The 288,358-nt window shown below is 40.3% G+C and overlaps 6 protein-coding genes and 3 long non-coding RNA genes across 17 annotated transcripts in view; 3 read left to right on the forward strand and 6 right to left on the reverse strand.

Annotated features, from left to right (window-relative positions):
- LOC124880220 (transmembrane protein 272-like) overlaps positions 1 to 252 on the forward strand; it is a 22,523-nt gene extending 22,271 nt beyond the window's left edge. Inside the window, exon 5 of the mRNA XM_047385175.1 lies at positions 1 to 252. This exon is cut by the window's left edge and continues 391 nt beyond it. The gene's annotated coding sequence lies outside the window, so the exon portion shown is untranslated.
- An 8,422-nt stretch (positions 253 to 8,674) lies between these two features.
- LOC124880214 lies at positions 8,675 to 27,979 on the forward strand. Its single transcript, XR_007041265.1, has 2 exons — positions 8,675 to 10,657; positions 27,305 to 27,979. It is a non-coding gene; the product is annotated as an uncharacterized LOC124880214 (long non-coding RNA).
- On the reverse strand, positions 14,621 to 29,788 carry pcolceb (procollagen C-endopeptidase enhancer b). 2 transcript variants are annotated; one of them, XM_047385171.1, is made up of 9 exons: positions 29,642 to 29,788; positions 28,488 to 28,596; positions 26,155 to 26,413; positions 25,789 to 25,913; positions 22,039 to 22,175; positions 21,136 to 21,941; positions 20,965 to 21,045; positions 15,475 to 15,645; positions 14,621 to 14,978 (listed from the first exon to the last, which is right to left on the reverse strand). In XM_047385171.1, the coding sequence occupies exons 1-9, from the start codon at positions 29,734 to 29,736 to the stop codon at positions 14,848 to 14,850; spliced, it is 1,914 nt and encodes a 637-aa protein (XP_047241127.1). In that variant the 5' UTR covers positions 29,737 to 29,788; the 3' UTR covers positions 14,621 to 14,847. The 2 variants fall into 2 exon arrangements, with proteins under 2 accessions (XP_047241127.1, XP_047241126.1); XM_047385170.1 differs by having other exon boundaries at positions 20,965 to 21,048.
- A 6,086-nt stretch (positions 29,789 to 35,874) lies between these two features.
- Positions 35,875 to 59,831, reverse strand: per1b (period circadian clock 1b). 4 transcript variants are annotated; one of them, XM_047385536.1, is made up of 20 exons: positions 59,655 to 59,831; positions 52,148 to 52,922; positions 50,434 to 50,687; positions 49,479 to 49,600; positions 49,103 to 49,304; positions 48,821 to 49,015; positions 48,403 to 48,481; positions 47,351 to 47,457; positions 46,898 to 47,051; positions 46,343 to 46,607; positions 45,542 to 45,650; positions 45,288 to 45,447; positions 45,090 to 45,205; positions 44,757 to 44,903; positions 43,161 to 43,466; positions 42,187 to 42,962; positions 41,915 to 42,095; positions 38,542 to 38,746; positions 37,156 to 37,306; positions 35,875 to 37,067 (listed from the first exon to the last, which is right to left on the reverse strand). In XM_047385536.1, the coding sequence occupies exons 2-20, from the start codon at positions 52,558 to 52,560 to the stop codon at positions 36,780 to 36,782; spliced, it is 4,230 nt and encodes a 1,409-aa protein (XP_047241492.1). In that variant the 5' UTR covers positions 52,561 to 52,922; positions 59,655 to 59,831; the 3' UTR covers positions 35,875 to 36,779. The 4 variants fall into 4 exon arrangements, with proteins under 4 accessions (XP_047241492.1, XP_047241493.1, XP_047241497.1 ...); XM_047385537.1 differs by having other exon boundaries at positions 59,698 to 59,819; XM_047385541.1 differs by lacking the exon at positions 59,655 to 59,831 and adding an exon at positions 51,318 to 51,449 and having other exon boundaries at positions 52,148 to 52,254.
- A 12,315-nt stretch (positions 59,832 to 72,146) lies between these two features.
- Positions 72,147 to 109,900, forward strand: rell1 (RELT like 1). 3 transcript variants are annotated; one of them, XR_007041243.1, is made up of 9 exons: positions 72,147 to 72,327; positions 86,260 to 86,463; positions 93,586 to 93,657; positions 98,800 to 98,851; positions 104,419 to 104,661; positions 107,690 to 107,822; positions 109,042 to 109,085; positions 109,186 to 109,535; positions 109,623 to 109,900. XR_007041243.1 is itself a non-coding variant. In XM_047385093.1 (8 exons), exons 1-7 carry the CDS (start codon positions 72,303 to 72,305, stop codon positions 109,072 to 109,074), a joined length of 762 nt encoding a protein of 253 aa, XP_047241049.1. In that variant the 5' UTR covers positions 72,147 to 72,302; the 3' UTR covers positions 109,075 to 109,085; positions 109,186 to 109,900. The 3 variants fall into 3 exon arrangements, 1 of the variants encoding a protein (XP_047241049.1); XR_007041244.1 differs by having other exon boundaries at positions 109,626 to 109,900; XM_047385093.1 differs by having other exon boundaries at positions 109,186 to 109,900.
- Positions 86,315 to 97,646, reverse strand: LOC124880152. 2 transcript variants are annotated; one of them, XR_007041245.1, is made up of 4 exons: positions 97,340 to 97,646; positions 93,675 to 93,871; positions 93,542 to 93,587; positions 86,315 to 86,453 (listed from the first exon to the last, which is right to left on the reverse strand). It is a non-coding gene; the product is annotated as an uncharacterized LOC124880152 (long non-coding RNA). The 2 variants fall into 2 exon arrangements; XR_007041246.1 differs by lacking the exon at positions 93,542 to 93,587 and having other exon boundaries at positions 86,317 to 86,453.
- Positions 109,901 to 111,351: 1,451 nt separating the features above from the next.
- On the reverse strand, positions 111,352 to 114,331 carry LOC124880043. The gene is made up of 3 exons (XR_007041218.1): positions 114,196 to 114,331; positions 112,820 to 112,934; positions 111,352 to 112,651 (listed from the first exon to the last, which is right to left on the reverse strand). It is a non-coding gene; the product is annotated as an uncharacterized LOC124880043 (long non-coding RNA).
- Positions 114,332 to 120,581: 6,250 nt separating this feature from the next.
- Positions 120,582 to 156,750, reverse strand: zgc:194930 (uncharacterized protein LOC557813 homolog). The gene is made up of 3 exons (XM_047384922.1): positions 156,461 to 156,750; positions 130,048 to 130,100; positions 120,582 to 123,239 (listed from the first exon to the last, which is right to left on the reverse strand). Exons 2-3 carry the CDS (start codon positions 130,077 to 130,079, stop codon positions 122,459 to 122,461), a joined length of 813 nt encoding a protein of 270 aa, XP_047240878.1. The 5' UTR covers positions 130,080 to 130,100; positions 156,461 to 156,750; the 3' UTR covers positions 120,582 to 122,458.
- A 9,036-nt stretch (positions 156,751 to 165,786) lies between these two features.
- LOC124880140 (NACHT and WD repeat domain-containing protein 2) lies at positions 165,787 to 239,440 on the reverse strand. Of its 2 annotated transcripts, XM_047385079.1 has the most exons (9): positions 239,286 to 239,417; positions 238,988 to 239,117; positions 238,160 to 238,331; positions 222,759 to 222,847; positions 203,799 to 203,915; positions 186,128 to 186,331; positions 184,191 to 184,341; positions 180,007 to 180,596; positions 165,787 to 172,654 (listed from the first exon to the last, which is right to left on the reverse strand). In XM_047385079.1, coding segments are annotated over exons 1-9 (5,352 nt in total). In that variant the 5' UTR covers positions 239,288 to 239,417; the 3' UTR covers positions 165,787 to 168,757. The 2 variants fall into 2 exon arrangements, with proteins under 2 accessions (XP_047241035.1, XP_047241036.1); XM_047385080.1 differs by lacking the exon at positions 238,988 to 239,117 and having other exon boundaries at positions 239,286 to 239,440.
- Between the last annotated feature and the right edge of the window lie 48,918 nt (positions 239,441 to 288,358).

The following is a 288,358-nucleotide window of genomic DNA, read 5'->3' on the forward strand; positions in this document are numbered from 1 at the left end:
TTTTAACACTTGTATTTGCTGTCCACGTTGCTGTATATTGTCTAACACTGAATGGATGAATGAATGCTGTTTTGTTTGACTTTCTATAACTACTATGCTGGAAGCCATGTTTGGTGAGGTGTTTACATCTCAAGAGGAAATGACAAAATATCTGTTTTATTTTATTGCTTGTGTTACTTGGGGTTGCCCACAAAGGTGGAGGAAGCAGATGATGTATATACCAAGCAGACTAAAATAAAAGACAAAACTTTAGTAAGTAAAACTTTATTTATATTGCACCTTTCAAGGTAAAAAACACAAAGTGCTTCAAGAAAAAAGAAATTGACAAGATAAAACTAAACAAAAGCAGATTAAACGTTTTTAGTTGGCCTTTAAAGGAAACCACTGAGTCTGCTGAGTTCAGAGTCAAAGTAAGGGAGTTCCAGAGATCTGGAGCCACAAAAGAAAACGCTCTGTCTCCCTTCAGGTTTCAATCCTGATCACAGGAGCTCAGGGCCATAATAGAGGTGTAGTAATGCCATAGATCAGAGATATTGACTGGTGTCTGTCCACACAGCTCTCTCCAAGTCAATACCAGGATCGAGAAATTGCATTAGCAGTGGAGTCATATGACAAAATTTCTAAGATCTAGTCGGGAGCCTAGCAGCAGCATTATTGACTGTATTGACTGCAAGTAGACTGTTGAGGGAGGTTTCGGTAAAACATGTAGAGCGCATTGCAATAATCCAAACGAGACCAAACAAAAGCGTAAATTAAGATTTCCATCTCAGGACGAGAAACAATAAGGGTTAAGTTTGGCAATGTTATGCAAATGGCAGGAACTGGATCAAACCTTTTCAAGCCGAAAGCCTGAGTCAAAGGTTATCCCAAGGTTTCTAACAGAAGATTTAGCCCAAAAACCAAGAGACCCAAGGATCTGCTTTATCTTTCCAGTTATTGTTTTCTGGTGCAAAAATGATTACTTCAGTTTTTTCTGCATTTAATTGAAGAAAACTTTCCATCATCCAGGTTTTAATTGACTCCAGGCATTTTAATAAAATGTGCAGTTTCAAAATAAATATACAACTGGATATCATCTGCATAGCAGTGATGGGAAATATCCTTAAACGATGATAGAATGGGACCAAGAGGGAGCAGATAAAGCAAAAACCATAGTGGCCTCAGAACAGAGCCCTGTGAAATGCTAAATTAATAAAGGACAGGAATGGGATCTATAAATAGATGCAGCTTAAAAGGTTGATCCATCAAATAGGTGCAAGGACAAGTACAGGTCCTTCTCAAAATATTAGCATATTATGATAAAGTTCATTATTTTCCATAATGTAATGATTAAAATTTAACATTCATATATTTTAGATTCATTGCACACTAACTGAAATATTTCAGGTCTTTTATTGTCTTAATACGGATGATTTTGGCATACAGCTCATGAAAACCCAAAATTCCTATCTCACAAAATTAGCATATTTCATCCGACCAATAAAAGAAAAGTGTTTTTAATACAAAAAACGTCAACCTTCAAATAATCATGTACAGTTATGCACTCAATACTTGGTCGGGAATCCTTTGGCAGAAATGACTGCTTCAATGTGGCGTGGCAAGGAGGCAATCAGCCTGTGGCACTGCTGAGGTCTTATGGAGGCCCAGGATGCTTCGATAGCGGCCTTTAGCTCATCCAGAGTGTTGGGTCTTGAGTCTCTCAACGTTCTCTTCACAATATCCCACAGATTCTCTATGGGGTTCAGGTCAGGAGAGTTGGCAGGTCAATTGAGCACAGTGATACCATGGTCAGTAAACCATTTACCAGTGGTTTTGGCACTGTGAGCAGGTGCCAGGTCGTGCTGAAAAATGAAATCTTCATCTCCATAAAGCTTTTCAGCAGATGGAAGCATGAAGTGCTCCAAAATCTCCTGATAGCTAGCTGCATTGACCCTGCCCTTGATAAAACACAGTGGACCAACACCAGCAGCTGACACGGCACCCCAGACCATCACTGACTGTGGGTACTTGACACTGGACTTCTGGCATTTTGGCATTTCCTTCTCCCCAGTCTTCCTCCAGACTCTGGCACCTTGATTTCCGAATGACATGCAGAATTTGTTTTCATTCGAAAAAAGTACTTTGGACCACTGAGCAACAGTCCAGTGCTGCTTCTCTGTAGCCCAGGTCAGGCGCTTCTGCCGCTGTTTCTGGTTCAAAAGTGGCTTGACCTGGGGAATGTGGCACCTGTAGCCCATTTCCTGCACACGCCTGTGCACGGTGGCTCTGGATGTTTCTACTCCAGACTCAGTCCACTGCTTCCTCAGGTCTCCCAAGGTCTGGAATCGGCCCTTCTCCACAATCTTCCTCAGGTTCCGGTCACCTCTTCTCGTTGTGCAGCGTTTTCTGCCACACTTTTTCCTTCCCACAGACTTACCACTGAGGTGCCTTGATACAGCACTCTGGGAACAGCCTATTCGTTCAGAAATTTCTTTCTGTGTCTTACCCTCTTGCTTGAGGGTGTCAATAGTGGCCTTCTAGACAGCAGTCAGGTCGGCAGTCTTACCCATGATTGGGGTTTTGAGTGATGAACCAGGCTGGGAGTTTTAAAGGCCTCAGGAATCTTTTGCAGGTGTTTAGAGTTAACTCGTTGATTCAGATGATTAGGTTCATAGCTCGTTTAGGGACAATTTTAATGATATGCTAATTTTGTGCGATAGGAATTTTGAGTTTTCATGAGCTGTATGCCAATATAATCCGTATTAAGACAATAAAAGACCTTAAATATTTCAGTTAGTGTGCAATGAATCTAAAATATATGAATGTTACATTTTCATCATGACATTATGGAAAATATTGAACTTTATCACAATATGCTAATATTTTGAGAAGGACCTGTATTTTAAAGCAGAACCTGAAATACCAGTCCAACACCTCACTCTATTTAGTAGTGTTGGATGATCAACAGTCTCAAATGCTGAAATGAGGTCCAACATAAGCAACATAGAACATTTTTAAAAATTAACAATCTTAACATCAAATAAAATTATCATAAACTGATGTAAAATAAAGGTGGGGAAATAGATTTGAGATGTATAAAATCTCACAAACAGCTGCTGGTTTTATTAAATAGGAGCTCAAGGTGCTTTACTTTTAAAGGGACAACATGCATATAAGGCATCCAACATAATTTCTATAATATTAAAACTTTAAGGTAATGACCAGGTTTAGATAGAAGGCAAGGTAAGTTCAATTATATAGCACATTTCAGTATCAAGGCAATTCAAAGAGCTGCACATGAAAAACATAATAGGAAAAGTACAGTGGCATAAAGGTAATAAAATAATTAATGAACACAAATAATTTAAGATAATAAATATGTATAATTAAAATAAGATAATTAAAAAATGAAAAATTTATTATAAAATGATTGATAGGTAAATGAAAGGAAAGTTGGACATAAATCTTAACTGATAATGTTTAGTGTTGGACCACATGTGCTGAATATTGGACCATTTGCACGTTGCTGGACGCTACCAGGCCGTTTGGCGTCATCGGCCATTTTGTATCCCAGTATAGCCACTACTACGAATCCCAGCGGCCACCGCGGCTGACATGACGGGGCGTCCCACATCTGACGTCACAGGAAAGCATAAATGAAGGTGGCCCCTTTAAAACCTTTGCTTTTCACGCTGGAAACCGGACCAGTAACTGAAGCGCATTCCTGGAGAAGAAGAGGTCCCACGTGGATTCTTCATTTATTCTCCTTCGTTGGCCAACGAAAAATTAATTAAAGAGGTTTCTGGAATGAGAAGGCCAGAAATTTCACTTTGCCGATCGAAGACGTGAATTTAACACGTAACAAAAAAAAAAACACGGAGTTTCAAGGAGACTCAACTTTCCCTCCTTGTGTTGTACTAGTTGACTGTCTAATGTGTTCTGAATTGTATGTGCATGCCATTGTTCTTTTGAAACTTGATTACTGTTGTTTTCTGAGGCCGCCGAGTCTCGCAAGATTGTGCTTTCACCGTGTGAACACCTGAGAGCAGCTGCGCTGTGAAACTGGACCCCTGTAATAACCTTATGGTGAAAATCAACCATTTTCTTTGTCTTCAACTTCATGTTTTATGAGTTGCCTCCAAAAGTTTTATAACCATGTTTTGGTACCACTTGGTCTTTATGATGCTGTTAGTTCCCAAATCTTCTATTAGAAACCTCTGAGGTCTTCATAAAGCAGCTCGATTTATACTGAGGCCTTTTTATTCTTCATTGAAGAACTTTTAAAGGCAATGAGTTGCACTAGATTTCACATGGAAATATCAGAGAGAAAACACAGCTGAACTGAAATACGTACCACACTTTTTCAATTTTGTTATGTAAATATTTATTGAGAACCATTAGTTATTTTCCATCCACTTCAGACTTATGGGTGACTGGTTAATTTTGCTTTTTCTTCTTTTTTTTTAAGCCAGACGCTACTACTTATGTTCACTTAGGTGGTTTAAAACCTTTGCAGAATGCTTTATATCCATTTCTGTTGTTTTTATTGTGCAGGAAACGTTTGGATTTACTCCGTTTACCAGCCTAACTACAGCAAGAACGCCACAGATGTGAGCTCCTACTGTAACAAGACGCTCTACCTGTTCGCCTTCTGGACCACCACGCTGGTCTACATCCTGCTGGGTCTATTCCTCCTCAAGGGCTTCTGCGTCCTGTTCTGCTTTTTCTTGTGTGGCCGGGCGGACCCCGACGACAACAACGAGCCCTGAGAGACTGCAGGGAAAATGTTAGATGGGCAGCCTCTCACGTGACTGCGCATCACCTGAAGCTGTTTGTCAACTCTCAGATGAATGATCTTATTTCTAAAACAAAACCAGTTCCAGTCTTGACCTTTGTGGTGGCTAAATCTCTTAGCTTTACTCTCAGATGATGTGCGTTTTAACACTTGTATTTGCTGTCCACGTTGCTGTATATTGTCTAACACTGAATGGATGAATGAATGCTGTTTTGTTTGACTTTCTATAACTACTATGCTGGAAGCCATGTTTGGTGAGGTGTTTACATCTCAAGAGGAAATGACAAAATATCTGTTTTATTTTATTGCTTGTGTTACTTGGGGTTGCCCACAAAGGTGGAGGAAGCAGATGATGTATATACCAAGCAGACTAAAATAAAAGACAAAACTTTAGTAAGTAAAACTTTATTTATATTGCACCTTTCAAGGTAAAAAACACAAAGTGCTTCAAGAAAAAAGAAATTAACAAGATAAAACTAAACAAAAGCAGATTAAACGTTTTTAGCTGGCCTTTAAAGGAAACCACTGAGTCTGCTGAGTTCAGAGTCAAAGTAAGGGAGTTCCAGAGATCTGGAGCCACAAAAGAAAACGCTCTGTCTCCCTTCAGGTTTCAATCCTGATCACAGGAGCTCAGGGCCCTAATAGAGGTGTAGTAATGCCATAGATCAGAGATATTGACTGGTGTCTGTCCACACAGCTCTCTCCAAGTCAATACCAGGATCGAGAAATTGCATTAGCAGTGGAGTCATATGACAAAATTTCTAAGATCTAGTCGGGAGCCTAGCAGCAGCATTATTGACTGTATTGACTGGAAGTAGACTGTTGAGGGAGGTTTCGGTAAAACATGTAGAGCGCATTGCAATAATCCAAACGAGACAAAACAAAAGCGTGAATTAAGATTTCCATCTCAGGACGAGAAACAATAAGGGTTAAGTTTGGCAATGTTATGCAAATGGCAGGAACTGGATCAAACCTTTTCAAGCCTAAAGCCTGAGTCAAAGGTTATCCCAAGGTTTCTAACAGAAGATTTAGCCCAAAAACCAAGAGGCCCAAGGATCTGCTTTATCTTTCCAGTTATTGTTTTCTGGTGCAAAAATGATTACTTCAGTTTTTTCTGCATTTAATTGAAGAAAACTTTACATCATCCAGGTTTTAATTGACTCCAGGCATTTTAATAAAATGTGCAGTTTCAAAATAAATATACAACTGGATATCATCTGCATAGCAGTGATGGGAAATATCCTTAAACGATGATAGAATGGGACCAAGAGGGAGCAGATAAAGCAAAAAACAAAACCAGCAGAACCAGTTCCAGTCTTGACCTTTGTGGTGGCTAAATCTCTTAGCTTTACTTGTTGAGCCACAATTACAACACCAGAAGACATGTCTGATTTCGATTCATAAATGAGGATTTTTGGTTAAGAAATTCATTTTCTCAAATTATGATTTTCAATTATAATTATTGATAAATATTAATTAATCAATAAGCATAATTCCAACATTAGATAGCACAGTCAAAGGCCACTCTAAACAAATACATTTTTAATCTTGATTTAAAGCAACTTATTGTTTCAGCACTTTTACAGTTTTCTGGGAGTTTATCCCCTCCCTGGGCTGCCACCTTTCCGTGGTGGAGGGGTTTGAGTGTCCCAATGATCCTAGGAGCTATGTTGTCAGGGGCTTTATGCCCCTGGTAGGGTCACCCAAGGCAAACAGGTCCTAGGTGAGGGATCAGGCAAAGCGCAGCCCACAGACCCCTAGTGATGATTACCATAGATGGAAACAGTGTTTCCTCACTCTGGAGCCAGGCCTGGAGGTGAGGCACGCTGGCGAGCACCTGGTGGCCGGGCTTTCACCCATGGACCCCAGCTGGGCACAGCCCGAAGAGGAAATGTGGATCCCCCTTCCGATGGGCTCACCACCGGTGGGAGGTGCCAAAGGGGTCGGGTGCAATGTGGTGGAGACCTTGGTGGTCTGATCCTCGGCTCCAGAAGCTGGCTCTTGGGACGTGGAATGTCACCGATCTGGTGGGGAAGGAGCCTGAGTTGGTGTGCGAGGTAGAGAGGTTATGGATAGAAATAGTCGGGCTCACCTTGACGCACGGCTCTGCCTCTGGAACCAGTCTCCTTGAGAGGGTTTGGACACTCTTCCACTCTGGAGTTGCCCTTGGTGATGGCATACTTGTTGCCCCCCCATCGTGGCGCCTGTACGTTGGGGTTCACCCCAGTGAAAGAGAGGGTAGCCTCCCTCCGCCTACGGGTGGGGGGACAGGTTCTGACTGTTTGTGTTTATGCACCAAATGGCAGTTCAGACTACCCACCCTTTTTGGAGTCCTTGGAGGGGGTGTTGGAGAGTGCCTCTCCGGGGGGCTCCCTTGTTCTGCTGGGGGACTTCAACACTCACGTTGGCAATGACAGTGAGACCTGGAGGGGTGTGGTTGGAAGGAATGGGCACACTAGCACCAGAGGCCTGGGAATGGCTCAGATGAGCCCTATTGTCATTCTTTCCCAGGAATGTTGACTGAAAAAACTGAACTTTGAACCTAGCACAGAGCTCCATCCTAATCTGCATTTCGTACTCCCTGAAACTTAGCAGAGCCGACTACAATGCGCTCACCAGTGATTAGTCTGCAGTTCTTTCATAAGGTGGGTCATCGTCCTTCTTGGGTTTCCGATCTGAAGTAACAAGTGAGAAGTGATCTCTGTTTTTTATACCCTGTGATCGTTGGAGCACCCTAATGCTCTAGCCCGTTGGCCTTGGGCTGATATCCATCAGGAATGGACTCTTCTGGTGGTTTAGGAACCCATCTGCAGTGGCTGGCTGCTGTTTGAGTCACCAGCAACACCCTGGAACAGCACTTGTCCATGTTTGGACCTTTGAAATTTCCTCCTTAGCTGGTCCAATCTCCTGGTTGCAGTTGGTGTAGATGACTGCATCCTGCTTATGAATGAGTCACATCATTTTGACTTGTCTTGCGTAAAATGACTAAATCCACATTTATGGGAATTGTAATGTTATTTAAATGCATAAACTGTGCAAATTGGACCTAAACTTTTCCACTGTAGAGCCATTACTCAGTCCTTTATTAGAGATACAGTACAGACCAAACGTTTGGACACACCGTCTCATTCAAAGACTTTTCTTCATTTTCATGACTATGAATATTGTAGCTTCACACTGAAGGCATCAAAACTATGAATTAACACATGTGGAATTATATACTGAACGAAAAAGTGTAAAACAACTGAAAATATGTCTTATATTCTAGGTTCTTCAAAGTAGCCACCTTTTGCTTTGATTACTGCTCCACACACTCTTGGTATTCTGTTGATGAGCTTCAAGAGGTAGTCACCTGAAATGGTTTTCCAACAGTCTTGAAGGAGTTCCCAGAGATGCTTAGTACTTGTTGGCCCTTTTACCTTCACTCTGATGAGTCCAAGTTTGAGATCTTTGGTTCCAACCACCGTGTCTTTGTGCGGCGCAGAAGAGGTGAACGGATGGACTCTACATGCCTGGTTCCCACCGTGAAACATGGAGGAGGAGGTGTGATGGTGTGGGGGTGCTTTGCTGGTGACACTGTTGGGGATTTATTCAAAATTGAAGGCATACTGAACCAGCATGGCTACCACAGCATCTTGCAGCGGCATGCTATTCCATCCGGTTTGCGTTTAGTTGGACCATCGTTTATTTTTCAACAGGACAATGACCCCAAACACACCTCCAGGCTGTGTAAGGACTATTTGACCAAGAAAGAGAGTGATGGGGTGCTGCGCATGTGTTAATTCATAGTTTTGATGCCTTCAGTGTGAAGCTACAATATTCATAGTCATGAAAATAAAGACAACTCTTTGAATGAGAAGGTGTGTCCAAACTTTTGGTCTGTACTGTATATTCCTTATCTTTTGAATATTTAGCAACTTTAGCTATTTTAATTTCACAGGATAATGTGTCAAATCTAATAAATCAGCAATTATCCTTTAAACAAAAAATTTTAAACTGTTTCATTAACCTTTAATAGAGTTATGAAATGAATTTGAGTTTTTATCTTTTCTTAGTTAATATATAAACATGTACTTGGTATTGTAACCATGGCAAACCCTTAAGCTAAGAAAGGGCAAGTGAGACTGCAGTAATTTCCTCTAAATCAGCAGTTCTCAAACTATTGGGAGTTGGGGGCGAACATTTTTTCCATGGACCCCATTTATAATCCACACGCTGATAACTCTCCCATTATTTTAATTATTATTAATTTGAAATTATCTTTTGTACTCCTAGGTAGTGTAGATTGTTTTACCTTTTAAACCCTAAAAATGTTTTTGAAGACCTCTAAAAAAAATATCCAAGTTATGGTTTGTAACTAACTACATTATTCATTTTTAGGTAACAAAATTCAAAGCCAGAACTCATGACAGGCTTAGACTGTTATTTATTCATTTATTTTTTATTCAGGCAAAAGTGGCCGTTATTTTTTTGTTATTTGAAAGTAGGCAGACAGGAAGTGGAACAAAGAGAGAGGGAAGATATGCTTCTAATGTGTCTTCTTATTTCTTGCATGGACAATAATTATATTTAGGGGTTACAGTCACTAGTTCACAGCCCTGACTTAATCCCATCATCATATTTGCTTTCAGCCCAGAGTTCATAGAGAACTTCAGACAACATCAGTCATTTTCTACCGCTTCTTCCATAGTGGGTTGCGGGGAAGCTGGTGCCTATCTCCAGCAGTTTATGGGTGGGAAGCGGGGTACACCCTGGACAGGTTGCCAATCCATCGCAGGGCAATACAGACACATACAGGACAAACAACCAAGCGACTCTGGGAGGAAGCCGGAGTACTTGGAGAGAGTACTTCAGACAACATACACAGTGACCTGAAACAGATCTGTTTCAGATGAAAAGAAAAACATGTTTCAGATTTGGTACTGTGGTGGGTAATAGCTCCACAGTTAAGGAAGAAGGCCTGTTCTTTGCAGAGTCTTTTAGAGAACATGAGTTGAGGTTTTGTGGTACCACTGTCCAATCTGACTCTTTTTGACATTCTGAAATAAAATAACCCAAATCTTTCCATTGAATGTTGTGGAGGTGCTGGAAATTCACCTGCCTTAATAACAGAAGAGGTTGCTCCTGAGTCTAAATAAATGATATTCTTTGATCTGAAACTGTCAGATCAAACATTGAAAATTATTTAATTTTAATAATAATTTACTCAAGTCATCACAGTCGTCACAACGCAGATCTTCCTTGCATGAAATAAAGGAAGTAGAGAGGGAGGGTTGATCATTTGTGTGTGCATGAAGTAGGAGGGATAGAGAGAGATTTGGGTGGATGTCTGTGTTGAGGGGGTGTGGTGTGGTGCAGTACTGCTCTGACTAGCTGTCTGGTGGTGTGGCCCGTCCCCCTTGCCTTGGTTAGTCAATAAGCTTTTGAAGGCGGAGCAATGGCTGGATTGGGGCAGCTGACTCTCCATTGTCCCCAGTGGCCTCAACTAAAGCAGATATCAGGATTATAGAGGAATCTGCTCCTATTACATCCACGCCCTCTCCAATGTCTCCACCTGCTTCGTCCTCTCCCTGTCCCTCCCTGTGCAGCGTGCTGGTATGTTGCAATCACAGCAAGGAGCAGTTCTATTTCAGATTTGTCCTTTTTAGTTTTCCGTGATCATTGGGGAGGCGAGGTTGCTCAGCCCAACCTATGTAAGCAAATTTGAAAGGCAGTGCTACATGTGGAAGCAGTCCTTTTATGATGGCATTTCAAACTAGAGTTTCCAATACTCCAGATTCCTGGCCCAAATCAGTGGACTATGGTGTGACACCGTACTTGGCCACTTTTTCAATAACTCCTTCAGTGAACTCATCTATGGTCTTATCAGGCTTCTGCTTGCAGGTATAGATGCTGCCCATGCTGATCTTTGTGGGAAATGTTATGATTTGGGGTTGTTTGGTTTTTGGTTGTGGGTTTTTCCTGATATGTTTCTCACAGTTTTGAATCATGCTTCTGTTTATTATTTTCCTGGTAATGCTTTAGTTTTTGTCTTCTAGTCTTGTCAAGTTAGGTTTTTGGATCTGGTTATGCTTTAGCTTCATGTTTTTCTAGTTATGTTTCTATTAGTTTGTATCCTTGAATTTCTGTTTTGCTCCAGTCACTTTGTGTTCTGTCCTGTCCTGTCTGTCAATTAACTTTATTCGGTTCACCTGCACTAAGCAAATCAGTCTCCTCTTTTCACCTTGTTCTTGCTCCATATATACACCTCTGTTCTGTTAATTCCTCGCAGAAACATTTTGGATCATGTCACTTTGTTCTCTGCCAGTTCTTGTTCATGCCAAGCCTGTCCATGCCTGTATTTGCCACCACCTTCTGAAGTAAGTTTCATTTATTAAATCAGTTTATTCACTTACCGTCATGCTGCCTGCTCGTCTGCATTCCGGGGTCCTCCGTTACACCGCCCCTGACAGGGAAACTCTTTCCTTATGGCAGATGTCAGGCTAGTATTATCCTACTGTGGGTTTTCCAGGTGTGCATTTACATCCAGGAGTTTGTCATGGATCTTAGCAAGGTCCAATGCATTCATTTTGTGCGCCAAGATTCTGTGAATTTCAGCACCATTGGGATGAGGTTCTCTGCAAAAGTCAGTAAAAACGGTAGAGAACATGTCACCTCACTGAGCTGGGTCAGGGCGGTGTTTCACACCTTCATCAATGTCCTGAGAGGTCCAAGGTCTCAAAACAAGGTGAGGGGGTCTTACTTCCACCATAAGTGCAGTGAAAGTGAGTCCAGAGGTTTGTTATCTGGTATGCTTGGCTATGATGCTGAATTTCAGTTCTGGCAATGGACAACCGGAAGGACCAGAGGTGCAGTGCAGTACAGCAGGTGTGAGCTCGGGGCTGTCATCAACCTTCAGTTTAGATGGTGCTGTAGAGGACGCGGCTGGAGGGTTGGAGGCTGCTGGGCCCACAGAGTAGGTACTGTCAGGCTGCTGGCTGTTCTCAGCAGGACACAGTCATCTAAAACAGGGTCCACCATAACCGTCAGAGGTCGCAAATCAGGACATAGACAGAAGAAACAGAAGAAGGATTGAAAGGGGTATTAGACTTTGAAAAGGTGTCGTAAGGAGGAGGATTACTAATGTGTGTATGCCTCAATATGTTAGCAGAGTTTTCAGGGAAAGAGCAATTTTCCCATCGCCTACACACATCCTTACTGTTATCCTGTCTACCTGCCATTTCTTTATCATTCTTCTTTCTCTGACGCTTCTCAGCTTCCTGCTAATTTTAAATTTATTTGTGTCAAATGTGAATTTGCATTAAATTGTTTAAGTATGTCAATTGAGGATCTCACCGTCTCTGAAATAATTAGGTTCTTTCAGGATTCCAGTGATGAGACTCCAAGAACCTTGATGCAGAAGTTCTCCTTACCTTTAACTGTAGTCTCTTGTCTCTGACACCTTAGTTGTCAGAGTCTGCCTGTGTTAGGTTTCGGGTTTGAGTTCTGCTCACCTTCTATACACTGCCACGTTCTTCATGTCTTTACTTCAGTTCATTCAGGGTTATTATATTCATTCTGTTTAGTTTTTGTTACTTCCCTGGTTAGATGTGTTAGTTTGTATCTTCCTCACAGATCTGGTTGCCTCTTGTTAATGTTCTTCACTTAGTCTCATTGTTTACTTCCTTCAATTCATTTAAATGTTTTCCTGTTACCTCCCTGCACTCCCAGCTCATTTTTGTTAATCAGTCACTCTCCCTCAGTATTATTTAGGCTCCCTTCTGCCAACTGCTCCTGATCCTCTCCTTGATTAGCCTCCTCAGTTCATTAGTCCATTCTCCACCTTCCTCAGTATTTATCCTCTCTGGTTTTCATTGTTTGCTATCTGGTTCCATGTCTGTTTCCCTGTCTGGCTTATCCCTGCAAAATGTCCCTGTTTCTTCTTCTTATTATTATTATTATTAAAGAAAAGCTCCTCAACTCATCATGCTGCCTCCGAGTGTTTATCTACATGTTGGTTCAACAAATACTCAGCATAATTTGACAGTAGGAGGATGAACTAAATGTTATAAAGACCCTAAGTATAGAGGTGGAACTGTTATGTAGCAGGAACTTTTTCTGCTAATTTATATGGATATATATGGTTAAATAAGAATGCACAAATTCGCGAAGATTTAAATGAAATATCCTTCTTTTGTTTGTTTTTTATTTTGTATATATCAACTCTTTGATGAAGTGATCGGTTAACATGTTTATTTTTTACTGGATGATGTTTCGCGGGCATACGGGGAGAGGAGTGAGAACTCCAGACAGACAAGATGGGAAGTGGAGCCAAACAGCCTTTTGACCTCCTTCTCTTCCTCTTTATGTGCTCTGTGTTTTATTAGTAACTCTTTTTTCTGTACATGCTAGATTTATGAACTAGGCCTAAACACTTTAACAGAAGCTGTGATTGGAGATTTATTTATTCTTTAGATAAGAGTTATGCTGGAGGTTATGGGGGCATCAGGATGACATTTCACTGGTTAAGGATCTATAAAGCTTGTAGTTAGAGTGGCTTAGGTTTTCCTGTACGTTGGAGGAGCTTTGCTACCAATAACTATACCTAGTGTTTGTTTTTCTTTCCCATAGAAAGTCCTCCAAATCCAATGTCAAAGTTTGTCATCCTCCTGTCCTCTATACCCCCAGCAGGTGGCAGCAGGTGGCTGTTATTACTGACTCTGGGTCTGCTTAAGGTTTCTTCATGTTATAAGGCAGTGGTTTGTTGCAGACGCAACCATGCACTTGCTCGGGTAGAGGGATTGCTGCAAAGTCAATGGCTATGAAAACAGTGGTCTTATTTTAATAGCTAACATATTACCAACTGAATAAATCAAAATCAGTTTCAACAATCAAATCTGACTGCATTATGATTTTGTTCAGATTGGACTGTATGAGTTGATTGAGCTGGGTTGAACTTAATGGATTTTAGATGCTGATGATGATTTGAACCTGCTCATCCTGTGACTTACTATTGCTGCAAATTGTCACTATATAAGTAATCTGAATTGTAATGAATTACTGTCCATTTATACAGCAATGCAATGACAACTCCCGTTATATTCTGTTTTAAAATTCATGTGTTTTTTAAGTTTCCGTGTCATCTCAACTGGGTCATGCTGAGCCTGGTTCTGCTGTGGAGGTTCCGTCCTGTTGAAAGGCAGTGGTTCCTCTCCACTCTCGATGATTGCTCAGGACAAGGGATTGCTGCAGAGCCAACGACCCGATACAAGGGATTAGTTGTTTTAGATAAATCTGTTAGGTTTGTGAATTGATATCACTATGAAGAAACTAGTTGTTACTCTTGCAGTTTCGGTTTTATCTGTAGCTTCTGTTCCTTTTGCCCAAACTGGTAGACGAGCTATTATCTTTTCTACTCCTTTTACACTGAACAATACTTACAGTGCTATTAAATCTAAATCCCTTTTGTCCGAGGTCGATTCCATCGCATGTCCTTGTTTTTAGTAATCCATTTCTAAAATTTTTGACATGTTGATTATTTGCATTGTCATTATTTCCATTGTGTGTCTTATTGAGTAGCTTTATCAATGATGGCTTTTAGTTATGCCGCCTATATTGGCCAGGTCTCTTTTAATCCCATAAGTACCATAAACCTACATCCCTTTAATCCACCTTATCAATTAGAGCAAATAAATGCTTTTTTTATTTTGTAAAATTTGACTTACTCCAATTAAAACTATGTAAAAGATCCACACTTTGGACCTATTAGATTAACAAATTTAGCCTTCTAAAACGGTCTTTTGTTGCTTTCTATTGAATGAGACCATTCTGTTTTTGGTTAAGAACAGAAACAGAAGAAACATGAAGTATTCCAACAACTGTGTTTATTTTGCATCCCTTAACAAAGCAATACTTTTTCATTCATACATAATTTACATACAAAATACAAAATGAGATACTCAATAGTGAATATTTAAAATGTGACAGCTTTTCATGTTAGTAATATGTTAAAATCTTGTAGGATCTTATTAAAACTTTTCCAAAACCTTTTTGTTTCTCTGCTGTGGATCTGATTGGTGGATGAGGCTGTGACATCAGCATGGTTTGCGGGAAAGGCTTTCCAGCGTTTTGGCGTGTGCGGGCTGGTAAATCAGGGCGAAGGTGGACGGGCTCAGCTCGCCGTTACCCAGGGCATCGACTTTACCCATCAGTACATAGTTCCGACCTGAAGGAAAGAAAAACCGAGAAAAAATGTCTAAATGGGGAAAAATTTTCTAGACTTTGACACTAAAATTAAGGTACAGAGGGTTTTCTTTGTTTACCCAAACTGTTATTTACAAGGTAGGATTATTATTGTTGGCCCTACCCCAGCGAACCCCAATTCAATGAACTCACCTATAAAATATGTCCAAAATAAAACTTTTTAAATATATATGCATATTTTTTTAGTCCCTACAGTGAAGACATTTCTATTTCATTTATTCACAGTCTGTAGTCTAAACAGTTATTATCTGATACAATACACCTTAAGTTACGGGATAGACTTGGGATATTTTAGACTTAGAAGCACACCTTGAGACAGAAACAATGCTGTAACATGGCCAAATCAAAGCGAATTAGCAAAAACATTTAACAAAGTTTTCCAGTTTTTACCCAAATGTTAGCACTTCTTATGTTATTTGGAAATACAGTCACAGTGAACGCACAACTCTGTGGTATACCTTTGATAATGCCAGGGCATTTCTTGCAGGCGGAGGTCAGCGTGACCGACTTGATGGGTCCTGATCTGTTGATTTTGAGGCGCCCCATCTTATAGACTTTGATCACGGACACCTCCAAAGTTGCTGAGCTGTTTGGACCAGGATTCAGAGAGGTCACCTTTCCTGTAATCACTGGAAAGGTAGACAAAGTGTTAGATGAAACATAAATCAGCAAGATTCTAGAGATAGATGTGGTCACTGAGAAGGAATCGTTCTGAGGATGTTAATTTGTGGAAAAAAGATGGATAGTTGGGACCTATGAAAAGGAAAGAATGTCTAACACAGGACAAAGAAAGTTTTTTTTTTGGAGAGGTACAGTATGATGCTAATTCTTCCTTAACACCCCTGATTTCTTGAGCCTTGGCTTCCAAAAAGTGAGTTTCTTGTAGTATTTTATAACGGTCTTGATCATAATTTCTGGAGGATTTATTTTTGGGAACTTTGGCTACTTCAGTCTAGTCCTTGACAGCATGTTTTTTAATCTTGAAAAATAGAAAACATGGACAAGCACAGGCCAAAGGCAGACATTTCAGGTCTGAAACGTTGCTAAGTTGACTGTGGGAGTTTATCTCCAAACCAGTTCCAGAGCTACACTGGTGCCAATCCTTGGTTATCTCAGTACCAACTCTTTGCTGCATTTAGCCAATGGAAAACACTGATCTCATTAGTAACTGCAGGTGGGCCCATGTAAACTAACAATTGATTAAAATGTTGTACCATGTTTAAAATGAGTCCATCTCTGCTTGTCACTTTGTACCCAGTGAATTCTGTTTTGCCCCAACGTACTTCCCTTTCATACCCATGTACTTAATCATTGCATATCAGTTTATTCCTCTTGATAATTAAGCATTTTGATAAAGTATGAAAAATAAAATTATGATAAAATATCCAAATATTACACATAATTAAATTACATTTGTTCACATCCCTCTTAAGGCAAGTTGAGTTGAAAAATACTCTGAAGCAGACCTTCTGCCAGAAGACATTATTTACTGGAGACACATAACCACATTTCCTTACAGCAGACTATGAGTAAAGTATAGAAAGTTACTTCAAATCTTTAGTTCTCAGAGAAGGTATATAACATCAAGGCAGGTATGAGTTGATGCATGTTTGGTATAAAAAGTAAGAAACACTGCTGTGTTTCGTTCTTGAAAAGGTCTGATATGAGGAGAGCAAAAACTGAAAAGCCTGAAATAATAAAGGGACAAAATGAACAAAGGGAACAAATTTTGCCTTTATGATTGGTAGCTGGTAAAAAAAAAAAATCCCAAATTTCCAACTAATGACTGGGTCCATCCCTAAAGAGGGATGATCTAAAAACACTGGCCCCATTTTGCTTTGTGTTGACATAACACTGATGTCCAAAGAAAACATTTAAAAGACATGCAGGAACCCTGGAGAACTTTTGATCAGACCGCATTTAAAGACTACAAATGGTCTGACACCTCTAGAACTAAATATAGAGAACGGTCTGCAAATGAATGTACAGTTGTAAAAACCTATGACATGGCTAATATCACACTCCATCATTTTGAAGGAGGTTTGACCTGCTTTAACCACAGACATTTAGTTTGCTGTGCTTCTGACAGTTGAAGTGAAAGTGAACACCATGGTGAGATGCAAAAAGCTGTCTGAGGCCCTCAATACGACGATTGCAGCAGTCTGTGAGTCTGGTAATGAATTGAAAGGTGTCTCCAAAGATTTATGAGATGTATAAATTATATATTGGTACATGCTGTAAACCACTTAAACATCTCCCAGCTGAAAGTGAGGAGTGGGGAAAACTTTGCTCAGCTTGATAGCAGGCACTGTTAGATGCCCACAAGAAGTACTCGTACTCGTACTCGTCGTCTTCCGCTTTATCCGGGACCGGGTCGCGGGGGCAGCAGACTCAGCAGAGACGCCCAGACGTCCCTCTCCCCAGACACCTCTTCCAGCTCCTCCGGGGGGGAGCCCAGGGTGTTCCCAGGCCAGTCGAGAGACATAGTCCCTCCAGCGTGTCCTGGGCCGTCCCCTGGGCCTCCTCACGGTGGGACGTGCCTAGAAAACCTCCCGAGTAAGGCATCCAGGAGGCATCCGGTATAAATGCCTGAGCCACCTCAACTGGCTCCTCTCGATGTGGAGGAGCAGCGGCTCTACTCCGAGCCCCTCCCCGATGGCCGAGCTCCTCACCCTATCTCTAAGGGAGTGCCCGGCCACCCTACGGAGGAAGCTCATTTCAGCCGCTTGTATCCGGGATCTCGTTCTTTCGGTCATGACCCAAAGTTCGTGGCCATAGGTGAGGGTAGGAACGTAAACCGACCGGTAAATCGAGAGCTTGGCTTTTCGGCTCAGCTCTCTCTTCACCACAACGGACCGGCACAGCGCCCCCATTACTGTGACAGCCGCACCGATCCGTCTGTCGATCTCCCGCTCCATTCTTCCCTCACTCGTGAACAAGACCCCGAGATACTTAAACTCCTCCACTTGAGGCAGGAACTTTCCTCCAACCTGAAGAGGACAAGCCACCCTTTTCCGGTCGAGAACCATGGCCTCGGACTTGGAGGAGCTGATCTTCATCCCAGCCGCTTCACACTCGGCTGCGAACCGCCCCAGTGCATGCTGTAGGTCTTGGCTAAATGGGGCCAGCAGGACCACGTCATCTGCAAAAAGAAGAGACGAAATCCTCTGGTCCCCAAACCAGACCCCCTCTGGCCCTTGGCTGCGCCTAGAAATCCTGTCCATAAAAGTTATGAACAGGACCGGTGACAAACCAAACTCCTGCTCCGCTTGTACAGAGACTGGATGGCCCCTAGTAAAGAGCCACCGATTCCATACTCCTGGAGCACCCCCCACAGGGCATCACGAGGGACACAGTCGAATGCTTTCTCCAGGTCCACAAAACACATGTGGACCGGTTGGGCAAACTCCCATGAACCCTCGAGTACCCTGTAGAGGGTATAGAGCTGTTCCAGTGTTCCACGGCCGGGACAAAAACCACACTGCTCCTCCTGAAGCCGGGGTTCGACTATCGGCCGGACTCTCCTCTCCAATACCCTGGCGTAGGCCTTACCAGGGAGGCTGAGGAGTGTGATCCCCCTGTAGTTGGAACACACCCTCCGGTCACCCTTCTTATGAAGGGGGACCACCACCCCAGTCTGCCAATCCAAAGGCAGTGTCCCCGTCCGCCACGCAATGAAGAGGCGTGTCAACCATGACAGCCCCACAACATCCAAAGACTTGAGGTACTCAGGGCGGATCTCATCCGACCCCGAAGCCTTGCCACCGCGGAGCTTTTTAACCACCTCGGTGACTTCAGCCTGGGTGATGAAAGAGTCCAGCCCCGAGTCCCCAGCCTCTGTTTCCACCAGGGAATGCGTGATGGCAGGATTGAGGAGATCCTCGAAATACTCCTTCCACCGCCCGATAATGTCCCCAGTTGAGGTCAGCAGCTCCCCACCCCCACTGTAAACAGTGTTGGCAAAGCACTGCTTCCCCCTCCTGAGGCGCCGGCCGGTTTGCCAGAATCGCTTCGGGGCCAACCGGTAGTCCTTCTCCGTGGCCTCACCGAACTCCTCCCAGGTCCGAGTTTTTGCCTCTGCCACCGCCCGGGCCGCGGCACGCTTGGCCCCACGGTACCCGTCAGCCGCCTCAGGAGTCCCACAAGCCAACCACAGTTGATAGGACTCCTTCTTCAGCTTGACAGCGTCCCTTACTGCCGGTGTCCACCACCAGGTTCGGGGATTGCCACCGCGACAGGCACCGCAGACCTTACGGCCGCAGCTACGGGCAGCATCATCGACAATAGATGTGGAGAACATGGTCCATTCGGACTCTATGTCTCCAACATCCCTCGGAATCTGGTCAAAGTTCTCCCGGAGGTGAGAGTTGAATACATCCCTGGCCAAGGGCACTGCCAGACGTTCCCAGCAGACCCTCACTATGCGCTTGGGCCTGCCAAGTCTGTCCGGCTTTCTCCTCCTCCAGCGGATCCAACTCACCACCAGGTGGTGATCAGTGGTCAGCTCAGCCCCTCTCTTCACCCGAGTGTCCAAAACATGCGGCCAAAGGTCTGATGATACGACAACAAAGTCGATCATCGACCTCCTGCCTAGGGTGTCCTGGTGCCAAGTGCACTGATGGACACCCTTATGTTTGAACATGGTGTTTATTATGGACAATCCGTGACTAGCACAGAAGTCCAGTAACAAAACACCGCTTGGATTCAGATCGGGGAGGCCATTCCTCCCAATCACGCCTCTCCAGGTGTCACTGTCGTTTCCCACGTGGGCGTTGAAGTCCCCCAGCAGAATAATGGAGTCCCCTGGAGGGGCACTATCCAGCACCCCCGACAGGGACACCAAGAAGGCCATGTACTCCGCACTACCACTCGGCCCGTAGGCCGCAATGATAGTCAGAGACCTCTCCCCAACCAGAAGGCGCAGAGATGCGACCCTCTCATCCACTGGGGTAAACCCCAACACGAGACGGCTGAGCTGGGGGGCAACTAGCAAACCCACACCGGCCCGCCGCCTCTCCCCGCGAGTCACTCCAGAGTAGAAGAGAGTCCAGCCCCTCTCAAGGAGATGGGTTCCAGAGCCCACGCTGTGCGTGGAGGCGAGCCCGACTATTTCTAGTCGATATCTCTCGACCTCCCGCACCAGCTCAGGCTCCTTCCCCCCCAGCGAGGTGACATTCCACGTCCCTAGAGCCAGCCTAAGCATCCGGGGATCGGGCCGCCGAGGTCTCCACCTGTGTCCGCCGCTCAATCTTTTTTGCACCGGTCCCTCACAGTTCCCCCTGCAGGTGGTGGGCCCACTGGGGGATGGTCTTGCGTCACTCGTTCGGGCTTGGCCCGGCCGGGTCCCGCGAGGAGCAACCCGGCCACCAGGCGCTCTCCGACGAGTCCCGACCCCAGGCCTGGCTCCAGGGTGGGACGCCGGCTCCGCCATACCGGGCGACGTCACGTGCCTCGATTCTGTAGTCATCATGAGGGATTCTCAAACCGCTCTTTGTCTGACCCGTCACCTAGAGCCTGTTTGCCATGGGAGACCCTATCAGGGGCATTTAAGCCCGAGACAACATAGCCTCTAGGATCATTCGAGCACTCAAACCCCTCCACCACGTTAAGGTGGCGGTTCAAGGAGGGGCCCACAAGAAGTATCTCACTAAAGTTATTAACCTAGGAGGACAACACAAGCTATTAGGGGGTAGAGTGTCCTAACGTTTTCCTCATCTTGAACGCACATTTTTGTGGATGGATTTTGTTGAATGAGTAATACAAGGTTAATTTTTAATGTTTATATGCAATTAAATAAAATTGCCAGAGACATAAAAGAGATTAAAAATCAATATTTGAGCATTTCTTGGTAAATGTATTTACTACAAATATTTAATAGGCTGTCTAATTATTTTTTTCACGTCTGTAAAAGAAATATGTTTTGCAAAGGCGCTTGAGTTGCTGCTCACCAAAGTCATGCGGGCAGAAGTTGGACTGGAGAGTTCCTGTCCTCGCACAGGGTTGTGTACACAGTGGGTTGAGAGGTAAAGCTGCTGGAAATGTACACACCAACACACATACAAACATGAAGTACTTTAAGTAACATGCTCACTAACACAGATACAAAGTATTTCACTCACATATCTGGTTGACAACGGGCTTTTTGGTCACGGTCCTGCTCAGTCCTGGTTTAGGTGTTGGTTTGGGTTTAATCTTAGGTATCATTGTTGGTTTGAATCCACTCTTTGGGGTCGGCTTGACAGTTTTGACTCGGGGTTTCATGGTGGGCTTAGGTTTCACCCAAGGTTTCCGCGAGGGTTTGACCAGGATTCTTGGTTTGAGTGTTGGCTTAATTACTTTGAGTCTAGGTTTAGCTCCAGGTTTAGCTGTGGGTTTTCTTACCGGCAACTTGGGTGTGGGTTTTGCTGGTTTGGGTTTAGAGGTGGGCTTTACCGGAGGCTTGGGAGTAGGTCTGCGAAGTGGAGGTTTCTTTACCAGCAGTGGTTTAGTGGTTGATTTAGAACGAATCCCAGGTCTCAGTTTAAGGGGTGGTTGAGGAGTTGGTTTAGAGATAAGTTCAATGTTTGGTTTGAAAGGTTTAGTGGTTGGTTTACGTGTTGGTCTCAGCAAGGGTTTGAAAGTGGGTTTAATTGGTTTTAAAGATGGTTTTTTAGCTGGTTTAAGTTTTGGTTTTAAAGATGGTTTAGGAGTTGGTTTCAGAGCTGGTGTGGTAGTCGGTTTAGGTGTTGGTTTGATGGGTTTCCTTGGCTTTGTTGGTTTTTGCGGCCTGGAAGTAGGCTGAGGTCTGTGGATGAAGTCACCTCCGGCTGTGGGTGTACGGGACTCACGGGGCACACTGGAGTAGTGGGCCATGAACCCATCTGAGGTCACGCTGAGATCCGACACAAACTGGACGAGGAGCTCGTTGCCATTTGTCACTATATTTCTACATAAAGATTGAGAAAATGTCAAAGGTAAAACATTCCTAGGAAATGCAAACAATTTAGTTTATCGTAAAACTAATTTATTTTCAATAATCTCACCCTGGTGAGCTATCTCCACAGAATTTCCCAATCCTCCTGGAGTCATCGTTCTCTCCGCCGTTAAAAAATGCCACGTAGTCATAGCGACAGTACATATCAGGTTCCAAATCCAGCTTCTCAAACTTCACTTCAATCACCTGGAAGACAGATGGCAACACAAACTATAAGCTTAATGACAGGGAATGATGCAGGCATGTTTATTCATTCATGATTTTCATGAAGTGAGTACAGTCCAGCCACAGGGAGGTGGTTCTGGAGGAGTATGGAAATACAGTGGATCTTTTGGTTACTTCTATTGCCCTTGGTTCCTCCCCCCGTTTCCTTAAGGTCAATCTCTTGGCCCGCATGAACGCACCTGCAGACACTCAATGAACTCTTTCATTTAACCTTCATTACCGGGCCACTGTCACACTTTTTCTTTCTCTCACAAATCCACCTCCACGTTACTTTATGTACATTAGAAAGAACATTCCCTGTTGATGGGCCTCTTCACAAATATTTTTGCAGTTTTCTCCTCCAACGGCAACCCACCGTATACGACATACCGAGCTGCACATAAAGTCCAACTGAAATTTAAGTTCCTGAACTGCATTCAAAATATTGTCACTATAAAACTGCAGATATTAATATTTAACATTTAATTACATTAGGTATAACATATGTTATTGGGAATCCATGTAACTGACCAGCGTACTAGTAGTAGTAGTAGTAGTAGTAGTGTATAAATTTGAAGTAGAAAAAAATACTATTTGTAGGACCCTTTTATGGCAGTTACAGCTGCATGCTCTGTAACAGCCTTTTGGTGTTTTTCTCTACCAGCTTTAAACATCTAGAAGATAGATTTTTGTCAATTTTTCTTTCCAAAACCACACATATTCAGTCAGATCAGATGGCAAGCATCAAACACAAAATTTCAAATCTTCCCATAGATTCTAAAATTGATTTAGGTCTGGACTTTGACTAGGACATGCAGGCTCTGACAGCTTATTTTCAAGGATCGGCCTGTCTTTTGTGTATTTAGCTTCATCCACTGTCTAATCAAATATGACCAGCTTTCCTGTCCCAACTCAAGAAAAGCACACAGCATGATGCTGCCACCGCCATGTTTGACATTGGGGGTGGTGTGTTCGAGGCAATATGCAGTGTTAATTTCCTTCCAGACAGAATAATTTGCAGTGGGAACAAAATCTTCAGTTTTAGCCGCAATAGAGCAGAGCACTTTTAACCACATGTTTGCTCTTTCTCCATACATGGCTTGTGCCAAACTGTAATTGAGACTTCTGCATAGGATATTATTTTATAAAGTAACCCTACTTTAAGGTCACCACAATGTTCAAGGGCTATTAATCCTTTTGCAAGGTGCTGTATCAAACAAATTTCAACATGAGACATTTTATTTGTTTTTACAGGTGTATTACCTTTAATGTTTCAAAGGATTTTTATGATTTTTACCTGGTTTGTAGTCAAATATTTCAAACTGAGTGAATTCAGAGGGAATATGTAATTGTTCACATGATTTTTTTTAGATGCTCTTAAAATACAGCAGATAACTACAAAGGTTTGACTTCCAGTGGCTACTCATTGAAACAGTCAGTCAGTCATTTTTTATCACTTATTCCATAGTGGGTCACGGGGAAGCCTATCTCCAGCAGTCTATGGGCGAGAGGCAGGGTCCACCCTGGACAGGTTGCCAGTCCGTCACAGGGCAACACAAAAACAACCATGCACACACTCATTCATACACCTAAGGGCAATTTAGAGTGACCAATTAACCTAACAGGCATGTCTTTGGACTGTGGGAGGAAGCCGGTGAGAACCCACGCATGCATGGGGAGAACATGCAAACTCCATGCAGAAAGACCCCCGGCCAGGAATTGAACCCAGGACCTTCTTGCTGCAAGGCAACAGTGCTACCAACTGTGCCACCGTGCAGCCCCTCATTGAAACAATATGGTCAAACTATTTTACAGCTTTAACTGCTCCAAAGTTGGGCCATCAATCAGGAAATATTCATTTTCTAACAAAAAGTGTAAAGGTCACTGTTACAGATGTGTATAGATGCTTCCAACATACATTAAATATCTGGCCCAGCATTTCTTAACCCCAACTGCCATCTGTAAATATTTAAATGTTTGAAAAGTTAAATATACCATTTCCCCATTTACCTTGGAAGTAATTCTGATTTAGAAAAGGACACCACACCCAACTCAACTCAACTGGAAGTCCACTGCTATTTGCTAACTTCTGTGGGCAGTGAATAGAGTACCACTACTAACAAAACAAGCCAATAATAATAATAATAATAATAATTTTGACTTTATTGATCTCACAATGGAGAAATTACCATCTGCATTTAATCCATCCCTTAGGGAGCAGTGGGCTGCCATTCTGCGGCGCGCAGGGGACATTCAGGGGCTAAGGGTCGTGCTCAGGGACCCAGAGTGGCAGGCTGTGGGATTTGAACCAGGGTACTTGTGGTCTCTCCAGGACTCAAATGCCCTGCTCTCCAATTTATTATTAAAACAGCAATAATAATCCAAAACAGCATAAACCCTTTAACCACCAACTGTTGAAAGCACAATGACGACCAACTATTAGGATGGCATAGTTTGTCACTGCACCTATCACTTCAATTTAGACACGGGACAACCATATTGGATTTTGAGGTCAGGGTCCTGCTTTCCGTTTGATTTTCCAACCTGAAATTATGGCTTGAATAATTGTTGCTTTGTTTTATCCGCTAGCTGGACTACCTAGTTTGAGAAATCAGTTTAAACATTTTTTTTAGGTACATCATGTTAACACATTCTCTATTAAAAACAAATTAGCCACTGTTATCATTCTCACTAGATATTATTTCCTTTTTATTTTAACTATCATCGAGTAATTTTCTGCACACTTGTTGCTTACAAGAAAAGCTTAGTTGGCTTAGCTGTGTTCGCTACAGCGTTTATTATAGGGCCCCACCTTGACCTTACAGCTGAGGAAATCAGCATCAACAGTCTACTAAGATTATTGGAATTATGAGATATTTTGTGTTTTCAACTCGGCATTACCTAAAATGTGGAAAATTGCAGTTATTTTCCCTTCGGTATGATTTGTTACCCATGAAGCCTAAAAAGTTCCATCTAAGAAAATTAAATAGAGCTTTATGGAAATCAATTCTTCTAGTTTACAAACTTTGAATATGTGGTACAATAAAGTGTTAACTCCCAAATAGCACAAAGGCCAGTTTAAGAGCAGTTTAGATAAAGCTGATTTTAACCACAAATAGTCCTTGGCCTTCTCTGTGCTTTGACAAATAATATTTTTATCTATGTGGAACTTTAGGGGCCATCTACCATTTCATACACCTTGTATTATGTTCATTTAGGTATAATTGTTTAATTAGTACACAACATTATACGTTTGTATAATTTTGGAGAGAATAGTCCACTATTTTTATTAGATTCAATTTTAGTTTTACGCAATCAACAGCAGAAATTAGTACATTCCTGAGCCCAACACCACACTTTCATGGTGTTCTTGAGGACAGTACACCATTCAAAGATAATTCGAGCTGTCCATTTTTTTAATTATGTTTCTGCTGGATAACACGAAGAACACCAGGGGGCACTATCATGCAACATTTGTAAACAAGCCAAAAAAACACCTCCACTCTACGACCTGTGGCGGTTTGTTTATTAGTCTGAGGTCAAAGGTAAATTGATTACATTACCATCACCATTCAGTGCATAATGATCAGCTTACATTGCTCGGCTCTACGGTGATGTGCCAGGAGCAGCTGATACCTGCTGGGTAATTCGAGTTGGGCCAGTTGGGCGTCTTTACAGAGCCCTGTGGTTTGGTCAGACGGCCTCCACAAAACTGGTCCTCTGTGAAGTGAAAACAGGAAATGCTCTTTTCCAGGCTAAATGCATGCACACATCATGAATTGGTGAGCTGGTGGCTCTGCTCTTACAAGATGAGATGATTTTACAGAAATTGTAATTTTGTGATATAAAAAAAGAGAGCTGCAATTTGTTCCTCCCAAAGATAATTTCATAAACATTACTCATAAAACTACAAAATCTACCACTGTATAAGGTCAGCAGATAAAAGCTAAGATGTACAAACCTTCCATATGTGGCTTCCCTGCATTGAAAGAAGCAAGAAATCCCCTCCCTCCAGTGGCGTCATCAGACACCATCTCCAGCATCATGGTGTTGGAAGTGGAGATAAGGGCGCCTGGCCTGAATGTCCCACAGAAACGGCCCAACTTCTGCACCAGGCGCGAGTGACCGTTGTAGACGTCCAGGTAGTCGTAGCGGCAGGTGGGGTCAGCCTCCATGTCGAAGAGGCGGAAAGACAGCATGACCACATGACTCTCTGGAACCTGGAGTGTTAGAAAAGGTCAAAAGAAAAGTTTTAGGAGTAAATGTTCGAGTGGATATTTTTGTTTATAATTATATATCCAATGCTGGTTTTAAATGGAAAAAAGCGCAATCACACATTTTTGTCATGGAATAATAATAATATCCTACAAATACTATCCTACTACGGTGGTGATTTAATAACAACCAAAATGTGGTAAAGTGCATCAAACCAACAGTCAATTAAGCCCAGATGCGCAATATCACAAATACCTTGTCATCACAATACCAGTGGGATTGCATAGGACTGCCTGGAATGCAATAATTGCTGTCCATTTCATTTCAGGAGTCATGAGCTTACATTTTACATGCCAATAAGATATTCAGGGTGTGGGATACATTATTGTTGTAGTGGGTGTCCACACCTGAGACAGACTACAGGTCCCAAGAAGCTAGACGTCACACAACGTGCTGGAAGCACACATGAGAGAGAGGGGAGTGAGGAAAATGTAATTAATCACATTCCCTCACTCATGATTTTCTAATAATTTCTAATGTCCAGCTGTGCCCAGAGGTGCCCTTCACTGCTTATGATGTGTCAGACGTTTATCTGTGTCAAGATTGTTAATTTGTTTAGATACACTATCATCAAGACCTAAGATTTTAAATCAGCAATCCCAAGCTTAAATGGGAGACAACATCACTTCCATCTCCAGCATCACCTGAAGTCTCTTCATCTGTAGTGTCACCTGCAGAGTCTTCATCTTCAGCGATACCTGCAACGTCCTCATCTCCACCTTTGCATGCAATGCCTTTATTTCCACCAACACCTACAAGGTCTTTATCTCAATCTTCTCACCAGATTTGACCATAATTTTCACAGTTCCTTTTTCTCCTGTCTCGCCATCATCTAGGTAATCTCCAGAGTATGCACTTCCATCCTCTCCAGAGATTACTATCAGAACAGCCATCTTCATCACCGCCAGAACCCCCTGGAATATAATTCCCCCCATATAATTCAAGAGGACGTCAAAGATGACCTGCCTCTGCAACCTCCTCTACTTCCTGTGTTTGTCTCTGGAGTCGTCATCATCTCCACCATCTATTATTGAATCTTTAGAATCCCGGCACCTCCTGGAGTCCTCAGAGACCCAACATCTCTTCAACACTCTCCTGCAGCCTTTAGAGCTCTAACTCCCTCTAAGTCTCCAGCGTCCAGGAATTTTCTTGAGTCTCCAGAATGGGGTGGGGACAACCCATCTCTCAAAGCTCTTGCGTTTCCTGAGGATGTCAAGGATGACCCGCCTCATCCACTGACTGTTGCTGAGTTCTCAAAAGTGGTTGAGAATAATCATCCTCTCCTACTTCCTATGCTATTATGGCCTCCTAACCTCTATCATTGGATTTAATGACCTTCAGAGAATCCAGAGCTCTCCTGAATATTTTTTTCTTTCAGTCTCTCCTACAGAGGCCCCTTTCTTCAGGTTAGTTACAGGTGGTCTGTTTTTTGACGCTGGGGAGGGTGCTGCTATTGTCTTGATTCTCCTTTTGTTGTCGCAACTACTTTCTAAAACTACACTTTCACATGATTCTACCTGCCTCCTGCCTGTGTTTGGGTCCTCATCAACAACAACTCATGACACCCTTTGCTTTGCTGGTTTACTACCAATATTTGCATACAAAAAGCGATCATCAGGATGACAGATCTCTGTGACTCAGATTGTTATTTTGTTGGTCGTAAGTCTGTGACAGTAATGTCCCCTGGGTTTTTGCCAAAAAACCTGATAAACTGTAAGAATTGTCCTCTAATTTCTTTTCTGCTAGGTCCATTATCTGTTTTGCACTCAAATTAAATGAGCAGCTCATTGACAGACTCTTGCAGAACCTGTTGATAGGAGATAAATCAGCAATTTGATTCAAGTGTATAGATCAGGGACAATACATCCAGGTCTTTAAGGACAGAAAAGGACAGCTTGTCTCTACTGTCCATGCATAAAATATACTTTCTGAGAATTTTGAATTTCTGTTTGATGAAAAAAGGAGCATAAAACATACCCAAGAGCTTTGAAATTAAAAAAGTAAAATCGATTCACTCACAGTAATGTACCAGGTGCATTTACTATTGGGTTTGTAGTAATTGGGGAACTCTTCACTGGCCACGATGCCAGAGTCTGTGACAAGGTGACCTCCGCAGGGGAACATGGGCCTGAAAAAGAGAGGAGAAAAACTAGAAATGCTTCTTCCCTGATCCGCCATACTGAAAAGGTTTCAGGTTAAACTCTGCATGTACACATAGCAGAATACACCCGGTGTATGTAACAGTGGCAGCCTGTGTTCTTCGAGGCTAGAGGGAGCTGGAAGTGGTATGTTTTCACTAAAGCTTGGTCCAACCAGGCCAGCTCGCTACCATACATATACAGTATGTGTGCTGTGTACAGACTGCACCACAAGAAAGTTGACAGGAGACACACTTTTCTGCGGCAAATAGGCACTTTCAAACTGCGGCGTAACAGACTGCTCACACATGGAGCGTGGTGACACACACCCACCCCTCCACACTCAGATAAACACACATCAAAGTTCGGCCAGCTTCAGCTTTTAATTTTGCTGCACCCACAGTGCACAGACAGTCGTGGACTTCTCCAGTAGCTGGTCATCCAGTAAAATGTATTGCTATAAATATACATATATTTGTTTATGTTTTCAAATTTCTGTTATACTGAAATCATTGCTCTTTCCCTCTTTTTCGTGTGTTGTGAGTGTTCTGTGGTGCTGTACAGCCACTGTGCTATCCAGTGGTTAAAGTCCCTCCCTTCAGACCCTCTGGAGCTTAGCCGCCCACAAGTATTTGTTTGTTGCTTGTGTTCAATTTACACCCTGGGTGTTTGTGAAAGGCCAGGCGTCGCTGAGGCTTTAATAAACAACATAAACTAAGCTCAAAAAATGGAGAATTCTGATAAACTCTGATAAAGTCACCAAATCCAAAGGCGTTTGCAAATGTGCCCAGTTTAATTACCACATCAATTCCAACATGTCATTTTCCTCTGTGCATGTTTACGGGATGCTAGCCACGTCTTCCTAACATTGAAACCCTTCATTTCCACTGCACTCCCAGTAATCCCAATAAAGAAATCAGGACAGACTCCCAGTTCTAAGTTTGAAAATGGCTCGCCACTTGTGCACGTGGAGGAATAACAATTAAAAAACAAACTATAAGAGGGAGGATGGTATCAGCAGATATTAACTCTTACCTTAAATCTGTGCTGTTAGCTTGACTCTGCCCTTCAGTCCATCCTAAAGCCAAAGAAATGACAACAAGACACACAGTCAATATGCTGTCCTCCATCCTGCTGTCCTCAAAGAGTAGGAGAGAAGGCAGAGGGGGAGAAAGGAGGGAGAACTCAGGCACAGGCGTGGAAAGAGGGTGAGGGTGAGGCTGAGAAAGGGAGGGGAGAGGCGGTAATGATGAAAGAAAAGCTGAGTGAAGGTTGTTTGACGGAGGAGATGGGGTAAATATAAATTTACGGAGTCCCCGCCAAGCATCCTGTGTGTTTTGCCCAAATTACAGCATATCTACACTGTGTGCTTGCTTGCTGTCAATGACTAACAGTTGTAGTAATGGAATTCAATAAGGATGTGTTCTCATCAATTTGGCTCCAACACAAATGCTGTGTTTTGTGAGTCAAGTGGCTAAAATGAGCATGTTCTGTAGGGTGGCTGGGCTCACCCTTAGAGATAGGTTGGGGAACTATGTCATTCGGGAAGACGTTATAGTAGAGCTGCAGCTCCTCTGAATCAATAAGTGTCATCTGATGCAGTTCAGGCATCTTTTCAGGATGCTCCATGGAAGCATCCTTTCGGATGTTATGGGGTCTGCACCTGGAGGAGATCATGGGGCAGATTCAGAACCCCTTTGGAACAATAGATTCCCTCTTTCCCGGGAACATCCTTGGATTCGCCAGAACATTTTCAATCCTGGACACGACACGTCTGCAACCCTACCTCAGGTAAACAGATGGTGGATAGACTGCGGCGACTTAATTTTAATTTAGTCACATTTTAAGCACAGGTGAAGCTGTGGAAAAGACTTGTTTAAATCCCCCTATCAATTTCATTGGCTGAAAGAAAGGGACAAAGGTTGCTGATACAATTTTTGTCTTCTATCAAAATGGTCTTACACACCTGCAAGCACAGTTTTCTGAACCATCAAGAACTTCACATTCATAAGTTATGCTGCAGGATGGCCACAAATGTCTTTTGCTGTCCAAGAAGGAGATCCGGGACAAACTAATATTTCTGCAGAAAGTACAAGGGCAGACTTTTTCTTTTAATCCAATCCACTTTGTAATTGTTTGGGACATGTGGAAAATTATTTGTCCAAATAAGAAATGAAGTGAGAACTACCATGACTCATGTAAGCCAACACAAAAATCCATGTGAGGGCTTACCCACCACTCCACCCAAGATAAAAACATCGTCTAACAGCAATCTCTTTAACAAACCACATTCAGTTTGGTAATGACCTGTGCATTTCCCTGCATGAAGGAGCACTGTGTCACAAGACAAGAGTGATAACAAAGAGTCTCAGAGGTCAAAAAATTGAAATATTGATATTTTGCCCAGAACTGATTCCACTCAGAACCTGAACCTGACCCCAGAGGTTCAGATCCAACATGCCAGGGCTAATAGCAGAATTTATGAATAAAAATGGTCAACACTGTAAGTCTTGAGTCTTTAAAAATATGTTATGTATTTGCTCATCAAGGCTTTGAAGTTATGAAATGTTGCAAAACCCAACATTTCTGTCACTGCCAAACTTATGACCATGATTGTATGTATAAAACCACTTTACTGCAGAGCCAGGACTCTTGTTAGTGACTGTATTTAGAAACGTTTCCTCTTGCTCATGTTACCTACTTTCACCTCAACAAACACTGAGCTCTCATAAAATTTAGTTCATTTCTGTTTAGGTTTAACAAGAAATTATTTTGCAATTTTTACATGTAAATACTGTAATTCATTCATGATCAAAGCTATATGTGCCTGTAGTTCATCCAGGGACACACTCATAATATCATCATCATCATCGTCATCATCATCAACAACAACTTTATTTATAAAGCGCTTTAACACCAGCCACAGCTGAAACAAACTGCTGAATCAAAAGCAATAAAATAACAATAAGGGATAAAATAGGAAAGCTAAGCACACAATAATAAATTAAGAAACTTGTTACCAAACACACTAAAACAATGCGAAAACAGATAAAAACAATACCAGTACAAAATTAAGTAAAATCAAATTACATTTGGGCTGAAGACCAGTGAGTAAAAGTTAAAGTTTTCAAACAAGTTTTAAAAATGGACAATGAAGGGGCCTGTCGAATGTATAAGGTTGAGCGTTGCATAACTTCGGGCCGCAACAGAGAAGGCCCTGTCCCCTCTAAGCTTCCACTTTGACGTGGGAACCACCAGGAGCAACTAAATCAGCATACAGAAGGGACCACTTGGGCGTGTTAACGGTGGAGAAGCTCTACTAAGTAGGACTGGGCCAAGTTATTTAAGACCTTAAAAATGAACAGAAGGATTTTAAAACCAACTCTAAAACACACTGTGAGCCATTGAAGAGAAGCCAGGACCGGAGTAATATGCTCCCTTTTACCTGTTCCTGTTAAGAGACGTGCTGCAGCATTTTACACCAGCTGCAGACAACCAAGTGAGGACTGGCTGACTCCGAGATAAGGGGAATTACAGCATGGATTACTGTTTGCAACTGTTGCCTTTAAAGGATAGCTTTTATTTAAGCTATTTTTCTCAAATGATAAAAACTAGACTTCAATGTGGCCCTTATTTGAGTGTCAAGTTTAAAATCATTGTCTCTCTTAAAACCAAGATTTCTTACCACGGGCCTAACATATCTTGAGTCCTTGGCAATGTACATATACTTTAAATACAAAAGCTTTAACTCTTCTGATAAGGCTGTCCACAAGTTTAACATGTTTACGGGAATATTTGACCATTCTTTCTTGAGAACATTTGTGAGGTCAGGCACTGGTGTTGAACAAGAATGCTTGGCTCACACTTTCTGCTCTAAGTCGCCCCAAAGGTACTCTACAGACCTTCACTGTCACGTTGAAAGCAATAGGGCCATCTCCAGACTCTTTCCACACATCCAAAATTGTATAAAATGTATTTGTATGCTGAAGAATTAAGAGTTCCTTTCGATGGAACTATGTGGCACTACAAGAGGAAATAATAAAGTATTTATAGGCAGGAGCATTGGTGTGGTAAGGGAAGTGTTTTTACCTTAGAAGTTCTTTATAAACACTTACAGTGTCAATAAATACCCACTTTTATATGATAGGCAATTCATTATCTGTTCCTGGGTAATTTAGGGTTGATGATGGTCCATTCCTCTTAAAAAGGAGTTTTTCCTCTACATGGCATAGACTTGTCTTGTCTGTAGTCTTTGTAACGTTCTCATTAATAAATTAAGAGTCTAATCCTCACTCCTAATACGTCATGTTATCATCAGAACTGCCTTAATTGTGTTTTTAACAGAAAAATAACATGGTCTTATCTTACATTTTATTGTGTGGGTTTGCTTCCTAAACCTAAGTGAAACTTAAAACAATTAGGTGTTAGGCTTAGGTGTCAAATGTAACTGACCAAAATGAAAACCTGTGGGTTGTTAAAGTCATTCAGTGTTTCTGCTGTCAGATGGTATCATGACTAAAAATGCCAAATGTTTATCTCAGATTACTGGTATATGCTAAATCACCATCACTGGAAGTGATATAATCTTGATAACGTTTTCCTTAACATGAGGTTTTACACTTGCACAGCCTGTTTGAATTTCTACGCCCATATGGTTGCAACTAATCCTGCTAAAAAAGTCCTGCCTTGTTATCTTTTGTACTAAAACCATCACTTAAAAAATGCCAGACTAAGTACAACTAAGGACTAAAGTAGCAACTGAGATCATAAATTAATTGTGAAAATAGTAGCTTTTAACCTACTTTAGCGCTAATTAGCTTTTATGCATTAGCTATGACTGAAACTTAGCAGACTGATTTTGAATATCAAGTGAGTTCTAAGTTAATACCACCAGAAAGACCACTCTAACTCAAATAAGGCAGATACACCTGTAAAGCACAGTGATAGTTATATGCACAATTCTACAACCTCTGTTAGTGAAAGGTATATTCTAGTAAATGCCTAGTAATATCTTGATGTTGATTTGTACTGCTAATGGTAGTTAGCCTGGTCACTCAAACAAGATAATAAAACACTGACTTTTAAATGTTCAACTGTATGAACGTTTTTGTTAGATTATAGCCAGAAGTCCAAAGTTGCAAGTAAAATATATCTAATGGAACACCAGCAGAATTCTGACTTGGAAAGTTGGAGATACGTAACCCAGAGTTCAACATCCAATATGGCTGCCACACATGTAAAATGTACACTTCTGTCATTGAGTATCTCATAAAATCTGCCGCACGCATAGTACTGGTACAGCCTCTGTTAGTGAACATGATCCTGTAGTGTTTGAATATATAAAATAACTGAACCAAGATTAATGCTGTGTAGTGGGAATTCCAGGTATGAAAATAAATACAACCAAAATCAGCCTCACAAATACAACCTCTGTCAATGAACATGTTGCTGTAGTGTTAGAATGCTGTGAAAGGCATTGTTATAAGCTTGTACTGCTAGTTGTTAACCTATTCGTTGATAACAAAAGTAACTGAGTACTACTGGCTTCTGATTTGCAACTGGAACAAGAATAGAATGGTTGTGACGTAATTCCTATGTCTAAGTAACAATGTTGTTTCTAGGTAAACAAAAAGCAGATCTAGCTTTGTAAATAATTCTCTGTTTGATTTTTCTTGGAAGTCAGAACTGGGATCTGGGAGTAACTTTGCTCCCAAGTTGAGTGCATTCATTCGCAAGTTGGGATTGGCCAATGTAATGGTCACTGACTAGGCTGATTACTACTAGTTAAAAATCAAATAATAAAATGTTTTTCTCTATCAAAGACTAAAAGAATATGTTCACAATACACCAGAAACACCAATAAATAGTTTGTTTCTGCAACTTTGACAATGTTTTATACACATAGGACCCATACTGAATATTAAACTACGGGTGACCCAGGGACTGGTGACCTTTAAAATCAGAATTAAGATGTTAATAACTTAATAACTGCACTCTAAATGATTTGTCGCACTTGCAGTTTCTAAATTCTAAGAAAAGATAAAACATAGCATATTTTACTTCATACTGCTGTTTTTGAAAGCTGCCAAGCTATGAAAGGCAGTTCATTGAAAGGATATTCTCAAAAATTGAATGTACTTTCTTGTAAATTAAAGACATTCCATTTGGCCAAGAAATGTTTAGTTCTGTCACTCTGAGAAAGTTAGCTATATTAGCTACATTTAGCTTTGTGCCTATAGCAGTTTCAAGATGTCTTTAAACTGCTACGTTTTAGGGCTATGTGGGCATAAAAGCATAGTTTGTATTTGGCCAAGAAAAAAAAAATAGGTTTAGTCCCTCATGCTTGCTAGTTGTGCTGAGAAATTTAGGATATCAATTTTAGCTTTCTAACAACTTTACCAGTTACCAGCTAACAACTTTAGACAGTTGTTTTTGAAGGATGCTTGGATATGAAAGCACAGTTTATGTGAGTTATTTCTGAAGGTTAGATGCATTTAACCTTTGCAAATAATTTTGTTTATTCTTGAAAATTCTACATTTTTCATTCATTCAGGGCTTAAAAAACTATCTTTAGCATGTAAGGCTACTTAGCTTCTATTTGTTAGCCTTGTGACTTTATCTTTGTTTCTAATACAGCTGCAAGACCTTTGGAAAGATGACTGGCCAAGAACAGCCCGGTATATATGAGGGTTAATTGCAGAGATCAAATTTCTTTGCACAGAATGCATTGGAAACCCGGGGGTGAAATTATTAAAGTGCAGGAAAGAATGCTAAATAGCTAGCCCAAAATAGAAATTAGGAATAATGAGTTTTTAAATATGCTGGGTTACAGATCAAAAACATCAGCAAATTTGGCACACACAGAAAGATTTGAATTAGAGAATTTCAGTTTTAGCTTTCAGTTAATTTATTAACATCTGCTGTTTTATAACTGGTTCTACACACAATAAAACTCATTACTGTCATTACTGTAATCAAGGGTTGCATTGAAGTCAACTTAGCCACATTGTTTGTCTCAACGAGGACATGCCTTTGTCTTTTTTAGGCTGCGGTGACCACTTTGGGTTAAAACCGCAGTTTCAATAGAAGGAGACTGCGGTCGGGTTGGAAAAAGCAACTGCCCTGATCTGCTCCCTGCTCCTTCTGGACACGTCTGTGTACCCCGGCCAACAACTGCAAAAACACCCACTGACAAAAATAGACTCAAAAAAGATGCATAAAAACTAACTGCTGGAGAAGAAGAAAAATGAAAAATCAGAAGTTCATAGTTTAGGACATTTGAAGTGATTTTATTGTCTTCATTTTGTACAAAGAACTTCACAAAATAGTTAAGAAACTGCTGCAGATGCCACTGACGTCATGAAGTAGGATATCACATGACCAGAACAGTGCCACAGAGAGAAAGAGAGAAGTGAGCGGAGAAAACTGTCAGAAGATGAAAGAAAAGCATTGATCTCTTTGAAAAACCCACTTAAAGCCACGAGCAAGCACTAATACCACATAAGCTGAAAAGTGATGACCATCTGGAGTAATACTGTCTGTCAGATCAGCATCATCATCCACATGAAACCTTGAGCTGAAGAGTCAGTTAAAGTACCAGTCAGTTTTCTGGTGATTGCCACCGTGCCACACGAGGGGTTAGACTAAATAAAGGTGCTGGACTAAAACATTTTTTTTTTTTTTTACAAATTTTTTTACAAATTCCTTTTTGGGGATTTTATCTTCTGTATCTGTAGGGGCTTAAAGTACAAAAATATACTCAAAGTAAAAAAAAACAACAAAGTTTGTATGAACATTAATGTGAAGAAAAGTCACAGAGGAAACCTTCTCAGGCGTGAACTCTGTAATGAGGCGTATCTGTCTTTATTTTTAACACACTCATTTCTCTGAGAAATTTACAGCTTAAATAAATATGCCCACAGGAACAAAAGAGAACAAAAGGGAAGAAAGAACTAAAAGTCACTCTCTAAAATTGAGTGGGAATATCTGGTGGTTTTCAAGGCATTTCTCCTGTAGTCGTATATAACATGCCTGATGTTCTGTGATCGCAGTCAGGCACCTCAATGTCCCAGAAGAGCGTGCAACACAGAGCTCCAAATGTCCTGGAATGTGCGTGCTTTTTTCTGCAGATGAGCAGAAACTTTAAGAGAAAACTCCAGTGTTTTTTTTTAGTTTAAGTTTCTGGTTCGTCTTCCACAGTTTCTGCTGCCAGTCCCTCATTCTCTTGCCTCATGTCTTCTGTAGTTTCTTGTGTTTTGGTGTCTTTCCTTTGCGCGTCTTCCTCCTCATCTTCGTCTTCTGCCTGGACGTCGTACATGGCAGTCTCTGTGAGAGTCTTTGAGTCTTTGCTGCTGCACTCCTCCTGAGTTTTCAGCACGGTACACAGCTCCATCTCGTGGATCTCCACATCGAACGGGGTGACTGGAGGTACCGAGGGGGGACACTTGCACCCGGTGCAGCCCTGAAACCACAAACAGATAGACGATTCATTTTCATTTCTGTGGGTCCATGCATTCTGCTAGGGACGCATATTGAGCTGGGAAGCTTACAGAGATGTTGATTGTTCGGGGCAGGCGTCCCGTGTGAATCCAGGGATGGACCTGACTCAGCTCCTTTTTCTGCTCATCCGTGAAGCGTGGCTGGTGTTTCTGCAGACTCCTCAAAGCTTCACGGTCCTCCTGCAGCACTGTCTCCATGTTTCTGTCAATCACACAGAAAGAGAAGGAACATTTAATTATTTTAAAGAGACATGCACATTAATAAACATCAGTAACGAGAACAGTTGTTAATATGCCGGCATGAGCGAGACATCCATTGTCCCTTACAAACATAGTAATACATGCATTCATTTTGTAAACACTGATGTATTTATGCTGATACCTGAAGATCATTATAAACAATTTATGCGCTAGAAATCACAATAGCAGAGCCGTTTTTATGATTTCTTTACATCTCTGTCTTTTTGTCACAACTTAAGAGACAGTAATGACAAAGCAGCAAATAGAAGGGACAAAAACAGGAGCTACATACAGAAAGAAGGCTTGGAGTGGCCTAGTCAAAGTCAGGACTTAAATCTAATTGAGATGCTGTGGCATAACCTTAAACAGGCCATTCTTGCCGGAAAACCTTCCAACGTGAGCCAGAAGAGAGGGCCAAATACCTCCACAGGGATGTTAAAGACTCATTGCACAAGGGTGGCACAACCATTCATCAGGTTTAGGGGGCAATAACTTTTTCACAGAGGACAAGGTGGGTTTGGATAGCTTTTCTCCCCCTTAGTAAATAAAATCACAATTCAAAAAGTACTTTTGTAAGTTACTCAGCTTAAAATATGTCAGATGATCTGAAACATGTAAGTCTTACAAAAAGAGAAAAGCATCTGTAAGGGAGTAAATACTTTTTCACTGCGCTATCGTCCCGATGCACTTGTTTTCACATTACACAATCAAAAGTGTTTCCATGGTGACAAGACAATGCGTAACAAGACCACAGTGAGCATTAAGGAAGTTTATTTTCTCAGAAAAAGGTTTTTCCTCACACGAGAAGGTGTTAGCTTAAATCATGGAGGATCTCTCTGAGCAATAATGAGGTATGCATACATATGTGACATATAGTACTCTGTGTGTCACTATGTTTAAACAGGCCTGTTCACCCGATGTGACAAACCAGTGGACTTCCTTTTCATCTCTCCTCCATGGTTTGGTTTTCATTGTACTGACTGAAGGGGAAGATTCAAAATGTGTAGCTATTCTGGTTAAGAGGGGAAAAAAACTTCAATCAGTTATCTAAACTAATCTGCCTGCGAATCCCAGACATCTCTCTACTTTTCCAAATTAACAGTTGCATCTAATAGTACTGGAAGAAAGAACTAAAAAGCATCAAAAGAATCAGCTGAAAAAAAAAACAGAGGGTTGGATCGGGAGGTCAGATGGTACCTGACAGGCAGCTGGTATGTCATCATGACCTTGTCGTCAGTGTTGGCCATCAGCAGCCAGATGGGGTCCTGCAGCACACACTTGATGAACTGATCCTCCCTGCCGTCTCCTCCGGCGCTGCTGCTGCCTCCTGCTGGTTGCTTACGGGAGTGGTCGTTCTCCGAGGAGTCGATGCTGCCAAAGTACTTGCTGGTGTGGCTGCCGCCTGATGGGAGAGGGGATGACACAGGTAAAGTTGGTTGTTATTGAGTCAGTTTGCAATCTCTACACCAACGGGAAACTTAGTCACCCAATCTCTGTTTAACATTATCAATACAATTTCCATGGGAAAACGTCTCGGTCGCAAATTGACATCTCCACCAAAATTATGCAACAATCTCTGGGTAAGTTCAGAAGATGCTGTGTGGTTTCATGACTCAAACTATGAGCAGCAGTAAAAAAAAAAAAAATATGCTCACGTATCTTTTTGGCCTGCCTTCCTAAGACTGCAACTCTGCGTGCGCTGCTCTTTCATAATTCTGTATCACATGCTGCACATGTCTGATTCCCTCTCCTTGGCCTCATAAACCGTCCCAGATTGATGAGCAGCAACAATTGTTTCTCTAAAGGCATTGCTAATGCCTTTCCTCTTTTACACAAAACTTTCCTATTTTGCCTTTTTTGAGGACTAAATAATGAAAAAGTGAAATCTGTTGTGTTTTTATACACTTGAGGTTGGATTTAAATCCTGTTTGGACCCTGTTAAAGACCAGATCGTTTTATACAGTCCTGTGTATGAATGCACCAAGAATTCAGCTTATTTTCACCTTGATTAGCCCCGATGGGTGACCACCTATTGGAAATTCAAAAATATGATATTTCCCCAGTAAGTGAACGCATCGTAACTGAATCCTCACAGGCTGAGCTGACTGAGCCATTTTTAGGATCAGAATTGTTATAAAACTGAAGTCAAAGAAAGCCCAAAAAGGTGTAAGAAGGAAACTATTTGTTGGAGCAGTTAATTCAGGTTGCTCTTTTTAAACATGGAGTGAGACTCTTAGCTAATAACAAGAAGGATGAATGGAGACCAGCAAAGTTGCTTTGTTTAATCTTTTTGAGCTTTAAACCTCTGTCCGTTATGAAAAATGTTGGATTTGGAGATGTCAGCATTTTGGAAATCTCAGAGTGAAGTTAAGGACCTATATTCTCTACATTATACACACAGAGACGGAACTCTACAGTTACTAATGCTAGCTAAGCTATTTGCTAATATGAGACACTAAAAACAACTTAAAATGTCATTCTGTCCATTTTAAAATAGTAAAATCCTGAATTACGACTTCAGTTCTCTCTCAAGACACACACAGTGTAACATCGCCTCTACTCCTAATATAAATAATTAATGATTCACAGCAGAAAGGTAAGAAAACAATTTCTATAGTTTAAAAGAAATCTGAATCAGTCAATATTTGCATTGGCTGGTCAATGGAAAACGGGCCTGATCCGTGCATCTCAAATTCAAACACAGAACTGGAGAAGGGTGTACTAACTTTCTCCAGGACACAAATGATTAAAAACAAAATGATGTAAGGTCATCTCAAAAACACATCAAGTCTAAACATTGATTTCTTTAGAAATCCCATTTTGTATGTAGGAACATGTTTGTTTTTCTATGAGCATCTTTAATCTTTTCTTTTCAGTGTGTTAAGGGAAGGTCCCCTGCTGATCAAGGCCGTGTTTATCTGTGTCCCTCAGGATTCTTGATACAGTCTCATTTAATAAATCAAACACAGTCCTGGAAACAACATCAAGGACATCTTGTTAAATATGAGCAATTATGGTACCATCGCCTCACACGAGACCCTCCATCAGGAGATCCTTCTGCAGAACAAGAGCGGTCTTAATTTGATGGTTTTGACATTAAACCTGTTCAAGCTTCGCCGTGTGTCAGTACACAGATGCCGAGGTAACACACCTACATATTGTTCTTCCATTTTAAGCTCAATAAGCAGGGTAACTCTGCTCAGGCAAATATAAAACTAGAAATGATCAAGGTTCAAATGATAAATGTAAGGTGGATTCCAACAAAAATCAATGCTGTGGACCATTAAACCAAAAATGGTTAAGTTGAATAAAAATAAATGGTTTAGAAACAGACCTTAAAAGAGACAAAACCAGATTCAAGACCATGAAAACGAAAAAAAAAAAAAAAGACCAAAAAAGCTGTCCTGCTTTTTCGCTTGCTTATGTAATCTTTTACGTAATGCTCCTATGGCAAGCTCAAACTCTGTGTAGATAAAGAGATTACTCATCAGTGATAAAAACATTTTGAGCTTCAAGTGTCCTTCAGAGATCATTTCTATGACTCTGCCTCTTTACATCCATCATCCAGGAAGGACAACATGTAGAGGTTTCAGAGTCACTAACAGCTGAACTAACTGTGACCCTACACACCTCACCTTTGACCAGAACGTTTAACTTATTTACCCAAAACCGTGACAGCTCATTGAGGAAGTCAACTAACAGATTCCAACCAAACGCATCAATGTACTGAATACATCAGACCAACACAAAGTAGCGCTTAACTGTAAAGTAGAAAACAACTGCTGCATGATTTATTTATTTTTTGACAATTCCAATACCGAAAAATCTGGGGTGCATTTGTTTACTATGATACCCCTAAATAAAATCCCAGCTGCCCTCTGGAATCTGATTTGTTAAGAGAACATGGTCATCCAACTAAATTGACAAGTTTGGCAAGGACGGCATTAGTCAGAGTAGCAGCCAGCAGGGCCATGGTAACTCTGGAGAAGCTGCAGAGATCCCCAGCTCAGGTGGGAGAATCTGCTAAGAGAATAACTATTTGTTGTATATATCTGGCCTTTATAAGAAACCACTACTGAAAGGGAGCCATGTTAACAGTTTGCCCCAAGCCAAGTAGGTGACAGAGCAAACATGTGAAAGGAGGTGACTTCTTGGCCACTTCCGGTTTTAGATTAAAGAATATGCGTGTGTTAGAAAGTCCAAACCTTAATTTCATTGCGAATCTGTGGCAAGAAATGAAAACTGACGTTCACAGACGCTCTCCAGTCAATCTGATGCAGTTTGGGTTATTTTGCAAAGAAGAATAAGGCACAAGTTTGCAGATTTGCAAAGCTAATACAGCCTTAAAACGTTTGCAGGTGAATTGGCTCAGGGGGTCTGAATATAAATGTCTATAAATAAATGTCTGAATATAAACACCTGACTTTTCAGAGTTTAATTGTAAAACATTTTTCCTTTAAGTTGGTTTTCTCTCCTAAAAGCAAACACAGTGAACTTCTGGGCATATTAAAACTTCTGCGAGGCACTGCATCTTTTGGATGCGTTTGAAAAAGAAAACAAATCCACTCACTGGTGCCGCTGGTTCCTGAGTAGCTGCAGCCGTTGGAGCCGGATCCTGAGGACCGCGTGCCCGAGAACCCAGAACCGGAGGCAGCTGAGCCAGTGCCCGAGCGAGAGTCTTCCTGCAGCAGTAGGTCCAGCAGATCACTGGAGGTGGACATAGCGTCCTGGTTGGACTCAACAGCTTCAACCTAAACAAAAGAGCAATAATTTTGTTAATATTAAAAATGCTTCTCACATTGAGGGAAAAACTGGGAATTATATGTGACTGAAGCTTCCTACGTTCTCGTTCTCCTTGGAGGGATCGTCAGAGCTTCTTTGATTGGCTGAGTTTTGACCCCCAGCTGTTGCACCCTGCACAGAGGGCAGGGGTTGCTGTGATGCCCCCATTGCCGTGGCAACCTCTAGCCGGTTGCTTGATGACTCCTCCAGCTGCAGCAGGTTGAGAGGGGAGGAACATCTGGACTGGAAGAGGGGAGATTCTGCCCCCTCGCAGTCAGCGGGTAGCTGAGTGAAGGACTGCGGGGTGCTGCTGCGGGATGGGGGACAGGTGCCCGCCATGGGCACAGAATTGAAAACAGAGGGGAGAGAGGCAGGGGGCACCCCTGGGAAACTGTAGTTGGGGTTGTAGAATTGTCCTGGGACAGCGCCAGGCTGAGATATGGGCACCCCCATCTGGGGGAACATGTAGTTGGGCAGAACAAAAGCGATCATAGGAGGTACCAGCTGGGTGGGGGGGAAACGTGTCGGATCATGAGTGGGTAAAGGCTGGGTGAACTGAGAATAGACAGGGTAGATCGGAAGCATACCAGGGGGGAAGGGAGTGGCAGAAATGCTGGCCTGGGAGCCCACAGAGGGCCATGAAGGGGAGTTTGTGGGTGCTCCGAGGGGCATGTTTAGGGGAACGTGGGCCACATTTGCTCTAGGGTCCTGACGATTCACAGGAAAAGAACTGAGTTGGTCTGACGACTCCTGGTGCTTGATTCGCTTACCGCCGCGGCCCCGACGGTGACGGGTGCTGCCTGCAGCTGCTGGGTAATCACGAGAGCAGCGAACTCCTGAGGAAAAAGAACATGAGCTTTTATTAACTTTGAATCCAGAGACTCAAGAAAACTGAAAATTGTGCACCGTTAAATTATGCACTTTTTGGTCTACCACATAAAATTCCGACAAAATTAAATGAAGCTTTTGGTTTTAATGTGACAAAACGGAAAAAAAATTCAAAGGGGTATGACTATCCAATGTTTACATCGTACCTCGCGACAGAGCAGCAGGGGTGTGGCCGCGCACGGTCAAAGATGCTGTCTGATCGAGGACCCGCAGCTTACTCAGATCGCTGAAGCGATCGAGGAACGCCTGCTCCTCCTGCTGGGTGTGGGCGGATAGCAGCTCCTTGGTCAGACCCAGCCGGCCGGAAGCTCCCATGCTTCCGCTTCTCCAGCTGTCTCTCTCCGGCTGACTTGCCGGAGGGGGAAGTGGTGGAAGGAAGGGTGGTTTCAGGGGGGTAGTTGGAGGGGGAGTGACCAGGGTTGGAGTTGTGGGAGCCTCTTCCATTACGATGTCTGAGACAGGGGACAAGGTATGACAAGTTGTTAAAAATAACATAATGTAATACATTTGTTTTTATACACACATATCTGATCAAACAGAACTGAAAAAATAAACAATATTTTCCAAGAATACTTTAAAAACACATGTTTAATTATTATTTTTGTTTAAGGTTATCAGTAAAGGACTTCCCCTTGTTTAGCTTGTAAAATGTAAGACATGCAGAACACAGCAACACAAATTACAGTTCCTAGAATGAAACAGTTTCTTTCACTCACTATGACTAGCTCAGTGATCTAACAGCAATTAGATCTACATAAAACGAACTGTTTGGCCATTGATTCCAAAGACATGAAATAGTTTGGTTTTTTTTTTTTTTTGCAAACCGTAGCACTGGATTAGCCTCATTTGAGCTAAGTTGTCTTCTTTCAGCGGTCTGTGCAATGCCGTTGTAAAACTCAGTTCGGTTGTGGAAGATGATAACTTCCAACGTTGCATGATAACGGCAGGATGTTAGGTTATGGTTTGAATCGTGTAACAAGGCCTGTAAATTAAACATGGATAGCTGCAAAGATACAAAGACAACGTTCCCAGAAACGTCCTTGCATAATTTGGACATAAGTCCGTCCTCGACCCCATTTTACATGGGCACCGTCGTTTCTCGGACTTCCCAATACAACTGTGACCGCACAAGACAAAGAAAGCTTGATTTTACAGCATAAGTAGGATCAGTCTGACAAAAAAGTAAGGCAACGAATTTCTTTTGTTAAATAGTTATGCCCAAATAATTTCTGTGTGAGGAACTGACCTAAAATGGTGATAAATATTTTCTCAACTGTTAATTAGCACTGAGTGAGTTAAACGCCAAACGTTCAAATATTAATCAAATGATTAGCAGTAAATTCAAATTGTAGTTTTGCATAAAATTGCCATTGGTAGAGATTACTACGCCAGTTAAAGACTTTAATATATAAACAAATCAATAAGCATCCTAATCTATTACCACTAGGTTTTCAAAACTATCTTTAACAAGACAAAAATTAAACAATAAACTGTAGGAAAAAAAACATTTTAAATACAAAACTCCTAATCTACTCTAAATGATACACTGAGGTGAATAATAGAAATCTACACTTTCATAATTTGATCATTTTAACTCCTAAAGTAGCAAAAATGTTCTTTCCTAATGTCTACTGCATACCAAACTTAAGACAAATGCAAGAAATAGCAAAGAAAAGATCTTCAAGGGTCGTGGTGCTTTCCTGGAGAGACCTGCGGAGAGTGAGAGTGATGACGGTGCCCACCTGACTCGGGAGGTTTCTTGTCTCCTACATGGACGATGGTGCTGCTGAAGCTACACTGAGACGTAACTGAGGCTACACTCTCTGCCTTCGCAGCCATGGTCAGGGGAGGCAGAGGAGGTGGTTCACCTACGAGGTTAACTGAACCACCTGAAGAGAAACCAGCGTTGAAGTACAGAGACATTGAGAGCCAGATTTGTTAGTAACTCAGGACATGTGCAGACTCATGAGACAAGCTCAAATTTCTGTTTTGGACTGTAGGTGTAGATAGTTAAATGCATTCTCCTACTAGTCACCTTTGAGAAAAAAAGTGGAAGATTGTCAGAATTTGGGTACCTTTGTTACCGCTGGCGTCTGGCTGTTTGTCGTCGTCGGACGTGGATGAGGCGGTGCAGGAGGAGGAGCAGCACTTCCTTTTCACGGTGTTGGGGATGTTACAGCTCTCCAAGTACCTGTGCCGGAAAAATACAGGATAAGTGACAGGATTTTGAAGAAATATAGTGGAAGAAAACAGCTTTGAGCTTGTGCACAAACCTGATGATGCTGTCCAGACAGTTGATTTGCTGGTAGGAGTAACATGGCGACGGCTCCTTCTGCAGAAGAGCTGCAGGGACCAAGGACCTAGGAGGTTGAGTCATCTCTGCTATCAAACCTCTGATTGGATCGCTATTTGTGGTTCTTACCCCTGCTGCACCTGGACAAACATGAGAGGAATAGACATGTATATATTTTCCCCTCTCGATCATCATGAGTATTGTATTCCTCATCAGCCTGTTGTTTCATTCTACCTGTGCTGGTGTTTTTTCTAGGCAGTGGACGGTTGCGGGACTCGATAAAAACCTGCTGCCCGTTGGTCTTGACCGTGTGGACATCCTTGCAAATTTGCTGGAAGGTCATCTGGGGTGGAAGAGTATTCAGCAGTTAATTACTGTGGGAATTGGTGAAGATCTTGTGCATATGTCTGACATTTCTTGGGTAAAAAGCAAGTAAAAATGAAAAACTTTGATCATTAATGGTATTACATGCATACTGAATGCAGTTTTTTGCAAAGGTATTCATACCCCTTGAACTTTGACCCCTTCAGTAACATTGCAAACCTCGCTGTGTTTTTCTAACATTTAAATAACAGACCAACACAAAGTAGAGCCCCATCATGAAGTGAAATGATGTATAGTTAAACTCCAAAGCATGATGCTTCCACCACCATGCTTCTCCAGGTCACTGGTGTATCAAGGGTGATATGGAATGTGTTTTTCCACCACTCACAGTTATGCAAGTAGACCAAAAAGTTAGATTTTAGCCTCATCTGACCACAGCACCTTCTTCCACAGGTTTGCTGTGTCTACTGCGTGTATTGTGGCAAAACTGCAAACCAGACTTTTTATTCCTTTCTCTAAACAATGGCTTCTTTTTGCCAATGTTGTATGGCCAAATGTTCAAGGGCGATGAATGCTTTTGCAAACTCAAACCTGCAAACTTAAGTTAAATTATGATGTTCTTAAATACAATTGTTGGAACTTTTAACGAGTAGTGAATGAACAGTTCAGTGCCCGAGTTTGTTTTTAAAACAAATGCTGTCTCACACTCACAGGTTTGTGCGAAGCTGCGATGGCGACCTCGTCCATTGCGGGGCCGTTGCTGTCGCTGGACGAGTCAGCCGAGGCACTGGGGTGCTGTTGGTGGGAGTGGCGGGAGCCGCTGGACCCCAGAGAGCTGTAGCCCTGAGAGCTGCCGCTGTGAACCGGCTGAACCAGAACCCGATGGATCTGCTCGCTCAGTTGGACAACGTCAGGCGTGACGACTCGACTCTCGCAGCCCATCGCCGCGTTGAACACGTCCTCGTTCAACGGGCTCCTGTAAATGGGGAGGAGGACAACTCTGATACTCTGCTAAAACGTGGATATAGATCAAGATTAGCCCTCTTCTCCTCTTTCTGAGCTTGTTGTTAGTGTATGAGGTCACAAAAAGGAGCAGAAACAATCTGATTGTTGGAGAAAAGTTCGCAGAATATTCTATTTTATTTTTCAAATTTACTAAGATGAAAACTAACAATGCTATCACAATCACAAAACAAACTACACGAAAATGTATTGAATTTGTTTTGGAGTTAACATAAATGTATATATATTTTAAAAAATGCTTACGTTCTGACTTTGTGACGTCCAACAACAAACGCCACCTTCCTGCTCCAGGGGTTGACGAAAGAGGACCAGCTAGTGTCGATGGTCACGTATTCTCCGCTGCGGGCACACATCCGCAGTGGCGAGTAGTCGAACGGCTGTCCTGCAAACTGAAAGACTACAAACGGACCACAGCGCTAGTTTAGATGGAGCAAAGACGAGCGTGAAAAATTGGCCTCATTAGACATGTTCGCAAGGAAACTCTGGTTTTAAGGGATTTGAAATGCGGCTCGATATAAACAACAGCTATAAGGATTCAGAATGAGAGAAAAACAAATGTGGAAATTCAGACTACGTCTAGAGTAGGTGAGGTAGTTTAACAGATGACAGGAAAATAAACGTTCAGAAAATCTGACAAACAATTGATCAAGATAAAAAAAAAACTAGCAAAATAAAAGAAAAATGTAACAGCCTTACTTTTTTCATGAATGGCCACCATCGTTGGCCTGTCCTCTGGGTGGATGTAGAGCAGGATGGGGGTTCCCACCAAATCCTGAGGTAGGTAGCCCAAAAGCGGCACCGCCCTGAAAACACACATTCAGATCATGAGAATAAAAAAGTTTTTTTATTCCTTAAACACATTTGAAAAAGTTGGTGAAAGTTTGCTTTTATATCTAAATTTGTCAAGCAATCAAGCATATGCTAGGAATGTTCCGACCAGTACCAGGTATCGGCTTCTTTAACTAACTCATTACAGCTTGGAAGCCATATTATAGTGTTTGCAAGCATTTTGTTGACTAAATCTGGGTTTCTGTATGAAAACTCTACTCTTTACATTCACGTTCCCAATGAAAGGATGACTGTTGGTCTGTATCAGACAGCACAAAGAGCAGCTGAAACACTCGTCATTCGATTTTAAGACGTTCAAAGCAGAGTATTGATTTGCAGAGGGACAACTTTTTCTGGAGGTTTAGTCCACCGCAATTAGTTGAAAATGCACTGAGGTTATCAATGAGTCATATCAAAACAGAGAAGAACCATGCTAGTGTTAGCTTAGCCCCCTCAGCTATACTGTATATTGAAGACTGTATCTGTATTTTTCCAGTCAGAAATATCCTTAGCAACAAGTGTTGTAGCAGCTTTCTTAACCTCTTAATAAACCCCATGCTGGAACAGTATATTAAGGCTGTCCAGCAGGAAGGTTCAGCTGGGACAAAATATCAGTTGCTGTTAAGAAAAACGGATACTGCAAAATCAAAAACATAACTGGTGAGCGTTTTAATAGTAATGCTGATTAAATCTGAGGTGTTATTATTTACTGTAACATATCTTCCCCCTAGTATATGGGTATAATAGTAAAACCCATCATTTTTTTGGAATTAAACAAGAAATTATTCTGATAAAACCACAAAAGAAACTAAACTGACTGACAGCTTGAAGTCTATTAGTTGATGTCATAATCCTTTGACAGGTCGTAAACACTACAGGCATATGGCAGCACAATAGTAACCATAATGAGGGGGACTGACCTCTCATCGACCTCCTGGAAGAGGCAGCTGGGGGTGTGACTGGTGGTGAAGATCCTCTTGTCCGGAGGGATACGGGGAGCTGACAGGAACAGAGGAAACAGATGATTATCTTCCTCTGACTGCATGCATATATGTTAAAGGCTCGTTTCCATAGTAGTGGGCATGTAATCTATATTCAGAGGAATATGGCGCTCCGAAGCCAACCAGTGGCACACAGCCTGTCCATCTCTGTTATTCCCCTGTCCTCTATGGACACCAGGAAGACATGTAGACACTGTGTACTGAATACAACAGCAGCATCCTCTAACCAGACCAAACACACTCGTCCACACTAATCTACAACCCAAATAAAGGAGCAGATGTAAAATCTGTCACCTCAATGCTTTTCTTTTGATTATTTCAACAGACTAATGGACACCTTCGTATCCGGAGTGGACCTTCTCAGCGATGAGCAGGCAGCAGGGCTGTGGCTCTGCAGCGTCTGAGTCTCTGAGGGTAAGCTGGTAGGGCGTCAGGCGGAATGGGTGGTAACGCATCTCACCCCCCTGTGCCCGATTGGCGCTGATCCGACAGAACATGGACTTCTCCTGAGTGCAGTCGACGGGAGGAGAAGCTGCAAGGAGGGCAGAGTCAGTTGGTACTGGATTATAATCCTGATTTCGATTATTTTGTATCATTACTTCAATTTATATCAGCTGACCTGAGCCAATGCAGGAGGCCCAGGCCGGCAGGCGGCTGGGGGCCGTGCTGCTGTAGAAGGTGCTGACGTCTTGCGGAGCAAGGAGCTCCGAAAACATTATTCCCTGGAGACACTCGGGCTTGCAGCGCAGCAGGGACGAACACTGGGGGGACACGTATACGACCTTTCCTGACAGGAATGACACGGCCATAGAGAAAGTGTCCTGAAAGACAGAGAGCAGGAATTAAACTGGAGAAACTCTGACTGCTGAGACACAACATGTTCTGTAAGCTTGGTAGTTGAGATACCTAAACTGAAAGATTCGAGGACACGTGTGTTCTTCACACTTTTTAGGTCAAGTACAAGAGGAACAACACAAATAAGCGTAGGAACTCACAGTGTTTTTCAGGGTGTATTCTGAGGTGATGTTGTCGAGCTCCTCTATGGTGAAGGTCGACAAGTCCAGACTGCAGCCGTGACACTCTTCAACACTCCACTGGTGGTAGTACTCTTTGTTAGCTGAAAAATATTTGGCCAAATGTTTAAAAATGAAATCTTCCTGGTATTTAAATGAGTTTATGATGTTCAGCCCTGTAACAAGGAAAGGCCCACAGCATCACAGATCCTCCACCATTCTCAACAGTGGACAAGAGGTGCTTTTCCACATATTCATCCTTTGTTTCATGCACAACCCACCTGGGATGGCGTTGCAACTGAAAAGCTAAATCTGTCTCCCATCTAACCAAAGCACATGATACCACTTAAAGTCTAAACAGAGTTTAGCAAACTGCACATTTTTACATTTACGACTGTAGGACAGGCTGTTCCCATTTTTGAAAAAGGTTTTAATTATTTCTCTGTTTGTGGATAGGTTTATGTCCACTGACATCTTGGTCATCCGCAAGGCTACATCTGCCTGCCTTGAAGTGGAAATGTTCCCGTCTTATCCATCTAGGAGAGCGGCTAAGAGAAATGGGACTCTGAGTAAAGTCGTATTTAAACACTTAAGGAAAGTCTCCCAAACACTCCAATTAGCTTTTAAAAAAATCAGGAAGGAATTTAAAAAAGCTTTAACGACATTTGTTTTGCAGCGACTTCAACAGCTAGCAGTTTAATCGTTTCCTTACTGAATAAATGTTTGTTTTAATTCAAAGAGCAATAGGAGGTGAATGTATTTTAATGCTTTTTACGCATATTTGCCTGTAAATGTGGAAGGGCCAGTAGCTGAGCTTGCATTAAGACACAGAAACTTACTAGTTTATTGAGCAAAGATGAAAAAGGACAAAATAGACAACTGTCATTCACATTTATGTTCTAAAAAATAAAATAAATCAACAAAAACAGCCGCTCACCTCGGACCTGTCTGACACACTGGAGCGCGTATTTGAGAGCACCGAGGGTGCTGGAGTGGCCCTTGGCTTTGCGCTCAGCTGGCAGGCGGAGCTTCAGCTCCTTGATGGCCTTCATTAGGTCCTTCTGTGTCTGCAGCCTGGCTGACTGGTCGCTGCTCCAACCAGAGGTGGAGGGGGGGTCATGCTCCGAGCTGGTCGACAGCAAGCTGTAGGCCAGAGAGCCGTTGGGGGGTGAGAGACTATGGAAGTTGGAGCTGGGTGAGGAAGACAGATTTGGGAAATTAAATTTAGTGTTTCAAAGAGGTTTACTTTTCCACGTTTTGTCACAGTATAACGACAATGTTGGCTTTTGTGTTTAACACAGACAATGCATGTTCTTAAACATTTTTGACAAATTAAAAAATAATAGAAGTGTGGCTTGCGTTTTCATTCAGCCCCTCTGAGCCAATAATTTATTGGACCAAATTTAGGTTTATGTTCAAAGAATAGCTCAAGGTCGGTCTTTTGACGCCCCCCAGTTCCTGCTGAAGATCAGTATCCCCGCAGCATGATGCTGCCACCACCACGTTTCACTGTGGGCATGGTGTGTTCAGGGCAGTGTGCCACACAGTATTTTTCACGTAGGCCTAAACGGTCCAGTATTGGTCTAATTGATTTTATTTAGGGGTATCAGAACTGAATGCAGCACACCACACTTTTAAGATTGTTTCTTTGTAAAGACGTTTGAAAACCACGTACCGTCTCTCTTATAATTTGGTATATCACATGTGAAAAGAACACATTGCTGTTTGTGGTTATGGTTAAGGCAAATAAATATTTCTGCAAAGCATTGTGCAGCTACACGTCATGCAAAACGAAACTGAATGTATGAGATGTTGGCTTACTGGGGAGAACATCTGAGCAGAAACGTGCATCAGATGAGTTCAACAAAAAAAGGATGTGGACTTCTTGAAATTGACTGATAAGCAGCAGGGAAGTTTCGAATGCTGATATCTTTGATGAAAGGCTTCTCATTTCTAAAAAAAAAAAAAAAAAAAAGCATTTAACTTCTTCCAAGAATTTAAAGTAATGCTGCGGAGGTTTTAATGTCGCTTTGGAGAAGACAAAATTCAATTCGCAAAATAGCGAAGGGCAAATACTGTTGACGAGACGTTTTCAGAAGCATTTTGAGAATTGAAATCCTGTCTTCTCATGCCATGCCATGCAATCTGATCTGATTGTTAACTCTGCTGCTTTGCGTACTTTAGATAGCCTGCATGAGATTTACTGTGTTTTGGTTAGAAACGTTTGCAAAACGTTTTCCAAACTTGGTTTACTGGGCGTTTTTCTGCCAGTTTTTATGATATTGTGGCCATTTGAGTTCAAACCATTCATCTAGTTGGGCTTTATTATGTCCACAAATCATTACATAATATGATGCTGGAGCCTGGGTCTAATTTGGCAGTGAAGTAAGGGATTATTTCACAGTTTTTATTGCTTTCTTTTACATCCAAAACATTAGATCAGTTCAAATCTATAAAACAGAAAAATCTAGATTAGCTTCCTAAACATTAAAAATACTTACAGTTTCTGAACAATGATAACCTCATTTTGCCAAATTCCCAAGGAAACACTTCTAAATCATATGCATCAAAATGCGGGCTTGTATGGAAAGGTCATGAAATGGTCAACAGATACATGAAGTATCACAAGAAGCAGTGGACACTTCTCCTACCTTTTGTTGCTATCTGTGGTTTCCAGCATCATCCCAGAGTCCTTGCCGTTGGAGGAGCTGTGACTATGGGAGCTGGGCGCCGACTGGTGTCCACATGAGGCACCTCCGTCCCTCACCCTCCTGCCCTCGCTTTCCCTCTCCCCTGAGTCATTTCCACTGGAAACCCCATCCATGTCGTCCGAATGCAGCCCCCTCTGGTCTCCAGAGAGGCTCCCAGACCCTCCTCTGGAGGCGCATCCCTGCTCCTGGCTGGTGACATTGGAAAGGGAGCGTCCGCATGAGGTTTTCTGCTTGTTTACCTCTAGTGACTCTGCTTCCTGGTCCTTGTTGCAGGCCCCTACTGCTCGCCCCCGACCGCTGCTGCTGGGCAGTGATGTGGAGCTGTCATAACTCATACTACTGTAGGAGGTCATATAGCTCAACTGGAGCAACTCAAATTTAAGTAGGACTTGTATGTAACCACAAGTGAACCATAGTGGTTGGCTAAGAAAAAAAATGGCAAAAGGTTTAAAAAATGTGTTTTCTTGTAAAGAAACAGCGTCAACCCCTCTTTGACGACAAAACAGCTCTAAAAGCCTTCAAAGTGTCATTCAAAGCGGCGTAGACAACAGATGAATGTCTTGTTATGAAGCAACCTTGGCAGGCGTCCTGGAACAGATGGGATGAGCGATGGAGAGTCGGAGTGAGAAAAAAAAGCTCTTAGTGAGAGCAAAAAAATAAACCATTCGCTGCACTCCTGCGCAGAGACGAGTCACTCCGGCCGCTCAAAGGCCACCTGAAATGAAACAGAGAAGGTGGACACAGAATGAAACCCTCACAGAGACAGAAAGCATCCAGTACTATCAACTCATCATGTTCCCCTCCAAGGTAAAACTCCAACAAGGCCCTGAATTGTTTGCCGCCTTGCAGCCTGCTTGTTAGAAAGCGTAGATGATGCTTGCTCCTGCTGACAGCTCTTTTTGCACAGATTATCCAGAAATGAAAAGCGCAAAAAGACAATAATCTTCAGCTCACGTTGCGTGTTGCAACTGCATACGCATGCATGCTGAATTTAGCAAAAACGTACCACAAGGTTAGTCGACATAGCACAGTCCCATTTTATCCAGAACACAGTCAAGATAAACATTACGTCAAGAGTGGCAAACAAAGCTCAACATTAGAGATCTCCCTCTTTCATTAGGACTTTAATTGGGAGTAGTGCTCATATATAGCCGCCACCTACGCAAGTAACAGCCTAGTTCTATTTATTGGCCACTCGGTAATCCTATAAGCGTTACAGATGTAGCTGAGGGACGATGTAGGCTGCTGCTAAGTCGTCAATCCTTCCAATTTTATACACCTGGCTGCTCCAAAAGAAGCGTCCGACCTCCTGGCTGGGCGCCAACAGGTGAGCAGTGATGCTCTGCTGCAGAGACGGTTGTACATACGTTCCCTGAGTGGCAGCTTAGACAAAAAAGCCCTCTGCCCTGACGCAGAAACCAGATTATTAGATGGCAACAGGTGTGGACAGCCAGTGACGACCGCGGCTCATTAATAACCTAAATACAGGTGATTGAGTGTATGAGTTCAGTAGTTTACAGCCCACTGAGCTGCCTTCATTAAAGTGCTAATCAGCATTATGTTTGGTCAGAAGGACGATGCGCGCTCTGCACATGGCAGAATGTGTGAGCTGTGGCCGAACTGGGCGGGAGAAGGAGAGACGGCAGCATGGCGGGGAGATGCGAGCTGGGCCGGCTGGCATCCGTGCACAGAAGAAGATGCACAACGGAGGCGGTGTTGACTAATCGTGTCTTCAAAAATTGTTCATACTTTGTGACATTACAACCGCAATCTTCAATGCACATCGCCCTGAGCGCACCGTCAGTCTATCATGATGACAGTAAAGCCTCCTTACAACCATAGCAGAGATCCAACATGTTTGGCCTATGGGAGAAAAAGACACGCTCACATAAACTCTGCTAACTCATCTGGATCAGACCTAAATTTTCGTCGACCCTCTCTGATTATTACCGGCAGAAAGCTTTTTCTATGGAAGCAGACTCCGATTATGCAAGTTAGTGTCCGTGTTGGCGTGGGAAGGAACAGGGCATGCAATAAACGCTGCTTTGTACAACCCAGCTCAGTCACTGCCCCTGATCTTCACTGTTCCCAACGTCACGTGACAAAACTTTGAAAGACACACCTAAGATTAATCAAAGTGACTAAAACAGCTGAACATCTGCAGCTCAAGCCTAGGTGACTAATCGAATAAATGTTGCTTTTCAGCTTTTCAGTGTTTTAATTTGTCAAAATGCAGGCCAATGCTCGTATGTTCCCCCTTTGAATAATTTAACTTTTCTCAGACTCAAAATCAACATACATAGGCTTCGAAATAAGACCCAACTATCAGTTTCCCAGGGAGCAGCAACCAATGACAACTCAGACCTATTAGACATGAGCTGGTTACTGGTGTCAAGGTACACCATGCTTTTAAAAAAACACTAAAATCTCCCGCCACGCCCTTCCTACAGTCTTCTCCATCTCCGTGCATTATAGAGGACAGCTCCTCACCCTGCTTTTGTTGTGTCTTTGTTTGCATCATTCGTTTTGCTTTCCTCCTCTAACGCTGCGCAGGGCTCCACAGCCTCAAGAAAACATATAATCAGGATAATGTTGCAAAAAACTGCGAAGATGATACCGAATCTAATGAAGTCGCTTTTCCTGACTCGAAAATCCCACCACATCTTGCATCTAGAACTGTTATAAAGTAGTTATAAAGTAATAAGTTGATTATTGCATATAATCTTTGCAAAAAAGTTGAAGCTGCAAAAGCCAGCGTCTCATGAAGCTGCACAAGGTAGGACAGAACACAAAAATGATGCAGCCTTAACAGCTTGTGATACAAGTTTGAGAAACTCTCTTCTACTGGCAAGAGACCAAGTACAGGCAGCTATATTTGGGCATGCACAGATTGAACCTGAAGGTTAGGCTTTGAACTGAAGCAACAAGACTGAGGAACAGAATGTGCCGAGCTTACTACCTTCCACAGAATAATTTGTTGCATGACTGGTAATAAATGTTTTATGGTTTGTTGAAGCAGTAAAAGTGGACAGTGAGTAACAGACATTTGAAAATAAATAGAAATTATATACCCGTAAGTACTTAGTGAAGCTTGCCCTGTCTTTCCTGAAAATATACGTCATTAATCATGACTGTCAGTAAAAGTGTGGCCACTGCCCCACCTCTGACCTGCCTGGTGGCAGCACTGCGCAAATTAACAGAAATAAAATCTAAACCTGTAAATATAGCATGGTTTTATACTGCTATGGATACAAAACCACCCCATAACCCACCAGTTATTGCACAATGCCGGTCAGCTGGCTGAAAGAAGGCTGCTACACTTTTTCCTCGCAGAAATTCAGTTGTTTTGGAAATTAAAGAACTACCACTGATAAAAAATGAAAAAAAGAATAAACTAAAAGGGCGTTCAAGTAACATCTTGCCTTTGTCTATCAAAATTAAAATAACATTATTATGCCTGTAATAATCAATATGCTATATTATTTTAGCACCATCTTTTCTGTATTACAAAAATGTAATCATGCCATTCATTTTTTCTCTTTTATTATTCTAATACTCAGAATCCAAGATATTTTTTACTTTGGGTCATCAGGCAGTGAGGATCCCATGGTAGCCCATGCCTACATAGAAAAATAAAAGCTGAAAGGAAAACCGAAAATGCTGAAAAATGCATTAAATTCATTGTGAACCGCACTGGGATATGATTCCAGGAAAGATTTTGTTCTAAAGTAATCACCAATTGCTCTCATAGATAACAGACAATTTTTCAGCAACTTAAAAAAAAAAAAAAAAAACTTTATGACCCAGGCTGCAGTCATTATAAAGACCTAATCTGAGCTACAGATGACAGTGGCATCCTCTATCATAGAAAATCAACATCGTGCATGTGGAATCACAGGACAGTTAATACTTGTATAAAAACAATCACCTGAAGGGACCTCTGTGTAACATGAGAACAACTCCCCGCTGCGGTTTACAGATTGAAAAGATGCGGTCTGATCGTGGACAAGTGCAGAACTCCCACCTGTTCGCGGAAACAAACTCCTCTGTGCAGGCCACCGAAACCGCGCAGCTGGTTCATAAAAAAAAAAAAAAATTATTTGTTTGTTTCGCACTGCTCTCTGGGAATCTGAGAGTGCGCACCTAAGCAGCTGAATTCCGGGTTTCTGCCTTGGGTACAAACACGAGCACGTGTCCGCGACGGTGGTTTCCGCGAGCCTCGCAGCTATCTGATTGGCCGGCTGGCTGGGCCAATGAGAGAGCGCGGTGTGCCGACAGCGATGGAAGAGGACTGCGTGCCAGCCACTGGTCTCAGCTCCGACCAGAGGGGCCTGTTGGTATAATATGCAGCACACTGAACTGAATCTAGATCAGCGTTAAATGACACAAAACCCCACTTCACGTGGGAAGTAGGATGAAGCTGTTTTGTATAAATTTTTATTCTATTTTCTATTTCCAGATCCCATATTCCATCCCAGATAATAATACAAATAATGCATCTACATTAAAGAGGCTCAGAAAAAGGGGTTCAAATAGATCAACTGTTTACTGCACTGGTAATCTAGACTGGCTGCTATTATTCATACCTTCCATCGTTTGTTCTGGATTGAGTTACTGGAAGCTGAGTTAAGTAGGCTGGTTGGTTCTCCCCCAGCAAATTATAAAATGAGTGTCAGTGGGTGGCTGACGGCTCATCTACCCGACCACAAAAAAAGAGCGTGTCGTTGTGGATCATGATGCTTATCTACAGTGTCTGCACATTTTTCAGCCAAGTGGAAACTGTCCATTCATCTGCTACACATTGATATTCAAAGAGATGAACAATAATTTATAATGCACCAGTCATGGGTTAGTGTGAGATTCTCATGGCACGATAACCTTCTGTAAAAATACCATAGCATCTATATTCACACAAAAAAACTATTACTCATACTCCTGCTAAAGTATAAAACATGATAAATTATTGAACTTTAATTATGTTAACTAGAACATTTAATTAATGTTATGTCAGGCGTGGAAAAACAGCAAATTTATATATCTTGCAAGTAAACATAAGGTTTGAGAGCCTTTTTTTTTTAGCCAATTCACTGGCAGTGTGATTTGGCATTTCTTGTGAGCAGTATCCTGCTTTGGGTCAGCTGACAGGCAGTGTGCAGAAGCTGGGGAGGGGAGGTGTTTCATGACTCTGGCAATTTTTTCCTCCAGCTCATGTAAAGGAGTCAAAATGGTAGGAGTGGGATGACAGAAAGTTTTGCAGGTTTTCAAATGGGTTTAGCTTGATTCTGGTAACCGGTATTATGAAAAGGATCTGTAATCAGTTTAACTAGAATAAAACATGCTTCTATTTTTTTTTTTTTTTACAAATCCCAAATCATCATCATCAATAACAGCCACAACTTAATAAAAATAGCTATTCTAGCCAGCCTGCCTGATTAACATACATCCCTGATATGCAGTAACCCTAACCCACCAAACGGGCACAACAATCACATGATACCCAGGGCACTATTCAATTCAATTTAGTTTATTTATATAGCGTCAATTCACAACACGTCGTCTCAAGGCACTTTACCAAGTCAATTCAATCGAATCATACAGATTCTAAGCCAAGTACATACATTCAAACTGATCCTAGGTTACAAACAATGCAAATGTAGTTTATTATTCAAATAGTTTAAAAGGTTTTCTGTGTAAGGAAACCTGGCAGATTGCATCGAATCAGTGACTTGCAGGATTAACCCCTCCTGGATGAGCACGTAGCAACAGTGGACAGTCGCTTGTATTGCGTTGCTGACTTTGCAGCAATCCCTCACACTGAGCATGCACGTAGCGACAGTGGAAAGGAAAACTCCGGTTTAAGAAGAAGAAACCACTACAGATATATTAAAATATCTGCAACGCACCTGTTATTCCAGCGCGGGGTGTCACGGGTCAGGCCACATAAACATGACAGAAGTTTAATAACCTTTGGCACCTTAATGAAAGATCAGTTTTCCACTTGCTGACAGCCTCCTGCCTTTCTGAGAACATCCAAGCCACACACATTTCCTCTTTCCTTTACCAACTATCACTCTGTGTCTTTTCTTAGCATTGTTCACCAGGCAACAGAGATTTATTAGAATGTTGTGTAATTTCTTCAGCCAGTAAAGACAAAGCTACAGACATCTTGCATACAGATAACAAGAGAGTTTTGGGCTGGTGACTCACTGGTCCACTTACAGGTGCCTAAACAGTTCAAAATGTACATAACGCCACCTCTGCCAACGCTACCTAGTCTCCTCTATAACCCACAGCAGACTGGCTGGTTTGACTGGGCTTGTTTACAAACAAACTGGACAAGCCATCTTTGACCTGTGTAGCCATGATCACTTAAAGGACGTTTTTAATCTATTGCCTACATAGGTGTTTGCACATTTACTACAACAAAACTGTAGTGGCGTTCCTGTTCATACTAACGCATTTCTCTCAAACCTTCAAAATGAGTTACAGATAATGAGATGCACAGTAAAAAAAAAAAAAAAAAAAAAACATTGCTGCACAGCTGGGTTTAGAAAACTACAAAAGAGAAATATATGGATGCTGCAGATGAAACTTGATGACAATGATGGTAGATGAAGGGTGCAGAAATCTAAATCTCCCACTTGAGGGACTAAGAAAGGATTATGTTGTCTTATCTTAAACTGATGCAAAGAGCAGCCATCATAAGCAACAGAAACAACAATTGCAACACCCTCCAAACATCTAAATACAAAATAATCCACCGATCCAAAAACTCAACATTAGAGGCTAAACTGGGTTAAAATTATTGTTGCGACATGGGCCAAACGGCCTAATTATTGGGTTCAAGTTCTAATGCAGATCCACGTTTTTCCCCCAAATATTCAAACTCAATGCTTTCCATTTGCTGAAACATTCGCTCCGCTTCTGAATGCGGATCATTTTTTGGACCCCTAAGAAAGAAATGAACGCGTGATGAGCCATTTGTCTTGTCTGTTTATCTGAATTCCCGTCTTTTATTGCCAGTCAAAACAATAAAGCATATCTTGGTTAGTACAAAGCTGACACAGAGTTTTACAGCTCCTGTTACTTCACATGTGCAATGTCAATAAAAACTGAACAGCAAATCGAACAAACAAAGACACCAAAACAGACGACAATATTTTATAAGCCCAACAACTAGTCATCAATTCTAGTTATTTGGCAGGAGTTAAAAGCACTGATTCTGGCACTCAGCGGTTCGCATGGCTTTGAGAGTATTATAATAATGCAAAGTGTATGTAGAAAACTGACCCTTAAAAAACAAAACCAAAAAAACATGTAGGATAATAAAGATGTTTCACAGCTAACTGTAACATTAGGCTTTTTGTCCGCAGTTTAGAGCCATGACAGCTAGCATGCTAACAGCAAATCAACGGTTAAAATAAGGTAATAAAATCACAAAGCTTACCTTACTTCTGCTCAAACGTAACCACAGTTGATATGATTCTTACCCGTAAATTACACAAAGGTCATTCAAGAGCCAACATACATCCAAGTTAACAGCGAGTAAATTTGCTTCTCGTTCCTATGTTGCCTCTGCAAACATTTCTGAGCTCTCCCCAAAAGTAGTTTACACGCACGGCCGCACGTGTTGCCATGCATGCCTTGACAAGTGATGTCGAAACAGTAACACTGATTGGACAACAGCGGGCTTGAGCCACGCCCACAATACGCCCCTCTACGTTTTGATTGGGCTTGAGAGGCGGGGCTACCTGCACGAGGCTCGGCGGTCACGTTGCTCGGTGACTGGAACTGCAGTTCGTTTCCAAACAAGAGTGGAAACACGAGAGGGAGGATCTCCCACAGCAGGAACAGTTTACCGTAATACAGATCATAGCATGAAACTGTCATATGATGCAGGGAGGTATTACAGGGTATTATAATAAAAACAAGAAAAAGAGGAAGAATACTTATCTGTCTAGATAATATCAAGAATATTTTTATGAAAAACCATTAAAAAAAGTTTGTACAGACTCCAGGCATTAGAATGCACACATTATCTGCAGACAGAAAGATTATCCAATGAGCATGCAGACAAAGGTCAATAGTGAAGAAAGGGACCAAATTTAGTGTATAATGTATACAATGCATCTTTATTCTATATAAATAAATAATACACACACACACACACATATATATGTATATGTATATATATATATATATAGTACAGACCAAAAGTTTGGACACACCTCATTCAAAGCGTTGTCTTTATTTTCATGACTATGAATATTGTAGCTTCAGAATCAGAATCAGAATCAGAAAAGCTTTATTGCCAAGTACGTTTTTGGACATACAAAGAATTTGCCTTTGATGCCTTCACACTGAAGGCATCAAAACTATGAATTAACACATGTGGAATTATATACTGAACAAAAATGTGTGAAACAACTTAAAATATGTCTTATATTCTAGGTTCTTCAAAGTAGCCACCTTTTGCTTTGATTATTGCTACGCATTCTGTTGATGAGCTTCAAGAGGTAGTCACCTGAAATGGTTTTCACTTCACAGGTGTGCCCTGTCAGGTTTAAGAAATGGGATTTCAAGCCTTATAAATGGGGTTGGGACCATCAGTTGTGTTGTGCAGGAGGTGGATACAGCTGATAGTCCTACTGAATAGACTGTTAAAATTTGTATTATGGCAAGAAAAAAGCAGCTAAGTAAAGAAAAACGAGTGGCCATCATTACTTTAAGAAATGAAGGTCAGTCAGTCCGAACAATTGGGAAAACTTTGAAAGTGTCCCCAAGTGCAGTTGCAAACACCATCAAGCGCTACAAAGAAACTGGCTCACATGAGGACCGCCCCAGGAAAGGAAGACCAAGAGTCACCTCTGCTGCAGACGATAAGTTCATCCGAGTCACCAGCCTCAGAAATCGCAGGTTAACAGCAGCTCAGATTAGAGAACAGGTCAATGCCACACAGAGTTCTAGCAGCAGACACATCTCTAGAACAATTGTTAAGAGGAGACTGTGTGAATCAGGCCTTCATGGTAAAATAGCTGCTAGGAAACCACTGCTGAGGACAGGCAACAAGAAGAAGAGACTTGTTTGGGCTAAAGAACACAAGAAATGGACATTAGACCAGTGGAAATCTGTGCTTTGGTCTGATGAGTCCAAGTTTGAGATCTTTGGTTCCAACCACCGCGTCTTTGTGCGGCGCAGAAGAGGTGAACGGATGGACTCTACATGCCTGGTTCCCACCATGAAGCATGGAGGAGGAGGTGTGATTGTGTGGGTTGCTTTGATGGTGACACTGTTGGGGATTTATTCAAAGTTGAAGGCATACTGAACCAGCATGGCTACCACAGCATCTTGCAACGACATGCTATTCCATCCGGTTTGTGTTTAGTTGGACCATAATTTATTTTTCAACAGGACAATGACCCCAAACACACCTCCAGGCTGTGTAAGGGCTATTTGACCAAGAAGGAAAGTGATCGGGTGCTGCGCCAGATGACCTGGCCTCCACAGTCACCGGACCTGAACCCAATCGAGATGGTTTGGGGTGAGCTGGACCGCAGAGTGAAGGAAAAAGGGCCAACAAGTGCTAAGCATCTCTGGGAACTCCTTCAAGACTGTTGGAAAACCATTTCAGGTGACTACCTCTTGAAGCTCATCAACAGAATACCAAGAGTGTGTGGAGCAGTAATCAAAGCAAAAGGTGGCTACTTTGAAGAACCTAGAATATAAGACATATTTTCAGTTGTTTCACACTTTTTTGTTCAGTATATAATTCCACATGTGTTAATTCATAGTTTTGATGCCTTCAGTGTGAAGCTACAATATTTATAGTCGTGAAAATAAAGAAAACTCTTTGAATGAGAAGGTGTGTCCAAACTTTTGGTCTGTACTGTATATACACACACACACAGTACTGGGCAAACATTTTACCCAATACTGTGTGTATATAAATGTGTATGGTGTGAATAAATGCTTTAAACAAAGAATGCTTTCAGTAATTTAAATGATGATTGTTTATTTTTTTTTATTTACTAAATGCTAAGTGAGCGAACTCAAACATACAGCCAAAGTCATTAAGAACTATCTTCGACATAAAGAAGAACAAGAATTACTGAAAGTGATGGTGTGGCCCCACTGAGCCCTGATCTCAACATCAGTGAGTGTGTCTGGGATTACACGAAGAGACAGAAGGATGTGAGAAAGCCAACATCCGCAGAAGATCTGTGGTTAGTTCTCCAAGATTTTTGGAACAACCTACCAGCCCGGATCCTTCAAAAACTGTGTGCAAGTCTACCTAGAAGAACTGGTGCTGTTTTGAAGACATAGGGTGGTCACACCAAATATTGATTTGATTTAGATTCCTCTTTTTTCCTTCACTGCATTTTGTTGATTGATGAAAATAAATGATTAACACTTCCATTTTTGAAAGCATTCTTTGTTTACAGCATTTTTAAACACCTGCCTAAAACTTTTGCAGAGTACTGTATATATATATATATATATATATATATATATATATATATATACATATATATATATATATATATATATATATATATATACATATATATATATATATATATATATATTGTTAAAAAAACAAGAGTGAATTTAAAAAAAACGAAAAAAAAGAGGAAGTAATCTTTATCTTGATAAAGCTGAACATGCTTGGAAGTAATATTGAAATAGTGCACCATATAATCATTGGCTCCTTTGCTACTTATTTCATATATCACAAGTAAAATTAAAAGCTGACCATTTTTAGCCAACTGACAAACTTTGAGCTGTGTCATTTACTTATTTATCAGGAGATATTTTCAACGTTACGACTTTATTTTAATTAGAAATATAATAATTTTTAAGTTGCTAAAATATTTATTTAATATAAATATAAAGGGCTTAAAATGTTATCAATTTTATTATTCTCATTATTATCCTTAATGAATTTTCTGGATAAAGCTCAGTGTGCATATAAAAAGATCATTGCTGGGAACAAGTAAGCCACATTTAGCTCATATCATACCTGGCTCCTTAGTTACTTAAACCATATTTTACAGTTTTTTATTTATTTATTTATCGTCTGTGTGATATGTCACACTTTAACCTTTCATTGAAATCAGAAATAAAAATATAGTTTTAATTTTAAATCCTGTTTATTGACAGAGTGTTAAACACGATGCGGCTTTGCCTTGTTACTACGGCTGCGCCAATGCTCCGGCATGCACATCTCAACGTGCTCCCATCATGACATCATCTGGGCCCCGCCCCTAACACACCCTCATTAACCCCACACACTTGGCCAATGGGAGGTTACTGAGACGCTGTAAACAGAGCAGATGTAGGACACTGCATGTCTGACAAATACCATTAATACGACGCTCTGGTAAATAAACATTCAGTATCATATTAATCTGTCAATAGCTTTGTGTAAAGATAACTAAGTATTATAAAGGTACTTAGAATTTAGCTTTGACAGAAAAACAACGCAAAGCTTTGCGCTCCTTAAAATCCTCCTGAAGGGAGAAATGCCATTCTGTTGTTTGCTAAGTGCAAGTCTGCACGTAGCTTCTTCCAGGTGCTTGCTGGAGGCCTGTCTGTGCATATGCGTTTGTGCTGTTGTAAATGTGCCATATTTGCCACTTATCAGTCCAAATAAAAAAGCTCAAAATTTATTAATAGTACAGTAATTACACATTTTATCTAAGTTTTTTTTTGTTATTATTATTTTCTAAAACAATGCCAAATAATGCATTTTGGTGAATTTGATAAAACAGTTTTTAATGTTCCTTTTGAATTACAAACAAAGACAAAGTGGCAGTCAAAGGTTTTATCACCTTTCACATTACTGTAGGTTCCTGCAAATTGTGCCAAAAAACAAATAGCATTTTCATAGAGGAATATGAGCCACATGAACCAAAGATGTGTCTACAGATGGGGACAAACGTGTTAATACCGAATAAATCTGAGAAAAAAGTTGATCAATAATTTGTGGCAGCACCTTCAGCAGCAACCACAGCCAAAATCCACTCTCAGTGCCTCACAATTACCATTAGGTAGTGTGGCACACTCTTCCTATTCTCAACCTGTCTTAAATCAACCGTTTTCAATATAAATGCTCCGATTTGAACTATGTAATCAGGCATTTTCATGGATGATCTGAGTTCATGGAGGGCCCTTAATAAATAGTCAGATGTTTTCTTGCTGTTGTTTTTCCTCTGGCATTCTGGTGTACGTTTGCTGTACATGCTGGCTCATTAGGTTTTAATCTTGTTGGTTAGTGCATGTTGCTCCAGGGTGGCTTCAAAACAAAACCCAGCCCTCTCCTTGTTTCAGAGACGGTATGGCACCCTTTTCTTCAATTCAAATTCAAATTTCAAAAAGACCTTATTAATCACATTTTTTTTATATGCTCCTGTTTCTCTTAAAATCTACAATCATCTCCTTTGTTTTATTCACGTTCAAGATGAGATGATTGTTTTCACACCATGCCACAAAGTGGTCCACCAGCTCCTTGTACTCAGCTTGTCTGATCCACCCCACGACTGCGGAATCATCCGAGTATTTCTGCAGATGACAGGAGTCTGTCTAGTACTGGAAGTCTGAGAGCGAAAAGGAATGGTGAGAGTACAGTCCCCTGTGGTACTCCAGTGCTGTTGACTACTATTACTAGTGATTAAACACACAATCCTTCAGTCTCACAAACTGTGGTCTGTTTGTCAGGTAGTCTTTGATCCCGGAGTTTGTTGAGGCAGGTTCTGTCATTCTGAGTATTCAGTTTCATTTAGTGTTGAGGCTTGTTGTGTTAAATGTCCTGGAGAAATCAAAGAACATGATCCTCACAGTGCTGCTGGCTTTGTCCAGATGACAGTGGGTTTGTTGAAGCAGGTGTATGATGGCATCTTCAACTCCAACTCCACAGCAATTAGCAAACTGAAGGGGGTCCTGATAGTTTATTGTTTGCTTACTCAGGTGGGCCAACAGGAGTCTCTCTAGGACCTTCATGATGTGGGATGTCAGGGCAACAGGTCTATAGTCACTGTGGACTGATGGCTGAGTTTTCTTTGGCACCGTAACAAGACGTGAGGTCTTCCACAAGACTGGAACCTTCTTCTGGGCCAGGCTAATTTTAAAGAGGTTTTGCAGAATCCCACAGAGCTGCTCTGCACAGGCCTTCAGGACTCTAAGGGAGACACCATCTGGACCTGCAGTCTTATTCCGGTTCAGTCTTTCCAGTTGTCTCTTCACCTGACTTCTTGGGACACACTGGTGGAAGGGAGTGGCAAAGGGAGCATCAGCATCTTCTGATTTGATTGAAGGCAAACATGTAGAAGCAGAAGGGTCCGTGGCTGAGGTGGAAGATAAAACATTTGAGGAGGTGACAGGAAAACTGAGGTTCAAAGGAGGGTGTGATGTCTGTTTTGCTGTGAGCAGGAAAGGAGGATGCTGAGCTTGTTCCTGAACTGAACCTATTGAAGAATGTGTTCAGTTCATTGGCTCTGTCCAGACATCCATTGGTCTGATCTTCCTTCTGCTTGAAGCCTGTGATCCTCTTCATCCCTGACCACACATCTCAGATATTGTTTTGCTGGAGCTTTCTCTCCAGCTTCTTCTCGTACACCTCCTTGCTGTCTCTTATCTTGACTTTATATGTGAGAGCTCCAACTTTTTCTTCCAATGTTGATGCCCCTTGCCAGACAGTTTTAGTTTTACATCATCTGTTCTAAAAATGTTCTCCCTGAACCTCTGGTGAGTATCAACATGTACTATAGTAATTTTATCTGCTGTGTTTTTCTAACAGTAGTGGAGCTCAGCTGGGTCATGTTACATTGTGCCAATTATTGTTCACAATGTGACAGAAGGTGTGATCAAAAACAACCACACTATCCTTCTAACCAACCGGGAGTTGCATTTCCTCTTGAGTCCACATGGTATGAGGCTATCTGCAGTCCAAAGCACATTGTAGTATGAGTTTGCTCCCTCCTCTTGTAGATGGTGACGACCGTCAATACATTTCTGAACCAAACACTCTGTTTTATAGTGGTATTATTTTGTGTGATTCAGGGGAAATGAAAGTGCGTCTGAACAGCTCATTATATGGGTCATCAGCTGATTTAGGATGGTATTAACTACAGCGCCCTTCCTGCGTGTAATTCCGAAAGCTGACATGATGTCTTTTTTTCTTTTGTTTTAGGCTTTAGGCATGATTAATGATTTGTAAATAGTTAAATTGTATTTCGGTATGACCCGCTCCAGCTATTGTGGTCCTTAATATTATTGTAATCGCTCCTGAGTTTTATTAATGTTTTCCTGCATTACCTCTATGAAAACCTTGTCATTCTCCTGGTCCCATGGCCAATCAATAAACAGCAGTCTGTTCACATGACAAATAGCCCCTACTTAGCCCCAATCATATCTGTTAAAGAACAGGGACGAACAAAGTAGGTACTGGTACAGAAAAACAGCAATGGAAACGTTCGTAAAGCGGGCCAAGTGGAGTGGATCCGACCTAAATAGGGCCAGGGGAAAAAGGACATTAGCTACTTTTTAGGACCCCAGGCCAGCAGGGAACTCCCAAGAACCTAGGCATCTCTTCGCAGAATATAGATCATAAAGGTTTTAAGTTTTCTTGATGTACAAAAAACATTTGTCAACTTTTAAAAGTGCTACATTCCAATACTAAATATATGAACAATAAATCTGAGGGTTTGAAATACCGCAGAATTTGACATTTGAATTTATTTGAAATTTTATAAAACGGACAGATTTGCTAGTTGTAGGCATGCAGAGAAAAATCGTCTTGGTCTGTTAAGGATGTTATTGGTAATAATTTAAGGCTACTAGTTTAATTATTAGACATTATGTCATTGACACACAAAGATACCAAACTACCCTGTAGCATATTTGTTCCATTGAAATAAACTGAATAACCAATGAAAAGCTTTAAAGCACCTGTGATGCTAATTCAGGTTAAACACTTAGTTTAAAACATGATAATAATGTAAGGGGTATTTCCCTTTCCCATACTATTTTAGCATACCATGCTAAAATAGTATGGGTAAATTTGGAGTAGCCACTAACAAATTTGCCCATACTATTTTAGCATATCTCTGCAAAATAACCCCCAAATCACTACTATAGTAGTAGTTTATTCTATCACATACTAAAGGAAACCAGGTATACATTAGACAAGTGCTTTTAAATTGATCACTTGTCAGCGGAAATGAAGCATTGTTTCAGGGAACTGCAAGTGCCGACCTAACTGGTCCACATCTGTAATGTGTGCCCAATAGAGGGCAGCATTGCAACAGATTTCATTTACAGGAGGAAAAATACTTCATTGAATTAGATACTCAATGTGAAACAACAACTAAAACCTTATTTTAAACAGGGAATTTTGATATCATAGCAAATCAACCAAGTCTGAATTCAATTTGACCCCCTGGCCCTTAACCTTTTTAGTGTGTTTCTAAGGGTTAAAATCAAGGAATCTGGATGTCCCAGTCTTGTTTGTGACGTAGAAGGAGGGTAAATGGGTTACACTTACTGGCCCTTTAAAGAGCACACTCAAACACAGTATCAGTTACAAATGAAAAATACAGCCACAAATGTAATTAAGTTCTTCAATTAAATATGATTGTAGTCATAGTTAACCTTTCTTAAAATGCTCAGAAACCAACACTGTACACCAAAATCTGTTTAAGGTTTCATCATAAAGGTTTGGCATGTTGATATCACTGCTATTTTTGAAAAAAAAAATACAAAAAACTTTAATTCTCTAAAGTGTTTTCAGATGTAATATTTAAATTCACTGACATCGATTTTACAGCCACAGGGCAGGATATTTAACATAAGGATTGGGTTAATTGGTAACAACAGGAAAACTGATCAGTCTAACTTGAACACAGTAGAGGTGCCTGTTTATTCCCATGAACACACTCCGATGCAGGCAGGTTCTGTCATTCTGAGTATTCAGTTTCATTTAGTGTTTAAAGATGTGCAGCCTGACGGCAAAGCTGTCGTTTCCTTGTGACTTCGCTAAAGGTCAGCTGCTAATCAGTTAGAGCGAAAAGAAAACAGGTGCTCATTGGGGTGAGGCTTTTTGGCAGCAGCAGGGCTTCAATGAACAAAATTATTCAGCAGTAATTATCTGTGAACTTAGTGCACTTAGAATGGTTGGCTGTGATAGCAGTGACAGAGTACGGTTTTGTTCAGTCTCTGTCTTCTAGACTGCTATTCTGTGTATTTTTTAAATTACAAGCCATGTAATAATAATTCACTGTTATTTAAATAACCTCATTGACTCAACATTTACAAATAGTTTCATCCACACCCCTCAACCATTAAAGCAACAACAGAATTAAACAGCAGCCCATATCTGACTTGTTGGACATTATGCCGTCTTGCCTCCAGAATGACTCATGTGGGTTTATCCGCGAGCTGTTTGTTCCTCTGCCTGTACAGAAACACAAACAAGAACAGAGTGAGATGTTGTGTTTGAAGTGCTCACTCTCCCAGTCACTGACTGTACACACACCCTACACATATATTGGTGTATCCTTGGTGAAGGTGTGTAAAAAGCCTCAAAATATATTCATATTTTATCGCAGTGGCATAATCTTGCATTGGAAAGTACTGGAAAATCCAACCTGCGGTTAAGATGTGACTGACAGGTCGATTTCTCTAGCCACTCTTCAAAATGGCAAAGACACCATCTTGAGCCAGGAAATAGCTAAATGTTCTTTGTGTAAAGGAATGAATCCAACAGTTGTGTCAAATATTGGTTGGGTTTACTGGTATTTCACAATTATGTGCTGAATATTTCTATTTACATGTTACATGAAGAAATTCCAGCAGGATACAATGCTGAAATCTGAGGTGATGGATGGCGTTATTTAGCTGTTATTAGCTCCATGCATCATACTTGACATCGCGTGTCATCGTAACAGTAATGTTAAATGTTATGGGACAAATCCAATTTACACAATGCACTCTTCTGTTAAGTTGTATCCAGACTGAGCTCTTTAAGATATAAACAGAATTTCCCATGAAAAGCCATTAAATTTGTCATACCTAAGAATAGTAGTAACATGTAAGCAAGCACTCAATTGAAAGGTGGCCCGCTTTTTATGTTGTTTTTGCAACATTTTACATGTTTACATTGACAACCACATTTTTAAATATGGCTTCAGTTTCCATCCATCCTTCCTTTTCATATACCTGCTTCTTCCGTATTTCCGTACTGTTATTCTCAAATTGTCAGGCTCAGGCTAATGAGGGGATAAACCCTCTCAACAGCTGTGACAACTGGAAAACTGCTGTGCTTGGGTATTTTTCGGTTAGTCTAAGAATGACAACAATTAGCTGTGGATGCTATCATGCTAACATGGTAATGTGTTCAATAAGTCTGTTAATGACAATAATTAGCTGTGGATATTTGCAAGTTAACATCCTAATGTGTTCTTGTTTTCAATGAATCTTAAAATCAAAATAATGAGCTATGGATGTTACCATGCTAACATGTTCTGATTTTTAGAAAGTTTGAAAATCATAATAGTTAGCTGTGGATGTTAGCATGATAACATGGTAATGGTTTCAGATTTTTTTATTTAGTCTGTTAATGACAGTAATTAGCTGTGGATATTTGCAAGTTAACATTCTACTTGTGAAAGTTAGCATGCTAAGGCTTATATTAGCATGCTTCAAAACATGCAGTTCATTATAGTTTGTTTTGACCAATGTAGTTTATAATATCTGTACAGGAGTACTTTGTGTTGCATGATTAATTTCTAGTGTACTTCCAGTGCAAAGGTTTGTTAAAGAGACACAGAAAAAAGATCATTTTTCTTCTTGACCTTGCCTACACTTTTAACCTCTGTTTAAGGGCAAATGAAAAGATATTCATAAACGCCCAGTATTTGGAGGATACTGGATCATGCAGAATGATTACACTTTTAGAAACTACAACAAAATGGTTGACTCAGTCTAAGGTGGGCTTTATAATGAATAAGTTTGTGCTTGTTTTTTTTTCGATGTTTATACAATTTTGTGACAAAAATGAAAACCAAAACATTTGTGGCTCTAGAGTTTGTTCTGTTTAGCAGGACAACAAACAGCTTTTTGTATTAGGAATGGTGGGGTCCTGATTCAACCACAGCTCTTTCAGGTGGGTAACCAACAAATTGCTGACAGGGATGACAAAAAGGGAGAACAGATGGAGAGTGCAGTGTCAGATCTCTAATTAAAAGTGTGAAACATACGGAGGCAATGAAATTAGAGATTATAGTGACAGCCAGCAGAATTGAATGTAACTTATGTTACATGCATTTTGATGGATGTAAATTAAGTCTCTTTAGTAGGATTATAGATGAGAAAAAGGATGAGGAAAAACGAGAGAGATTTATTATAAGGTTTCAAGACTTTTTAAGATGAATTGTAAATTTACCTATTTAGGATTAGCATGAGGAAGGAAGTGTGGGCTTTTCCTGCACTTTAAAGTCAATTTGAGCATCAAGAAGATCAGAGAATGTGGATGTCTATGTCCATTTTTCAAAGGCCGTCAACACATCATCAGATCGCTTTGTCTTTTGGCCTTATCTGACCAGAGCACTATCTTTCACATATTTGCTGTGTCTCCTACATAGCAATCTACAAATGGAACCTCTTATGGCTTCTTTTAACAATGGTTTTCTTCTTACCACTGATGTGTGGGGTGTGCGACTCATATCCCCTCTTAATACACCCTCCTCCTGAGCTGTGAACCTCCGCAGCTCCTCCAGAGTTACCATTGGGCTTCTTGGCAGCTTCTCTGATTAATGCCCTCCTTGTCTGGCCTGTTAGTGTAGGTGGTTAATATTGGAACATTTGCATTGAACAATGAGATATTCAAAGCTTTAAAAATTGTTTTATAACATAATCCTGCTTGTTCTTACAGCTATGTTCATGTTAGATTTGGTATTTTCTCAAAAACCTGTTTTAAACCATTTTACATGTTTGTTTTTTTTAATAAGTATAATAAAATTATAAAGAAATTTCTTATATGTGGGATTCAAGCTCCAGGTGAAAGTAAGTTATACTAATAAGTCACGAGAGTCATCAGTATGAGTTATAGACATTTAAAATGTTTTTAAAATGTTTTTACATTTTAGTGGACGAGAAAGTTAAAAACCAAATTAGACTTTAAAAAATAAATGCAAAAGCTAAAATAAATAAACTCACATTCGTTTTTGAGAGTGCCTCTTGGGCAACTAAAAGGTATCAAGACCGGATAATGGAGTAGGGGTGGAATTTAAAATGAAAAAATAAACAACAATAATTAACAGAAGAAAGCTCATATGTACATGTTCTGTTTCTTCTCTCTCCAACCATTGTAACATACAAGTGGCCAATTAGACAAATTAGGCGATGGCATCATTTAGCAACTTCTAGATTTTTTGAACAGCCAGTAGTTACTTTCTCTCCTAAAGAGTTGATACCACTGCGTCTGAGTTTCCTATGGAAGCTCATTGCATTCTCATAATTACAAGATAAAATGTCATATTTACGAGATCTCGTAATTATGAGAAAAGATCTCGTAATTATGACATTGCAGTTCCGATTCGGGAAACAGTTTGAGTGCAATTCCACCTAATTTTCATTACCTTGAGCATCTTTAATCTGGTCCAACTCAAAAACTACACTATTTAAACACTTCAAACCTGGACTAGATTGGTCAACACTAATAAAAGAATCTTATAAACACAATTTGGGATTTGTAAAAACTTCATTTGAATTGTCAAAGTTGTTGTGTTTCCTAGTACTCATGGAACTGATGTTTTCCCCACCTGGGGCTCAATGAAAGCCGCCATTTTCCTGGATTTGAACGAAGACGCAGGTGGCAGGGGGTGAACCCTCTCGCTCTGTCCGCTGTTCTCTGTTGGAGGCGGATTGAGTTTAAACAGGGCGTGTCCTCTCACTGCCGAGCAGGAAACATGATGGTGTCTGTAAATGGTTCTTTAGGTTGATTTTGACCACTGTTTGGCTCCAAGAAGACATCCAATCTTCACATCCCTGCCAACCAGCCCACCATCCTGACGACGCACAGCCTCGGTTCTCTCCTTTAATGGCTAATTTTACCACAGCTCAAAGTAAGTTTACGAGCTTTTCCCGCCACCTGTGTGGATGAAACGCAGTCTAATGCTGTGGCATTCGGTAGTATTTGACGTTTTATTTCTCTTAAACGTTTTTGAAATGATACGTTTTGTGTATTTCTAGGCCTGGATGTTGACGTGTCAGCATATTTTGCTAGAAAACTGGCGTGTAGTAAAGTTGAACGAATGTCAGTCATATTTAGAGAGGAAACCACAGCATCTGGCTCACATTGGGTTGATTATTATATATCTTAAAAGCATGGTTTAGAACATTTCCTATCAAAATAAAAAATAAAAATTTTTTTTTTGGCCAGTCTAACATTTTTTGATGTTAATATAGCACTTCAATTTCATTACCTCAACTGTAACCGGCTACTAGTGTTAGTTTGCAGTGACACTCCTCTGCTCTATGTTGTTCATTTCCCCTCATTATAAACTAGTAGGTTCTTATTTAGATAAACTAACAATATTTAAATGATTTAGTAGCTTGGATAGTCTGTCTCTGCTCAGCTTTTGGTAGATGTGCGGTTATTCATTCAGCAAATATTCCAAACAATAACAGGATCTAGACTATGATCCAATAAGCTGTGCTGCTTTTTGTTATCCAAGAATTGTAACTGAATATCTCTGTTCTTCTCTGTTGGACGCAAACTTTATTTTGTCTTTCAACACCTTATTGTCCAGGGAAGGCCAGCTGAATTTATTGGCTCCCCTGGTAAAGATGCATAAAGCAAAATTTAAGGTAATAAATCTTCCGTTAAATAAGTAGAATTTCAGTACACTCATTGAGTGGGAACACAAATCCCTAGTGAAATCACTGGGGATTTCACTGGGGCATTATTATACAGGTCCTTCTCAAAATATTAGCATATTGTGATAAAGTTAATTATTTTCCATAATGTCATGATGAAAATTTAACATTCATATATTTTAGATTCATTGCACACTAACTAAAATATTTCAGGTCTTTTATTGTCTTAATACGGATGATTTTGGCATACAGCTCATGAAAACCCAAAATTCCTATCTCACAAAATTAGCATATTTCATCCGACCAAAAAAAGAAAAGTGTTTTTAATACAAAAAACGTCAACCTTCAAATAATCATGTACAGTTATGCACTCAATACTTGGTCGGGAATCCTTTGGCAGAAATGACTGCTTCAATGCGGCGTGGCATGGAGGCAATCAGCCTGTGGCACTGCTGAGGTCTTATGGAGGCCCAGGATGCTTCGATAGCGGCCTTTAGCTCATCCAGAGTGTTGGGTCTTGAGTCTCTCAACGTTCTCTTCACAATATCCCACAGATTCTCTATGGGGTTCAGGTCAGGAGAGTTGGCAGGCCAATTGAGCACAGTGATACCATGGTCAGTAAACCATTTACTAGTGGTTTTGGCACTGTGAGCAGGTGCCAGGTTGTGCTGAAAAATGAAATCTTCATCTCCATAAAGCTTTTCAGCAGATGGAAGCATGAAGTGCTCCAAAATCTCCTGATAGCTAGCTGCATTGACCCTGCCCTTGATAAAACACAGTGGACCAACACCAGCAGCTGACACGGCACCCCAGACCATCACTGACTGTGGGTACTTGACACTGGACTTCTGGCATTTTGGCATTTCCTTCTCCCCAGTCTTCCTCCAGACTCTGGCACCTTGATTTCTGAATGACATCCAGAATTTGCTTTCATCTGAAAAAAGTACTTTGGACCACTGAGCAACAGTCCAGGGCTGCTTCTCTGTAGCCCAGGTCAGGCACTTCTGCCGCTGTTTCTGGTTCAAAAGTGGCTTGACCTGGGGAATGCGGCACCTGTAGCCCATTTCCCGCACACGCCTGTGCACGGTGGCTCTGGATGTTTCTACTCCAGACTCAGTCCACTGCTTCTGCAGGTCCCCCAAGGTCTGGAATCGGCCCTTCTCCACAATCTTCCTCAGGGTCCGGTCACCTCTTCTCGTTGTGCAGCGTTTTCTGCCACACTTTTTCCTTCCCACAGACTTCCCACTGAGATGCCTTGATACAGCACTCTGGGAACAGTCTATTCATTCAGAAATGTCCTTCTGTGTCTTACCCTCTTGCTTGAGGATGTCAATAGTGGCCTTCTGGACAGCAGTCATGTCGGCAGTCTTACCCATGATTGGGGTTTTGAGTGATGAACCAGGCTGGGAGTTTTAAAGGCCTCAGGAATCTTTTGCAGGTGTTTAGAGTTAACCCGTTGATTCAGATGATTAGGTTCATAGCTCGTTTAGAGACCCTTTTAATGATATGCTAATTTTGTGAGATAGGAATTTTGGGTTTTCATGAGCTGTATGCCAAAATCATCCGTATTAAGACAATAAAAGACCTGAAATATTTCAGTTAGTGTGCAATGAATCTAAAATATATGAATGTTAAATAGAGACAGCTCTACACGCAAACGCATTTTTTCCTGTTTGCAGGGCAACCACAACAAATAGGCTGGTTGGTTGTTTCAGAAAGGTCCCCAGAACTCCCTTAAAGCCAGGCATTATTATTTAACTCATCTAACATGATGCAAAATTAACCCTTGTGTATTTTGTGGGGAATGACTGTTATTTTTGTTTTGTGTTACGTTTTTAATTAGGTCAATCTTTGTTGCAGTAACTACGCCTTTTGCAATTTCCTCTTTGTTGAGACGCAGGAAACCACATTGGGATGGAGTTTTAAAAAAAATCTCTTTTCAGTGCTGACCTCGAAGTGTGCGTGGTTATACTCAAGCCAAAGGGATTTGTTTCCAAAAAGAATGAATCTTTAGTTTATGGCATTTTTTCTATATATATTTCTGACTTTACAGTAACCTTCACCAAGTTCATACTGGTTCAACTCATTGTGACAAATATAAAAGGCATTACATGTGGTAAATTAATGGAAATGCTTAGTGAAAGGCATAATAAGACAACGAGAGAGTGTTATGATAAGATTGTAGATAAAGAGCCATGAAAAAGTATTCATACTAAACTTACAATTCACATTACAGCATCAAACATGGTTGTGGCAGCATCATGTGTGGGGATGCCTTTCTTCTGCAGGCCCAGGAAAGCTGGTTGAAGTTGATGGAGAAGATGGGTGGGGCTAAGTACAGTGTAACACTGGAGGAAAACTTGTTGGAGGGTGCAAACCACTTGAAACATCAAACCAGAGTTGCAATGTAATGGTTTAGATCAAACCATATATATGCGTTGGAATGTCAAAGTCCAGATCTGAATCTATTAAGAGTTTGCGGTAAGATTTGAAAATTGATGTTCAGGTGCTCGCCATCCAATCTGACTGAGCTTGATCTATTTTGCATAGAAAATTAGTAAATATTTCAATCTCTAGATGCAGAAAGCCGGTTGACACGTTTCCCAAAAGACATGCAGCTGAGAAAAATAACTGCTACAAAATATAGTCATGCAAATGCTTATTTGAATATTGTTTGTAATAGTCAGTCATTTTCTACCGCTTATTCCATAGTGGGTCGCGGGGGAGCTGGTGCCTATCTCCAGCAGTCTATGGGCGAGAGGCAGGGTACACCCTGGACAGGTCGCCAGTCCATCGCAGGGCAACACACATACAACCATGCACATACTCATTCATACACCTAAGGGAAATTTAGAGTTACCAATTAACCTAACAGGCACGTCTTTGGACTGTGGGAGGAAGCCGGAGTACCCGGTGAGAACCCACGCATGCACGGGGAGAACATGCAAACTCCATGCAGAAAGACCCCATGCCGGGAATCGAACCCAGGACCTTCTTGCTGCAAGGCAACAGTGCTACCAACTGCGCCACCGTGCAGCCATTTTTATTTTTTGTAATACAAATGGCATAATAATGCCAACACTATTCTTACACTCTGGATGGTGTGTTCAGGTGCAATGTTAGTTTTGCACCACATAAGGTTTTTTTTTTTATTGCTAAAAAAAAATTGAAAACAATTATTTTTCTTTTATTTCACACTTATGTACTACTTTGTGTGGGTCTGTCAAATAAAACACATTGAGGTCTGTGGATGTAAAACGAGAAAATGTGAAAAAGCCTAAGAGATATAAATACTTTTCCAAAGCACTATAGATAGCTATGAAGTGGGAGGGATGGGCTCATAGCTTGACACTTGACACTACTGAAGAAGTAGTAAACACAATAACTTGAGTCACACATTACTGAGTACAACAAAGAGGTTAATGTCTTGGAGCCTCTCTTTTTCTTAAATTATAATCCCAAGCTGCCAAGAGTAGAGACATGACTGGAAAATTTGCAGTGAGAAATTCCCAGAAAAAAAAAACAAAGTATGATATTTATTGTTTTGTTATGTAACCATCAACAAACACCCAACCTCGAGAATGGAGACGTGTTTTCTGTCAGAAGCAAAGAAACTCTGGGCTGAAAAGGATTTCAAATCTGTGTTGATTTTATTCAGGACATGTTTAAACATGCTCTCACGTGAAAAAAAACCAAACTTATTTGTTGGATTGAAGTAACCTTCAGGCTACAGATAATTTCACACACAGCTGAAGGAAATGGAACTAGGGGGACAGTATTTCAGACTTATCTACCTCAGACTCTGCTCCAGACTGTCATGATGGACAGAAATGCTTCTTCTCATCTACAATTAAAGTTGGGATTACTTTTTATATCTGTAGATGTTGGTGGCATTTTTTTATTCACTTTAGTAAGAAACTATGGAATTAAAAACAGTGGAATTAAAAACAGTGTAGATATAGTTAACGTTAGCAGCTGCATCTGCTACTTCTCCTTTGTTTGTCCAGGAGAGAGATTAGATTAAACAGAAAGATAGTGTATCATCTATAAAGAGAGAACTTCAAATTATTGGCAGCAATAGCTCAGCTGATGGCCCCTTCCAAGAACGTGATACAGGTAAACGCAGAAACACAGGTCCATATGTAGCTATATGGAAATTAATGAACAGTGCATAGAGTTAATGGCAGCAATTACTTCAGATGATGATGATCTATTAGAATAATTGTAGAGTAGTAGGAGAAAGTTGTAGAGTAAGTTAAGGTGGACAGAATGTCCACACATAAGCCTAAGCTTTTAGAGACATACACTATATTACCAAAAGTATTTCTGTCTGCTTTTACATTCAATTCAATTCAAAAATACTTTGTTAATCCCAAAGGGAAATTAAATGTTGTTGTAGCTCATATTATGAAGGTTTCCTCAAAGAGCCGTTGTAGATGCTGATGGCTGTGGGCAGGAAGGATCTCCTGTAGCGCTCTGTCTTACAGCCGATCTGAAGAAGCCTCTGATTGAAGACACTGTTGTTGTAGGACAGTCTCATGAAGGGGATGCTCAGGGTTCTCCATAATATTCTTCATTTTATGAAGAATCCGTCTTTCCACAATGATCTCCAGAGGTTCCAAAGGAGTCCTCAGAACAGAGCCAGCCTTCTTTATCAGCTTGTTGAGCTTTTTTAAGTCCCTGGCTCTGATGCTGCTTCCCCAGCAGATGATGGCAGAAGAGATCACACTTTCCACAACAGACTTATAGAAGATATGCAGCATCTTGCTGCAAACACCAAAGGACCTAAGCTTCCTCAAGAAGAACAGTCTGCTCTGTCACTTCTTGTAGATGGCTTCACAGTTGCATCTCCACTCTAGTCTGTTGTCCAGGTGAACACCGAGGTATTTATACTCCTCCACCACCTCCACTTCTTCTCCCATGATAGAAATAGTGTTTGACTTATTCCTGTTTCTCTTAAAATCTACAATCATCTCCTTTGTTTTAGTCACGTTCAAAATGAGATGATTGTTTCCACAACATGCCACAAAGCGGTCCACCACCTTCCTGTACTCAGCTTCTTGTCCATCTCTGATCCACCCCACGACTGCAGAATCATCCGAGTATTTCTGCAGATGACAGGAGTCTGTCTTGTACTGGAAGTCTGAGGTGTACAGAGTGAAGAGGAATGGTGAGAGTACAGTCCCCTGTGGTGCTCCTGCGCTGCTGACTACCTGGTTAGACACATAACCTTTCGGTCTCACAAACTGTGGTCTGTTTGTCAGGTAGTCTTTGATCCAGGAGATTGTTGAGGCCTCCACCTGAGTCTTCTGGAGTTTCTGGCAAAGCAAATCAGGTTGGATTGTATTAAATGCACTGGAGAAATCAAAGAACATGATCCTCACAGTGCTGCTGGCTTTGTCCAGATGACAGTGGGTTTGTTGTAGCAGATGTATGATGGCATCTTCAACTCAAACTCCACAGCGATAAGCAAACTGAAGGGGGTCCTGATGGTTTACTGTTTTCTTACTCAAGTGGGCCAACAGGAGTCTCTCTAGGACCTTCATGAAGTGGGATGTCAGGGCAACAGGTCTATAGTCATTGAGGACTGATGGGTGAGTTTTCTTTGGTACCGGAACAAGACAGGAGGTCTTCCACAACACCGGAACCTTCTTCTAGGCCAGGCTAAGGTTGAAGAGGTGCTGCAGAATCCCACAGAGCTGCTCTGCACAGGCCTTCAGGACTCTAGGGCTGACATGATCTGGACTTGCAGCCTTATTCCGATTCAGTCTCTCTAGTTGCATCTTCACTTGACTTCTTGAGACACACAGGTGGAAGGGGGAAGGAAAGGAAGCATCAGCATCTTCTGATATGGTTGAAGGCAAACATGTAGAAGCAGAAGGGTCTAGGGCTGAGGTGGAAGATAAAAAATTTGAGGTGTTACTGGACAGTTGTGGGTCCTGTGGGTCAAAGGAGGGTGGAATGTCTGTTTGGCTGTGAGCAGGAGAGGAGGGTACAAAGCTTGTTTCTGAATTGAACCTATTGAAGAATGTGTTCAGTTCATTGGCTCTGTCCAGACCTTCATTGGTCCGATCATCCCTCTGCCTGAAGCCTGTGATCCTCTTCAATCCTCTTCATCCCTGTCCACACATCTCTGATATTGTTTTGCTGGAGCTTTCTCTCCAGCTTCTTCTCGTACACCTCCTTGCTGTCTCTTATCTTGACTTTAAGTTGCTTTTGTAAACTCCTCAATCTTTTTTTCTTGTTAAGCAGGTCCTTCAGGTCACTGGTGATCCAAGGTTTGTTATTGGGGAAGCATCTCACGGTTCTGGTGGGGATGATGTTATCCACACAGAAGTTTATATAGTCGGTTACACACTCAGTCATGGCATTGATGTCCTCTCCATGTGGCTGGCACAGTGCGTCCCAGTCTGTAGCCTCAAAGCAACCTTGCAGGGCTTCTTCAGCTTCCTGTGACCATTTTCTCACAGTCCTCTTTATTACAGGTTGCCTCTGAACGAGGGGCTTATATTTCGAGCAGAGAAAAACAAGATTGTGATCTGATTTTCCTAGACGATGTCTTGCTGTAGAGATGTATGAGTAATTGACATTTGCATAAAACAAATCCAATGTTTTGTTTTCTCTGGTAGAGCAGCTGACAAAGTGTTGAAACGTTGGAAGTGTAGCAGAGAGTGAAGCATGGTTAAAATCACCAGAAACTGCTACAAAAGCATTGGGGTTTTGTGTCTGTAGCTTAGCAACAACTGAGCTGATGGCATCACATGCAGTGTTGGCAACAGCGGAAGGTGGAACATAAACTGTTGCCAAAATAACACTGGTGAACTCTCTGGGTAAATAATATGGACGAAAACTTACTGCCAACAGTTCAATATCTGGACTGCAAAGACGACACTTCACAGTTACATGTCCTGGATTATACCATCTGTTGTTTACAAGTACTGCCAGTCCACCTCCTTTACATTTGCCGCTCCTCTTTAAATCTCTGTCTGCTCGTATGGTTAAAAAGCCTGGCAGAGAGACGCTGGAGTCGGGGATATGATCCTGCAGCCATGTCTCAGTAAAACACATAATACTGCATGCCCGGTACTCTGGCTGGGTCCTTTTGTAGGGCTCGGAGTTCATCCAACTTGTTTCCCAACGATCTCACGTTGCCCATCATAATCGACGGAAGAGATGGTTTGAACTTCCTCCTTCTCTCTCTTCTCTTAGCTCCTGCTCTGCATCCACGGCGTCTCCATTTCAACTCATCAGGGATTTGGGGTTGTAGTATTATTTGAGCTTTTGAGATATTAATCAGCTGCTCCCGGTTGTACGAAACAACCCCGTTGCCATGGCAATGCATCATAACAAATGTCCAAAAATAGAAAGTATTAGGAAAAATCCTCCAAGCTGCACGGCATCTGACACCGGAGAGGACAGTTGTCCAAAAAAAAAAAAAAAAAAATCAACTGTATCCACCACAAGAAGAATAGTTCCCAAAAAAGAATAAATCAGAATCAAAAGTAAGTTTAGGAGTGTGTTCATAGTTGGATGAGAAAACCAGAACTGCAGCCTCCGTTCTAATTCATCCCAAATGTGATCAAGAAGGTTCAAGTCAGGGCTCTGTGCAGGCCAGTCAAATTTTTCTACACCAGACGTTACATACCTGCAGCCGTGGAAGTGATATAACAATTCAATTCAATTCAAAGATACTTTATTGATCCCCGAGGAGAAATTAGAATTCCAGTACAACCCATTCAAACATGCATCATGACACAAGACAAGGGGGGGACGGGTCACCGAGGCTTTGCTGCCACTCACAGGCGCTTCCCTTGCTCGATGAGAAAAAAGGCCACATTAGGTAAGTAGAGGGAAAAAAATATCATATTTCACACTTTATCCTTAGCAGGATACAGTTTGAGATTGCAAAAAACCTCAGCACAAAGAAGCAACAAGTTGACAAAACAACATCATGCCGGGAACGGTGAAGGTGGTGTGAGGGGTACATATGTTTATCTTGAGCATGTGTGTGTGTGCAAGTGAGTGTGTGCAAGTAAGTCCATGAAGCACTGTCCCAGAGGCCATTGTCCTTGATGGTACGTTGGAATGTTCATCAACCGGCCAAGTTCTGAGCAGGTCCACAGATGTCCTCAGGGAAGGGAAGGAGCAGAGGGAGTAGAGCGTCAAGTTTACATAACTTCCAGGAGAAGTTGAAGATAGCCAGCCATCAAGGCCGTGCAGGGGAGCCAGATTCAGAAAAACAATAATTATTTGGGTTGGGCAGACTCTTAATTTTCCGTCAGCCTTGAGAGTCTCGCTGGTGCTTCTCAAAGGCGAATCCAAACAGCAAATTCCTGGTCTTTCTGCCAGATCCGAGTGAATAACTTTCTCCAAGATTTATCCCATTTCACCCCTGAGTCCAGGAACCGCAACCTTCCTGCGATCCTGTGTAAGGATCACATCCAGTCTGCGATTCAGCTCACGTAACATCTCAGTCTGAGTGTTGATCGCCCTGAAGATCCCATCATACATGCCAGGCAGCCTTACAATGGTCAGAACAGCTGCTGACATTCTCAGAATTTCTCAATATGCCAGGTAACCGCTGACTCCAAAAAAATACTGATATCAAACATCCAATTTATATACACATCTTCCACATCCTCGACTGACATTATCGACAAACACACAATCCTCCACTTCTGCCAAGAGTCCATTGTGTATCCGGAGAAAAATGTCCCGTCCGGGCAAGTGGGCTCTCCCGACCCCTGTCTTCTCGTCGAGAAAATTTGATCAATTGCATTGAGAGACCAGCTGACCAAATCCATATTTTGGAAGAATTTGGAAGATATGCAAAAAGAGGCTCCAAAAAAACAAGACACAGAGCTGAAGTAGGGCAGATATGGGAGGGGTGCGGGAGACAGAGAAAAAGCATCCACCAAGAGCAGGAAAAGAACACCTGAATTTATTAATTTGGTGAAGTGACCCAATACTGGCAATATAGAATAACTATAGTGATGGCGCAGAATGACTTCAGCCAGAATAACTATAAACCTTATCAAAAATCTAAGCTTTAGGTCTACTCTTAAAAGTACACAAGGTGTCTGCCTCACAACTTAATACAACACTAAATATTTCATCTATGTGGTAGTTGTTTTCAGCAGTTGTCTGCTTATTTTGAATTTCAAAATCTTTGTTTTGTTACTAGTTCCCCTTTTCCTACAGCCCAGTTGTTAAGCTTATTTGGTGTTATCAGCATTCTGTTCAAAAATATGGTCATGCAATCCAAAAATAAATATTTGAATGCTCTCAGAATTTAAAAAAAGAAAAGGTAAATGGCCTGCATTGTATAGTGCTTTATCAATTCTGAGGACTCCAAAGCGCTTTACATTACAATCTGTCATCCACCCATCCATCCTCCGATTCACACACTGACAGTGGTGAGCTACATTGTAGCCACAGCTGCCCTGGGGCGGACTGACAGAAGTGAGGCTGCCATGCAATTGGCGCCACCGGGCCCTCTGACCACCATCAGCAGGCCAGGCGGGTAAAGTGTCTTGCCCAAAGACATACAATTGGATCTCTTTAAAGTATTTAAAGAGATCCATGGATAAGACATTTACTGACCGATAGCCATTTTCAAATCTTTTACTAACACGATAAACCCTATTATTTCAACAGTTAAATCTTAAAAATGTTCACCATAAACGGAAACGTGCAACCGCTTTCTTGATAAAGGAAGTCATTTTTAATCTAACATAGCAGGAAATGGTGACAAAAATATAGCCATTTATGTGCGGGAGCATGTATGCTTAAACTCTATTAGACTGTTTTTATTAAACAAGAAAGAAAATATATTTCTCAGTACATGACTGATCAGAGCTGACCGTGGGAGTGGTAGTGGATTTTGAAAACTGGCTGGTTGGTGCATTTTTATTACTTGGTGTCATTAACAGCTGGTAAAGGAAGCTCTTGATTATTTTTTATTAACAAAGTTCTCCGTTTTACTTATTTTACATGTTTAAACACTTGATGATTAATGCAGAGTCAAATGCGATGGTGCCACCTTTTATGTGTCTTTAAGTCTTCCTGTTGAAGACAAATGCTTGACTAGTGTGATCGATGCGTGGGCATCACAGAACTGGGGGAAAATGAGTCAAATGAATCATTATAACAAGTCCCAGAGTTGGGCATCCTTAAATTTAAATTGACTCAATGTTACTGTATGACTCTGGGCTGATCTCCTGTGAATCCCCCACCTGCCATCTGGACTTGTCTCCATCGTCTTTCTTTTAGCAGTCTCACGGGGTCTCAGCCTGGCTAAGTTTATTTTGGCTCGGCTCTAAATCCTCTGTAAAGACCCTTCTTAACCGGTGTCTCAGTCTGTAGTCTTGGTTTTGTTGCTCTGTTTCCTTCCCCGCATCATTTCTTGACATAGGCACATGGAGACATTTGGTCACAAGGCGGTCAGTAAGCAGACAATGTCCAGAGTGTTCAGTCTGATTCAGCAGAAGGCTGGGGACAATGGAAGAGCTCAATTACATCAGAGGGCACAGGCTTGGGTATTTGGACAGTATAATATTGAAATGTTGTGCTGTGGCATGCCTCAAAAGTTAAAGGTTGAGTAGGGATGTTGGAATAACCGATTGAGATTGCGTCTGAATTGTGAGCACCGACCTCGTCTTTGTTTTTGACTGTTTTTGTCCATTCACTGATGCGGACAGGAATGCAGACAACAGCCCTCTTGTGTGTTTCGCTGGTCTCGCTCACGTGACGCATAAGCATTACGAGGCATGGGAGTGTTCACCTATGGCTGACTGCAGATTACATGCTATACTTTGGTAAATGAACTTATCAAGATGCAAGATCCAGTTTCGATGTAAGTTCATAAGGTAAAGATTTCAGTTGTCCACTGAGGAGGAGGAGGAAGTCCGGAGAAATGATCTCTGTGAGCGGTGGCTTGGAGACCTGAATGAACCCTATGCCGGAAATTTAAAGCCCACAGTGGTGCGCCCAGTCTGCATGTGTGTCCCCACAGTGGGTACTGATCCATTTGTGACGAACATTTTTTTTAAATACAAAAATCTGGGAAGCATTAAGATAAAGGGTAGACGTCTTAATGGTCTGGCTGCTGACTCTGTTTTCTTCACCCAATTCGTTTCACAAAGCTCATCCTCTTCCTGAGAATCCATTGGGAAAGCAGAGTGCTAAATCCTGACATTTCCTGTTGTAATTGAGTGTCTACGCATCCATTCCCCATATTTCTGTTTAAAGACTCTAACAGAAATATTTGACAGTTTGTTAAGAAAATCTGTTTTTTGTTTACAACAATAAACAGCCAAGATCTTCAGTTCCAGACATGTATTTTTAGCAAGGTGTGGCTCCAAAGTTTAGTTTTTTAAGACCGTTCAGTCCAAGTAAATATAGTTATTGTGTGTAAATAAATAGGGTATGCAAGCATAGGCTATTTATTTATTGTGAGATCTTTGACTCAATCCCCATCCTAAACCTTGATCATGGGCAGGATGGTGGATTAACTAGAGAGGGAAAACCCACTCTTATGCAGAAAGAGACCTTTTGTAGAACCAGACTTCTTCCATGGCCAGTTTTGCCTGCTCTCTTGTTTTTGAGGTAATGTTCCCAGTATGTTGTAAGCTGCTTTGGGTGCTGTTACTTTTCCTTTATTTGTAATAAGAAAACATTCAAAAGTGTTTGTAAATAAGGAGTACTTTCTCAAGAAAAGAGATTATAGAGAAGTTATATGCTAGGTTTTAGTCCTTACAAGTGTGCAGAAAGAGGGAGGGAGCAGAGGAAACCTGAGCTACAGATGTAAAGTTTTTTTATTTTCTCTGTGGTCACATACAGTTGAAACCAGATATTTATATGCACCATATAAAAAGACACAACCTTTTTTTTTTTTTACTGCCTGAAATTAAATTAGACTAAACGTTTAGTTTATATAAAGCTAGATGCCAGAAAAATGGCTTTGTAGACAGTCTTGCAGTAGCATTTTCAACTTTAAGACTTTACATAAACTAAGATTTCTATGTCTTTAAACCTTGTGTGACATCACGGAAAAGCCCAAAGAAATCATGCTAGATATCAGGAAGAGATTTTCTGACCATGCTTGGAACATCCTTTGGTATAATTTTCAGACGCCTGGAGGTTTCACATTAATCAATGCAAGTTTAAACAACATGGGAATATTCAGCCACGATATCGTGCAGCAAGGCAATTGGTTCTGTGTCCCTGCGGCGAATGGTTTCTTTTAAATGTGCGAATAAACTGAAGAAATAAAACAAGACATTGAGATGATGCTACTGAAGGTGATGAAGGTGTAATTATCCACTGTGAAACGAATTCTGGATTGATCTGGGCTCAAAGGCCAAATGGTGAGGAGGAACCATTACCCCAAAAGCAACATAAAAGCCAGAGTACAGTTTGCAAATGCACATACCGAACAAAGTGCACTTCATAAAATAGATCATGGAGGAAGAACCTAATGCAGAGATACTGAAGCAACATAACACATCTGCCATGAAGTTGAAGCTTGGGCACCACTACGTCTTCCAAATGGAAACTGACCATAAGCATACAGCCAAATTGGTTATAAAGTGACTTAAGGACAACAAAGTCAGTAGTTTAAGGTGGACATTACAAAGCCCTGACCTCATTCCCAAAGAAAATGTTTGGCAGGAAACTTTGAGAAGCTTGTGAAAGGATACCAGAAACCTTTCATCCAAAATGTTTAAAATGCTATTCTACAAAAAGAAAATGTGTGTAAACTTATAAAAAAAAATTCCTATTAATAATTCTGATCTTCAGCAAATAGAAATAATTTTGGTAATCCTAACTGACCTAAATAGCAAAGATTTTAGACTGAGTTAATGTCTGATGGTGAGAGGAAAAGAGCTCATCTTTTTTATACAGTTTATTTAAACATGTGATGCCACTGTATAAATGTCCCTGCTTTAGTTTCAGAACATCGCTCTCAGTAATTAAAGGTCTGGAGAGTTAAGACAACAAAAAAAACAAACTGTTTTATCTTTTATTCTGAATCTGAGCTTAGATGTGAAATCTCTTCCATGTTGTTGAATTCAAACATTCCCAGCTGCTCAGCTCTGAACATATTTGTACCTTGTTTTGTTGTTAGTTCTGTCTGATTTTTAAAATAATTTTTCCCTCCCTCCCCTTTTTCACAGCGAACCCCACAGATCCTGGGAACAGTAAAAATGGATCCAGCCCAAACTTTTTAGCCTTTGCATTAGTGCTGACTTTTTTCCTTCTGGGTCTGGTTGGGATGTTGATCTGCCACGTGCTGAAGAGGAGGGGCTACCGGTGCACCACGGCCCAGGAGGATGATGAGGTGTTCCGAGAAGTAGATGGGGATCCTGAGCTGGGAGGAGGTAAGAGAGACGTTAATGTTTATTTAAGGTATTCACACAGCAAGGGTCCTAAAATATTGCTGTAAAAAATGCTGAAATTCTTGAAAAGTGTGACGTTTTCAGTGTTTTCCAGGTCTGGATAAGTGTAGGAAAAAAAAGAGTATTGTGTATAGAAAAATATTTCTGTTTCCAGACTATATTTAATTATTTAATGGATAAAACATGGATTTCTAAAATGAAATTACCGTACTAAGAATGACTAATGTGTCTTTCATATTGATTTCGAAGTGCAGTGACTGCTGAAGCACGGCTGCGAAAACAGAAAAACCTGGTGCCATTTATGCACCAAATGTTTGTGTAGTCAGAGTAAAGGACCACTTTTTAGGATGTGCTAGCATGATTAAAGTCCCAGAGTTGGTTTATCGTTCTGTTTAATTTACGCTGAAAACCATTAACACACTGAGCTTTGCCATTAATACAAAGTAGAACTCACGGATGTCGTTCATGAAAATTCATGACAGATTTTAGAAGGGGTCTTCTTTTTAAAATATATATATATTCAGTTTTTTCTTTTTTATTGTTTAACTTGCACAGCGGACCCATTTGAAAGCAATTATTTTGCATACATCAATTATATGTAGACTGACGGTGTTGCATCAAACAGCCATGCTGTTGTGTATTGGTAACGCTTTCTCTAAATAAAATTGCTAGCTTACTTATGGCATTCAAACATATTTTGTAAATTATCTATGGATTTAATTTTGATTTAAACTGACTGACACACTGGTTATTTTATGCTTTTTCCACATTGTGTCTGTATCATTCATAACTGATGTTCTTTGTTGTTTGAATCAATGTCTAAATAGAGCTCAGGCTACTGAATGTCTAACATTTTTGTTGTATTCGACATGAGGAGAGATGCTGACAAGCTGTTCATCTGACTGTGTAGGCCAAGTAAAGTGGTGAACAAACAGAACTTTGTCTTGGCATCATTCGGGACAGTTGGTGGCACCACGTCCAAACAGATCTGTAATCTTCAGGGTTTCATTTTGTTTCTTCCACTTCCCATTTTCTGCAAGGCCTAATTGGCTTCTTTGTTTAAAGCAGTTCATACAGATGTTGATAGATAAGAGAGAAATCCTGGACTGCTCAGGTTTCAGTTGGTTGGGAAGCAATCACCTACCTAGGCTAGGTTGACATCCTACGATTTAGATTCATAAAACAAAAATCTAGTCATAATCCTTTCAACGGTGACTTGTCCTTCTTGGTCCATTCATTTGTGCAATACAAATTAACTTATTATTCCTCGTCACATTGCAGAATCATTGTGGCCTGTGCTGCTGCAGGTTGCATTGCATTCCCTGTGCCTTATTCTCAGTGAAACCAATTAGACAATTACATTAAGTTTTTAGCAATTGGAGTTGAAATTATACTTCTCTTTTCCAATTCTATTTTCATTTGAAGATGGCCATTTTTAGCAATAAATTTAAAAACAAAGAAAATGATCGTTTTTAATTTTCGTTGGAGTATTGGGACCTGACTAAGGATTTTTTTTTAAAAATTTTTGGGGGGGATTATGGGAATAAAGTCACAATATTATGTCTACCAAAATAAAGTTGCAACGTTCCGGAAATAAAGTCGTAATTTTAGGAAGACTCTCACAGGAAAGCAATGTCTTCCCCCTGTGTAAAAATGAGGAATGTTGAGCATGTTGTGAAGTTATACTTTTGTTTTGGTTTTGCAAATATGGGAATACTTTATCTTTTAGCACATCAGTCTTAAATTATCAGTATCAGGATGACTGTTTATTTGGAAAGAACCACACTGTCTTGAAAGAGGAGCTGCCTCATTACGACTCATTCTCATATTATTACAACTTTATTCTCGTAATATTAGGACTTTCTCATTTTGTTATAACCTTATATTTATCTTAATACTCTAACTAATTTCTCCTAATACTCCGTTGTACTTTTTAAACTACAACTCATAATTGATTGGGCAGATACCAGTGTCGTAGTAGGAGCTATCTTTATTGACATCAAGAAAGCCTTGGTTACCGTCTATCACTTTGTCCTTATTGCAAATGTTTTACCTTTACAAATGTACATTTTTTGTCTAAGCTGTACACAATTGATCAAATCTGAGTAATGGCAAAAATGCTGTTCACAAAGATGGCAACAATTCTGGAATGTTAGCTAGTAAGTTTGGTGTACCTCGGGGTTGCCTCCTTGGGTCTTCTGCTTTTCAGTTCGTATAGTAATGACTTCCTAATGTTTGTCCAACTCATTTTACTTGTCAGATATAAACAGATGATGCAGCTGTACATTTACACTCAGAAAAGAAACAATCGGAAGAACTGTCAGCTGTAATTTACAGATCTGTTTTTTTTTATGTTTCTCATATTTGCAGGTTATTGTTGATAAAACTGTGCTATCTTTAATTTTAAATATCTCTAACTTGCCAAATAATCTATAATATAAATAAATTGTTAAAAAAAATATACTCATTTTGATCTTAACCTGTACAAACTAAGCCATTTTCCATCTCCACAAACTGGCACACAACTTCACAAAGTAGAGCTGCAGACACAGAAGCTCCAAAATCTCTCTGTGCAAAGGTTCACTGGAACAATTATGGCTGAGAATCAAATCTGTATGCAGCCGCCGGAGGTTAAAATCTCTGCTAAAATGCCAATTGTGCCCATAGAAAAGCCTTTGCAACGTTCTTTAGGCGGTAAGGCTATAGCATCGATGTATTTTGTCTATCAGGCAAATAAACAGCAAAAGTTAAAACAGCCAAAGGATACCGATAGGCCCAGATGCCAGCTTTGCTAAAACTACAACCAGCTCGGATGTTTTGAGAGCAATTTAAAAAGATTAGTATCGCTCCTGTGTCTGCAGTAGTGAATATACTGGCTGGGATACCGGTTCCTACTGGAGTCCAACATTTGTTTTTATTTCGTGACAACCCCACTCCATCTGCATACGAGCACTGTTGCACCATACCCTTGTGAGTTTTTTTTTTTTTTTGAACAAGCAGTTGACAATGGAAGAAAGACAAAACATCATGACACCAAAAATTGTAAGGTAACGACAGAAGAGGCGCACAGCTTTCATCAGCCGGTTTGGTTTTATTTATTAGTTACTTACGTTCAGCCAAAACTAATCAGCAATAAATTCTTTAAAAAATATTGCTTATAAGCATCAATCAGTGGCTAAGGGTATGGATGGCTGAGTGTATGAATGTCCAGGTGTTGTACAGTGTGAACCAAAATACCAACTTACAGCAAACCATATTAATCAAACTGAACCCAGTCAAGATTAAGAACCAAAAACCCAGTGCTGTCTGCAATGTGGGGCAAGTGAGAGCAGCTCAAAGATTTCAGGAACAGGTTGGCTTTACCAGGAACTTTGGCCCAAGGTTTTAACAGCTAGCGCCAGACACCTGGCCACTCCCACTTCACATGAACAGACAAGCAGGTGTCATCACATCAGAAATTAGAAAGAAATTCAAGGTGTTGGTGAGTTCAGAAACTAGGGGAACTCTTGACAGGAAGAGGTCTGGCAGACCCAAAGCCACAGCTGACTAACAAGTCAAGGTCCTGAGAGTCAATAGTTTGCATAATGAGTAGCTCACAGGAAGACCACTTCAAGCTGACCTGGTTTCAACTGTGAAAAGAAGACTTGGAGTTGCAGGTTTTACAAGTTGAGGTTTCTACAATAAAGTCATTGTTATGGTGTCGAAATAATGGAACAGGAAGTCAGGATTCTATGATGGTGAGCTGGCCAGGTCCTGCTGCAGCAACCCACAACACTTGGACCTCTATGCTCCACTGTTTGTATGAAGCCCATTTCCTGGAGTGCTGTGTTTGGTTTAAGGCATTGTTCTGCTGTCCAAAAAAATTGTTTCAAACTGGTCTTTCTAAAGAACATTATTCCAGAATTCCTGGTCTTTATCCATGTTTTCTCAGGTAAACTTCAGTCAGACCTTCATATCTTTCTCAGAGAACAAAGGTTTCCTTCTAGCACCATTTTTACATGGATAAACTTATGCAGTCTCTTTCTCAATCTACAAGCAATGCACTTTCATATCCCCAGCAGCAAAAACCTCCTGTGACAGTGCTAGAACAGTTCATATTTAATCTTAATATTAAGAAATGAAATAAGTCATGCCACCATTGCTTAAATTCACAGAATGATGAGTTCTGTTTTTGCACAGCATGCTTATTGAGCAGTAAGTTGCATTTTAATTTTGGTTATTCTTTTTAACCTTGTATATTATGTACATTATTAGATAAATTGGTTGAACTGTTAATTTTTTTCCCATGAATTTTGCCCTGCATCTGCACACAGATCCTAATATTCTGTTTCAGTTGGACATTAGCAGACATTCGTCACCAGATTATGTCACTGAGATGCTGTACACTCAGTACAGGATGTTTTTTTTTTTTTCTTTGATTTTTTTTTCTTAACTTTTGTACCCAAATGAGTCTTTGTTTTCTCTCTATAAGGTTTCTCACTTTCCAGTCATGTGGTGGAGAGAGCAATAACAAAGCAATAAGCTTGCTGGAAGCTTTGTCCTGTTTGAAACAGATCTCAAGGCCCAACTTCATTCCTAGACTTGAGGAGCTGATGTAAGTTAGAGCTTCCACATGCAGATCATAATGGGATCTGAAGTGAAATGTGAAACCTGTAGGAAGTTGAAGTCTCGGCTGTAAACTCTGCATCGTGAGCTGCTGTTGAAGAGATTTTTTTGTTGTGAACTCCCTGTCTAAATCTTGTGTTTCTTCCTGTGTTTGGGGTGAAAAGGTGCCTGCTCCTTTTAAGGCGTGGAGTCCGGTGCAAACCAGGAAGACGGTTGGCAATTGCACCACTTACTTTCCAACTCTGCCTGTGGGCATGTTCAGAGAGGTGGAGAGGGGAAAGACATCTCTATAGACAGTTTTTTTTAAACAATACCCAGTGTAACTCTCTTCTATGGAATCTGCCTCTTCCAAAATAAAAATGTGATCTGCATCAATAAACAAAACATGTTTTGGTTTCGTTCCGTCCTTCTAGTAATTATAAGGATAAGGAACTGAAACCCTGACAGCAGGATGCAACTGGGCTGTATCAGATGTGAGACAAATGGTAGAAAGAAATATGTTTTCACATAACTCTGAGACCCTGTGCTGGTTTTTCTCAATGATCTGTTATCCAACCATGAACCTGTTGAGAGTATTCCCATACCACAGTGAAGCTCTTGATCATGTTGGATGGACATAAAAATGTGTAAATTGTATCTGTCTGTTCCCCACTTATTGGTCCTCTTTGTGTTGCTTTTATTTTTCAGTATTGCTAGAAAGCCCCAGCTTCTGCATGATATGTTAAAACAGACAAGTAACTTTTGTCTATAGTTGATCCTGTATCACGGGTATGCTGCCTTTCTTTTGTTCCACCCAATCCAAGTTTAATAGCATTCCTTCAGCCAGCTGCTGGACAGTGTGCAGCAACAGTTGGGTGTGGGAAAAGGTTGTGTTACTCTATGCTTGATACAACCAGAGAAAGCCCTGATCACTGCAACTTGTTCTATGTCAACCATTAACCATCCCATGCCTAATTCTAGTCATACCAGACTGAATTTGTAATGAGCGAGTTGTAGCTGCAGCTTCAGGGCCTCTTCTGCATGTGGTTTCTTATGTTTAATGTACACCTGCAGGGAAAATAGCGCATCTTTAAAAATACGTCTTAGATTTAATACACCTGTATGTAAAGATATTTTAACAGAACTGAAGAAAACATTTTCCATGTTAATGCTCGACATCTGATGCTTTAATTTATTTTTTTTCTTTTGGCAATCAGAGCTTGATTTCCTGTTCTCCCGGCACAGCTACCTTTTTTTTTTTTTTACGCATCCTTGTTCCTGTTAAAAGATTTCCTTGACATTATTGGTTTGTTTCTTCGGAAGAACAACAGTCTCAGATGTTTAGGTAATCCACCCCAGGCCATATTTAAATACGTACAGTTTGGGGTGGGCGAAATGGTGCCATTAGATTATGAAGCGCTAGAACTTAATATTGTGTCAAAACAAAGAGATCGTATTGTCGTAAGGCAGATTCTCCTCCATTGTTGCATGTGTAGACGCTGGAATCATGTTGCTTTTAAGTGTCATATTATTACATTTAGATTATTTCTCTTCAGATTGAGTAAGGTATTTAGTGCTGTACCTAAGGAGGTATACTAGAGTATTAACTCATGCTAAAATGCCTTTATAGAATATTACATTTTTACTTTGCAGAATTGCATAAGCCATGCGCCACTATACAATAGTGTACTTTTACGTTCTAAGTAATAATACATCATTTATTTTAACTTAGATGCATTTTAGTAAATGCATAAATAAACGTTTAACACAGCAAGTTGATATTAGATGGCTAGTTATTCAGGCTATCCCCTACACCATGACTTCCTGTGTGTTTCTAATATTTCCAAGCCAAGAAGAACACTGGGACTTTTTTTGACATCTCAACAAAGCACCTGAAGCTGTAGAAACAATACGATGGCGGTTTTGAAACTGTAACAAAGGTAAAACCGCAGTGAACCGTAATACCAGAAACTGGCCCGTGACTGTTTGCTAGCTTCATAAACTAGCTTTTATGTAGTAAGAGTGTACTGTAGTAGAGCGCTTTGTTGTAAGATGAACAGGACATTTTGGAGTTGGGAGTGACATATTTTTTATAATTTATAAAATTGCATTTAAAAACTGATATTTGTGCCTGGTAGCCCAAACCTCTATACAGTATGGGAATGTGTGTAGTTTTAGACTAGGTAAATAAAATGTTCTGTGGTGCAGAATGTGGACATCAGTGAAACGGTGCTGATCAAGAAAACATTAGGGAGTAAAGTTGGTCCACAATGATAAATGTTTTTAACATCAGATATTATATGTGAATCTTAGCTCTTAGCCTATTAGCTTGAAATGATGATGCTGCCAATGGCCACTCATTGTCTCGGGTGTCTGCTGAAATGTTGGCGACTTTCTTTCATGTGTTTTCTCATGTGTGCATAATGACAGTAATTTTATTTGATGTCTGATATACTGAATATAAGCAGATACTTACTGACACAAATCTGTCTTTTTTTTTTTCTCTCCATGTCATGCCAGAGCTGAATGAGACAATGAGCGAGAACAACGACACAGTTGGACAGATCGTTCACTGCATCATGAAAAATGAAGGTATGTGTCCCACTGACCTCTACACAGAAACTGTGGGAAAACGTTGAGGTTGTCTGAACTCGTGGCTGATTGATTGTCTTCTGCCTTCTTTTCCTGGAGTCTTTCCTGCTCCGTGGTGTTCAGGAAAACTCATTTTCACACCGTTTTCAGGAAGGAAGCCACAGCTCTGAGCAGCAGCTTGTAAGAGCTTAGCTCTTCTCACAAGGGCTTGGCTCTGGGGGAAAAAAAACAAAAACTATTGTTTTTGTGTAAGATTATACTGGGGACAACTGGGCTTTATACATACAGCATGTTTGGGTAAACTCCTGGATCTCATTAAAAATAACACAAGCACCGCCAATTTTAATTCTTAATCCAAGAACACCGAAAGGTTGGAGTATCTTTGTGGATGGAAAACATGGCCTAATAATAATGTTAACAAACCTCTCAGTGTTGTGGCGTTGTGCAGAAATTAGGTTTTGGTTTAAAAAAGACAGAAGTTGATGACTTCTAGTAATTTGGCACCTCAATATCCAATAGCTAGCTTAACCTCTGGTCATTTTATCTTTTTGAGACCTGTTCCAAGTCAAGACCTGGTTAGATGTAAGGCTGTGCATGGATAACTGAGGGTCGCTACACATTTATTACAGTCTTTGGTGAGGATGAAGGAAAGATTTACAAATAAATTCAGATTTTTTTTGCAAGCTTAAGCTGATAACCGCTTCCTAAATTCATGAACTCATATCTGCTTTACTTGAGTGGCATGTTCGCTTGTCTTTCACATTTTGAATTGTGGCTGAGAGAAATGGGCCTCTGTTTCCCTTCGTATTTATACCCCAGAGGAACAGGAAGTCAGGCTTTACAAATTAAAGGCTCTCAGAAACTTTTTTATTTTATAGGAATTGTTTGGAGAGCCAATAGTTGTGATACTCATGAGAAAAAACCCAATGAATAAATTTACTCAATTTGAAGGTTAAATTATTCAAAATTTGTATGTGAAAAAGTTATGCTACTAAATTAACTGTAACCAATTTTAATTTGTATTGTTTCAAACATTTTGATATCATTTCACTCAGACAGCAGCAGACTAGTTTAATTAATGAATTATCGCTTTTAATGCTAGTATTTATAAGTAGCTTGTGATTTTCAGATAAATGGTCCATACGGTCGTACTTGTTGACATTTTATCTTGTCTTCAAAATTACTATAAATGAAATGATCCATCCATCCAAAAGCAGATATTCTGCATACACCAGGCTTTTGACACAAGAATAACAACAGTTACTACAGCCGTTGTTCTGTCTACAGACCTCTGGCTCCTAAATATGACCCCACCTCTGAACTTAGTCAGAGAGACAGCTCAAAGTCCCAACTTGACGTATGGCGCACAAAGGCATTGTTGTTTTGTCTTTGAATCATTAATAACGAGTTTTATGTTGGCTTTTGTGGCGTCTGGGGCTGATTCATCATGTCCACGAGTGATGGACTCCATGCGCTGTGACTCATTTGTCTCATTGTCTGTCTTCTGGGAAACGAGTTTCCTGCAGGAAACTCTTTAGTTTGACACATTAGCATATGAATGCATCGGCTATTTCAAGGAATTTTACTCATACTGTGGGTCTTAATTGGTTTCTAGAAAGCTGAAGATTAGACACTATTTCTCTCCACAACAGAACAGTTTTGAATGTGAGGAACCCAGAAAACTTGGGTTTGATGACATGGATATTTCTGTGGTATCAAAGACTAAAGGAAATGCTGCCCTCTACAGGTGATTCCCTAACACCGGCACTAGACTGTCATGATTCAATTCAGAAAGGATTCTTCAGCTACATCCTTGTGTTGCATCTTTAATTAGTTCAATGTATATTAGAACCTTTTATTCAATAATTTATGCAGTAAGATAATTAATAATATATTAATACAAAATATAAAGCAACAGTTTTAGTGCTAGTAATTGAGTGACGCATCATAGCAATCGATGGCCTCTTCAGTAGATAAACTATGGCAGCTACTCCAGGTGAGCTCCTCCTGCCTCTCACTTGACCTGCAGTTTTCTGTACCAAACATTGATGAGTTAGTTTGAGGCATCAATTTAAACAAGTTCTGACAGTTTGATTATGAATAGCAGAATACACAGTGCTGTGAAAAAGTATTTCCTCCTTACTAATTTCTTTAAGTTTTGTTTTATTTTTTTTTTGTCAGATCTTGAAACTAATTTTAATGAGACAAAATCAAATGATTTGCTGATTTCAAGTGAAGATGCTGTCTAACACAACCTGGGATTGAGCTTTTTCTGTGACCACAGCTTCCAAATCAAATCTCAAGACCTTTTTATTCAGACAGGCTTTTAATAATTAAACATGTAGTGGCACTTCTGGTTTCATTTAGTTTGTTTTATCTACCTTGTTTTTAACCTGCTTTTTTATATTTTCTGTTATCTCTCTGTGTTTTTTTTAGATTGATTTTGTACCTTGGAAACCACTATTTTAGATGTGGAAAGGGTTACACAAATCATTGACTGATTAATAAGAGCTAGGACTTTATTCTGTTGAATAATTTTACATTTTTTAGGAAGTTTTGATTCTGCAGGTTGAGCAGTAATCAGCTGGGTGCGGCTGGTGAAATTCAACCCAAATAACATGGTTTTTCAGGTTGATTCATGATTTTAAAATGGGACATGTATACTTTCCAAGTTAGGTTTGGATAGATTTCTTTATTAATCAATGTAATAGTCCTTTAAAAACTGCTTTTTGTATTTACTTGGGTTGTCTTTGTCTAACATGGAAATTTATTTGTTCTGAAACCTTTACAGAAGAAATCTGTAAAGGTGCAAATAGTTTTTCACACCACTGTATTTCTCCCCCACAACAGCAAAAAAAGTTTAACAACAATAGACTAACCTAAGGGAAAAAATAAGATAAAACCACTGCTTTACTCAGTGGTCTGTAGTTTCACTGCGGCCTGTGTGTACTTATTTCAGTTTCTGATGCCAGTAGGCATGGGCAGGTTTGGCATCCTCTCAGTATGACCACCTTGAGTAAAAACACCACGGCACCTTGGCAAAATGTTACATTTTAAAAATGTAATTACCTTAATTTACATTAGAAAAGCAGAAAACTGCGATGGACAGGCGACCTGTCCAGGGTGTACCCCGCCTCCTGTCGATAGACTGCTGGAGATAGGCATCAGCTTCCCCACAACCCACTATGGAAGTAGAAAATGACTGACTAACTGAATAAAATAGAAAAGCTATATTTATTTGTAATGCTATGAAATTAATCAAACCTTGATTTTCGTAGTTATAATGTTTGGAGGATAGAGCCATGCATGTCTGTGTATCAAAATTAAAACAAACAGCTGTAGGGAACTCCAGTCCCTCCAGCACGTTCTCTGGCATTATTAAAAGGACATTACACTGTAGGAACTCTACGGTCGAAGATTTGAGCTTCTTTGAAACCGTAACCTTTGAGAACTTAGGTTATACCTACAATACCTGCAGCTAACCTGTGCCTGGATGAGAGCTTACTGAGCAGCTAAAAGGTCCTGCTGGTTTCGTTTGGTTTAAAAACCACCAAGCTCTTACATTACTGTTGATTTTATAAACCTCATCTGTTTTATTAATTTAGTCTGTTCCTCCTGTCATGACAAATGTCAAGGTGACAGTGCTCAAAACACTTTAAAGGTTTTATTTTTGTCTTCTCACCTTTCAAGCTGTTCCACCACCATATTGCTGGAACGGGTGATGTTATTACTCCTGCTGTCTTGTTTTTAATCCTATCATTTAGAGCACCATTTCACAACAAATGTAATTTAGAGGGACGTTACAAGACCAACAGGTCCAAATCCTATCCAGGAATATATGATCAAATCCATCCAGTTTTAGAGACGGAGATAAATTTGGTTTCTTACATTTTAGTCCAGTGCTACTTGTACCAGTCAGGTTCAGCTTATGATGCCAGTTGGTAAGAAGGTATTTAAAGAAATCAAGCCAATTGAACCAATTCATCCACCTTTTTATGTCAGATTGCCATGGTAACACCTTTTTTTTTAAATTATTTTTTGGCAGTTGAACATAGCCAACCATGCTAACTCTGTATCTTTATGTTTGTGGCCAAATAAAACCTCTGTGTTGATAGTATACCGATTAACTCTGTTATGTCCTGTTGGTGCAGAATCCCTAAACCCTGCATTAAGATAAATCTAAGGTATTATCAGGTATTTTTCTCAGTTAGGAGGTGCAAATTACACAGAAATGATAAACTCTCAGCATCACTTCACCTAGATGGATTAGGTGCTTCACCGTTTTTTACCAAAAGACAGCTGTTCAACCGGCCAGGCACATAAAGGATTTTAAAATGAGTTTGTTTTTTTTTTTTGGTGGGGTTTTCAGACTATAGTAAAAATATTTTTGATAGATTAGTCTTTTCATATGAAGGACGAAAACATATTTTTTAAAATGTTCCCCCAACCAGTTATATTGCTGATATAATTTTGGTATTAAAAATAAATTTTCTGTCCCTTTAAGCCTTAAGTGACCCTAACTTGTACTTTTGTGCTGCTACAACTACCCCACCCCCGCTGCCAACCAAACACTACACCCTTTGGTTCATTTATGACAGGAGGATGGTTCACAGAGAAAACTTTGAGTCAGACGTCAGTACAGATTTTCATAACCCTTACCAAGTCGAATCTTATTGAATTTTTTTTTGTTTTTAAAGATGATGCCGAGGTTTTCCTATTTGTGCTCATTGCAGGCTTATGATGAATTTTGTGTATGCATCAAGGCCTAGGAGAGGGAAATACGTGGCTTGGTCCAGGATATATAAAGTTAAATCTGAGCTGTCAGCTCTAACAGTAAGAAGAAGCTGTTTTTTGGGGGGCTCTGAATTGTAAGAAATTTAAGTCATTTCCAAGAGCTGATTTTCAGTTAAATATGTTTTGAATAATGTTCAGGCTTGTTTTCTTACAACAAGACTTTCCCTGGTCCAGGATAGTCCCCCTGGCACTGCTCTGACACCTTAGTAAATGCATACAGTGTGCAACTTTGAAGTTACTGTACCACTCTCGGCATTGGACTCTGATGCTACATATATTTAAAAAAACAAGTTTAATTTAATTTACATCTGTTCATTTTTGTATGTGACTCTCTGTGTTCCTCCTCAGCAAACTCTGATGCCCTGAATGCCATGATTCAACAGAACAGCGTCGATTCAGAGTAAGTATCATTATGGTCCTGTGAACAAAAATCCTTTACATTTTTTCACAGCAATACCTGCTCTAATTGGACTCACCCACCAGGTGGCACTACAGGCCCCCTTGTAAACCTTAAGTCAAAATTTATGAGCAGCACAAGAAGCCTCAAAGCAATCAGGCCACATTTCTTTTCTTCATTCTTTTCCAGATTGGCAGGGGTTGATAGAGGCCAAGCAGCTAGAGAATATTCCCAAAATGCTGCTGCGCCCCACATCAGTGCATTATGGGATTATTAAACCACGTGTGCAGCTGTTGGCATATTTTCCTTTTGGATTTTTAGCCAGAATGCATTGTGGGACTGTAAGTTTAAATAAATAAAAATGAGAACAAAATTAAAACTTGAAAGAACTTTAGGAGCTGCAGCTTGCATTACTTCAGACATACTCACTTGATTAAATTTTGAGTTAACTGGCAAAGATTAAGACATTTTTTTAGAGTATTGTTAATTTGAAGTAGTGGTTGGTTGACAATGTTTTTTTTTTTATACCGTTGACAATTTATAAACATATAAAAACATACATATGTATTTGTTTAGATCATGAGCATGGGCTTCCTGCAAATGATTCATAATTTTTCTGGATAAAGCTCAGTCAGTGTTTAGCCTAATTTATTATACTATCAAAACCTTAACTGGATTTACTAAAGGTGACCAACGGTACTCTGTAAACTGCAGCCAACTTTCAAACATATTTGCTGTGATTCAGGGTAGCTGTTTAAGGTCACGGAGTGCCAACTCATTTAGCTCCCTGATCAGTTAATGGATTTTCCCAAAGAAAAGATTATATAAAACATCTAATAAGTTCATGCAACCGTAGGAAATCCAAAAACTCTTCACTGAATGTTTTGTTCTCTTTTAAGCTCCTCCACTTTTTTATCCAGATTAAAACAGACTCCATCAAACTCTGGGGATAAGATAAAACCAGCTGTTAAACAGCACTTTCTAAAATCAGAAGTGTATCAGAAGAACCCAATTTGTTTGGGCCAAATTAAAAACAAAAAAGATGATGGCTAAAATCAGCTAAAACATATATTTCTGCAGGTTTCATGGCTAGTGTTTTAGAGACTAAGGAAAAAAAAATAACTGCAAGCATTTAAAAATGTTTTTTTTCCCCAGATATTTTGTAACAATAATCAATGTTTTGTATTTATTTATTTTCATTTTTAGATGGCTAAGTTAGTGAACACTCTACATTAGGACATACATAACATGTTTATTGTTTTTTTTATTTGGTGTTTTGGCTTCATTTTGTGTCAAGCTAATTTAGCATTTTCAAGCTAACTAGCTTGCTAATTAGCTCGCTAATTTGCTACGGTTGAACTAAACAGCTGTTTCTGAATGTTTTGCAGATGACCAATTAATAAACAGAATAGTTCCTAATAGAAAATATTTTAAAAGTGATTACAGGGAAAATTGATAAATTTGAATACTTTGTAGAGTGTCTGTCCAAAAGATCTATCTAAAATTGAGATTTTACCAGCTTTATATGCTAACATAGGCTACCTAGTTTTAGAAAGATCCCAAAAACCTACTAATGGTAGTCGAGAAAAGTAAATTTTAAGCATATATGAATTCCCTAACATAGTTTTTTGTGAATAAGAAAAATGTGGATGTTTTGAGCAAATATTAGCTGAACACACTGGAAATGCTTGTTAATGTGAATCCTTTGCAGAGTGGCTAGCCAAAAGTAATAGCTAACATTTAAGCTTTATATGCTTCATGGCAGTTTTAGGGTGAGATGTAACTTCTTTGTGTGAGGTTCAAGCATTTTTGCCATTTATCTCTGTAAATTGTTTAAATACTTGACACAAAATAAACTCCATACATAATGAAATATAGATTCATTTAAAAAAATATATATGTTAAATGGGTTTGTGACTGCAAATCTGTTGATGGCCAAATGGTATTTTTCTTGCTTGCCTCAGATTATCAGTATCCTTTTAAAAGTATCCAATTTTCTTGCTCTGATTTAAATCTCATGGGGGTCATCTGACATCAACATTTCAAATCAAAGTCTTTCTGCTTGTTAGGACAAGATGACCCTTAATTATACAGGCAGGAGCAGATGGAAAGGGTTGAATCAGATCAAATGCCTTTTGATATCTGTCCGTACATGGGAACGGCAAGAGAAGAAGGAAAAGGGGAAATAAGAACATGGACACAATGGAAGAAGATATGCTAGTGACAGGAGAGGATGTAAATCATAAATTAGGGGAGTATATTTCCAGTCCTCTGCTTTTATCTTCCTTTCATATTGTTGTAGAGGAAACTAGTTTTAAAGGGGAATTCATCACTCTTTTCCGGACTACTTTCATGTGTTTTGCCTGTTCGGTTCTCCCTCCAGATGGCTTGATTCACATATTTCCAGCCCTCGTTTTCCCTTTCACTTGCGTCCTTCAGTTCAGATTGCTCTCCGTAGTGGCCGCCTCTTTCTCTGGCTGTTACAATCCATATCTTTCTGTTTCTCTGTGCCAGGTCGGGCAGCCTGCCAGCGGATCACTTAGAGATGGTAGATACGGGAGAAGAGGGGTATTGGTTGGGGTTGATTTATGGGATACATGGGCATAGGGTGACACATAGAAAAACAGAGAGACTTGGAAGAGGAGAAAAAGAAGGATAGAGGGAAACCACGAGCAGGAGAGTGACTGTAGTGCGGCCAGGCTTTGCTATCTTCATCCAACATTTGCTCCTTAACTTTCCTTCCTCAGCCGCCTGCCTCCTTCGGTCCCCTTCATCTTCACTCCCTCATATCCTTATTTCCCTCCCGTTGGAAATGGAGGTGGCCCTACTAACTGTACACCTGCATTAAGAATATTTATATGCACTAGTTTAATTTTATTTATTTTTGTTACAGAATTGTAGCCAGACCTATACAAGGCAGGCATGTCCTTCAGTAAACAAACATCCTTTTATTCTTTTAGAAGTTTTTCTTGTCTTTTATCGATAATACAACGTCAGCCGTGTGAACAGATTAACGATATTGGGACATCTTTTCTTTCAGATGTAGCCTACAACCCTGTGAGCTAGCAATGGGCGATATGGACTTAAAGTTTATCACGATGTTTTATTTATTGCAATAACAAGAAACCAATGAACAAAAAATTATTTGTACATTATTCTGCTGCAGGGGAACAGTTACATTAATTAGTGCAAATTTATCTTGACAGCGCCTTAAGTAACAATGAAAAGTACCATAGTTGCCCTTCCCTACCATGAACAAGTTTTTGCACCCTTACAGATTTCTTCCACTTTTGCTTTTTTTTTGTCACTCTTAAATTTTTTGAATCAAACAAATCGTATTCTCCGACTAAGATAACCTGAGGAAATGCAAAAATAAGTTTTTAATTGGTGATTTAATTTATTACGGGTTAAAAGCTTTTCAAGCATTGTAAAATGAAGAATAACTGTGATTAACCACATATTTCAGATCAGTTTTGATTAGTCGCACCCTGGCTTGATTGCTACCTGAGCTGTGACGTCAAGAAATCGCCTTAATAGAACCTGCCAGACAACATGAAGCAGACAAACAGATCTCAAAAACCACACATGCCTGGATCTAATTGAATTTAGGAATGGATCAGAAGCAAAGTTATTGACATGTAACAGATTAAAATGGATTAAAAACCATCTCTAAGGCTTTGGGACTCCAGTGAATAGTCATTATCTCCAACTGGAGAAAACATGGAAAAGTGACCCTGCCCAGAAGTGTCTAGCTTTACTAAAATTACAAGAGCTAACTTATCCAAGAGGTCACAAAGGAACCCAGAGCAAGATCTAAAGCATTACAGTCATACTTACCTCCGTGAAGGTCATTGTTGATAGTTGAACAATAAGAAAGAGACTGGACAAAAATGGCGTCCAGTTCAAACACAAAAACCATTTCTGATCAAAGAGGACAAAAAGGTCGGTTTCAAACCTGCCAAAAATAAGAGCTTGATGACCCTTTAGACTTTTAGAAAAATATTCTGCGGGCTGACGAGACAGACTTGGAGATTTCTGGAAGGTCAGCATCCCATTACATCTGACCTAAAACAAGCAACATTTCAAAAAATAACTATCTGACCCACCTGCATGGCTGAATTAGGATAATTCTGCAAAGACGAGTAGGCAAAAAGTACTATTTTTATTTTAAAAAATGCATTTTGTGTTTAGGTTATATTTGTGTGATATAATGTGTTTGACTTTAAACCATTAAAATGCGCCAAAAATTAAAAACAAAAAAAAAATCTAAAAGAGAGCAATACTTTTTTTTGCTTGATTTTACAGTGGCTGTAGCTCACAAGGTTAGTCATCAAGGTTGTGGGGAAACCTACTGTTCTCAATCTGCTAATTAGTGTGTGTGTATAAACGTTGGGTGGATACATTAGACTATTCTTTTTATATAACTGGGTATTTGTGTAAAACAATTTCTCATATTTTCCATCTATAAGATATATTTTCACAATTAAAATCAGCAACTAATAAACCTTCTTCCGCATATCCACCGACTCCTCCTAAGCATGTTCTTCCTCTCTTTCTCCAGCCTTGCTTCAGTGGTTTATTTTAGCGGCCGCCGAAGAGAAGCAAACTCAAAATAATCGAGCCCCATCCCTCCGCATTAGCAACAAACAATCTTAGCATTGCTTATTTACATCAGCAGGCGGGAGCTGCGTTTGTTCCACAGTTGTGTGCAAACAAGGCGAGCTGCTGCTCTCCAGGGTCATAAAAGACAAAAACATGTAGGAGAACAAAAAGACGAGAAATATGGCCTAAATTGTTTCCTCTTTCTTGAACCCAGAGATGAATATGAATGTGGAGGGGGGAAAAACTGCAGATATTATGAAAGTTTTTGCTGCTGCCAAGAGAAGGTCGTCATCATTTCTTTTTTTTTTTTGCTTTAAAGAAAATCAATGAGGGCTGGATCTCAGGGGGCTTGTCAGTAATTGTTTAGAGATATGAAATATTAATGTCATTCAGCGGTGATGGGTTTTAATAGAGGAAGCACCACTTCGTTAAATAAGCTTTAATTTTGTTCTGTAAGACTGATTGAAAGCAAGTTGTTGGTTAGTTTAGGAAATGTCTCAGAGCTACTTTTGACAATGTTTCTATTCAGTGTTTGCAGCAATGATAACTAACCTTTTAAAATAGTTTAAATAATTATTGTTCACGAGCTGAACTGAACTGGAGGTCACATGGTAGAGGACGGTAACCACTGCATGTCTGCATCTTTATCTTGGTGCTCTTGAATGCACCACTCAACATGCACAGGTTGTTTACCTGGTCAGGTTAGGAAACGGGAGGACACCTTTTAGAAATGTAAACGGCTCAGCAGGAGTCCTAAAGTTTTCAGTGTCAGACATTTGGAAGATGCCTCCTAATCAAGGAGTGGCAATAACAAAGAGGTGTTAAACAAATGGGACGTTTCCTGCGAAATACATAATGTACCCTGATCAAGCCCTAAAATTTGGGGGTGTTAATTTTAGGCTAAATGAACCACCCTTAGTTTCAAATATCTTAATTTCTTCTCCCATCTCCTGACTTTCTGTCTTCAGTCCTCCAATGACGCCCGTCTCGCTGGCTCCTTCTACCCCACCGCTGACCCCCGTATCACCTGGGGCGCCCCCAGAAGCACTCAAGCACACCTGCAGCCACCTGCACACCATTGGCGGTCTGAGCGGCCACAAGAACATCTGCACCCGCTGCAACCAGAAGAAATGGCCAATAATGAGGAAGCTCTCGGCCCGAAAGCCAGAGCAGCGCCGCAGTAATGAGGTCACAGTCCTCTCTGTGGGCAGGTTGGTAGCACCTAGACTCTTTAAAGAAACTACTTTGGTGATAATTTCCTTACATAACTTGACAATAATAAAAAACACTAACAGGTAACCACAGAGTGCATGTTAGCTACACATTACATATGAACTCTGAACCCTCATCAATGACAAATGGTTTGGAGGTTCTAACTGGAGCCAAACTAACAGTTCCACGGTATTAAAATAATTATTTCAAAACAAAAATATAAAACTATCTAACTGCCTTTATTTAAAATCAAAATCCTAATAATTACTACTGCTAAAATATTACAGATTACATTGTTATTGTTGTTGTGCAACAATATTGTTTGGTTTGGCTATGAATAACTATTAATAAGTGCCAAAGACAATTATTAACAAAGTTAGTTATTTTGATCAAAATTACCAAGTCGGTGCAAAACCTGATTATCAGGAATTAAAGCCAAACTGCTCACTGTCAGTTATTGTTTTATGAATACCTGCCTGGTGCGGTGTGGTACTATTAGAACAATAGATGGAGTGAATTTGTGCACCGGTGTTCTCAAACAGCAAGCTCTGCACACACATACAGAATAAATACAACTTCTCTCCAAATATAACAAAATACTTCAACTTCCAGTTAAAATACTTCAGTCAGCAAACTGCTAGTACCATTTAACTAAACTACCAAGCAGAATTAAAGAATAGGGAAGATTAATGGGCTATGTACAATATAAACAAGTTGATTAAAGATGATTGAAAATTATGACCAAATGAGTGATGCAACATTACCATGCAATGTTTATGTTTGAGAACCAAGGATTATCTTGAATAATCTGGAAGTGAAGTTAAGTTAGTCTTGGAACTAACTTAGACAATAATTGGTATACCTTAAAACAACCATTCACAATGCAAGATCAGAGAAAATTTTATTTTAATAAAATAATGTTTTAAATAATGATCTGCTGAATAAAACCAACCTTCTGGATGTCTAATTCTCAATGGTGCCTCATTAGCTGCCTTTATTTATTAAAATAATATTTAAAGAAATATTATTAAGGGAATGGTAAAATATTTAAGGAAATATTTTGGAAATGAGCCAAATCTTTCTGGAGAAATGAGGTTTAATGGCGTTTACTTAGTTATCAAATTTAGTAAAATGATGTTAGGGACACATTATTTACTGGATTGAAAACTAAACCATTCTGGGTAAATATTATTTAGCAGCTAGCACGTGTCCTTACCTGTTAGCAGTTGAAGCTAACAAAGGAGGCTGATAGCTTAGCACCAGAATCAAACACACACCTTTAAAAATACCGTCAATAAAATGGTTAAAATGCATAAGCGCAGACGGCGCGTTATGATCAATCTTCTGTATTTAAAATCACCCTTCAAGTAAAGTTTGTCTTAACTTTAAAAACATACAAAGAACACAACTTGAACACATGTGCTGCAGATATTCTGCTGGCACCAAGATAACTGAGTTCAACCCAAACAAAACCAAACTTCATAAAATGAAAAACGTTTAGATCATTTCAATCTAAATCACTTCTATGTTATTCTGCCCAAACACTTAACCTCATGAACTGTGGTGAGGAACGATGTCCAAGGCGGAGAAGTTTGAAGAAATGTCAGATATATGGAGTGCACAACTACTCATGGTCCTATTAACAGATCCTGATAATTGGGTTGTGGATTTCTGCAGCTCCTCCGGTTACCCTGGGCCTCTTTCCTTTCCAGGCAGTTTAGGTGGGCAGCCATTACTGGGAAGGTTTGCAGTTCTAACATACACTTTCCATTTTTGAATAATTGATTGATCAGAGCTCTGTGAGATGTTCAAACCTTAGAATATTGTTTTCTAACCTAACCCAACTTTGATCTTCACACACAGCTTTGTCCCTGACCTGTCTGCTGTGTTCCTTGTGTTTCATGATGCTGTTTGTTCACTAATGTTCTCTAACAAACCTCTGAGGCCTTCACAGAACAGCTGGATTTATACTGAGATTAATTTAGGTGTATAAGAGTAAAGGAGACAAGTTCATGCCGCAGTTTTCAGATCATTATTTGTAATTATGAAAACTTTTTTTTCTGTTCACTTTACAATTTGGCAATTGTATTGACCTATATCAAACTTGTGTGGGTTGTAGAGTCCGTCTCATGCTACCACGAGTGTGAAAGAACCACCAACATTCAAAAGTGACCAAAACATCATCCAGAAAGTATAGGTACTGAGAAGTGGTCTGTGGTCCCCACCTGCAGAACCACTCCTTTATTGAGTGTCTTGTTAATCACCAAAGATTTCCCCCTGTTGTCTATTTACACAACATCATGTTAAACTGATGGTCAATCAGTGTCTCTTCCTAAGTGGACAGTTTGATTTCACAGAAGTTTGATTTACTTGGAGTTATATTGTTTTCTTTGAGCAGTGTATTTCTATCTAGCTTATGAATGTTAAGTGTGAAGATCATACAGTGTGCTTTTCAGTCTGTAGTTTCTTCCCTCATAAGAGCAGTAGCAGTTTTTTTAGTTTTTTTACACGTGTGTTGTTGCCACCATATAGAGAAGCTGGTTGCCATGTGCCAGGGCAGATTTGCTCTGCAAATAGGAAATCTCAAGACCAAATCCTAAATGCGTGATTGACTTTATGAAATCAAGGCTGAATCCAGCAGTAAAATAGGCAGACCACATTGATGTAATAGTAACCTGTGTTTGTCTGACCTTCAACCAGTCGGATTATCTGTGTGTCTGTGGATGTGTGTGTGTGGGTTGGTGAATGTCTGTGTATAAATAAGCATGTTTCTGTTGAGTGGGTGTATGTGAGCGAGTGTATCACCAGAAAGTGCACAGCTGTTAGTGTGACAGGAATGGTAGAAGGCCTACAACACACCGCATCTAAGTGAGAGATGGATATATATATAAATTAATTTAAAAAGGAAAGATTGCCAGCGCAAATCCCCCTGGGGACCAGCTCCCTCAAACTGGCCCCCTCTTGACATTCTCATTTAGACCACAAGATTTTAAATCTTTCAAACATCATCATTCTTTTCCTCTTTAGGTTCCGCGTGACAAAGTGTGAAAAACCAGCAAAGGATCGACGTACTCTGTTAATAACTGACCCTAATGGCAGCGTCCCGTCATCGCCAGCAGAGGCGGTCCGCCGCAGCAGAATGACGTCAGAATCCCAAAAGGTTGGTGCTCTGAAAACTGTCAGATTCTCCTGCGCATTGCTTTTCCTAATGATATCCTGTGTGAACGTTAGAGCTCTCTGCAATTATTGCCTGTCTATTTAAAGATGTGTAAAGAAGTCTTGAAGGAAATTCACCTTTTGTTTTTTCTGTAGCACAACTCTGTGATACATTTATAAATTTGTGCACAAAAGCTGGATTTGTGAGAAAAAGAAGTGACTGCAAATTTATTCAAATAAATCAGAGGGAGAGAGAAATAGTCCAGATAAGTCTGTAGTGTAGCGCTGTTTTCATATTTTGAGATAATATTATGATATTACTTATTTATCTTTGATTTATCTTTGATAAAAACAGTCATGAGTTAAACCTCAAAAATTCAAATCGGCCGGAGAAATGTTCTTTCCACCGAATTAACACTCTGAGTGTAAGATGTGTAAATAAAAATAAAATAAAAATGTTTTTGCATTTGAATTCAAAATACTTTTTATTCCCAAAGGAAATGAAATGCTGTTGGAACTCATACAAGATTTAATTGGCTTTAGAGTGGCAAGTTCTCTTTTCTTTCCCATTTTGAAGAGTGTCTGAGAGAAATCGGCCTCTGTGCCACATGGTGTGAACAGGAAGTTGCAGATTTAAAGTGGGTTACATTATTCCAAACCGGTCCTAGTTTTCAAATGTTGCAGTCAACTTTAGTTTGGTGTTCCAGTGAAAGTTTTCCATCTAAGGAAACCCAGCAGATTGCATGGAGTCAGTGACTTGCTGCATTCACTCCTCCTGGATGAGCATGTAGCGACGGTGAGAAGTCGCTTGCATTGTGTCGTGGACTCTGCAGAAATCCCTCCTACCGATCCTGCATGTAGCGACAGCGGAAAGAACTCCCCTGTTAAGCAGGACCTTAACGTTTGTTCCTGTCCTTTAGTTTAATCCAGACACTGAGAGCGTCTAATCATCTCACGCTTTAGAACAACGGTATTTAGATCCATCAGACTGAATCAACATCTTAACCAAATTTAGTTTTAGGGTGGGGGAAACATTTTGCTCGTTTACATCCGTGTTTGCTCCGTTTCTTACCATAAGCTCTGCTGTTGACTTTTAGCTTTGTCATGCTGATGCTGCTGAAAGGAAAAATCCCTAAGATGATGAGTAAACCTGCACCGTGGCAGCGATAATGTCATTATTTTCTGGATCCAGAAAAATCTTTTTATTTACCTTTTTCTGACAGGAAGAGACAGAAAACTCAGACAAAGAGAAGTGATAGAAGTCCAGGTAACTTATTATTTATTTTTATTATTATTTTGTTTTTTTACAGTTTGCATATTTTAAATCTGTTCGTGTGTAACAACTTTCCCTCCTTATTCCCTCCTAGTTTTCCACATGGAGAGCAGGACCAACATCTGGACACTTTGGATTTATTTTTTTAATTTTAAACTCTGATGAGACCAGTAACCTCTTCAGAGCTGGGAGGGACGTACAGATCCAGGAGGGGCCTCATCATGATGTTGCTCTGCTGGTAGTGAAACCTGCTGCTGAGAACCTGCAGCAGAGGTTGTTTTACAAACAGAAGAAGGAGAAAGTGTTCAGGTTTTCCCCCTGCAGTAGTTTTCCCAGCGGTGCCTTGCTCATTGGCAGGACGGCTGCCTGATGCCATGATCTGAGCTTGAACCAGTGCTTTCTCAGTAACTGTTTTTTTGGCAACACAACCAAGTGGTCCATGATGTATGTATATGTTTTTATAGGTGGATTATAGAAGATTGCATTTTTGTGTGTTTATATCAATTTAAATTCTAAAAATACACCTGCAAGCAGGTAGAGGCAGCCTGAGACAGAGCTGGGATTTCCAAACAGGAAGCTGCAACAACCTGATGGAGCAGCCGCACCAGGAAATTAACCGGATCAGCGCCACCGGGGATGAGCCATCTCCTGTAATCGGGTTACATGGACTCAAAGTGTGCCTGCTTTTTAACTTCTTTCATTATCAAGTTTCTGCTTTTTTTTTTTTTTTTTAAACAATCTAATTATATATCTATGTACTTTTTTTTAGTGTTCTGTCTTCCCTTAATAAAGAACTTTCAGTATTCTGACTCGAACAATAGATCAACGTTTCTACAGACAGCAGATTTCTCAACCCAACAACACGTTATTTCCTGTAAAGGAGCAAAAATAGATTTGCAGACTTTGTGCTCCAAGCTGTTTGGTCTCCGGCCTCTCAGGGACACGTCTCTCTTTACAAAGTCAGAACTTGTTTTTGATTTGTTTGTACATTTAAGCAGAACAAAGTGTAAGAATTAAAACATACACTTAAAGATCTTCTTTACACTGAAGTATTCAGACTTCGATCAATGCTCGCAGGTGTCCTGCAGCTTTTAGACGTCTCTGCTTCAGCACATCTCACTCAAATAATCTGGTCAGTAGCAGGCATTTGATTCAGGTGTGTTGGACCAGGGATGCATCAAAACGTTGGAGGACTGGCATCTGACACTCCTGCAAAATGATCCTCTCAACAATAGTAAAAAAAAAAAACATCAAATAGACACAGAATCCATAGGTTTAAGAAATTGATGTTGTGCTCTACCTCCCTTGTAACAAGATCCAGAAGCAACATCGGTTCACATCTAATGTTGTATATATGGTTCTGCTGCGTTCACACAGTTGTCAGAGTTTAACCATATGACCCAAACTGTCACCTGGAAATGACAGGAAATTGGTTTGGATGTTTAAGAATAACCCAGGAACCACCGGTCATAAACTGCTAGATGCTCGAACAGCAGAGAAGCCAGTTTAAGATGGACAGGAAGTGAGAGGATCCATGATGGAAGTTTGAAGCCAGATGCCTTCTGGGAAAAATGTTATCTGATCAGAAGAAATATATTCTTCATAGTAGTTTAAATCTGCATTAAACTAGTGTTAAATATGTGTAGTAGAGTAAGTGGTATATGTGGTTGAGTAAAAAGAAGTATATAAAATAAAGAGAAGCCCACAAAGTGTTTAGAGGAGTCAAAGTAAGACTTCTTTCAACCCTTAAGAACACTGTACTAACTACGAAGCACGGTGGTGGCAGCATCATACTGTGGTCTATATTACTGCCAGGGTTGCCGGTGCATTTACAAGTGAATTTAGTAATAAAGAAAATCTACCTTTGCCTCAAATCAACAGCTGAGTGGTCCACCAGAACAAGGATCCCAGACACATTGAAACTGGTTATGGAAGTGCTAATTAACAGTGACTACAACTTTCAGTACATTTTACATAATGCCCGGCCAAGTTGGATCTAAAAGATTTTAGATGCAATATGGACATAGATTCCTTGACGAGCTCTAAAGTTTCCCAGTTGAATTTTCACCTTTAGGAGAAGTTCTTGTTGTTTTTCCAACAAAGGGTAGCCATCAATAGGCCTAGTAAGTGTAATATAATTGGACTAAATTCACAATACATTTATGGGTATGCATAGCAGTTCTTGTGTTTAAAGCTCGAATTAGTTATTTTTTGTGTTGTCTGTGATTTCCATGGCCACGACATGGGGGGGGATGTAATGTTCTGAAGACTGTTTAGTAGTGACTATTTGTCACCAGAAAAGACAATCTATTTGTGGTCCATATTAGAAGTTAAAATCGACCCTTTGTCTATCTTTAACTGTGATAAGAAACCATCTGAGTCATAAATGAGGAAGGGAGCCATGACTCAGACTGAAATCATTTTCTTGTTTCAGTCTGTAAATGTCACTTCACTTTGCTTCCTTTTTAAAGCACACATTCAGGATGCTGAACAAATAAAAATAACACATAAGAAACACTGCAGAGAGGCAACTTTATTAAGGATCTGTGTCCGTTCACCTGCAGCCTACTGTTTCTCTCTGACCTGATGGAGCCATCCATCTTCATTTTCCATTCCGTCTCATTTCCCCCTCCACCTTCTCCACCCTCTGAGGGGCTCCTCTGTCTGTCTGCTTCATGCTCTAATGAAAAGATGATTTGTCTTGCTCATCTCGAGTACGCCGACCTTCAGCTCTCGACCATGTTATTTCCAGATAATAGAGATGAGATGCGTTTGGAGCTCAAGACTGCGGATTAACAAGCCTTGACTTTTTTCTTTTGTTTTTTGTTCTGTCTCCATTGACCTTCTGAGGCTTGTTGGACTTACCCACGCAATGTTCTTGGTAAAGGACATGGGTATTATGAGAGAAGGATAAATATAGTGAGAGGAAATCTGTTAATTTAGGTCATTATTTGACTGAATTATTAACAGATAGCTAACAGCTCCCAGACTGAATGACACTTGACTGTGCCGGAGGGAGGTTTGAGTTTCAAGGTGGTGATGGGGACGTTTGCTTTTAGTGGAATAGGGCACAGAGGATGACGCCTGGGTTGCAGACTCAAAGTCTTCTGAAAACATGCACTAAGATGGCTGCAGGATGTTAGAAAGCTGCCGGATGACAGTGAGGGACACGAGTAAAGCAGCACAGGAGGCAGCTGCAAATATTGACTCCTGATACATGTGCGTGTTTACTTTAGCTCGCTCTGGGACGTAGGCGTCCACTCCTTTTCAGTAAGGTCTGGAAACCACAGTGGAACCAATCCATTTATTAGGCATGAATATGAAAGGGTGCAGCTACAGCTATGATCAGTCTTCTGCGGGACTTCAAATGCTGTAAATTTATCCCAGGTACTGCATTATTCAGGCCTGCAGGACACAGGTTTCCATGACGATCCCAGGCTGATCGCTCCGCATCCTGTCTCTGACTGACTGGCAGGAAGGAGGACTGGGCTCTGGTCAGCATCCATCCATCCATCCATGTCTGTCCGTACATCCGTCTGTCAAGCATTCAGTAGAAGCATCTGCAGTAAATTCACAGTAAAACTTTGTATTTATACTTATACCATGAACTCTGTGTAGGAACCCTTTCTGGCTCAAAGGGAAAATCTCTCTTGTGTCTGTTTAACAGGCATTTAGGACAACAGAGAGGAAACTGAGTTATCTCTGAACCAAAGCAGAGAAGCACTGACCTTCTGAATTGACTCACGCCCCGATTCCACTTTTCCTGAAACTGCTGTCCGGTAATTCAAAGAGTCCAATGAGAGGGCAGCAATCACTGTTTTAACCAGCAACATTATCTTTCACCTGAATGTAGAAACAGCAAACATTACATGGAATAACCTTTTAGGAGAAAACCCCTTAATACAGTTTCCTGTGAGAAGGTCTAATCTTTAACTATGGTAAAACATTAACCTGTTTCTGAAAATGTTGGTTCCGTTCCAACAAAGGGAGGTCTATTTTGAGCTCTAGGCTGAGATATTTAAACAGTGAGCAATTACATTAATGTTAACAGGGGAGGTGAGATAAAAAGTCATAAAATTTACAGTTTTAACAAAGAGGGACTAGAAGCCACATTTTCAGAATACTATCTGCATTTTTGAAGGAATTTCAGAGCACGGATGTACTGAGAGTTTATTAAAACCCCCATAAAAATGTCAGGAGTCATCTAGCCAGGACTACAGTTAGTAAAACATCTCTAAAGTCTTAAAATGACTTATTCTAACAGCCTTTCTACTCTTTGTAAAACATCAGAGAATCAAATGCTATCTTACAATTAGTAGCTAATACTGAATTTCATTTTAACTGTAGCTCTAACTTCCAGTTAGAAGTTGGAGAAAATCCATTATGGCCACCAAACATTTAAATCTCATTAATAGCTGCAGAAGTGAATGCTTTTTTTTTTTTTTTTCAACTTCTGAGGGTTGTTATCTCATTAAATCATAGAATACACAACGAGAAGTTTGAACAAGGCTGCAAATGTTACTAAAGAACAACGAAAACCTGCACAAAGCTACAGAAAGAAGTTAGCATAAGATTATTTGGAGACGTGTCAGACGCTGATCTGTAGTTCTTGTGTTCCCTGCAGCTGCAGTAAAAATCAGACCCAAAGACCAGAAATCAGAAAGTCTAATGGTGTTACAACTCCCGATTGAAGCTGGTGCATCCAGAAATTACACATTTCGTTTTAAATAAAAAGATTTACAATTTCTATTTGTTTTTTCCTCCGTCTGACACTTCTCTGCTTGGGTGGCCGCAACTCACTATCTCCAGTGACTTTCTCTATTGTCCTTTCTAGGTTTTTCTGGTAGAAATGCTTTCAGTTAATTTCTTATTTTTAAATTTTAGCCACAAAGTCTTTTTGTCTCAGAGAAATATCTCAACAAAATGATCAGGTTTAGTTTCTGCCACAAAAACAAAATAACCTGTGTGGAGAGTCCATATTTAAGTAGACTATCATAACTGTTCCTCTGAGGTGGAAGTGTGTTTCTGTGCAACAATTAAGGGTGACATCATTAACATCAACAGTGCTCTGAGAAAAACAAACACATTAACGGAGCACACACACCTCGGGGACTCTGCAACCAGCTGCCTAATGGACCCAATAAAAACAACATGAAGGAATCTGACACACAAAGTGCTCATTTGTTCTCATGTTATCCGTCCACAGCGGTACAAATGAGCTTGTTGCAATACGGCTTTTTGTGCGGTTTTCTTGCCTGTGTAGCGTAGTGAACTGATTATTGTGAGTCACTGAAAAGGTGAATGAGATTGAAATGTAGCATACAGAGTGCAATTTGAAACACCTTGTTCATATATAGGGGTTGGACAATGAAACTGAAACACCTGTCATTTTAGTGTGGGAGGTTTCATGGCTAAATTGGACCAGCCTGGTAACCAGTCTTCATTGATTGCACATTGCACCAGTAAGTGCAGAGTGTGAAGGTTCAATTAGCAGGGTAAGAGCACAGTTTTGCTCAAAATATTGAAATGCACACAACATTATGGGTGACATACCAGAGTTCAAAAGAGGACAAATTGTTGGTGCACGTCTTGCTGGTGCATCTGTGACCAAGACAGTAAGTCTTTGTGATGTATCAAGAGCCACGGTATCCAGGGTAATGTCAGCATACCACCAAGAAGGACGAACCACATCCAACAGGATTAACTGTGGACGCAAGAGGAAGCTGTCTGAAAGGGATGTTCTGGTGCTAACCCAGATTGTATCCAAAAAACATAAAACCACGGCTGCCCAAATCACAGCTGAATTAAATGCGCACCTCAACTCTCCTGTTTCCACCAGAACTGTCCATCAGGAGCTCCACAGGGTCAATATACACGGCTGGGCTGCTATAGCCAAACCTTTGGTCATTCATGCCAATGCCAAACATCGGTTTCAATGGTGCAAGGAGCGCAAATCTTGGGCTGTGGACAATGTGAAACATGTATTGTTCTCTGATGAATCCACCTTTACTGTTTTCCCCACATCCGGGAGAGTTACGGTGTGGAGAAGCCCCAAAGAAGCGTACCACCCAGACTGTTGCATGCCCAGAGTGAAGCATGGGGGTGGATCAGTGATGGTTTGGGCTGCCATATCATGGCATTCCCTTGGCCCAATACTTGTGCTAGATGGGCACGTCACTGCCAAGGACTACCGAACCATTCTTGAGGACCATGTGCATCCAATGGTTCAAACATTGTATCCTGAAGACGGTGCCGTGTATCAGGATGACAATGCACCAATACACACAGCAAGACAGATATTATTGAGCCACTTTGGGGTGTTTTGGAGGAGCGAGTCAGGAAACGTTTTCCTCCACCAGTATCACGTAGTGACCTGGCCACTAACCTGCAAGAAGAATGGCTTAAAATCCCTCTGACCACTGTGCAGGACTTGTATATGTCATTCCCAAGATGAATTGACGCTGTATTGGCCGCAAAAGGAGGCCCTACACCATACTAATAAATTATTGTGGTCTAAAACCAGGTGTTTCAGTTTCATTGTCCAACCCTTGTAATTCCAGTACTGTAGATGGGACTGATTTAACATACTAGCAGGCTGTTTTTACCCGTTCATGATGTGAAAAACAAAGCCAACAAATTGCATTTTAAGGATATTTTTGATTCTCTAAGAAAACTGCATCAATTGGGTCGCCTCTTGTGGCGTAGCGGAAGAGCACGTGACCCATAGGTTTCAGTGGTTTAAGTCCCAACCCTGGCGACCTGTGCTGCATGTCTTCACCCAATTTCCTGTCTGCATACTTTCAAATAACAAAACTAAAGGCCACTAGTGCCGTGAAAAAAACATCTTTAAAAAAAGGGAAACTGTATCAATGACTAGTTTCAGTTTACTTCTATGTACCATAGAACTGGAACTGTTGAATCTGGGAACTCAGCTATTTTGGTGTATTTAGACAACAGTGAGACTGTTGACCTTAGTATCCTGTAGGAACATTGGTTGGTTAAGGTTTTATTTAATCTTCAGGACCATCTCAGTTCATGTAGACAAGCATTCTTTAGGAGCAGCACCATTTACATTTGGAGTTCCTCAAGGTTCCATCCTAAGTCCTGTTTTTTTCTCATTATACACGCTGTCTTTAGTCTGTTTTTATGTTACACAATATTCCTTTTTTTTTGCTGACAACATCCCAAAGTACAGATGGATCTCAATAAATATTGATGTCATTGAAAAGTTAATTTATTTCAGTAACTAAATTTAAAAAGTAAGAACTCATAGTTTTATTAAACCCATATTGATATCTTTCAATTTTTCTTGTTAATTTTCATGTTTACTGGATACAGCTACTGAAAACACATTTCAGTTTCTTAGAAATCTGGAATATTACTTGTAAGGAGGAATGGAGAAATGTTATGTTATGGCTTTTCAGTCATGGCAATACTGCAAACTTGACAGTTACTCCCACCCTCCACAAGTAGAGTAAGCATAAACAAAATCACTGGTGAAGAAGTTGGCTGTTCATACAGTACTGTATGCAAGGTTATTAGTGGAAAGTTAATTGGAAGGAAAGGTGTTGTAGAAAAATTAGACAACCAATAGGGCTGTCAGTAGCCTGGAGAGGATTGTGAAGCCAAACAAATTCATGAGTTTGGGAGAGATTCACAAGGTGTAGACTTGAGCTGGAGTCAAAGCTTAAAGAGCCAAGAGTCATCAGTAGCTTCTTTCCTGGGCTAAGAAGAAATTGACCTTTGCTCAGTGGCCCAAAGTCCTCTTTTCAGATTTGCATTTCATTTGGAAATTAAGGTCCCAGAGTCTGGAGGAAGAGTGGAGAGGAACTGAAGTTGCCTGAGGTCCAGTGTAAAAACCCCCACAAAAGATCTATGGAGTATAATCGAATGTAATATAAGAGACACCAGATCTACAATGCAGATGGGCTGAAGGCCACTAATTAAGAATCCTGAACTTCCTTAACACCTGAGCAGATCTCATTCTTGCCACACTGCATTGATGCAGTAATTCATGCAAAAGGAGGCCCAACCAAGTATTGAGTGATTTGCTGTATTGTACATGGACATACCTTACAGTCGGCTGACATTTCTACATTAAAAATCTTCTTTATTTGTAGAGTATTTTACTTTGCACAATCAGTATTGTGTTAATAATCTTGCTATATTTTGACAATTCACAAAAAAATAGTTCAATTATAAAAGACTAGCTTCAGTTGAAGCCTTTCTTCCTTCTAAAGACTTTGTAAGAACCATTTGTGCTTTTATACAGTGTTCCAAGTGCTTACAGTAACATATACTACAAATAGTAAAGTCATGAAATATTCATGAAAATGTTGTTTTATTTAAGAACACTTGCCTCAATCTGGCTGATCTACTCATTTCGTAATCTGCTGCATATAATTAAATAGTCTCTCAAATCTCTGTACACAAGTCTAAAAACTAACACTGAATGGTTATGAGGATGCCACTGATGGGCTTAAGATTTCTCGAAAGTGGAAATAACTGAACGTTACTCCAGGAAGCAAAATTGGACCACACATTATTAAAACATTCATTAAAGGAAGCATTGAAACTGTGCTTTAACTACTGAACACCAACAAACTCAATAGTCCTGCCTGAAACCAGCCCCGGAGGACAGAACACATTTTGCAGGATCGTGAGATGTTTCTTTTCAACTGTGGCTGGAACAACTATGTTTTCCATAAAATATTCAATATTTATCTGTCCATCCATCCAAACCCAGATATACCTCTCCAGTTCTTTCTAGGGTGTCGCAATGTGTTGCCAGGCAAGAATTGATTAATCTAGTTTCTCCTCGCAGTGAGACGTGCTTGGAAAACCTTCAAATGGAGGCACTAAGGTAGGGATTCCTGATCAGATGCCCAACAGACTCCTTTCTATGCACGGACGCGATGGATCTACTCCAAGGCCCCCACTTAAGGGTGAGCGTCGCCATTCTACAGAGGACGTTCTCTTCATCCATCTGCAATTCGTGGCACAATTTCTCTTAGTTGCTCTTATTTCTGTGGTGCTAAAGAAAGATAAAGATTTAGGAACAGATAAAAAAAAATGTCCCTTATAACAAAGCCATTTCTAAGGCTCTGAGACTAATAAACCTCAATGAGAGCCATTATCCACAAACAGCTCACCGAATTACTCAAAGAGCAAAACAAAAACTCATCTAAGAACTGTTGGGGTGGGGGGGCAAATCCCTTTTGTCCCCTTTTTGTTTTATTGCTATTTGCATAAACAACAAAATAAGTAGAAGAATGATAAAAAAAAAAAAACAACAACAAAACAAGCAAACCCTTTTAAACCTTACTAGGTGCTGCATTTTTCCCAAACTATTTACATCTCATCCTTTTTGCTGTCGACTTATTTAAACCAAACATGTTTTCATTGTGGTTTTGCACTGTTATTCCTGAGCTTGGGCTTGTGATTCCACCACCGTGTGTGTTGCCTCTGACTAAACAGGCTGCCTCTGTGTTCACAAGGTTTTGTCATCCATCATGATGAAAAACACAAAATGCAGCCTCTGCAGACACACGCTTTCCCGTTCAATCGCTCCCAGTCATTTTAAATCAAAGCTTGGGATAAACTGTGGATGCATTCACACACACATATGCAGAATCAGTCTGTCCATGTGTGTGTGTGACAGTACGCTCTAGATGACAGCTTTCATGTGGCTTCGCTGTAGTGCTTCAAATTCAAAGCTGAGGCGTTCGTCCTCAGGGATTCAGTGGTTTGTTGTGGAGGAAGTATGAAAAACATGACAGTCTAGTAAGAAGGCGAGAAAGGAAGTAGTTAAAAGATAGTTGAAGGTTTGTAACTTAATAATACAGCCACATGTTATAAACATGATTTGTAAGACAAATAAAAAACTGTGGAGTTTTAAATTTATAATAGTTAAAAAAAAGGGAGAATTTCTTGCAAAGAGGAAGACGATGAAGATAAAAAGAGAAGGTGGTCAGATAAGTCAAAAAACAGCCGTTCTGGTCTATCATCTGTTTCCTGCTGCACTGGGACAGACAAGAACCACAACTATCCTCAGGCTCTCTCCTAACGTGACCAAGTTAAAAGTCAGCGGATCTTGATTCTTTTCATTATCGTTATTCCAGGTTGCTGTGGAAGTTACCATGGTTCACTGTGCGCACACAGGCCGTTTGTGAATCACAAAGTCCCAAAGGTGTTAATTAGCTGGGGTCCCAGGGGCCACGGATGATGCCCGCTGAGGCTCTAGCTGCTGCGACAGCGAAGTTTAAGCAACTACCTCCCACACTCATCACTATTATTTACACTGAACAAGGGGGGAAAAAAACAAACATTTGTTGCCATGTACAACCAACTAGTCTCCCAAAGCGCATATTTTATGAAACATTAACTATACAGAATGTATAGAAGATATTATATAATGTTTGCGCCACATCTTTGTGTATATATCAGATCTTTCTTCCTTCCTTATCTGTTTTTATTTTTTGATATATATTTCAGCACTACTGGCCTTTATTCGTATTAGTTTTTCAAAGTAGGCAGACAGAAAGTGACCATGCATCATTGGTCTCCAGGGTCAGGACTCAAGCACGGTTGCGTCCTCTGCATACTGCTACGCTACGCTACGCTACGCTAGGCGCCGCGCCCCATCCTTCCCTGTCTGTCTGAGATCATTCTTTTGTATTTGGCATACTTAGCCCTTTCCAGTTTTATCTGAACGTATTTCCCCAGTTGTTTCCCAGTATACAGTACTGAGAGTAATTAGCAAAGTGGCTAGTTTAAAAAAACAGTAAGTGTGTTGAATTTAGATGGACCACCACTGGTTTTTTTGTGCTTAAATAACCACGACTGAATAACTGGCTAAAATATTGTTTTTCGAACTACCTATTTATATTTATTCATCCACTAAACCCTAGAATCTCTACACTGCATTACTCACACGATATAGTAAAAGTGGTGTGCAAAGGTCGTGTATCACATTAGTCAAACTTGATGATAATACTTTCTAAGGCAAATGCTAATATTAAATACCATGCTAATGATAGCATGCTCCTGCTAGCATGCAAAACAAACAGCAGCTTTTGTAGTTGTTGACAGGACTTTAGATTTAAGCGTGACTTTGAGTGAACCGTGCTGGCGTTTAATGATGGAGAGGCACTGTTAATACTTAAGGATAACTGCACAATACCAATGAGCACAATACGTGCTCGAAATGCCACTGACTCCAATAGTTGGTCTCCTGTCGAGTTAAAAGAAAAATGTGAATGAGAAGAAGGAAATTCCTAAAAACAAAATCCCAAACATGGGAAGAAAAACCTCTGAGCATATTAGAAGCGTCTAACATCTTCACCTCTGTGCATAGCATGTTTTTATAGTTGGTTAATGTGGGTTTATCTTGCGTTTCATCGCAACAAATAAATGTATTGTTATCAAAAGCCTTTTAGAAGGATTTTTACAACTGATATGTTCTGCATTTAGTAAAGGAGCAACAATAAATTATTTCACACAGCCTTTATTACACTTTAATTTATTTAAAGGTACAAATGCAATAAGGAGAAATGATTTGGCAGGCAAACGATTGAAATGGGTATTCTCTGTGAAACATAAAATAAAATTTGCTGAGCAAGACATTTCCTTTCATCTGGATTACTTCTTCAGCATTCAGCCAGCCTTAATTAGTTCCTTTTTAGGTACGAGCAGAACGGATGTCGCAGGCTGGGCTACAAATTTAAAGCTTGACCTTTGAAACCGAAAACAAGAAGTTAGCAGGTTGAATGTATGGCGTTTGTTTGGTTAAGTTTGCACTGAGAATAACTGACCTTTGCTTGGCTTGATAACCTTGGATGGAAAAGTTCAGAAATTAAGGCAGAAAGAAGACTTATTTCTCAGAATTAAAAAATTTAACATTAATTATGTGCATGGAAACTGCTGATATAAAACCCTTGTGTTCATTGCTTTTGTTTATTAACTGCAGGTCGATTCTATATTCTTTGTGTTAATGTGAAATTAGTGAAAGAAGAAAGCTATAAATAAGGACTAAATGAATGCCTCTGCTCTTCTCTGGTCATTAATAACTTCCAGTTCCTACATGAGATTAAAGGTGACGACACCAAACGCAATACAGTTACACTAAAGATAAATAATCTGTAAAAAGAAATGTCATGACCTTTCCTTCTCTCTTGGCTGCAGAGGCCAACAAAAGGATCCTTCCCTTTGAAAATCGTTCCATTTTGTCACGTTACAATCACTAACCTCCATGTCTTTTATTGATATTTTATGTTAGACCACCACAAAGCAGCGTAGGATCATGAAGTAGAAGGACACCGCTAAAAGGTTTCCAAATCATCATCAAAAAAAAAAAAAAAAAATATGGCATATATTTATATCCACCACCTTCACTCTCATACCCCTAAATAAACTCCAGCAAATATATTATAGAAAGTGCTTTGGTCAAATGGACGGGAAAAAAGAAAAGGAAAACAAAATTAGATCAAAAATGTTACTTTTTGGTAGAACATGGTGGTGGCAGCATCAGGCTGTGGGGATGGTTTTTGTCAGCAGAGACGGGGAAGCTGGTCAGAGCTGATAGGAAGCTAGGTTCCTCCTCCTTAAAACCCATAAACCTACAGACTGAGCTATAATACAATGGGTTAGATCAAAGAATCGTGTGTAACAACGGCCTAGTCAAAGTAAGGACCTAAACCCAACTGAGAATTGGGAGCAAGACATGAAAACTTATATTGGCTGTCTCTCCCCATCCAATCTGGGCTATTTTACAAAGTAGAATGTGGTGGTTCTGACTCAGGGGACATTTCACACTTTTCAGATATTTGTAGAAAAAAAAGCATTTAGTATTTTTCTTGTTCACAACTACTTTGTCTCGATCGGTCACACCAAATATGAATAAAAGACACTGAGGTTTGTGGTTGTCTGAAGATGTTTGAATAGTTGCATGGCACTTTAAATGGAGGGATTCTGAAAGAGGTTGGAAGCAGGGATTGTGTTGACTCGTTATGAAAGGATTATGTTTTATAATTAAAATATCCCGTTGATGTCAAAGGCATGTCTGAGCGGCTCCAGCCTATTAGGAGCGTGGAGTGTTAGGTGCACCCTGATCCAGCTGCAGGCAGTGTCCAGTCCAGACACGAGTCTCTTTAGTTGCAGCTTTGAAACATGAAGCCTTCTTCACGAGGCAGATGTTCTGCTTTGTCACAGTAAAAATTGTCCACAGCTTTAAAATGAATCCGTTTTTTACTGCAAACAGAGCTTTCCTTCATTTGTTGCGTGTTTCATTGTTCAGAACTTTGGCAAAGTTTCATGGCGGTCCTGATTGCTCTGTCAGGATTCGTTCTGATTACTTTTTGTGGGATTTTTCAGTCGGAATCCTCCCCGGCGGTGGCGGCCTCCAAAGCAGCAAGAGCCTCCGCCACCATCGAGTCTGTGACGCTCTGCACCTCCGTCTGGCCCTTCCTCACCTCCTCGCCATCCTCGCTCTTTGTCACCGAGATCCTGCTCTCCACGGTGAAAATGTCCGGAGTCTTTGACAGCGTGAGCTCGTCCCTCGTGCCGCCTGAGGACAAGCTGGTGGTGCTGGTGTGGATGTCCACAGACAAGATGCTCCCCTCATCCCCAGTGTCCCACAGGTGCTCTGGTGTCCCTCCAACGCCTTCATCGATCTCCTCCACTGATGGGCTCTTACCTGGGATGTTGCAGATGGTGATGGAGCTGTCCCACCCATTCGTTGTAACTTCGTGCTCCTGCTCGCTGTAGCTACTGTGGTTCTCGTACTGCAGCACGTTTGGGTAAATAGGTACCTGGCTTGGATCTATGTCCATCCATCGTGGTCTTACAGCCTCCGGCTGGATGATGTACAGCCCCTCATCTACGGGAGGTGCGCTCGCCTGCTGGTGCAGCTCCTTTGCAAGTGACGGTGCAGAATGCAGCCTCTGGTTGACCTGGTTGTTGTCGAACTCTAGTTTGAGTGTGCTGTCATTGGACCTGCTGAAGCCCAAGTTGTGGAAGCCCTGCTTCTGCTTGTTGTGGCCACCCTGTGGGTAGCAGTTGGGGTCTCCGCCCGTGTGGTGCTGGTAGAGGGAGCTGCCCGCAGAGTCAGCTTTCTGCACGTCCGCCGGGGCTGAGGGGTCATAGATGTAGCTGTCAGGGAGACACAGACATGTAAGTCACAGAGATAGAGACGTGAATAAGGCTCTGTAAAAGCTGAGACTCACATAATGAGGAAGCAGCATCCAAATAAAAGATGGGTGCTCAAAAATAGCAGGTAAAAAGATAGCTCTGACTTCATGTGTCCAACAACAGTGACAGCTTTACAATAACGTGTAAAATTAATGAAGTAAAAACCCTTCAGGTTGGATAGTGGATGGATGGATTGATTGATGGATAATGGATAGATGGAGGCCAACGAAAGGATGATCTACATCCATATTCCTGTGAATCAAAGAAGCACCAACCACCTGACAGTCAGAAATCGGCAGATAATCCTCTGATTTGTTGATGTTTGTAGGATCGACACGCTACTCTGGCGAAGGTTGACATAATTAACTTTTACTTTCTAAGCCGTTAGGAGACGCTTGCTATGTTTGCCGGCTCTGTGATCTCCACAACACTGTGGGATTTGCTTTCAAGGACATTAGTACAAATGACCTCGCTCACACAGATCCTCCACCTGTGAGCAGGGAGGCTTTACAGCCCAGACACCACCTGCTGTGAGCACCTCTGGTTTTTAATGCCCATCGTTCCATGTGCTTTCTCCATCACATCACCGTGTTTCAGTGTCTCGTTCAGTACCACTGTGAGGTAGCTCTTCTTCTTGATCCGGGCCTCCTTCTTTGAGCCTCACAAGAACACAGGTTCTGGGAATTTTCAAACATGCCGACTGACTCGGGTTTCTTTGTCCCCCACCAGCAGGCAGACGCAGCCGCCCGCACAGAGACTCGCCCTCTCACTTAAGCACCTCTTACCAACCCCGCATCATTTTGTGTCTCTCATTATGGGTTCTGAATGTTTTCCATTTTCTCAGCTTTCTGCTGTGTCCTCTGCCAAAGGTGAAATCTGAAGCATGTTTTCAGAGAAGCGAGAGGCTCACTTTGAGTTATACTAAGAAAAAAAAATGACCAATACTTAGAGGTGGATGAGAAAGCTTGGCAGGAGAAGAAAGGAGAGAAACTGTATTTTCATCAACAACAGGCGTCCATCCCGTTCATCTCAAAGCAATTTTCAAAGAGCCAAACAAACACACGGCCTGTTGCGATTTTCTATTATTGCTTCCAGCTGAAGTGGACCAACAAAACAAGAAATAAACCACCTTTTTCATCCCTGGAGCATATTTCAAGTCAATTTAGCTTCTCTCATGTAAATTGAGGTGATGTCATAGGAACAGATGCAAATCTTTGACAAAGTAAGTCATTTATAAGCAGATGCTTATTTGGACTATCTTCATCTTCTGATTGGGGATGGGTATCTTTCACATTTAAATCCGATACGGTACCGATAGCCGGTACCTGTGAATCGATAGCGGCACGCAACGGTACCGGTTTCGGGTACTTTGGTGTGCGTTGATGTGGAAATAAATTTTAATTTGTTTAATAATAACATTTCATTTTCAATCTAACATATTTATTTCTCAATATATAAATTTTTATGAATATATCAAAACAACATCCAGCTGTTTGTATTGTAACATCTCAGTTATTTCTAACATTTCTTCAACATCAAAACCCTTAACTGACTCCCCTGTTTTTTCTTAATAATGCACAAATTAAAACCCAGCCATGTTGCTAGTTGCAGACAACGAGTTGCTAACGGATGCAGGCGTGCTAACGGTGCCGAATGCAGGAGACATAGCCGTAGATCTGAGGCTGATGAGAAACATCTGGTGCTTAACCAGGTGCTTCAAATATTGCAGCGAGCGTAATCTGCATCACATTTTGAAAAGTGGAGCCTTACTTTCGAACGCTTTCTATCAGCCATGCTTTGTTGACGGTACCAGTGGCGACTGACGTCATTTTGCGTGCAGTGCTGTGTTCATGTCCGGCATGGAAAATTGCCAACTCTTCCACTCCCTCAGTGTCAAAATGATGCGTTTAGGTACCGAAACATGGTACCGTTTGATTTTACGTGAATTGGTACTCGGTAGTACAGAGGGAATTCGGTCAGTACCTATAAAAGTACCGAATTTGGTACCCATTCCTACTTTTGATTGGGATAAAAATTGGGATTTATTTTGCTATATACGTAAATATCTGAAAACAGGAGTATTGGATTTTGCTGTTTAAACCTCAGACCTTCTGTTTAAGGTGCTCCTGACTTTTTAAGTGAGACTCGACATCTTGGTGAGATCCAAAGATTTGTCTGAGGCCTTCAGAGAGAAGATTGCAGCAGCTTATGAGTTTGGTAAAGGATTTAAAGAGGTCATAAATTAATTGGAAATCAGTTTCTTCTCTGTATGGAAAATAGTCCACAAGCTTCAAAACAACTTTCAACAAGCCCAAGTCTTGGAGTCCGGGCAAGTTCACCCTGAGAGCAGACCATAAGTTGCTCAAAGAAGTCTCCAAAAAACTTCCACTGGAGGTGCGCAAGAGAAACGTCAAGGCCAGAGAGAACGTAGGTAAAGACCAGAACCACTGTAATAATGTTCTTTGGACAAATGAGTCTACATTTTTATTTTTTGGACAGTGGACAAGTTGGACTAAACCAAACACAACTTCTAGAAAATGAACTTTATTCCAACAGTGAAGCATAGAGGTGGAGGTGTCATGGTTTGGGGATGATTTGCTGCAGCAGGACCAGACCAGCTAACCATCACAGAATCCACCCTGAAGTCTACCATGTATCAGAGGGAGACTATCTGTAAAAAACAAAGCTGAAACCAAACTGGACTTCGTAACATGACCCAAAACATACCAAAAAATAAATCTACCAAAGACTGGCTGAGAATGAAGGAACGGAAACTCCCGGGCTGCGCCAAAGCCCATCTCAAGATGCTGTGGGGTGATTTGAAACAGGCTGAACATGCATGAACCCCTGAAACAGCTTCTCAATAACGTTATTTCAGCTAAAGGGTGTAAGACTAGCTAGGGGCAAGCTGTCAATACATCTTCATCTGTTGGATGAATGAGTAAACATAGTTCCCTTTTGCTGTCCAATAATTTTTAAGGAAGAAAGAAGTCCTGTTTGCCACAAGCTATGTAGAGGACACAGCAAGCACGTGGAAGTGGAGCCTCTGCTCAGATGAGACCAAAATGTACCTTTTCTATCTGCATAATAATATTATCTGCGGCAGAAACAGTACGTCACCACTATGGTGAAACACGATGGCGGCAGCATCATGCTGTGAGTTTCCTTTTTTGAAGCAGGGATAGAGAAGCTGAGACGATGGGTGATTATTACTGGCCAATACTGGAAGCAAACCTGTCAGTATGGATTCATGACGATCAGATTCTTATGGAGATCCTGGACATTTTCTGTCCACCCTGCAGGAGGTAGGCAGCTTTAACACCCAGCAAATCCAAAGAAATCAAAAATAAAGTCAAGTGTATGCTGCTCACATTATTTCCTCGTTTATCAAAGCAGCACAGCTGAACGCTTTCTATTTTGACTGGGTGTACGGTGGGTCCTCATGGTTGACCCACTAACCTAAGGCCTCAAACTCTGCTAATCCCAGAAATGTGACACTCCACACAATTAGGGAGGTATGTGTTTGTGTCACAAGCATTCCCATGTGTGAGTTTGACATGAGAAGAAAGTGTGAAAGAAGGAGGATGGGGGGTTACTACGCTGGTATGCGAAGCACATTGAGCCCATTCATTAATCTCCAATCAGAAAGTCGTTTGCTGGGCGGTTGTGTCTACGTCGAGCCCTGACAACGATGCATTGTTCGTTTTTAATGAGCAGGCAGTCCAGGAAAGAAACACAGTAACCAGGGTTGCTGGCTATTGACATATTGACTCACGGTTTGTCCTAAAGGCCCACATGAGGCTCACTGTGCAAGACATTTCATAAGCGGACCTCTCTGTCTACAGCAGACAAGACGAGAAATCATTATGTGACCTAGCTGAACGTTGGAAATGGCACCAAAGAGGAAACTAACAGTGAGAGGTTGACAGTGAGGTGGACAACATTCATCATGAGATCTGGGCTTCCGGGGCTAGAGACCCAGATGTTATTTAAACAGAGGGAACTTAAAATACATTAAAAACATGCAATGCCCCTGACATTTTTCAGGGACATTGCATGTCCCCTACACTGCAAATTTTTCACTAGACTTCCATATGTTGACTTGCATTTCTTCTATATCACAGAATCAGTCCACTTGCACAAAGCTCCCATGCAGCTGGTGAAAGTGTCTCGGCTCTGCAGTCATGCGGTTATTAGCAGGTTTTTTCCCCCTTCAGTCAGAGAAGTACAGCTTGGACCGGAGGAGGAAACAATTTCCTCCTGAGGCTTCAGCTACAGTAGAGCTGCTGCCACCACAGAAACAGGTCGGACCTATTTAAGGTGATCGAAACTGTTTCTGTCATTCTTTATAAAAACAGAGACAAGTTCCTTCTGGTACAGCAGATGAAAAACAATAAAGAGCTAATTTAGAAAGCCTAACCAGACAAAATAGCAATAAAAAAAATATGACGTGTGTACAGGTCCTTCTCAAAATATTAGCATATTGTGATAAAGTTCATTATTTTCCATAATGTCATGATGAAAATTTAACATTCATATATTTTAGATTCATTGCACACTAACTGAAATATTTCAGGTCTTTTATTGTCTTAATACGGATGATTTTGGCATACAGCTCATGAAAACCCAAAATTCCTATCTCACAAAATTAGCATATCATTAAAACGGTCTCTAAACAAGCTATGAACCTAATCATCTGAATCAACGAGTTAACTCTAAACACCTGCAAAAGATTCCTGAGGCTTTTAAAACTCCCAGCCTGGTTCATCCCTCAAAACCCCAATCATGGGTAAGACTGCCGACCTGACTGCTGTCCAGAAGGCCACTATTGACACCCTCAAGCAAGAGGGTAAGACACAGAAAGAAATTTCTGAACGAATAGGCTCTTCCCAGAGGGCTGTATCAAAGCACCTCAGTGGGAAGTCTGTGGGAAGGAAAAAGTGTGGCAGAAAACGCTGCACAACGAGAAGAGGTGACCGGAACCTGAGGAAGATTGTGGAGAAGGGCCGATTCCAGACCTTGGGGGACCTGCGGAAGCAGTAGACTGAGTCTGGAGTAGAAACATCCAGAGCCACCGTGCACAGGCGTGTGCAGGAAATGGGCTACAGGTGCCGCATTCCCCAGGTCAAGCCACTTTTGAACCAGAAACAGCGGCAGAAGCGCCTGACCTGGGCTACAGAGAAGCAGCACTGGACTGTTGCTCAGTGGTCCAAAGTACTTTTTTCGGATGAAAGCAAATTCTGCATATCATTCGGAAATCAAGGTGCCAGAGTCTGGAGGAAGACTGGGGAGAAGGAAATGCCAAAATGCCAGAAGTCCAGTGTCAAGTACCCACAGTCAGTGATGGTCTGGGGTGCCGTTTCAGCTGCTGGTGTTGGTCCACTGTGTTTTATCAAGGGCAGGGTCAATGCAGCTAGCTATCAGGAGATTTTGGAGCACTTCATGCTTCCATCTGCTGAAAAGCTTTATGGAGATGAAGATTTCATTTTTCAGCACGACCTGGCACCTGCTCACAGTGCCAAAACCACTGGTAAATGGTTTACTGACCATGGTATCACTGTGCTCAAGAAAATGGAGAACCAGAGAAACATCTGAAAAATCTGAAAAAGGACATGAGAAACTTCAAGTAACATTTAGTTGATCATCCATCTATTTATCAATGTGCTTTGTGTACTTGACTAACTCATGTCAGTGCCATATTTTACATGCAATAATTACTGAAACGGTCATTTACTCCATTCTTAAATGAGTTAACATGAACAGTCATCTAACTGTATTTCTCGCAGTTATCCATCTCATAAATAAAAAAATATGATCACATTCCTAAATGTAAGTTAAAATGCATTCAGAATCCATTTTGGTACAAAAATAATCTTAAGTTCTTCTGTTTAAAAGCCTTAAAATGCTTTTTACTGAACTCTCATGTGAAGTTGAAATCGTCGCGTGAATTTGAATTCTTGCAAGATCCCGCTAAAAATTGCCCAGACTGTAAACACAGAGAAATGCAGCGCTCCTTTATCGCTGTAAACGTGAAGTTTAACAGCTCTTAAGGCTAAAGAACTGAACCAGAGTGACCTATTATGAAGGTTATTATTGATTAGTAAATGACAATATATAGCCAAATGCATTGCCACATGTTTTATAACATATGAAAGGTGGCAATTCCTTATTTATTATTCAATATATTTTTTTAAAAGACAGAAATATCAGTTTCATATATTGTTAAAACATATTTGCAAATATATTTTCATTGCGTAAGGGAGAATTGGGTCTCATGGTTCTGAAAGAACTAACACTCCTTTAGGTTCTCTTATGTAATTCAAGTGTGTGATTTTGGATTTTCCAATAATTCACTCATTTATTATCTTCAGGCTTAGTCCCGTTTTTATTTTTCCTGATTACTGAGTAATCAAACCATCTTTCCAGAGATCTCCTATGAAAGATGAGATGCATCTTCAAGCATGTTTTACAGTTTATAAACTGCATGTTTGGGTTTAGAAAGAAAAGTCAGCCTAATATTCATTTTTCCTTACTTTCTGTAGTGAAAACAAGCTTTAGACATTTTTCTTCATATTTTGGTTGTCAATAGAATATCCATTGTGTGTCCCCACTTCATTAGTGTGTATGGAAATACAAGCTTTTATGACAACTGTTTAACTTTAACAAGCTATTATTTTGTGCATATTCACTGATTGGAGAAGGAAGCTCAGTAAAAGTGTTGGGTAGGTTAAAGAAAATTTAGCAGGACAAAATGAAAATGACTTCTCACCTTTTTACCATCCGACAGCATTGGCACCCCATTTGGCCAGATGTGTTGTAGCACTGTGGAGACACATTAACAAACCAATTAAATATTAATCAACCACACTTTCTTGGGAGTAAATGGCGCAGGACAAAAATAAAGCAGCTTAACCGAAGGATGCTAGATTTGAACTCATCAAGAAGAGGGTACAGGTAAGGCCCTAGGTTCAGATCAATAATCAGATCGGACCGATCACCTCTGACATGTCAACGCGTTTTATATGAAAGCTTTTTTTTAGTTTGTTCCCTGATCAGTTGTTTTTTTTTTTCTTTCTCATCCATGTTTGGTCACGAGGATGAAAACGTTGTTTGCCTGAAGCGCTGATAAAGATGTTATCGCCATCGATCAGTGCTGCATACTTGTGCCTGTGTGAAAGATCGTGTATCAACGTGCAGGATGGGAGTGACCTTTTCTGTCTTGGTGGTGTGCTTTAACAGGCTCTGGCATTTCATTGCCTGGGTTAATAATTAATCACTGACTTTTGAATAAGTTTGTCTCAAAGTGAAGGAGAAACACACTGACAGAGGTAGAGGACACAGTGCCTTTTAAGAAAGAATAAATGTGAGGAACTGAGCACGCCTCTGTCTGATCCCAGAGGACTTTAATTTAAATCTTACCATCTTCAGCTTTTTCTTTCCGTTAGTTCCACCATCTCTAAGCTATACATCATAATGTGTCTCACTAACATCTCCCAAACCGTCCCAGTCACTCTTCCAGCTATTTTTCTGCCACAGACACCCATCTCCACCCACTTCACCTAGCCTGCACTCTCTTCTGCAGCGCCTGTTGCTTTGGATGGTTGATCCCAGGTACTCACCTCATCCACCTTCGGAACCTCTACTCCTGGCAGCTTCACCGTTCTACCCCGTCTCTCTCTCTCTCCTTTCATTTACAGGCATACAGAAAATTCTCTGTTATGGCTAAAAAACCAAAACAAAGGTTTCCACACATTTTTCATTTCAGCTTTTTATTCGTTTCCATGCTTCTCTGTCAAATGTTTGACCTTTTTTTAAATAACCGTGGATGGATGGAAGGAAGGAATGATGCATGGATGCCAGGAAGGATGGATTGATTGAAAGATGGAAGGAAAGAAGGATGGACGGATGAGTGGATAGTAGGAAGGATGGATGGATGGAAGGAAAGAAGGAAGGAAAGAAAGGATGGAAGGAAGGAAGGAAAGATGGAGAGATGGAATGAAGGAAGGACTAGATTAAAGAAGGAAGGAATAAAGCAAGAAAGAAAGGATGGAAGGAAGGAAAGATGGAGAGATGGAAGGAAGGAAGGACTAGATTAAAGAAGGAAGGAAGGAATAAAGCAAGAAAGAAAGGAAGGAAGGAAGGAAGGGCTGATGGTAGGGGTGAGGGCTAAATGTTTTCCATGCCATGAGATGTTGACGGACGATTCTGATTGGATCAACAAACGTCAAAGCTTAAAGAAAACCTTAATATAAAACGTAATGTTGAGGAAACTTAGAGGCTGATCTCAGAAGCACCTAAATGTGGCACCCAGTCAGTTTATGGTGAATGATGGCTGAATATGGCTGGCTGAGCATTAATAATTTCATGGTAGCCTTCTGAATCATAATCAATTTAGATGGTGAATTATCTATAGATTCTCATCCCTGATGAACGGAGGAAGAAAATGGAGACTGTAAAGGAGGCAGAAGGTTGGAAGTTGGTCTTGTTGTATTTCAGACCAGGAACCCAGACAATCGGACTTCTGAGTCCAAACAGAACTCAGAGTTTCCTGGTTAGATAAGACCGATTTATGTCAGGTGTTGCATCACTTTATAAAATGTGTTGAGCTTTAGAAACATATAACCGTACCTGCTGAAAGCAGCCTGGTTAAGCTGCTGCAGCTCCAACCATGATGTAAGAGTTCTTCCCGGTATCAGTCTAGCGAGACTGGTCTATATTTGTAGTATTGATTAAACAGCTTCAGGGACGGTATGTTTTTTCATGTAATAGCAGGTTGTACGGATTTAATCACGAACAGGGCCATGGCTTAAGGCCTGGGAGGTCTTCTTATGGTGGAGACCTGTGAAATCTGTTGAAAAGCAACAAAATCTGGCTTGGCTTTCCCAAGATGTCTAATTATCCACCTACAGGTCTGCAGCTGGGCTTAGAGGCACAAGTGGGCGTCTGCATCGTGGATACAGGGAAAAAAGAAACTTAGCTTGCACACAGAGCTCATGATGATGATCCTCTCATCACTGAGTGCCTTGTGTTCTCCTCATTGAAATGGTTCCTTATGATTTGAAGTGGGCTTCACGGTAAACCCAGCAGCAACAATCCCCGCTTCGCATTCATCTGCACGTTCACACAGACCTTTGACACGTTCACGGCCACAAACCAAGAGAGTGCAATTCACAGCGGCTCTGGGGCCGGATGCTGCGACAGGCTGCACTTTAAACAGCGGCCTCTGCTTCACCCACTGCTGCTCTGCAGAGCGCCCGCCCAGCTGGAGTGTCCCTTATCTTCCAGGAGAAGAGCTTATTTCCCCGGAGGGCTTCGAGAACCATCACATCAATGCAGCGTCGTGTTGGTCCTGTGAGAGAGCGCCGCAGTCGCAATCAGCCAACTTTTACAATTACAGTTCACGTTCGAGCAGGTCAATAATCCTCTGAAGAGCACCACCTCTCCGTCCTCTCAGGCTGCTGGACGATTTATCCACTTCATCGAACAGACTCTTGCTCCTGTTTTATTGTTTTGCAGTGGGATGTTTTTTTCTGGTGCATTATGTCTATCCCTTATTTTACTGATATGTGTTTGCTGCTTTCTTCTCTGCACAACCTCAGGGGTGTTTTTAATGCGGCTCCTTCGAAGAGGCTGCTCGGATTAATTTAAGGAGCATCCGCAGCCCACCGTCCTGCCAAATATACAGTTGAGGTATAAAAGGAAGCCGCTCCACCCTCTATCAATTAACATAAAAATGACCTGGTTTTTACCAGGTTCTAAAATGATTTAAATCTGACTTTTTACAGCCTAAAAACTGAGGGTTGTATAAAACCCTAAGAGAAAAAACCTAAGAATTTACATGGGTTTTAGTTCCTTTTTATTATTAATGTAGCTGAATGTGTAGTTTTAACTTAAATTTTGTTCAATCATACCACAAGTTTTAAATCCATTTAAGTAAAAGGGTTAAATTATGCACCTTTGTGTTAACAAAAGAGTTATGCAAAAAAAGGAGCAAATGAGGGAGAATTGTTCCTTTTTTAAATTTGAAATATCCTTATAGTGGCTCTAAAATGCCTCTTCAAGCGGAAATGAGATCATTTCTAAGCTCTCTGCAAACTAAGGCTTTAGCTAAAGAAGACTGAATGTTCTGAAGCGTAACTAAAGGAGAGTACAGGTCCTTCTCAAAATATTAGCATATTGTGATAAAGTTCATTATTTTCCATAATGTCATGATGAAAATTTAACATTCATATATTTTAGATTCATTGCACACTAAGTGAAATATTTCAGGTCTTTTATTGTCTTAATACGGATGATTTTGGCATACAGCTCATGAAAACCCAAAATTCCTATCTCACAAAATTAGCATATTTCATCTGACCAATAAAAGAAATGTGTTTTTAATACAAAAAATGTCAACCTTCAAATAATCATGTACAGTTATGCACTCAATACTTGGTCGGGAATCCTTTGGTAGAAATGTCTGCTTCAATGCGGCGTGGCATGGAGGCAATCAGCCTGTGGCACTGCTGAGGTCTTATGGAGGCCCAGGATGCTTCGATAGCGGCCTTTAGCTCATCCAGAGTGTTGGGTCTTGAGTCTCTCAACGTTCTCTTCACAATATCCCACAGATTCTCTATGGGGTTCAGGTCAGGAGAGTTGGCAGGCCAATTGAGCACAGTGATACCATGGTCAGTAAACCACTGGTAAATGGTTTACTGAGTCCAGTGCTGCTTCTCTGTAGCCCAGGTCAGGCGCTTCTGCCGCGGTTTCTGGTTCAAAAGTGGCTTGACCTGGGGAATGCGGCACCTGTAGCCCATTTCCTGCACACGCCTGTGCACGGTGGCTCTGGATGTTTCTACTCCAGACTCAGTCCACTGCTTCCGCAGGTCCCCCAAGGTCTGGAATCGGCCCTTCTCCACAATCTTCCTCAGGGTCCGGTCACCTCTTCTTCGTTGTGCAGCGTTTTCTGCCACACTTTTTCCTTCCCACAGACTTCCCACTGAAGTGCCTTGATACAGCACTCTGGGAACAGCCTATTCGTTCAGAAATTTCTTTCTGTGTCTTACCCTCTTGCTTGAGGGTGTCAATAGTGGCCTTCTGGACAGCAGTCAGGTCGGCAGTCTTACCCATGATTGGGGTTTTGAGTGATGAACCAGGCTGGGAGTTTTAAAGGCCTCAGGAATCTTTTGCAGGTGTTTAGAGTTAACTCGTTGATTCAGATGATTAGGTTCATAGCTCGTTAGAGACCCTTTTAATGATATGCTAATTTTGTGAGATAGGAATTTTGGGTTTTCATGAGCTGTATGCCAAAATCATCCATATTAAGACAATAAAAGACCTGAAATATTTCAGTTAGTGTGAAATGAATCTAAAATATATGAATGTTAAATTTTCATCATGACATTATGGAAAATAATGAACTTTATCACAACATGCTAATATTTTGAGAAGGACCTGTATATCATGCAGGTAGGTTATTTCAGTTTTAAATTTTTTATATTTATTCCCCTAATAAATATGTTTTTACAAAATAAGTGTCACATTATATGTGGGAAAAAGTGTTTAAATGATTTATCGTGGTTTTATTTCATCACAAAAACTGACATTTCAGCAGGGACGTGTACAACGTTTATGTACACTGTGAATATTATCTACATCTGTTGTTCCTGTTTTCCTCTACCTGCCCATAAAAACTTGCCCGTTAATCCGAATGTCAACATAATTATGACCACAGCACGAATATCAGCATCACATTAAACAGTTCCTGTAATCTGAGTAGTAAGCTAGAAATCTGCATGTCAAGAAACATTTCAGAATCACTTCTCTCCTGCAGTTTACATCCTGTAGCTCCGATAAAATGAAAGAGTCTAAAAGCTGGTGAAACATCTGATATCGATATTTAATTAGTCTAAATGTGCATAATTAAATCTGCTGGAAATGTAATTCAGCATTCTTGTTTTAGTTGTAGTAGTTTAGTACACTTGTTTTAGTTGAGCACAGAGTGATACAATCTATGGTCAACCACAAAGTCCATATTCCATTAAAGTGTAGGAAATGACTTTTAACGTACATTAAGGGCAAACTTGTCAGACAGGATGATTAATAGCCGTCTCGCTGGGTCGGAAAAAAACGGTTTGCATAGGAGTTGGGTTGAGTTGCACATTTGCAAGGCAAAAACAGAGACTCTGGACTGTATGAGTGCTGACAGTGTGATTGTGGTGTTCCTTGCCTCGGGCTAACCATCCTGCTCCAGCTCAGCAAAAATCCGCTCGGAGGAAAAGTCATCCTGCAGCAGAGGGAATGACAACAGAGCCGCCTTATCCCAGGATACTGAAACAGGCTCCTCTGAGCTGCAGCGACCAGTTACATCACTGCTCTGATAACAGAGGGAGCGTCAGCAGTTAAAGTCAAAGGCAACTCCCCCCAAAAAGGTATGTTCAGAGTGTCTCCTTGCAGCTGTCATCGTGCCACAATGTGTCTCCTGAGTAAGATCAGAGAAAACCATAGAAAGCAAAACACATTTTCGTTGAAGGGTAACAATTGACAGTTTAAGAGAACGGCCTTAAACTGCCTTAAACGACTCGTTTTTGTGAATTTGACAAAGGATTCGATTTGTAGTTGCATATTTTAGATAAAAGCTAAAAAGCTTCTGTTTACAGCTCTACAAACAATGAATGCAAACAACCCAGCTTTATAAAACAAGTGGTATAAGTTTTTGATGCTAGTTGCTCCTCTAATACCTCAGCACTCAGCATAGAAAGGTTTGTGATGTTGTCTCTCATACAATTTTAGTGATTTTAAAATGGGGAAGGTCATCAATGCCAGAAAATCTTCAAGACCAAGCAAGCCTGAAAATGTCCTACCCTCCACGAGGACGCTATTTTAAACTGGGGTGTCATGCCAGAAAAATCAATACCACTATTTCTTTGGTGATCTGAAACAAATGTGTTGCAAAAAAGCAAAAACCGAAGAAATCCGTAACGCAAACAGTATCTGATCGCAGCCAACATTAAGCTTGCAGCAGAGATTTATTAAAGGGATACAAGAGCTGTTTTGAAAACCCCATTACAACCAGGACAGGACACAAAGGCTCATTTATTTTAGTCACTCTTCAAAACGGAAAAAACAAGTGAACATACCATTTAACTCAGAGAGACATGCGTTCATCTTAGTAAGGAAAAAAAAAGGAGTAGCTGCCTGTGCCTGCCTAAACTTTCTACAATAATTAGACACGACTTCAAATTTTACTGACAAGGATGGAGGACCCAACTTTATCTTGCCACCACACATAGTGAGGAGGATGGCTGGGAGGTCAAAATAATGTCTGATGCTCTCTGGTAAAGAACTAAGTGAGAGTAAAAGATGAATTCATGAATCCTTTCCATTAGTGCCAGTAAATTGTTCGCTAAATATTACAAATAGCTAGCCTTGAGCCCTGTTATTTATTTACTATACAGTCTTGGAACAGCCTTTTTTCAGCTCATCAGTACATAATCAAAATTATCTGGTCTTTACCAAATACTAAAATTATCCAAGTAAATAAAACACACAACAGATTCTGGTCTGTCATTGTTAACTAAATAAAAATGACGCCATTATTGAAAAGTTGTGCATGAAAAACTAAATAGACGCTATGAGTGGCAAGATCTTAACGTAGCATTGCCTTAACATGAGCCTGAGCAGAAATCAGAGGTTGTCCCACTGTTAGTGCCAATGAAGAAAGACATCAATGATCTTAGAGAGGTCTTTGTTACTATCCATCTGGAAAGGGTGAAAGGTCAATTTCCAGACAATTGTGCTACCTATCTGTAAGACCAGGTTCTCCAACCTCCTGCAGGTTTACACAGCAGCTCTCTGCTGGCTCAAACTCACATCCAAATATCCAAAATAACCAATCATGTTGCCTTCCTGGAGACTTTTCAAACTCATAATGAGATCACAGATTCAATCTGTGCATCAAATGACTATCATTCATTCAGATATTGGCCATTGTTGGCTGGCAATAATAGTGCCTTATCTGCTGCCCGTGCCATTCAATATATTACATATTGCTCCTTTTTTATGATAGGGAAGATCGTCGGACGATTACTGAAGGGGAGAGATATTTCACGGCTGGCAGCGTGACTGGGCTCCCATTTCTTCACTTTGTGAGTTTCCTGCAGGGGGAAATTGAAACATTTCATCTTGGAGAAACAGGTGCAATAAAATTGAGATTGCTGTAGAGTGTCTCCTAAATGTGGTATGGATTGAAATCTAGGGAATACCTGCAGAATTGGCAGTCAGGGCCATTCATGAGCTATTGTTGCAGGAAGAAAATCTCTCCTGGAAAGATAAGGCTGAGAATAGTTCTTCCAAAAGAGAGTCAGGGCAAATGTAATTTTATCGTTTTCATTCTTGAACAGGGATTTTGTTTTGTGTGTTACAATAAATGGGGGATTTTGTTGTAAGAGTGAATGAAAGGACAAATGTGACTATACTGAGTTTTATAAAGCTGCCGCATGAAAAAGATAATATTATGAACTAAACTTTAGACAATGACATATTTGGTACTATAAGCATGACTGGCACAGTCCTTTGTTGGGCCCAGCTACCCATATAAAAAGGACTGATCAAACTACATCTCCCAGTATCCATTGTGGTGCCAGGATTCTGCTGAAGTCACTGATGTATACATACACCTTGCTTTTTGATTCCGACAGCTCGCCGTTTAAGGGAGTTCTTGTGACTGTAGCTCAGTAGGAAGAGTAGTCATCTTGCAATCAGAAGGTTGTGGGTTCGATTCCAGCTTCCTCCTGCCATATGTTGATGTGCCCCTGGGCAAGGCACTTAACCTCAAGTTGCTTACCGATCTGTGTATCGGTGTATGAATGTGTGAGCATTAGTGAGTGCAATTGGGTGAATGTGGCTCTAGTGTAAAGCGCTTTGAGTGGTCTGTATGACTGGAAAAGCGCTATATAAGTTCAGTCCATTTACCATTTAAACTTGCTGGTCAAGTGAAAGACTTGTTGAACCTTTGAAGAAGAATCATGAAAACAAGATTCAAGATCATGGTTTGTGTATTTGTGTAGATTCTGAGCATAGATTCTCCAAGAAGAGACGGGTCTGACTCTATTTACTTTGATGTGGTTCCCCTCGATTGCTCAAGAAGAGACGGTACTGAGTCCAGCTGATGGCCACTGTGTGCCATACTAAAAGAACGCTATAGAGAGTCATCTAAGCAGTAAGAGGCTTGTGTCTGGGCACAGATAAGTATGACATAGAAGGATTTAAATATAATTTCATTGTGTGATTGTTTTTGCTTTGGGCTTAACTGGTTGAGTTCATAGCAGGCTGTTGAGTCTGCTTTGAAGTCTGATTCCCCATCAGTGTTGCATGAGCAATGTGTGAAGCCAATCTAATTAGCAAGCAAGCTAGTCGCTGTAGCAAAAGAGGGGATGTGGCCACAACAGATGATGTGTGACCAGAGTGTTGCAAGGTTTTCAAAAGTGTGGGGGATGTTGTTTGTCTGTGCCAAACAGGAATACCACATTATTTTAACACAGCTGGCCACATCTTAAAACACACCCTAAAAACATTTAAAACAGGGAACTTTATAAACATTTACACACATGCACCTGTGATGGAAATAAGCATCACACACACACACTGTCTGCTTCAACTGACTTATTTCACAAACTGCAACTAAAACATAGTATAGTTTAATTCTACATTTATTGAATTATTGACCTCTGAACCTTCATGGGCTCTCTCTGAAACTGATCCCTCCTGCAACTGCGCATACTAAACCAGAATGGTGCAGTGGTAAAGGTTGGGCTTAAAATGATTTAAACACTTTATAGCTCAGTTTACAAAAAATATATATTTGTTATTTTTTCAATTAAATAGAATTTTAGCTTTTTAGAGTGATATCACTTACAGGATTTCTCTTGTAAAATTTGTCAATCTTCTCTTGCCTTTTTCTTTTATACTAAGTGACAAAAAGACAATTAAAATCTTGATAGCATCATGAATCTGACGGACCTGACAGTGAGACTGCCATCCAGAGGAACAATATGCTAGTATTTAGCTACATCTGTCTCGTTACATACAGGTGTTTCCTTTGAATTAATTGAATATAAGAGAGGCGGGACTTAAGGCGGCACAGCCAATCAGCAGCCAGTGTCAGGAGAGGGAGGGGGAGAGGAACAGGATGGAGGGGGGAAATACAGCGACTGCAATACGGAGGAAAGACACTGGAGGCGCAGTGGGGTAAGTGAGGGGAGGGTGTTCAACCATCTAACAAGGAAGTGTTGGTGTTAAAACACCCACATCCCGCACGGTAGCGATGCCCATGCGTGTGACGTGCCGTAGTTATGCCACATGCAAAATTGCAGCCAAATGAGAACAAAGGAACAATGATGCATTAAAGACGAGACAAAGGGGAACGTCAGCTTGTGGTCCCCACATGTGAGGCAGACATAAACACTGGTGGTTCTTTGTTAACCTTTGGGCCAATGTTGTACTTAGTCTCACTTCCTCAAAGCATATTGTGGTCCTGACACGTACATATTCATGCTGAACTGTGACATTGTTGGATTGTTGTTTTTCTATTATTTTACAATTATTAATTGGTTAAGTAGTTTTTAGTTATTCCTCATTACAAATTTTGTTTTTTCATTCATTAGTTGATAGGTTTATCAGTTTTCTTATTATTCTTTTCCTTTGTACTTTAGTTCAATGTTTTTAGCTTAGTTATAGAGTTTATTGACTCAGGTGTTTTAACTGTAAAGTTGAACTATTGTGTAAATAAATTCTTTCATTTATGATAGAAGTTGTTTGTGTTCATTCTGTGTAAGTGTCCAGTGCTTGCTGTTTGAGAACGCCAGTGCTCAATTCCCCCCTTCATCTATTGTTCAATAATATCACCTCATCCTCAATGGGCTGATATTCATAGAACAATACCTGCTGTTTGGCTAATGGTTCTTCATAATCGGGTGGTGCCCCGATTTGTGAGTTTGACTAAAAATAGAATATTCTAGCTGTATTAATAATTTTGTTTATAATTACTAACAGTAGCTGAAAGCCAAACACTGTTATATATGTGACAACATCCAAGCAAACATTTCTAACCGCTCCAATTGACTGGTTGTTACTGTAATATTTTAAATACCTAAAACATTTTCTTTACTATAAATTAGAAAAGGAATATGCCAAAATCTCAATCCTTTTCTGAATTTCACCAATAAACCCGTCTGACTTGTGAACTTGTGAAGCACACCAGAGCAAACTGGAATGTCTACAGCATATAGAGATTTGATGAAGCAAATTTTATTCCCTTGACAAATACGCAACTAGTCTCTTCTGGAGAAACAGAGTAACCAAAATGTGTGGGATTTGAAGAAAAAAACGACAATTAAAATAATGACCTTCCCGCATTTTTCTCCAATGTTTTGTGAAATCCAACGGTTTAGTTTGCATCTTCTATTATACTGTTTGAAATGTGCAACACAGCCCACACCTTCTCCAGAGGACAACACTACAAAACAGCCCTCATTTATAAAAGTCCGATGTGTATTTTCAAGAATACACATCAATATTAAATGAAATAATAAATTGTTGGTTCTTATAGTTTTTTTTACTTTAGCACTTTGGCCAAAGAAAAGGTAGTTTTTTCCCCCACTTTTTTAAAGTTAGTTTGATTTTATGTGAGGGCCAGAAATAGGCAGGATTAAGCCTGTCCACCATGTTTCAATTATATACTGTATAAACAACATATAATAAATACGAAGTACTTCAGAATGATTTCAGCAATGAATGTCATTTCAAGATCAGATACAGAACCACGTCACATGTAGAGTGGACACAGTGAGGTGGCTGTGCTCATATGTAAACAACTCAACAACAGTGAACGGAAGCAGCTGAAAATCTCCCTTTTCTACAAATAATCTGCGGCTTATTTGTAATGAGTTTCTGACGTGATCTTATTGATGCATATATTCATTAGGAATTTAAGTGTCATTTGGATGTCAGACTTTAATGGGACAAAGTCCGATGCACTGATTGGATTCTTGAATACAAGCTGGAAAAGTTCAAAGCAGCGCTGAATGTGAAACATGAGTGTAATGCCCTTCTTTTCACTAAAGTTTGCAAAGGGAGGAGGCTTTGGTGGAGAGACACGCCAACAAAGCTTGTAAAGCTGCTGTGTTTTTTAAACGATTACTTCACCTTGTTCATCACTGAAACTATCACAATTATAAGTTCTAAAACGTGCATCTTTAAAAATGTATTGATGTTATATATATATTTTATGGATGTTTATGGGATGTTTATTTTTATAGTTTTTGAATTTATAGCATTAGGATTAGCTAAATTTAGATGGCAGAAAAAAACAAAACACTGGATTTATGCACCTCCATCATTATGTCACCCACATAAGCTAAATAAAAAAAACCCTAATTAAATAAAAACAAATAATGTCTTACCAGCTAAAAAAGACAATCTTGTTTATTTTTCTTATTGGTTAAGAATTTAATAACCATAAAAAATTACGGAGATCAGACTGTATGTCTAGTTTGCTGTAGATGTAGATTTAATTGTAGAACCTATTTTCACTGACTGTGGTTCCGATCCTGGTTTGGTGCAGTAAACAGATCATTGCTCCTGGTCATCCAAAAGAACTATGAGTGACTTCCTTCTGATAGATGTTTATTACAGTCGCTAACCACATTTCCACACAGCAGGAAATAAGTGTGTTATAGAAATTTACTTCAAATTATTGAAGACAGGAACAAATGAACTTGTAGTCAGTATGAAACATCCTGCTTCTTTTTGTACCAAAAAAAGAACCGAAATGTCAAACATCCAAATGGTTAAATGGTCAGAACCTGTGGCAGTGAGTTTAATTTCCTGCTTCTAACTTGAACTGCAACCACAAAACAACCCTCCTCCACTACCATAAAGTGTCTTGCATATCCGATACCAATTGTTCTTGCTGTGCCCTTGGAAGACTGAAATCCATCCACAAGCATTTCTGTTTAGCTCTGAGGTTGAGTTGTTCATCCAAACGTTACACATACCAACACCAAAGACCAAAATACAGGTAGATGAGGTAAAGAAACAAAACCAGGGAGCTTAAATAACCTGTTTCTGATAAACCTTCATAGAGCTTCCTGGGGTGTGCATGTCATTTTTCCAAAGTAGGCCTCCAAGTGAACAAAGAATCAGTGTCATTCAGAGACAAACCTTGGGAACATTTGGTTTATGTAATCTTGGTGCAAATTAAAACATAATAATTTGGACCTCACCGCTAACCCGAGGCTCATCACAGAGCATGTGTGTTTTATGTGTGAGGACAGTGAGAAGGGAGATCATATTCATGTAGGTGACACTGGGAAGGGTGCGGTAGCAAGAAAGTGGGCCAAATGGTCTGACATTCACCTCACTGTCTGTTGTTGAAGTTTCTTGCTCTTCAAAATGGGGGGTGGGGGGCTAGGGGCTTCGTGAACTTACATCAGAAGCAGGCATGATGGATTTCTGGAATGATTTGTGGGAAACGAGTGCGGCTGCAAATCCTTTTAGATTTTTCAGTGTTCCTGTTAATTCTCCAGAAGCTCTACACATACAGTACAGACCAAAAGTTTGGACACACCTTCTCATTCAAAGAGTTTTCTTTATTTTCATGACTATGAATATTGTAGCTTCATACTGAAGGCATCAAAACTATGAATTTGACTGATTTGCTATGTCAGAAACTCCAGAAGACTCAGGTGGAGGCCTCAACAATCTCCTGGATCAAAGACTACCTGACAAACAGACCACAGTTTGTGAGACTGAAGGGTTGTGAGTCTAACCAGGTAGTCAGCAGCACAGGAGCACCACAGGGGACTGTACTCTCACCATTCCTTTTCACTCTGTACACCTCAGACTTCCAGTACAAGACAGACTCTTGTCATCTGCAGAAATACTCTGATGATTCTGCAGTCGTGGGGTGGATCAGAGATGGACAAGAAGCTGAGTACAGGAAGGTGGTGGACCGCTTTGTGGCATGGTGTGGAAACAATCATCTCATTTTGAACGTGACTAAAACAAAGGAGATGATTGTAGATTTTAAGAGAAATAGAAATAAGTCAAAAACTATTTCTATCATGGGAGAAGAAGTGGAGATGGTGGAGGAGTATAAATACCTCGGTGTTCACCTGGACAACAGACTAGAGTGGAGATGCAACTGTGAAGCCATCTACAAGAAGCGACAGAGCAGACTGTTCTTCTTGAAGAAGCTTAGGTCCTTTAGTGTTTGCAGCAAGACACTGCATATCTTCTATAAGTCTGTTGTGGAAAGTGTGATCTCTTCTACCATCATCTGCTGGGGAAGCAGCATCAGAGCCAGGGACTTAAAAAGCTCAACAAGCTGATAAAAAAGGCTGGCTCTGTTCTGGGGACTCCTCTGGAACCTCTGGAGATCATTGTGGAAAGACGGATTCTTCATAAAATGAAGAACATTATGGAGAACCCTGAGCATCCTCTTCATGAGACTGTCCTACAACAACAGTGTCTTCAGTCAGAGGCTTCTTCAGATCTGCTGTAAGACAGAGCGCTACAGGAGATCCTTCCTGCCCACAGCCATCAGCATCTACAACGGCTCTTTGAGGAAACCTTCATAATATGAGTTATAACAACATTTAATTTCCCTTTGGGATTAATAAAGTATTTTTGAATTGAATTGAATTAACACATGTGGAATTATATAATGAACAAAAAAGTGTGAAACAACTGAAAATATGTCTTATATTCTAGGTTCTTCAAAGTAGCCACCTTTTGCTTTGATTACTGCTCCACACACTCTTGGCATTCTGTTGATGAGCTTCAAGAGGTAGTCACCTGAAATGGTTTTCCAACAGTCTTGAAGGAGTTCCTAGAGATGCTGCGGTCCAGCTCACCCCAAACCATCTCGATTGGGTTCAGGTCCGGTGACTGTGGAGGCCAGGTCATCTGGCGCAGCACCCGATCACTTTCCTTCTTGGTCAAATAGCCCTTACACAGCCTGGAGGTGTGTTTGGGGTCATTGTCCTGTTGAAAAATAAATGATGGTCCAACTAAACACAAACCGGATGGAATAGCATGCCGGTGCAAGATGCTGTGGTAGCCATGCTGGTTCAGTATGCCTTCAATTTTGAATAAATCCCCAACAGTGTCACCAGCAAAGCACCCCCACTCCATCACACCTCCTCCTCCATGCTTCATGGTGGGAACCAGGCATCCGTTCACCTCTTCTGTGCCTCACAGAGACACGGTGGTTGGAACCAAAGATCTCAAACTTGGACTCATCAGACCAAAGCACAGATTTCCACTGGTCTAATGTCCATTCCTTGTGTTCTTTAGCCCAAACAAGTCTCTTCTGCTTGTTGCCTGTCCTCAGCAGTGGTTTCCTAGCAGCTATTTTACTATGAAGGCCTGATTCACACAGTCTCCTCTTAACAGTTGTTCTAGAGATGTGTCTGCTGCTAGAACTCTGTGTGGCATTGACCTGTTCTCTAATCTGAGCTGCTGTTAACCTGCGATTTCTGAGGCTGGTGACTCGGATGAACTTATCGTCTGCAGCAGAGGTGACTCTTGGTCTTCCTTTCCTGGGGCGGTCCTCATGTGAGCCAGTTTCTTTGTAGTGCTTGATGGTTTTTGCGACTGCACTTGGGGACACTTTCAAAGTTTTCCCAATTGTTCGGACTGACTGACCTTCATTACTTAAAGTAATGATGGCCACTCGTTTTTTGTTAATTAGCTGCTTTTTTCTTGCCATAATACAAATTCTAACAGTCTATTCAGTAGGACTATCAGCTGTGTACTGTATCCACCTCCTGCACAACACAACTGATGGTCCCACCCCATTTATAAGGCTTGAAATCCCACTTATTAAACCTGACAGGGCACACCTGTGAAGTGAAAACCATTTCAGGTGACTACCTCTTGAAGCTCATCAACAGAATACCAAGAGTGTGCGTAGCAGTAATCAAAGCAAACGGTGGCTACTTTGAAGAACCTAGAATATAAGACATATTTTCAGTTGTTTCACACTTTTTTGTTCAGTATATAATTCCTCATGTGTTAATTCATAGTTTTGATGCCTTCAGTGTGAAGCTACAATATTCATAGTCATGAAAATAAAGACAACTCTTTGAATGAGAAGGTGTGTTCAAACCTTTGGCCTGTACTGTATATTCACAGGAATAAGATGACCTGGCACTTTCTGCAAGCCAAGAGAGGTGGCCATGTCTGCTGAATGTCAGACGTAGCACAAGATATATGTGACATAAAGCCTTTTTTAGAAGTCTTGAGCTTCTTTAGACCTTCCTCCTAAGCCAACAGACATTATCCTTATCTCTTTGGGTAGTTCTTCTGACATTTCGAAATAGTTTTTCTTTTGACTGTGGGTGCTGCAGAACTCCTTTTTAGTCCAGAACCAGATCATTTTTAGAGGAAGGTTTTCTGTTTGTTAACTCTGACCTATAAATCATGCAGGCATAAGGAAGGATCTTAAACTCAAGGGATGAATCAATGTTCTATTTGTGCATAACAGACAACTTAAAAGATAGATTTCAAATGTAATCTTTTGCCACAGTTGAATCTTTTAAAAACAACAAAGATTACACTTTGACAGATGGTATACAGTCTGAATCCCAAAGCATTGTTTTCCACCAAACCAATTCCAGAGCTAAACTGGTGCCAGTGTGGCTGAGCACACTCTGGTCTTGTTTCTTAACAAAAAAGTAAGACTAGCTTCTGATTTTTCAGTGCTTCCAGTACCGATGACAACAGAGATCGGCTCATAAACAATGCTTGCTGTTTAAAACAGCAATAATAAATTATGACACTGACTCTTTACAAGTCTTGCCCTGCAAATAGTCTCAGAATACTAAAGGGAGGATCAAACATTACTGAATGTAACGCTTATAGAGTCATAATGACGTGGGTCTGGGTTGTGTAAAACCAAACCGGTTCTTTTATAGAACCGGTTAGGAACTGGTTCAATCATCAGCTCGGGTTAAGCGCTGGGACCACCTTAGTGGAAAAACCCAAAAAGAGCTGAAAACATGACACAGAGCAGATGAATTAAATTTATTTTTTACTTTCCTACAGACCTGACTTTCAGATTCTCTTCATAGTTTTGGTCCTCAGTATAGGCAGAGATGCTCCCAATATGACCTTTAGTATAGCGCATTTTATGACTATTTTCAGCAAAACATTGTTAGATTTTAAATTTATGTTTCATTTTGCCTCAAGCAAAAATACTGAATAAATATCTGTTAAATTCACTAGTAGGTTTTAAATGTTTATTGCATCCTATCCATTTTGGGCAATCTGCTCTCAATATAGTGTATTACACAAGTATTACGAGCTAATGACAGTTATACTGACTGAGGTTTTTGTGATTTGAAATATTTCCGAACAGCTGAAAGTTTATTTCTTGTTAGCAAGGGAAACGAATAGGCAACAGGTGGGGGCAGCACTGTGTTACTCCGCCTATTTCTCTCGCATGTCAATAAAAGAAACTGTAGGAACAAATAATAGACACGTTTGGGGGGGGAAGGGGGTTAAACACCATAAATGTTTAAAACCTTTGATACACCTTGACACAAGTGGCTAATGCCTAGCCCTCAACCTTTTATGGCCTGCTGCAAGAATCGGACAGGAAAAAGCAGCCAAAGTCTGATGAAAAACTTTAAAAGACCTTTAGAAAACCTACACAACTTCCGACTAAGAGCCCTGTAAGAGATGACAAAACAGCCTGCTCCAATCCGGTCGGGATTATACGACTGGGGTCCTGATGAAGGCCTTTTTGGCTGATCTGTATCAACGTGTACCTGCTGAAAATTTCTTCTGTTGACCTCTCAATTATTTTCCTCAGCCTCGCTGTTTTATAGTTGCCATAAAACATCTTGTTTGCTGGAAGTATATTTTTGGTAGGTTTTATCGCAGGAAAACTGCCTGGGATTTACAGAGACCAACAACATTTTGGGATATTTTCCAGGTGCTGTTGAATTAATGGGTCTCCAGGATTACTCCTACACAGCGCTTGACCAGCTTGTAAATTGGTACACTCCCTCTATCTATAATGTCCTGTTTAATGATAGGATTTTCTCTTTAGATCATGTCAACAGTTATATTTTTAAAACTTAAGCAGAATAATGATCTCAGGCTGGGATTTTGTAAAAAGCTTTTCCGAACAAAGAAAAAAATCCGAACAGAATAACAAATTGTCAGCATGCTTTACAATCTTAATATGCATTTCTACTTGACGTGTATCACAGATTATGCCATCATCGGAGAAACTTCAGGGCTCAGAAAGCATTTAGGCTCCTTCAGATGTTTTGCATATTTACTTGGGATAAACCTTTCTTCTGTTTTTGATGCTCATGGCTTTCTTCAGTTTTCCTGATCATCTCCTCTGCAGAGACAGATGGCTGACCGAAGCTGTGGCTCTGTTAACGTTGTTGTCGTCTTCGCAGCCTTTGTAGAAACTATGTCAGACGCACTACTTTTTTTTTCGTTTTTCCTGCATGGTCTTTCATTACAAATACGCCAGGGTGAGATCCCAGCAGGATTCGAGGCGTGAGGAGCGAGGTGCCGCCTTGCTGTTGTGAGATGGACTGGTAGTGACAACTGTGACTGTAGTGTCATTGGCGGTTTGGCAGTCGTAGTAGGAGTGTGACAAAGAGATAAAAATGGCCTTTTTACCACCTTATCTCTCAAGCTTCAATCTCTACACACGGAGGAAAATAACTGCACTTGCTGCCAGCTTTACCATAAGATCATTTAGTTGGTGTGGAGGAGAAACATCTGGGTTAAATGCGGAAAAACATAAAGTGGAAGGCCACAATTTGTAGCGTATTAATGTATTATTTTCCACCCCAAGAGGCAAAAATACTTCTTTATGCGTGTCAACAATAATAAACACATTTTTCTCAAGTTTTGAACTCTGAACAGAGGATATGCAAGCAATTGTAAACACATTAAAGGTACAAAAGGAGCCACTTTTAAAAGAATAGTTCATATTTTTTGAGGTGGAGATTTGTGGAGGTGTAGTAGTAGTAGCAGTAGCAGTATTTTTCAACATTTTATCACTTTCTCTGCAGCACACACAGAAAGGCTCTTATTGTGAAGGTTTGTAAGAAGTTGTATTTCAGTTCATTTGCTTTTTACATGCTAAAAAATATTTGATCATCTGACTTCCTAAAGAAAAAAGACTTGTATTGTTGTTTAGCTGTCCTGCAGGGTAAAAAAAGACTCTCAGCTACAATGCTGATAGCCAGACCTGGTAATAGAAAAAGCAAACCCCTCTGAAGAACATTTGGTTAAAACCTAACTTAGCATTGGTTGCTGGGTAGATAAGTATACCTCTATTTCCAGCAGCCACTAAGTCATTTTCTTCTGTGTTGATTAAGGCCAAAAACATCCTTTAAAGTATGTCTTCCTCTCTATATGTTCGCCTTAAAATCCAGTACTTGGTACTCTGGTGGTTTAGTGACGCCTGATTCACTACCTTCAGTTTACATCATTTGATGGGCAATAAAAAAAAAAACAGTATTCGCCATCCCTGTAACTGAAAACCTATTTTAATTTATAATTTAACTTATTAATTTTAATGCACGCTCAGTATGAGGGATTGCTGCGAGTCACTGACCTGATGCAATCTGCTGGGTTTCCTTAGATGGAAAAATATGGGGTAAGAACGCTGTCAAAAACAATGTGTATGTAAAGATGGAAATGTGTGCATATTAGTCAATAGTTGTGCATAAGTAAAATCCAAAAGAGGTATTGTATATTTTCTCTATAAGAATACAAAATAAAATGTTACAGCTTCAAGAAATTACAAACACAAAGTTCAAGTTCACAGTTGTGGTTTATTCTTTATGAATACAATATGCTATAACAGTTTGTGAATACGATTTCTTTTCTTTGAGAATACGAATTTACATCAACGACTTGGTGTCACGTGATCTCAGGCTCAGAATATAGTGGGTGGAGTTATACAATGATGTACAGTAGGTGGCGGTATGCACCTCTGAATTTGTTGCGAACCGCCAGCAGAAGAAGAAGAAGCAGCAGCACTAGCGCCAAATAAACTGACCAAGAGCATATATTAACGATATTAAGACATATAAACTTTTTAACATTACCTGGCTTTGTACCATAGTTTCTTGGTCTGTCTATTTGGCACTAGTGCTGCTGCTTCTTCTTCTCTTCTTCTGCTGGTGGTTCGCAACAAATTCAGTTAGGATTAATTGGAACGTATGAACCTGACTTGAAATCTATATGATTCGACTGAATTGACTTAGCCCATTTTAAAGTTACCCACCTTTCACACAATGCAACAGGAAACAACGCTCTCCAAGTATTTTTAGCTTTTAGCTCTGCCTTCCTCCCTCCCTGTTGGATGGAGTAAGGGGGAGTCAGGTTTAGCCTAAACCGGCTCAGTTATGGTTGAGGTACAAACACACCGTTCATTTCTGCTACCTGTATGACCCCTTCTCTTTTCCAATGGTTATAATCAGTCTGACAGACAGGTACCCCCAATCCTTGTGGTTTTTAGTATATCAATGGCCACCAGTGGGCTCTAGATGGACAATATTTATCAGTGTATTATTTTACTTAGTACCCCTACACATAGCCGATTCTAAAATGGCCAAACTCTAACACTCAGTAGTTTAATCTAACCTCCCCAACAACCTCAGATCATTCCAAACCCTTTGTGAAGTGCCTTTGTGAATTGGCGCTATATAAATAAAACTCAATTGAATTGAATTTAAATACTTGTTATTTGCTATTACTGAACTATAAAAACCGTAACTGTAGTTTATTACTGCTTACAGTGATGATGAATCCGATGTACTAATTCATTTACAATTAAAACCATATTTGATGAGTGCACTATTAAAATCGGATTTGAATGGTACTGCAGTGTAAGAACATCTGAGATGTTTTAAAGGCCTTCAGAGAGAACCACAATGATTGTACTTTAGATTTTATAAAAGTCTTAAAGGAAGGCGTCTCAAAAAGATGATTTTGCAGAAAGAAAGCCAAAGCCGCGAGGGAAGCGGGGATCAAACATGTCATCTGGTCCAACGTGTTAAATTACTGCTAATGCAAAATAAGCTGACATTTGAGCTCATTGTTGTCTTTGGAGTCAGATACTTTATTGTTGCTACTGTGACCCCGAGTTAGGAATGGCTGTGAATTACAGAGAGTAGCTATCTCTATGTGTTTTGACAGCATTAATTAAAGAGGAAAAAACTTCCTGTAACACCTATCACCTAGTCCAGTGTCCTGCAACGTTTAGATGTGTCCCTGGTGCAACACACCTGAATCACATGGCTAATTTACCTCCTCAGTATGCGGTCATTTTCTGCACAGGCCTGGTAATGAGACGTACATTTGATTCAGGTGTGATGAAGCGGAGGCACGTCGTGTGCAAAATATAAAGAGTTTTTTCATGCTAAGCTCACGAGAAAAACAGGCATCAAAGCGGGACTCTAGACGGCTTTTAGACACCAATTTCACTCATCTAATGTGTGAAATTTATTATCCGTGTGATTGATGATTATCTGGACATGTCAGAGATTTCCTTCTACCAGGCCTCACAGGCTTTTATTCGAACTCGCTACAATTGGATTTTTCTAACATTTAAGTGACAAACTTGAAGTTTTTAAATGATACTGAGAACAAAGCCCTTATTGACAGGATTCCCCTGCCGCCTGCTGCTGGTGTGACTCTCAGCTGAAAGCAGGCCGCAGCCTGATAAGATGTTTCATTTTAAAGCCTCCTATCAGCTGCGAGGCTTTTAGGTCCCAGCTAAGATGTCAACACAGTATTTCAAAGCCTTTTTGGTGACAGAAGAGTGACGCGGACATCAGCCACAGCTATGTACTGCTTTTCATAACTTATCATAGCAGATGAAGAGATACCCCTTCCTGACCCGATAAGGCTTCCCATAAAGGAACTGCAGCTTTTCATCTGATTCGTTTTAGTTTGTCACTTTTTCAATTACAGCTCAGACAAAAAGTCCAGGAAAACTATTGAATGTGTGTCACGGGATGGAAAGAAGACGGACCTCTGTCAGAATGAGACTGCAGCTTTACATCTGAGTGTTTGACAGGTGCGTTCAGCGCAGTGACCTCGAGGCTGATTTGAATGGGCCGGATGTGATTAGGTAGGAACATCTATGGTGAGTCACGTGGAAGATACATTTCTATAGAGCTTGTGTTGAGAAATATTCCAACGCATCTACAGATTTCAGACATGATGTCTCTGCTGGTCTCTTTCTGTGGGTGCAATACGGTGTTTCGTCTCCTGACATGCCTCCCTCACACGGCCCCGGGCAGCAGTCTGCAGTAAACAATTCCCGTCTCTTCTGTATTACCCAGCAGCCCACTCTTATCAATAGCTCTGCCCTGTTCTCTGTTACACAGAAAACAGACCTGCTGCTTGTTTTCCTCCTCGCCCAGGAGCCCTGAGCTGCTTTAAATAATGTACGGCTAGGGAAGCTCAGGTCTATAGAAAGGTCAGATACCGTTTAGAGGTGGGTCATGAGCACATACTGGGCCTCGCAAAATTGATACAATTATTGTCACATTACAATCACAAACTTCAGTGTTATTTGATTAGGAGTTTATGTAATGAAACATTAAGGAGTGCATGTTTGTGTAGTAGAAGGAAAAGGACAGTTTTAGCATATTGGTGTGCCTTTACATTCAGTCCCACTGGTCAAAACTGGACTAGCTGATTTCTGTAGGTTGCACTCCTTGGTGTTGGTCTATCGCAAAAATTCCCAATAAAATGCACTCAATTTTGTGGTCTTGAAAACAATTCAAACAAGTTCAAGGGCCAAGAACACTTGTGCAAGGTACTGTGTAGTAGGTAAACTCCCAAATGGTGTCAATCAGATTGGATTAATTACAATTAACTTGCAGTTTTAACCGATCATACTAATTTGGTTCAGTTAAAGACTCAGAAAAAACAAAATTTGCGTGAAACCAAAATGCACAAGTTGAAACGTTTTCTTTTATTCAAATTAATCTAAAATTAATTGTTTCATAACTCCTTTATTAAAGACTATAGTCAAACAGACTCCTGTCCACTTAAATATATAGTTTTAAAAATAAGATTAAAGATTAGGTTAAATGGAAATAAAACGGTTGGATTAACTTAGATTTTAAACATTTAACATGTGACCATCCTAGATATTCTACTTAAAAATTTGTAGTTGAACTGTTTGAAGTTTGATGAGTAAATATAGAGATGAGATATTTTTCTTCCTAAAGCCTGACAGGACATCACAGCGTTGGGTCAAACATAACGTAACAAGATGCAAGTTTTGACGGTCAAAAATCATTTTAGACTTACAGCTGTCTAACCTGTAATATTTATCGGTACGTAGTAAATTGGAGCAGCTTTTTTCACCCCAATCCCACTTGTGTAGGTCAGTGTTTGTCAGTGGTTTGTCAGAAATGCCTGGAAGGTTTCTGACTAGATGTAAAGCAACAATGGCCCTTGAACTTCCTCCTTTTCAAAGGGAAAAAACGTTTCAAATTTGACTCGGATTCAATGCATTGGTATAGACCTAACCTGACTTGGAAACATCAATACAGTTACGTATTGTAATGTCATGACCGGAAGTTATTTTGTCAAACTAAACACTTATTTTCAGTTTTTTATTTAGTAGCCATTCACCATTCAGTCAGCCAGTTATTATCTCCAGATCAGTTTAAACGTAATTTAGCTTTTCTTGTTCATAAAATGCATTTTAAGTGGAAACTCCTACATTGTTCTGTCTTTAAACACAACAACAGCTCATTTATTGATGAATGGTTGATAAAGGTTAGCAACATTGCAGAACACCTTCATTCATTCATTTCTTTGATGGTCAGTGTTTCTTCTTTTTAATTGTTGAACGAATACAAGGTTCACCCAAATATGTTTGTATGTCTTCTAGTGCTTAGAAAGAAACCCTGAATCGGAATGGCCTAGTAAAAACCTGATTGCTACATGTCTAGTTGTGTCCATTAACCTTCTAACACTTTCTATTAACTGTCCAAAAGTGGCACATTTAACCCTTTATGACTGCCTCTTATTATTTCTTTGCTATTTACGACATAGATATCACTAAAAAGATCATTTCCTGTCTTTTCCCATCACTGCAGTCATTTACGTATTAGACCTTTATTTATTCTTCATTATTATATTTATTTCATTAACTCATACTTCATTTTTGAAATCTAATTGTGCCTTTTTTTGCGAAGATTTTGACTTGTTTTGTTTGACCAAACATTTGCAATCATGTAAAACATCTTTTCCCTGAAAAGCTGGGGGAGGCAACTTATTGCTTTTGTTCGATAAACAACAATTACAGTGATTATACTGATTGGGGAAATTGCTGCTGCTGCTGCTATTTCCTTGTTGTTAACATCACAGTCTTGCTCAATAATTGCGAGCCGAGACGACGAGCATGAATGCTTTCTTAAAATTAGCCTGACCTTCAGCGGAAGAAGCAAAAATTATGACTGTCATAATGAATTGAAACGAAAAATCTTACATTGGCTGGCAAACGTTTTCAGACCTGTTGAACTTTTCCAGATTTTGTCACATTACAACCACAAACGTCAGTGTATTTTATTGGGATTTTATGTGGTACACTGACATAAAGTAGCACGTAATTGTCATGTGGGAGGAAAATGACACATGGTTTGCAGATTTAAAGAAAATCCAGCGCAACCATTTGGCGTTGTTGGTCAAATAATTAGTGTATCAAATCCATCTGTGAGTAAATCTAGATCCAGCTGCTTGATGAAGCCCTCGGGTTTTTATTTTAGAGAACATTCGAGAACAGACATGATCATAAAGCCCAAGGAACACAGAAAACGGTTCAGGGATAGAGTTGTGGAGATGTTTAAAGCAGGGTTAGGTTATAAAACAATATTCCAAGCTTTGAACATCCCACAGAGATCTGCTCAGTCCATCTTCTAAAACCTGAAAGACTATGGCACAACTGCAAACTTCCCAAGGCATGGCTGTCTAAACTAACAGGCCAGAAAAGGAGAGCATAACTCAGAGAAGCAGCCAGCAAGACCCACAGTACCTCTAGAGGAGCTGAGGAGATCACAGCTCGGGTGTAAGGTTCTGTTGGCAGGACAAATATTGGCTGTGCACTCCACAAATCTGGCCTTTATTGAAAAACGGTAAGAAGAAAGACATTTTTGAAGGAAAGCAATAGGAAGTCCTGTTTGTTGTTTGCCCCAAGCCATGTAGGGGACACAGCTAAATGGTGAAAGAAGTTTGCCCTTAACAGATGACACCAAATTGAAATTATTGGCCAATGAGTAAAACGCCATGGTGGGGGAAAACATCCTGACATCCTGATTGCACCATTTGTGACAGGGAAGCTGGTCAGAGTTGATGGGATGATGGATGGACCTAAATACTAGGGGTGCACCGATCCATCGGCCGGCTGATCAATCGGCCCCGATTTCCTTAATTTTGGGTGATTGATGATTGGCCGATACTTACATGTGAAACCGATCTTATCTACTTGTCTAACCTGCTGTGCAAGTTTTGTTTGTTTTTAAAATGTGAAAAATGAAAGACTAACGTAACTGCAATGCTCTCATTTATATTTGAGATCACCACTTCATGTGCAGTTAAAACAAGTTTGTAGAAAACTGCAATCGGTGCAGCCCTGGTAAATACAGGACAATCCTGGAAGGAAACCTGTTAGAAGCAGCAAAAGACTTGAGTCTGGGGTGGAGGTCCACATTCCAGCAGGACACATACAGCCAGAGCTGCACCGGAATGGTTTAGATCAAAGCATATCCATGTGTTGTAATGGCCTAGTCAAAGTCCAAACTTAAATCCAATTGAAAATCTCCGACCACACGTTAAAACTGATGTTCACAGATGCGCAAAGCTGGTAGACACATGCCCCTAAAGACTTGAAGCTGTCACAACAGCAAAGACTGAACGCAAATGCACGCCACGCTTTTCAGACTTAAACCCATGCATCCTTTTCCTGCCTCCTCACAAATATATGCTACTTCATGTTTGCCTATCACAAAGATCTCATTAAAATACATTGAAGTTGTGATCAGAAAATGTAAGAAAATCAAAGGGATATATATTCATTTTCAAAGCAGTGTACTTCCTTTGATTTCTTAATGTTTAGTCTTGTTTTCTTCTGCTGCATTGCTGGTTTTTAAAAAAAGGAAACTGGTTTCCCCACTATTACGGAACAAGACATCTCTCATCTCTAACACACCATCTGTGCAACCCGATATCTAAACACAGTGTAAACAACAGCGCTGCGCTCAGGTGTACATCCTGTTGCAGGTGTAGCCTTGAGCTCAGCAGCCACAAAGCACAGAGGAGACCATTTACATCTGCTTTTAATACTTTGATTTGAGTACTGAGCACAAGGCAACAAATAGGAGGGGCTTATAGCAAAGCCCACAACACAGCTCTGCTTTGTAAACCTGCCTCTGCAGGTTTAGGGCACCAAGTGATGCATTACACCCCTGTCATACATCAGATTGCTCTGGTCCAGGGTTCAGCTTCATGTTAGAGGAGCAAACACAGGCCAAGGCCAGCCATGTGTGCAGGACCACCTCCTCTTTCCCACCTCCACCTATCAGGAGCAACCAACCAGAAGTCCAGCATTCACTCATTAACTCACCTCTACAGCACCACTCTGTTATGGAAATGTTTATGTTCCCGACTCCCCGTGGAGTGGGATAACATCTAAACATATTCTACCTGTTTGCCTAAACTTGACAGCGTTTAAACAATTATAATGAGGGACAAAAGGGTCAAGTTTAAACATGTCACCAATAAGAACAGCTGTAAAATACTAGCTTTTTCCTATTTTGTAAAGCTTTAGTAAATGTTCATGGTGTGCAACAGGTGTAAACTCACAGCTCTGGAGTAAAGCTAACCATAGATATGTTTTCTGCAACAAATTCCAGCATTTAGCGGTTTGATTAAAGTATTTTGTTGCATTTAGTAGAGAAGCGATGCTGTTTTCTGCCATATGGCTAACACCGTCCACCTGTTTACACTGCGTTTACTAATGTCTAATAATCACACTTTCCACCCTCTCTCTAACTCTAACTGCACTATAAAGCCCATTTAAACATGAGGTTTTTATTTAAAGTAAAAAAAAACAGAGCAGAGTTTCAGCCTACCTGTCGTCCTAAGTGAAGGTGTGGCACTTTAATTTGCCTCAGGTATCAGAAACACACGGATGTCATTTAACGTCTGCTCTCTCTCTCTTCCGGTCCTTTGGCCAAATGTGAAAAAGTATAAAAAGCAGGTGAAGAAAAGATGGAGGCTTCTTTTCCAGGACGGTCAGAACTGCTGTGGTGGGTCGCTGAGAAGAGTTCCCCCCCTCGGTGACTCCGCAGTCCCATGTCTCCTGTGTGGACTCGGTCTGCTGATGGGTAGGTTAGTTAGTTAATCTGGGAAACTAGAGGAGGTCCGTGAAGCTGCCAATGGCGGCAACATGGCGGCTTCCGGTTGAACCTTTCAAAATAAAACACAGAAATGTGTTTTTTTTTTTTTTCTTTTTCTGCTGTTGATTAGCATATTAGAAATGAATACTTTGGTATGTAACATCTATTGTTGTGCGAAACAGACCATTTGAAAATAAATGTGTTATTTATCTGTTAAGTTTATTGTTTTGCTCTAAAGCAAAACAATAAACTTAACAGTTCAAAAACTCATTTTACCTTCCATACTAAATTACATTTGTCAACCCGCTGAAACTTTATTTCTTGAAAAAAGCATGTTTTTTGGACATATGATATTTTTCCCTCTTTATCCTCCCTTTTATCGGAAAGCATTGTCATTTACCTGCTGAACTTCTCAAATAAGTGTTCTCAAATTTCTGGAATAACAAAAGTAAAACAATTTATTCACAAATGTATGTAAAAATGATAAGTCTGTTAAGCTAATCCTATTTTTTTTCATTTGTTCCCATTTTTTCAAAAATTCTTTTATATCATGTTTTTATATGAGATGTACATATGACAAACTGAATCATGTACTTAGCTTACAGTTTTGTTTTTATCAATATTTGTTTATCAAGTACTTTTTTCATTGCTAATTATCATGAAATTAAGGATTTATTGTCAGAAAGTGAGAAAAAAGGAACTTGTCTTTTCTCTTTCTCCAGTACAGCAGTTCAAGTATCTTGGTGTCTTGTTCACGAGTGATGGTAGGATGGAGCAGAAGATGGACAAATGACTAGGAGTCTTGACTGCAGTAATACGGGGACTGCTCTAGTCTGCCATGGAGAAGAAGGAGCTGAGCTGCAAAGCAAAGCTCTCAATTTACCCACTCATCTACATTCTGACCTTTAATTATGGGCATGAGACCTGGATCATGACAGAAAGAAGGAGAACCTGGATACATGCAACTGAAATTAGCTTCCTCCATTGGTAGCCTCAGCTTTAAAGGTAGGGTGGGAAGATTCATCATAAAGGAAGAGCTTACAATAGAGCCAATGCTCCTCTGTGTTCAAAGGAATCAGTTGAGGTGGCTTGTGTATCTGATCAGGGTCCACGCCTCCCTTTGGAAGGTTTCTAGACATATCCCAATGGGAGACGACCCTGGAGCAGACCAAGAACTCAAGAAAGGGATAACATATCCCTCCTTCTGGACCTTTTACCTCTGCAACTCGATCAGATAAAAAGAAGTCAATGGACGATGGATGGAAAAATAAAATGGTGTAAACCTCTTCTGAAGGTCTTTTTTTCTTTTTACTTAATACTCAAACTAAGCAGGACTTCCTGTTTGACCTAATCCATGTGCAGCTTGATGCAGCTTAAGCCTCCTTTCCTTCAGTCCCTGTAGGGGATCATATGACTGGGATGTGATTAAACAGGGGAAATAACTCTTTACTACTTGCTCACCACCTGCTAGTTAGCATCCCTGGGTCCCTTGTATAAGCTTGGCTGTGTTTATGAGACTCATGTAAAAACTGATTTGAATCTATGGAAAGGGAAAAATAAATTTTTGGTGCCTTTCTAACATCGCACAAAAAAAAAAAACAATCAATTAAAATTATATTGGATTAAACAAAAATTGCATTTCTTCACTTAATTCTAATTTGCTAAAATTGTTTCCAACTGGTTAAAAATTCTGAAAATGTAAAAATGTTTGTTATGTATGAGAAGGACTGAATTTATTAATAACATTCACTAAAAGAAAGTAGAGAAAATATATACAGTACAGACCAAAGGTTTGGACACACCTTCTCATTCAAAGAGTTTTCTTTATTTTCATGACTATAAATATTGTAGTTTCACACTGAAGGCATCAAAACTATGAATTAACTCATGTTGAATTATATACTGACCAAAAAAATGTGAAACAACTGAAAATATGTCTTATATTCTAGGTTCTTCAAAATAGACACCTTTTGCTTTGATTACTGCTCCGCACACTTGGTATTCTGTTGATGAGCTTCAAGAGGTAGTCACCTGAAATGGTTTTCCAACAGTCTTGAAGGAGTTCCCAGAGATACTTAGTACTTGTTGGCCCTTTTACCTTCACTCTGCGGTCCAGCTCACCCCAAACCATCTCGATTGGGTTCAGGTTCGGTGACTGTGGAGGGCAGGTCATCTGGCGCAGCAACCCATCACTCTCCTTCTTGGTCAAATAGCCCTTACAGGTGTGTTTGGGGTCATTGTCCTGTTGAAAAATAAATGATGGTCCAACTAAACGCAAACTGGATGGAATAAATCCCCAACAGTGTCACCAGCAAAGCACCCCCACACCATCACACCTCCTCCTCCATGCTTCACGGTGGGAACCAGGCATGTAGAGTCCATCCGTTCACTTCTTCTGCGCCGCATAAAGACACGGTGGTTGGAACCAAAGATCTCAAACTTGGACTCATCAGACCAAAGCACAGATTTCCACTGGTCTAATGTCCATTCCTTGAGTTCTTTAGTCCAAACTGTTATGGTTTGCGAGATATAGGACTCCAGAATGCAGACGAGCAGGCAGCGTGATGAAAAAAAGGTTTAATAACAAAAAGTCACACTCAGCAGGAGGCAGGAACAAAACAAACAGGCAGGCAAGACAAGCATGGCATGATAAAAAAAACAAGACTTGGTTTGAGAATGTTTCCGCGACGACTAACTGAACAGGTGTGTATATATATGGAGTGAAAACCAGGTGGAGCAAGGAGACAGATTAACTTTTGAGCAGGTGAACCGAATAAACTTAATTGACAGACAGAACAAAACGTGGTTGCGGCAAAAACAGAGACTCTAATATACAAACAAAACCAAACTTGACAAAACATGAATAAGACTAAAACATGACCAGAAAAATAATAAACAAAAGCATGATTCAAAACTTGAGCAGTGAAAAACATATAAGGAAAAAACCTGAAACCAAAAAACCCCAAATAATAACACAAACAAGTCTCTTCTGCTTGTTGCCTGTCCTCAGCAGTGGTTTCCTACCAGCTATTTTACCATGAAGGCCTGATTCACACAGTCTCCTCTTAACAGTTGTTCTAGAGATGTGTCTGCTGCTAGAACTCTGTGTGGCATTGACCTGTTCTCTAATCTGAGCTGCTGTTAACCTGCGATTTCTGAGGCTGGTGACTCGGATGAACTTATCGTCTGCAGCAGAGGTGACTCTTGGTCTTCCTTTCCTGGGGCGGTCCTCATGTGAGCCAGTTTCTTTGTAGTGCTTGATGGTTTTTGCGACTGCACTTGGGGACACTTTCAAAGTTTTCCCAATTGTTCGGACTGACTGACCTTCATTTCTTAAAGTAATGATGGCCACTCGTTTTTCTTTACTTAGCTGCTTTTTACTGCCATAATACAAATTCTAACAGTCTATTCATTAGGACTATCAGCTGTGTACTGTATCCACCTCCTGCACAACCCCATTTAAAAGGCTTGAAATCACACTTATTAAACCTGACAGGGCACACCTGTGAAGTGAAAACCATTTCAGGTGACTACCTCTTGAAGCTCATCAACAGAATACCAAGAGTGTGAGGAGCAGTAATCAAAGCAAAAGGTGACTACTTTGAAGAACCTAGAATATAAGACATATTTTCAGTTGTTTCACACTTTTTTGTTCAGTATATAATTCCACATGTGTTAATTCATAGTTTTGATGCCTTCAGTGTGAAGCTACAATATTCATTGTCATGAAAATAAAGAAAACTCTTTGAATGAGAAGGTGTGTCCAATCTTTTGGTCTGTACTGTATTGACACATATTTCTATGGCAAACTTCAAAAGAAAATTTTTTGTGTTCAAGGGACATCGATGGGGCAATTTCCTGACAGACAACTTTGCACAAAGATTAAAAATAGATCCTAATTAATGCTGCTGACGACTGAAGCTGATCAAGGCATTCAAAAGATAGGAAAAAACATATATCAGTAAGTAACATTTCAACATTTGCGTCAAAGGGACAAAAGGAGAGCCCAGACTATATGAATCCCAGAGGGTTAACAGGAAGCTAGTAAAGAAACAAAAAAAACAACTCCAGAGGAAAAATTTACTTTATATGTTTTACATATTTACAGGAATCGTGGTTCGAAAGTGAAGTTGTTTTGAAAGATATAAAAATAAGTACAATGTAAAGATCTTTTATTGTAACTCTACAGCTGTCAGACTTAAGTACCACTTGGAGGAATTTATGACACTAATGAACATATTATTTACAGTGCAGACATGTGGGTTGTTTTCTGGGTTTGAGCGTTTCCACATGCACTAAGTGAGGTCAGCCTCATATAAGCAGAAAGCAGAAGAAACAAACCTCTGATTGCATGCAGGTTGACAATGATTACCAGCTTTTATTGCTTTTTTTTGTCAGGGAATACATTTCTGCTGCCTGTTGTAGGCGTGGTAGATGACTCCAGGGTTTTAGTCATATTCACATTCACATTTAAAACACATCTGAGGACCCTTTTCCTTACTGACTGTGGGCGACGGTGGGGCATCTAGCATCCGTCGCAGACAAAAACATGACAATGTGGAATAGCAAATATGAAGCCGAGCTCGCTTTTACAGTTTAGGTGATGGCAAGGAGATCCAGCTATTTTCACTCCAATGGTTTTGGCATTTTCCCCAAAAAATGTTGATTGCTTTCCTTTTTTTTGCAAACAGGATCTTGTGAAGAATGAAAGTAGGGCAAATATGGACGGGAGGCAGGAAAGCATTGATAATGTAGGTCATACCTGTTTGTTCAACATAAGTAAGTGTCTGCGCTAATATTAGCATAAGGTTGGTCAGGAGGTGGCCTACTATAACTCATCGTAGAGCATGTGTTTGAACAGATTTAATGAGTATAAAATGTAGTTTGATTTTACAATTTTTAAGAATTACAGGGTCACAATGAGGCTGGTTTCTATCTCTTGGGGACAAGAGGCAAGGTAAATACTGGAGAGGTCACCAGTCGAGCAAACAGGACAAACAAAGTGCCCAAGTCCTGAACGTTCACACAGTGAAGACACGCTCATTTCAAAGTCCAACAAATGTCATATGAAAGTGGGTTAAATTTGACCTTAAATGTGAATGAAGAAGGAAAATCCTTTTCAAGCAAACACCTCTTTAAATGAACAACTGTTCACCTGAAATTGATCTTCCAAGCATCTCCCCTCCCGGGGGGGGGGGGCTTCATATGATTTAGGTCAAAGCCCGCGGGTTGTTATCAGTTTCTGAGGTCTAGCCTTGATGCAATGGGGGTTGTGTGAGGAAGGATGAGATAACAGGGGTAGAATCAGTCCTGGTTTGTTACACTAACTCGCCTCACAGATAAAGTACTGTCTTGAACTGAAACTTTGTAATATTCTATTCCTACCTCTTTAGGAGGTTAAAATGCCTAGTCATGCTTGGTATATTTGTTGAGACAGATATGGAAGGCGAAAGATAAATATGGGTGACTCAGGCTTCCTCATAACAGAAAATACAGGTTATAGGTGAGCACAATCAACTACAAAAGCTTCTGGCTTGTGGAGTTAATGCCGCTGACAAGAAAGCGGCTATTTTGAGCCTGGGTGAATAAAGTCACCCTGTACAGAGTGTTTGACAAACAACGTGTGTAATTATATGGCTGTGTGGCCCTGCAGAAGGAATGTGCTTGCCACAGTGAACCTCTAGCTGCCCACAACAGACATGAGCTCACCATCAATACAGCGAGGGGCGTGGCCAAGCCTGGGAGTGCAGCCAAACTGAGGTTGTCATGGCAACAGAGTGAATATATATATATATATATATATATATATATATACATACACACACACTCACTTTATACACATGCTATTGTTAGAGTGCCACCACTGGGAAATTAAAGTTGTAACCCAAACCAACAGGGTCCTATTGGCCAGTCACAGCTTGAACCTCCGCGAGCTTGTGTGCTTGGCGTAGGTCACCGTGAAGGTGCCCAGCTCATACATCACCTAATTGTCATGGCGATGTCAGCCGGCGTTGGAGGACTATTCACCACGGTTGTCTGGCATTCGGTACGGAGCGCAGGAGGCCAATTACTGGCCTATCAGATCATTTTACAGCTCTGCTCTGTCCGTTTCAAGGTGTTGACCGTGCATGTTTTCTCTTCACCAGAATAAAAGCCTTATGAATGATCTGTTTTGCTGTGTTTCCTGCAACTTAACATGAGTGGAAACCTTCCAACCTCTCCTCATTTCTTAACACTTTGCTTCAAGGAACTCAAACCCTGTTTAACCTTTAAAGTGGTCTTGATCCATCTCACCAAGTGTTCTGAAGTTGTTTCAAACTTGTAACTAACTATAGCCATATATCGTGCAGTGTGGGTATAAAAGTAATGAGCAAAGGGGACAAATGAGAGACCAAAGAAGAGCTATCAAGCCTAATAAAACATCATCAGTGGATAAACAGTATCAGAACATAAAGTCTTTAAGAAAACAATGAACCACCTGAATAACACCTTAGAGATGCATAATCCATTAGTTGATCATCCCTTGCATGTCAAGTTGTCAGCTAATACCTCTTTGGGAATTCATTAGTTTGTGCTAAAATATATTTTCTGTCCAAATGTGTTTTCTTTTTTATTGTTTATAGATTCCTCAAAAGAAATGGAGATAAAATGACTATGCACCCATATATAGTTGGCTTGGGGATGTTCTGTACACTACTGTAAATCCTCTAGTATCACAAGAGCCATTTAATGTATTCGACACCAAATTATACACAATTATCTTTGAAAGCAAAAAAGGGCTGAAAAAGCAACATGGAGGCAAAAGTGAACCATTTTATTACAGTAAAATGTTTCATACAAACAATGCATACATACTATCTTTATATTGCTTCAGACATTAGTTTCTTTTCTGTTTTATTTCCAGTTAAACAACTCTGTAACAAAATGTAAGTACAACATTTATGAAAATATAAATCTCTAAACAAGAATGTCAGTCCTGACAATAAAAAGAATACCATAGAAACATTCATTACCAGTATGTCAACTATAAGTTGCAAACATGTAAGTTGTTAAAATTCATTCAAGTTACATAACATAATACATAATAATACTGTTTACTGGCTTCCATATAGACACATTCAAATATACTCTTAAACTGGCATTCCAATATATTTTTATAGAAGCACTCTTTTTAAACCTTTTAGCAAAGATAGCACATTTTCTCTTAATCACAGTCGACACTTCAACAGTTTGGTAACAATATAATTAGAGTACAAACCTTAAAAAACAAGTGAGATACTCATAAAATAAAATAACCAATAATTAGAACTTTGGCAAGTACATAACTGAATATCTTTCTCTTTTTGTTTTCAAAACTCTTGAGTTAGCAGGAAATGTTAAAGCTCGTTGCTGCTACCCCGTTCGAAGGTTTCCCAAGGCCCGTTTTCTCATCCGTTCAAAACTGGTAAACCTATATTAGGATGGTATAGCCCTTACAAAGTGGTTGTCAGAGTGAAATTGTGTGTTTTTTTTTTTAAAGAATAAGCGTTTGATTAATCGGAGCTCAAAACTGCTGAAAAATATTTTTATTCAAGGATATGTAAGCTATCACCTCAGTAATCCCCCAAACTGTTTAGATTGTCTGCAGATCTTTGCTTCAGGTCAACCGACCGACCAAAATGTCCATAACAAATACACTATATGCTCCTTACATGTGCTATTGTTTGACATACCTTCGAGCATATAAACAGCAGCGTGTATAAGACACATTTGTTCATGTTTCTCACCATAACAAAGCGTGCACTTGGTGTTTTACTGGCTCTTTAGTACAATGTTGTAAGCTGTTAGGCATGGGCCGGTGTGAGACTCTAATGGTAAAATAATCCCGAGCAGAAATATGCCAAATTTACACAAAAACCAAAGTTTAAAACAAAGACTAATATGACAGTAATTTTAACTCAAAAACACAAATGCAAGTACTATTAACTACAGCTAAATTTAAAATGATGCTATAATATTAATTATTATAAGAATGAAAATATTATTATATCAGTCTTTAAGCATTTTAATTTAAATGAGAACAGTGTCTTTATAGTAATTAGGTAGCTCATATTCTCATGACAGCATTGTTTTCAGAGTTTAGTATGTAGCTTTAAATTCTCATTTAATCTCAAGCATTTCAATGAAATGTAACTTTTGTGTCTCGTTAAACACCAGGGGATATATATATATATATATATATATATATATATATATATATGTTTTTCTTTGGCTCTTTGTACAGTACTGTTGCGAGCTGATAAACTGATGGCAGCTAGTAAGCTCGATCATCTGCCTCGCTAGCTAGGTGGTAGTAGGCTGTTTATTTCACTGATGGACATGGCAAGCCATAAAGTTTGAAAGTGATGGGAGGCGCTTCTCAAATTTTTCAAATCACCGACTTTACCTTTTTTAGCAAGAGGAAAAGTTTAGAGGGTTTCCTATGGGGTAAGAACGCTGTCAAAAACAATATGTATGTAAAGACGGAAATGTGTGCATATTAGACAATAGTTGTGCATAAGTAAAATCCAAAAGAGGTATTGTATATTTTCTCTGTAAGAATACAAAATAAAATGTTACAGCTTCAGGAAATTACAAACACAAAGTTCAAGTTTACAGTTGTGGTTTATTCTTTATGAATACAATATATTAACGATATTAAGACATATAAACGTTTTAACATTACCTGGCTTTGTACCATAGTTTCTTGGTCTGTCTATTTGGCACTAGTGCTGCTGCTTCTTCTTCTTCTTTTGCTGGCGGTTCGCAACAAATTCAGAGGTGCATACCGCCACCTACTGTACATCATTGTTTAACTCCACCCACTATATTCTGAGCCTGAGATCACGTGACACCAAGTTGCTGATGTAAATTCGTATTCTCAAAGAAAAGAAATCGTATTCACAAACTGTTATAGCATATTGTATTCATAAAGAATAAAACACAACTGTAAACTTGAACTTTGTGTTTGTAATTTCTTGAAGCTGTAACATTTTATTTTGTATTCTTATAGAGAAAATATACAATACCTCTTTTGGATTTTACTTATGCACAACTATTGACTAATATGCACACATTTCCGTCTTTATATACACATTGTTTTTGACAGCGTTCTTACCCCATAGTTTCCTTCTGCTCAGTAATCTTGTGGGGAACGAGGAGAGTTACTCAGTGGTCGCTTACAATTCGAGAAAACGCTGTTCTGTCGCAATACTTGTAAACCGCAAGGGCATGATGAAGATATTCTCCCTTCCTCAAACCAAGACTTTGGAAAATCCTCATATATTAAGGGGTAGATATCAACATATTTTAATCATAAAACGTGCTGAAAAGTATGAAACATAAATAAATCTTAAATAAATCCACGATTTTAAACCAGAAAAGTGATTTTAAAAAACAAGAAGAATTGAAAACAGGAACTGAGTACCATATGCAGATGGTGAAATGTCATCTGCATTTGCAGTGCCTGATGAACTACATTGAACTTGGATGGTTTTCTTAATATAAAACTGGAATATGTAGAATGGATATGGCAGCTTATTGGCAACACAGAAAAATGATGGACTGAGCACTTTTGCTAAAAGGATCATCCATGCAGGTGACAGGAATGAGCTTCATGTAGGTAAACAGGGTGTACATTTTGTTTTGTCCTAAATGTAAAACTATTAAAATGTTGGGTTCTAAGATTTTAAATGTCTCATAACAATTGGAACATGGAGGATGACACAACACAGTTCATGCCACCGGTAGGACAGATAGCTTAAGCAGGGAGTAAACAGCCAGACCACTAAGGCAACCACAGGTGTTGTTTGTTAATATAAAGTTTGTCAAGTAAGAGAAGGCTATCTTTCACTGTGATGTTTTTACTTTTTTGTGTCCTTTATTAGTACAAAACATCTGCAGATGTCTATAGATTGTGTTCAATCAACAACCGCTCCCTCCAATACATTCTCCGGCATTTTTAGTCAACATAATTAGTTTAACCTTAAAGTCTTTGATGAGTGTGAGAGATTGTGTTGGAATAATGTTCTGACGGCTACAACCTTGTAGGGCAGGTAAAACAAAGACAGTATTTGGAGATAAGTAAGACCACCACAATCGCTGCATGTCTTGCCAATATATAAGTGACTATTATTCTTATAGTTGTTGAAAGAAACATGCTGATGCTTTCCTGTGCACATCAACGTCGGTCTGAACCAAAACAGAAATTGCATTTAAAGGGTGCAAAAATCACCTCCTTAGGGTTTATAAGCTACAGCTCGCAGACGATATTTCTTCTGACTTCCTCCAACTCACAAAAATCACCACATAAAATTTCACTTTATGAACTTTGAAAAATAAGCGTGTGGGTACATTTGTCCTAGGTGCCAAATGTGTATTGATGTTCGTGTTTGGCGTCATCATTGTTAGGTCACTTTCTGCTGCATTCTTCTCAATTCTCAATTTTGTCTTTCATATTTTTATATTTTCACATGTTTCCCAATTTCGAACGTACAAACAAACATAAGCATTGTATGTGTCCATTAAATAAGAAACCGGCCCATGCCTACACACAACAAAAAACATCTGAATGTCAGAACAAAATGACATATCCTGTTAATATAACCTTTCAGATATTTTATTCAAGAACTATAAAGCCTGTGCCACATTTTGTAAAGCTGTGAAAAGGCCTTTTCTTTTTGAACTTAGAATTTGAAGTCTACGCAATCTATTAAAAATGTACTAATCTGTGCTCAGATGTTTTTGCTATGACCATAACTGTTTTCCCCACATTTGCAAAGGTATACTGCAACAGGGATTTATTCTCAAAAAAGCTTGCTTAGATGTCTTCATCTTAATTATTTATTCAAACCAGGTATTCTTCTGTATATTGTAATCTATATACATCTGTAAGCAGAGCCAATAATTTTTTTGAAAACAAATCAAACATTTTTGTTTGTAATTTATATATTTCTTCTGAATAAATCTAACAATTTCTCACATACCACTCCTAAAGTGCATCCACCTAATGACTAGAACTCTAAATATGCTCACTTGGCCAAGTTTTTTAAGGTAAAACTCATTCTATCCTTTTATACTGGAACAAACAGACTACACAGAACCTAAAGCAAGTACACAGATTAAGGCGTTAATGTGCGTGGTGCTATGCTACACTGTATGCTCAATAGTGGTGTTCCCCTTAAAAACTACCTGCACGCAAACTGATGGAACAGCAGGTAAATCTACATTAAATCCATGTAAACAGTTCCAAAAATCACAAAGCAATCAATCCTCAGAGTTATGTCGTGGTTCTCTCCTGATGTTGACTGGATTTGAGCAGAATCGGCATCGAATGCGCTTAATATGGAACGGTGCGTGTACTATGTTTACAAAGTCCCTGCACTTTCATTAATTTTGTGATCTGCACGTAATGAACCTTTTTTTTAAATTCCAGGCACTCACTTTGATTGCATTAAGCACAACTTAACATTTTTAAGGAGTTGCACAAATTGCAGCAGCCAAAATGAGAAATATTCTGTACATCTGTCCATCCTCTTTGTACAATACCACTTGATATTAATACAAACTTAAATATATTATTTTAGGAACAACATTATGGCTTAATGTGTATGAAGTAAATAGGATAACAAAAGCGGCTAAGAAACAGTGGATAACAAAAGATTACTGGATTGACTCGGAAAATGATTTATGGAGAGATGTTGATATGAATTTTTTGTTCTTCAAAAGCAAAAGGATACATAATGGTAAACTAATACAGAATGTACATTTTTATTTTGTAAAACAAAACTTTTTTTAACAGTCTTTATGTTTAAAACTAACAGAAAGTGTATATGGTGGAAGTAAGTAATACATCATTTGAGTGCAGCGTTTAAATCGTCAACCCAATAACTACCCACAGGGCTGACATCTGCAGCTGAATCACGTGGCTGTAAACAAGAATCAACTGCAACCCCAGAGATTTGGAGCTTTTTCACCTGCCTCCTGTCTAAGCTCTGTCTGTTCCCCAAGTTTTCACTGCAGCAATTCAGTCTTCTTTGTAGGTGTTGTCGACTCACCTTCTCCTGAGTCCGACACGTTGATGGGGCTGTCCCTCGAGAAGACTTCCGTTGACTCCCTCCAGGTGCAATCGGCAACAGTTTTGAAGGAATGGTTGCCACATTTGGGGCGCACCTTCTGTGATGCGTTGTTGACAATCTGTCGGCTGTTGGAGGTGGCTATCTTTATTTTAAGGGCAGCGTCCACACGGTCCACAACAGTGTATGTGCCGATACTGCCGTCCTCAAAGCCAATGATGATATTTAGTGCACGCTGGGACAGAGACAGGAATGTGGGGGTCTTGTAAAGTGAGCATGTGCCAATGCTCTTGCCGTCGGCAAGGCGCATCACGATCAAATTAGACACCACGCCTGCCTCGTCGTCTTCATCGCAGTTGCGGAAACAAACATACACAAGGTAACGACCATCTCTTGATAATTTCTGACGCCAGATTATACCGGCTGCATGGACAAGCCTCAGCTTCCCGCTGTGAAGATCCAGGACGTTAATGTTCTCATCACCTTTGGAGACTATTCCTAACTTCCCATTGGGCGAGATTTGAAAGTCTTCCAGGTTTTTGAGGAAGTTGGCCGGCAACTGGACTCTCCTGCAGACTGACTCATCTGCCACACTCCAGATGAAGACCGTTTCTGTGGACGTAATGAAGACCACACAATCTGGACAGTCAGGAATGAGCTTGAAGTTGACAATGCTAATGCCATCATCGCAGACAAATTTCTTCGATACACTGCCTGACCACAGACTCACAGCAAGCAGTTTATTCTTGGATGTTCCCACCAGGAAAGTGTTTGCTGTTGTGATGAGTGCGTTCTGGAGGCTGACTAAAATGTTGCAGACTTTGTGCCCAGTAGCCAATCTCCAGACTCTTGAGGCATTCTGCTCACACAGGGAAACCACAAACTGGTCATTGTGGGTGATCAGCAGCTGGGAGATTCTCTGTCCATTTATGCGGAAGATGTTTTCTCCGGTGTTGGTTTGCCATATGTACTGACTGGACTTATCGTCCGAAGTCACCATGAGATCCCCTGAGGAGGTTAGGACACAGTTCTCCACCATGCCCTCGTGTTTGAAGACTATCTCAATAAAGCCAGTGCTAAAGTTCCACTTGTGAACAGCCTCTGAGCCGTCCATGGTGAACACGTAGTCTTCTCTACCAGTCAGCTGCAATGTTTGAATCTTTTTGCCTGTTTTATCGATGTTTGACATGGCGGTGATTATATCAATGTCCCAAACAGACAGTACACCGCTACTGGCAACAGAAAGAAGCAGGTTGTGGTGGGCTGATTTGATTAGTTTAACGATAGCCCCTGAGATCTCAATCAGGCTGGCCATGCACTGCCCACTGTCTCTCCTCCAGACAAAAATGGATGAAGTGTTCTCCATTGAGGCAACAATGCTCTGTCCATTTTTGGAGAGAACAGCAGCAACAAATCGTTCAGTACGCTTGGCTTTGAATTTCTCCAGCATTTTCCATATTTTTGTATCCAGAACTTCAATACTCCTGGCCTTGCAAATGAGAATGGAGCGCTGGTCTTCAGATAATTCAATACCCACAACTTCGCTTTCATCCCCTCTGCAATCATAATCCTCCATCAGCTTCGGGTTGGTTATCTCTTTGGTGTTCCACACTGACAGACTTCCCTCATTGTCAATCATTACCATTTGGTTAAGGGTGTCCAGTACTAGAATTGACTTGACAAATCCCCCAGAAAACTCTGACGTCACAGTGGACAACTTTTCCCCATTTCCAAGATGAAAGACAGATGTTGTGTTGAGGTACTGGCCACAGAAGGCATACATTCCATCTGGCGAGCACTGGACACAGGTTACCTCGTACCAGCAATGGAACTGGTAAAGAGGCCAGCCGTACACAAGGTCAATGACGCTGACATCTTTACTAGCCTCAAGCCACGCAAGTGCATGATGGGTAGAAAGAGTAAAACCATTAATGAAAGCAACTCCTCCAGTGACACCACTGTGCTTTGACCCCTTAATTTCAACCTCCGATAAAAGGCAGGACTTGTGATTATCATAGATGAGCAGAGTATTTTTCGTTGTGGCAACCACCAGGTACTTCTCATCAGTGGTTAGCTTGATTCCTAGTACGACAGATCTGGCTGTGTCAATCTGTCGAAGGAGCTGCCTGCTCTCTACATCCCAGGTGCTGATAGATCCATCCTCCAGTGCTACGAGGACTATGTTTGGGGCTAGAGTGGGTAAAATCTCCACAATCTGTATGTAGCTGGAGCACAGAGGAAGTCTTTCTGGACTATATGTCACATCCATAGAGGAGTGGAGAGGCACAATAGAGCAGTACTTGGGACCATCTTTGTCACACTCTAGGAGAAGGTGTCTGAGCTTAGGAAGTGATGTGACAACTGGCAGAAGCCTTTGCTGCAGTTCTGCAGAAAGCGATGCAGGGTTCTTTAGTACTTTCACCTTAATGCTACGAAGAGTAGTGGCCAGAAACTTTAGCTCTTTTTCTTGGCTGCAGGTGTAAGCAAGGTCAATGTCTGTTATAGCTTTTTCAAACTGACCAATCTTGATCATTGTGTAGAGCCAGCTGAAGTTCATAATGACACCAAACATGAGGTCATCTGTACGGCCACTCCTGGTCAGATGGTACACCAGCTCTGTCATCTTTCTGTGATTGACAAAGAAGATGTCCGGCTCCAGCAGGTTGCACTGGAACACCCAAGGCTGTTCGGGAGTCTGTCTGTCATAGGAATATTTATCAGAGGATGTTTTTTCATGAGACTGTTGATGATGAGGATTCTTGTGATGTGAAATATTAAGGGAAGTGAAATGGTTGTTATCATAAGTAAAGATTTTCTTCCTGCCTCCTGACCATGCTCCAAGGAAGTACTCAGCCAAGAGGCTGTGCATTTGATGTACATCCTCCTCGTTGCTGAGATAGAGCTTCTGGGCGATGAGGTGCAGGTGCCTGTTGGCCCAGACCATCAATGTGACATTTCGTACCTGCCGCTCAACCAGATAGCCCTCCAGCTCCTCTTTGAGCTTGGCAACAAGGTCATAGGAGATCCTTAGTGGATTTTTGAGGTAACTTGGCACAATTACATCCCCAAGAACTATGTTGTCAAGAGACAGGATGTCTTCCAACTCAACCTCCGTTAGCCCAGCCTTTGCCATGGTGACATACCCTAATGCTCTGAAAACAAATCGCTGGCCCAGCTTATTCTCCACAGAGTAGAAAAGTTGCTCAATGCTTTCATGCACGGTTGAGCACAGAGATTTATCATCAACATCTTTGTGTGACCTCCAGTGAACTACTTCTCTGTAGATGAGGTTGACAAACATTGGCAATGTACACTTGGCAAGTGCCTCATTGACATAGATCTGTTGCCCTGATGTTACCTTCCTCTTCACCCCAAGCAACTGCTGTTTTAGCATTTGGCTGCATACCTTTCGGTCTCGCTGGATTAACTCCACGTAATAACTCTCATCATGAATAAGATGACGCAGCTTCTGCAAGATGCCATGTTTGTTGGGCAGTGTTGATACAACGATGCGGACAGTGCGAGGCAGGTGCACGGGGAGCCACCACAACTTACGAGCCTCGTCGGCATCGGAAAGCTGCTCCATGGCATCCAGGATGATGACCAGGGGCCTCTGGAAGGACGGCTCCCCAAGAAGGTTGATTAGAAGCTCTCTCATCTCCTGAATCTTGTTAGGCAGGAAGTGAATCAGGCAGCGGTAGTTTATTGCAATCTGCTCACAGATGCTCTGGAGCAGTGTTCGTAGGTCTGTGGAGAGTTGGCTGGAGCCAATATACCGAACGATGACCACTGGATCTGTTTCTGGACCCATCTCCTTCTGAAGCCATGTGTAGGTCTGGAATAATAAGCAATAATACATATATATTTAGACTGGTTTTAATAAATTAAATCTACATACAAGGATTAAAGCTGAACTAGCTAAGGATGGATCATTTTCTGACATTTAAAGGTCCTTTTTAAGAATCACAATTCAACAATGAAAACAAGTTCTAGAAGTAATTTGATTAAATACCTTTCAAAGAGAGTTTATTGTCACAGCAAAAAAAGAGTGTCAACTTATTCTAATTCAGATACATTTATTTAATTTAACCTTATTCTTTTCTTACATTCAGAACATTGCAGTATGTTCTAGTCCATGCATTTGTTACTTCAAGGCTGGACTATTGTAATCCGTTACTATCAGGATGTCCACAAAATGCAGTTAAAAGCCTTCAGCTGATTCAAAATGGTGCATCAAGAGTTTTGATGAAAATTAAAAAGAGAAATCATATTTCTACTACTTTAGCTTCCCTTCATTGGCTCCCTGTTAAATTCAGAACAGAATTTAAAATTCTCCTCCTCACATATAAAGCCCTTAATAATCTAGCTCCATCATACATCAGAGATCTGATTGTTCCATATGTTCCTAACAGAGCACTTCGTTCTCAGACTGCAGGTTTACTGGTGGTTCCTAGAGTCTCTAGAAGTAGAATAGGAGGCAGATCCTTTAGTTATCAGGCTCCTCTCCTGTGGAACCAGCTCCCAGTTTTAGTCCGTGAGGCAGACACCCTGTCTACCTTTAAGGCTAGGCTTAAAACTTTCCTTTATGATAAAGCTTATAGTTAGAGTGGCTTAGTTTATCCTGAGCTATCTTCCTTATTTTTTACCTCCATCTTCTTCCCTCCCTGTTGGATGGAGTAAGGGAGAGTCAGGTTTAGCCTAAACCGGCTCAGTTATGGTTGAGGTGTAAACACGCCCTCCATTTCTGCTACCTGTATGACCCCCTCTCTTTTCCAATGGTTATGGTCAATCTGACAGAGAGAGGTATCCCAATCGTTGTGGTTTTTAGTATAACAATGGCCACCAGTGGCCTCTAGATGGACAAAGTGTCTACCTTTAAGGCTAGGCTTAAAACTTTCCTTTTTGATAAAGCTTATAGTTAGAGTGGCTTAGGTTATCCTGAACTATCTCTGTAGTTATGCTGCTATAGGCTTAGGCTGCTGGAGAACATAATTACCACTTTCACCCTCTTTGCTACATTCTCACACTACTCTCCAATATTGCATTATTTGCTGTTATTTCAGCTTTTAACTTTGTTCTCTCTCTTTTCTCTTCCTAGAAGCTACACCTGGCCTGACTCTGTGTCTACTTGTGACACCTTTCTGGAGAGGGCCATCGTCCAAGCTTCTGCTGGCAACAACTTAATGCTCACCCTCTACCGATGATCAACATAGCCCTGTCTTTTAGTGTTTAACCCTTTCTCTCTCCTAGACATGGCGATTGACTGAGCTTTTACTGTGACTAACTCTATGTGCTCTCTTTCAGACTCTAACCTTGTAAACTGGCTCAGAGTTTATCTGTTCTTTCTTTCTAGATGAAACGACTAAAGGAGCTACATCCATTAACATTTACTTCTCCTTCCCATAGAAAGTACTCCTGGATCAGTGCTTTGTGTCTCTGCTCTGTTCTCTCAAACCTCCAGTCAGTCGTGGCAGATGGCCGCTCACACTGAGCCTAGTTCTGCTGGAGGTTTCTTCCTGTTAAAAGGGAGTTTTTCCTCTCCGCTGTCGCTACATGCATGCTCAGTATGAGGGATTGCTGCAAAGTCAACGCCAGTGACTGTCCACTGTCTCTACATGCTCATCCGGGAGGAGTAAATGCTGCAAGTCACTGACTGGATGCAATCTGCTGGGTTTCCTTAGACAGAAAAACTTTTTATCCAATTTGAATAAATAACTAACTCTGACTGCACTGTTCAATGATTAGGATTAATTGGAATGTATGTACCTGACTGTTGTGAAGTGCCTTGAGATGACATGTGTTGTGAATTGGCGCTATATAAATAAACTGAATTGAATTATAATTCCTTTTTTATTGATGGGAGGTATCTATGGAGAACTACTCTAATATTGAGACTACCATGATTTCATAATTTCATTCATGAATTCATTAAATGGGCCAGTTGAGATTTCTACAAAGTATTTTAATGCAATCTGACATTTTTAGGGCAACCCTGATGACTCTGCTTTCCCCTTAAAGCTGTGAGTGTGTTTGAGGGAGTGAGAAAAAAAGAAACAGAAACACATATCCTGTCTGGAAATAATGTACAGCTTAAATATGTAGTAGATGAGTTCCTATATATGTTTTAAGTAATGTGCCCTGTGAAATACTCTTTGTGCTTTTTCATAGTTTGTTTCTATAAAACAAATGCGGTTACATCCAGAAATATGGATTTCAAAAATTAATACAGAAAATAACACATTTTTGATTTTGAAACAAACAAAAAAAATGAAAAAAATAAAATGAATGCATTTCATAGGGACGTAGACAGCGGTGACTGAATTGAAAAACTGTAAATAATAAATAAAATATGAATTACTAATTAAAAGGTCTTTGATACTCAGATCAACTTAAAAGAACAAACTATAAATTTAAAAAATGCCTTCTTTAAATTAATTTTATAGCCGATGTTTATATACATGTAATTCTGTTCAAAACAATGTTTTCTTATTGTTACATATTTTTTTACCCACTGAATAAATATACTGAAATTAAAAGATTAATTTGTCTGTATTTATTTGTGAGAATACTCAACTGGAACAAAAGAAACATTTATTTTTACACATCTTGATCGGGTGTGCTAGTAATTAAAGAGGAGGTTAAATATTTGTAAAATAATATTGTATATGTTTGGGCATACTGATAGTGAAGCAGTACAGGATTGTTGGGTTTTTAACTGAAGCAGAGAAGCAATGTCAGTGGTGTGGTCATTTTTTCATTTTGTGTCAAAATGGTATTTAATACCATTTATACTGTTTATCGTGCATCCCTACTTAAGAATGCCTCAAGGAGCACAACAAAGAGTTTGTGACAACAGTAACAAAGGATAAGAGTTGGCAAGTCTACCTGTAAAATAAACAGGCTTGCTGATGCTGCTTGTTGGTTAATTTACCAATTTCCCTTGCTTTTCAGTTAAGAGGAAAATGAATGTACTTTTGCTTTAGTAAAGGTTCAGCAAATAATAAAAAAAAAAACATGTGCCAGTAAAAGTTATTGCTATGACCAGTGATCAACATTGGTAGAATTAGTCTTCTCACTTATATAAAAATGGCCGGTTGTTGCTCTAACAGCAGGTAATGCACAGTTTAGACCACTTGGAAGAATTTAGATCCCCTCCTATGTTAAACCACAGTCCACTTGCTTTGATGAAGCAAATCAAGTGTAAATTACTTCCAGTGGGATTAGAGTGGAAGCCAAGTGACCTCAGAACACCTTTCTTTATTGGGCACGTTATGCATCAGTTAATATTACCCTGTCCACATCCAGCTGGTATCAGAAATCAGGACAGGAAAAACATTCCCATCCACTCAAACTGAAGCAATAAAGCTGATTTGAGGTGATGTTGGTCTAGAATAGCTTTGCAAAGGTATTCATATTGCTTTTGAACATTTAGTTTAGGTGGACAGCCAATTTTGGTAGCGTTACATGTTTAGGGCTTTTAACCTATCCACAACTTGCTCCCTGACCTCTGACATTTTCTTTGGTCTTCATGATGCTGTTTGTTCTGGGTTTCGCTCTACTCGGTTGGTACCTGTTGTGTTTCCGCTGACACACTGATGGCTGAAGCCCTGTCTCCAGCCATTAATGTAGTGCGCTGTGCTGCTATAAACGTTAGTTTGTGACATTGTCATATTAATCTGAAACAAGCGATGAAAAATAAATAATTAAATAGAAAATAAAAACATAAATAAACTAAGCACCAATAATTTTTGTATTATTGTATATGCAAGAATGTCTTTTATATGTTTTTTTTTTCATGCATAAAATGATCCACTGGTATAATTATCTGGACCACAGCCCAGCCAGAACTTGTGATGTTATAGGGTGGTGTGAGAGAGGACACCCACTCTGGCCACTGTGGTCATTAATATCAATGTAGTCGCTATTGAGTTTTATCAGAATCAGAATCAGAATCAGAAAAGCTTTATTGCCAAGTACGTTTTTGGACATACAAGGAATTTGTTTTGGCGTAGTCGGTGCAATACAGTACAAGTTAAACAGTACAAACATATCTACAATATAATATAAATATAAGTGCACAGTTTTAAGTGAGTGAGAGTAAATATAGAGCAGTTTTATTAACTTTTCCCTGCACTACTACTGAAAACCTTCTCATTTCTCCTGTTCGCATGGCCAATCAGCAAACAGCAGTCTGTTCATGTCACATGTAGTCTCGACTCAGCCCTGGTTGGACCTGCTCAGGAGCAGGGACCTGAAAACTGGGTACCTGTACGGAAAAAACGGTAAAGGAAACGCTCGCAAAGCCAGTGGAACCTTCAAGGCCTTCACAGAACAGCTGAATGTACAGTACAGACCAAAAGTTTGGACACACCTTCTTATTCAAAGAGTTTTCTTTATTTGCATGACTATGAATATTGTAGCTTCACACTGAAGGTATCAAAACTATGAATTAACACATGTGGAATTATATACTGAACAAAAAACTGTGAAACAACTGAAAATATGTCTTGTATTCTAGGTTCTTCAAAGTAGCCATCTTTTGCTTTGATTACTGCTCCGCACACTCTTGGCATTCTGTTAATGAGCTTCAAGAGGTAGTCACCTAAAATGGTTTTCCAACAGTCTTGAAGGAGTTCCCAGAGATGCTTAGCACTTGTTGGCCCTTTTGCCTTCACTCTGCGGTCCAGCTCACCCCAAACCATCTCGATTGGGTTCAGGTCCGGTGACTGTGGAGGCCAGGTCATCTGGCGCAGCACCCCATCACTCTCCTTCTTGGTCAAATAGCCCTTACACAGCCTGGAGGTGTGTTTGGGGTCATTGTCCTGTTGAAAAATAAATGATGGTCCAACTAAACGCAAACCGGATGGAATAGCATGCCGCTACAAGATACTGTGGTAGCCATGCTGGTTCAGTATGCCTTCAATTTTGAATAAATCCCCAACAGTGTCACCAGCAAAGCACCCCCACACCATCACACCTCCTCCTCCATGCTTCATGGTGGGAACCAGGCATGTAGAGTCCATCCGTTCACATCTTCTGCGCTGCACAAAGACACGGTGGTTGGAACCAAAGATCTCAAACTTGAACTCATCAGACCAAAGCACAGATTTCCACTGGTCTAATGTCCATTCCTTGTGTTCTTTAGCCCAAATAAGTCTCTTCTGCTTCTTGCCTGTCCTCAGCAGTGGTTTCCTAGCAGCTATTGTACCATGAAGGCCTGATTCACACAGTCTCCTCTTAACAGTTGTTCTAGAGATGTGTCTGCTGCTAGAACTCTGTGTGGCATTGACCTGTTCTCTAATCTGAGCTGCTGTTAAGCTGCGATTTATGAGGCTGGTGACTCGGATGAACTTATCGTCCGCAGCAGAGGTGACTCTTGGTCTTCCTTTCCTGGGGCGGTCCTCATGTGAGCCAGTTTCTTTGTAGCGCTTGATGGTTTTTGCAACTGCACTTGGGGACACTTTCAAAGTTTTCCCAATTGTTCGGACTGACTGACCTTCATTTCTTAAAGTAATGATGGCCACTTGTTTTTCTTTACTTAGCTGCTTTTTTCTTGCCATAATACAAATTCTAACAGTCTATTCAGTAGGACTATCAGCTGTGTACTGTATCCACCTCCTGCACAACACAACTGATGGTCCCAACCCCATTTATAAGGCTTGAAATCCCACTTATTAAACCTGACAGGGCACACCTGTGAAGTGAAAACCATTTCAGGTGACTACCTCTTGAAGCTCATCAACAGAATACCAAGAGTGTGCAGAGCAGTAATCAAAGCAAAAGATGGCTACTTTGAAGAACCTAGAATACAAGACATATTTTCAGTTGTTTCACACTTTTTTGTTCAGTATATAATTCCACATGTGTTAATTCGTAGTTTTGATGCCTTCAGTGTGAAGCTACAATATTCATAGTCATAAAAATAAAGAAAACTCTTTGAATGAGAAGGTGTGCCCTAACGTTTGGTCTGTACTGTATACTGAGATAAAATTACTAATAATTGGATCAGAAATAGAAATATTTAATAATCTATAATACCACTGATAAATATTTCGTATTACTGAGTAGCAATCAGCATATACATAAATATTTTTCCTATATAACTGTATTCATTAATAATAGTGATGGAAATACAATAAAATTACTACTACTATTACTACTACTGATTATGGTTCAACTACTAATAATATTTATCATTGTTATGACTAACATAACTGTAATGGCAAAGGATGAACCCAATACCTACAGATGTTTTTTTTCCCATCAGGCCTTGCTCGGCCAGTCAAGCAAGATGTCAAACTGAGAAACAAGATACAGCAGGGTTCTAGTTAGCGGTATTAGAGTGGGAGGGGCTAAATCTTAATGCACACCCCACTTTTCATATTTTTTTTTGTTGGAAAGAATACTGAGAACCTTGTTTTGTTTTTTGTCTACTTCACCATAACGCACAACTTTATTTTGGTCTATCACATTAAATCCAAATAAGACAGATCATCACTGAAATGTGAAAAAAGTGGGAATACTTTTGCAAGGTACGTATCTATGTTTTAGGTTGCTCTAAAGCCTAAAACCTTATACTTAAATCTTTATTCTTCTTTATTTAACTTTCAAATAATGTCATTACAGATTAGATTCCATATTAAATGTAAAGGCATTAATAATTTCTTTTGTTTCTTGATCCTGAATAATAAGACCCTTGTCCTTACAGCTAATGTGTACATTATGATGAGACTGGAGGACGTTTGTAGTGTGATCTTAATGTAGTCTGGGCAGGCAGATGGCACAAACAGAACCAAAAGATGAACAGATTAAAAGAAACGTGCAGAAATAATAAACAATAATAATAATGGGCGACATTCAAAGTGTGATTGCCAGTGTTGGCACATAGAAGGAAAGACAAAAGCGGGGTTCTAAATATACGTATGAGCTTGTGCACACTTGCTTGGCTTCACTGGAAATTAACGACACATGCATGCATGGCGATGGAGTGCCTCTCAGCAGAAGCACAGATGGTCAAGCAAGCAAGCGTTTGCGAGGAGATGAACAGTTGAACGCCCCCTCATGCTTTGCTGTACAAAGATGGACACATGCTGAGATTGGACAGACAGACGGAAGCAAGCGTGAACAAACTGAGATAACTGAGGAGGAAACAGTGACAGAGAGGTCATACTTTCCTTTACGCCTCACCTGCTTGGCCACCTCGGAAAGCAGCAGCGTCTTTCCGGTGCAGGGTCCTCCGTACACCACCAGGGGGCTCATCCTGCTCCCTTTAGATGCCATGAGGTACTCCTGCACATAATCCAGAGTCTCCGACTTGTACTTATAGAGGGCTGCGTGGGTCTTACAGAGGGACAGGTGCTGCAGAATCTCATCATACAGTGGATCGGTCTCTGTGTCAAAGTTCTGCTGCACAGTGGCCTGGATGATGTCTACCATGTCCTCGTAGAACTGCTTGCAAAGACCTTCCACGTAGTGGCTCTCCACTTCTTGGGTGTAGCCGAGCTTCATGTCGCAGTGAGTGACCGAAGAGTAGACGCGGAGGTTGGAGGCGGCCACGACGGTGGGGATGAACTCATCTCGCACTTTCAGTAGGCGCTCGTAGGCCTCCTGGTTGCGCATGACGCGGTCGGCACTCACCACGATATCCATGTAGCGGGCCATCTCGGGGAGCTTGGCGAAGCGATCGAAGTTGGAGATCTTGCGTATGTAGCAGACGCATTTCCTGAGAAAGGCGGGGGTTTGTTTCCCGAGGGCAAAGTCTAATTCATCTTCCAAAGCTGCAATGACAAAAATGGGAGTTTTAAAAGTTTTCTATCCAGAAAATAGTTAATACAGTAGCCATGACAAAAGTTTAAACAATCAGTCAATCAGCGATTGGAATAGGCCATTTTCCCCATACTGGCTTTTTTGCTATTAATTGATGTTCCTTTTTTGAGTTTAATAAAGATCAGATAAAGGTTAGAAACGGATGCTGTATTATGTTTTAAAGAACCTGCAGCACAATTTCTTCTTCTTTGTGTGTTATAATCACTATGAAAATAAACGAAATGAAAACTGGTATCTGCCAGAAAAAGCCGAATCAGGGTTTCTCTAATTATGGCAAATTATACCTGTGAACATAAAAGTCTGACTATTGCTGGAATTAGCTTTCTAGTCTGAGTACAATTGGACACATTTTGAAGGCTTTAAGAGTCTGATTCTGATGGATTTTGTCTTTAGTTTTATTCTAAAAAAGATGTTAGAATCACATAATCTAGGACCAGAAACCCGCTGATTAAAATTCAGCCAACATCTCCCACTTAGTTCAGCTCAGAGATGCTTTGATTAAATGGGAAAAAAAACTAGAGTGCAACAAAATGACACGACATCCTTTGAATCAAATGATCTATCACAGTTTATAGCAGACTCTCTGTCTGCACTGATAAAGATTCACTCAACTAGGCATCTAGAATGCTAGGAGTGGCTCCAGTTGATAGCAGCCTGAATCTGTTATCAGATTATTGAACTTTGATCCCAAGACCGCCAGGTGATCATTAAGTATGAAAAAACTAAACACTGAGATGGTGACTTCGCCGCAGCAGCAACTTACTGTGTCCTGAAGAAGCAGATCGCTGTAAATTTTAGGCCTTCAACCCAATTCACACAAACTAGGCACATCATGAGCAGCACATACTTCACTGACATGATGAATGTTTCCCAAAATATGTTTAATTTCTTCACATTCAGAACCAGGTAAAAAAAAATGCAAGATAGGAAACAGTGTCAAGGCGGCTAGCAGCTGGCTATTATTGCTACTGTTCTGACCTGCAGAGACCAATACATATTTAACTGTTTTATGTAGCCTTCCTTCTAATGTTTCTAATTCCAGTGACTCTTTCATTTATGTTTCATCACTTGCACATAAATTCTTTGCTTCTCTGTCTATCAGTAGGAATACACTGCTTTGAATTGATTTGAACAGCTCTCCAGGGTAAGAAGGTTGTTTAGAAAAAAAGAGTCGGCTGCCTCCTTTCTCTTTTTGACTCCACTCAATGCGTGTTGTTTATTCTGTAGCACCAAACAATAACTACAAGCCAAAAAAAAGCCAAAAACAGGAAACATCAGAATCTCTTAAAGTGACAGTAACCTTTAACTGAGAAGAACCCAATGCACCAACATGGGAAGGAACACAATGTGCAAATAACATCCCAAAGGGGGCCATACCTGCATTAAAAGTCCTCTACAATGTATAATTTTGAAGCCGTGCAAACCAGTGCAGGCAGTTCTTACATTTTAAAAATCATTAAGCTTGTTTGTTATAATACCAGTCTAAAAAAAGCATAAAGAATAGATCACTAAAAGTCAGAGGCGGCGCACGGAGTGGGTGTCCATATATACGGAGGCGACCTTAGGGCCTTTGCTGCATCTTCCTCCCTCTTTCTCTGCCGCTTTCCAGGGTATAACACAGTGAATAAAGACCACTGGTGCTCTGAAGTACTATAACATTCACATAACATTCATGCCCGTTGATATTTGTATGTAAACCTCTGACTGAAAGTGGTCTTTTGAAACCCAAAGCTTGTATTTGACAGGATTCTTTTAACAACAGATTTTATTGCAGCGTATTTGCTTGAATAATTTAGTTTGTGATATAATATAACTAATGAAAGAATATTAAATTGAAAACACAACCAAAAGTTTTATTTTTATTTACAGGTCCTTCTCAAAATATTAGCATATTGTGATAAAGTTCATTATTTTCCATAATGTAATGATGAAAATGTAACATTCATATATTTTAGATTCATTGCACACTAACTGAAATATTTCAGGTCTTTTATTGTCTTAATATGGATGATTTTGGCATACAGCTCATGAAAACCCAAAATTCCTATCTCACAAAATTAGCATATCATTAAAAGGGTCTCTAAACGAGCTATGAACCTAATCATCTGAATCAACGAGTTAACTCTAAACACCTGCAAAAGATTCCTGAGGCCTTTAAAACTCCCAGCCTGGTTCATCACTCAAAACCCCAATCATGGGTAAGACTGCCGACCTGACTGCTGTCCAGAAGGCCACTATTGACACCCTCAAGCAAGAGGGTAAGACACACAAAGAAATTTCTGAACGAATAGGCTGTTCCCAGAGTGCTGTATCAAGGCACCTCAGTGGGAAGTCTGTGGGAAGGAAAAAGTGTGGCAGAAAACGCTGCACAACGAGAAGAGGTGACCGGACCCTGAGGAAGATTGTGGAGAAGGGCCGATTCCAGACCTTGGGGGACCTGTGGAAGCAGTGGACTGAGTCTGGAGTAGAAACATCCAGAGCCACCGTGCACAGGCGTGTGCAGGAAATGAGCTACAGGTGCCGCATTCCCCAGACCTGGGCTACAGAGAAGCAGCACTGGACTGTTGCTCAGTGGTCCAAAGTACTTTTTTCGGATGAAAGCAAATTCTGCATGTCATTCGGAAATTAAGGTGCCAGAGTCTGTAGGAAGACTGGGGAGAAGGAAATGCCAAAATGCCAGAAGTCCAGTGTCAAGTACCCACAGTCAGTGATGGTCTGGGGTGCCGTGTCAGCTGCTGGTGTTGGTCCACTGTGTTTTATCAAGGGCAGGGTCAATGCAGCTAGCTATCAGGAGATTTTGGAGCACTTCATGCTTCCATCTGCTGAAAAACTTTATGGAGATGAAGATTTCATTTTTCAGCACGACCTGGCACCTGCTCACAGTGCCAAAACCACTGGTAAATGGTTTACTGACCATGGTATCACTGTGCTCAATTGGCCTGCCAACTCTCCTGACCTGAACCCCATAGAGAATCTGTGGGATATTGTGAAGAGAACGTTGAGAGACTCAAGACCCAACACTCTGGATGAGCTAAAGGCCGCTATCGAAGCATCCTGGGCCTCCATAAGACCTCAGCAGTGCAACAGGCTGATTGCCTCCATGCCACGCTGCATTGAAGCAGTCATTTCTGCCAAAGGATTCCCGACCAAGTATTGAGTGCATAACTGTACATGATTATTTGAAGGTTGACGTTTTTTGTATTAAAAACACTTTTCTTTTATTGGTCGGATAAAATATGCTAATTTTGTGAGATAGGAATTTTGGGTTTTCATGAGCTGTATGCCAAAATCATCCGTATTAAGACAATAAAAGACCTGAAATATTTCAGTTAGTGTGCAATGAATCTAAAATATATGAATGTTAAATTTTCATCATGACATTATGGAAAATAATGAACTTTATCACAATATGCTAATTTTTTGAGAAGGACCTGTATTATATAAATTCCATGGCTTGATAAAAACAATTCAAAACAAAGGTCAAAACTCAAACTATATGTCCATTAACACCATAAGAAAAAGGAAACAGAAGGCCCGAATCTCACCAGAGCAAAGGAATTTGTTGGCGTCCGCGCTCTTCATGGTTCCCTTCTCTTGCAGCTGCAGCACCGCCGTTCGGAAGATCCTCTTGATCTCCTCTGACACATTCCTCCAGGCTTTGTCATTCTTGGTCTTTGCTGCGCTGCTCGACTCCATCTAAAAGGGGTTGAGGGCCAGAGAGGGGAAAGGCTGACTGTAACGTTCGTCATGCGCTGAAGGTCTGAGTGAGTACTGAGCAGATGTGTGCAATAAAACAAGGGAAATATGTTACTGAAATATGTGTTCTCCAAATCTGAATCATTACCATTAGTGTATAAGTGCAAGGCCTTCCAACATTCTCCTGATTATATGACTTTGGAGACATTCGAGGCAATACCTTCATCAACTTATAAATATACGAAGCTTGTTATTTAATTTCACCCTCAAAAAATATCATAAAACTTTAAAGAACAGCTTGTTTTTTTGTTCAAAATAAACAGACAGACAGAATATTGCATTCAATTGATTTTATGGGGCCAGTTGCCAGCTGGGAAAACATTAAAGCAGAAAACATGCAAAGGGTCTAAGAGCTGACTGAACAAAAACAACCGCACTCGCTAACTTGATGCAAAGCCTCTCTTCTGCAGCAGCTGATAAAATGTGTTTATCAGGCAGAGCTGGAGTGTTTGACAACATGGATGTAAGGACACAAATCTACTGTTATGACGTGCTCACATTATGCTCATTTACAGGTTACACATTCTGTTTGTGGGTCTACAAGATTACAGTGAGAGAAAGCGGGAAAGGTTACCCCCCAAAAATTGGACAAACGTGGCATTGCAAAGGTATTCACTTCCCTTGAACTTTTTCACAATTTTTCACGTTACAACCACAAACTTTTTTTTTGGATTTTATTTGGACTTTGTGTGAGAGATCAACTCAAAGTCGTGCACAATGGTGAAGTGGGAGGAAAACGATCTGTGGTGTGGAATGCATTTGTGTTCGGGCCACGTTTCTCAGATAACCCTGAATACCACATTTCCAACATGAAACACGGTGGTGGCAGCATCATGCTGTGGGCGTTATTTCTTTCAGCAGGGATTGTGAAGATGGTCAGTGTTAAAGAGTAGATGGATGAAGCGTCAGGGCAATTCAAGAAGAAAACCTGTAGAACAATAACAATAAACTTTCAGCCAGAGCTGTTAGCAATGCTTAGTGCAATATTTATGAGAGAATAATATTTCAGCTGCCATAAATATAAACTCCCCTTGCCGTTAATGTATTTGGTCTGTTGGATTAGTTGTTCTTGTATGTCCACACCTGATCTAGATCTTAGTGACAAATGCTAAAACTTATCAAGATGATGGAAAGAAAGAAGAGTGTAAACAATGTGGGTTAATCACAACCCCTAATAAATCCCAACATTCAAGAATACCATCACATTTTTCTTTTTTTCTAATGTGCAGCCCTGGTTTAATCAACACATGTTCATGGGTTACTTTAGTAAAGTACAGACATAAATCCAATTGACAAAAAAGTGGGAAAACTGATGTTCTCCATCCAGTCTGACTGAGCTTGAGTTAATTTGCAAAGGATGGGCAAAAATGTATGTATCTAGATGTGGTAGAAACACACACCCCTGATGACCTGCAGCTTTAATTGTAGATGAAGATGGTTCTAGAAAGTATTGATTGAGGGATGACAAATACATATGCAAACTAGCCTTTTCAGATTTATATTAATAAACAAATTAAAAACCATGTATCATTTTCATTTCCCATTACATTTATAAAATTTTTTTTTTTTTTGCTGAATTACATCAAATCCCAATATAATATGATGAAATTTGTGGTTTTAATGCGACAAAACGTGAAAAAGTTTAAGAGTTTTGAATATTGTGTACATGCCACTGAAAGCCATCATATTAGATTAGACCATGGTCAGCAGGTGATGTAGGACTCACAGAGTTCTGGTAGTTCTTGAGCATTTGGGCTTTGGGTTTGAGGTAGTATGCGGGTGGCACAGAGTTTTCATCCCTGCAGTACCACTCCTCCAAAATGTGGGTGTCCAGCCCTGCCTCCACAGCCGCGTCCAGGATCATCTCAAACTCCGCCGATTCCACCTCCCCTGGCACTCGGATGCTGCCGTACTTTTCTCCTACCAGACCCTGAGGACGCAAGGAGGGAGATGAAGACAAAAAAAGGGATTTAAGAACGTGAGAACACGAGCTAGTGTGACCCATCGTAATATGTTTTTAGGGGCTGTTTTCTGGATCAGTATCGTTGGGTTTTTTCATAAAATATAAATAAAATGTAAATGCAGATAATAGATCATTTGAAGCAAGTTTCTTCACTGCTTCACTGATTTTACTATGATCCACAGTTTTTACTGGGTGGTGGAGGTTCAGTAAACTCATATAGAAAGAGAAAGAGTCTTTAGCTGGAAAGTTTGCAGACTGGTGAAGAGAAGAAGGACACCTCCTGAGCTAAACCCTGGAAGTGAATGAGTTAATAAATAGGAGATGAAACTCATGTTAAATGGATCCATCTCTATCATCTTCTGCACTGATAAATCTTGACAGCACCTTATCAAACAAGGTGATCCCAAACAGGCATCAAAACTGCTTTCAAATAGACAGAGCAGGGTAACATTAAGCTTCTGGAATAACCCCGAATTCAGCCTCACTAGAAAGGAAGGAAAAGGGTTTCTGTTTTGGCAAAAGGAAAGTTGGACGCCAGTCAGTAACACACTGAATAGAAAAGCAGATCGACTGGATGTTATGGAGATTCTCTGTGCTTCAAGCACCTTAAATCAGACCTTCAGATGAGAAGGTTGCAGCCTGCTGTGTCTCCCGCTCAGACCGGATGAGGCCATGATGCTGGTAGGCTAATCTCTAACAAAAACAACCTTTAAAGGTGATGTTATGGTTCTACAACACATAATGCTAGGAACTGTATCTATTTATCTATTGCTTAGATAGCTTTGTTTTATGATGCAGCTTCAGTGAAAAAGTTAAATTGTGACCGCACCAGACCATCTACGTTTGGGTCCTTTTGTAAGCTAAAAATGATACTAATATGTGCGTTTATGAACTTTTGTATTCAGAGGGTTAAATTTAAGTTCATTTTACGACTGCAGTAGTCACTAAAATCAGCATTTGGCGTTGAATTTGAATACAATCAAACTAATTCAATTCAATTCGAATTTTCCCTTATTTGCAATAAATATGCTTAAAAACCCCCACAGTGATCTCTATTTCAGCACTAAAAGACAGCAAAGCTTAACTTTTTTTTTTGCAACCTTTACTCTATCCACAAACCTATTTACTTTAGATAAATTCTCCGAAGCAGAAGAATAACAGAAAACTCTTTCCATGTGATCTCTGCTCTGTTTATACCCCTTATTTTGGTGAATTCCGCAGATTTGTTCTGCTGCTGCACGGCAAATGTTTTGGATGACACACTTTTACGTAAAAGACGCCGACTCAGCCAAATTGTGTAATTCCCAGTAATCAGCGGCATTAAGAAACGGAGCAGATTTGCTTTTTATATCCAGCGAATTGGGTTGTTTGCGGGAGAAAAAAGAAAATAACACTTTAGAGGGATGTATGTGGATTTGTAGGTTAACTGTGAAATCAGATTGTTAAGGTTTTTCTGCTATACGTTTGGGTTATTAAAATGACATTTACATTTGGTATGTCTAAAAAAAAACCCCAAAAACGAGTGGAATCTGGCATCATAAAATCGACAAATAGCCTTTCCATCCTGCTGCTCATCCAGGCACACGAGTGACAGGAAATCCAAGATAACTTGAAATAATCAGGACAATATGCCTCTCTATTGTTTCATGTCATCTGCCACTCATTGTTGAGGATAGTAGAGGCAACAAACCTACTGTGACATGACCGGCTGATTTTCTTTTTATTACATGTGCCATAACATACATGAACCTTAAGCCTGTCCTCCGGGAGGAGGCAAAGCACGAGCGGGAGATGAGCCAAAGGACTGTGAGGTCCAATGAGCAGGAAAACGACGGTTTGCCCTCGGCAATGACGCTTCAAAGCCACTCCACGCTGGAGTCCTCATTCCCCTGGCATTCTCAGTGGGAACAGATGCAGAGAAGAAGCAGAAATCCAATGATGACATGCTGCATCGTCTGTGGGATGGCCTACTCTTAAAGCCCACAAATGTCTGCTGTAGATTAATTTGCATTTGGGCAGTTTTCTGATCGGCAAGCACAAAGTGCCAAAGGTTGATATGAGTGACGAAGATTGTTTTCCATTTAGGGAGTAAGTAGGTTGTAAGATGGGGCGTCACTTCCAGGGTTTAGTAGTCTACTTCTGATACGATCAACGTTCTTAGATTAGATAACATTCAGCTGATGGATGTTCAGAGAAAGCATAGAGATTAAATTTGCTTTAAAAATGCTAATTTTTGCACATATAAAATAAAGGGAAGAACTTAGGATGCCCCTTGTCTCACTCTGTGCTCGTTTTGCCAAAATAATAATAAAATGCTCCTGTCACACTGCCTCTCATATTGCCACGTTCATCAGACCGGTTGAGGCATTCACTCCACTAGAGCCCTAAAGGTGAGCTGTGGTAAATGGCACCAAGATTGTAGCAGCAGATCTTTAAAGTACAGGTGATTGTGAGTTGGAGCCTCCATGGATCAGACTTGTTTGTCCAACACATTCCCCAGATGCCCAACTGGATTGAGATCTGGGGAATTTGGAGGGTAAGTTGGCACCTTAAACTTGTTTTTTAGGCTCCTCAAACTATTCCTGAACAATTTTTGCATTGTGTGCAAGGTGCATTGTTCTGCCAACAGAGGCCACAACTACTGGAAATACTGGCTTATAAAAAGGTATACATGGTCTGCAGGCAGTGCATGCTAAAGCTAAGCACTACTGCAGACCATGTACATGCCGAAACGTTTCCATATAAGCCTAGGTTTGTATCCGACCTGATCTTCTACAATGGTACTTAATGTTTAGAAATATGTTTACTTTTGTCTATGTTGAGATCAACATAGATGTAGATTTAATAGATTTCAGTTAGCATGGTAAAAGTCCATAAGAGTCCAATTAGAAAACTGAAATCAGCAAGAGGAAAGTGTCATTTCAGTATGAAGAGCTGTTATAAACATACAGGTAGTGCACCAGTTTCACTTGTTTCCTGTGGCCTTTCTCCATCCTTTCCATCATGTTTGTTTGAAGCCCCCATCTGTCAGTCTGGGTGGTTCTGAAAGATCTCACGTTACATTCATCAATCTCTGCTTTGCCTGTTAGTGCGCAACAATAAATTAGCACAAGTCTGAAAAAAACTTTGCAAGCTTTTAAAGTTTAATGCTGGTAATCTCAGCTGCTGGTACCTTGTCTGTCTGGCAGTCACCTCTGGGTTTGAGTAAAAATGAGTCCATAGATCAGCAGGTGGCTTTTTCAGCTGTGCATTTCTTGTGCGACTCACTTTTACAGTGTCGCTTCAAATCGTGCTCCCCTCCGTGTGACATTGAAAAATAACTTTGTGGCAAACTTCATAAAAATCCCTCAGATATCACCTTTCACTGGCCTCACCCAGTTATAAACCATTTTCCAGTCTTTGTTGTAGTTGCATTTTCTTTTCCATGACATACTTTCCATGATATTCTGTATAATCTACTGATGTATGGCAACTGTGGCTCAGTAGGTAGAGTAGTCGTCTTGCAACCCACAACAGAAGGTTGTGGGTTCGATTCCAGCTTCCTACTGCCATATGTCAATGTGCCCCTGGGCAAGGCACTTAACCTCAAGTTGCCTACCGATCTGTGTATCGGTGTATGAATGTGTGAGCGTTAGTGAGTGCGATTGGGTGAATGTGACTCTAGTGTAAAGTGCTTTGAGTGGTCTGTATGACTGGAAAAGCGCTATAAAAGTTCAGTCCATTTATGTAAGCTATACAAGAAAATCCTTTTCTAGTTCTGATGTATTTTACTAGCCAGGCGCAGGATGGTCATGACATGGGACGCTGCTGCGTATTTTGATTGACAGCTAATGCTCTGTGATAATGACTGCAGCTCCACTTTCTTTACATTTCAGAAACTTTCCAGTCAAATAGGTTTTTCACTTTCAGAATTTGACCCAGCCAAATGCGGGACATTGTTTCTGTTTGAGGGACACCGGGACAGAAGTGAAAAATGCGGGACAGTCCTGCAGAAATCGGGACATCTGGTCACAGTCCAAGTCACAGTCATAGATTTTCACATTTATAAGATTGTGACCAACTTGGTTTTATATCTGCCTCAGTATATCCAGTAACCCCTCGTCTGCCTGCTGCTGATATAAAATCAGTCACCAACAGGCTTTCCCAGCCTTGGGTCTTTCTGCATCGACTCGTGTGTTCTCCCAGTGCCTACATGGGTTCCCTCCGGGTACTTCCTCCTAGTCCAAAAACATGACTGTAAGGTTAATTGGTCTTAATATATTTTCCTTAGGTGTGAGTGTGAAAGAAAGAAACTGGCAGTGGTGAGTAATGTGCCTGGCTAGTGTCTGACGAGTGCAACCAGAGGCATTTTGCCTCTGCTCTTCTCTTTACTTAGTCTTCTTAAACTGGAGGTTTTTTAGACAATTCAAATGTGCTTTGAAAACTAATTAATTAGTAAAATTTGAGCAGTTTTATCATTGTTTCTGTTCATGATTCATCTTAACTACCAAGAGATATAAACTTTTATGCTATGCTTAAGTATATGGGGTACAATCTGGTTTGATCGAGGGTTATGGGAACTGGTTTGGATGAAATGACCCATCAGTACCAATTAGTGAAGGTGTAAAATGACATGGACTGTCGGCAGCACGCTCACATTAGTTTCAGCATATGTAAAGGTTTATAGCATTTCTTTTGCAGTTCTTTTTACATAATTAAAAATAGACAACCATAAGACTTTCAATAGACAAATATAATTTGATGTTTTCATTATGTTATTCACTTATAACTATGACAAGTATTACACAAATGTGTGTTTGCAAAATTTAGTGGCTCTTAAAATTTGGAAAGGGTGGTAAAAATGTTCTTCCTCCAGTCAAAGTGCCTGGTAGGACAGAAAAAATTGATTTCCACTTCTTAATCTATTTGAAAGCTGAGGCTTAGACTAAACTAGGTCACAAATCAAGATAATTCTCATATTGTACAGGTTACTGAAGCATAAGAATGAGTTTTCAACATGCTGCTGTTGTATTTTAGTAATATTTTGTTTTACAACAAATAATGATGTAGAGCAATGTGTTATGTTGTACCATCCAATGTTTGTTTCACTTTGCATGTACTCTTCTGGGGTGCTAGTTATTTCACTATTTTATATTTTTGCTACTTTGTGGATATTAGTGTTTTTTCTGTCACAGAACATTTTGTACTGACCATGACTCAATGTCACTTGTCTTATGACGATTTAAAGTCATTTTACATTTTTTACTCAGTTTCACGTAAATCAGAATCAGAATTCTGATTCTGATAGATGTTGAAGTTTGATTTATATTCACATTTCAGAAAACAGCTGTACCAAACAGACATCAGAATCAAAACGGAAGCAGTGTTTATTTAAAGCTTTCAGAAAACGATAAATTAAATAAGTGAGATTTGTGCGTTTTTATGACTATTTATCTTCAGAATTAATGAAGCTGATATGAAGTGGTTTACATGCCCTGGTAAAAAAAATGTTTTTTTCACAGGTATGTGATCAAATGGTGGTCTCAGTGTCATCGTTTTTCTAGCTGCTTTGATCCACATGCAGAAATACACTCTGGAAAACAGGAAAGGTTTTAATAAGTTTATTAAGAAATATTTTGTTTGCTGGAGAAACAGGAAGTCGCCGCTGTATGGAGAAGGGATCAATGGTAAGTGACAGGTAATATTCTGTGTTGTTGATCTTCATATATTTTTGCTTACAGAGGGTGATTAGGAGATCCGCCAGGGGTGAGGAGAAGTGAGATGATGGAAAACTCCGGGAGCGTGTTGGGTAAGTGAAAGGTCCAGGTAATTCTGTTTTACTTGCACTTGAGGTGGAGGTGGCACCAGGTAGATGATCTCGGAGGGGAGCACGGTGGAGGGTGAGCAAGGTTCGTTCACAAGAAGCCTGAGGATACTTGAAACCCGAATGCAGCCAACTGAAAAGATAATCCGTGAAGTTCTCTTGCGGAGAGAGAGTCTGGATCTTCTGCATACGCAGACTGGATAAGAAACTCGGAACTAGAGGTAACCTGGGAAGGAAGACACGAGAAGGTATGTACTCAGAAAATAATGACAAGGAGACTTGTCTTGGCCAGCTAGAATTACCACTGCAGGTTAACACTCAGGCGCCGAAGTATTGGCAACATTGGGTACTTACACTCCTCACCTGATGAGGCTGATGGAGAACACCTGTGGACCCAGCTCCTACCGTGCGTCTGGTGCCATCTAGAGGTTCGATGGGGTTAGTAGCAGGTAAAACAGGTGACCAGAAAGAAACTCCCAGAACTCCGACACTCAGAGCAATTTGTGTTAGTTGTCTAGATGTTTAGAATCTAACGCGTTACTATGGAAAATAATGTAAATTATACTCAATCTCAAAAACAACAGATTAGTTATAAAAAATCTTTAAAAATTACCTTTGAAGACTAAAAAACTGATGGTCCCAAATTTACAGATATCATGATTAAAAAAGATGAATTCCTGTTGTCATTTCAATGACCTTATCACAAAGGGTCAGGTTGGTTTGGAAATCTTTTTTTACCTTTCATATTTACTTAGTTTGTCTTTATTTGACATTAAAATATTTTTGGAGATCAGAAACAATAAAGTTTGACATACAGGTCCTTCTCAAAATATTAGCATATTGTGATAAAGTTAATTATTTTCCATAATGTAATGATAAAAATTTAACATTCATATATTTTAGATTCATTGCACACTAACTGAAATATTTCAGGTCTTTTATTGTCTTAATGCGGATGATTTTGGCATACAGCTCATGAAAACCCAAAATTCCTATCTCACAAAATTAGCATATTTCATCCGACCAATAAAAGAAAAGTGTTTTTAATACAAAAAACGTCAACCTTCAAATAATCATGTACAGTTATGCACTCAATACTTGGTCGGGAATCCTTTGGCAGAAATGACTACTTCAATGCGGCGTGGCATGGAGGCAATCAGCCTGTGGCACTGCTGAGGTCTTATGGAGGCCCAGGATGCTTCGATAGCGGCCTTTAGCTCATCCAGAGTGTTGGGTCTTGAGTCTCTCAACGTTCTCTTCACAATATCCCACAGATTCTCTATGGGGTTCAGGTCAGGAGAGTTGGCAGGCCAATTGAGCACAGTGATACCATGGTCAGTAAACCATTTACCAGTGGTTTTGGCACTGTGAGCAGGTGCCAGGTCGTGCTGAAAAATGAAATCTTCATCTCCATAAAGCTTTTCAGCAGATGGAAGCATGAAGTGCTCCAAAATCTCCTGATAGCTAGCTGCATTGACCCTGCCCTTGATAAAACACAGTGGACCAACACCAGCAGCTGACACGGCACCCCAGACCATCACTGACTGTGGGTACTTGACACTGGACTTCTGGCATTTTGGCATTTCCTTCTCCCCAGTCTTCCTCCAGACTCTGGCACCTTGATTTCCGAATGACATGCAGAATTTGCTTTCATCCGAAAAAAGTACTTTGGACCACTGAGCAACAGTCCAGTGCTGCTTCTCTGTAGCCCAGGTCAGGCGCTTCTGCCGCTGTTTCTGGTTCAAAAGTGGCTTGACCTGGGGAATGCGGCACCTGTAGCCCATTTCCTGCACACGCCTGTGCACGGTGGCTCTGGATGTTTCTACTCCAGACTCAGTCCACTGCTTCCGCAGGTCCCCCAAGGTCTGGAATCGGCCCTTCTCCACAATCTTCCTCAGGGTCCGGTCACCGCTTCTCGTTGTGCAGCGTTTTCTGCCACACTTTTTCCTTCCCACAGACTTCCCACTGAGGTGCCTTGATACAGCACTCTGGGAACAGCCTATTCGTTCAGAAATTTCTTTCTGTGTCTTACCCTCTTGCTTGAGGGTGTCAATAGTGGCCTTCTGGACAGCAGTCAGGTCGGCAGTCTTACCCATGATTGGGGTTTTGAGTGATGAACCAGGCTGGGAGTTTTAAAGGCCTCAGGAATCTTTTGCAGGTGTTTAGAGTTAACTCGTTGATTCAGATGATTAGGTTCATAGCTCGTTTAGAGACCCTTTTAATGATATGCTAATTTTGTGAGATAGGAATTTTGGGTTTTCATGAGCTGTATGCCAAAATCATCCATATTAAGACAATAAAAGACCTGAAATATTTCAGTTAGTGTGCAATGAATCTAAAATATATGAATGTAAAATTTTCATCATGACATTATGGAAAATAATTAACTTTATCACAATATGCTAATATTTTGAGAAGGACCTGTACATTCAAGCACAGAAGAAATCTGTAAGGAGACAAATACTTTTTCACAGCACTGTAACTGTTCAGCTGCACTTTAGAGCTTCTGAAGGCCTTCTGTAACACTGAGCTGCCCTGCTGGCAACAAAACCTTGTAAAAAGAGCAAAAATCGAAATGAGGTAAATACAATATATATGTATTGTAAGGTTGGTTTTCTCTATGCCGCTCTCACACACCTGTACACGCAGACACACTGAATGACGGTGCACGTAGACTAGCTTTAAATTACAATGATACCCAGGTGCTTTGTTAGACCCGTCACCTGGACCTCTGGGGCTGAAGCTCCAGATGTTTTCAGAACAGCCCCGAATCTGATGAAAGAAGACATTTAGGAGTTCATGTCTAATGAAAAGATGCATTAAGCCCCAAAATGACAGACTTCACATTTTTATTAAAAACAATCAGATTTGTTTCTATTGTGTTCCATATAATCACTGCCCGATCTACCCAACCTGACAATGAGTCTAAAGGAAAAGAAGACAAAAAGTGCTTATTTGCACACAAGCGATACTGTGACTGCGCAACTACGGGCGCAGGCTCAGGAGGACTGGCAATTTGTTCATTCTGGACAAGTCCAGAACGTCTGTTCAGTCCGGGAGTGTCGGCCTGCCTCATTAATCACTCGAAAAGTTACACTGAGCGTATCAAACACAATAAGATAGAAGGCTCATTTCAGAGCAGCCGTGGAGCCAGCCAGAGAGTGGGAGCTTGGTGGGTGTGTACGCCCAGGAACAGGTGGAAGCAGAGCGGCTTAACCCAGACTGAAGTTAGCGTTACACCTGAGAGCTGGCTCAGAATGGGCTAATTGAAAGCTAGCACTAATCACTGATTCACCCAGCAAGACATGAGGTGGAGGTTCACTAATGAGCATCATCAGGGTCATGATGAGAGACTTTCACCTGAGCTACAGGTGAAGTTAAATGGCCTGGCCATGATAGAAAACTGAAGGAACCCTCTCTGTGAGTTTCTAGCTGGATCTGCATCATGATGTGAAAAATATCAGATCCTTTACCTTAGTCAAAATCAAAATATTTAATCTTAAAGTTACTAAACACATTAAAAGGTCCTTCAGATCCCCACATTGCATCTCATTGCTGCATCCTATAGTCCAGTTCTACATGTAGACAGAAACAGGTGTTGCTCAGTAAACCAGGAAAATATCTACTGGTGCCAGTAAGACAGAGGAGAAAGAGCAAAAGTAAGCCTCTCTACTCTCTTTAATATGTTCTGATGCTAAACATACAGCTCTGGGTTGTTTAAAGGTGCAGAATTAATAAGAAATTAATCATAGTTAATCACAGGTGGATCATTAATTAGTTAACTGTTCTATTTTTCTGAATAATACATGTAATATGTAATATATAGACTAAACTCATTAAACAAGGGTACAGTTTTACTCGATGTAATAATACATACCACTTTATGTATACATTTATTAATAACTGTAATACTAGCACTGATAACAGGACAAAAGGGGTTGCCATTCCATTAAAATCTAAGAAAATCAATTTTATAACAGTTTTCCTTTTTAGAAATATAAGAAATTATGACAACGGAGCCTCAGATGTAGGAGAAAGAGTGAGGGAGTAAAATTTTAAAAAGTAATTTACATAGATGAGAAAAGAAGCACATTTATTTGAGCCACAGTAAACAATTTCTCTGAGTTTAAGAACAACTTTAGTTGGATGGACTGAGCAGAAAGTTTTTTTCTAAATATTACAAAATGTAAACTGTTAATTTTCATTCTTCACTTAAACTACTGACAAAAAAATAAAACCAAGTCAAATTATTGTGAACCTTTTGAAACATCCCAATGCAGCATTCCTGAATATGAAGGTGCTCTAAAAATGTTAAATATTTGGTTCTGTGTTAGAAAAAAGATGAAGTAAAAGTAAGCTTTTATTAATTGCTGAACTAATGTGGAACAGAAAAACTAAATACAAAGAAAACAGGAAAGTTAGGTAAATCACAGCAAAATCATTAGAATGAATTTCTAAAACAGGAACGCGAAATTACGACTCCTTTTACAAAAGTAAGACCCAAAGTTACGCCCTTGCCGTCATGCTTCTGACTCACGGCCCTGCAGTGATGTGTCAGTAAATGATGGAGGCACTGGGCTAAACGACTGCAATACTGGGACAGAAATGTAGCACGGAGAAAACAGAGGGAACAGTCACTCCTCATATTGCTGACAAGGTTTCTGTCAGCTTGTCTTGTGGTGATACAACAGGATGAATGGAGTGGGTGACTAGCTGTGTGTGACATGGGAAAAACAGTTAACTCTATGCTCAATGCTAACCCAGCTCTATAGTACAAAGGTGTGCCAATCATCCACTTGAACTTCGATAAGGTAAAAATATAAATATAAAACTAAATGTCCCGATGTCCAGACTGGCTTTCCCACCTTTGTCTTAGCTGGAGAGCTAAAACCATCTTTAACAGATTACTCCATGCTACAGCTTCAGTCCATGTACAGTATGTCCGTGTCTGATGTTTAAGAGAGATTTGTGGAGCTCTCATTCCTCCTTTAAGAGCGAAAGCTGTGAGAAACACAGGCGGGTAAAGGAAAGATAACAGAGAGGCCAAATGCAATTTCAGCCTTCATTGCACAACCCCCCTTTCTTCTTTCCTCAGTTTCTTTCATCCTTGGACTGGGTTTTATACTGTGGCTAAGTGCACTTTTTCTGATGAACCAGCTGGAAGAGACTGCTAAGACTACGCACAGCCACAGCATGAATTAACAAATCAATCAGTCATGCAGTCATTTAATCCACAATGCACACAGTCAGCTGGGTAGATATTTACGGCAGAGGAGAGGCAGACATGATGAATCTAAAGAACACAAGTGGATATGATTTTTAAAGATTTAATGAATGAAACTTCTAATTTTATCTAACTGTGAAACTGATTAATTTGTTAGAATTTCTTCTGAAGGCTAATATGTAGATAAAGTGTTATCAAAGAGCATAACTGCAACCAAAAACATTTAAAAGACTAATTGCAGAGATATTTGCTGGCATAATGTTGGTGGTGGATGCAGATGGAAACTGAATGGGCACAAGTCATCTATTAGAACCTTACCTGGTGCCCAATTAGACCTCTGTGCGAGGGTTCTAGCTTTATCACCATAAGTATTTTAATTCCGCCTCAAACATAACTGGATAAATATATCATACTGGTGAGAAGTTTACATACGTTTACATTCATCTTCAGTTCAAAAAGTGACAATTTTTGGCTGTGACGACTTCTTTAAACCTGTTTTTCAACAAACAGGGTCAAAACTGTTTCATAAGAGAGAGATGCTTTTCGACTTAATTGAGCAAAGAACAACCATCTGGTATAATTCTGGTTGGTAAGCTGACCACTCCTTCTGTTACAAATAGTAAAGTCCATTTAATCTGACTTTGAAGGGACATACCACAATTATAAGCATTGTCCACACATTTAGGGTCAGTGAAGGTCATTGCTTGGGGAACCTTAAAATTAATTTCTAAACCAGGGTTTTAAAACATGTGTGTTGGGATCATGAGTGGACCACATTCGTGAGTCCAAGGTTCAACAATCTACCTTCCGGGCGAGAATTTGAAGAAGAACTTTCTGCAAGGCATCAGTACCACTGATTACAAAACAGACCCCCGGCATGGTGCTGCCACCACAATGCTTGACAGCTGGTCAGTGTCCTTAAGTTTGAAAACCTGGGCTTGACTCCTCCAAACACACAACATTGTGGCCAAATAGCAAATCTTTGTCTCATTTTCCCATAAATCTCTTTTCTAGAAAGCTTTTTTGCCTTTTCCATGTGCGCATCTCCTTTAAGGAGCTCATTTCTGTCTATTCTTTTCTGTAGGCAAGACAAATATTATACAAAGGTATGCTTGAAAGAAGCAGTCATGTATACTATTTTACATGACTGGTACAAAAAACCTCAAACTGTGATCTTAAACTTCTTTATGGGTGTTTACAAGAAATATCTATCTATCTATCTATCTATCTATCTATCTATCTATCTATCTATCTATCTATCTATCTATCTATCTATCTATCTATCTATCTATCTATCTATCTATCTATCTATCTATCTATCTATCTATCTATCTATCTATCTATCTATCTATCTATCTATCTATCTATCTATCTATCTATCTATCTATCTATCTATCTATCTATCTATCTATCTATCTATCTATCTATCTATCTATCTATCTATCTATCTATCTATCTATCTATCTATCTATCTATCTATCTATCTATCTATCTATAAAACAGTTGGTGTAAGATCAGCTAGGCTTCATCATGTATACACCTGGGAAGCATCAGTAAAAAAAACAGTTTTTTTAAATATTATAAGTTAATCAGGTGCCCTAATCTGACTAGAGAAAAAAGGTGAAAGATGAGCAGCAGAATCTTTTACTATGCCTTTCATGCAGCAGACATCTGGATGCTTGAACTTTTCTGCTGATATGAACCTTCAGGCATTCCTCTACTGTTTTTTTTATTTGTTTCTTTCCACAAGGGAATTGGAAACTGTTGGAGAAAGAGCAAGAGAAATGAAGTCATGGCTCATTGTCATGCCTAATCTTCGGGTCAATGACACCATCACCATGCCAACCCTTACTATCGCCATGGAAACCAGCGTTTCCCGAATCAACAGTATGGAGAAAAACCACTCTCGCCAAGGTGTGGTTGGTATGTATGTGTGTGTGTTTTACAATCTTGAACAGCCGCCTGAACGACACCTACTGCAACAATTTTATACTCATAGATCCGTACAGATGTGCAGAGAAAATTATCACATCACAGTGTGAAGACATCTCTGAGGCTCGCAAATTTGCTTTTCCAAGGTGGTCATTAAGGAAGAGGATGATATTCTGGATCTCTGAAATAGAATCATCCGGACAAAGACAACCTTACCTGGAGCCCGTTTATGTCGGTCCTGCAGGACGGCTCTGCAGAACCGAGAATGAGGAGTAGTTTATGTGCAGCACAGAGATTAAAGAGGTTTCCAGTTGTTGCACACATCCTCTGTGGCAGCAACAAAACAGCCCTGCAGCACACATGTCCGTCTCTCTCTCTCTGCAGGGTGTCTACGCAGGAGGAAATCAATAGTCAATGCAGAAGTAATTCGGCTTTTCAAAGCATGTCCTGACTTTGTCTTTTGTTCTTTTCATCTACTCATTCCTACTCTGCTGTTTGAATCACAGCTATATGGAAGGTGCCTGGGTCTGTTGCTTGTGTGCGGCAGCAACACCTGAGTGGGTGACGCGGGTGGTAATGAGTGGCTGCGGGTGTGTTTTCATCAAACAACAGGAAAGAAAATGAGAGAAGTTACAAGAAAGCAAGCAAACCGAGGAACATGATGATTCCTGCGCAACCACACACCCACCATAAAAAGTATGAATCTGAGAATTTCTCTTGTACTTACATGTAAATCTAGAGCTACCACCCAGTAAAAATAAATAGCCATTCTCCAGAGATGCCTTAGACAACCTAGAACTATCAAAAATAGGAGTCCCTAATCAGAGAAACCACTACCGCCGCTCCTGGCTCTGAGTTTTCTGGTCCTGAAAATGAGGCCGGCTGGCTGACGGGGAGCAGCGCTGAGGGGCTGCTGGGACGGCAGCAGCTGGCTTTGACATGTCTGAATGAGACCGTGCAGCTATCATGAGACCCTCAGCATAACCCCCCCCATTCACTACTGAAGTAGAACCACTAGAATATGCCATTAAACATTAAACCAGCCAGATGGGGAAGACATGCACTGTGGATTTGCGTATGTATCTTCTAACAGACTCTGAAAATTATGATACAAAGCTTGTGTTTGAAAGCATCACAGAGAAAAATAACTGAACAGAAAACCTGAGGTAATATGTGTGTACGATCCGTCAGTGTGCTGTGTGGTGCTGCTGGGGGTCAGCAAGGGTCAGGATAGTGAAACTACAGCAACGTCAGAGCACAGAAAGACTGTGGGCAATGTATAAAATCAGTTCCAATTTATTAGACACCAGAAAAAAAGGTGCAGGTGTATTTCTTTGTTTTACCTCACATGCAATCATGTCAGTCCAGTTTATCCTGCCTGAGCTAAAATCCTCCTATTTAATGTCACAGTGTCTCTATAAACTTATAACAACAAACAAGTAAAATGTTTAACAATCTTTAACTCCTTTAGAGGAGCTTCCACCAAAGTACTAAGGTAAGACTTGTCAACATTTTGTTAAAAAATAACTTTGACTTTATTTGCCACTTAGAAAACACATCTTGCTTGGGTGAAAGTGTAAAGAAATTAATCACTGTATGGTGCTGCACAGGTATTTTTGTGTATCCACTGTCTGTTGTTTTCTTTTTTTCATATTTAACAATAACCTGACCGCCTCAGATAGAAAGTTCAATGCTAAATAAACAGTGTTTGAGTGCCCCCAAGAGGTCAAATAATTATGAGCTGAATTATTTAAAAGGAAAGGAAAAGGAAGGCCCACCTTCCCTGGCATGTCACCCACTGTAAACATTCAGCACTCTGAGGTAAGCATATCTTCCTCAGTGCAGACAAAGCATCTGCATAGCAGAGCAGGGGATGTTATTGTTGCATTTATTTAAACCTAGCAGTGGTGCATATCTGATGTATACATATATGATGACAGTATGGCACAAAATCCCTCAACATAAACTCACTAACGAGTACAGTTTCTTTTGCACTGACATATCAAGGAACAGTTGTTTGTCATTTGTGTAATGATTTTACCAAGTTAGAAAATCAACTTATTTAAGTCACCTCTTCTTGAAAATGAGCATTTAATGCACATAAATGCCAATTACAAACGCTTGGGTAGTGCTGCTGACTTCTCAGATTATCCATGTTCATTCAAAGACACATGGGATGAGTTGCATAAAAGATGCTTAAAGTCACAAAACACTTACCATCATCCATCATGGAATCCAGTAACACAATAGCTGAGTCGAATTAACAGTTTATGACACTAAATGCCGTCCATTTGGTCGAACCACTCCCAATTTTTTCAGTTTGAAACACTCTGGCCATTGGGGTCTTTGATGGTCTGGTTATCACTTTACAGTGTTTTAAGCTTCTCACGACATTGCTTTGGTGTTCGCTAGTACTGGTCAGCAGCCATCCATGGAGCTGCTGTAGTGAGGCAACCAGTGACACCTAGCTAATCAGCGATCGACAATCTTCTGACGTCGGGTTTTCAGTTAAAGTCAGCTCGTCTAGAATGTACTATATAAATAAACTTGACTTGACTAATAACCGAGTAAAGCCACTTCGAGCCGCGTTGAGCAAATACCAGTGGAAAAGAGCTCCAGATTCAGAGAAGATTAAGAAACTTCTAAAACCTTTAAGAACAACATCTGGCTGCATCAGAAAGTATTTACCTTCAGGATGATGATTCTAAGTCAAAAACATTACAAGTAGTCTACACAAATATCCCGTACCAACGTTTAAAATGTCATCAAAGTAAAGAACCAGACTGTAATGTTTACCTAATAAATAAAATAAACTCCCCTCACAGCATAAAAACAAACAGGCTAGGGGTTCCCCAGTGCACCTCAGCTCTGTTGCTCAACAAAAACAGACCGTATTCGGTTATTTTATTTGAAAACTGTTAATTAACTTTTCCTTGGGTACCTCCATCTAATTGAATGTGTTACAGTTATCTAATAAGGGTTGTATTGTAAATAAAAACTAGCAACAAGCTTTTTAGCACAGTGTTAAAGTGTATTGGTAAAACAGAGAAATCATTTGCAACAATATCCTACAGAAAAGAGAGGATGAATCCAATGACATTATTGACTATTTCGATGAAGTTTGCAGCAGTTTTGTTCTTCTTGTCTTTCTGTTTCAAAACTACCACCGACATTTAGAAGACAGCAAATTTGTCATGCAATCTGTGTGTCGCAAACAGCACTGGTTCCATTTTGCTCTCGCTGCAGAAAAATTATGTTTAAACTCTAGTTTTCTTTATGAATGTGCCAGTTTTACAAAGTATCTATACAATTGTTGTTGTCTTTTGTCTCTGAAGAAGTTTCAGCGGCAACCTTTTGGAAGCAGCATTTGGAAGCAGTGCATGCAGAGTGGCAAGAAGAGGATGAGATACAAAAATCATTTTGAGAAGCAGGGGTTATGCCTTGGAGATGGAGTTCCTGTTGTACCCATAAAGCATTGACTGTGACCTCTCACATAAGTTACAACCTCTACACTCGATCTGTTCCATCTGAATAATTCACAATCAGTTTCCTCTCCTGGCTCTTCCTCTTTACACTCTCACTGACCCTTTTCTTTCAACATAGCCTGAAAAGATCTGAAAGAATCAATAAAAACTTAGCTTTAAGTGCAGATTTAATATAGCATTATGTTTTCATGAATTTCCAGTTGAGCTCCATTTATCTTCTTAATTTTAGGTAAGCTTCTAATGGTTTTGTGGACTTGTTTCAATTCTAAATCGAGAAGATAAGCCTCAGAGGTAATAAAGCAAAGAGACATCTGCATTTTGTATTTTCTGATAAATATAAGATAACAAACATGTAACCGAAACTAAAGCAAACTGAGTCAAAAGACCTGCAGGCCACAGCAAAGTACAGCTATAAAAAGAGAAGCTGGGACTGCTTTAACAATGTATCTGTGCGAAACTTTAGAGCCACCACTTTATTTCAAAAGAGCCAAACTTTGGTGTAAAACTTTAAAGCTGGCATATAAAGTATTCCTTCTGAAGGTCTTTCCAAGTCTTTTTTCCAGAGTTCGCCAGATTTTGTCTTTATTTCCACTTGTGACATCATGCCAAGATGTGTCACAGAAAAACTCCTGAAAAACCAGACAACCATGGACAAAGACAACTTCAAAAAGTATTTTTCATACAACACACTGGCTTTCCTTGTCTTTCCAATGTTGAAGAGCAGCTGAGAGAAATTAGCCTCTGTCATATCCTATTTATATCCCAGAGAAACGTAAAGTCAAGAATTATTAAAATAAATTCCCAGATATTCTGTTTAACTTAAAAAGTAAAATTTTCAAATGAATGAAAGTTCTCTAAATTGGATTTTTACATATTTTTCAGCATGTTACTGCAATAAAAGACAAACCAGTAACAGTTAATTGGGTCAGAGGTGACAACAAAAATCCAGTTTACTTTGTCTTATTGTTTTTCTAAGCATGCAAAACTCACAACAAAGCATGGCCCGGCTGAGGTCTTCAGACATTCCTCCAAAAGTTTCATTCGGAGTCTCTGCAGGTCTGGATTATCCCACTCCTCTGGATCAACTCCCCAGTAGAGGTCCACCACCTTAACACACAAATATAAGCAAAAAGTTAGTCCTAGTGCACTGCATGGCTAATTTCCTCCAGTAACAGAGGAGATGGAATGTAAAGTACCCTGAAAAATTATTCAAGTTTTTCACTTTTTCAATTTTGATGTATTACAAATTCAAGCTCCAATGTATTTTATTCAGATTTTAAGTGACAGACCAAACCAAGGTATTGTACACATATGAGGCAGAAGGAAAATCCTAGTTTTCCAAATGTATTTATTTTCATTCCACACTGAGTCACAATTTTGTAGAAGTACCTTTTGCTGTTACAGCTGCAAGTCTTTCATTGGATGTCTCTACCAGTTTTGCACATCTAGGAACTGAAATTGTTGTCCATTCTTCTTTGTAAAACAACTAAAGCTCCACCAGATTAGATGGGAAATGTTTGTGAATGTATTGAACCAGACAGAGGACAGAAAATTTTAGCAAGACACCAAGAACGTTTTAGATTTATTTTAAAAACAAAACTGGCTTGGGTCAGGAACCTTCGTAGAAACACACTGGAAACTCTGAAATGGGAGAGGACAGGTTAGCGGCTGTTGAAGAGTCAGAGAGATAATAGGACTCAGGAAGAAAGCCACTAACTATCTCAGGATCGGAACGAGGAGCCCCATCTAGATGGTTTGCTCTTTTCAAACAGTCTCTGTCTCAAACCAGTCCCTCTTTGATGTGCACACTGTGGAACTCCCCTTGATCTTCCAGAGAGGAATCAGAGAATGGCAGATGAGGGTGATGATGTCACTGCAGGTAATTTGAAAGTGAAGTCTGGGGCAGACTTGAATCTCTACTCAGGCGTCAGATAATTCATCAGAAATGAATCCAAAATCTAAGATGAGAGACTGGCAGAAATCATACACAAGGAGGCAGAGATCAGGTTACTTATCCCGGGGCTTGGCAAAACTCAGAGGTCGGGGCACAGAAACAAGGTAGATGTCCAGAAATCAAAAGCTTGATAGAAGTCAGATGAGGGAAAGACAAGACAGGAGAATCCATGGCACAGAAATGTGGTCAAAACGTGGAATTCAATCATGATCTGGCAGAGTACTGAAGGCTGATGAGCTCTTAAATGGAGCATCTTGCAGATGAGTAGGTGGAATACCTCTGATTGCAACAGAAGAGGTGGATGTAGCAGGACAGGGAGCAAAAAGACACCAAACATGACAGTGAACCTTAATTTTCAAATTTTACTCAAAAATGTATTTCTTTCTGCCACTGTTCCACAAAGTCCAGATTTGTGGAGTTCATGACTAATAATAGTCCTATTTAACCACCTAAGCTTTGGGTTTCTGCAACTCCTCCAGAGTTACAAAGGACACCATGGCTGCTTCTCTGGTTAATGCTCTTTCTCTGACCTGTCTGCTGTGTGCCTTGGTCTTCTTGGTGCTGTTTATTCATTGTTATGAGTAACGTGTTACTTAGTACTCTACTTTGCGGTTGTCATTTTTATGGTTAGGCGGAGGGGGTATGTTGTAAACAGCTGCTAAATGTAACTACTAAAGTAACTAGTAATCTAACTTAGTTACTTTTAAAGGAATAATCAGTAATCAGAATAGTTTTCCAAGGTAACTGTGGCAACACTAGTTCTAACAAACCTCTGAGGCAGTGGTGACATGTTGAGGAGGTAATTTAAATCAATCCACTTGTTTAAATCAGCTGTGTGAGCAAGGACATGTCTAAAACCTGCAAGACATGATGAGATGATTAAGTTTTTTATTTGTAAAACATTTTAACGCCCAAAACTAAGGAGCATTTTGTAGCCATGTATCAGCACTGGTCTGTTACACAAAATCTCAATAGAACACACTAAAGGTTGTGGTTGTCATGTAACAAAATGTGAAAAAGTTCAGGATGAATCTATACTTTTGCCAGGCTAAGTATGTTTGGCTTTGCATGTACTTCCATTTATTTTTCATTAATTAATATGGCCTAACCCTGATCCTCACCCTAACCCCAACTTAAACTCAATTCACACCTTAGTCCTGAATTTAACCCCTACCCCAAGAACAGCATATCCCCCATGGGGCTTTGGTCCCCACAAGGAGTAGTGGGTCCTTACAACGTAGTATATTTTAAGAAAATGGGCCACACCATGTAAAAAATATAAACACACACACATCTGTGTTTTACTATCTTTATGAGGACTTTTCGGTTACTTCCATTGACTTCCATTAATTTTCCTTGATTTTTAGTGCCTAACCCTGACCCTAACACTAACCCTAACCAGTTAATACCTAACCCTAACAATAACTCAATTCATACCCTAGTCCTAAACCTAACCCAAGAACGGAATTTGAAAAAGTGAGGACCAGAAAAATGTCCTCACTTTGCGATAAAAATACAAAAAATGGTTCTCACTCAGCAACAAGTACAAGAACACACACACACACACACACACACATACACACACACACACACACACCGTGCCATAGAAACACATTTACTTGCAAACACACGCACACACAATTTCCAGATTGGAGGAAGGAAACAGAGACTCACAAGCATCCTCTCTCAACACTTTCATCACAAAGTTCTAGCGGTTGATACAGTTCTGACTGTAACCACGCCTCAGGGGGAATATCCCGGTGGAGGAGAGAATCATGAGGAAATGCCTGTAAATGTGTGTGTGTGTGTGTGTGTGTGGCTGACTTCACGGTGGAGCTGCATCTAACAGGACAACAAGCCCTCCTGCTGCAGCTTCCTGGCTCCCTGACAGCTTCTATCCTGCCGGCTCTGACGTGTGGCTCGCAACATTGTTCCTGATGGCCTTGCAGTTTTCAAGGAGAAACAGATAAAGGATGCAGGTGCAATACACACATGCCTCCTGATCACCATCATATGATTCCTCAGTCTCCTTTCTGTTATGTATAACCGTGGTGGATCCTGGAGCATACCTTTATGCTCCTCAGCTCATAAGACAAGCTATTTGAAATGACTTCAGCCCGGCAAAATGAGTGGTACATCTGCAGGGTTTGGTGGAAAGAATGACTGGCAGGCCACTTTACCCAGAAATTGAAGGCGTGACTCAACTTTGACAGGCGGGGAAACTCTCGCCTCTCCCATTATTGGTAGGGCTGGAAATACACCTCTGCTCATATACTTGATTGTTGTCATGCACCTGGGAGACGATGTGTTACTGCCAAAGGAGACAGCTGTCAACCCTCTGGAGGTTTCTTCCTGGTGAGCAATAGATGCAATTTCAAAGTTTCAAAGCCAGAATAGTCCTGACTATTTCTGGGAAAATATAAATCATACTTAACTCAGACAGTTTAGTCTTTAAAACTTTAGTTTAGATGCAACAAAAACAACAGAACCTTAACACAACTCTGTAGCTTTTGTAAAAAAAATTTGTTTCACCAACATTTTCGCTACTGATATTCATGTCAACATACAGAATAACACAGTCCACCGTTGAGCAGGTATAGAGATAAACTTATAAATTACTAGTAGAAGAAGACAAAAACAATAACAAGGTTTCATTCCAATATGTCAAAATTTTACAGGCTTCAAAATGACAAGAACACAGACTCTGAAATAACCCTCGTCACAACAATTGCTATCTATCTTTTTATTCAAAGATACACTTTCTCCAGTAAATAGTGCTCCAGCATTGCCTCTTTTTTAGCATTGCCTTTTAACCCATCTAATATGACCCACGTACACGTATAATATCCTGCACAAAGGGACCACTGCTAAGGAATTTATGTAAATGTCTTATTAATGACCTATTACCACATTAATTCATCTTATGCAAGGAAACACAGCTAACAAATGCTGCATCATGCAGCCAAACACAAAATATGATTAATTAATACTCCATTTTATTTGTGATGAAGCAAATGAGGATGATACCAATATTCTAATTAGCCCATGCAAAGTATGTTCAATGGGGGATGTCCCCAATAAAGTGCTAAACTTAATAGCTGTTTCACTATTTTAAAGTGAGGTGTAGCAATTTTGACCATCTTCAAATCCAAAAGGCCTACAAGTTTGCATTAATTAATTCCTGCGTTGATTCATTTCTTTCTGTTTGTAATCATTGCACCTGTAAATTACATATTTAACTTTTTTGCCATGAGGTGGTCCTTATTAAGTGATATTCTGCTTGAAAACTGTTGCCCTTAGAGAAATTAACTGGACTGATTTATTCTAAGCTGATAACACATTTTACGAATTAAGAAACATGTATTCTGTTTAAAACAGAAAAAATGGGAATAGCAGTTTTCTTATGAATATTTTTCTAAACTGAGTGTATCCTTAGCCCCTACTTCTTAATTCTGCTTATTTCAGCTAACAAATTATTCATACCCCTGGCAGATTTAGGCTGAAAGTAATCTTTTACCAACATGTTTCTTCTGAATGTTTTGGAGTGGCCCAGCCAGAGAGTACCTCCTTGAATCTGAGAAGGGTACTAAAGATAAGGGTGATTGTCAGGAGTAGCTCTTAAAATGGACCCCAGAATGCAGACAGGCAGGCAGAGTTGGGGTGAGTAAAGGTTTTATTGAAGAAAAGTCACACAGCCAGGTGGCAACAAAAATAGGCAAGGTGCACAGGGTTTGGCTTGGCTTGACAAACAAGAGATGAACAGTATGTATCCGCGTGGAGTGAGCGGAACAGCAATGTATATAACGGGCATGACACAGGTGGACCGGATGAAGCTGATTACTGACTGAGGCATGGAGTGGAAACAGGAACAGAGATGCAAGAAAAGAAACCCAAGGAAACTCTTACAGAACACAAACTAGGAGGCATCAGGAACAGAACACAAGAATCATTAAGAAATTAAACCTAAGGAAAGAACTATTAAAACACAGCCTGGGAAAGATAATTATGATCAGAAAAAAAAAAAACCAAAACAAAACTCAAATACCCTGATAGGTGATGGTAGGGATGCCTTTCAACCTCAAAGATGTGGAGTTTATCACGAAAGGTAAATCATCAAAATACCAGTGGAAACAAGTAAAAAGCTGGCCAGCAATTATAAGAAGGCTTTGTTTGCTGTAATGCCAATAAAGATTTTCCACTGATTATTGACAAGGATATAAACAATTTACAATAAAATAAATAACAATAATTTGTTTTACTATATTCTGAGAAATAATTGTCTAATTGTTTGTCAGAAGCAAACATGGCTGAATGAAAAATCTGTTTTACCTAAACCTGCCAGCTGTATGAATATTTTGGGCTCATCTGTATTTCACTTGTAAAACTTGATTTAGCAACCCCTAAACTTTCACCTTTAGACCAACTTCAGCCCAATTCTGTCACATTGGGTTTTGGAGTGGACCGAAGCGCAGACAAGAGATTGAAACTGCAGGAACTCATGGCATGAACAAGGGTAGTGCAGAGAGTTGTGAACGAAGGAACCAGCAAAGAACAATGAAACAAAACCAACTAATATACTGAAGGAGAACAAAGGCAGGTAATCAAAGAACTGAGAACAGGTGAGACAAGGAGGCAGAGAGAGCAGGTGAACCTAAAAACAAGACTAACACATGGCGAAGGAACTAACTAACAAATAAAGAGACACACAGACCAAACACAGACCAAGCAAACTTATAGTCAAAGATAAATAATCATAAGAAGCATAGGAAAACTAGAATAAATACAAAGTCTAAGATGTCACATCTTGACAAATTCTAGCCTTAGTATCTATTCATGAGTGCGTTGAGTGGTGTAGCAGTGAAGCAGCCACTCCATAAATGGGGTTTAACTCCCAACCTCAGGACCTTTGCTGTAGGCCTTCTGCCCCTATCCTGTCTGAAATACTGTGGCTAAAAGCCACTACAAAAAAATCTCACAAATGCTCACAGTGCTAGGGCTTCGGCTAACTTGAACCCAAATAGCATATTTGTCTTTAAACTTTGTAAGAATGGCTTGCAATTAACTTTTTGGTAAAGGGCAAAATGTTTTGGCAGAGCCAGCAGGAAAACAAATTATGAGAGCGTGGGATAAAAAAGACACTTTGGCTGATTAAATACAGTTCTTATCCTCCCCTAGCAGAAGGCTATTACTTTATAAAAACAAAAAAAAGGAAAAATCTCTCCCACTCAGTTGTGTGCATACTTGATAAACATCCCTCATGTTGGCTTGTTGTGAAAACCTCATTGCTTGACACATCAGTCACACTGTATCAGTGTCACTAATCTACTTTCAGAGCACATGTGGGGTGGCTGTGATGGGCCTTGTGTTGACAAGGACCGGAGGAAAGAGGAATGTAGTGAGATGAGTGCCCCCCTGATTGCAGAAAGGTTGCAGCAGGTGATTGGGAGGATGCACAGTAATTAAAAGCTAAATGAAGACATTACTCATTTCTACTCACTGCGTGCATGTGGCAAGGATATTCTTATTAAATTTGCGCCCTCACTTGCTGTGCTTCGATGGAGAATGAAGGGATGGAGACCAATAATAGTGAGAAGGGTGAGGAGATACAGAAAGAGAGCCAAGAGCGCAGAGATGAAGACAAGTAAGGTAACGTTCAGAACGTCTTTAACAAAGGAGAAGGTCTTTTCATCCTCTTCTTCTGTTTTTCTTTCAGGCAACTTTCCTGCTCCTCTCTCTGATAACTTTCCTTCCCCAACGCTTCCTCCTAAACTACAATTACAAGGGTGCTATTACTTACATAACAGATGAAGCAGCTTCCAATAAGCGGCTTTTCGATGCCCTTGCGACGCGTTTGCCCATGGCGGGTCAAGTGCAGGAGAAGAGGTTTATAATGTTTTTATTTATTTATTTATTTATTGAATGTTACACCATTAGACTTTGGGATTCTGCCCAAAGATGCCCAGGAAGAAAGGGCATAATATCGGGCGGGAAAAATGTAGCAAAAGCCCCAACATAAGAAAGATTCAAAGGCAAGAGACTGGTAAAAATAGTTGCAGCACCAACACTAATGTATCATAAGCTCAGTACTGCTGGCAGTTTTATTAAACGCATGTTGTGAATCTCTAAGTATGTCTGATGAATGCTGACTTTTAGCTGATGGAGGAAAAACATAGGTTTTACCAACAAATCCCCTGACAAATTTGATCTTTCCCTTAAATATGAAACACCAACAAGATGTAGGACTTGATTTCACCAGCAAACCTTTAAATGTTTGTAATGACATTGTTTTCAAAGGAAATGCAAAGAGGTCAAAAAAACATTCTCTCTTACAACAAAGTATTTAAGGCTGTTCGGGTTAAGGAGGTATTATTTGGGTCTTCTTTTTAGGTTAGTGATTTAAATAAAGTCATATTGCGTTAGGTAGTTGCTTTTGCTTTGTGTTCTTTATTCTTACAATAAGGTGTTTTGTTGTGTTCGGCTGTGCCTAAATTGTCCTCCAAGCAGTGGACTGGCTTTTGGCTGAAGGACTACTACGGTTTTTAAAAGCCCCGGTGTCAAACTGACCACAAGTTTGCATCGAACTGTTCCTAAGGTTTAAAGTCAGTTAAATGAAATGCCAGAGAGAGACAGCCACTGGAACTGGAGTTTTCTCTGGTTGAGCATTGGATCATGGGAAAAAGCAGGTCAATTACCATCACAGTCTTCCTGTTTACGGAGAGACAAAGTTGTCAATTTGGACATTTATTCTAAAGCAAAACAACAGAGACAGTAGCAGCTCCCATTTGACATGAGCTCCAAATTTCTTTTAAGATAACACAGTTTTGAAATGGACATTAGCAACAAGCAACATGAGTTAGCATTATAAGCATTCTGGCTTACTCTCAATGGGATGTTAAAACAGCTAATTACCAAACTAAGCGTAGAGAAAAGACCAAATACTTTCAGAAAAAAATAAATAAATATATATATATATATATATATATATATATAAATATATGTACACCATAGAACTAATACTGAATTCAGCCATTCTGGATGACTGCTTCAACTGCTTTCTTCTCCCATTTTTATTTAGAACAATGCTTTTTAAAATGTTCAATAACATTGTATTATTTGTTTCCACTGTTGTCTGCTTGAGTCGGTTGGTTCTTATAAAATAATAGACAGTGAGTTCTTGGGGTTCCCACACAATTATTTTCATCCAAATTTTATAATTTACAATATAAACATGTGTGAATACAGTGGTCTAATTGAATAAGGTCTGGAAATAAAATTATTTCTTCATACTTTATTTTCCATGTTTCCATACTAATCCAGACCTGGAAAACTTAGACACAAAACTACCCATGCCCCTGGAAGATTTACACTTTAAGATATTTCCTTTAAACCAAGAAGCTTGTTTCTATTTGGAAATGACACAGGCATTGCCTAAAAGACAACATGACGATTTAAACTGGGTATCATTTTGGCAAAATATATTTTTTTATTTAACTGAACTTCTAAATTAAGAAAATGAAAAAACCTTTATTGGCATTACAGCAACCAAAAGCTTCTTATACCAGCTGAAAAGCTTTTCCACTGGTACTTTTGACCGCTCATGTTTTGGAATGAGATGTAAGTCAATGGGTTGGAAAGCCTTCTTGCCATCACCCTAATCTTTAGCTCCCTCCATAGATTCTCTATCTAATTCAAGTTAGGATTCTCTCTGGGCCATTCCAGAATTAATATTGCCATCAGAAAATGTTGGTAAAATTAAGAGTACTTTAAATTAACATCTATCAGGGGTATGAGCCCTTCCTGATACATAGAAACATGTGCAGTTTTTTCTCTACAGAAAGGTATCTCCAGATAAAATCCTAATTGCATGATTAACTTTGTTAAATAATTACATGATCCAGTATCAAAGTAGGCAGGCCACACTGATGTAATAGTAACCTGTGTTTGTATGACCTTGAACCATTTGGATTTTCAGTGTGTCAGTGCGTGTGTGTGTAAGTGAGGTTGTCACCTGGAGTTCCACAGTTATTAGAGTGACAAGAAAAGTAGAAATCTTGCAACGCACAGCACCCAACAGCAGCACCCAAGGACAGGTAGCCATGGCTCCAGAAAGCCATAGTAGCCCCAGACAGACAGGGTACCACTCCAGGGCAGCAATATGCTCTACACGAAGGTAAGTCTTCAGTAAAACACAGAAGCAGCAGCCCCAAACCCAAAGAAGCACAAGGTGAGACACAGGGCACCAAGACCACCTAAACCAGTAAAATTGCCATCCCCTGCCACGCAGGCCAATCCCAGGGCCCAGTCCTCCCAGCAGCCCAGGGCCCCCAAACACCCCTGGCAGAATGCCACACAGCACCAAGCAGGGGAGACCCCTCCAGATCCCCAATCATGCCGAGCAGGCGTCAGCCCACAGATAAAACTTGGAAGGACCAAGGAAGGAAGGGCACATTACCATTCCCTTTTTATGAGTTAGCCCCTGGGAGGTTAAGAGGGAAGGATACCCACCAAAGCCCTGCGTAGCCCCTGTGGCTCACAGCTGATGTGATACATCCAGGGGAGCCACAGGCCACCCGACAGGATCTCACTAGTCTGTGGCGTGGCCTAAGCACCCATACAAACAACACCCCACCAAGAGGGCGCAGCCCCCCTTGCTCCTCCAGTGGCACTGTGAGACCATCACCCCCAGTCCATCCCCACACCTCCATTCTCTACTGAACCAGAACAGACGCCAGGACAAGAGCAAAAGAGGGCCACGTCACGCTCCCAGAGCCCCCCCCTCTACTACATGGACATGGACATATGCTACCGCCATTACCTCTAGAGTTACTTCACAGCACAGCTCTTCTTAGGTAATGATTTATATTTTCAATCAAATTAGCACTTGGTTTGACTGGGCAACAGCACAGTTCATCTTGCCTGCAGTTATTCCTTTTCAGCTGGACATGAGACTAATGTTGTCTTCAAAACTAATGTGGGTACAACCTCACCTGCCTGAGTGATGGTATCACATTCAACTCGAGTAATTAGGTTTACATGGTTGACTTACTGACCGGAAGACGACCAGTTTCTGGGGCTGCAAAGCAAACCTCAATTATGACCCCTCCACTACTGTGCGTTATAGTTGGAAGGAGTGGTTTGTGCTGAGCTCCTGGATTATTTTTTTCCAAACATGATAATTTGTACTATGGGCAAGTATACATGTTTTGGACCAGTTCTCTACTGGAAATTCTGAAAGATGTCTTGTGGCTAGATTCCTTCATTTTCTACTGAATGGAAGATTTCTGTTGTCATTTTATTAGCTTTACCTTTATCATTGTATTTAAGATAGAGTAACATTGTGAGCTACTAAACACAGTTTTCTGTCAGTGAATGTTGGGATTTCCCTCAGATGGAGATAATTCAGAGCTAAATATAAGCAGGCACTGATTTAAGACCTTTAATGAACTAAATAAAACCTTGAAGATACACCGTTAAACTTTTTTTGAATGTTAACTGCTGCCACAGATCTAAAGAAGATCTGAGATACAAAGTTGCTCTTTTCCCTGCACAGATTGCTGCAGAAACTCTAACTTACACTTCGGTTGTGTAGGGAGGATAGGTGTCGATACTTCAAATGAGTCAGGGCAAATATGTACAGTGAAATATATGTTCTCTTCTGCTAGCTGCCCTACAGTTCAGTCAATAAATAAATTTCTCCAGATGCCAAAATCCATTTCAGATGAATAGAAGCATTTTAGAATATATATCCCAGGGCACACACATTCCTGAATTTTAACCAAGTCTGCACTCAAAGTCCATTTAATTCTTTACACAGAGAAACATTGTGGGCAATGCGTCCTCTGGGTATTATCAGTTTTTCCCACCAACCCGTTAAGTGTAGACCGTAGAGCAGAAAGTTGTCTCTTAGTCAGACTAGCCGCTGGCTGACTGAAGACTGAGCTGGTCTCAACATGCTCAAGGGCAAAAAGAGTGGGAGAATGAGTGTAGGTGTTACTGGAAGACATGTGCAAAGCTAATTTGATCCATAAGGCAATGTATGTTTGTATTCAGATATGATCAATATGTAAATTTACTTAAATTCAGTCTTAAATTGTGGAGCAATGTCTTTTTAGTTGTTACTGAAGATGCACATGTCTACCAGATTTTACAGAAACAAATAAAAGGACATGATAAATGAGACATCCTCTATCAAATGAATAACTCTCCTGTGGTTTATCTATAAATAAAATGCCAGTGGAGCCATGCACATGTTTCATATTTTACTTTTGATTATCTCTATTGATTGTCAGCATCTTTTTGTGAGAAGGCGGCTGGCTTTTTTGAATAGAGACTAAACAGAGGACGCATGCTGTGAATAGAGAAGATGGCCTGCTGCCAGTGACTGAAAGCAACAGACTGAGAGAAGACTGAGATACAAAATGAGAATTATAAAGTCCAGGTAAACAGATGGAGGACCGAAAAATGCATTCGAGCCTTTTTTTTATTTTTATCTCAGTCTGGAGACAATTAAGGTGGCACGCCGAATATAAACACTCAGGGCAAAAGGCTTATTATCTTATTTTAAAGAGCCTATATGATCATTTTTAAAACAGCTTTTTCTTTCTAAATGTGTAAATATAAGACAATGTCCAGCAAGGAAGAAAGTAGTGACAACCAAGTGTCTAGATCGGGAGTGAACTCATTTATATGCCTAGTTGTTCAATAAGGAGGAAAGAATCAGGAGAAATCTCCGCAAAGAGCAGCTTCGAGACCCAACAAACCAGCACCCTACTCAGGGATTTAAAAGCTTTCTAGAATGGTGAATAACTGCAACTTTATTTAAACATTAAATGTTGCCAGCATTTAGAAAGACATTGTAATGTTTAATCTGTTTGTGACTGTGATGATCACAGGTGTGTACCCGGCACTCTTAATTCTTCAAACAACTGTGTTACCAGAATGTTTACCACAATATTAGTGAGACATGTAGAGATTGTGTAAAATATAGCAGAAATAAATAGAAGCACCTCAAAGTCTCACATTTGTAAAAATAACCAATCTGTGATTTACTCATGAGGGTTTAACTGAACTACAGTAATCTAGCTGTCAAAACATTACTCTGAGGACACCTTCTGTCACACCACTCAAACTATGATCCTGTCTGTAGTTAGTTTCCCCACAACAACAAGTCGTTGGTTGGAAAATAAGTAAAAATACTGCTTTTCAATCAGTCCATAGTGCATAGTGCATTTAACCACTCGTTCATTCATTTTGCTCAGGCACTGACAAAAAATAAGCTGCAGGTGAAGCTACTTTTTATCTGTAAACATGGAGAAACCCTCTTTGGAGAGCAGTTACTGATTTACTTTGATAAGGTGATCTGTGAACGTCAGCATTTTCTACTGAAATATGACACATAGTAAAAACCACTATAAAACAAATGTTCTCACCTGGAAAACTTTATGCTCACAAATTACTCCTCTGCTCACCTTTATAGTCTGGCTGCAGACTTACTACCAGAGATATTTGTTACAGCCATGGCATGAAGTATTTTGTGTTCTCATGTTGCAATAAAGCAACCACACACTCATTTGGTATTTTCCTATTAGAAAGGTATGTTTTCTGTTTAAAACAACAAGCACTCATGCTCTGCTGTTCCAGACAATATGTTCTCATTCATATATGGCAGTCTTTCAAAAGGCGTAGCTGAAAAGGTACTTTATTTTTCAAAAACATCTTTCAAAATTACCTCTTAGGTCTGAAAAATTATGTTATTGTGAATTACAGGGGTTGGACAATGAAACTGAAACACCTGGTTTTAGACCACAATCATTTATTAGTATGGTGTAGGGCCTCCTTTTGCAGCCAATACAGCATCAATTCGTCTTGGGAATGACGTATACAAGTCCTGCACAGTGGTCAGAGGGATTTTAAGCCATTCTTCTTGAAGGATAGTGGCCAGGTCACTACGTGATACTGGTGGAGGAAAACGTTTCCTGACTTGCTCCTCCAAAACACCCCAAAGTGGCTCAATAATATTTAGATCTGGTGACTGTGCAGGCCATGGGAGATGTTTAACTTCACTTTCATGTTCATCAAACCAATCTTTCACCAGTCTTGCTGTGTGTATTGGTGCATTGTCATCCTGATACACGGCACCGCCTTCAGGATACAATGTTTGAACCATTGGATGCACATGGTCCTCAAGAATGGTTCGGTAGTCCTTGGCAGTGACGCGCCCATCTAGCACAAGTATTGGACCAAGGGAATGCCATGATATGGCAGCCCAAACCATCACTGATCCACCCCCATGCTTCACTCTGGGCATGCAACAGTCTGGGTGGTACGCTTCTTTGGGGCTTCTCCACACCGTAACTCTCCCGGATGTGGGGAAAACAGTAAAGGTGGACTCATCAGAGAGCAATACATGTTTCACATTGTCCACAGCCCAATATTTGCACTCCTTGCACCATTGAAACCGACGTTTGGCATTGGCATGAGTGACCAAAGGTTCGGCTATAGCAGCCCAGCCGTGTATATTGACCCTGTGGAGCTCCTGACGGACAGTTCTGGTGGAAACAGGAGAGTTGAGGTGCACATTTAATTCTGCCGTGATTTGGGCCGCTGTGGTTTTATGTTTTTTGGATACAATCTGGGTTAGCACCAGAACATCCCTTTCAGACAGCTTCCTCTTGCGTCAACAGTTAATCCTGTTGGATGTGGTTCGTCCTTCTTGGTGGTATGCTGACATTACCCTGGATACCGTGGCTCTTGATACATCACAAAGACTTGCTGTCTTGGTCACAGATGCGCCAGCAAGACGTGCACCAACAATTTGTCCTCTTTTGAACTCTGATATGTCACCCATAATGTTGTGTGCATTTCAATATCTTGAGCAAAACTGTGCTCTTACCCTGCTAATTGAACCTTCACACTCTGCTCTTACTGGTGCAATGTGCAATCAATGAAGACTGGCTACCAGGCTGGTCCAATTTAGCCATGAAACCTCCCACACTAAAATGACAGGTGTTTCAATTTCATTGTCCAACCCCTGTATGTTTTATACTATCACAATACTTAGATTTTCTAGCTCTAAAATATGATGAAATTTAACCCTTTAAATTCCAATTTAATTTACCAAAACCTAATACAAAGAGTGGGTGATATTTTCCAAAAGAAATCCAGCTTTCCCAATAAGCAGTATTTCCTCCCTTTGAAGTCCAAGCATAATGGATACAATACATTAAAAAAGCTTTGTTTTAGGCATTGGCATATGTTGTCTTCCCCCTCATCTCTTCTTTAAATGTCCCAGTTTTGTTGCAAGATGTACAAGCCATAAAGTGACAGCAGCTGCACAGAAGTGGTCAGAATACAGTTTACTGTGTTAACAGAGTAAAGGCAACATTGCTAACAGAATTTCTTTAGTATACTTTTAACTCTTGCCTGAAGGAGGAGCTGATTGTACAGCTGATTTAAAAGTAAGAAAATCATCATTATTTTTCAGCAGTTTTAGATCACGTTCTCACATAAGATAGATGAATTTGTTTTTCATAATCAGAACTTTTAGAATTTCAGGCTTTTGTTGATTTTAGTAACAAAAACCTCCAGCTCAAAAAATGCTGTTAAAATATTATTTGTTGTAACTTGTTGACATTTCTTTTTACATACTATTTATGTTATTATTATTTTTAGTAGTAGTGGTAGTATTATACAAATAGATGCTCAAGAAATGACTGCTTAGAGTGCCTATATGGTTACTATGAGCTGTCAATGTTTCCCCTTCTGTTCACTTCCTGTCTCTAAATGAATAAATATCCAGTCTCAACTGTTGGACGGGAACTGGAATGACAATTAGGCCTTATTCCAAAGTAACAAGCAGCCGTGGTTGAAAAAAGACAGTAATGCTTGTAATCTGGCCCTGCAAACTACAGCTCATCGTCTCTCTGTGGTTTAAAAAACACTGCCTTCTCCTGAGATGATTTAAACAAAGAATTGTCTCACCATCAGCTCTACTGGTAGCAATTTGATGGGATCCTTATTAGTTTTATATGAAATCTGAAGGTTTATAAGCAGATATTTCTTGATGCCCTTTAAAGTATTTCTTTCGCCTGAAATATAACCATAAAATCCAGTGATCAGGGCTTAACAAATGCTTACTACAGGATCAATTCAAGATCAACCAACTGACATTCACTGTGGACACGTTTTGTTTTAGCCTGATTCAGTGTTTGATATTTCTTATGAAAAGTAAGGCTGCAAGAGACTGATTAAACAGAGGAAAGTAGCAGGACACGGGGGAATAAAATTGGTAAAGAGGGATCAGGAAGCTGTGCACTGACTGAATCAGGACCCTGTCCTCCGGCCTGAATTTCTGTGGCCTATTTTTCCCTGATGCTCCATCTCCCGCTATCCATCCTGTTAGGGGAATGCTCTGTATGGAAACTGAGTCAAATGATGAGGGACTTGGGAGAATTGGTGTTTGGCAGCGGCTTTGGCATATGTGTGTCAGCGGATGTGCACGAGTCGTGTGTGAGTAATGGTGGGGAGCGCGGATGTGAAAGAGGAGGCGGGATCGCTTGTAAATTATGAATCCACACTAGAAAAAAAAACGAGTGCAGCTCAGCGAAGAATCCACAACACGGAGCGGGAAAACCATAAAGGATTCCACACGGCCAATGATTCATGAGCCAAACGTCGTCACACATATTGACACGCATCGTCAGCGAGCTCCAGTGAAAAGGTGATTCCAGCCAAGGAGGCAAATCTCATATGGAGAAGGTGAGGATGAGGAGGAGAAGAAGAAGGAGGAGGAGGAAGAGTAACACAAATGAGTCACAGTATTAACTTCCAGGCCTTCTGCATAATCATTTCAGCTCACACTTGATCACAAGGAGCTGAATCACCAGACAGACATGTGGCCCAGAGACCTCTGTTATCTTCCATATCACACACGCTTATGTTCATGTATGTGAGATGTGTGTGGCATCACGAGAGGCTGCCGAAGGATAAAACCAGAGGTTAATCTGATTTACATGGCAAAGTGTGAGATACAACAAATATTCTCTTCTGCTCTGAAACATAATAATCAGGATTAAGTGATTGCTCAGACCGTAAAGAAACAAGATTTGGCCGATTTTCAGCTTCACTAAACTTGATTAGTTGGGGGAAATCCAGCCCCCAAAAAATAAATTTATTATCCATAGACTGCGTTTCAAAAGTATTCCCAATTTGATAGATTTTGGCTCGTTGCAACCAAAAAATGAAATACATTTTATTGGGATTTTATGTGATACCATTATAAATACAATTGTGGATTGCATACTTTTAACACAATTACAGCTGCAAGTCATCAACTCCCACCAGCTCCACTGCCCTTACTTAAGACACACATTTCCACAGCATGATCCTACCACCACCATGCTTTGGAAATAGTATGTTTCCTGTGATATGCAGTGTTAGCTTTCCTGCACACCTTTTTGCATGTTGCCCAGAAGGTTCAGTTCTGGTTCCTTTACATGTTTGCTGTTTAAAAAATGTAACGGGATAAATAGGTATGAATACTTCTGAAATACACTGCTTCTAAAAGGCTCATTTGTGACAATAATATCAGAGTTTTGGTGCGAGATCTTTTTACAGATGAGGATGACTCAAAGTTAGCTATTTATAACACCTGTAAGATGTTAAAACATGAAGTCAGGCTTCTAGAAGGAAGCAAAGGCAAGAGGTTTGTCTGCTACTCTCTCACATTTAGACGTTTTCTTTTCATGCACGGGTGGTGAACTGAACATCTAAGATATTGTTGGTCACTTTCTAGGTCTAGGTGATTTTTTGCAACCTGTTCCTTTACATGTGTTTAAACCATTTGACGTTAGTGTTTGCATGCTTGTAATTTGCCATGCATACTGTTACAATAAGAATAATGGCAGTTTTAACAATATGAGAAAGATAACAAATAAGAACTTCCCAGACATTTATTGAGAGACGGCTAAAGGTTAATATTTCAGTCATTACAGCAAAGGTGGGCTACTTTAAGGATTCTAAAATATTACATAGTTAAAGTTATTTTACAATTTTTGGTTTGCCACATAATTGCATATGTGTTCATTCACAGTTTTGATACCTTCATTAAGAATCTACGTACAATGTAAATAGTCATAAACATAAAGAAAATCATGAGAAAGGCATTGTAAAACTTTTTACCGGTAGTATATATATATATATATATTTTTTTGCATTTAAGGTGAAAAACCTTCTTTGTCTGTAAATATGCTCTACTCTGTCCAAATCTGTTGTCACGGAGTGACATTTTGGACTTTGCCTTATGGTTTCTTTGTGATGGTTTATTTTGTCTAGATGTTTCTATTATGTTATTAGTTTGTTTTGCTCCCTCTACCATCTCCTTGTGTGTTTTGTCTCCCTCTAGCTCTTAGTTTCTTTTGTGGTTGCTTTCTTATTTCTTTTTGTGGTATTATTATTATTATTATTATAATTATTCATCCTTGGATTCTTAGTTAGTATCTCTGTGTTTTTAATTATGGTTAGGTATTTGTTCTTATCTCAGCTTTAGTTATTGTTTATTTTTGTAATTTAGATTCTTCTTGTGGGCTCTTTGTTTGTTCTTGGGTTATTGGTTTCTATATTTTCCCTCTAGTTTCTCTGTGTACTTTATTTCATAGTTATTCTAATTCTTTATTTCCTCCTCTGATTTATTCTCTTGTTCAGTTTGTGTTTTCTGTTTACTCCTTTCACTCTTCCTCAGCCTTTGTATTTGTTTCACCTGTTCCTTTTGCTTTCCTGCCTCCTTGTCGCACCTGTTCTCAGTTCCCTTGATTACCTGCCCTTTGTCTCCCTCAGTATATTAGTTGGTTTTGTGTCATTGTGTGTTGCTGGTTCCTTGTTTGTGTTCATCACACCTCGTTCTCGTCCATGATTATGCTTTGTTTTTGCCACGCCTTGCCTTGGGAAACCTGCAGTGATTTTGCTACGTTTTTTTGACTTTGTAAATAAATCGCTGAATTACAAAAATGATCTTGCCGAGCTCTTGTCTGCACTTTGGTCCGTGACAACTGTGGCAAAATGTTGTAAAAATCTCTCACACCGTTTGCTATCTGATTGATTAATCAAAAAACTAGTCATCAGATTAATCGATTAGCAAAGAAAATCAGTTGTTGCAGCCCTGATGAAATAAAAATTATATAATAGACAGGTTTCAGTAATGCAAAAACATCACCCGTAATCTGCTGGTTAATAAAACTGCTGAATTTTATTGTAATTCTTTGATCAACAGCGTTTGTAAATTTGCACTTAAAAAAGTCACGTTAGGATGTAAAACTGGATGCTGAAACCATCAGTCTGTAAAATATGAAACCACTCCTACTATAAAGCACTCAGAAGTGTCCCTGTGTAATTACAGGAGGTGTTCTAAGCATACAGGCTGGTCTGAGCTGAAAGCGGTTTGTGATCAAGTCAATCTGATAAAAATAGGACTCCAGATGTCCCTGTCTGAACTAAGTCAGAGGTTTCCCTTTTGTCAGAAATAAATTGCCATGAAGCTGTCCAGGAACCATCTACTGTATGGAGGAAATCTACCCCTACCTCCAGGACTCTCCTTGAATTGTTAACAAATAAACCTCTGATAGCAATCTCTTTGCGTATGTTGATTTGCAACGCAAATGATCTTGATAGGTGGACGCCGCAGGGAGGGTGCAGCTGCTCTCTGACGACAACAACAACAAAAGGAAAGCCCTCGCATCACAGTTCCTTATCCACATCTACATGAGCGCCAGACTTCACCGAAGGGAGCCTTATCTCTGCTACCCTTCTGTGTCTGCTTGAAGAGAAACAGACTTCTGCTTGTAGCCCAAGGGGCTTCTAACACCTCTAAACGGCTCTAAAATACATAATGTACGTGGAGATTTGCAGGCACCTAGGAAAAACTTTGCAAGTTATCACTCTTTGGGGCCAAAAGGAGGCAAAAACAACAATATAAAAAAAAAAAGCTAAACGTGGTCTCTTACCTGGAATTCAATGCCATAGTTCTCCCTGCAAAAGTCTCGCAGCTTGGGGTAAACATGCTCTTTTAGTGCATTCCTCTCTGCTTCTGTGTCTGAAACAGAAAACACAGGAAACATTCATTTCTGCAGCATATAAACAATCTGACCAAGAACATTTCTGCCCATGTTTGCTCTCTGCTGATTAAGTTTTTTATGTGTACATAAAAAGTAAAGGACAAAGAGATTTATGACACTGAATAAACTAAATGTGTCATTAGCATCCTCCTCATTGTGTGCCGTAGCAAAGATAAAAACATGGATCCTTCTTCAGCTTTGTTTCTGACGTGTTTTAAACTTTTTAATTATTTCTTTGACCTCAAACTGAGGCAGTGAGCTTTCATTGTAGCCATTTCCTGACTTAAGATCTACACTAGTCTGTCTTACTCAAATGGCATGTCCTCCTGTGTTTCCCATCTTGAAGAGTAGATGAGAGACACAAGCCTGTGTGTCACATTATTTTTGCACTCCAGGGAAGCAGGAAGTGATGGATTACTCATAAAGGTTCACTCTGATTCACTTAAAAAAGTACAGTATATATCAGCAGGGAATATACAAATTGTTGAGTTACACTAAACCTTTTTTCAGATGGTGAATCAAATATTTAGAATTTCTACTTTTGATTGCAACGATTTGTTTCAGAAAACCCGTTTGTTGGACAATTTCTCTGAACCAGACGATAAATCCAGAGCCGTCTTTGTTTGTTCATCTCTCCTTAAATAACCGTCTCTAAATGCTTCTTTTTCTTCGTGCTCTTTTCCCTCTCTCCTGACAATTATCGCTCTCTTCCTCCTACGTTGTGCAGGAGTTGGGCGGAGGGTCCTAACAGACCTAAAACGGGAATCATCTAGTCTGATTTAATATCTGGCAATGAGTTAAAAAAGACACCACATGTTTAATATCTGACTTCAAATGTATAAACTGTGTTGTAAGTTTAAGGGAAACGTTAGGATTTAGACTTGAAAATGAAGAAATTGTGAAATGTCCGTGTGGATTTGTAGTTGTGAAGTGTGTACTAAGCTTGTCCTTGAGATAAAAAACATTATTGATTCATTGTTTTTAGGTCACGATGTTCTAAAGAGTACCCATTTTTGCCTCTATGTGAGACAGTGCTTTACAAAAGCAGTGATCACTATGTACTGTGTTACAGAGTGGGAACTCCGCTGCTTATTTATGTGTCCCACTTTCTCTTCCCCGACTTTTTTAACCATCTTCCAAATGGTTACTGTAATGTGTTTGGACAGGCCCAGTCTTGGTTTCTGTCTTAGAGGGGCGTGGAGAGTTAAAAACAGAACATACCCCGCAGAGGCTGCCCCGTGCGGCAGGGAAGCTTACACATATGCGCGCAACAAACGGCCCCTCAGCTGCTGACCGTGTCCTATGCAGCCTGAGTGGACAAGTCCAGAAATCCACTCTGACGTATCTATCTCTCATCTATCTTTAGTAAGGCTTTGGGCCGTGACAGAGCAGATATCGGCCCGCAGCAGACCAGGCAAAATGTCAAACCGAAGCCAAATGCATGTAACTGTATGCAAATGAAATATACATCAGATGCTGCATTAGGGGGTTCTCAACTCATCCCATCAGCACAATAAACAAAAATGGCAGTGTTTGATGAATTGGATTGTCCTCTGTTAAGGCATTTAGGAAGTGTGTAAAGACGAGCCCTGCTTCGTCTTGAGAGACTCAACTGTGTTGTTATTTGTGTTATTTGTGTACAACCTGACGTATGTGTGGGTCCGTTGTCCACACAGCAGCCTGCAGAAGAACAAAGACTGGATCCCACACTCACCCACTTCCTCTCACTGTGTGTCTATCGCCTTAGTTTTTCCTGTTTATTTGACGAGCGACGAACAATACAGCTTTCATATATAGGCTGTCAGCTCTCTTTATTCTCTTTGTGACAGTCTTTATTTTCCTCACTTTCTTTATCTTCCTTCTGGAGAAGCCATGGACCGACACAGAAATAAGCTACATGTCCCAGATGAATCCCTTCCAAGTCACTATTTTTGGACTAAAATCCCAAAATAGTTTGAGATCTCCAAGAGCCCAAGATGATGTCTCGATTTGTTTTTTTTCCTCTATTTGGTTAAAAAGATTATGAAAAAACCCCCACTTGAGAGGTTCCCTTTTACTAATAAATGTTCAAAAAAAATTCATAAAGTGGTGAAAACTCTTATCGTAAAGGGACTGATAAAACAATGCTCAACACTTCAGAGGACAAACATTCGCTAACAGATCTTTGATGGGAAATTATAATTAGCGAAGTCGAGATGCAAATAGAAAGAGAGCAGGTTTCTGATGGTTTTATACCCTGATTAGTGAGAGCTACAGAGGTGAATGAAAGTACATGCGTTTCACAGGTTTGAAATTGCACATTTCAAAGACTTAGGACAAACATGCTTTTTTTAGGTGACTCTAGTTACAAAAGTAGTCCTCTATCTTAAGATATTATGTCGATGTGATACAGATCCAGCATTTTGTAAAAGTATTTTTACCACTTTTTCACATTTTTTCATGTTACAGCAACAAACTTATTCAAAAGATTTATCTTAATGGGGTTTTAGAGGTAGACCTAACTAAGGAAGGAAACTAAGTATTTTATTATGTTTTTTCTGAAATGCAGATCTGAAAGGTTTTGCCCTTCATTTGTATTCAGCCCTGCTGAGTCAAAGAGACTAAAACTTTAGTCCATTCTTTTTTGTAAAATGTCTTCATCTGAGTAGGACTGGATGGAGAGCATCTGTGATCAACCCATCAAGTTTGGTTAAAATGAATTATTTCTTTGTATTTTTCTCTTTGATCGCTTTTGCGTAAATATGGTTGTTTCCTCCACCTATCATGGAGGTGTGCTCAACAACATCTTAGTAATTTTCTTTAAGAGCATTTTCTTTTGTATCCAACCCGGTTCCGTCTAAAGTGAGGACCCACAAAGACATCCAACGACTTGGGCCAAGACCAAGAGCTCACCAAACAAAACCTGTTGGCTCAAAGATGTCCTCATCAGACTGAGCTGAGTTGGAAGTATGGGAAACACGAGTCAACAGTCCAATTCAAACCATAGTAAGGCAGTCAATTTAGTCTCTTCTGCCCCTTTTCTAAGGGCTCTACTTTGCAATACTGGCTTTTCCAGCCTGGTACCGGCTTTCATGGTCCCTGCTCACTAGCAGGTCCCAACGGGGCTGAGCAGTGCCCAAATGTGATGTGAACAGAGAGCTGTTACCTGACTGGCCATGAGTGTGGTAAGACGTATGTCAGCGGCATGAGAAAGTGTTTTCTGGGAAAAGCTCAAAATACTCAAGACTAACTACAAAACTCACAATGCTGACAGCTGGAGATGGGACTTCAAGCCATGACTCCAGCCGTCAGAGAACCAATGGAAACACAGCAGCTTTGGAGATCAAGCGGAGTGGATCCATGAATGGAAAAGGGGCGTATGTGGTGATTCTGGTGCTAAAAGCTGATTGGTCCAGGTGGATCTGAGCCTTATCTTCTCCTTTTCTTTCTCCTCTTGAGGTCAAGTTATATATTAAAAACTCAGAATTAGGCCATACAATATCTTCCTTTAAGCTGCTCTGAGACAAACTCCTGATACATTTTAGATTATTAATCAGTTAGATAATATTCCCATGGCTTTCTCATAAAACTTCAGTTCAGTCTATAGTAGTAGACTAGAGGTAATGTGAAATTTCTGCTCTTTATTTGTTTTCCTTATTAACTTTTAGTGGATAGCTATTAGATTAATTAATAATGCATTTAATTTTGTATACATTTATTACAAGGTTATTTCTTTTTCTTTAATTTTTTTTATGACATATTTATTTTACTGTTGATTCTAAATAAATCCTAATCCAGGTTAATATACAGAACTCTCCATGTGCGTCTTCTTGAGCTTTAAAGAACAGTGAAAAGTTAAATAACTAATACTTCGTGAGTATGAACCAATCAGCCTCATAAGCTTTAAATCAGTTAAAGATTATGAGGCTGATTGGTTTATACTCACACTACACTTTAATAAAACGGTAATAAAAAGCGAATCGGCTATTAGATTTGAGATGATTAGTAAATATGTGACTGAACACATGTAGATAATAAAGATTAAAAAAAGCAAAAAATACCCACGATGACAGTCATCATTTAATATTATATTTAATTTATCTTAATAACATTTATGATTTAATTCCACTATATCTATAAATACCGTCTTTTCTATAAAACTAGACATTATACCTATAAAACCTGAGTTATTTTCCTTTTAACTTTTGCTTTAAAGATTGTTGACAAAAATTTGTTTTTTTCCCTTCTGCGCCTTAGAGGTGCAAAAGTACATTTCTTCCATAAAGATGTATTTAGTAAGATGAAAAACTTGAACAAATGACTTGTTGGAGATGTTTAAAGATTGTAAGTGTGATCAGGCAAGTGAAAATGGTACTATCAGCAAAAGTAGAAACATTTGCATCTTGGGGAGTAAATGCTTTATAGATCCTTATCAGTGAACAAAATGTTTCACAATGCAACAGGATTTATCCAACGTTGCTGGACCTTCCCAAGCATTAAAAATGTTATCTCTTTGTTACACAATCAATACATTTTAAAGCATAAGGAGGAGACAAGACTACAGATTAATGGTACTTGTCAGACTGATCAGAGAGAAATCCCCCTGATTTAAAAGATTTATAATAACCCATGAGACCAGCACTTTACCAGTCAACATATTTACAGGACATACCATTTGTTTAGCTGTGGGATTCTTGCCAAAGAATGCCAAATAAATCCCATCTGTTTAAACAGTTTGCTTTTAGACAAAAGCTTTTTTAAAAGCCAACACCTAACTGGGCAATCATCTTAACACCCACTTCACGTTTTTGTATCTGCATTTCTACACGGATCCGCCACAGCAGGATCCCAAGAAATGTTGTGGACATGTCAAAGAAACTTCATAGCCCCAGCGTAGAATATTCCTTGAATATATTCTTTCTCAACAAAAGTTGCAACAAATAATATTTATTGGACCTAAAGCAATAGCTTTAAAAAAATTTTTCCACACAGTGCTATTCTTCCTTCTGCACATATGAAGACTGACTGACTACTAACTAAATACTTGAAAAGGTTGAAGCATAGAGGGAGTTCGTCCTTTTCGCTGAGTTACTCAGCTAATCATTATTTGACCACTTGGGGGAGCTCATGAACCATGTACTTAGCATTGAAATTTCAGCCCAAGATGGTCAGTTGGTTAATAAGAATTGAAAAAGAAATTGCCGTTGTTGACGTAAGATGCTGTGCACCTGTTCAAGTAAAAAAGCTGAACTAAGATGGATGCTTTGGACAGCCACTGCTCATCAGTGTGAAATGAATCCTGTGAACATCACAGAAAGGCAGCAACGGCATCACAAGAACAAAACCGCTCAGCAACAAAAAAGATGTATCTACACCATGTGAAGTTACCTATGCAGTATCACATCGTACTTTATTCACCCATCTTTTCAGGACACATACAATATACCTAACATGAAGGCTCATAATCAGTGCTGATGCCTCATTTGTGTGACAGGATTTGTCTGTTTTGCCAAAAGTGCCTAATTTAGTGTTTAAAACCTTCCACAGAACTGAACCTAAACATGTAAACAGAATGATAATCGATAAAAAATTATGTCAAAAAGGTTAGATGTATTATGCATTATGTGACCATGAGGGCACCTTACAGCTTATGTAAATAAGATTTAATGAAGACGGAGAAAGCTCACTGGGGTTTACAGTGAAACTACCTGCATCAGCTTGCTCAGCATTAATGGTTAATGTAAAAACACAAGACTTCTCCCCGTGTCACTGCCATTGACTTTGTATTCGATTAGATAATTAGAACGGTGGCTGCCTGCAATACTCAGCCTACCCAACAGAAATATGCATTATAAGAAGTTCAGTGGGTTCCAGCTGCTGCCTCTAATGCAACTAGTGGGGCATTAAAAGGCGATAGATAACATATTCAGTTTATATGCCAAAAAAGTGCTGTTTTAAAACTGTAAAAGATAGAAGGAAACGCCTTAATTCCCCAATCCTTGAGTACGCATTGGGGTCCTTCTTCATTAATAGTGACCTGGTGTGATCAAAGTACCAGAGGGAAACCAGCTTTGAGTCCTTCAAATAAAAAAGCAACCACAGTTCAAAGAACCTCCAAAAAACCCCCGAAGAAGTACTAAATAAGAGCACTTTAAATGTTACAAGGAAGTCTGGATTCTTAGAAGGTCAACAAATAAAGTGTGGAGGATTACAGTTTTTGCACACATATAATATTAATAATGTCAGTCAGTCATTTTCTACCACTTATTCCATAGTGGGTCGCAGGGGAGCTGGTGCCTATCTCCAGCAGTCTATGGGCAAGAGGCAGGGTACACCCTGGACAAGTCAACAGTCCATCACAGGGCAACACACAAACAACCATGCACACACTCATTCATACAACTAAGGGCAATTTAGAGTGACCAATTAACCTAACAGGCATGTCTTTGGACTGTGGGAGGAAGCCAGAGTACCCAGTGAGAACCCACGCATGCACAGGGAGAACATGCAAACTCCATGCAGAAAGACCCCTGGTTGGGAATTGAACCCAGGACCTTCTTGCTGCAAGGCAACAGTGCTACCAACTGCACCACCGTGCAGCCCACAAACAATAATAATATTTTTGTTTAATAGACTCTCAAGGAAATCGTACAACTTCTAAAATCATGCAGAAAAATGGTCATAAAAGCATTAAGGATTTAAAGGTTAACACAACATCTAAATAGAAGTGAACACTGCAGAATCAATATTTATAATCAACCTTACAAAAATGTGATATGCTAGAAAGGCTACTTTACTAAAAGCTCTGAAGCCCTTGGTGGCTAAGTGAGAAGATGGTAGTGTGGAAGAAATAGAAGAGGAGAATCTCCAAGACCATGGAGAAGAGCTGATGTGCAGATGGTTAGAGAGAAACTGAGGTGTGAATCTTAAAGGAACATTGGATTCAGTTCTGTATTTTACAGGAAGCCAGATGTTTCGGAGGACTGGAGTAATGTGCTAGATGGAAGGAGTTCTGGTAATGACCCGGGGATTTGTACCAGTTGACGCATAAGCTGACGTTTATGATGTAAACCAGAAAATATGGAATTGCAGTACAGCAGAAAATCTACGAGAATGGCAGTAGTGCTAGCTGTAAGGGATGGGCGTTACCGACTAATCTTACACAAATAACCCAACACCAAGCAGGCCACTCACACCGAGTCAGGTTCTGCTGGTAGTTCCTTCTTGTTAAAGGCGAGTTCTCCTCTCCGGTGTTGCTACATGCATGCTTAGTACAAGAGATTGCGGCAAAGCTACCGACGCCATGCAATCAACTATCTACTATCGCTAAATGCTCATTCAGGAAGAGTGATTGCTAGAAAGTCAAAGACTCAATGCAATCTGCTGGCTTTCCTTACATAAAAAAATATTTTACCAATTTACTAATGCATTGTTTTATAAACTGAAATATACGTGGCTGACACTGAATCTGTCTGTATGATCGGATTAAACTGACTTTCTATTTCTGAAATAAGTTGGATTTTTAAAATTTATTTTGTGTTTTGAGACATTTGTTGTGAATTGGGGATGCATAAATAAACTGAATTGAACTGGAACTGGGTGTGCATACTATCAAAAACTATACCATCTGAGTTCCTAACATTGGAAAGACAGATCCCGGAGTTATTAACAGAAAGAGAGACTTGATCAGAATTATCTAAAACAAATTTAGTTCACAACAGAATAAATTGCTTCAATGTTCTTGAAGTTAACAAAATTAGCAGACATCCATGATTTAATTTCACATTAACAGTCAGTATGAAAAGACGTTGGGATAGTGGAATAAGGTTTTGTAGGACATTTAGAGCTGGGTGCCACCAGTATTACAATAAAAAATACTGCAATATTTCCAAAAAATATAACCAAGAGCTAGGGGAAGATGATAAACAGAAGGGGCAATAGGACAGAGCCCTGGGGAACAACACCGGCAAATGGTAGCGACTGTAATCTGAAATGTTTTAACTGTACTGATACTGATTACAATCTGTAACATAGGAATAAAACTGGGGATGTGAGGTGCCACTCATAACTAATCTCATGCGGAGAATATCATGATACTGCTTTAAAGGCAGAGCTCTGATCAAGAAGCACAAGTTCTGTTCAAAGCCCAGAGTAGACGACATCTGAAGAAGACTGTGTAGGAGCTTAAAACCAGACTAAAACTGTAGGACAGTGATTATTTAGGTTGAGCGGGTCTGCACCAGATTTTTGTAGAAATGGGATTAACTCAGAAATAAGATAAGAATGAGTACTTTCAGTTGTTAAATAAGAGAGAGAGAGACAAGATGAACAGGATTCAACCACTTGAGCAGCAAGTGAATCGCCTGAGTGAAAGGTGGTAGGTTTAGATTTCTGAATAAATCCAAACAGTTCTATTAGCATCTTTAATTTTTATTACCATCATGAAAACTAGAGGCAATCCCTACCATCCATCCATTGACATCCGATTGGGTCATCATTATTTGCAAACAGCAGCACCATCTTACTCTAATTAAATACTTTTAATTTAAGTTGTTACACTAAGAGGCTCGAATTCTCAGGTAGTTACAAGCAAGAACTCAGACCAAGGTTAGATGTTTCTGTATGGAAGTCTTTGAGTTTAAATGTCCTCAGCGAGGTAGAGGTCAGTAAAAGCTGCTGCCAGACTTATCAAAGAGAACCCCCTCTGTCCCCTCAGGGAGGAAAGCGAAGGAATCATCTAGCAAACACAAACATTTTCATGGCACAGAATGGGGACATGCAAATCCAGAAGTGCTACTTTCAACACCTTCCAAATGAAGCACTTTATTAAAAACAGCCACAGACAGACATAGTTTTCCCTCTTTCACCAGACTCAATGCACAGAAACAGCTCATTAGGGAGCCTGAGAATGTCTGAAAGAGCAAGAAACCTATTGAAAATAAAAAAAAATGTAAATGAAAACAGCGGGAACAATTGTGTGCTGAAATATGAAGCGATTAGAGGCCTCTGTGCTGACTATAGCCTTGACAGAGGTGCGTTGGAGGCTGGATTTCATGCATCCTGCCAGTGAGGCCTCTCTCTTTTATCAAATTTAAAGAGCTTAAGAGATAGCTCGCTATTTGAAGCCAGGCTACAGCTTCAGCGGCAGATCCCCCGAGTTGACTTGAGCAAGGTGCTGCGTCTGTCTCCGTATGGATCCACGAGCACAAGGGCGCACGTATATAATCGACCGATTAGACGAGCTGCACAATCCATCCACTGATACCCGCCAAAACAAATCACATGAGGATTTCCCCAGTTTGTTGCAGCTGTCTGGGTAGTGTGGCTACAACACTTAATGGGTTTTGAAATGATCAGCTGTGGCCATACACACACACACTGCCTTGCATCTGGCATGTATTTATTGATATATTTATTCAGACTCCTTTATTCAGGTACCCGTAAAACTAAATAAAATCCACACAATATGATGGTGGCAGTATGATGCTGTGGGAATGCATTACAGGTCCTTCTCAAAATATTAGCATATTGTGATAAAGTTCATTATTTTCCATAATGTCATGATGAAAATTTAACATTCATATATTTTAGATTCATTGCACACTAACTGAAATATTTCAGGTCTTTTATTGTCTTAATACGGATGATTTTGGCATACAGCTCATGAAAACCCAAAATTTCTATCTCACAAAATTAGCATATCATTAAAAGGGTCTCTAAACGAGCTATGAACCTAATCATCTGAATCAACGAGTTAACTCTAAACACCTGCAAAAGATTCCTGAGGCCTTTAAAACTCCCAGCCTGGTTCATCACTCAAAACCCCAATCATGGGTAAGACTGCCGACCTGACTGCTGTCCAGAAGGCCACTATTGACACCCTCAAGCAAGAGGGTAAGACACAGAAAGAAATTTCTGAACGAATAGGCTGTTCCCAGAGTGCTGTATCAAGGCACCTCAGTGGGAAGTCTGTGGGAAGGAAAAAGTGTGGCAGAAAACGCTGCACAACGAGAAGAGGTGACCGGACCCTGAGGAAGATTGTGGAGAAGGGCCGATTCCAGACCTTGGGGGACCTGCGGAAGCAGTGGACTGAGTCTGGAGTAGAAACATCCAGAGCCACCGTGCACAGGCGTGTGCGGGAAATGGGCTACAGGTGCTGCGTTCTCCAGGTCAAGCCACTTTTGAACCAGAAACAGCGGCAGAAGCGCCTGACCTGGGCTACAGAGAAGCAGCACTGGACTGTTGCTCAGTGGTCCAAAGTACTTTTTTCGGATGAAAGCAAATTCTGCATGTCATTCGGAAATCAAGGTGCCAGAGTCTGGAGGAAGACTGGGGAGAAGGAAATGCCAAAATGCCAGAAGTCCAGTGTCAAGTACCCACAGTCAGTGATGGTCTGGGGTGCCGTGTCAGCTGCTGGTGTTGGTCCACTGTGTTTTATCAAGGGCAGGGTCAATGCAGCTAGCTATCAGGAGATTTTGGAGCACTTCATGCTTCCATTTGCTGAAAAGCTTTATGGAGATGAAGATTTCAGTTTTCAGCACGACCTGGCACCTGCTCACAGTGCCAAAACCACTGGTAAATGGTTTACTGACCATGGTATCACTGTGCTCAATTGGCCTGCCAACTCTCCTGACCTGAACCCCATAGAGAATCTGTGGGATATTGTGAAGAGAACGTTGAGAGACTCAAGACCCAACACTCTGGATGAGCTAAAGGCCGCTATCGAAGCATCCTGGGCCTCCATAAGACCTCAGCAGTGCCACAGGCTGATAGCCTCCATGCCACGCCGCATTGAAGCAGTCATTTCTGCCAAAGGATTCCCGACCAAGTATTGAGTGCATAACTGTACATGATTATTTGAAGGTTGACGTTTTTTGTATTAAAAACACTTTTCTTTTATTGGTCGGATGAAATATGCTAATTTTGTGAGATAGGAATTTTGGGTTTTCATGAGCTGTATGCCAAAATCATCCGTATTAAGACAATAAAAGACCTGAAATATTTCAGTTAGTGTGCACTGAATCTAAAATATATGAATGTTAAATTTTCATCATGACATTATGGAAAATAATAAACTTTATCACAATATGCTAATATTTTGAGAAGGACCTGTATATATATATTTAATATGATGTATTTGGAAACATTTTTAAATACATGAACAATTTTGTCAGTCTCTCTGAATGTGACTCTGTGTCTTTAAAGCCTAAAAAAAACTCCCTCCTTTAAATTTTTTTCTTACAACCAGTTTTCTTGCTAACAAGCTGCGAATTAAACAAATTGGTTTTGGGCATTTTTACATAATTAATATAAAATGAGGAATGTTGTGAAGTTATACTTTGGAATCGGTTTCACAAATAACGAAATTCCTAATCTTTTAGCACATCAGCATCAAATTATAATCAGTATCAGGACTTAGAAATGATTATGCAAACAACTGTGTCAGTTTCAAAGAAAGGACCACACCGACTTGAAAGAAATTGCTTCTATTGAAGAGGAGCAGTCTCATTATGACTTTTTTTCTCCTAAAATCACGACTTTATTCTCGTAATAATGCACCTTTATTCTGTTAATATTGCGAATTTATGCTGTTAATATTAAGACTTTATTCTCGTAATTTCCTCCCCTGAAACACCTTCTTACCCTTGCCGTAATACTCCATCGTACCAATAAAAAGAGAAGCCGTGTGTGGATAAACGAAGTATATATAACATTATCAGTGTGACCACCTATATAAAAGGTGTGTATTAATGCACTGTCAAACTGACAAACATTAGACAAGGAATTATTGCCGCCCATCAATCTGGGAGGTGTTATATAGCCGTTTCCAAACATTTTAAAGTCAATCATTTTAAAGTTAAAACAGTGAAAAAGATTATTCAGCAGTGAAAACCCTTTAAAACAGTTGCTAATCTTCTCGGGAGTGAAAATCAAGTAAATTTACCATATTGTCACACTGGTAAGGCTCAGAGAATTTGCAAAAAACCAAAGAGCGCCATCTCAGACTCTGCAGGCTTCAGTTTTTATTTTCACGACAGTCCAATAAAAAAAAAGCCAAAATATGTATGGTTTGTTTGGAGGGGATTTCAGGAGAAAACCTCTTCTCTCTAAAATGAATATTTGAGCAACACTTATATTTGCAAGGTTACATCCAAATAGACCACGAGTCTTCTGGAAAAAAGTCTTTTGGACAAGATCAAAGCAGAGAAAGTTTACCCAAAACTCACAACACCAAACACAGCCTTTCAACACAAATACCTCGTATCAACTACTAAGCACGGTGGTGGAAGGGTGATGATTTGGGCTTGTTTAGCAGCCACAAGACCTGGTGCACCTTGTAGACACTGAGGCGACCTCCTCTGTATACCAAGGTATTCTAGAGTCAGATATGTGGCCACCTGTCCAGCTAAAACGTATCCCAAATCTGGGTATGCATCAATGCCGTAAAGAAGAGTGTCACGAAATCCCTCCACAATGATGTGAGAAAGTGATAAAGTCATAAAGAAAACAACTCCTTACAGTTATTTCTGCAGGAGGGTGATTTTATAAAAAGTTGTGTGGAAAGCTAAATACACACCATAAGCCACAGGGTATACTAAGTTTTCAATTTGAAGTCCATTTATATTCCTTTTGCACATATAAGGGTCTTCCTGTTTCAAACATTGTCAAGCATCATTGCTCTATTGATTTTCTGCATTAATTAAGTAGGTAGGGCTGTTAGGCAATGTAGCCACTAGAAGGCAGTTATGAGTTAGCTTCCAAATTCAGGAGCAAACATGGCGACGACGGAGAGCAAAATCTTGATAATGTGTATTCTGGGCAAAATAAATTAAAAGGCGCTGCAGTAATAAGTGTTCTATTACAGTGTGTAGGTGGAATATTTCCACCATTTCTATGTTCCTCTTCTTCTTTGTTCATGTCCCTGATCCTACGTGAGCTATCCTGCACCACACTGCTCCCACGATTACCAGTGGTAGGCTGTGTTTGTTGCATTTTGGTCCGCATCCACGAGCTTCCTGATACCGGACTACAATATGCACGAAATAAACACAAAACCCAGTCTGTCCTTCTGCGTATCCAATGCCGAGCATAGATGGCCTTCTTCTTTGTTCAATAAATAGTAAACAATGTGTGTTTTTTATACACTTGGGGCAAAATTTAAAAAATAAGAAAAACCTGGTAAAGACCTGCTAAAGGTTATTTGTCTGCTTTATTAATTTTGTTTTGGGATTTAAATCCCAATACTGAGAACAGCTATGAGAGCGCTGAGATGTGTGCTTGAAACACCATCTGAATGTGAACTGATTCCTCTCATTCAGGTCACTGACCTTAGATTGGAGCATCTTTTCCCTGAGATGTACCGTACTGTGTTAAATAATTGCATGGACAGCCCCCTCTAGTGAACACGAGAAACAAGCTCTGCAGCGGGGCTCAAGACAAAGAAGGGTTATTTTATTAATCGATGATGATGAGGGAGACGGGGGATGTTAGGTATGAAATAAATCTACTTCCAACAGGGCAGATTTGTTACTTTCTAAAGTTTCTGAGCACTTTATGAAGCTGTTATGTAAGTGAGGATGCAGCAACGATCTAAACTAATGCTAAGAGTGTCTGCTTGCAAATATAACTAAATAGTAAAAGTTGTCGGGGAATCTCACTGCCCTATGCCTCGTCACACTGGAAACAGAGGGTCATATTTAGAGATCTCTGTGGTTCTGGCTGACAGGTGTATCTTTCCATTCGTGTTGATGCTGTTAAAAGATTTATTCCGAGCAACCTCCCCCCCCCTCATCATTTTTCCGTCCACATGCAGAGTGGATTGTCACATTCCCGTCAACACAGGAAGCTCTCCCTGACTGAGAAAGCCACAGGTGGCCAAACAATACCCGGCTCTTTGCAGCGCAATAATCTCAGGTAAATTCATGTGTCCCTTCAATGCGGGCTTCATTTTGCTTCGTGAAAAGAAGTGAATAATGGAGATGCATCAATGACAGCAAACCGCCATCCTCCTCTCCGTCCCTCGCTCTCTCATAGCCTACTCTACTTCTCCTGCCTTGTTTACTCCAGTTTTACTGAGACTATTTTTACAACCTCGCCCAGAGGGCAAATTCAAATCCAGAGCTGCAACTGGGTGTCTCCTCTGCGACCCAACTGTCTTACACTCTGCTCACACCACGCAATCTGTGCTGAAAGCAATCTGTTGTGTCAGATGCTTTATTGGAAAAAGCTCACGTTTTTTTTTTTTTTTTGTTTTTCCCAGCGTCTCTTACTGTACTACAATTAGAATAAGTGGGTAAGTGAACACCTCATTGCCATGTGAATCAAAATGCCGCATTTGTAACAGCAACCCAAAAACACATATGCTTGCAATGTGACGACAGGGTCTATTCTTAAAGCTGCACAGGGTGAAACCTTTGGGGGAAAAACAATGCCTTGCAAAGAGATTGCATGTGTACGAAGACAAAGCAATTAATAATTGTGAATTGGAAGTACAAGTATACATGGTTTTCAAAATATTTTACATATAACAATGTGAATAGTGTACAAAACATTCAATACCTTTTAAAAGCACCTTTCACTAAAACTGCAAGTCTTTTGGGGTACTTCCATTGCACATCTAGAAACCGACATTTTTGCCAATCTTCTTCAAGCTCAGTGAGATTGGGTGAAGAGTATCTGTGAACATCAGTTTTCAAGTCTTGCAACAGATTCTCAATCCGATTTAAATCTGGACTTAAATCTGGTTGAGATCTTTATCAAGCCCCCTGAACCCATTAACCTCCATCCATCTTCCCGTCGGCTGTGACCAGCTTCCCTGTCCCTGCTGAAGCATCCACACAGCATTGTGCCACCATGTTTCAGTATGAAGATGGACAATGTTAGTTTTCTGGCAAACACAGCATTTCGTATGTGCTTCTCTGATTAATGCTCTCCTTCCTTTCATTTAAGCTTTGCATATCTTTAACTTTGGGTATTGCTTTACAATCTAACCATGCTTTAAACTTGTCTGCTTCATATCCCTGACCTGTCTGCTGTGATTCTTGGTCTTCATGATGCTGTTTTCTTTCCAATGTTCTCTAACAAACCTCTGAGGACTCACGGAACAGCTTCATTTCTACTGAGACATTTTTATTTTCACTTTGCACTAATTTGTGTTGCCCTATATTGAAGTTCATGGCTGCTAGTTTAAGACGTCTATATGAATAGTTTTGCAAGGCATTGTGATGACTCTGGTGCCGTGATGGGAGGGTTCGTGGGCTCCGCAGGGTTCGAGATCTTTATCAAGCAGGTGTCACGCTGTCAAGCCTTACCATCGGGGTTGGCGCAGATGAAGACCCGCACGCTGCGGCCGGTGGGGACATGGTGCGGCGGGAGGGCGTTGATGTTGCCGCTGATGGCCGCCCTGCGTAGCGCCGACTCCCGCGGGCACGCCTGCCTGCTCCCCAGTCCCGACGGCCACATGGGAGGCGACTTCCAGCGTGGCTGCACACACACGCACACACACACACACACACACACACACGAAGGGGCTCATGTTAACGCAGCCAGGGAATTTTTCTGATTTTTATACACATACATTTGCGCGCAGATTTCCTCTGATCCACACACACACACACAGACGCACACACACACACACACACACATTTAATGGGGCGTTGAAACATACGGCAATGGGTTGCATCTCACGTTTATTTTTATCACATAATCAATTCTATTGTTTAACTTTTTGGAAGCAATTCTAGATATAAACCTGATTGCATGTTTTAAATAGAGGTGATACAGTGTGACATGCCTTAGCTGTAACCCTCTATTAACACACACACACACACACACACACACACAACACACACACACACACACACACACACACACACACACACACATCCGTCAAGTTAGGATGAATCTGCCAAATCTGTCCTGAAACACAGGAATGAGACTGAATGAATCTGTTGAGGCATTCATAATAAAAGGAGCTTACGCACAGCCTACTATACCGCCACGGTGCATGCGTAATTTGCAAACATGTCCTTGGACGCATTCATGAATTGTCATGCCACTGTGGGGACAAACAGACAAACAACGAGACGATACAGAAGTCGAACAGACGAGCAAAGACAAGCATCAGCCGGGTTCCCCACCCCAGAGAAAGAAGATGCTTGTGGAGGCGAATAACCGCTAAGAAAGGTTATTCCTGATGCCAAGTGAGGTGGTCGCTGGTTTTCCGGAGTTTCTTTATCTTGAAATCTTTTTGTTTCACAGACGGAAAACCTCGAGAAAAAGACAACAGTAATAAAAAAAAAAAAAGAAAGAATGCAAGTAGTCCAATCCTACATTAAATCCTTAAAAGAAGGACTAATGAGGCACCGCATCCACAGAGAGTAGTACTAGTGATGCTGGAGACAGGCACAACAGCGAGGATGCACTTTTGTTGCTCACATTCATTCGCTTCATTTCGCTGCTTTTGAAAATGTCCAAGCGTCGAGGGAGGCAATGAGGTTGTAAAAACGCCCATCAGAGTGGCCGTGACCGAGGCGAGGAGTCAGGAGACGGTGAAACGGAGAGTCGGAGTGCTCCCCGTGGCATCCTGCTGTGTTTCAGCGAGCCGACCGTTTGGAGCTCCGAGAGAGGAGAGAGAGAGAGCACAAAGCCCGCAGAAATAAAAGCACGAGTTCCGGTTGAGGCCTTAAAAATAAACGCCATGTCGTTAGGTCAAATCACACAAAAGGCTCATTTCTAGTATTTTATAAAAGTTTAACAGGAAATAAGTAAGATTGGCACTAATAAATATAGTCTGGGAGCGTTATTTGTTAAAGTTTTTAGCCTCCTACTCACCTAGACTCACTTAGCTTTTACGTGAAAGAGGAGCTCAGTTCCGGCCGCTTCCCAGCTTTGAATGCCGAGCTTGATGGAGCAGACGGAGGATGCTGTGGATGTCCCCTCCTTTTACTACTCCCTGTCACCCTCCTCTCCTGCGGTGGGGAGCTCACCCCAGGGCCTATTAACAGAACGGCCCGCCAAGTCAGCATTGTGTAGTCGTAAATGACGCTACACGCAAACCAAATGAATAAAAGTGACAAAAGTTTCAGTAATCTAATATATAATCAACACACATATAATTAAATGAAATAAGTTCATTTTTACTTTCTTGTATTGGCTATAGTTTTTCTGGAGATTAAGTTGATCATATTCTGACAAAGATGGTGGCAGCTAGCCTAATTGGCTTAATCAGGGACCAACCACTGAAGGCTGTATCATGTTGTCCAACTAAATTGAAAGAACAAAAAAAATAAATAAATAAATAAAATAAAAAATATATATATATATATATTTCTGTTTTTTTTTTGACAACAATATTTTTTTCTCTTGCAATAAAGCTAGCAAGTGTCATGTTGTTAAACTAACTTAGAACTGATGCCGTCGCAGTGAAAAAACACCCTGTGCCCAGAATATATATCTTACATCATCGTTAATATTCTTATTTTTATTTTGGCTCTCTTTTTTACACTCCCTTAAATAAGCGTCTATGTATGTTTCCACTACAGTAGTTTTGTGGGATTGTTTTTTTCCCTCCATTTCTACTTGAGGACTCAGGTTGAAATCTATCCCAGAACATGCTCTAGTAGTGAGGTAGTACTTCTTCGACAGACCCTGAAATGTAACTTGAGTTTTGTGATGGAAGAGTGCTAAACATGTCTTGCTGGTTGAACATTTCCAGGTTTGTTCTTCAATCATCTCACAGTTTAAACTTCTCTAAAGTTTACCTTTACTTGCTTGCAATAAAATTTGACCTTTACGATACACGGCATGACCCTGACAATTTCAGCGATTGGCAACAAGGTGACAAATACATTTTGAGAAACATAGCAAAATACATCTAAATGTTTATTTTTATTTTTAAAATGATGTAAGTTTTACTGTCCGTTGTTTTTATAAGGGCGTACCTGAGTGTCCCTTTTGCTCAGACAGGTTGAGTAGTGGAGGAGGAGGGGTTTAAATTAATTGCTTTATCGATAAACGTACCTCTGCTCTGCAGCCTCTGGTTATTCGCGCTGGAAGTGTAAGTGCATTGGACTTGTACTAAATGGAATTGATGACTGTGCTGCTCTTGTGAGGGTGTTGGTGTTAGTGGAGGGGGACACTGAAACATATATTTTTCCCTGCCTCTCAGCCTTAGTGTTCCACTATTTCTCTGAATCAGATGACTAATGTGTGGTGCCTCAAACCGAATTAAAATTTGATATGCACGGGCAAAAATAATCAGACCTGCTGCACAGATGCATACTGTCCTTTTCATTTACATCCAAATCTCTCATCTGTTTCTAACCCAGAATGTAAACAAAAACAAAGTCAAGTTTAATAGTTGACTATGCTGATTGTCCAGTTATATAAAAATCTTACATAGTTTAGGACATTTTAAAATCTAGATTAATCATTATGTATTTAAATAAATATTTTACTCTTACCTGATTAGACAGGAGAGGAATTACTGCTGCAGGTCTTGAGGATGATTCGGGCTCTGCAGGCTCTCTCCGACCCATTTAAGTCAGCCTGCAGGGCCACCAGCTCACACCAGAACAAAACAGAGACTCCAATAGAGCTCAGCCGGAGCACCGGGGGGACCAGAGCCTTGTTCCCAACAGTGCTATGACCTTTCCTTATTTGATTGTTCCGCTTCCTTTCATAACACCCAGCTAGTTAATCATGGGTGCACCTGCGCTGGATTATTACACTGCAGTCTTTACAAAGGGTCCACTTTGATGGGCTGATGTGTCAGATCATGTGTCTAACCTACTTAATTATGATATAGATAAAGAAAATAAATTAGTATTAAATATGGGAAAAACAACATCAATCATTTTTGGAAGTATATTGTGTTTAAAAAATAAAAACTTACAGAATTAGTTTGTCAACAAGTTGCAACTGAACCAAGTGATGCAAATCAAATTATTGGGAGTTATTTTGGTCTCTTACTTGTTTTTGGTAGCTCATATAGATGATATTGTGGCTAAACTCGGTAAAGGCATGCCCATGGCAAGGAAATGTACCACCACTGTGGCTAAACAGGTTGTACAATCTCTGGTTTTGAGTTATCTGGAGTACTGGCCAGTTATATGGTCATCTGCTTTAAAGAATGAGCTTTATAAGCTTCAGTTGGCACAAAACAGGGCGGCCATAATTGTCCTTCAGTGCACAAGAAGGACGAATGTGGCCTCAATGCTCTTATGGCTAACAATTACTAATATCCTTAAACTAAGAGTTGTTTTATTTTTATGGAATGTTTCCTTTACAAAATGGCCCTCATTTTTTGCTGAACGAGTAGTCCTTGTTGAAAACAGTCATAGTTATTCAACAAGGCGGGCAATATTCAAAGACATTAAACTCCCACAACCCAGGAAAAAACATCTGAGATCCACAGTGTACTACAGAGCTATATCTCACTGGAACCAACTGCCATTAACTATACAGGTCCTTCTCAAAATATTAGCATATTGTGATAAAGTTCATTATTTTCCATAATGTCATGATGAAAATTTAACATTCATATATTTTAGATTCATTGCACACTAACTGAAATATTTCAGGTCTTTTATTGTCTTAATACGGATGATTTTGGCATACAGCTCATGAAAACCCAAAATTCCTATCTCACAAAATTAGCATATCATTAAAAGGGTCTCTAAACGAGCTATGAACCTAATCATCTGAATCAATGAGTTAACTCTAAACACCTGCAAAAGATTCCTGAGGCCTTTAAAACTCCCAGCCTGGTTCATCACTCAAAACCCCAATCATGGGTAAGACTGCCGACCTGACTGCTGTCCAGAAGGCCACTATTGACACCCTCAAGCAAGAGGGTAAGACACAGAAATAAATTTCTGAACGAATAGGCTGTTCCCAGAGTGCTGTATCAAGGCACCTCAGTGGGAAGTCTGTGGGAAGGAAAAAGTGTGGCAGAAAACGCTGCACAACGAGAAGAGGTGACCGGACCCTGAGGAAGATTGTGGAGAAGGGCCGATTCCAGACCTTGGGGGACCTGCGGAAGCAGTGGACTGAGTCTGGAGTAGAAACATCCAGAGCCACCGTGCACAGACGTGTGCAGGAAATGGGCTACAGGTGCCGCATTCCCCAGGTCAAGACACTTTTGAACCAACCAGAAACAGCGGCAGAAGCGCCTGACCTGGGCTACAGAGAAGCAGTACTGGACTGTTGCTCAGTGGTCCAAAGTACTTTTTCGGATGAAAGCAAATTCTGCATGTCATTCGGAAATCAAGGTGCCAGAGTCTGGAGGAAGACTAGGGAGAAGGAAATGCCAAAATGCCAGAAGTCCAGTGTCAAGTACCCACAGTTAGTGATGGTCTGGGGTGCCGTGTCAGCTGCTGGTGTTGGTCCACTGTGTTTTATCAAGGGCAGGGTCAATGCAGCTAGCTATCAGGAGATTTTGGAGCACTTCATGCTTCCATCTGCTGAAAAGCTTTATGGAGATGAAGATTTCATTTTTCAGCACGACCTGGCACCTGCTCACAGTGCCAAAACCACTGGTAAATGGTTTACTGACCATGGTATCACTGTGCTCAATTAGCCTGCCAACTCTCCTGACCTGAACCCCATAGAGAATCTGTGGGATATTGTGAAGAGAACGTTGAGAGACTCAAGACCCAACACTCTGGATGAGCTAAAGGCCGCTATCGAAGCATCCTGGGCCTCCATAAGACCTCAGCAGTGCCACAGGCTGATTGCCTCCATGCCACGCCGCATTGAAGCAGTCATTTCTGCAAAAGGATTCCCGACCAAGTATTGAGTGCATAACTGTACATGATTATTTGAAGGTTGACGTTTTTTGTATTAAAAACACTTTTCTTTTATTGGTCGGATGAAATATGCTAATTTTGTGAGATAGGAATTTTGGGTTTTCATGAGCTGTATGCCAAAATCATCCGTATTAAGACAATAAAAGCCCTGAAATATTTCAGTTAGTGTGCAATGAATCTAAAATATATGAATGTTAAATTTTCATCATGACATTATGGAAAATAATGAACTTTATCACAATATGCTAATATTTTGAGAAGGACCTGTACGTAGAACAGAGCTATATTTATTTAGATATTGTTGTGTTGCACATTTTTTATCTTAATGATTTTATCTCATGTACTAATGATATTCTACATGGTTGTATCATATTTGTAATTTTGATGTGAGGACCCCAGGAAGAGTAGCGGTCCTTAATTTGGCAGCTAATGGGGATTCAATCTGATCAGGCCGACTAATTTTGTGCTTTTCCTCTTACCAAAGCAAAGCTCTGTTTGAATTTAATGGCCACAAAGGAGTATTAAAAAAACAAACATTATATCTTAAATTTTCTATGATTGCTGTATCGGACCACCCAAAGCAAAATGTGAGTCACCAGGATGATGTGATGTGACGTGTCACCTGGTAGACACACAAACATAAAGAACAGACACTGGCTGTTCACCTGGCATCTATACATACAAACAGAAACAACTACACAAAAGCTGGTGATGTATGGTTGATTTCTCAAAACAGCTGGAGAGGAACAGAGTGGGAGGAAAGGAGGAACACTGGGTCATGGTGGGTCTATTACTGTATGATACGTTTTTGGTACCACTACATTAACTCCTCAGCTATTATGCTCCTTGGACTCATTTGTTGACTCAAAGGTGAAGGGTATTTATCACACGTCTATTTTCTTCCTAGTTTTAAGACATTGATGTGATGGTAAGTTTTAACTACAAGGTGAGATTGAGATTGAGATTTAGAACGTCAATATCCTTGTGATGTGGCTCCCTGGGTGTGGCAGGGCTCAGCCCAATAACCAGGAAGCCCTCTCTATGTGCGCCTTGCACTTGCAGAGAGGAACTTCAGGATCAGGTGTCATGCAAGTTGGGTGACTGGAGACAGTGGGAGGAATTAGCTTGCCAAGCTAATATTTTTCTCATGTCCCAAGGGAGGTTAGGGGCATGGAATTTGAATAGACCATGTTCAGGACCCCCAAGGCAACTTGGAACTTGAAGCCGCATCTGTCTTGGATAACAAGAAATTACAGTAAAACTAAAGAGATAGCGAAGTAAGGGACCAGGGGTCCAAATAGATACAGATGTTTTGACAGTTTGATCAGTGAACAACAGGTTGCTCTTATGAAATAACTCTCATATTTGAGGCTGCACACTGACCCAGCTTCATCTCTCTCCACATTGTTCATTTCCATGAAGTATCAAAGGAATTCTCATTGAACTGTACCTTGATTTATTTGTGTGATTATGATTCTCTTCCAGCTGTTACCATGACCCCTCCCACCCATGTCTTACCATTTGTGCTTAAACAGAATGGTAATTTCCTTTTTCTTAATTTTCATTTGCAAGCTGAGGTTTGTCTCTAAGTGTGTGAATGATTAGGCAATCTGCTGATATCCTGACTTGAATTTCAAGATTCCCATAAGGAATGGATGCTGCTTAACAATTTATGTATGCAAAGCAGATTAACGTTTGGCACCTTGCAAATCACCAGGTTTATTCATGAGTGAAAAATCGTCCCCATCAATAAATTAAAGCTGCTCTCACCACTTTGGTTGTGATGTACGGAAATGATCTGAGCACTTCGGGAACGAGGCATTTTTTTTTTCTCCTTTAAATGCATCTGTCCTCCATGTTATCTCCCTAAACGATGTTTACATTTGCATGTCCGTTAGCATCACTTGCATAATGAAACTCAGGAGAGACCCAAGAAAACAAATAAATTAATCCTGGCCGCGCTGGCTTCAAACCAGGATGCAGATCGGAGATCAGCATCATTACTTTCTCTCACTATTTTGATCTATTCTGATCCTCTGAGGGAAGGGCACAGTATTAAGAGGTGATGGGATCACCTTACTGGGGAGAAAACAATCAAATGTGAATCTCTTAGAATAGTATGGAATCAGATTTCCAAACATAAAATAGAAAACAATCAGGGATATTTCTAGAGTGGCAGAAGATATATTAAAGATGTCAGGAAAAAGAACATAAAGTACATAAATTCCATAAATACGTTTTTCTTTCAAAGTCAAATGATATATGCACAGCTTTCAGCTGTTGTGCAGCTAAATGAATATGCTCCTCCTCTCTGTCACTCTAATATTATAGCAGTGCTTGGAGGGTTATTGTAAAAATAAAGACCTCATATTTCAATAGCAATACAGGGGACTTTCTTCAGAGGGTGGCTCAGAAACAAATCCTTTGTTTGCTTTTTTCTTTCTCCAACCTTTCCGCAAATTTTTCAACCACAAGAGTCACTGCCTGATATAAGATGTATGTGTTTTAATACAAAAAACAAATGCTTTCCTAACAGATAATAAAAAAATCCCAACAGGCATACGATATCTCTCAAAGGTACTGTCATAATGTTAACTGCTGACCTGACCCACATGCAGAGAACAACCAGAGACAGATGAGATTAGTGAATGTTTATTTAAACAAATGATCCTGGGAACGGGAAACAAGACTGGAACCGTCTGGCTGCGGGAGAAGAGCAGAGTTACAAACTGGACCTCAGAAAACGCACCAGGACTGATTGTGCAGCTTACAGGTAAGCGCAGGGAAACCTGCCGGGGGGAATGGTCATAGATCCAGTGGCGTAAGAGAGAGTGGCTCGCCTTGACCGCCGTGTTCGTTGAGACGGGGCCGACAGAAGGTGCTGGGAGGGCGGACAGGATTTGCTTCACTGGTGGTTCACAGAAGAGTCAGCCTGAAGGTTCAATTCGGGACTCGGTTCAGACCGATTCTTTAAATCTCTGGTCAACTCCATCGGATCCAGAGGTAAGGCACCTGGAAGTGTCAGGACAGGCAAAATCAGTGCAAGTTTACAGAAAATTTCAGAAATAACTTTCAAACTACAAGAGTAGATTTCAGGGGAGGCCAGTAGCTATACCACAAGGGCAAAACGCTCAGGGAACGAAGTGCAGGCGCGGCCTCTTCATATAGTGTCCAGTTGATAAGCCTGATGAGCTGCACCTGTCCCTTCTCCAGCACCTCCAAGCAACGGCACCTGGCGGTAAAATGGTTAGCTGCAGGCAGACACACCACGGATTCTGACACCACCTCCCCCTGTGGAGATATATTATGTGTGTGCATCATTATTATTACTATGTTCATAACCAGTGTGGGAAATAACATGTATAACCTGTGTTAGTATAAGACATTGTGGCCTGCAGAATTGTTATTGCACAAACTTGGCCTTGAGTGTGATGAAGCAGAAAAATACTGAGAGCTGAAGGAGTGTGTGAAAAGTAGAGACTGACTTACTCCCTGCTTATATCAGTAGATACGGGGGTGCAGGTGCAGGACAATGACTGTCTAAATATGGTAAGCCGGAAAAGTGTGTACGTGACTACATGTGAGAAAAAACTGTAAACAGGGCGCTGCCCATTTTAATGTGTGTTTTAATAAAAGCAATGTGCCCAGTGAGAAGCTCTGAAGTCGTCTCGGTGTGTGTCCTGATCACATGAGAGCTTCCCCTGGTCCAGGTATTTTGAACAACATACAGCTGTCTCCGTGTGATTTATTCTAATGTGTTGTGAATTTCTCCAGGTTATGGTGAATAAACGAACGCGCAGAAGGCCTCTTTAAAGAGATACTTCAACAATTTGGTGACCCCCGACGTGGACAAAAAGAGGGTGTGACAGACGGGATCTTCTGACACCGGGTGCCCACGAAATACCAGGTAGGCAGAGCCTATTGTATTATATTCTGCCGATTGAATTTATGTATAGGCTACATTAACCAGGTGCCAGTTGATTCTGAATGTCATTTTACTCTGCAAAACTACAAAAGAGTGTGCGTTAACTGGACGTGTTAAAATGGGGTCAGATAACATTTGCTGACAGGGTCGGCAAAATAAGGCAGCTTGAAAGTTCATTTAAAGCTGAATAAAGGTTAAAGTCCTTCAAGGTTAAAGTCCTTATTTGCTGAGAATGGCGTCTCAACTTATTAATTGACGGATCAATAAGATATAGCTAGGTTTAAGTCCTGTGTTTTGGCAAAACACAAATAATTACAAGTGGATAACTTCATCTGAATTTTTTAAAAGTGTGATTCATTCAAATTTATGAAGGGTTAGAGTACCATCTAGTGGTCACACAGAGGAATTACACAAGCGACTGGGAGTGCAGTCCATGTTAAATCTTTGAACACACATTCTGACTTCAAAATGCGGTTGGATTTTTGATTATTTGAGGGAAAATGAAATGCATTTATTGAATATAGGGTGAAGTGGCTTGTAGTGGATTGTTTCTGCATATTTGTGCATATTTCCTGTGTGCGACTGTCTGTCACAGACTGTTGTGTTGTGTTGAGAAAATACGAGCTGGAATGTGTGTGCGACTGACGCTGGATGATTATTTGGGGTAAAATAAAAGACAAAGTACTAGATATATCTATCTGTGGTGCGGATTATAGAAGAATTGTGAATGTTAAGTGTTTTTGTTGATAAGCGGGACTGACAGATTGTATGTGTGTGTGTATCTGGGTGACGCCCGCACAGAGCGGGTTTGCCATGGCAGTTTATTAAATACACTGTATTGTCTGCTCAACCTTGCGTTGTTAACAAAGGAATATACAGTGATAAGCGTATTTTATATGCATATTGTGAAGAGTTGATTGAACATTAATTTCACAAGATTTTAAACAACATGTAAGGTACATTTCCGGACACAACAGCATGGGTGGATATAGAAACACAATTAAATAACATACAAGCACTGGTTCTCCAAACGAGGGGTAAAGACAACGCTGATAAAATGAAAAAAAAAAAAAAAAAAAAGGTAAGACAAACGATGAAAGCGGATGGAATTAATTTGACGGACAAGTGGAATTTAGGTGATTGGTTTAGAAAGAAACTGAACACAGCAAAGAAAAACAAACAGGACACACAAAGTAAGTTGAATAACGCTTCTGTCTGGTCCAAAGGTAAGCACAACACAAACATACATAAATATGAAAAAGACGAGCGCTTCTGGGGAGATATACTTTTGATTTACCAAGGAGGAATTCACACAATGCAGCGGAAAATCCCGGAAAAGGAGACAAGAAGGAGGGGTCAAAATCAGCTCAGGGGATGAGCCCAGAGGAACCGCCCCCATATACAGACCCCTCCCCATGCAGCTCCCTCACTGGTGGGCCACACCGCCCCCTGGTGGATTGTATCCCATATTGGAAGTAGAAAATGGAACACTGGTGGTGCATGAATTAGAGATTCCAAAAGAGGTGAATGAATCTGTCAGTGGAACCTCTGGATTATCTATGCCAGCATCTGATGGGTCATTTATGGATGAAGAAAAAGCAGCCTTTCAGGACAGAGAGGTAAGAGAAAGACAAGAACAACATCAAAGAAGCCTGAGCAAGACAAATCCCTTTCGCTCACCTCTACAAGAATCATGTCTAATTTCAGAGGCTGGGGCACCCGGCCCAGGCTCTGGCTTACAAGGAGCAGGGACTGATCCGGAAGGTTCAGTGGCTTTAATGCTAAGTGGATCCTGGAGGCCAGATAGGGTTTTGTCTCCAAATTCTTTTCTCACACCCACACCTTGTTACACCTCTACCCCAGCTGTAGAGCTGCAGGTAAGCAGGCACAGCATGCCACAGGAAAATGGAGAAGATAGAGCAGATCCGCAGCAAAACCATCCTGAGGACGGATCCCCAATACGCAGTCACACAGTTGGACAGTTAAGGGAACATTTACCCCGCACAGCTGCAGCTAAACCAGAAGGCTTTAGTTATGCCCCAAAAACCAATTATCCCCTTTTACAGCAACAAGGCTCTGGAGCCCCCGGTAAGTATAAACCTTTCTCTCTGGGCGACATTACAGCTCTCTGTGACAAACTGCCCCCCATAACTGAAGGAGCAGCAGTGTGGCTCCAAACTTTAGACACCCTGACGGCAGGCACCACGCTAGCATTGGGAGATTATAGAGCAGTGGCAGGACGGTGCATGCCACACCACACATGTAGAGAGATTGAGAATGCTGCTTTCACCTCAGGAGCCCCGGATTCTGACCTCTTCACCCAGCATGTCCACTGGCTAGGTGATGCATTGAGAAAAGCATACCCTATAACCAGGGGACGCACCATTCCTAAGTTTGAATTGGACCCTAAAATTAACCCCAGGAAATACCTGGACCAGTGCAAATCCATGTGGCAAACTCGGACAGGAACTAACCCAGCTAATGAGGGGGCAGAGTGAGACTGGTTCAGAGATGCTGTCCTTAAAGGACTACCCCAACAGGTGAAGGCCAGTATGGACGACAATCCTGACATGCTTGGAGCGGACACTGGAACTTGGGATCGCCATCTGATTCACCACCTGTCCAAAATAAGAGAGGGCCATAAGAAAGATGAGGAGGAACTTAAGACCCTGCAGACCCAATTGCTAAAAATGCAGTTAGCCGAAGCAAAGCAGAAAGCAGGAGAAAAGAAGAAAGACAACAAAACTCCCAAACTAATGTATGAAAGTGCAGTTTCTCAGGGCCCCCAGACTCCTCCCTTTCCTGCCCATCAGGACACGATTGCACCGAGGTCTGCAACCTCTGGTCATTATCATGCCCAACCAGACCAGTTCAGGGGCAGAGGCGGGCCAAGGGGCCGTGGATTCCGTGGAGGACCACCAAAGCGATGGGGGGGTGCTGACGCTTGCTACTACTGTGAGGAGCAGGGTCATTGGAGCCGAGAATGTCCGTACAACCTTGAGGCATATGGGCGTGGGTATGGACCCAGAGGAGGCCCAGGGCGACGCCCGTATCGAGGACGGGGTGGTCCACCACGTGGAGGTCAACAGCAGCAACCTTCACTTCAGCTGCCAGCCTGGGATGAACCCAGCTTTGGGCCAGACCACTACTGAGGGCCCCCACAGAACCCCCCGGACAGAGGGACTGAGGACCCCTTACTGTCCGTGATTGTATGGACAAACTCTTCCTTTTTTGGTGTTCACTGGGGCCACATGGTCGTAGGTGCTCTCCCACCGAAGAACTTAACTGAACATTCTGAACTTTTAAAAAAAAGAGGCCTTTTCTGTTTCACCATATTGTTAATCCTTATCTTCCTTTGCAGGTACCTTTGAAATTGACAGGGCGTCTGATATGTATTACTGTCTAGGGAGCAGAAGGATGGTAGAATATTATATTGGCATATTTAGACAGACTATGGAATAAAGCACGGATAGACACCCTCCAGTTAGAGGGGTCAATACTCCTTGTCAAGACGTAGAAGGTTGTAAGCATCCTTGGGACTACAAAGGCCGGACAGGTAATAGTCCCTGGGCACATGGCATGGCATTGGAGGCAGGGTCAAAAAGCATGATGACAAACATTTACTTCTGTTCCACAGGTTGTAATGATTGTTCAAATCTTTTATGAAGCATCTTCAAGTAGTGGTGAAGTCTTAGGTGACTTCAAAAGGGGGAAATTGTGGAGATATATTATGTGTGTGCATCATTATTATTACTATGTTCATAAGTGTGGGAAATAAAATGCATAACCTGTGTTAGTATAAGACATTGTGGCCTGCAGAATTGTTATTGCACAAACTTGGCCTTGAGTGTGATGAAGCAGAAAAATACTGAGAGCTGAAGGAGTGTGTGAAAAGTAGAGACTGACTTACTCCCTGCTTATATCAGTAGATACGGGGGTGCAGGTGCAGGACAATGACTGTCTAAATATGGTAAGCCGGAAAAGTGTGTACGTGACTACATGTGAGAAAAAACTGTAAACAGGGCGCTGCCCATTTTAATGTGTGTTTTAATAAAAGCAATGTGCCCAGTGAGAAGCTCTGAAGTCGTCTCGGTGTGTGTCCTGATCACATGAGAGCTTCCCCTGGTCCAGGTATTTTGAATTGCATACAGCTGTCTCCGTGTGATTTATTCTAATGTGTTGTGAATTCCTCCAGGTTACGGTGAATAAACAAACACGCAGAAGGCCTCTTTAAAGAGGTACTTCAACACCCCTCAACGGCCGCCTCCTGGCGGCCCAGGTACAGCAGGTCAGGCTGCACGGAAGTCACGGAGCAGAGCAGGGTCCAGGATGAAGGAGCCGGGCACCCAGATGCGATCCTCAGGACCGTAGCCCTCCCAGTCGACAAGGTACTGCCACCCACGGCCCTGCTGCCGGGAGGCCACGATCCGGCGGACAGTGAAGGCAGGGTGGCCCTGGAAGTCCCGGGAGGGAGGAGGGGGCACGGCCGGAGGGCAGAGCGTACTGGTCTGGACAGGTTTCAGTTGGGAGACATGAAAAACTGGGTGATCCCGGAAACTGGAAGGCAGACGAAGGCAGACAGAAGTGGGTCCTACTAGGGACTCTATTACGTACGGCCCAATGAACCTGGGGAAGAGCTTACGGGATAGGGACTTTAATGGGATGTCCCAAGCAGCGAGCCAGACCTTCTCACCCGGGCGGTACGTAGGTGCGGGAACACGTTGTCGATCAGCATAGCGCTTGTTATGAGCAGACGTCCAATGAAGCGCTTGAACCGTCGTATCCCAAATCCGCTGGCATCTCCGGATGTGATGTTGAACTGAAGGTACCACAATGGCGGCTTCGTCGGCCGGGAACAAGTGTGGCTGATAACCAAGGGAGGCCTCAAAAGGGGTGCCATAGTTTGCAGAGAGATGGGAAAGGATAATAATAACTATTTTTTACATCGATGAAAAGGTTACAAAACTTTCACAGTATTATTTAGATGTCATTATTTAATTAAGACGTCTGTAATTGGAGAAAATATGGGACTACAGAGACCTTACAAAAACTCAGTCAGTTTCTCCAGAAGTACAGAACAGTCAAGACAGACAAATTTAGTTAATTAATAAAATTGGATAAAAACTTTTTCTATTTAAGGAAACTCAGCAGAATGCATCGAGTCACTGATTTGCAACATTCACTCCTCCTGGATGAGCATGTTGTGACAGTGAGCAGTTGTTTGCATTGTGTTGTTGACTTTGCAACAATCCCCTCATACCAAACATGCAAGTTGTGACAGTGGAAAATCCCCTTTAACAGGAAGAAACCTCCAGCACAACCAGGCTCAGTGGAAGCGACTATCTGCCATGACCAACTGGGGGTTTACAAACAAAATAACACAGAAGCAGTGATCCAGGAGTACTTTCTATGTGAAAGAAAGGTACAATGTTAAAGGCAGTAGTGGCTCCTCTAGTGGCTTCATCTAGGGGAGTTAGACAGCTAAATTGATAAACTCTGAGCCAGTTTTTAAGTCTGATGAGCTGCATGAAAGGGGGCACATACAGGTAGTCACAGTAAAAGCTCAGCCAGTATCTATGTCTAGGAGAGACAGCATTAAAAACTGAAAGATGGGGCAATGTGTATAATCTGTAGAAGGATAATATGAGGTTGTTTGTTGCAGTAGGTCAACTGATGCAGAGAACATAAGCTGAAATAACAGCAAATAATACAAAATTGGAGAGTAGTAGGAGAATGTAGCAGAGTGAAGGAAAGTGGTCATTTTGTCCTCCAGCAGCCTAAGCCTATAGCAGTATCACAGATCAGGATAAACTCAGCCACTCTAACTATAAGCTTTATCAAAAAGGAAAGTTTTCAGCCTAGCCTTAAAAGTAGACAGGGTGTCTGCCTCATGGACTAAAACTGGGAGCTCGTTCCAAAGGAGAGGAGCTTGATAACTAAAGGATCTGCCTCCCATTCTACTTCTAGAGACTCTAGGAACCACCAGTAAACCTGCAGTCTGAGAACGAATTGCTCTGTTAGGAATACATGGAACAATCAGATCTCTGATGTATGATGGAGCTAGAACATTAAGGGCTTTAAATGTGAGGAGAAGGATAATTTTTAATTCTATTTTGGATTTAAAAGGGAGCCAACGAAGAGAAGCTAAAATAGGAGAAATATGATCTCTCTTTTTAATTTTCATCAGAACTCTTGCTGCAGCATTTTGGATCAGCTGAAGGCTTTTAACTGTCATTTGTGGACATCCTGGTAGTAAAGAATTACAATAATCCAGCCTTGAAGTTACAAATGCATGAACTAGTTTTTCAACATCACTCCTTCAAGACATGCCTGCAGTCTTTGTAACTGGTTGGATTCATCAGGATTTATGGATAAATAAAGCTAAATATCATCAGCATACCAGCATAAATTTATCCTATGCTGCCTAATAATTTTACCTTGGAAGCCTATATGTAGCAGAGAGAATTGAAACCCGATGGTTCAGGGGGGCAATGTTAATTTTAGACTGCCAAGAGGCTGAAAGCAACACTGAAGCAGTTGCAGATATTTCTGGCAAGTTCTATTCAACATTCACCTAGATTTTCCATTTTTATGGACTAAGAAGTAGGGCTGCAAAACTGACACCTTTTAATCTAAAGAACTGCCAGAACTAAAACCTTTAAAAACCTTATGTGAGGTACTTTAATGGTCTGGTGAAACCATACCTGAACTTTTGGTATGATTCCCAAAGATGTGTTTATCACAAAGAACAACAAAGAACATTATCAAAGGATCCTCATCCGAACAGCGAAAGGTAATTGTTGCATCACCATAATCTAGGGTTACACTTTTTCAAATGGAACTGAGTTTTGTTGTCAAGGTTGATGGAAAATATGAACAGTTCTTTATGCCAGTGCATTTTGACCCAAAACCTGTAGATGTCTAATGGAAAGCTAAAGTCCAATGGGGATTTAGTCTTTCAGCATCGCAGTGAACCCAGGTAAACATCCCAATGAACAAAAAAAGGTCTTAGTGAGAGGAAAATTAAAGTTTTGGAATGGTCTAACTAGAGTTCAGAACTAATTCTGACAGACAATCTGTGTGCAAATATTGTAAAGTCAAGATGTGGGATGCTGATAGACTCCTTCCAAAGAAGACCGAGTATTAGAGTGTCTTCAGTCAGAGGCTTCTTCAGATTTGCTGTAAGACGGAGCGCTACAGGAGATCCTTCCTGCCCACAGCCATCAGCATCTACAACGGCTCTTTGAAGAAACCTACATAATATGAGCTATAACAACATTTAATTTCCCTTTGGGATTAATAAAGTATTTTTGAATTGAATTGAATTGAATTGTATTCCAAAGTATTAGTTTAAGGGTGTTCTCAATTACTATACTGGGTTATTGCATCTGTTTTATTTGTTATTTTTCCACAGTCATGTAGCCTCTTGATGGAGAGGATCACAGTACTGAGGGACAATTTATCTACTCATATGAGTGTATGTGTTTGAGGATTCCTGCAAACAGGTGTCTTATTATAGCTAGTACAATTTATGAAAATGGTTTTAGACAGCAGTGTTTCCAAATGCAGGCCTTTTTGAACTGATTGATATGCAACAGTGACCAGCTTGCAATATTAAAAGACCTGAAACGATTAATAAAAAGTTCAGAGCAGATCTCTATACACTGCAAAAAAAAAAAAAAAAAACTTTTTTAAAAGAAATCAGTTGTCAGGAAGAGAAGTGTTGACCTCTATAAGTCTGGTTCATCTTTGGGTACAGTTTTGATAATGGGACCTTCAGATGCCTGATCAATGGGTGGGAAGTAGCACACAGTTTGATCTAGTAACACCTGAAGCGCTAACTGTGAATTCGTAAAGGAGGTTAGTGTTACAAAAGGGCTGGAGATGTGACAGGAGTGGCAGAGAGAAGAGAGAGAGAACACTTACGGCACCTGAGAAGATGGGAGGCTGATGACCAGGAGAGATTAGAGCTTGTGACATGAAGGAATGTTGTCTGAGCACGGAACAGCCAATCCCGGTGGTCACCTGACCGTTACCTGACACAGTGTATAGTGTAGCAAGTAACATTATTTTGGCTCATGGCTTTAAACAGCTGTGCAAGAAAGTTAGGAGATCACTCCATTGTTTTTCTGACAGCAACATCTCTTCATATATGACAGCCATTCCATTCCAGTTTCTGTTGAATTCAAAGAAAAGCACACTACTCTGCTTACAGGTCCTTCTAAAAAAATTAGCATATTGTGATAAAGTTCATTATCTTCCATAATGTCATGATGAAAATTTAACATTCATATATTTTAGATTCATTGCACACTAACTGAAATATTTCAGGTCTTTTATTGTCTTAATACAGATGATTGTGGCATACAGCTCATGAAAACCCAAAATTCCTATCTCACAAAATTAGCATATCATTAAAAGGGTCTCTAAACGAGCTATGAACCTAATCATCTGAATCAACGAGTTAACTCTAAACACCTGCAAAAGATTCCTGAGGCCTTAAAAACTCCCAGCCTGGTTCATCACTCAAAACCCCAATCATGGGTAAGACTGCCGACCTGACTGCTGTCCAGAAGGCCACTATTGACACCCTCAAGCAAGAGGGTAAGACACAGAAAGAAATTTCTGAACGAATAGGCTGTTCCCAGAGTGCTGTATCAAGGCACCTCAGTGGGAAGTCTGTGAGAAGGAAAAAGTGTGGCAGAAAACGCTGCACAACGAGAAGAGGTGACCGGACCCTGAGGAAGATTGTGGAGAAGGGCCGATTCCAGACCTTGGGGGACCTGCGGAAGCAGTGGACTGAGTCTGGAGTAGAAACATCCAGAGCCACCGTGCACAGGCGTGTGCAAGAAATGGGCTACAGGTGCAGCATTCCCCAGGTCAAGACACTTTTGAACCAGAAACAGCGGCAGAAGCGCCTGACCTGGGCTACAGAGAAGCAGCACTGGACTGTTGCTCAGTGGTCCAAAGTACTTTTTTCGGATGAAAGCAAATTCTGCATGTCATTCGGAAATCAAGGTGCCAGAGTCTGGAGGAAGACTGGGGAGAAGGAAATGCCAAAATGCCAGAAGTCCAGTGTCAAGTACCCACAGTCAGTGATGGTCTGGGTGCTGTGTCAGCTGCTGGTGTTGGTCCACTGTGTTTTATCAAGGGCAGGGTCAATGCAGCTAGCTATCAGGAGATTTTGGAGCACTTCATGCTTCCATCTGCTGAAAAGCTTTATGGAGATGAAGATTTCATTTTTCAGCACGACCTGGCACCAGCTCACAGTGCCAAAACCACTGGTAAATGGTTTACTGACCATGGTATCACTGTGCTCAATTGGCCTGCCAACTCTCCTGACCTGAACCCCATAGAGAATCCGTGGGATATTGTGAAGAGAACTTTGAGAGACTCAAGACCCAACACTCTGGATGAGCTAAAGGCCGCTATCGAAGCATCCTGGGCCTCCATAAGACCTCAGCAGTGCCACAGGCTGATTGCCTCCATGCCACGCTGCATTGAAGCAGTCATTTCCGCCAAAGGATTCCCGACCAAGTATTGAGTGCATAACTGTACATGATTATTTGAAGGTTGACGTTTTTTGTATTAAAAACACTTTTCTTTTATTGGTCGGATGAAATATGCTAATTTTGTGAGATAGGAATTTTGGGTTTTCATGAGCTGTATGCCAAAATCATCCGTATTAAGACAATAAAAGACCTGAAATATTTCAGTTAGTGTGCAATGAATCTAAAATATATGAATGTTAAATTTTCATCATGACATTATGGAAAATAATGAACTTCATCACAATATGCAAATTTTTTGAGAAGGACCTGTATATTCTACTCAATATGGTTTTGATAAGGTGATTACCTGAATCCAACAGCAATGTGAAAAACTAGTAAAGAGCATCCCAAAATGAATGTCAGCTGTGACTGAAAGTCAGTGCTATTCAATATAATATTTATTGCTTTTTGAACCCTTCTTGAATTAAAACATTAGCACTGTGTTGTTTTAAAATGAATATGAATTGATTTATTTGGGTATTCGAGTTCTGTATTTTTAACCAGCTATTGCTTTATGCAAAGAATTGCCCAAAATGAATTTTGTATTGAATATGGGAACGATTTCAGTAGTTTATAGAATAAAAAGTACTTATAAATTGTAATCAGAAGTAAAACTACAGATTTTGCAGAGTCAATTTTCCCGAACACTGTTAATTTTCCCATAGCTAGATCTTAGTATAGTATGTGTGTCATTATGCCTCCCTTAACATATAATGTGAGCTGTGGGATAAAGGATGCAACTTTTACAGTTTGCACTTTTGTTAATTTTTGCCCTATTTAATACCTGACCATCCTGGACTGAAGGTTTATTGCTCTATATACAGTCTATGATTGCCCCAGAAACTTAGGGCCTACCCCTTTGTTATGTTACCCATTTCATGCATTCAGCATGCAGAAGTGAGAGATCTTCGTCAGAGCAGACAGAGCGTCTGCATATTATAGTAGGTAATGATAATATTGGATCATTGCTATTATACAGGTCCTTCTCAAAATATTAGCATATTGTGATAAATTTCATTATTTTCCATAATGTCATGATGACAATATTAGCATATTTCATCTGACCAATAAAAGAAAAGTGTTTTTAATACAAAAAACGTCAACCTTCAAATAATCATGTACAGTTATGCACTCAATACTTGGTCGGGAATCCTTTGGCAGAAATGACTGCTTCAATGTGGCGTGGCATGGAGGCAATCAGCCTGTGGCACTGCTGAGGTCTTATGGAGGCCCAGGATGCTTCGATAGCGGCCTTTAGCTCATCCAGAGTGTTGGGTCTTGAGTCTCTCAACGTTCTCTTCACAATATCCCACGGATTCTCTATGGGGTTCAGGTCAGGAGAGTTGGCAGGCCAATTGAGCACAGTGATACCATGGTCAGTAAACCATTTACCAGTGGTTTTGGCACTGTGAGCAGGTGCCAGGTCGTGCTGAAAAATGAAATCTTCATCTCCATAAAGCTTTTCAACAGATGGAAGCATGAAGTGCTCCAAAATCTCCTGATAGCTAGCTGCATTGACCCTGCCCTTGATAAAACACAGTGGACCAACACCAGCAGCTGACACGGCACCCCAGACCATCACTGACTGTGGGTACTTGACACTGGACTTCTGGCATTTTGGCATTTCCTTCTCCCCAGTCTTCCTCCAGACTCTGGCAACTTGATTTCCGAATGACATGCAGAATTTGCTTTCATCCGAAAAAAGTACTTTGGACCACTGAGCAACAGTCCAGTGCTGCTTCTCTGTAGCTCCGGTCAGGCGCTTCTGCCGCTGTTTCTGGTTCAAAAGTGGCTTGACCTGGGGAATGCGGCACCTGTAGCCCATTTCCTGCACACGCCTGTGCACGGTGGCTCTGGATGTTTCTACTCCAGACTCAGTCCACTGCTTCCGCAGGTCCCCCAAGGTCTGGAATCGGCCCTTCTCCACAATCTTCCTCAGGGTCCGGTCACCTCTTCTCGTTGTGCAGCGTTTTCTGCCACACTTTTTCCTTCCCACAGACTTCCCACTGAGGTGCCTTGATACAGCACTCTGGGAACAGCCTATTCGTTCAGAAATGTCTTTCTGTGTCTTACCCTCTTGCTTGAGGGTGTCAATAGTGGCCTTCTGGACAGCAGTCAGGTCGGCAGTCTTACCCATGATTGGGGTTTTGAGTGATGAACCAGGCTGGGAGTTTTAAAGGCCTCAGGAATCTTTTGCAGGTGTTTAGAGTTAACTCGTTGATTCAGATGATTAGGTTCATAGCTCGTTTAGAGACCCTTTTAATGATATGCTAATTTTGTGAGATAGGAATTTTGGGTTTTCTTGAGCTGTATGCCACAATCATCCGTATTAAGACAATAAAAGACCTGAAATATTTCAGTTAGTGTGCAATGAATCTAAAATATATGAATGTTAAATTTTCATCATGACATTATGGAAAATAATGAACTTTATCACAATATGCTAATATTTTGAGAAGGACCTGTATGTGTTGACTCTAAATTGTCTCGTCTTAGGGAATTTTTCAACATATCTAAAAAGGTGGCAGTCTGTCACACAACTTAATGCCCTAGAGACAGATGTCATATATCCCATAATGTGAAAAAGGTATACGGTTTAAACCAGTTTTTTTTCTCGACTGTGATGGGTTCTGCAACCTGGGTCAGGTGTGGGTTCTGCAACCTGCTCCTCTCTTCATGTAGTCTCTTTTAGAAAAATAGCAGCCACATTCTGAAGTCAAATCTTTCAAGACTGAAACCGACTTTCATACAACATGCCCAAATCTCCTCCCCCTCCTGCTAACTTCCCACAGAGTATGAATCCTCCACAACAACACCTATCAGCCAAGACACTGTGGTTATATTTGGTCACTTGGAGAGAAATCTAGTTCAGCTATTTACTCGCTCTTTTTCAAACAATCCAAAGCCAAGGTGAGAACTGAAAAGTTATTCATAGCTTTTTACAGCCACATCAACCAGGAATCTTTTCATACCTCAAGTTTGTTTGTGGTCAACATTTGACCTCTAATAAACAACAGCTTTGAATGGGTGTTTGCATTTTTTTTTTCAAGTTGGTGAGACTGGCAGGCAAACTGATGGTGCTGCAGGCATTGGGGATGGGAATATTCACAAACAGGAACACCCGGAGTGAAGAAACACTTACCACCTCTGAGAAACTGTTTGGGAAATCAACACTGCATAATCACATGGAGCTTGTTGGACCAACATAGAAGTAAACTCACTGAGGGATTTTCAATCTGCTCATAATCTAAACAATTTCATTGCTTTTATATATTTACCTGTATCTTATGATTGTCAATAATGATGTTGTCAGGATCCTAAGGTCACTGGAAAAAATAAGGTTTCCAGGACTGCATTACAAGCTATGCAAAATGTCCTTCTTGAGTACAAAACTAAGTACACCTGTGCTGCTTCTATAAAATATTAAGATGACACAACGTAGGTGTTAGGATTATGAATCTGAGAATATTATTTAATATTAATACTTTAATATTTTATCAAATAATATTTCGGTCTGTTAAGGGTTATCCTGTGAATACCAGCCCAGTAGGGCGATGGTATTAGGACAAATAAGAAAGGTGTGAGACGAGCTCTGACATTATTGAACAGCAAAACTCTGCACACACATGGAACGAATTCACACAATTTCTTAAAATACAAGAATTTATTAAGAAAAATAAGTCAACTCAAAGTCAAACATATTTCAATCAATAAACTCTTTACTATGCTAAAACAATCCAACTAAACTACCAAGCAGAATTAAAGAATAACGAAGACTCATGGGCTATGTACAATATAAACAAGTTGATTAAAGGTGATTGAAAACCATGATCGAAAGAGTGATGCAACATTACCATGCAATGTTATTTATGTTTGAGAACCAAGGATTGTCTTGAAGAATCGGGAAATTAAGTTAAGTTAGTCTTGGAACCAACTTAGGCAATAATCAGCAAACGTTTAGACAACCATTCACAATGCAAGATCAGATAAAATATTTTAATAAAATAATGTTTTAAAGAATGATCTGCTGAATAAAACCAACCTTCTGGATGACTAATTCTCAACGGTGTCTAATTAGCTGCCTTTATTTATTAAAATAATATTTAAAGAAATATTATTAAGGAAATAGTAAAATATTTAAGGAAATATTTTGGAAAAGAGCCAAATCTTTCTGGAGAAATGGGGTTTAATGGTGTTTACTTAGTTATCAAATTTTGTAAAATGATGTTAGGGACACATTATTTACTGGATTGAAAACTAAACCATTCTGGGTAAATATTATTTGGCAGCAAGCACATGTCCTTAGCTGTTAGCAGTTGAAGCTAACAAAGGAGGCTGATAGCTTAGCACCAGAATCAAACACACAACTTTAAAAATACCGTCAATAAAAGGGGTTAAAATGCATAAGTGCGGACGGCGCGTTATGATCAATCTTCTGTTTAAAATCACCCTTCAAGTAAAGTTTGTCTTAACTTTAAAAATATACAAACAAAGAACACAAAACTGAACACGTGTGCAGCAGATAAGTCTGCTAGCACCAAGATAGCTGAGTTCAACACAAACAAAACCAAACTTCATAAAATGAAAAATGTTTAGATCATTTCAATCTAAATCACTTTTACATTATTCTTCCCAAACGATTAACCTCATGAAATGTGGTGAGGAACGTTGTCCAGGGCGTCGAAGTTTGAAGAAACGTCCACAATTTTTAAACGGTTAGCAACAGCTAACCTCCTTAGTTGTGGGGAGTGGCGGCTGTTCTGTCGGCTGACCAAACTGCACGTTACCGTAACCACGTTGATGTCCTTCTCTCAGGCAGGGAAAACCGCTTCACTCAGCTTGTAGAGACAGCTTCTCTACTGGGACTTCTCTGGAACACTGTTTGCTTCTGCAGGCCTCAGAGAGAAAGTCAAGCCAGGCGTGTACCTTAATTCCCTTTCATGAGCGAATCTACTGGATACACAGAGTTATTCATTTGTACTTATCTTAGTGCATATGATCGATGATCATATGACACCCTTGGATTCAGTTTGAAGAGTTTATGTCTTTTTGCCAGCAAAGAGACATTAGCGTGCTTGTCTCTCCGGCCAGCCTCGCAGCGGAGTCCGGGTGGAAGAGATCGGCTTGTTGGAGAGGGGGTGCTCTTATACAGACAGTGGCATCGTGGGAACTCCGCTGTTACAGTTTGCTTGGCTGTGCAAGAAGTAGGTTAATGCAATTTATTTTGAAAGTTCCAGAAAAGTTTGTACCGGAGTTTAATGTTGAAATCCATGGTTGGGTCCCAGCACAGGCTTGCAAACTTGTAATTGATTGAAACACAAGACTTCTGAGACCAAGTTGAGACAATGTGCAGCACCATGTTTGTAGAAAATGAAACACAGCATATCAGCACATAAACCTCATCCCAACTGTTAAGCACAGTTGTGGATAGATGATGATATGGGCTTGTGACGTCGCCACGTAACCTGGGCATCTTGCAGTCACTGAGTGGAGAAGAAGTTTTCTGTTTAACATTTTATAGTTCATTTGTGAGATAATTTGGCTGACAGCTGAAGCTTTGCCCAAACGTCTAAAAGACAAAGATCCCGAACACTGCAGCAAATCTACAATAGAATAGCTTGAAAAGAAAACAATAACCCAATAAAATTCCGGATATTCCTCTGATATGACAGCTTTAGCAGGATTATAAGAAAGCTATTCAAAAAATGGCCCTTAAACATAAAGGAATTAAGGCAGCGTTGTACAAATTCCACCATGACAGAAAAGGATCAATTAAAGTTTAATTAAACTGCTGCTGATAATGGCTGTATAAGCTATTGGATCATAGAGTGCACTTAGTTTATCCCATAACTATACTGACACTCATGAAAACTTGTTTTTCAAACCTGTGATTGTACATTGGGGCCTCATCAAACAGAACAAAAGCATTTCATTCAGAATGGTTAGGTACAGGACTTTTTCCTAACTCCACTCTAATTGTAATTGTTAAAATAACTACAGCAAAATCTGTCACATAAAATGTATTTTTTGCCCACAGTTTACCATTATGCACAGTTTCAGTAATAACCAAGCACCAATTCTCATATCAACCTGTTGTGTGTGTATTTGATCTGCTTTACTGGAAAACAGCTGATATGTCAGCAAGATTGTGGCTCCTAACAGAAGCAATAGATTACGCCATCAATCATGGATTTAACACATACTGAGACAGCCCTGGCACTGAAAACTGCACTCTACCGGCTGCTGAGATGCCAAAACAACTCTTTGGCAATCACAGAGGTTTAAGGGTATGTGTGCTGTATTGAAGTGCTTGCCTTATATGGAGGCTTTTGCAGCACAGGACCCATGAAATGCACTACTTATTGACTTGATCCTCTTTAGTGGTACCTTCGGTTTAAATGCTGGCAAGCTAATTAAAACCTTTGTGAGTAGATGAGACAGAGACAGGTAAATGTAGCTTTAGATTTGTTCCACCACTACAATAGAACTGAATAGAGCGCCCTTACTTTGGTTCAATACATCCAGTTCTGTCACCTTCAATGCGCATCAGAAAACCGATCTCTTGCGATCTTTCTTACGTACATTTCCTGACTACCATCTCCTGGCTTAGAGGACAGACTGGGACACTTGGTTCTGTCATTCTGGAGGTCTCTTGAACACTTGTAGGCTGTCAGTTCTGATACAGGCTTTGGATGTCTGAGGTTATTGTCGAGGTAGGAAAACTTTACTGGCCGTCCGTTAACTCTTACTCCTCACCTCTCATCGACTCTTTATTTGGCACCCCCAAAGGACAGTCCTCAGTCAGAGATCAGTTGTAGTTTGCACAAGTTTATTAAAACCAATCTGAATTCAGAGGGGGAGACATCACACTTACACTGCTATACCTTGGAAACCCGTGTGTGTTGTCTCACTGGGGGCTGCGTTGCATTACATTTTATACCCCACGCTGCTATGCAGTACACATACACAATCATGTCTCCCCAGCAACAGCATAAAAAACAGAGATATACGTCATTATTTAATTAAGAATTGTTTCCCACACGTGGATACAGACATACAGAACACCTGCAAGCCTTGTCCTTGGATAATGAACACTCATTGTTTTATAATACTAGAAGCTACTGTTACAGTATCAAAGAAACAGAGATTCATTCGGTCAGCACAGAGAGGAGTAGCATGCCTCCCCAATACACTGCCGGCTTCTCACGATACAGACAGAAAAGACATGCAAGATTTAACCTGCATGAATAAGACTGCTGAAGTACAATGATACCCACAAAAGTAGCCTGTTACGCTCCCGTTAACACTGACTCAGACGTCTATATTGCCTACATAACATTAAAGTTCAGGTAAAAAGTCGGCTCAGCAAGAGGATATATAGCCAGTGGTGCAAAAGTTATTTTCTTGAATTTTATTTGAAGAAAAGTGTAAGAGATGTATTGACTTTAGTTTCAATGTAAGAAAAACCATTTTAATACCATTTTATCTCTCACAAATGGTTAAGATTTTTATCTGTTGTTTAATATTATTTACACACCCCTCCTAGAAAATATCCAGACATCCTCCTGTCAGAGGGGCTGATCAGCCAATCAGAGGTGGATTCGGAGTAGCGTAAGAGCTATGTCACATTTTACAGCCAGTGATCAACAAACATGTTTTTTAGACTCAAGAGTGATCAAAATTCTCAAATGTTTGGTTATAATACTATCCAGTAATTGAGGTTGCTTTTACAAGACAAAGTTTCAAAATAAAAGACACAGTGACAGTGTCAAGGTTTGACACCATTATCAATTTTTGAGGCTAGAACCAGTTTCTGATTATTAAAGCTTTCTCAATATCTAAATGAGTATGACAAGATTTTTAATCTTAATTATTCAGGAAGGACTCTGACATGTACAGACAGAGGTTCAAGTATTGAGCATAACAACTGATGAGGTTATACACTCCTCATACTTTGAGATCTTGGGTGAAATAAGACATTACTTTGACTAGACCTATAGTCTTGCAAGACATTTTTAAAGACCTTGAAGTGAAGCAGTTCTCTTGTAGGTGAAAAGTTAAATCTAACCCTTTAGTGTGCACTACAACAGTACTGGCCAGACATTAGCTAATGCAGAAAATACAGTAAAACATCCTTTTCTCTAATATTGACCACATTTCCTTTAACAAGATGGCAAAGACTGTAATATTAGATACCGGTTATTAAATAAATCCATGTGGTTTGCCGTAATCTTTAGCAGGAGTCCTCGGCAACAGATGTAAATAATTTTAAACTCCTTGTTAGAACAGAATGACTGTGGTCATTTTCAACTTGGTAATATCAGATGAGGGTTCCAACTTTGCTCAAGGAAATACACACACAGAGTAGTTATGGGTTGCATGCGACATGGTTGTACCATCGAGAGACCTGTAAGCACGGTGCCAAAAAAAGATGAGTAATTAGAAACGCAGAAAGGTTAAACTGCAACACATACAACAGGGAGAAGAAGACAGATGGTGGGCGACAGTTTAAACAGCGAGAGACAAATGATCTTTAATATAGAAGAATCAGTGTTTACATAGATTATTTTTTATTGTTTCAATAAAAAGTAGCATATAACTATAGCCATATTAGCAGCAGCTCTTGAGTCCTTGGTTTGACATGCTTAGTGGAGCCATTACAAAACAGCAGTGTGACAGAAGCATGACTGGAACGTATTGTCACATTAATCTAAGGATGATGAGTGGCCTACGAACTCGGCACTCTTGTCTTACGGGATTAATATGATGTCAGGACTGGAAATGTGGACGTCCTTCTGCTTCAAATTAGTTTTGTCAGCTTTTTCCTAAACTGTGAGTCGAGGAAGAATGACTGTGAATTACAGGTGCTTAAATCCCCTGTTGACGGAACTAAAAACATCAACTAAGTAATAGGCGTGCCAACTGCCACAGGTTAAATGATTTATTTTCATCCTTCGGGACAGTGCAGATGGTAAATATGCCCTACCTCTTTCTTTTAGATGCCTGAATGGGCAGTAATCATTAATCTCTTCATACATGTCATGTCTTTATTCACAGATGAATCACTTTATAAAGAGACCCTGAAGCAAATTAGTCTCAGCCCAGATCAGAACAAAAGAACTAGAAACAAAAAAAAAGACTGAGTTTCTGTAGAAATGGAAAGAAAAACAGCAATAGAATTTATAGACAATATTATTATAGTAAATATTTAATATAGCGTTATATACTGAATATGATTTTTTATCCAGTAAAAGTTTGTTTTCTTTATTTTATCTGATGATGTTTCAATAAAGGATTGAACAAAAATCATGATCGTTTCAGGTCGCAGAGTGGTGCAATCATTAACCATGTTGCTTTGCAGTAGGAACTTTGTGAGCTTCAGTCTCAGCTGAGGCTGAGTTTGCATGTTCTACCAATGCATGCATTTGGTTCTCTCCAGGTCCTTCAACTTCCTCCCACCATCCAAAACCCTACATGTTTTGTTAAATCACCATTAGAATTTGCCAGGTTTGAGTGTGTGTGGGTAATGATTAATGGTTCTGTGTGTCTCTGGGTTACCCTGTGATGAAACCGGTTGACAGTTGCACCCCACCTCTCGCTCATTGATAGTCGGAGATTGGTACCAGTACAATAAGTGTACAAATAGAGAAGTAGAAATTATTTGCCAATGATCAAGGTACACTTACTCTAGAATTGAGTTAGCTACATCATCCTAACTAGCTAAGTTGTTCACTTTTTCTGTTGTTTGTTGTGAAACAGGTTGCAGATACTTTAGTTTTTATGTAAGAATTATGTAAGAAAACACATTTAAATTTTAATCTACTCCTTGTCAAAATCTTTGCAATTGTGACCTTCAGCCCTAAGGAGGCATAGATTCAAATTTTTGTATTGGCTTCAGAAAGTAAGTTTAAATGTGTATTGTATTGAATTGTGTTTTTTTTTTATTGTTGCTTGCAGGGAGAACTTAGCAGACTAATATGGGGCATATCACTATCTTGCCTGATTGCAAGTAGAAAATAAATTATGTTGACAACCTCATGATTAGTAACAGCCAAGTTAGCATGGTCATTATCCTGCTAATTATTTGCAAAGTTCCTCTGGGCTAACAAGATGTCACATCACAAGCAGGACTAATGGTTTGAAATAGTATCTATTATAATTCTTATCAGGTGTAGCTGAAGCATTTCCATAGCTGGTCTGAGTAGATGACTTGCACTTTTAACTGAGCTGTGTTGGGACCACAGCCATGGATACAACATGAAAGATGCGGTACAAACCTTTCTGGAACTTTCAAAATAAATTGCATTTAACCAACTTCCAGCACAACTTCAGAAGGGGAAGGGGGGCAACAGCGGACTTCCCATGATGCCACTGCCCGTATAAAACCCGCACCTTCCCAATGGTCCAAACTCTTCCACCCGGACTCCGTGCGAGGCTGGTCGGAGAGGCATCGCGCTCTTCAAACTAGATCCAAGGGTGTCATACGATCATCGATCATATGCAATGAGTTAAGTACGGATGAATTACTGTTTGTGTACCCGGTATTCATTTAAAAAGGGGGAAATTAAGGTATAAGCATTGCTTTACCTTCTCTCTGAGGCCTGCAGAAGCAAACTGTGTTCCAGAGAATTCCCTGCAGATACCCGGTCTCTACAAAGCCGAGTGGAGCGGTTTTCCCAGTCTGGAAGGAGGACAACCGAGACCGCATCACCGTGGTTACAATAACTGTGCAGTTGGTTGGCGGACAGAACGAGCCGTCTTTCATCCACAGCTACGAAGGTTAGCCGAAGCTAACCGTTTGTTCACAGTGGAAGTTTCTTCAAACCTCGTCGCCCCGGACAACGTTTCCTCACCACGGTTCATGAGGTTAGGTTTTGGGCAGAGAGATAAAAGTGATTTAGAATTAAATAATCTAAACGTTTTTCATTTGATGAAGTTTTTTTTTTTTTGTTTTGTTTGTTTGTGAACTCAGCTATCTTGGTGCTAGCAGAATATCTGTAGCACACGTGCTCAGGTGCTTTTTTTTTTTTTTTTTTTTTCTGCTCTCGGTGGAGGAGGATGCTTTTTCTCTGTCTCCCGCACCCCCTCCCATATCTGCCCTGCTTCAGCTCTGTGTCTTGTCTTCTTTTTGGAGCCTCTTCTTGCATATTTTCCAAATTCTTAGTTATGGATTTGGTCAGCTGGTCTCTCAATGCAATTGATCAAATTTTCTCGAGGAGAAGACAGGGTGAAGGAGAGCCCAACTTGTCCGGACGGGACGTTTTTCTCTGGATACACGATAGACTCCTGGCAGAAGTGGAGGATTGTGTGTCTGTCGATAATGTCAGTCGAGGATGTGGAAGATATGTATATAATTGGATGTTTGATATCAGGATTTCTGCTTTTTGGAGTCAGCGGTTACCTGGCATATCGAGAAATTCTGAGAATGTCAGCAGCTGTTCTGGCCATTGTAAGGCTGCCTGGCATGTATGATGGGATCTTCAGGGTGATCAACACTCAGACTGAAATGTTACGTGAGCTGAATCGCAGACTAGATGTGATCCTTAGGATCGCAGGCAGGTTGCGGTTCCTGGACTCAGGGGTGAAATGGGATAAATCTTGGAGAAAGTTGTTTGCTCGGATCTGACAAAAGACCAGGTATTTGGCTGTTTGGATCCGCCTTTGAGAAGCACCAGCGAGACTCTCAAGGCTGACGGAAAATTAAGAGTCAGCCTAACCCAAATAATTATTGTTTTTCTGAATCTGGCTCCCCTGCACGGCCTTGATGGCTGGCTATCTTCAACTTCTCCTGGAAGTTATGTAAACATGATGCTCTGCTCCCTCTGCTCCCTCCCTTCCCTGAGGACACCTGTGGACCTGCTCAGAACTTTGTGGCCGGTTGATGAACATTCCAACGTACCATCAAGGACAATGGCCTCTGTGACAGTGCTTCATGGACTTACTTGCACACACTCACTTGCACACACACACACACAAATGCTCAAGATAAACATATGCACCCCTCACACGACCTTCACCGTTCCTGGCATGATGTTGTTTTGTAAACTTGTTGCTTCTTTGTGCTGAGGTTTTTTGCAATCTCAAACTGTATCCTGCTAAGGATAAAGTGTGAAATATGATTTTTTCCTCTACTTACCTAATGTGGCCTCTTTTCTCATCTAGCAAGGGCAGCGCCTGTGAGTGGGCAGCAAAGCCTCGGTGACCCATCCCCCTCTTGTCTTGTGTCATGATGTATGTTTGGATGGGTTGTACTGTAATTGTAATTTCCCCTCGGGGATCAATAAAGTCTCTTTGAATTTAATTGAATTGTTATGTTCTGTGTTTGTGTGTTTTTAAAGTTACGACAAACTATACTTGAAGGGTGACTTTAAACACAGAAGATTGATCATAACGTGCCGTCTGCGCTTATGCATTTTAACCCTTTTATTGACGGTATTTTAAAGGTGTGCGTTTGATTCTGGTGCTAAGCTATCAGCTTCTTTTGTTAGCTTTAACTGCTAACAGCTAAGAACACGTGCTTGCATACTTAGCCCCATTTCTCCAGAAAGATTTGGTTCTTTTCCAAAATACCTCCCAAAATATTTTACCATTTCCTTAATAATATTTCTTTAAATATTTTAATAAATAAAGGCAGCTAATGAGACACCGTTGAGAAATGGTCATCCAGAAGATTGGTTTTATTCAGCAGATCATTCTTTAAAACATTATTTTATTAAAATAATATTTTATCTGATCTTGCATTGTGAATGGTTGTCTAAACGTTTGCTGATTATTGCCTAAGTTGGTTCCAATACTAACTTAACTTCACTTCCAGATTCTTCAAGATAATCCTTGGTTCTCAAACATAAACATTGAATGGTAATGTTGCATCACTCTTTTGGTCATAATTTTCAATCATCTTTAATCAACTTGTTTATATTGTACACAGCCCATTAGTCTTCCTTATTCTTTAATTCTGCTTGATAGTTTAGTTGGACTGTTTTAGCATAGTAAAGAGTTTGTTGATTGAAATATGTTTGATTTTGAGTTGACTTATTTTTCTTAATAAATTCTTGTATTTTAAGAAATTGTGTGAATTCATTCCATGTGTGTGCAGAGTTTTGCTGTTCAATAATGTCAGAACTTCGCTCACCCTTTTGATTTTGTCCTAATACCATCACCTTACTAGGCTGGTATTCACAGGACAGCCCTTAACAGACCGAAATATTATTTTATAAAATATTAAAATATTAATATTAAATAATATTCTCAGATTCATAGTCACAACAGCTGTATTAAAATCCCCATATTCAGCCATGTTAATTAGTCCAGATTCTGTTTACTATACAGTTTTACCTGTTATCTATCCACCCTCTGTAGCATTTAATCCTGTTCGGGGTCACAGGGAGGCTTTAACGTATCCCAGCAAAATTTAGGTGAGGCACAGGGTACACACTGGACAGAGAACCAGTTCATTGCAGGGCCAACATAGATCCAGACACAGAAAACCACAGAACCTCAAGTAAAAGCAAAAATCCAGAGTTGAGTGCATAGAGGACAAGCAAAGTCCTGAGATTTCATCTGATGACCTTGTAGCTGTGTGGTAAGAGTACCAACAACCTTTTACAAGCAACAATCTGAAATGCTTAACTATCATGTTTTTATCCCTTTTATTCTATTTACCCTTAAACAGAATCCAATGCAACCAATATTAGACAACAAAAAAAGCATCACAAAGTTGTCATGTTTGTATTTCTAAAAAAATTTATTAAAACCACGTATCACTTTCCTTCCTCTTTCTAATTGTACACTGCTTTGAGTTGGTCTGTGTTAGAGTTAGAAAGCTGATTAATACAGACAAGTGTAATTAAAGACACAAATGAACCAAGTAAGTTTGACTAGCAAGGGAAAGACAGTCCTCTCCAGAACAACGACTTCCTTCTCACAAAGGAAGAAGTCCTTGCACCAGCCTTTTATTTACAACTCCCATTCTTACAAGTAAAAAGCGGGAATTGGTTCAGCCAATTCTTACAGAGATTTCAACTTAGAAGAGTGGTCATTCCCATATATGGTATAAGCATGTCATGTCCAGGGATTGATCCACGCCAGACCACATTCCTTAACTTTCCACAAACCCTTTGTCCACACTAAAACCAATCACAGGAATCATCTTAACTAGAATAGAACTCAAAACATCATAAACCTTGTTCAAACTAAACAATGATAATTTTTTATACATTTTTCCAACAGTCTGTCACATAGAATCCCTTTAAAACACGCTAAAGTTCATGACTGTTATCTGAAAAACTGTGAAAAGATTTATGAATACTTTTGCAAGATATTGTAAAAACATAAAATCTCACAATTGGCTTTGATAAAACACAAAATTAGAGGGTGAATGTCTTTATTTACAGGCTTCAGCTAACATGTTTGGATTTGAAGTTTTTGTGCTGTTCATGTCTAGTTAGACACAAGGAAAATCCTCTTCTCTACTATTGTGAGAGCACAGCCTGGGCTTTCAAAGTTCTTTCCAGTTCATCTTGAGAAATCACAAAATATCTGTCTTTGAACACATAACAGTCAAAATGACATTAACGTGGCCCAGGGGATATTTTATCTGTGTGCAATTATTCTGAGGTTGTGCTTGTGCTGGACAGGGAGCTGATAATAAAAGTTACTCTTTAAGATAAATGGATAGACACAGGATTACGGCCGTGTTGCTATGTGAGAAAAGTATCATCCGGCTTTATTACGAAATGGTTGTGACAAGCAATCAAACAATATAAATTCAGCTCACAGTTAACCCCCCCTTACAGTGGTGATATAGATGAGATCATGTGTGAGATAGCTCGTTTGCTTCTCTCTGGTTTTTCTCTTCAATCAGGTCTGTTCACACCTCTGCTCTGCTATCTGTTTAAAGCCTTAACTGCTTAAGTTATTGGGAGGGGGGCTACATGGCACCTCCACCTGTATGCTTCACAGCTGGTATGAGGTTCTTTTCCTGGAATGCAAAATCCACTTTTTTAGCCCTAAATATATATTGTTGTGTACTTGGAGAATGTAGGAATGCAAAAAAGTTTAATTTAGTCTCTTTAGGTGCTTTGTAGATACCTTTATATTCTGGTTAGATCACATTTTTCAATCCGTTCAGTTTTCTCTGTTCTCTATTACGTTTTTTAATTATTACATCCAAGAATTTTCTGCAGAGCAGCTAAACAAGGTCATGGACTTCCGGCTAACCAATTTTGCTATCTGCCATTTTTATTTCTCGCTGCGATTTTGTAGTCCAAGCTCATGTATCAGCTGCAAGTGGAGTGCAAGTCTAAATGTTGTTAGGTGGATTAACCCACACAATTCAATACACCATCTCCCAGCATTTACACATCTTCAAAGTGTAAACAACCCCCCTTAATGTAGTTACTTGGTATGGATGGAGAGGGAGTAAATAAAGTAATATTACACCTTTGTGATGCATTCATTTGAAGGCATGGTTCTGCAGGTACGTTGTCTTCATTGTCCTCTCACAGAGGTGTCACATGTCTCAATAGCATTTAAAGAGACCCCACCAAAACGAGTTGCTCTCAGACGCACCTCAGAACAGGGATAAAAGAGGAGCCTGTAGAGCTACAAGGAGTTCAGACCAAAGCATTGCAGTTCCACTTTATATACACCATAACTGAATGATTTAAGTGTGAAAAGGAAGGATTTAACAGCATGATAAGTCCCCTGTAAGCCAAGCATGCTTGCTGTTCTGGTATCCAAATAAGTCACCTTCGAAACATTTATTCCAACAGTCTTAAACCTTTTCTTCACTTCCTGTGGCAAACTTTAGTTTATTTGTTCTTAGAGCAAAAGTTTCCTTCTTGTTCACCTCCAATGGAAGTTAAACTTGCCCAGTCTCTTTCTTATTGTTAAAGACCAAGAACCTGCTGTAGGTCTCATGATGATAATGATGACAATGATAATAATGATGATGATGATTATTGTGATAATGATGGCTGCAATTAAAAACTTTCTCTTAATGGGCAAATTTCGATGATACATTTAGACTCAGTTTAGTTACCGATAAAGTAGGTAAATATGTAACTGTGAGCAGGTTACTGGGGAATTTGGCCAGTACAGTTTATTTGAAAAGACAACAGAAGTAAATCAAACAAATGTAAATTAGCTGGAAAGGCGGATGTCTAATGCTACGTGGCCACATAGTATTATAATTAGTGAATTACATTACGAAAGACCATAAAAAGTGTGCTGAATGAATGAGAACCAGTTCATGTTGGGACTATGAGGTTGTTTGGAGGTGCTTAGGTTGTGCAGATACATTAATTCAGTTTCAACCTGTGTGAACTGAACCTAGAACTAGTTCTTGTTCATTGCGAACTGACTCAGCACAGCCAGGATCTTTTTATTTTGGCCTTGACCATACCTCATGACCACAGGTGAGAGCTAGAACACAAAAGGACTGATTTGTCAAGAGCTTTGCCTTTCGATTAAGCTTCTTCCTCACCATGAAAGACCAGAGCAGTGTAGAGTAGTGCCCTCCGTTGTGCGAACAAAATCCTAATCTTTCAATCCACCTTGCGCTCCATCCTGCCATCACTCGGTACCAAAACACTACGATATCTAAACTCCTCTTCAGACAAAGCTCAGACCTGCTCTTTCCTCTTGTTCCAAACACAGTATTTGAGTAACATCTGACACCTTACTTTCATCTTAAACCCTGGACTGTAGTGTGAGTACTGACAGCTTCAGGCTTATGTGCGTAATTTTCCTTCTCATTGTGTTAGTCACTTCATTCACTGAACAAGAACAGTAAATAGACAGAATGATGACTGGAGGGGATAGACGCAGATTAAAAATGAGTACGAAAAAGAATGTGCTTTGATGTGTTGAATATCAAAGATACTCCTACCCCTGGGGTGAGTGTCCCTTCACTGTGCCCTGGCTCCTGCTCAACAATGACTGGGAACCATCCCCCCTGTTTTGTCATTTCTGCCTTTGTACCCTTGTACAGCTATGACATATATTCCTCATTCTCACTGAGCGTGTGTAACACACTGGGTACAGTTGTTGTGAATGAGAGCAATGCATGTGCAGCATGTGAGAGAACAATGGGCTCTGATTTGGTGCTCTTCTGATCGGACAGGTTTTGGATGTAGCTTCACCTGTAAAGGTATGTAATTCATACAACAAAAATGTGTTGTAGGGGCTTAAAGATCTGGTCAGACATTTATGTGCGCTCTTTATCATGAATGCAATAAATATTGTGATTTTGATGATGCTCTTGAACTGCTCTTTGGAGTGAATTGATAAAACAACGTTGCACAAGTTTCCCTCTGTTGTGGATTTTGTCCAAGCCACAGGTTCATATTTTTACACATTTATACATGTTTCTCATGCAGAAACAACATTGTAACCATTAACAAGCCCCTAACATAATTCTGTCTGAATACCTGACCAGTCCTATGACAAAATACGCAGAAATCATTTAAATAAATTGGCTTACTGGTATAGACCTAGCTTCATTCATTCCAAAACTAGTTTATTTAGTTGTTTGAGATCATTGTCATTTACTAACACTCTGTTGTGTCCAAGTTTATGTCACTGTTCATATGAGATTAGGTTAAATATGTGGCAGGTTGTATGGGATCCTCATTTTTTTCATTTACTTTGTGCAATGCACCTTTATTTTTGCCAGTGAAATAGCCCACAGCATGATGATACCACCGCAATGCTTGACATTGGTACAGTGTTTTTAAGATTGACAGCCTTGACTCCTCCAAAAAAGTTTTCTGTTAATAATTGTTTTGTCTGACCTTAACATCTTCTCCAGAAGACATGAGGCCAGCTGCATTTTCAGCTGCAAGTATTCGTTTAGGAGGAGGGGCTTCCTTCGTTATCAATGTCCTCTGCATGGCAATGTAAAACTGGGTTCACTGTGGGCAGTGCTGTCTGTGGCAGCATCTTCCAGTTAATATAGGCTTGAGCCTTGGTGGTTTTTGTGTTGTTCTTGAACATTGTAACCATGATTCATCATTGTTTGACAGTTTAGGTTAGATGGTTGAAACTTGGATATAAGTGGGTTGTCCAATGTTCCTGATAAGACATAAAAACTAGTTTTGGAAATGATAAAGCAGGCTAACATTGAACTCAAATGGCACTTCTTGACCCTGTTAAAAATTGTGGACTATGGTTAAAAGTTCAGTCATTTCAGGAAACAAACTACTTTAATAAACCTTTACCAATTTTGGCAAGAAGAGAGTTCAAATGTTGTGCCAGAATTATACCAGAAGCTTGTTAATGGCCCTGAAACGCTATGCAACATTGAACCAAAGATTATTGGAGGTGTATGTATATATTTGAGATTCTAATTGAAATTTTAAATCTGTGTAGATCTATGAAGACTTATAACAAAATCAGATGTTTGCACCCAATTCTTTGCATTAAAAAACACTGAAGAAGTTTGTCTTATTATCATTACACCCAGGAAAAGGAAGGCTTCAAATCCATCATTAGAAGCCCAAAATAATATGATAGTTGTATCCATAATGTCCATATCCATAATGAATGTATGACTGTAGATGGAGCTACATTATTATGCAATGTGCAGTGTGCAGATATTTTAGCACTTTTTGAGCAGGTTGCTCAGCCTTGCCCCTCTAGAAAAGTGACACACAAATGGTGGATCTGATTAAAAATCCATCTGCTTGCTTCAGATGAGTAGGAGTGTGTGGACGTGTGTCTGTGTTTGTTGTGTGTGTCGTGCAAAATAATGCATGACATCCTGCGATTGCAAATGATCAAAAGCAGTTTCATGATAAGAGGAATGCAGTGACAAGTTTCCTTCCTGAAACGCTAAAAATTCCCAACAGTGAAACGGGATGCCTTTGATAAGTTATTCTGCTCTCCAACAACCACTAAATAATGGACGTGTACGTTCACAGGTGTCAGAAAAATCAATATTTAAACACATTTTAATGTTTTTCCCTTTTTACACTTTATCTCCAGTGGTTTACAAGTTCCCACTTTAGGATGAGATAACTAATAGTTCAGCTCACACAGATTAAAACTGAATTAATTCATGTTCACAGTTGAAGAAATTAACAAATACGAGCTAAATTCACGCTGCCAACATGAACAAGTTCAGACTGAATGTATGAGATGACGTTTTCTACAACAAGCTGACAGATGATATAACGTATCAGTGTACAGTGTGATATCTCGCTGGGTATTTACCTCTGTTTATGATTGTATGAATAAATGTCACTGTGGTCACTTCAAAAGAAATGTGAGGTAGGGCCAGGATTGAATAACATTTTTATCTGTTCTGCAGTAAGGGAAAACTCTGCTTTCCTAAATTATAGTCTTTACTCTTTGGTGCTTTCTTACACACATGCAATGTGTGTAAGAAAGATGCTCTTCTATTCCTCTTTTTGCATTTTAAATGTCAGGATCTGTTCTCACTATGCACCTGCAGCATGCTCCTGTGGGATGCATGTTGGACCTGCAATGCAATAACAACTCAGTAAACTCTTCCAGGCTCTATCAGACTAGCTGTTTGGGTACAGCTAAACTGGATACTAAATGTACAAAATGATCACACCACAGTAAACTACTGCGAGTAAGATTCTGCCTCTAAGCTTTCACTTCAAACATCCAGAATCATGATTTTAAAATCTTTCAGTTTAGTGCTGTTTTTCAATTCTTAAAGTGGAAATAAACCCTATGTTGAAGCATAATCCCACCCCCAGACAAATTTTGAAAAATGCCACCAAAATGGGCATTACCAAGAGACAGTGATGGACACGGCTAAGCGGGAATGAGTGGAGGTGGTGAAACGGGGGTGTGGTCAGGAGGATGAGGGAAAGTAGCAGCTAGCTTAATTCGACACACTGAAACATGGGAGAGTGATTAGAGCGACGCTGGTAATTTCACAACAGATAGATCGTTTAAGGTGGAGGATTTTTCATCCCGCTTGTCACCAGAGGTTCAGGGAGGCTTTATGGAGCCTGGCGGGCCTGAACTTTATCAGTTCGAGCCGCAGGCTCAAGACACTGACTCATCCATGCCCGAAGCCAGCCGAGGCCCTGGAGGACAGAATGAGTCCAGTTTCTGAGCGGTAAAGTGATGTTAGCAGCATCATTGCTAACATGGGATAGTGTTTAATGCAAAAACAAGCTTTCAGAAAGTTTAAATTTGCATGTAGACTTATATTATCTCAAGTAAAGCATATGACCGAAACGCTATGATCAATGCTCGCAATTCCAACTCCTGACTTGCTACGAGGGCGTGTCTGGGTTAAATGGTTTAGCACTTAAACGCAGTTCTGTGACGTAGAGATGCTGTACCATTTGAACCAATAGGAAAATTAAACTGTAGTAGTCACTGCCCAACCCAAAGAGGGCAGCACTAACCCAAGTTATACAGTTTACCTACAAAAAAAGTTGATTTGGGTTTTTAATAGAATGTTGTTTAATGTCGCCACGACGTTCAGTTCAAGTCTCACGGGGGGAAAAAAAAGCCTTATTATTTTGAAAGTTTGTTAAAAGTATTGATATGAAGGCACTTAAAGAAGACATTTATGCACATCACTGCTTATCCCTTCTTCCTTTTACACATTCCTGAGCCAAATTGAGCATCTGTTCATTGTCGTATGTCTTAAGAAGGGATATTTGAACAAATTCTACAATAAAAAAACATGCATCCTTTAATGCACAACCTGTTTGGCTCTACATACAAGAGTACGGTTTGATTTCCACAGAGGTTACAATCTCATAACTCATCATTTGGGCAGTGTTGCCAATCCCATTTTAGTAACCCACGTCATGCTGTTACATGTTGGTTTAAAAGGCTCTAATTAAAGTGAGGATATCAGGATCCGCAAGTGAGTTTGATTCATTGCTGGCAAAGAGCGCCACCGAGTCAAGGCAGATCATTTCCAGTGAGATGCTGGCTCTCACCTCTCTTCGTCTGTTAAAGGTAATCCATGGCTACCTTTTTGCAGTCAGAGAGAGAAGGTGACGCACCGCTGCAGCTTGGTGGAGATGTCTCAATGTGTGTCAGACAGAACAGGCTAATTGTGAGGGAGAAGCAGATGGCGCACAAACTCTTTGACCCAAACAGGAAGATTGTTACACCTGAGAGGAGGCTTTGTTTTTCCTGTTTGAACTGCCAGTACAGTTGGAGGGAAAAGTGAGAGAAAGTCGAGTGAAGCAGTTTCAATCTGCAGAGAATCTTTTTGGTTTGGGAAAGAGGCTCTCTGATGGGCACTTCTGGGCTGAGTTTCAGATGATGAATGTGAAATTAAAGTCTGGAATGTGGGCAGAATAGCTTGATGAAGAGGACTGCTGGTAAACGAGGAAACGGGACAATGGGAGAATATGATCAGTGGGAGGCAGAATGACAAGTGCTTGTTTCAGTCTTTGTGCTTGTGTTCATTCAAGACAGGACCACCAAGGCAGAATGCTAAGCTAATGAGCTCCCTCAGGACAGTCCTGGTTTGGCACACTGACAGATTTCTCTCTTATAACCAACCAGAGTATTGCAGACCAGTCTAGCTTTAGCTTAGTTCAGCTTCTGCAAACATAGATCAGAGATCTTCTAAATTGCAAGCCCACCTAGTTTTTATTTTATTTTTATAAAACCTTTTTATATATACTTGGAATGCAGAATATTACAGAATCAATCCTTATTCTATCACCATGGTGTATTTATCCTAACACATTGTTAATGCACGCTCATTTCTTACATTTGTGCTTCTTGCAGGATAAAAAGCACAGGTTCTGCTCGGCAACATGTAAATGTCTTTCTAATCTAATTTTTTCTCCCTGCACTGCTGTCAGCCGAAGTATTATTCACTTTCATAACAACTGCGCCCAGACGAATGCAAACACACTCACAGACCCATTCATAGTTGGCTGCTCTTCATGTCAACACAGTTGCACTCGCCAAATGGAAAGGTTCTTTATCAGGGAGTGCCATCTTAACTGTTTAATGAAAATTAGCTTTGAGAATGGGCTCCATTTGCGAGGCCTAGTTAAAAGAATTAACATCTGGATGTTTTGTTATATGCTGACTAAAAATGACATTTCTCATATATGTCATATATGAAGCACCCTCAATATATATTGGTGACTGGTAAAGATTTGAAAAAAGTACAAAAATAGATTCAACTTTTATTGCAGGAGAATAAGCTTACACCTTTTGTTTAGCCATGTTGCCAGGAAAAACTGCACTGAACTCTTACGCTGATTTCGTGTCTGGTAAACCAGTTCTGTGTTGGTTTAGCCACATGTTTTGGGTCATTATCCTGGTAAGGGAAATAATGGCGACCCGTTTTAAGTTTTCTGGCAAGGTCTGATTGGAATTTTGTTTAAAATATCCTGGTATTTCAAATAATTTATGATTCAATGTACTCTAACAGGACTGCTAGAACCTTTGGAAGAGATGCATGCCCACATCATGACAGGATCTCCACCGTACTTAAACAAATGATCATTTTCATCACTTCTTTCACATCACAGCAAACTGAGCAGAAAGGCTCAGACTATGGCTTATCTGACAATGTGAAGTCTGAGTGTTCAGCAAACTCCATGTTTACATTTGTGATGGTAGGACTTCGCTGCAGGTCTCTTACAGTGATGGACATTTTTCTTAATCTTTCTTTCCACCCTGCTCTGCTGACTGTGTGTGGTAGCAACATTAGCTTGGTCCTCAGTCAGCCTAGTCTTTCACATTTCCATTTGTTTTTAACTTTCTCATTAGTGCTCTGACTGTGGACATGGGCGAGTTTAGGCTGGTTGCTATTTTCTGTGAACAACTCATCTGACTTACTTTAATGACCTGTTTGTTGTTTTACCATTATAATGAAGAAATCGACCCCTCTATCATGTCATGTTATGTTTATGGAAATCACTGATGTCTGACTCAAATTCATTACTCTTTAATTAACTCTAAAAATTAAGATATGAATTTAAAGAATGTACACATTTAGCTTGTAGGAATTATAAGCGTTGCAGGTAAGTACTGTGAAGTATGGCAGAGAACCTGTGATGATGTGGGCCTAAAATAATGTAGTCAAATTAAAGGCTCTTTAGACGTCTTTACCAGGGGTGCCACTAAATGTAAAGGTTGCTGGATATATTTTAGTTGAATAAATTAAAACCTTCTGGACCCTATCCTTACTTTATTTTTATGTTGGTGTATTATGTTTATCTGCAGGCACTCATTCAAATATAGTTTCCTTTTTCACACATGTTAAAGTTTCACTTTGCACCTCTGTAAACATTTTTGTGAATTTAAAAGGCACATTATTATTGGATGTGATGATAGATTCCCCATCACATGGGATTTCTCTCAGTATGGTGAAATTATCCAGTTTTAAAATAAACCCCACCTCATTTCTTTAGCAGGTGTCATCCAATTTTGGATGGGTAACTGAGAAAGAGAAGACTGGAAAGATGTTACTGCTTTGTTAGAACCAAGTCAAAGAACGGCAGCAGGGTGCATCTAAGATATAAGGAGGCAATATCAGGGCTGCTCTCAACCACAGCATATGAAGATGGATTCCACAGGGACACAGCTGGGTGTGTGTGTGTGTGTGTGCAAGTGTGTGTCCTGCAGAGATGGAGATGAAAGTGAAGTCTTGTCTCATGAAGCTGTCAAAATGATGGAGCTGTATCTTTGTCCCTGCTTAATGAAGTGGAGCACACGTATGAACAGCGAAGGTGTGGAATCTCAGCACTGCATTTCGCTGTGTTCATCACTACATACGTGTATGTAAATAGTTTTGAGATGTGTTTGTGCAGATCTGAAAGACCTGAGGTGGACGAGTGAGCAGCCCTTGCTGTTGTGCCGGTGGAAGGATGCAAAGCTGAGGAGTCTCTCGGCCTCTGTGAGAGTCCTTTGGATTGAATTGATAAGAAGGCCATTAGCTGCTGCTTCAGCCTGTTGCCATGAGAACATGTCCCATGAGGAGAAAGGCGTAGCGCCTTAGGTAGCTCTGCTGTGAGAGGCCAGTTTCTGCTTGGGGTGTTGTATAAAGAATAATTACATGTTCATGGCTGCATGTTTTTATGTCTTATGAACAAGTATTTGTGTGACTTACAGTTCAGGTCAGAAGTTTACATATACTCTTCATTAGCATGACTGTCTTGTTCATTTTAGGATTTTATTTGGACTGTTATTTTTCCAGGGTGGAATGATAATATAAAAAACAACTCAATATTTTTTTATGAACAAGAAGTGGGCACAAAAGGTTCAATTTACTGTGGATTTTCTCTAATATAAAAAGGGTCAAAATGAAGTTACAGACTAAAATATATACAGACCCCCCCCCCCCAGTTATAGGTGGATAAATGTCTCCCATCAAGTTACTCATCGACCAGACTTTTTGTTGCTATGAACAAGCTGTTGGGATAAATCTGGCTGTATATTGGACTCCTATTCGTATAAGAGGTTTAAGAGCTCGATTAAGTCATTTGGCACTGACCATGCTTTGACCATGCCATGAGTCAATACATTTTCAATGGGGATGTACTGGGTGCCATTCCAGAATCTTAATTTTAGTTGGTCTTATTCATTCCAGAACCAGTTGTGTCCATCTAGCTGTCGGTTTCAGGTGAAGGTGAAGAATTTAGGGGTAGGCCTCCTTTTTAATAACTTATTTGCAATACACCGGTCTCACTGGCAGGGTAACAGCCCCACCCCATGATGCTGCCACCATTGGAGTAGGGTGTACTTCCTTGGTTGCCACACTCTTGGTTGATGTTAGAATTAAACTCACATCACTGTGAACACTAACACTGGTGTTCCAGCGTCTCATAGTTTATGACAGGTTGAAACATTGGTGGTTCTTGGGTTGTACTTTAGCATACTGAGCAATTTACTTTCTCCTGAAGGTGACACTTTGGGTCAGATGGTTGAAACGTGGCAACAATTGGGTGTTCCAATAGAACAATGATTCCAAATGGGATAAAACAGGCTAGCAACAAGCTTCTGGCCTGGCCCCAAAATCAATCCCACTGATTTTCAGACTATGCTCAAAAGCCAGGAAAGCATTAGGAAACTATCCATCTAAACGATCTCTATCAATTGTGCCAAGAAGTAAGCTAAAATATCCAGCCAGGATCATGCCAAATTGGGTTTGGTTTCTCTCAGCAACTTGCTAAGGGGTATTTAACCAAATAATAGTGGGGCGTGTATTGATTTATTTGAGGCTGTATTCATATTTTTTGGGAAAAAACAACAATAAAGTCAAGGTTGAACGTTTTAAAGTTCATTTAAGTTGTATATTATGGCCCCCCTGAAAAAACAGAAAAGTTAAAATGGACCATTAAAAGTCCAAAATGACTATGAAATTAATGACGTGTACAGCATGTAAGCCTTTGATCAATTTGTGAGTCAACATGAAACCATTAAGCTTTTAAACTGTTTTAAGGTCTGGATCCGTCACTCCAAGCCTCTCCTGAGGATGGCTGACAGCTGTATGTGGTTCTGGCAATCCATGAGTCTGACTAAACGCCTGGCCTGGTAGTGGGAGCAAGGTGGAGGGAAGCCATGATGTGCACTTTCTTTGTAAATGGCAGCAGTGGACGCATAAAGGTCAGTGCCGCTTGCGACTGCAATATTACTCTATCTGCAGAAGGAAAAAAGTGTATAAAACCTGTGTGGGAGGAAATAAAAAAACTACAAGTTTTATCGTGCCCTTGAGCAAAGTGAATGCGGCAGCATTTACATCACATCAGCATTAGGTTGCTGGTGAATGTAGAGACATTTTGATTTGCATGTAGTGAGCTTAACCTTGGAGAACAGTAGTCAGAAATGCTTTTTTTTCTTTTGGTTTTGACAGCAAAGGCTCACAAAAGGTCAAACTACTTGAAATTCTTGCTGTTACATATTCAGATAGAGAACATGTCGTTTTCTTCTCAGGCTTGCGGTGAGGCAGCGTTCAACATTTATGTCTTTGTCTCTGCCTTTCAGCTAACCTTCTCCTCTCAAGACTCAAAGCCATATTTGTATCCATCAACTTAACATGTGAAATGTTTTTTTTTTAAATGTATGCACTGTCAAACACAGATGCTGTTTTCCACAAACTCTGGTGCACAGCATGTGTCTTGTGGGGTTCTATTGAAAGCCTTTAGTAGTAAATATCTCATCCACAGCAGCTATTCTTGACTTCTAGAGTAAATGACCAAGACAAAAGTAGGTTTGTTTCATACTAAAACAACTCTAATCTCAGAAAAGTCATACATGTTCACGCAAACACTATTTTATACATCTTGATGTAGTTCGATACAGGAGTGGAAAAAATTATTCCTGGTCTGACAAAATTCTTCTGTTTTTGCTTTTCTGTCGCACTTAAATGTTTCAAATCATCAACCAAACGTTGATAAGAGATGAAGATAACTCGAGTAAGTTAAAAAAAAAAAACATTTATTGTTTAAGTAAAACAAAAAAGGAGATGCAGATCTCATTTAATTCAGCCACACTAGAGGGTGTTCGAGCCTATCTAAGGTCATGCCACAACATCTTACTCAAGTCTAGACTTTGACTAAGCCACTGTAAAATTTTAGAAACAGGGAAAAACTCCCATTTATTTCTTTTTGCTGTTTTGCTTCTGAAATTAAGAAAACCCACCTTCGACCACCGTTGTAAACCATATTTCATTTTCCTGAAAATGAAAAGCTTGTCAAGCGTAGCCACATCAGCTCTGGAGCCGCAGTTGAGGAGGAAAGCAATTACTTCTTATTTTTAAATGCAGCGTTTGCAGTCAGGATGGATTCTGACTGCATTCAAATCAAGAGGCAACTGTGGCTCTCAATGAAGGGAAGCCATCTTACAGTCGTCAAGTTGACAGAGGGATCCTGACTTCTCCAGTCTTTGTTGTTGAAAACATCCTTGGACTCAACACCAAAGCTCATGTTTACCTTGATTCAGTCAATTATTTCCGGGAAAAAGCCCTGCTTTTGCCCATAAGCAAGCTTATACAACAACAGTGCTGTTAAAGTGTATTGAGTGTTCAACAAGGCTGGGGGAGCTCATTTTAAAGTGTAATCCATTTATTGTATACTTTTACTCAGAACATGTGCATGTGGCTGTCAAATACAGAGACACACATCCACACACACTCTGTCTCCCCATTTAATTTAGTCTTTCATGCTCTGGCAATTTTTGGAGTGCTCTCAAATTAATCAGTGTTTTAATGGAAGCTATGTTTTTTTTTATTTTAAAGAGGCTGTGGCTGTGATTTTATTTGGTAAAAGGGCCTCTGGTTTGCAGTTTTTTCTATTCGATTACAGGTTAGGAACATTTCAATCTTGAATAGTTTTACAAATCATCTCACACTTAAGTGGGTCTCCATCATTAATTGTTCCTGACTCTAATGCTTCTGCAAAAATAAATCAATCAAAATATTAAGTAACATATTAAAGTAAAGAACAACTCTGATCTTTTTTGAAGCAGTTTTTGCTCAGTCTGCCTTAAAACTCCTTATGAAAAATGTCCTAAATGCCTTTTGTGAAGAAAATGGATCAATGTGTAGTTTATAATAGATTTTTCATTTTTCTCTAGTCATGTCCCGAACATATTTTTGTCCGACTGCGACATAACTTGATCCTAAAGGTGTCCTGAACAACTGTTTTACAAAAAACAATGATTTTAAATTTATTAAAGTTACATTTATGAGCCCCAAATCTAATTGCTTTGAGAATATCTAAAGACAATGCACACAACTGCCAGATTAAGTTCCATCCATCCATCCATCCATCCATCCATCCATCCATCCATCCAGACTTTGATCAGGTTCACTGGAGCAGAAACCTATTTATAATCAGCAGGACACTGTGTATTGGGATCTGGCTGAGTCTCGACTTACTGAAGTCTGCCAGTACAGAAGTATATTTCTTCTCGCAATAACATTTTGTATAAGAAGAAAGTAAAACTTTCAGCACAAACAAGAAGTAAATCACCGGCCTCATCCTCAGCTGACCTAGCTGCTGTCTGAATAGTCCCCCAATGGCAGCAACAGCGTCACCGATGACTTGTTGTTCAGTTTGTTGAGGCCGTCATTCCCAGCTCTCAGTCACCGGGCGGGGCTGTGAGCTGAGCGGAGCGCCTGTCAAATAAACCATGACCACCGCAACCTGTCACGGGCCCTCCTCACTTTTCCCATTAAATGTTGTGCTGTGTTGAGAGCTCTGTCAGTCTCAGGCAGCTCAACAGAATAAAAACAAATAACAAAAAAATCTGCCCTCACGGTGGAATAAAAGTACAACCTCAGCCTGTTCTTTCTAACTGATGAAATACTGTGATTAAAAAGAGCACCTCCACATGTATCTACTCTACCTGTTTGCTTTCCTTTGGGACTGTCATAATAGCAGTAAAAATACCCAGCTCCAAACAGAACCAAACAGAACTGCATCTGTTAGCATTGATGCTAACAGATGCAGTTGCTGGGTTTGTGTGAAAATGACAGTGATAGTAAATGAGCTAAAATTAGAAAGCGAGCCATCTCATGTTACCACACTGATTTATCATAATTATTCATGAGGGCTGGGAAATAATCACTGGTAAAAAATGGTTCCTCCATGAGACTCAGGAGCTGCTTATAAATGCTAGAATAATGGTTACTTAAACCAACTGATATAAAGTTATGTCTTGTTTTTATGGATGTATATAATTGTATTCAAATACTTAATATCTGTTAAACAAAATGCATAATTAAATAAATGTATTATTAGTCTACTTTTAGCTGAAAGCTAAACACTAACAGTTGTCACTAACAACAGCTTTTCAACTACGAGAGATGTTGAATACATTAACAATACATAAAGTGTGCACTTTATGATACAGAGGTATTCTTTTCTTTTCCCCTTTATGCTTAGCTAGTAATAATCTGTTAGGTTTAGAGTTTGAGTTCTGTTTATCTTCTCCGCACTGCCATGTTCTTCAATTGCTTTATTTCAGTTCATTCATTTATTAAATTCAGTCTGCTGTTTAGGTGTTTGTACCTTTCCTGGATCCCTTCATTAAATCTTTTAGTTTGTATTTTCTTGTAGACCTATTTTCTCTCTGTTTATGTCCTTTTGGTAGTCTCATTGTTTGCTTATTTTTGTTCACTTAGATGTTTTCTGTTACCTCCCTGCTCTCCCTGCTCATCTATGTTAATTAGTCCCTCTTCCACCAGCTGCTTCTCATTCCCTTCTGATTACCTCCCGGTTCATTTCCACTCTTACTCATTTATACTCTCTAGTTGTCATTACTCTCCACTGGTTCAAGTTTCAAGATTCTTTGTTGTCATTATGTCACCATAATGAAATGTAGCTCAAAAGTTACACGTGTAGGTTATAGACAGTTAAAATTTTTAAAAGCACATATGTACATGGAATGGGGCATGTAGTATTTAGTATTTACATAATGTGCAGCTTTTGCTGAAACAGTCTATTAGATGGGCTGGTGGTTTGTTTGCAGGCAGACACTAAACAGTGATGTTTAGTGTCTGCCTGCAGGGGTACAATTGCCTTCACTGCTTTGGGAAAGAAACTGTTCCTGAGTCTATTTGTTTTTGATGTGATGATCCTGAATCATTTTCCTGATGGAAGTGGCACAAACAGTGTATTGCCCGGGTGGGCATGGTCTGTTGAAATGTGTTGATTTATGTTGCACATGGCCTTTTCTGGACTTGTGCAACATAAATCAGGTCCAGATCCAGTAGACGACATGCCACAATCCCCTATGTTGTCCTCACCACCCGTGCTAAGTCCTTTCACTCCTGTGCCGTGCAGCTCCCATACCACACTATCTCACTGAGGCACAGGAAGCTTTCAGTTGTGGCCCTGTGAAGGTTTGTGAGCAGCTGAGTAGAGTCCAGTCCGTTTCAGCTTTCTGAGAAAGAAGAGCCGTTGTTGGGCCTACTTTACCAGGTGGGAGGTGTTCTCAGTCCAGGAGAGGTCAGAGGAAATGTGAATGCCCAGGAACTTTATGCTGTCTAAACGCTCCACCATATCCCCCTGTATATAGAGAGGAGCCTGTTCATTCTTCCTTGTGTACCTTGTACAATCCACTATCACCTCCTTGATCTTGCTGGTGTTCAGAATGAGGTTGTTCCTGGAGCACCACTTAGTCAGACTGTGGACCTCCTGTCTGTAGTATGTCTCATCATTGATAGAAATGAGACCCACCACAGTGGTATCGTCCACAAACTTCACAACCATGTTTGTTTTGTGAATAGCAGAGCAGTCGTGTGTGAATAGGGTGAAGAGGGCGGGGCTGAGAAAGCAACCCGGTGCTGGTTCTGAGGATCAGTGGGGCATATGTGAGTTTCCCTATCCTCATCACCTGGGGTCTGTTGGTGAGTAAGTTGCTGATCCGGGAGCAATGTGGTGCAGATAAACCAAGGTTGTGGAGCTTCATGGCCAGCATGTCAGGAAGGACAGTGTTGAAGGCTGAGCTGAAGTCCACAAATAGCATCCTAACATAGGTGTTAAGTGTGCTGCAGATGAGTCAGGACTGTGTGAAGTGCTAACAAGACAGCATCCTCTGTGGAGCGATTCTCCCTGTAGGCGAACTGCAGGTTGTCCAGGCCAGCAGGGATGGCGTCCTTGAAGTGCTTTAGGAGGATCCTGTCAAAGCACTTCATGATGACCGGGGTCAGAGCAACAGGATGGGAATCATTAAGGCAGGTGATGGTTGATTTTTTGGGCATGGTAACAATAATGGAGGACTTGATGAAGTTATTATTTATTATTATTATAATAATATAACAGGCAGTCAGGGACCATGGAAAGCTGCAGGGAGAGGTTGAAGATGTCAAAAAAAAAAACCTGTAAGTTTGTCAGCACATGATTTTAGCATCCGACCTTAAACCATGTTTGGACCTGCAGCCTTGTTGATGTTGATCTTCCTCATAATGGAGGTCACTTGGTGCAGTTGCAGGACGTGAGGCTGGTGCTGCACGTCCGGCTGAAAATTCCCCTTCATACTACCCTCCTGCCTGGTCCATGTCCGTTAATGATCCTGTTACCTCCTGCTCATTTCTCACAATACCTGGTGTACCCTGTAAGTCTGCTTATTATTATTATTATTCAGTCAGTCATTTTCTACTGCTTATTCCATAGTGGGTCGCAGGGGAGCTGGTGCCTATCTCCAGCAGTCTATGGGCGAGAGGCGGGGTACACCCTGGACAGGTCGCCAGTCCATCGCAGGGCAACACACAAACAACCATGCACACACTCATTCATACACCTA

The sequence above is a fragment of the Girardinichthys multiradiatus genome, chromosome 14, assembly GCF_021462225.1.
Source record: "Girardinichthys multiradiatus isolate DD_20200921_A chromosome 14, DD_fGirMul_XY1, whole genome shotgun sequence".
In the NCBI taxonomy this organism is placed as follows: Eukaryota; Metazoa; Chordata; class Actinopteri; order Cyprinodontiformes; family Goodeidae; genus Girardinichthys; species Girardinichthys multiradiatus.

Bases quoted from the DNA above. Each gene is read 5' to 3' on its own strand.
- zgc:194930 (XM_047384922.1), bottom strand. From the start codon at position 130,079: ATGGGGTGCCAATGCTGTCGGATGGTAAAAAG. The intron at 123,240-130,047 runs GTGAGAAGTCAT...TCTCCCTGACAG, and splicing joins TGCTGTCGGATGGTAAAAAG to CTACATCTATGACCCCTCAG.
- LOC124880140 (XM_047385079.1), bottom strand. The intron at 184,342-186,127 runs GTGAGTCCTACA...AACCCCTTTTAG, and splicing joins TCAAGAACTACCAGAACTCT to ATGGAGTCGAGCAGCGCAGC. The intron at 172,655-180,006 runs GTGAGGCGTAAA...TTATTATTCCAG, and splicing joins TTTCCGAGGTGGCCAAGCAG to ACCTACACATGGCTTCAGAA.
- pcolceb (XM_047385170.1), bottom strand. From the start codon at position 29,736: ATGGAGGACAGCATATTGACTGTGTGTCTTGTTGTCATTTCTTTGGCT. The intron at 28,597-29,641 runs GTAAGAGTTAAT...TCTCTTTTTCAG, and splicing joins GCTAACAGCACAGATTTAAG to GCCCATGTTCCCCTGCGGAG. The intron at 21,049-21,135 runs GTGAGTGAAATA...GTACATTTCCAG, and splicing joins GCCCGTTGTCAACCAGATAT to CAGCTTTACCTCTCAACCCA.
- per1b (XM_047385536.1), bottom strand. From the start codon at position 52,560: ATGACCTCCTACAGTAGTATGAGTTATGACAGCTCCACATCACTGCCC. The intron at 49,305-49,478 runs GTGAGTTCCTAC...TCTGTCTTTCAG, and splicing joins AATACACCCTGAAAAACACT to GACACTTTCTCTATGGCCGT. The intron at 47,052-47,350 runs GTAAGGCTGTTA...GTCCGTTTGTAG, and splicing joins GGTGGCCATTCATGAAAAAA to TCTTTCAGTTTGCAGGACAG.
- rell1 (XM_047385093.1), top strand. From the start codon at position 72,303: ATGGCTAATTTTACCACAGCTCAAA. The intron at 93,658-98,799 runs GTATGTGTCCCA...GTTCCTCCTCAG, and splicing joins CTGCATCATGAAAAATGAAG to CAAACTCTGATGCCCTGAAT. The intron at 104,662-107,689 runs GTTGGTAGCACC...TTTCCTCTTTAG, and splicing joins ACAGTCCTCTCTGTGGGCAG to GTTCCGCGTGACAAAGTGTG.